The sequence below is a fragment of the Mustela nigripes genome, unplaced genomic scaffold (genome assembly GCF_022355385.1).
Source record: "Mustela nigripes isolate SB6536 unplaced genomic scaffold, MUSNIG.SB6536 HiC_scaffold_148, whole genome shotgun sequence".
In the NCBI taxonomy this organism is placed as follows: Eukaryota; Metazoa; Chordata; class Mammalia; order Carnivora; family Mustelidae; genus Mustela; species Mustela nigripes.
The window spans coordinates 3,185,083-3,448,717 of NW_026739562.1; the positions used below are offsets into that span (position 1 = coordinate 3,185,083).

A 263,635-nucleotide genomic window follows, 5' to 3' on the forward strand; every position below is an offset into this window, starting at 1 on the left:
GAACCTCATACTATTTCCACAGTGGCTGCACTGTTTTGCATTCCCCCCCCACACACACAGTATACAAGACTTCTAACACTTGATCCTCACAACTAACTCTTGCTGGCCCTGATCTAAGGTCTCCACATATTCATTTAATCTTCCAAACAACCCCATGAGACTAACATTAAGATTATGTCCATTTTATAGTGGAGGACAGTGACACATAGGCAGCAAAAGTTGCACAGAGAGTCAGTTGCTGGTATTTGAACCCAGGCAGTCACACAGAAGTGACGGACTCAGCCACCCCGTTCTACTCCCAATATGCAAAGCTGTTCTTTAAAAACAAAAACAAAAACAACAACAACAAAAAACCTATTTCTTCTTCTTTTTATAAAACAACAAGAATTAATTTCTAACTCTAAGAATAGCTAACTCCTTCCAGAGATAGTTAATATCAGAGCATTGTAGTCCCCATTATGTACGGATAAAATGGCTCTGGATAAAACGGTTAAGTGTGAATTATCCTGCGTGTTATGAAGCAGCAAAGAATCCACTGGCACACATTTCATGAAGGAGTAATTAACTCGAAGAGAACTAATCAAATGCATATAAACCATGTGCCCTGTTCTCCCAAGCTATCTGTGCAGAGTTCATAACCTGTTCTGAAGTCAGTGGCGTGTAGGGCTGTCACAGAGCCACACAGCCCTGGGGGCTGCTATTCACAGTGTAGCTGCTGTGATGGCACAGCCTGGAGCTATGGAGGGTAGCAGCCCTGCTGACATCCCCCTTGCTCAATCTTGCTTTAGTACTCAGACTTTACTGGTACTTTGAAAATAACTGAAGTACTCAGCCAAGTACTTTGGAAGCAAAATAAATCTACACATATTTATGCATAATGTACACACACACACACACACACACACACACACACACACACGACTACAATGACACACCATGTTTAGGCCTTTCCCCACTTGTAAATGGAAACTCAGTCTATCTACATAAGAAATGGACCATAGGCCATCTTCAGTGACATTACCATCCAGATTCAGCCCTCCAGAAAGGAGGCATTAAAATACTTAGATTAGAATCTCAATGTTATTCTGGTTTCTTAGCCAGTTAGGACAAGTTCAGAATGTTCCTCAAGAACATAGAGTCACACAAAGCAGTAAGAGCTTCCAATCAGACTTGCAGCCAATAAACATGATAGCTCAATTGCCAAGTACACTTGCCACTAAATGTTGACTCAGTGACAGGTATTGTGCTGGGTGCTGTACATATATTATTTCACTTAATATTCCCTAGGCAAGTGACATATGCACATGATACTGTTGCTAGCAAGTTGCAGCAAATGCTGTTGGCTGTCTACCCCTTCTTTTCTAACAGAGAGCCAGTTCTGGTCAGGTATCCTCTCCTCTCTCATACTATTCAGGGTGACCCAAATCCAAGCTCCCAAAGAAATCGGTTTTAATTTGAGTTAATCACTATAATTTCATTCCCCTTGCATGAATGGTTTAAAAATGGACATGTAAGTATGCAAACCTTTTCTGTCCAATGACAAATGGGGAGATATTTGCTGTGGAGCTTTCCAGAAAGGTTGTTCACTCCTACAGAAGAGACACAGAAATAAACTAGTATCCCTTATTCCTCTGGAGATGCCCATGCCTAGCTATGGTATCCAGAACTGCTGCTGCCATCTTGGTACCCACCTGAAGTTAAGCCAACTGCCTGGGAAGGGCAGACGAAGAGAATCACAAAGAAATGGAGCCAGAGTCCTGGCACAGTAGGCCTGAAGCCTATCTTGCCATAATATTTCTCAATATATAAGACAATAAATAGGCTTACCCTAAAATCCACGTCCAATGCTGAAACCTTTACCATGACACACTATTTCCTGCGAGTCTGAGGCATAGCCAACACATTTCCTCCTATCTCTTCCAACCAACCACACACATACACACACTTTTGTCCAAGCCTATGAAACCCAGGCTTTGATTTATCTTCTTCTTCCCAAGCCAGCACTCATATTCCCAACTACTTGAGCTCATCCAGAAATTAGCCTGTTTTGTAGAGCCAGAAACTGATTTAGCTCTTGATAAGGAGGCCCAGTTCAAAGTACAAGCCCCACCTCGACTCTCTCAAGTCACTAGAATGGCTACCTCTTAGAACTACCTCCAATACCACCACCAAGGACTGATCATTACCATCTCAAATGGACTTACATTTTTTAGCCTCTGCATGCACGGATCATTCAGCCTGTATCTGCCACCATTGTCTGAATGTCCTGCTAGTTAATGTTGATTCAGTGACAGGTATTGTGCTGGGTGCTGTACATATATTATCTAGATAATCTACATTAGGATAATCTAATCACTCGGATAATCTAGATCTTTTTCCCAAATAAAACATTAAGCTCCACTACTACATACTTTCTTTAAAGATTTTATTTATTTATTTATTTGACAGAGAGAAAAAGAGTACACGTGCACAAGCAGGGGGAGCGGGAGAGGGAGAAATAGGCCCCCCGCTGAGCAGGGAACCCAACGTGGGACTTAATCCCAGGACCCTAGGATCATGACCTGAGCTAAAAGCAGCTGCTTAACTGACTGAGCCATCCAGGTGCCCTGCATGCTTTCTTTAGAAAACCCAAATATCAAGTCTTAGAGCTGCTGTCACTTGAAACAATATCATGAAGAAGTAATAGAGGAAAAGAACTTAGGCTTCTCACCTTGTCATCAAGAATTACATATGTTAAAAATAGAGCCACTCTATGACCCAGCAATTGCACTACTAGGTATTTACCTCAAAGATACAAATGTAGTGAAAAGAAGGGGCATATGCACCCCAATATTCATAGCCGCAATGCCCACAATAGCCAAACTGTGGAAGGAGCTGAGATGCCCTTCAACAGACGAATGGATAAAGAAGATGTGGTCCATAAATAAAATGGAATATTACTCAGCCGGTCAGAAAGGATGAATATCCACCATTTGCACTGACATGGATGGAACTGGGGGGGATTATGCTGAGTCAAATAAGTGAAGCAGAGAAAGACAACTATCATCATATGGTTTCACTCATAATTGGAACATAAGGAATAGCCTGGAAGACCATATGGGAAGGGAGGGAAAACTGAAGAGAGACTTTGGACTCCAGAAAAAAAAAACTGAGGGTTTCAGAGGGGAGGCAGGTGAGGGGATCAGATAGCTGGGCAATGGGTATTGAGGAGGGCATGTGTCATGATAAGCACTGGGTATTATATGCAACTAATGAATCACTGAACACTACATCAACAACTAATGATACGCTATATGGTTGCTAACTGAACATGACAAAACAAATGAATTAAATTAAATTAAATTAAATAATAAAATCAATAAAATAATTGACTAAATACAAGAAAAAAAAGAATTATCAATGTCCCTCTTTAGCATTAAGACAGCACCCACTGCTATTCAAATAAGGAAAGGAAACTAGCATTAAGTGAGCATCTGTGCCAGGCTCTGTGTTAAACTTTTTATGTAATCTCACATTATACTCACAATTATCCTATAACACAGTTATTGCTAGTCCTTCAGTTGACAGATGAGGAAATGGAAGTAATGCTAAGTAAACGTCTTTAGGCAATACAACTAGTAAATGTAGAGTGAGAATTGAAACCCATGTCCAGCTGAGGTTCATCTCTGCAGAGAAGAAGCCGATCCATGAGTACTCTGAACTGCTCCAGCATCCTTCTCGGATTAAATAAGTACACTTGCTGAGTCTTAGCTCTAGACTTTGATATTATATTTTAGCCAGCCACGGTGCCTGTGTTCTTTCTGCTAGACACACTGCCCAGTGTGTTGGTGAGGGGGGAAGCATAATAAGAAATTAGATAGGACTATTGTAAAAGGTTTAATAATAGTCATGACTGCAGAGAAAGAACTAATCTGCGTCATTTTCTACCTTAAAAGAAAGTGTGGGTCAGGAAATAGCTAAGGTTAAACTAAGTCTGGGGCTCATCATAATTCAGCACCATAGGCAGCAAAAGAGGGGCAATAAAACTGAAATATGAGACAGACAAGAGATAAAGGGAGAAGAAAGAAAATGCTTAACTTCCAGTTTCCTCCAAAGGAATTTCAAACTGTCGAGGGTTTTATTCACCCTTTCATTCAGGGCCATTTATCTCCCTTATGCCATCCGAGCTCCTTCCTGCAGAAAAGCCATTCTCTCTCATACCTGACAGTGCAAATTACTTCTTCCAAGGGGCCCAAATCAGTTTGTTCAACTGGTTCAGCTATGGCTTTGCTGACACAGGTATCAAGGACCCTTCTAGGAAGCATGTCAGAGAGCATGAAATGGGGGCTGACCACTTTCACTTCTGGTAAGAGGTCAAGCAAGGCCTAAGACCAGGCAGGGTGTGGCACCGGATTTATCTGTATCAGTTATGCAAGAACAAATTGTTTCCATGTCACTAATTCCACAGGGAGCACTTTAAACCTAAGGAAGTGGAGACTCTGGTAAGAAGCTGGTTGTGACTGTACATTCTTCCCTAAACTATAGGAACATCCCTGGAGTAATCACTGGGCTTGAGGAAGGGTTGCTGGGAACAAAATGGAGTGAAATAAGAGTATGTTATAAAGACAGGCAGTGATGGAGGTTGCCCAGGAATACACACTTAAGACAAAGACGAAATTTCTGGAATAGAATAGTACATTATATGAATTCACCAAACACATTCAACCTATTGTTAAGCCAAGATGAACATTTATATAAATATACTCAGAACAGCCTTAAAGAGTTCCCTAGTATTCATATGACAATGGATCCCCAACTCCACGATGACTAGCCCCATTCTATGACCTTTATTGGACCATCCTGCCCTGTTTATACTATTCTCTGATAATTATACTATTATTAAACTATAATTATACTACTATCATATGATACCATTATATATATATACTATTATGATATATATGTCATATTATACTATTCCTTGATCTGCATGATATAAGGGTACCACAACTTTCACATCCCTAACAAGCATATGAACAAACATCAGAATCAAAGTTTCCCCTAAAATGAGCCTAATTTCATGTTTGGATTTTAGTAGGAAAAGAGAACAACTTTTATACTCTTCTGCTTGAGAAAGTTGTCCTCCTCAGTCAGGTAGGTAGAAAGAACAGAATATCTACCAATGCCGTCAGACCAGCCAAACCAACCAAACCAACCACTGTGTTATCCACAGAGTAACAGATGTAACAAGCTGACATACATCCTCATTCCCAGAATTAAATCCCAAATTGATTTATAAGAGTCAGAAGAACCTATATTCAACAGTCTGAAACAAAAGAGCTGCTTTCCATAGCAGGATGCTAACTGGTATTACAGAAAGGGGTTCAAAAGTCAACTAGGTTTGGGAAAATGTTGAGTTAAAGAAATAAAAAACAATTTTTTACCAGAGCACTTCTCAGAGACTTTAACCTGTTCATCTACATTGTAGGTTTCCCAGATGGGTGGTATATTATGCAGCATTATAAAAATAAAAAGTCCCCATTTGGGGGGGCACCTGGGTGACTCAGTCATTAAGCATGTGCCTTAGGCTCAGGTCATGATCCCAGAGTCCTGGGATCGAGCCCCATATCGGGCTCCCTGCTCAGGAGGAAGCCTGCGTCTCCTTCTCCCACTCCCCCTGCTTGTATTCCCTCTCTTGTCATCTCTTTCTCTGTCAAAAAAAAAAAAAAAGTAAAATCTTAAAAAAAAAAAAAAAAGTCCCCATTTGGAAATTCTTTTAAAATGGAGCAAATTTCTAGACTATGTCCTACACTGGGACATGACTGTACATGATCCAGAGAGAATATTATTGTCCTGAAGCTTGCACTTAACCATAGATAAAATAATCAGATGACAAAGTTATCTTCATTGAGAAAACAAACAAACCAAGACGGGAGCAAAGAGGCTTTCATACCTATGACTTCTGTGACTCTCATAATGTTTGTTGTTGTGTCAAGTAGAGATATAATCATATTTAAAAAGAGGACTGTGACTATAATGTGAAATTAAAGGAGATTTACAAAAAGAGACAATGACAGCCCTTACTACAAATGAGGAACAGTAATTTCCTTTTGTAAAAACTCACTAGAATAAAGGCCTCTTTGAGGAGATACTACTGCATGTAGTCCCATAAACAGACAAAAGAGATTATTTATCATAAAGTTACTTTTATACAAATTATCTTTCTGAAAAAGAAATCATATCCTAATTCCTACTTTTCATCCCTAAAATTTCAAAAGTCTCCTCCTAAATTGGTGTTATAAAATTATGTCTGGCTCAACACATGTACATAACCAACACTGTGCCAATTTAGTACCATCACTAGCAGAAAATAATCAAGTATTCAAGACCATCACACTCAAATTAGTTGTCTTTTAGAAAAAAAGAAAGCAGCCAATCATATGGCACAAATATGTATACATACCATTCCTCCAAATATTTATCCGTTGCAAAACTTTCCCCAAAAGCCAATTTGGATCAAATCATGCAACAGATATAAATCTACTATGAATCCAAAAGAAACATTACGTTTTCTTCAATGAGAATCCCTCTGTAGAAGTATATCAGCTCTGATTTAGCTTCTCTGTAACACACCCCCTCTCTGCTATACCCAACTCCCTCAGAAAAGATAGTGATTCTGCCACTACTACATGCCAGAGAAGTTGTGAACACCTGAGCACTTCATTTATAAAATGACACAGTAAAGCATGTAATGTCTTCAGACTTAGAATGGGCTTTCAGAACAGCCTATGATCTCATTCCTGTTATGCCCAGGATGAAACAGTCAGGTGGAAGGAAATGAATCAATGTAGCCTCAGGTCTCTTCACTTATGAACTCCAAAGTAGGAAAGACACACATATCTCTTCACATGTCACTCTTCAAACATAACTAGTGGCAAAAAACAAACAAACAAACATAACTAGAGGCTAACATTAAGTTCTTCATCTTGGAAAGAAACACTGTGTTTTGCTTCTGTTTTGAAAAGCATTTCTGCCTTCCTGGAGATTAAATCTTCTGTGTAGTCTAAAAGCAGCAAAAAGGTAGAGTTTTACTCACCACCATTTCTGCTAACTTAGATTTCTAAATCTGTCTGTAATTATAACCACCCTTAGAGGCCACCCTAACTTCTCAAAAGTTATCACACATTGTAATTACTATTTAGCAGTGCCTTACACAATGCCCAACACATGGTAGGTACTCAACATATATTTGTGGAATGAAGGACAATACCATACATGGGGATAGTTTTACCAAAACTAACTAGAATGACACCAACATTTCATCCACTCTTTCATTTACTCATTTAAGAAATATTTGTTCATCATGACACTGGGTTAGGCACTAAAAAGAGAGCAGTAAATAAAATTACTCTCTACCACCTTGGAATCTTCAAAGGATTAAAACAAAGCAAGGGTTTCTGGACTGCAGAGATTAGAGAGAAGTACAAAGAAGCCATATTATTAGAAAGGTTACAAGGTCATGTTGTAACCTTCTCTCTCTTGCCTGAGAATAAAAAAGAAACCCACTGAGCAGTCTTAAATAGGTGAGAGAATTAGATAGGATTTGTAGTTTTAAAAATTCCATCTGACACATGGTGAAATGGAAGGCAAGAGAGGAGGCAAAATTCCAATCATTACTAGATTTTTCTCTCTTCTGTTTTGGAGAAAGCTTTTATTCTATTTTTTATTTAAATTCAATTAGCCAACATATAGTACATTGTTAGTTTCAGATGTAATGTTCAATAATTCATCAGTTGCATATAACACCCAGTGCCCATCACATCACATACCCTCCTTAACATTACTATAATTTTCTACAGATGATGAGCTCAAAAAGTTCTATGTCATAACTGAACAGGCTCTTAGCAGGCCCACTGGATGATTTCATGAGCAGCAACATAATCCTCTTGCCCAAAAAACCTCCTGATCTGTAGCTCCTGTAATCATATTAAACATAAAAAGGACTTTTATTCTATAATTTAAGGAAAACTTTCAAACTCAAAACATTCCTGGGAGGGCTGGTTTGATAAAGGAGAGGGAAGGGAAGTGAGGAAGGTAACAGTGCTCCACAGGAGAGGGGGAGGGGAAGGTGAATAAACAAGAGGATAAACATACTTCTATGACTTCCCATTTTTAACTAAGACCCACCCTGGTGCTTTTAACCATTTACATGTCTCTGTCTTAGAACAGAATTGCACCAACAGTGGTCTCAGAACCAAAATCAAGCACCTTGACATACCAAATCCCTTATCCCTTCAAAGGCTCAGAATATGTCTTCTCTGATCCCATTTCCATTTGCTTCCTTTTATGAGTCAAGAAACTTTCACTGCTTCTGAAATTACATTGTTCTAAATACAATAAAATACATCTCTACATGAAGGGAAAATTAATAAGCTAATTTTCATGTAAGTTAATTTCTTATTTTTCCTTTGGCTTTTCAATGTTTCTATTGCATTCATAAAAATAATGTAGAGAGCCCTCCAAAGGATAATTAAATAAATTACTTTAGTTTTTACTCGGTGACTAGGCAGCCTACAAAATAATTTCTCTTTAGTAGCTTGTGAATTATACCGGTCTGTTCACAACATATATGGAGTATTACTGATAGTCTCTCTTGCAAGTCTTAAACTACAAAAACATCCTCTCAATACAGGATGATCTATTTGATACAGGCTCAATTAAACCTGGAATTTGCTTTAAATGAGCTACAGGCACTTCAGGCAATTGATCATTCCGTTTTGTTACAGTTCAGCAAGTGGCTTCTGCTCTTGGCAGCAGAACAAGGCTGTTTCAGAACCATGGATAGAGCCTGGAGCCTAGCTCCCACCTTTGGCTATATATCTGTATTTACAACTTCCTTAGACCTCCACAATTCCTAGCAATAAATACAGAAACTCAATGCTAAGTGTAAGAATAATAATGTTTAAGTGTAAGAAGTTAAGAATCAGGAGAGTCGTTGATTTGCCTTTTTAAATAATAAATATAACTTCTCTAGAAAAGAGACCAAAAGCTGAGCCTAGCATGTTACAGTCCTGGATAGACTGTACTTTCTTGAAAAGATTTCCAATTGAAGTATCTTCATAGAAGCTAAGAATCTATTAAATTTCATTCTTCCATCTACTGTCATACAATCATTAACATTTATGCATATTTCTTGAGATTTCAACTCTTCTCAACAGGTATTTATTAAGTGACTACTAGAGCTAATGAGAAAGGATCTCTTTTAGATCAGCCAAACTAAAGCAGAATTTGAAGTTTTTTTATCTTACTGTAAGTCCCACTGGGTTCTAAGTCTTGGGGTATTTCTCAAGTCTGAACTCTAAGGTAGTTTTGAGGTCATAATCATAAATCTTAGTTCAGACAATATGAAAATATCCCTTCAAAAAAAAACAGAAAAAATCCTAAAGATTATTTTATCAAAATGACCACAGGCAATATTAACTAGAATAAACCAATTAAAAAAGTGTTTTTCATGTCCATTCACTCTGAAACCAGAAAAGAACTATAGGTCTAAAATCTTTTATCAGGGGGCGCCTGGGTGGCTCAGTGGGTTAAAGCCTCTGCCTTCAGCTCAGGTCATGATCCCAAGATCCTGGGATCAAGCCCCGAATCGGGCTCTCTGCTCAGTGGGGAGCCTGCTTCCTCATCTCTCTCTCTCTCTGCCTGCTTCTCTGACTACTTGTGATCTCTGTCAAATAAATAAATAAAGTCTAAAATAAATAAATAAATAAATAAAATCTTTTCTCAGAAATCCTTGGGGCCATGTTAAATTTCAGAATTCAGGAACTTTCACATTTTAGAAAGTTAGTCAATTGTATATTGTGTAATTCCTCTACAAGGATCTGAAACAGCACAAGCACTCAAACACTTATATTTATGCAGCAAAATCCTACAAATATTCACATGGAATCAGATAAAGACCATAAAAAAACTTCACATGATCGGGTAAAACTTATCTGCCACGGAAACTCAGAACAGACAGTTGAGGTTTTGCTACCAAGAGGGTTTCAAGGAAACAATTTTCACAACTTCTGGATTTTAAAATTTTGAATATGAGACTCTGGACCTGGATTTGTTGAGCATTAGGCATTACTGATACATTAAAATTTAATATTTACAATGAACCTCTGAGGAACATTCTATTTATTTCTATTTTATAGGTGAGAAAACATAAGCTCAAAGAAATTAAAGAACATGACTAATCTCACACATCACTAAGAGGAGTAACCAAGAATCAAAAGAAGTCTTTACAGGGCTTACACTGAATTTAATTATGACTAAAAGTAAAAGTAAACCAATATTTACCAAGAAAACTAAACATGATGATGTATTTATCTAGCATCATCTAGAAGTATAATTCCTGGGAGGAAGGAAGGAAGGAAGGAAGGTCCCCCTCAGCACGGGTAAGGTTTAGGGAACTATAAGGAAAGGGGGAGGTGACCTTTGATCTCCGCGGTCAAAGAGTATGCAAAAAATTTACAAATATGCATATAATATGACAGCACAGTCATAAAGCTAGACATGACTTTAAAGATCCCTAGCTATTCCTTCAAAGAAGCCAATTTATCATGTACAGACACCAGTTCATTTGCATCACTGGCCTTTCCAGTTACATTTGCTATCATGAGGATGTTACCATCCTCAAAATCAACTACATATTTGGCCAAGAAAAGTCCCATACTGTTAACTTGTTAGAGACAGATGAACCTGAGCTGAGATGTGTCAGTACATTAAATAATAATGAAGTTGACCCTGTGTGTGGTCAGCCAACATAGGGTAATGGTGTCATACAAAACTGGTTGAGATTCCCAAGGAAGACTGAGCCTTGATTCTGCCACTTATCAGATCAGCATGACCAATTTACTTAACTATTTTCAAAATTCTGCATATTGATTATGCGTTACTTTCATAGTAATAAAATAATATGTTTACTGGGGAAAAAAGCTGCCTTTATCATCTATGGTAAATTATGCTTCACACACATATATACGGCACCCAAAAGTCAGGCAAAACAATTAAACCAATATATAAAAGAAAACTTACAGAAGAGCTTGAATTAACACTACCCTTTACAAAGTTATCATTACTGTGCATTTCATCTTCCTCGTATCTGCTCATCAGCCTATCTGTCTAGCTGCATTGCTAAGATTTTAAAATCTAACCTTATACCTAGTGCATAGTATATGCTCAAAAAATGATAGCTATCATTTTTATGATGCATAGAATGCCTACATATTTTCTTTAAATTCAACCCAAATAAGTTTACAAAGATCATTAAGACTAGTATCTTCTTTTTATCCTATTTATGGGTTTATTTTTCTGAACACATTAAACCCCTAACTCTCTCCTCCTGTAGGGAACACAGTCTGTTAATTTTGGATCCAATTGAATTGAAACAGCCTGTATCCAGGATATCTACGCAGGAGGAACCCAGACACCGAGGAAAGCCCAATCTGGTGCTTGGGAATAATTTGGCAGGCAATACAGAGAGGGAGGAAAAGAATCACTTGGCAGGCAATACTACACAGGGAAGAAGAGAACTACGGACAAAAGGAGCAGAGTATCCAGCTGTAGGGGAAAGCCACTGAAGGAACGGAGGCGAGAATTAGATGAGGATGATAGTGGTAGTGATGGTAAGAAAACTGAATCACAAAGCAGTTAAAAGAAATACTCAAACTTATACAGCAGATAAGGGGTAGAATTTAAATTCAAATCTTAAAAATCTGGCTCCAAAGCTCTTGCTCTTAGGCCCCAAACAATGCTCTAAATAGAATTCCTGGCTCACACAAACTGCAAGAGCAGCCCACTCTCACTGTTTTGGGAGCAGGTCCAAATGTTTCCATCACAAACCTGCCCCTTGTCTCCCACTCGGAACTTAGCCTTCACACTTGACCATAATTTCTCACTCCAAACCTTTTTTTCTGATCCTACACAAAGTAACTAACCCTGATTGAAATGATTCGGTAAAGCATTTCCTAGAGGTAGGATGGCCTGGCAAGTCCCTCTTTATCACCATATTCCTAAACTTTAGTCAAACATTAAAAGGGGACTATAAACCAGGCCTGGTTTTATTTCAGTGATCATCACTTGTTGTGAAGTGATTAGTTGGAAAATAACCTTGGCTGGTTCCCAGTATAATTACAGCCCACAGTTCTGATGAAACAGAATCTGAGAAACTAAAGAAGTTTTCCTTAACCAGACAGAGATGAGGAATATGTATGTGCATGTAACCACATAAATGCCCAAGATCTGATGGGTGTTTCTGCTTGTGCACGTAAAAAGAGGAGGAAAAGGATCTTTGAAGATACACCATTGAAAAGTAGAACTGGGTCACTGCTTGCCCCCAGATTTCCACAGTGTAAATTTTAAAAGGCACCACTTTGGGGTGATTGCAGCCACAAGAAAACATGGCTTAACTAACAGATTGCTAATGGATAACTTAGAAAAGGATACCGCTTTTTCCAGATGGGTACTGCTCTGTGACAAGGTACACAGCTTGGCAAGGAAACCACAGGTGAAATTTAGCTCCTACATGCATCCTTGATGAGGTGCCTTGTATTTGACACAATCTACACAGCATACATGGTGATCCCAACTGGGGACATCTAATCCTGGAGACATGAAGAAGAAAGACCACTAACTAAGCGAATGACATGACACCCTAGGGAACCAATGGATACTTTCAGACGATGAGGGTTGACAAACAGACCATAAGAAATATAAGCACCACATAGAACAAAGAATTTTGCCAGCCCTAAATACCTTACCTTGGTGCCAGAGACATAATTACCTAGAGTTCATGAAGAAAAGGCTAGAGTTCAGAAGTCAATATATCACATGAGAAATATTAGAAGCCACTACCAGTTCTCTCTGATTTCTTCCACTAACCTAGAGAGACCACCTCAGTTATACTTCTAACATTTTATCATGAAGGTTAATTCATAGGGACCCAGGATCATTATTAGACCAAAGAATCAAATAATGTGCAGACCCAACACAAATTCGAAGGTCCAAAGAGGCATTGCTGATGGGAGCCAAGTTAACAGAAGAATAATTTTGCAAAAAATAAAAAAAAAAATTAAAATGAATCCTTGTGATATTTATTTTTCTCTCTCAATGATGTTCAAATGTCTTCTGGATCCTATCATGTCCTGGAAGTCTTCAACTTTTTTACAATATATCAATTCATTGGCTATCACATGCCAGATAGCAGAGCCTTCACATTTGGGCTTTCTGTTTTTGTTATCATTTGTTTTTTGTTTTCTGTTTTTCTAGAGAGGGAGGGAGGTGAGGAGCAGAAGGAGAGAGAGAGAGAATCTTCAGCAGGGTCCGTGCCCAGCACAAAGCCCAACTCAGGGATCTATCTCAAGACCCTGAAATCATGACTTGAGTCGAAATCAAGAGTTAGACACTGAACTGACTGAACCACCCAGGCACCCAGACACTTTACCTCTGTATGGGATTACTCAAAACCCGTCTCCCAGGTTGGTCTTTCCCACTGGTATGCTGGCAGTGGTTTACACAGTCTGATCTGTAGGACTCCAAGAAGGTCTTTGCACCAAAACCATCTCCTTGTCATCTAAAATGTCATTAGTAACTTTTTATTTCCTTGAGTTGAACATTTCCCTCTCCCTAGTACTCTAACAAAGATAACAGAATACACTTCCCCAGCTACATATCCAGCTCTCCTTTACCTCCCGATCATTGTTCAAACGTCAGTGCTATCTTCCCCGATGACCCTACTTAAAATTCAATTCCCTGGTAGTGGGTATTAAGGAGGGCATGTATTGCATGGAGCACTAAGTGTAATGCATAAACAATGAATCTTGGAACGCTGAAAAAAAATAAAATAAAGTTTAAAAAAAAAATTCAACTCCACTACCACCCACCCCTTTCTTGCTTTATTTTTTTCTGTAGCATGTACCACCATCTGACATGGGTACTTTTTTTTAAATTTCCTTATTTTCTAACTCCTCCCTCCCCTTCCCACTTGAATATAAATTCTATGGAAAAAGAATTTTTTATATATTTTGTTTATGCCTAAGCTAGAACAGTATATCCAAAGCTAGAACGGTACTTACGAGACAGTAAATGTTCAATGAGTCTTTGCTGAATGAATAAACTAAACATCTATCAGTGAATAAATAAGCAAATGATGTATTTGGCATAAATTGGTCTGAGAACGTTTTTTAATAGAAAAGACCAAGCAGGATAGGAGTCGGCAAACCTGGGAGAAGTAATCGGAGAAAGAATTTGAAAAATAGAAAAGAGAACTAAGAGCCCTACTCTCAACTTTTGTGAGGTTTTTTTTCCCCCCAAGATTTTATAGGACCACCCAAAACAAAACAAAACAAAAACAAAAACAAAAAACCACTTTCTCTACATCAGGGGAAAGACAGGACTCTCTTCAAGAGACATGACCCATTTTAACTGAATTGTCTCCCATCGAGTATGGGCCCTAATGGATGTTATTTTAACACTGTCTCCTTCAATGATATAAGTATTAATCATTTTATCTCCCTACTACTTCCCCTATAATTCTATATGTGACTGTGAATGCATCCCTTGCGCATTTAAGGTTGCATTTTCATTTCTTCCTTCTACCTTCCTGTCTTCCCTTCAACCTCTCCAGCCAAAGCCACCTATCCAGACCTAAAATTAAGGAGTTTCTACAGAGAGCACAAACAGAAGTGCCCATAAATAAAAGAAATCTGTGTATTCTATTCATAGACTTTTGAGAGGAGGGTCCGTTAGAAGCATAAGGACTCTTTAATTCAAGACATTATTTTCAGCAAAACTGTCACTATTTTTATATGTGTGGAACCCAAATTACATTTAAAAGCACTGAATACTAAGTATGCTTTTATGTAAGTTAATATTATTTAAGTCAATTTTCAAGTTTTGAAATACTAATTAATATATTCCCCTTAAGTGTGTCTTCTAAAGCTTTCCATGTTATTTATTGTGATTTTATTATCCCTTAGAGTCACAGGTTTCCCACAGGTGTTCCAGGGCCAAGCTCAGTCCTCTTCTCTTATTTGTACTTGAGAGCATCCCATAGCATCAGAAAACATCTCTACGCTAACAAAGGCTGGAATGGTGGCTATAAGTGGTGAAGAGGGAAGGGAAAATGGGGAGTTATTAATCAACAGGCATGAAGTTTCAGTTGAGTAAGATGAGTAAGATCTAGAAATCTGCTGTATAACATTACACCTATAGTCAACAAGAATGTACACTTAATGTTTGTTAAGAGGATAGGTCCCATTTTATCACTCTAAGTGGTTTTTTTTTTTAAGATTTTATTTAGTTATTTGACAGACAGAGATCACAAGTAGGCAGAGAGGCAGACAGAGAGAGGAAGGGAAGCAGGCTCCCTGCTGAGCAGAGAGTCTGATGTGGGGCTTGATCCCAGGACCCTGGGATTGTGACCTGAGCAGAAGGCAGAGGCTTTAACCCACTGAGCCACCGGAGTCCTGTAAGTTTTTTTAAAAAGATGATATCCATATGCTGATTAATTTCCTAACATTTATCTCTAAATCTAATCTCTCCCCCTGAGTGTCTGTCTCATATCTACTTGCTCCCTGGACATCTCCCCTCAGATACATAATAAACAACTTAAATGTAACAGATCCAAAATGGAGCTCTTGATTTCTGTCCAGCATTAAACAGTTAAGTGGGCATGTTAAATACAGTATTTTTTCTGAGCTTTTCATAAACTAGAGTGTGTTGTTAATTTCTGAGGGTTTCCCAGACTTGGGAATGTATTTAGGAAATGATGTTCCACAACACTCCCAAGAGATGCTGTTCTGGAACCAAACAGCTTTGAAGCAAAACCTATGGTTTTCCACTAGAACCAAACCACTGAAGCCAAATACACAGCTCTGGAGTGGAAGTAATCCACGAAGAAGGAGGCTGAACTACCTACACAGGGCTGACGGTGTGATTTACAGGAACCAGCTGTGATGTAATCTAACTTCAGTTTACAACAATAATTAATAATAATAATAATGATAATGAGAGGTGTTAGGAAGAGGAAATTGGAATCTGACGCAATGCCTTCATTTGTGAACATCACCAAGGATATAGAAGACCATCAAGATCTAATTCTGGGTCAAGAGAGAAGAGGCTAGCAGCCTTGCCACTACTCTATAGAGTTTTTGTTTTTTTTTTTTTACAAAAACACTGATAATGATAAACCTTATAGTAATGTGCATTGCTACACCTTGAAATTCAGGTTTAAGATATATTAGTGTCTTTTCTCTAGGTTTGTGAAAGGTCTACAATTCCAATCTCATGTTAGTTTTTAAAAAAACTACTTCTATCTTATAGCTATGCCATGAAGTCATAAAGATGGGGAGAGAATCAATTCCCCTACCTTTTCCAAGAAAAAGTAAGACCATTCCCACAAAATGATGGTAGCAATGCCTCAGTAGTCAGAGGTCATTATCATATGAAGAATCCCACTGTAGTATAAAAAGAACTGGTTCTAGAATCAGGCTGACCTTGGTCCCATACCAGCTTAAGCAACAAACGGATTCTGTGGTCTTCTAAGTAAGTTACTTAATTGCTCTGAGCCTTAGTTTCCTCATATATGAAATAAGGATGACAAAACCTACATGCAAGAAGTGAGAATCACTTACTTATGTACTTAAAGTGCCTATGCAGTATCTGTCTCATAGTAGGCTCTTATTGGTAGAAGATTAACTTTTAAATTTCACAGTATACTTTTGAAGCTTTACCATCTTAATATTTACTACATTTTGGGGACTACAAGAAGCTGCCTCCAAAAAGCAGAAGAGAAGATTTATAATCTGAATAGATTATAGTTTCATAAAGCACAATGAAGCATGTAGGAGGCTCTATCAAAAACCATAAATAAGCCACATGCTTGTATTATGCAGTTAATTCCCAGTTTTTCATGTAAGGAAGGACACAGATGGGGACAGTCCAAAAGAGTGAGTAATCTAAAAAAAACTCTGAGGTTTGTCTGAACATTTGCATTGAATTCAGTTGTATGTGATAACCAGGGAAAGGGATTTTTTAATGTATCTTCCATATAAAAATTGGACTCTGGACAATCAGCCTGACCATGGCCCTTTCCTACACCACCTTCCACATGAAGCAGATCTAGCAGCCCTGCAATGAAGCTGATCCAAAAAGAGCAGTGTACGCCAAACTTCACTCATTCAAACTCTCCCAACAGCAGAGATAGCTTCATGACTTGGGTAATATCGACATGCATGAAAGGTACAAATGGAATGAATATGAAAATATCAACAGAGCAACTGATTGGATCACCTCAGATAAATCAAAACATGAATAATTAAAACATAATGAATATTTGAGGAAGTTGTCCTTTGGTGGTAATTCGTAGTATTGGTTTTGCTATAGTAACTTCTTTCTAGATGTCTCTTGAGGCAAGGGAAACAAAAGCAAAAATAAACTATTGGGGCTATATCAAAGCAGAAAGCTTCTGCACAGTGAAGGAAACACTCAACAAAAGTAAAAAGCAATCTATGGAATGGGAGAAGATATTTACAAACGACATATCTGATAAAGGATTAGTATCCAAAATATACAAAGAACTTACACAACTCAACACCAAAAAAAAAAAAACCCAAATAATCTAACTTAAAAATGGGCAGAAGACATGAACAGACATTTCTCCAAAGTAGAAATACAGATGACCAACAGACACATGAAAAGATACTCAACATCACTCATCATCAGGGAAATACAAATCAAAACTACAATGAGGTATCACCTCAAACCTGTCAGAATGGCTAAAATCAACAGCACAAGAAACAACAAGTATTGGAGAGGATGTAGAGAAAAAGGAACACTTGTGCACTGTTGGTAGGAATGCAAAATCGTGCAGCCACTCTGGAAAACAGTATGGAGGTTCCTCAAAAAGTAAAATAGAACTACCTTATGATTCAGTAATTGCACTACTGGGTATTTACTCAAAAAATACAAAAACACAGGGGTGCCTGGGTGGCTCAGCGGTTAAGCGTCTGCCTTCAGCTCAGGTCATGATCCCAGGATCCTGAGATCGAGCCCCACATCAGGCTCCATGCTCAGCGGAGAGTCTGCTTCTCCCTCTCCCTCTGCCTGCTGCTCTTCCTACTTCTGCACTCTCTCTGTCTCTGTCAAATAAATAAATAACATCTTAAAAAAATAATAAAAATTAAAATAAAAAAATACAAAAACACTCATTCAAAAGGGTATATGCACACCTATGTTTTATTGCAATGTATTTATTATATCTAAATTATGGAAACAGTCCAAGTGTCCATAGATAGATGAATGGATTAAGAAGTGGTATGTGTGTGTGTGTGTGTGTGTATATATACACACGCAATGGATTATGTATATATTGTATGTATATGTATATATGTGTGTATATACGTATAATATACACACACAATGGAATATTATTCAGCCATAAAAAGAATGAAATCTTGCCATTTGCAACAACATGAGCTAGAGAGTATTATTTTAAGTGAAGTCAATCAGGGAAAGACAAACACCATATGATTTGCTCATATGTAGAATTTAAGAAATGAAACAAATGATCAAAGAGAAAAAAGCATGAGGCACAAAGCAAGAAACAGATTCTTAAATACAGAGAATAAACTAATGGTCAACAGAGGGGAGGTGGGTGGGGAGAATGGGGAAATGGGTGAAGGGGACTAAGAACATACTTACCATGATGAGCACAGGGTAATATCTAGAATCGTTGAATTGTATGTTAACTACACTGGAATTAAAATTAAAATGTAATAAAATAAAAAAATAAAAATAAATTAAAAACCCTGAGGGGCTTTGTATCTGTCTCACATCAGTCTCTCTCACACTAGGAGTAATTTCCTCACTCTTTTGATTCAAGGGCAACAGCTGCAGGAACTATGAGAAGACTCAGGATTACCTTTAGGAATTGATCTGAAATGACCAAATTGCTTTCATCTTTACTTAAATCCTCATCTGTAGATTCCCTCAAGGAAATAAATTGAGTTTGACAGTAGTGGCATTCCACAAAACCCTCTGTTAGAGCAATTTATGTGTCTTATAAGTTCCAATTAAAAAAAGAACCATCAGAGGCCAGCATAAGCCTTTGCCACACAGAAGTACAGGACATGGTTTCTGTTTCTTTAAAGAGCAAATTACTCTGGATCCATAGAGAATGTGGGATTTAATGTGCAGTATCAGAGGACCGGGGCAACAATGAGCTGATGCCTGCAATGGGGGTACCAGTTAGCAGAGTCCTGCGACAAAAGATTTACTCTGGTTTAGAAGTGATCCTCAGTGGGGAGAGGGGGAGACATCAGTTTGGGGGAAAGTACTGACTGTAGCAACTACCCAAGAAGATCAGCTTAGGGAAGAGAAAGAGAACATGGGAACATATAGGATGAAGGCTCAATTCTGGGAACAAAATTCAGTTCAGCCAGAAGCTCTGGATTGGTCATTTCTGGTCTCCGGATTAATAAGCAGATAAAGAAAAAAAAATGGACAGCTGAAGGAACAAGTGACCTCCACCCCACTGTGGTCCTGGCCCCACCTGGAGAGAAAGGGCATAAGGCTAATGGTTCTCGGATAAAAGCAGTTTGGTGGGAAGTGGGAAACAGCAAAGGAGCTGTGTCATTGGTATCAGACTCCCAGCGACACAGGGACCAAGAGTAATTGACCTTTGGGGAGGCTGCCCCACAGCACCTCCCTTGTCTGCAACACGTCTCACCTGCTCTCTCAGAGTTAATCAGAGCAGCAGTCTGCTCAGGAAAGACAGAATGACAACAGTCCTCTCCTCTCTTTACCTTGTGCTCTTCTGTCCGTTTTCTCTCTCCTGCTGCTCCTTCTGAGGCACTAGAGTTTCATTTTTAGGGCCTGAAGGGAGAAACTGCCATTTTATGGGAATACCGACACAGAACTCCAGGGCAATACAACACATACCACGACCAGTTAACTCAGCTGATTAGTTTAGCTCCGTGGTTACACCCCAGGAATAATGAGGCCAAGAGATAGAGGGTGGTCCTCCAGACAGGCTCTCACACACAATCACCCCAGCACTCACCTCAGCGGACTCAGCGCTCACCCAGCCTAATGGTGAGGAAATGAATCAAGCAACATGTCCCAGGGACAGCAAGCCAGGTGTGCCATCCACTTAAAGAACAGTTTGCTGTTACACAGTATCATATTCTTTCCTCATTCAGAAATCATGCCCTTCTCCACCCCCTGAGAAACTCAAAAGACTTTCCCCAATTGGAGACCTGGTTTCCTTCTACCTATTAGTTTCTGGAAAATGCCCCTAGAAACCTTGAGAATTTGTCACCACAAAAGCAAACCTTCAGAACAGCAAAACTGGTCTCGCCTGAAATTGTTTCTGAATCCCACATGAGAGGCCGGTAGAAACAGGCCTCCTCAGGGATAGTCTCTCAGAAATGAAGTTGAAGAAGCTGCCTCAGCCAGCTGCCTTCCATTGTAAGCCTCATGGGTAGGATAACAGCACTTAGTGCCTGGGTGTGGGTGTGGATATGTACTTGGAGCTCTTTTTTTTTTAAATCCATAGTTCTAGATCCACTGGCTACTGAACTTTCCCCTCTGTGATTTTATATTGCCAAAGTCAGCCCCAATTTTCTGTCCATTGCATATTACCAGACCTCCCTGATTCTCCATCCATCCATCTAACATCTGTCTAACATCTAGCTCCCGTCATGCAGCACCTACTGTATATCTGGTAGTGCACGAAGGCTTTATTTGTAGTATCTCACTTAATCCACAAATCATTATAATCCACATAACCATACACTTTTCACAAAAGAGCTCAAAAAGGGTAAGTGGATCCAGAGCCAAGTTCTCAATGACTGTGTTCTATCATCCTTTAAGTCATTCACCTGCTAATTGAATCTACCATATCCCTAAAGGCTTCCAGAGCCCCCGGCCTGGTTCCGTCAAGACTGGCTACTGTCATCTCAGGAAATCATGATGGCAGTACTTGTTGAAAGATATTACTTCTTGCCCGAAGTCCAAAGTCCAAAGCTACTCTGGACCTGATGTCTGGGAATAGAATTCAAAGGTGTCCGATCTTCCTAACGTCCAAGACCCTCCTATGAGACCACTACCAATGGGTGCTCCCGTTGGAATCTGGATTGTTCAGTGGTCAGGTGTGTCTATCCGGGGCCAGTCTCCTCTGGGTTAGCATAGCAATGCCACCACATATTCATGCAGCTTGGGGCAGGCTCCTTTGATCTCACTGCTCTCAGACTCCTCCCGTGGAAAGGGAACAAACCCATTGCTTCACCTTCTGAAAGGACCATTTGGGTAATTAAAGGAAACGACAGAGATGAAGTGTTTAGTTGAGATAGCACCAAACTTTGGTAGATGGAGCTCAGGTATTCTTGCATTGGAGTTATGGGACAATATTTTTACATAGAGCAAATCAGATGTGTGGGGGAAAAAAAATCTGTTTGCTTTCCCTTATCGGATATTAAATAGCCTCATCTCAGGTAACCCCAGGTTATTAATGATTGAGGAGATAATACTACAGGAGTGTCCGTCATCTCTGCTTTCTCCTCTTTTAATCTCTAGAAGGGCTTCTATTTCTTGGGCAGAAATTACCTGTATATCATACATCTTCAACACTTAGAAGGTACCCGGAGCTCTTCTAAAATCCTGTGTGTACTGGATTACCATCTGATGATCCAAACTTTCATCCAAAATTGGATTACAAATGTAGTCTAAAATTACATTTAACTTTTAAACCTTAGTTCCTTAGCAGTTTGATGTTTAATTTCTAAACCTAAAAATGATTAACATTTTAGAAATAACTTTTAATACATATTAACAAAGATTCTAACAGACAAACTAATTTTTCAATACGATGCCTACATTTTCTCATAAAATTGTACACCATTGCCTGTAAAGAGACTCTAGACATTTGATCAAGTTCCCAAATAACCCTCTTTTTTGGTTCTTTGTTGAAAATTAGTGTTATACACAGAGCAGCAACTTCGATATATTCATGACTTGCTGTATTTTGTAAAACAGAGTCAATAAAAGTGGATGCTGGCAGAAGAAATAGTCTTTCACCATCCTCTCCCAGACTCAGGGGATCTGAGCAGCAGAGTTATCATTTAATATAAAATGACAAAATGATGGGCACCTGAGTGGTTCAGTCAGTTAAGGGGCTGCCTTCCGCTCAGGTCATGATCCCAGGGTCCTGGGACGGAACCCTCCATCAGGCTTCCTGCTGAGGAGGAAGCCTGCTTCTCCTTTTCCTACTCCCCCTGCTTGTGCTCCTGCTCTCGCTGTGTCTCTCTCTGTCAAATGAAAAAATAAAATCTTAAGAAAATAAAATAAAATAAAAATGACAAAATGAGCAATATTAAATACACTTTTTCTCCCAGACAGTATAGCATAATGTTTAAGAATACAAGCTCTGGAGTGAGGAAGCCTAAGTACAAATGCTAACTACATCTTTACTTGTTGTGTGACCCTAGGTAAATTACTTAATGTCCCTGTGCCTCAATATCTCAAAATAAAGATATTAATGATACCTGCCTCACAGGATCTTTAAGGATTAATCAGGATAACCATGAAAAGCACTAGGGCAGTGGCCTATTCTCAATAAAGGGTAGCTATTCTTCCTATCATACCTTCCTCCTAGTATTTTTCTGAAGAGGTGAGCTACTTATGAAGCAGGCTGGCCTCAAATCAGACCCCACAAAAGTAAAAGAAATACTTACTTAAGAAAAGTTTCAGGAAATATAAGCTGCATTTAAGTGGACACATTGAGTCATTTGAATAATTTCATTGATATATACAATGGACTTTGACATACTGTCTCTTGATGTCTAGAAAAGGCAAAACTCTAGGCAAGTGGTTCCAAGACTCTACATGTAGCCAGAGTAGGGATGCCTGGGTGGCTCAGTCAATTAAGCGTCTGCCTTCAGCTCAAGTCAGGATGCCAGGGTCCTGGATTTGGGCCCAGATCAGGCTCCTTGCTCAGTGGGGAGCCTACTTCTCCTTCTACTTGCTTCTTCCTGCTTGTGCTTGCTCTTTCTCTCTCTCTCTCTCTAATAAATAAATAAATAAAATCTTTTTAAAAAATAACAAATGTGGTCAAAGTAGAAAGAATACTGGACTAAGAGCTCAAAGACCAATATTCTTATTCTAGCTCCGTTACCTTCTTCATACCCTTGAATAAACTTCTTTACCACCTATAATCTCAGCTGTCTCATCTAGGACATGAAAATAATAATAATCCAAGTACTATATACTGCGTATCTACATACATGTATGTATAACTTTGTTGTTGTGCAGATAAAAGGAGTATTGTGTAAAAAAGCTTAGTATAGTGTAAAATGTTATACAAATTTGAGTTACTCATTATTATTACTATTAGAATCTCTCTTTGCCTGCATTGTTCCCTTTAAAAGTCTAAAGCAAAGGCTTATTATGCGTGCACCCTTTACTTGAAAAGATTACCCCTGGGAACAGGAAGAGATAATGAATAGGAGAAGTGAAGTCAAATAAAAAGGAAGACCAACATAAGGTTGTGTTACTGAGTTGGCCACCACTATGGGCAACTGGTTACTGGAACCACCAGCACCTTCCTCGACACCTACCAAACTACATCTCAGAAACATCCACCAGAAAAATAGAGAGGGAGCATTTTATTTATTCATTTCTGTCTCCTACCTACTCTTTATGGGAGCTGCAAAAGGGCACTGACCTCTCCACATTTGCCGGCTGCATCTATTTTGATTGGTGGCCACTGTCATGATGTCAGAGAGGACCTACGGCAAGAACTGAAAGGTAAGAGCGCTTGAGTTGCCCCTACCTAACCTGGTCTGAGCCTGCACAGAACTTGTTGACACGCAGTGGCTGGAAGAAAAGACCTGGGATGATTTTAAGTGGTTAGTACACAGGGGATGTCCTAGAGGGCCCCACTGAAAGATGGTGGCCGTTATTATCCCTCTCTTGGGATAACAAAGAAAGGCAAGTGTAGTCATTACAACGGAGGACAGAGTTCTAGATTACATTTGTTTCCTGTCTTGAGGTCAGAGAGATGGTTGCCTGAACCCATTTCACCAAATCTCTGCTGACTTCCCTCACTTCTTCCTCTTCCCATTGCTCCCCCCCTAAAGCTATAAGACAGAAACTTGATGTAAAATCCACAGTTCAAAGATTTTTCAAGAGAGCTCAAAGCTGGCTGGCTGGTGTGTGCGTGTGTGTGTGTGTGTGTGTGCATGTGTGTGCCTGTGTGTGTAATGAAATGAAAAATATAACTGGAAGGCTCTGTGGTGGCATGGGTACAATTTCTTGTCTTTCCAACTGTGGCAGGGAGATAATTCAGCCATTTTGAAGTGCCATTCTGATGTAGTCAGTCCTGAACGGTAATCAGATAAGTGATACACAAATTAGAATTTGGATGGCTTTATTAGCCATATTAAAAAAAAATTCTAAGGGACAGTATCATACAGAGGAACAGAGTGTCAAATGCCTTTGATGTTGGGTACACAAAGACTCCTTTTCTTGCTCAACACAAGCAGCCAAGTGATCTTAATCTTGTTAACCCTGTATTTTCTCATCTGTAAAAAAGGAGTATTGACATTTATGCCCAGAGTCCTAGTGAAGATTAGAAATGAAAGATCATGTGTGTTCTCACCTAGAACCATGCCTAGAAAACAGGAAACATCCAATATGTAGCTGTTATTATTAATTTCATTACTATTATTCACCCTTTTTTTTAAAGATTTTATTTATTTATTTGTTTGTTTGTTTGTTTATTTGACAGAGATCACAAGTAGGCAGAGAGGCAGGCAGAGAGAGAGGAAGTGAAGAAGGCTCCCTGCTGAGCAGAGAGCCCAATGCGGGGCTCGATCCCAGGACTCTGGGATCATGACCTGAGCTGAAGGCAGATGCTTAACCCACTGAGCCACCCAGGCGCCCCCATCTTTAAATTTCTGATACTTCTTATGGAAAATGTTCCAGCTCCAACTTTGAGAGCAGTGGCATGCCAGAGGGAAAACTCCTATCTACCAAAGAGACCCTCCAGCCCAGTGCTGTGTCTACCAGGCACAGGAATTCAATCAATTCAAGAAACGTTTACTGAGCACCTACTCTGTGCCAGGCACTGCGCTAAGTGCTGTGGACAGTACAGATACAGCTAAGGCTCACATCTGGTGAGCAGACACCCCTACTATTATTAACTTAATTTTTTTTTCTTTCAACTTACCGTCTTTTGCTTTCTGTTTTAGCTACATGCTAAGAAATGCTAATCATGAAATTATGAGTTTGATATGATAGCTATACACTTTTCTAACACATTTTACATGCTGCTAATAAATAGTGTTCAGCTTTGTGCTGTGTTAAAAAGAAAGACAGTTTCAAAAAAACACATATTTGGAAACATTAACCTAGTACACTGCCAAGCACACAGATTTGCCAACTGGAAGTCAGGTGAATAAATAAATGAATAAATCAATCCATCAAGTCTGAGCTTGACTCTAGTAAGAACCCAGCTCCGAAATGAGGAGTCTCAGATTGGCTGCTGAAATTCCTTCCTGAGCTAATTAATTATTGTTCATTAAATGAATCAATCAATCAGTCCCATAGGGGCATCTAGATCAAGATGAAAGAAAAGGATGGAACTAGTTTCTGAAATTCCTGAGGTGGTCACGTGGACAAACTGTTTTAAAAGAAAGAGACATCTGTAATCCCCAGGCAGCAGTTTCAGAATGCGCTCTTTGGCTGCATCTAGAGTTGCAAGAACGTCCCTCCCCTCATAGCCCTTTAGATTCCAGGGAACAGGAAAGAATCTGGCAAATGCCTTTCACTTGATCTTTGCATCCCTTCAAGGAAGGAAAGTTCTTTTTTTTTTTTTAAAGATTTATTTATTTATTTATCTGACAGAGAGAGCCCACAAGTAGGCAGAGAGGCAGGCAAGGAGCAAGCTCCCTGCTGAGCAGAGAGCCCGACTTGGGGCTCCATTCCAGGACCCTGAGATCATGACCCGAGCAGAAGGCAGAGGATTTAACCCACTAAACCACCCAGGTGCCCCAAGGAAGGAAAGTTCTAATGGAACTGGAATCCATTTCTGCTTTGGTCATTTTAATTAATACCCCTTACCGAACTCTCTCAAATCCAATCACTGCCTGAGCTGTGGGCTAAGCATTCACATAGGGGGAGGGGATGCACACTTATTTTCTCCTGCACAGCACAGTCCATGTCATGTAAACTGTCAGTCTCAGCATTAAACTTAAATGGCTTTTTTTTCCCCCCTTTTGCTCACAGTGTGTGTTTATTAGTTAGGGCAAGATCTAAAAGCTACATGCTCTGGTACAGTGGAAATATCAGGATTGCTAGAATCAGAAAAAACAAACAAACAAAATTTAATCCACATTTTGCCACTCACTCCTTGTGGGATCCTATGTAAACAATGAACCTGGGTGAGCTTTGATTTTACTTCCATAAAAGAAGCACAGCAGGATATGATCACCCAACCCATTTCCATGGGATGCTCACAGTTGTGCACGAAATTAGGAGAAAATGTATGTGTGTTTCCTGTTGGGGGATGGTGGGGACTTGGAGGGAGGTAAGAAAGGGAACACATTGGACGGTGTGTGTTGGGTGTGGTGCAGTGGGTGGTTTGCTGGGACCAGATCTGATATTGAAGGTTTTCTAAAAAGCCTCTCTCGTGCATTCCCACTATCTGTACCAATGCACAAACAAGGGGTATGGTCTGAGAGCCCAGGAGCCATGCTGGACTGCATATTTGCCAGCTAACTGCCTCACTCTTACTCAACAAAGAGCTTCTCATTATATGCATCTGAGCCCTACCATCAAAGCTAGCCTCTAAAGAGAAGAAACTTTGTTCCATCCTCTAGCAGCCCCTTGCCTGGTGACCACCCAACAAGAATGACGGATGACCATTTCCATCAGAACTTCTTCTATAGGCATCCACATATCTTCTACAGGTAGATGGCTCCCACAAAGTTTTAGTAGAGCCGAGTGTATTAACAAGAAAACTCACCTGGGTTATGAGACTGGTTAGAAAACATTTTTGCAATGTGATAATGCCAAATGTCTCACAAGGTCTTATTAAAATTTAAATAAGCTATTTGGACAAAGTGTACAAGATCTGTTTGATGATTCTATCTTTCTTTTTATCTGCCCATTATCTACCCTGAGTTTTTCCATTGCCAAAGAAACTCTAAAATTCAACAGATCTACCCCCTACAACAGTAAGTGATGTCATCTATAAATAAACCAATATCTTTTTTCTCTTTCGTTGGAGAAAAAAAACAATGAGGACAATGAGGTAATCTCAGGAATGAAATTCTAGCATAGTTTGTTTACAAAGTTAAAAGTAAAGTATGTCCAAGAAATTTTCTTCATTTTTCAACTCACTAGAATATATTAACACCACGTGAAACTGTGTTGGTGTTAGCACTGAGAGCATCTTTAAGGAGGAAAAACTGGAGCTATGTTTAAATATTCATTGAAATCTTCCCAACATACTGTTGACTTTCTTCATTATGAAGGGGTAGGAGAAGTGTAGGAGTTTGGGGGATGGCTCAAATAAGCAAAAATGCACAGTGGACTCTGAATATTCCTGGATTTAATAGGGAAATACAGAAGATCCTAAATGTGAAATAATTCTTATGGCCCTTCAGGTAGAATCTGAATCATGGGTCACAATGCTGGTATTCTAGACCAAGTCATTCAGTGGAGGAGCTTAATTGCTCATCTAGCCTCTGCATCTCAAGGTCACCATTTCTTTCCTGTATTCAGTGAGTCTGATGGAGTTAAAAAAAGAAAAAATATTGTTTGGTGGCAAGAAAGCCAACTACTAGTGTTGATGTTGGAAATACAGAGGCCAAAGAAAGCAACGAATGAACCAAAATAGAACCCGTGAACAACTTTATAAGTAGAGAAAGCTGGTATCAGTTGTAAACCAGAAAGTCAGGTGTGATAGAAATGTGATTTTAGAACTTAATTTCTATTTCAATGCCCCATTCCAGTTAGTGGTAAAATTTTAAGCTCATATTTTTTATATATTGGGTTAAATAAAAATATATTAAAATTCATTTCACCTGTTTCTTTTTATATTCTTTAATGTGACTATTGGAACACTAAAAATTATACATGTGGTTTAGATTATATTTCTTTGGTTAGTGCTGGTCTATATCTTTTTGAAGTTCTTTGTTGTTGGCATACTCAAATGAATTATTCAGTGAGTTTTAAAATGTAAGATGTTTTAGTAAGTTTCAAAGTTAAGGGGGAAAAAAAAGAAGAAATTTAACCCCAACTAGTTTGGGATCTGCTCCTCTGCACTAATCTTCTTTTCTAGAGATTACATCTAGGTTCCAGAAAGTTTTCATAGTGCCAAGGTTTTGGAACAAGAGGACATCCAGTCTTTGGTTATCATGCATCATATAGGCATGCACTATAACTGTCTCTTATTCCATGCGATCCTCAGCCCTTAAACCAGTGTGTCATTGCTGGGTTAAAACCATCTGACACCCTTTCAGGTCCATCTCTTTGTGTTACATCTATGCCACGGCCCACAGGAAATAGCCTCATGGGATGTGAGTAAAGTGTGTGACTAGTTAAAGCCCAGCTATCTTCTAGATAAATAATATAGCGATTTGCTCCCATGAGATGCTGAGGTCTTGACCTCTCTTTGGGCTCTACCCAGAAAAGACAATGGCCAATTGTACATTTGGCTTAGTTCTTCGTAACTCCCTCTAGTTATACCTTTTGCAGTTCTTCCGGTAAGCTATATTTCTCTGCCCCTTGATGATGATTTGGTCACATGACTTTTCTTAAATAATTAAATGAGATAAAAGGGACATTGTGCCAAGTCCAAGGGTAGACTTTCAGAGGCTTTGCATGTTTCCGCTTGCTCCCTTACACCTCTACTATAGTCCTAGGAATATACCCAGGATAGACCACTAGCCTGAGGAGGAAGAGAAACATGTGGAGCAGAGCCAAGCTTCTCCAATTATCTAGGCCCAGGTTAGATCATCTGATCCCAGCCAACACCCAAACATGTGAGTAAACAAGCCCCCCTGAGATCAGCAGAACCATTTCAGCCACTTCCCAGACAACACACAGATGCAAGAGCTAGGTACATCCTCATTATTTGTGGTACTTTGTCACAACATTAGTTAACAAATATAATACCAGATTTCCTCTCCCCAGATCTCTAAACTTACCTATAAGTTTTAGGGGTTTTCTGGGGGGGGGGGGGTTGCCCCATAACTCAGAAAAAGGTGGACAGGGTGCAGAGACCCCCAAAATGCCATTTTCTGAATTTTCTTCTTCTCTCCAACCCTCTTCCTCTCCACTTACAGAGGTCTTGTCCAGGCTGTGGCCTGAAGTTTTGCCTTCACTCGTTATTTAGTCCCCTTGAGACCTAGATTCTTTGTTTTAACTGCATTTTGTTGAGTCAGTCCTTCACTAAAGAATTAAGCATAAAATACCTTATCTGAATGCATGGGGTGGGTTGGCAGGGGCAGGCACCTAGGGATATAAGAAATGAGGGACGAAAGAGGAACTCTCCCTTAATATTTCAAAATAGTGCCAAATCACTTTCGCTATGGTAGAATTTGCCAGTATGGGACTTTTACAGTGGCTCAGAGCTCTCCAAGTGTCTGTGCATATTGAACTTCTGAGAAGACAGCCCCCTCTTTCACACTAGGCGAATCTGGAGGGTCTCTTGTTTTAAAAGTACCTCCCCTGCCAGGCAGAAAAAGGATAGCAGACAGAGCTTAACTTGAGCGATATTGGAAGTCTCCTTAGTCCAGAAATGTCTTCCCACTTGCTATATTTAAAACCTAAAATTTCTTGACTATACCTTCATTCTTTTGTGTCCCTATTATATTTTTCTTCAAGAATCTCAGGGTCATGATAATGTCTCAAGCTTTTAGCAGAGATTAATTCCCACCGCAGTACTGGACAGAGCACTGTCTGAGGCCAAAAGACCCAGATGTGGGTCTGTGACTGACTGGCTGGGCAATATACTTGGAGTCAGTTCATTTTGGGGTCTCAGATTCCCCGTCTATAAAATGAAGGGTATGGACTGCTGATCGTTATAACTCTAAACACCACTGAGTCTCAAAACACTATGACTTAAAAAAACAACTAAAGCGCAATGCCTTTGAGAGAAGTAAATACAGTAGACTGAAAAGAGGATGGGGACGGAGTGAGTATGGGGCAAGAGAAGGCAGGATTCAGGAAGGCTTTGTGAAAAGGGGGCCAGATGGTTCCACCGTCATGCTTTGTCTGTTTCATGATTTTGTCCCTAGCTGCTTCCCCTCTCCTCTATCTGTCCCACCTCTAGCTGCAAAAACAGGTGCACCCCCAGAGAGCCAGATGGATAGGTTTACACATGCCCCCTATTCTAATGGCAGCTCCAACTCCCCTGCACCCGCCTTTTCACTGCACCCTGGCCACTCTCATATCCTCTGTGTCCTGTATATCATCTTTATAGGCTCAGGTACTAAAAACCAGGAAGTTATTAAAGCCCAGGTCTGGCAATTCCACTGAACTTGACAGATCATTAAAAAGATTCATTCTAAATACATTCAGATCAGCCCTGGCACCTTCCAGAGGCCTGAAAGATAGGCTATAGTCACAACAGGTCAGAGGAAAGCTAGCTTTGTCATATCTGCCCCCACTTTGCCTCTAAGATTGTCAGGGACTCCCATTGGGTTTCTGTGGCATACAATGCCCAGAGCAAGAACTGGAACTGTAAATCCTGGTAGCCAGCCCTCTCATCATGGGCATCTCTTTTGCAAAAGAGTGCTTCGAGGTATGTGTATTTGCACATGGCTTGTTTATTTTTTGCAAACAGACATTAATTTGTTGTCAGCTCTTTGTCACTTCTCAAATTGATGTCCAGTACTATTTTTCCTTTGAGGGTGTGTCTTGATTTTATCTCTTATATAAACGCCTTTACATCAAATGTAACAAGCAAAAGTCAAGATGATGAGCAAAACTAATAGGTTTTAAAAACCACCTATTTCAGTGGTGTTCTGCCTGATATATATATATAAGGGCACTCAATATTTTTTGAATAAATGAATGAACAAACGGGCAAACATTTACTCTAAGTGAGATCTCACCTAGACATTCGTCTATCAGTTACTACTGCATTATAAGCAACCACAAACATATCAGTGTCATAAGATTAAGCATTTATTATTAACATGTGTCTGGCTATACCTCATGTTGTCTCATTCCGAGGACCTGGCTGGAGGAGCAGCAGCTGCCTGGTGCATATTCTTCCTGTGGCTGACTCTGAAAGCTCCCAGTGGGGTGAGTAGAAAGAGCAGTGCCTCACCTTAGCTCAGAAACAATACCTTGTTACTTGCACTCACATCTGATTGGTCAAAGTAAATCATACAGCCAAGCTCAACCTTAATGTGTGGGTAGGTCTTCTCCTCCCCCAGAGGCAGAAAGAGAGTGGGAATGAATACTTACCCACCCCACCCACCAAATCATCTAAGCTATCAGAGACTCCAAATACAAAATAGTAGCAACTATGGCTACCCTAGTTGATGGTTGGGACAGGTTAGCCCGTATCTTCTCTCTACCTGGGGTCTCTCTCCGTTTTCCATAGTGGTTCCTGGAGGCAATTCATCAGGACTTAGGACTCTACAGGACACAGTTCTAAAATAAAAGCAAGTGCTTTATATTTACCCAGGAAACGATACCAAAGTACCAGGTTCATAAGTGGAAGGAGAATTCTAGACTGAGACAAGAGGATAAACAAAAGACAGCCACTGAGGAGTGTGTGTGTATGTGTGTGTGTGTGTGTATGTTTTAACATTTGTCCCTAGTACCAATTACCAATCAGCCTATGGCCGGTGTTTACTAATGAATGTTTGATAAAAATCATAGAGAAGACACAGAGTCAACCTAGCTAACAGAAAAGTGTGTAAAATTTTCAGCTGGGTTTCAACTTAAATTCAGCATCAAACACCCTTGGTACATTACCCCACAGGCTGTCAATGGAGTCTGGGTAAGCAGGAGTCTCAAGATACAGATGGATTAAATCTTACACAGGAACCATGACCTGGAAGGCAAGAACCTCACACCTAGTTTGCCAGGGAAGAGCAGGGCTGGTTTCCAGCATTCTGAAATGCACTGAAATTTGCTAAAGGGATGTTGAGGCACAAGTAAAAAGCATAAACATACCTGTTGTCCATTTCATGAAGCAATGAACCCAGATCCAAAATCTTAATCCCTACCATTCTGCCATTCCAGATAATGCCTTTTGACCTCAGAGCGCCTGGGCTGGCTGACCCACTTTCTAAATTATTTATCAACTGCTCAGGAAAGTGTTCTTGCAAGCTGACCAAAGAGCCATAAACACCATGATCAGCCCATTTTTCCCAGGTATAATGATTACTAGCAGTGAGGCTGACTGTATTTACCATGACCGAGATATTTCCAGGTAGGAGAAGCCACTGCTACACCACTTCCCTCCCAGTTGCACCGGTGCAGCTTTTAAAATCTGGACGGTTTCCCCGCATCCAAATGGGGCCACTTACAGTTTATCATCCGCTGATAGGAAAAGTTATCTGCACAGCTGTGGATCCACATTAGTTATGCTCTGAGCAGGACAACACTGTAAATTATTTGCAATATGCTGGAACTCAACACAGACTGAGTTTATAAATATGATATTAAACTCTTAAGAGGGAGTTGCAGACCTTTTATAAAGCCATTAATTTTTCAAGTGGTTTAGAAGTCCAAATTAGCAGCCGTGGGTGAATACCAGCTTCCAAAAACAGATGGCACTGGCTTTTCTAAAAGCAACAACAAGATCCCGAGATCAAACGAAAAGAGCAGGACTGAGATGCCTTTTGGAAATCTATTTCAAAGTCCTGAATAATGAGTAAAATTCAAATCCTTCTCCTGGAGGCTTCCCTGACTGCCTCCAGTCCAGTCTCAAGTTTCTTCTGAATGTCTACTATGCTTTGCCGCATGCTGACTTATTTTAAAACTAATCACACACAGCATTGCATTATAGATAGTATTTCATTTCTCTTATTTGTATTTTTTTTTTAAGATTTTATTTATTTATTTGCCAGAGACAGAGGGAGAGAGAGCGAGTGAGCACAGGCAGACAAAGAGGCAGGCAGAGGCAGAGGGAGAAGCAGGCTCCCTGCCGAGCAAGGAGCCCGATGTGGGACTCGATCCCAGGACCCTGGGATCATGACCTGAGCCGAAGGCAGCTGCTTAACCAACTGAGCCACCCAGGCGTCACTCTCTTATTTGTATTTTATTATATTCCCTGACTGAACCCTAAAATGCCAAATCGGGGCGCCTGGGTGGCCCAGTGGGTTAGAGCCTCTGCTTCCGGCTCAGGTCATGATCCCAGGGTTCTGGGATGGAGCCCCGTATCAGGCTCTCTGCTCAGCAGGGGGCCTGCTTCCCCCTTCTCTCTCTGCCTGCCTCTTGCCTACTTGTGATCTCTGCCTGTCAAATAAAATAAATAAATAAATAAAATGTCAAATGACTAAAATACTTCTGCTTACTATAAAATCTTCTAGAAATATATTACACAGAAAGTAAAGCCCCCATCATTTGACCTCACAAAGGTAACCACTGTTCACCACTTGGTACAGAGTTCTTCTGATATTATTTTTTTAAATATTTTTATTTATTTATTTGAGAGACAGAGCATGAGAGGCGAGAAGGTCAGAGGGAGAAGCAGACTCCCCATGGAGCTGGGAGCCTGTTGCGGGACTCAATCCCGGGACTCCAGGACCATGACCCGAGCCAAAGGCGGTTGCTTAACCAACTGAGCCACCCAGGTGCCCCTTCTGATATTATTTTTGATCCACGTACTGACATACATGTATTTTTAAACAGAAAGAGTAACATTTACACTATATTACAATTTTTTTACATTTCTTCTGTGTTTTAACTATTTTATTTATTTGTCAGGGAGAGAGAGCATGCACAAGAAGGGAGAGCAACAAGCAGAGGGAGAAGCAGGCTCTCTGCTGCGCAGGGGGCCCAACATGGGATTTGATCCCAGGACGCTGGAATCACGACCTGAGGCGGAGGCAGAGGCAGGCACTTAACCAACTGAGTCAGCGAGGTGTGCCCACAACTTTCTTTTTCAAGTTTTCCCACCATACACTGGAAACTCCTTGAAGGCAGGGACCAGTTAGTTATTTATGCCATACTTATTAAATATGTACTATATTTAAGGGCTACTACAGATATCAAAATGAGTAAAGCAAAAAATCCTCAAATTGAAGTTGATTACCTAACTGGCAAAAAAGAAAAAGAAAAGAAAAAGCATGAAAAGCAAGTACTATAAAACAATGTAACCTGGGCTGTAATGCAGGTTCTTATAAGCGCCATGAAGAAGGCATTCGGTCAGCCTACGGAAGAAAGGACACACACCTGCCTAATTCAACCAGCTCCACAGAGACCTGTTTGGATCTGGACTCAGCTATGGACTCTTCTCTCCACACACGCAAACTGGAAAGATCAGCTCTAAATAACTTCTTGGAGGCAGAGGGTGTGCAGTACATTAAAAACCCTTCTCTTGCCCTCTTAGCTGACCACGTTAACATGGAAGTGTAAGATGCTGCTAGGCACCTGAATCTAACTTTGTGGGATTCCAGGATTCTGGAAGTGAATGTGTTTCTACAAGAGGGAAATCACTGAAACCATGTTTGGCATTTCCCTGCCTCCAGTCCCACCCTCTAATCCTTCCTGGACATGCGATCTGGTCAAATTACTTCAACTCTCCAAGCTCCAGGTTCCTCCCTGTAAAGTACAAATAATGCCACTTCAAACACTAAGAGAATAATAGCTGCTCTCCTTAAACTTGATGGTTAAATGAGGGAATATCTATGACAGTTCCTAGCTTTTATAGGGGCTGCTCAGTAACTGCTAAAGTAATGGGTATATAAAATGGGCAGGACCCAGGGAATGCAATCAACAACTTTATTTTTAATTTTTCATTCCCATATCCCTTTAGGAAGCTCCGGATAAAATTTCAAGTAGATCCCCAGACATTTCTGCTCACTCCAGGGAGTCCTAGGGCTACATTAAGCTATAAACACGGTCTCGACTCAGTAATTCTAAAGTGGAATATTCCAAACTCCAAAACCAATGTAACAATAAATCTCTCTTCCTCAGCGGGAACTGGCTGCAAACTACCCACTCTCAGTGAAAAGAGGGTTGTGGTCTTTCTTGTCACCTTCTCCACCTGCAACTTCCATCCTATTTCCTCTTCGTGACCATCGAGGTTTCTGACTTCTCCCACAGTGGGGGGGCGGGGGGGAGGTGGGAGCTGGAGGGTAGAAGCAGGGAAGCTGGAGATGTTAGGGGATTAGGAATGTGTTCGCATGACTGGCATGTTCTAGATGGCTCTGTGCTCTCGGACCCTGACGCGTGTTTAAACCTGGCTTTCTCTCATAGGTGCTTTTGCTCATTCTTCAGAGAACCCCCCAATATCACCTCGATCTAAGCCAGAGTTCTCAATCTTAGCACTATTGACATTAGGGTCTGAATAATTCTTTGCTGTGGAAAGCTTTTCCCTGCATCAAAGGATGTTTAGCAGCCTCCCTGCCCTCTACGATCTTGAAGCCAGTAGCTTCTCCCCCTCGCTGTAACTAAGGATGTCGCTAGACATTGCTAAATGTCTGTTGGAGGGCCAAATCACCCCTGGTCGAGAATCACCGACCTGGGCAAATGTATTCTATTCCAGCAGTCTGAAATAATCCCTGTGCTATCCCACGAATCCAGCAACCACTGCCAGCTTCCTTTCCACCAAGATAGAGTTGCCCTTGAGGGAGCCTGCTTTCGCTAGACTTAAGTTGACTCTTATACTGCCTCTCTTGCATACAAGATCCACATTCAGTCCATGGGTTAGATGCTCCCACATGGTTTTACCTTGAAAGCTTTGGGATTAGATGCCAGTCACAAAACACAGCAAGTTTCCAAAATACATTAGCAAAGCACCTACCTCTTGTTCTCTGCATTTCCTGGGTAAGACTGAAGCAGACTAATCCACTGTGCCCTCCAACTGCAGAGAACACATATCAAGGTCTCCAAATAGTCCAGCTGAAGTCTCTTGCACTAGATCAGAGGGGAGAAGCAGACACTCGCCTGTAGCCTCTATTTTGGAGAACATGCTCTAAGAATGCAATCCTTGGAAACTAGTTCCCATCTTTATTCAATATCCCTTTACGCCCTCAATCTGGTGATCTCTAAATAATCTTCTAGGACCTCTACCTTGAACTTTTACTGTTTGGTCTATAATACAACCTATTTGGGTGACAGAAGGTTATCTTATCTCATTACTTCAATCAAAACTTCCAGTTTAACATCGTTGTATATTGGTATCATGCCTTTTATCTTTCCTTTCTAATCAATCCCAGAAGCTACATGATGATAGTAAGAAAATATCTAGAACTGTATCAGTTATCTCCTGCTGAGACAACAAACTACCCAAAACCCAGTGGCTAAAAACAGTAAGCATTTATTATTGCTCAAGGGTCTCCTGGTCAGCTGTGGAGTTCTTTTGGCCCCAGCAGGACACACTAATGGCATCCATGGATAGCTATGGGCTGGGTATCCAGTTGTGCGGATCTTGGCTTGGATTTCTCACACATTTGGGAGTCAACTAGCTATCAGAACTTGTCAAGGATGACTTTGGTTGTAGAGACAGAGGTCCAGGAGAACACACAGCTCTCTTGAAGCCCAGGCTTGGACTGACAAACTGTCACTTCTACCATATTCTACTGACTAAAGCAAAGCACAAGCCCAGTCCAAATTCAAGGGATGGGAAAACAGACTCCATCTCTTGACGAGAGGAGCTTTAATGTCTCATCCCACAGAGTATGGACATAGGGAGATGTGAAGAATTAGAGCCATTTGGCCCTCAATCTACCACACTGGGTATGGTGGAGATCTGAGCTATCCATCAAAATCCACTCTCCATTCTTCCATAATAATGGAACAGCAGCCAGCCATGCAGATTCTATTTCACGGTCTCCTTTGCAGCTAGATGTACCATGGGTGACAAAGTTCTTACCGTAGACTGAGTTTTCACCAATGCTGTGCAAGCAGAAGTGATGTGTGCTACACAAGACATCTGGGAATGTCTGCTGGGAGGCTCTATCCTACCTTCTCACCCGCTGGAATCCCAATGTCGCAACAACCTAGCATCATTTATGCAGCTGATAACAATGTCTCAGGGGATAAAGCAGTAATGACTGCCAAGGAGCTTGGGCTCTCAAATGATTGAGAGAAGCAGAACTTTCTCCCTGACCTGAATTGTTCACATCAGGATTGTTGTATGAAGGAGAAACAAGACCTTTCTGGTTCTTGTAATTGCTCTCCTGCAGGATCTCTTTGTCATAGCAGCCTACCCTCTCCTAATCAACACGCTGGGACAACTGAAAGTACAGTGACCATTCATTTAGAAAACTGGGTCAACAGACACTTCACTCTGGTATTTTGTAGAAAGAACCCAAAGTCAGTCCTATGACCTTCCATGACCCAAGGAGTAAGGAAAAACTAAAAATGATCTTAGTATTTTTTAGGTGGATTTGGGTTAGGAGGGCAACAAGGGGGAAATACCTCTGCCAAAACTTTATAAATACATCCATTCATATAGAATCTTTCTGTATCTTTCTCATATAATGACTCCATAACATGGATCTTTAACCTTTGCCTGAAGTATTTTTGATTATGATTGCCAGGGCTTCATAGCTGTGAAGCACTGAAATTCTCACATCATAAGTCACCAGTCCGGGGTCTGCCATTCACTATACCTTTCTCCCAGCTGGAATCTCAGAAACTGACTTGAAGAGCAATCAGATAGAGCTTCCCAATTAAGAGGTACATCATTACTGAGCTTGAAGGGAGCCTGGCAACTAAAGAGTAGGATCATATTGTTTCTTTATTTTTAAAATCTTCAAATAACTCCTAATGTAAAATCTTGAACAAGAGCTACCAGGCCCTGAGCAAGCTGGCTGCTCGCTATCACACAGCATCATCTCATCCATCTGCCCCCTTTCCTGCCTTTGTTCCTGCCTCACTGGCATTTTCCCTGTTCATTGTACTAAATTTCCTTCTAGATTTTTTCTGTGCCTGAATGGTCTTCTCTAATTCTCTGCCTAAGTCCTGTTCATACTTCAGATCAAAGCTGCAATGTCCATTCCTCAGGGTAATTTTCCTTGAACGCTGAGGCTAGGATAGAGACCTCAATTTCCACTTTCATGGGACCCTTCATAGCACTACCACAATTATAACTGAACAAGTATTTTGTTAATGTCGAATACTAAATTAACGGTCCCTAGAGGGCAGGAAGTGCATCTACTATCTTTACTGCTACGTCCCAGCACCTTACACAGTATAGCAGACCCTCAGGAAATATTGAATAGATGAAGACATAAATAAATGAATGATGGGGCAGTGTTGGGAAGAGAAGGAAAGAGAAGAGAGATAGACAGACATGGAAAAAGGACAGGGCGGGCAGAGAGGATCAGCTTGCGCAAGTGATTCGCATGCCAATGAGATTTGGGGTGGGGGGAGCACACCCTCAGCTCCCAGTTCCCAGAAGAGTCACATAACACGTCCTCTCCATGTCCAACTAGTAATTTCAGATGTCAGGCAACTCAATTCATTCTCTGTGGAGAGACACAGCCCTGATGAATTGGAATATACCTCACCGCACATTCCCTGGTAATAGCAAACACAGTGAATTGAATCAGCAGCCTGGGCTTAGGGACAAATTGCATTTGGAAATTGTATTTATGTATCAAAAAACTAATTACTGCCAAGTTCCACCTCAATAGTACTTGATGATTTCATTATTGGATCTAATTGCACTTCTATTCGGGGTAAGAGTTTACTGTCTTTTAATTGATAATGGAAATTGAAGATCCGAAGATGTGAATGGCTGCAAGGCCCCTTCCTTTAGCTGATTCCTGGCCCATGGAAAACAAAATAGCCTTTCCCACTCTCAGGCCTGAACTATAAATATTTATTTTCTGTGTATCCATGTCTGGTGGTCTTCTGGGGTCTGCGGGCCATGAAAGATCAGACCTCACAGTTTGTACCCACATTTAGGAATACACACAAATGACATAAGCTTTCAAATCTGAAACCACAAACGCCGTATTCCTACAAACAGCCACCATTCTTCCTCTGATACAAGAAGTGAGGCAATGGTGGATACAGCTCCTCATAACCATTTCGAGAGCGGGTTGGTGCCCTGGCCCCCGCCTCAGGGCTGCTCTGTCTCCAGCCGGGATGGAAGACAATGCTGTCCACATTTTATGGGATCCCCATCAGGACAGCAGGGGCAGGACAACTTATCCGCTCACCAAACCTGGCAGCTCCTGGCACCTCCTGTGTCCCATTTGGTCCCACCACATTTTAATTAAGGAAAGCACTAGATTTTTCCCTGTGTACATTACCTCTGATTTGCCATGTTACTGAGTAGCAAAGAAGGCAATCAGTTAGTAGCTGAAGCAGAAGAAAGAACATGAACTTCCAAAATTTAACAGGACTCTCCATCCTCATCTCAACCTACACCCAGAAAGAAGGAATTTCTCTGCCTCATCATGGGTTTTGATTAAAAAGAAGACCCAAGGCAACATCATGTAAGACCCTGAAGGATATTTTCAAGGTGGCGGCCTTCCTGTCACTTCCAAATGCTTGCTGGGGTGTGTGTGTGTGTCTCTGTTATAACCAAGGCCCTAGTTGCCTGGCTTCTCACATCCTTTTACCTCTTAGGAGGGCCTTTATTTGGTTTGTGTCTCTTTAGCCTGAGGGGTATGCAGCCAGTCAGCTGGAGAAGGGGAGTGTAACCACCGTGTGCGGAGACCTGATGCCCACAGGCAGCTGGAGGACAAGGGCACGCTCCCCGCTAGGAAGTCACATTTTGCAGGGCCCCCACTCTTTAGACGGGTGCTTAATAACATGCTGTACTTCCTGGTTCCTCCACTCGCTTCTCTCAGCAGAGCAATAACACGATCTGACTCTCTCTGTGTCTCTGTGTCTATCTCGGTCTTGGTTGTTTTCTGTTCTAAATGTCTTGCTTATTCTCATTCTCCCCTCCTCCATCTCTCCCTCTCTCTGCTCTTTCTCTCTCTTCGTCTGTGAGTTGCCCATCTCTCTTCCTCTCTCCAGCCCTCTTTGTGTCTCTATTTTCCTCTCCCACACTTCTCTTAAGCAGTGGAAATCAAAGCCCTCAACTTGCTGCCTCTTCCTGCTGAGCTGCTTCCCTGGCCCCTGACATCTCCACAATTGAATGCATGGCCCTGGCCCCTCCTCTTCCTTCTCCCTAGAAATCTCTCAAAACGGGTTCCCCCCTTCCTTGCGCCCCCACCACCCTCGCTCCATGGCTTTCTAGCTTTATATAATGACTGCCCCCTACAACCTTGATCCGCCCCTCCTGATGGCTCAGGCTTCCTCCGTTCCTGCCCCTGCAGAACCACTCCGCTATTCCCTTCTCCACCCACTTCACAGAGTAACCCACCTGGCCACCTAAGGCTTAGCCTTTCTCAAAAAGCCTGAGCAAGACACAGTGTTAAATCATTCCAATGCCAAGCAAATATGTGCCATTTAACCTCCACCTTTACGAAGATTGCTCCATTGCTCCTGGCCAATTCAAATAAGAAAATGCCAAAAGCCATACCCAGGGAGAAAAGGAGAGATTATGCTGCATAATCCCAGTAGTTTCTACTGGAAAATATCTCCCCTGCACTTCTGTGAAAAGGATGTACTCATTCATCCTACAGACTTTTACCGAAAGCTTATTACATGCTTCTATACAGTACCATTGACATAAAAATGGAAAGCCATGGTCCCTGACCTCAACAGGCAATGATCCATTACACTTACCCTTTGTTTAATGACTCCAATTCACTCCTGAAAATCCTGCACTACATGAAGAGTCATTAAATAAAACAATATTTTTATTCATTTTAATGGGAAAAAAAACTGAATTGACTTCATTCTGACCAGTGATACCCAAACAAACACAGATTGAATAATATATTAGTTAAAATCGTAAATTGGTCCATCTTTGCCAATAAATGTAATGCTGGAAGATCCCTCCTTAGATCATCTGTTAGTGTGTTTTGAGGTTTAAAATAAGAGTCATGGGGCACCTGGGTGGCTCAGTTGGTTATGTGGCTGCTTTCGGCTCAGGTCATGATCCCAGGGTCCTGGGATCAAGCCCTGCATCAGGCTCCCTGCTCAGCGGAGAGCCTGCTTCTCTCTCTCTCTGCCTGCTGCTCTGCCTACGTGTGATCTCTCTCTCTCTCTCTCTCTGTGTCAAATAAATAAATAAAATCTTAAATAGATAAATAAAATAAGAGTCATTATACCAAAAACAAGAATCAGTGTCCAAAAAAGTAGAATAACTTTTCAAGAGCTGTTGTGGCAAATAGTCTGTAGCTGAACAGCTTCCCTGTGACATGGAACTGAAGGTTAGTAGCTCAGAGGCAAGATCGAGGGTAGCTGAACGGAAAGGAGGGGACAGCTCAGCCTACAACTTACCTGAAAAACAGGCTCATGTGCTTCACAATGGCAACTCATACAAGTTGCCCCACATGACAGAAACACCATTAGCTCCCAAAAGCTGAACACCAAACCACAGAGAGAGCGAGACCTTCTGCCCGTGAGAGACCTCTCTATCTGCCACACTCAACTATTATGTTTAACCTACCCATGAGAGTGAGCTGTAGCCCGACTCCTACACAATTATCTATCAAGTGCAAACTGTCATCCATGAGCAAGTGTGAACAACACTGGAAAGCTGTTTCTACTAAAATAAATGGCATTGCATCCTTGCATAAGATAAAATAAGGTGCCTGATTGTTTTCAAGAGTTAGGTATTTACCCCAGGAATGAGGACCACTGGTAGCTCATGAGGTGCTTTGGGGCAATTTTGAGAAAAAGGAAAATCATTTTGATGCAGCACAAAGGCCCACTTCAGGGCTTAGCAAGTAGAGCCTACTGTGGATTTCAGCCATCACTTACCTCTTAGCCTAGGTGCTTTTGTGCAGTGTACAACGTGCATCCGTATGCATGCAGCAGCCCCAACAGAAAACTACATAATGGAAGAATAGCAAGCTCAGCCTACAGGCTATTTATTTCAAGGAATATTCAAGTCACTTTTTTTTTTTTTTTTAAGAGAGGGAGGGGAAGAGGGCCAGAGTGAGAGGGAGAGAGAGAGAATTCCAAGGAGGTTCCACGCCTAGCACATGGGGCTTGATCTCACAGCCCCTAGATCATGACCTGACCTGAAATCAAGAGTCAGATGTTTAACCAACTGAGCCAACCAGGTGCCCCATGTCACTTTTATCTAAATCCCAGGACACAGAAGATTGTGGAGCCAAGAAATCAGAATTGTATGCATGGCTAAACTATAAGAGAATGTATAATCCTGAGAAAGTACTTCTCTTCTTTGTCTGATCTCAATTTTCTCACCTGCAAATAAAGGAATTTGAATTCACTGATCTCTAAAGCTATTTCCAGCTCTGTCTTTGGGTTTCTGAAATGGACTCATACAGAAAGCACGCAGGGTAGCATTATTTGCAATGACAACAACAATTTTTAAAAACGCTTTAAAAAATGACCACCAACCAAATGTTCACTGATAAGAAATGGAAATAATGGGGGCACCCGGTTGCCTCAGTAGGTTAAACATCTGCCTTCAGCTCAGGTCACGATCCCAGGGTCCTGGGATAGAGCCCTGCATCAGGCTCCCTGCTGAGGTGCATCCATGCATAGCAACAATTTGCAATAACTTTTTAAAAAACAAAGTAAATCTATTGTTAATGATATAGAACAATGCCCAAGATACAGCTGTGGAAATACAGCACAAGCATGACTCACGCACACATAAATATCTGCTTGCCTTTATTTAAAATGATCTTGGATGGGTAATACAAGAAATCGTTTATAGTTGTTAGACTTAAAGGGTGTGATAGAAGGTTAAGGGGGAGGGAAGGAGTCTCCTGTTTCATATCTCATCTAACTGTTTGAATTTTATCAGAAGCACTGATTACTTTTAGGATAAAAAGGAGAGCAAAAACTCTGAATCAGATCAAAACATAGAGGAAAGATGTTAAAACTGAAAATTCCATGCCCTTCTCTGGATATTTGGTTATTCCAATAACTATTATAATAACTACTCACAGCAGTGCTGCACACCATCCCACTGGGGTCGCTCTTCCACTTTGGATTTTCCTGAAGTGCTCTCTCCTCCAGGTTCTGGCCTTGCCTGTCTTCTGGTGGAAGGGGCATCCCACTTTACCCTCTCTGTGAAATCACTTGAAGGGTTTTCCAAAGTAATGGATCTCTCCTTCGATTTTAATTAACTAAGAAGCTCTGTTGCAATTTCACTATCGTAATGCCCAAACAGAAAAGCCAAATTTCTCTGATTTTAGAGACCAATAAAAACCTCTCTGAGGAAACTTACCATAAGCAAAGAAAATTCATTAGGAAAGGTGAGGCCCATCCGACAGAAGGAAACGCCAAACCCCACAGCCGGTACAGGTCAGCAGCCGACCTCTGTTATAATAAATTCTGTTTCTGTTTAAAGGTGAACTAAAATCCATCAGCTGGGTTCTCAGGACCTCAGTTCTCACCAGTGACCCGTGCAGATGCCCTTTCAAGGTAAATCTGGTTTTTCATCATCCCCCTCACCCCAACCCCAGCCCATGCCAGTGTCTCCACCTCTGAAATGGGGGTGCCTACTCTTGCCTCTGCTGCCTCTAGGGTGAGAAGGAATTGATCAAAGATGACCAAAACACTATGTGTCTGCACAATATAACAAAGTGTCCCAGCTATTACAACGTGAAAACCCACAGGGGTCTCCACATCATTCCTTTTATAAGTGAATACAAATCACAACAGCTGTTGCACTCCCCTAAATTTTAGATCAGATCACTGCCAAATCCAAATACCAAAGGAATTTTAAAAATAAGACCATTTTTAAGTTATCATACGTTTGGGTCTCTTTGCCTCCTAGTAGTTCGGTTTTTCCTTCCAAGACCTCGGTCTTCCCTGAGGATATTAATTCAGGTCAACTTCACAATTGATTGGTCTTTAAAATGTGTACATGACACATACACACAATCAGAAGGCCCTTTCCAAATACTGAAAAGAACTGGATGCAGCTTATCATGTAGGAAAGAAAAGAGGAGTTTTTAGAAATTAACGAAACTAGAGATCTAGTTCTGAAAAAGTTGATGAAATAGACCAGGAAGCAAAGGACCGCCCTCACATGCAAATATGTGTAGCCTAGCTCCAAGTGCATCCCAGCAATATTTATCAGCCACCTTCTGGAAGGTGCGGAAAGAGCACAGGCATTGGCTAAAGAAGGAACTGGGCTCTACTACTTGTTAGTTCGTCAGCTTTAGGCAAATTGCTTCATCTCTCATCCTTAGTTTCATCTTCTATTAAATGGGGATTTTAATATCTCCTTTATAGTGCTGTTTGGAGAATTAATAATAACATATATGTAAAGTGCTTATTAGCACAGTCCCTGGCATAAGGGAGACACTCAGGACATGTTAACTAGTCTCATTCTCTGCCCCCTGCATCGTGAGAGAAGAATGAATGAAGACAGCCCTGGCCCTCAGGGGGGCTCACAACCTGTAAAAGAAAATTCCTCCCCAATCCTTTCTCACTGAGGAAAATACGAAGTCACACCTAAATTGGGCACATTAACATCTCATCTGCTTCCAGATCATCAACACAGCCGAATATCACACACACTCTCACACGCACACACACACACCCCCACACACGGGGGAGGATCAGAAGACAAAAAAAGCTTTTCTGAGGAAAACTGAGGCCAGCCCTGAAAGGCAAAACTGTGTTACACCAATTATTCCTGATCCAGGCTGAGGTGTCTGGGCGCAGGGGATAATTAGAGGCTGCCCCAGTCTTTGCACTGACATGACTGGTGCTATTTAATGTAATTACATTACAGTAAAATGATGAGTTTTCCCATAATTGGTAGTTACAGCATAATTGTGACTACACAGAATATTAACACTCTAATTGCCAGAGACTTCCAAAAATGTGAGCTAAGTAAATGTTTCCCTTCTCTCCAGGCAGCGAACGGAGAGAACTGGTACTCTGTAGGATAGCTTATCACATCTGCCCTGTGGTTTCTTCCTACACCAGTCCCCTCAGACCCTTTGAGGGATCCCACCTCTTCTCCAGCAAGGAGGCAATGTCATACACCTTCCACCTTCCTTCTCTATTAAAATCTATTCTGCCAGCTGGCAAACATCTCACAGATTCATTTCATTAACAACCATGACAGCGAGCACCAAGCTCTTCCATCGTGAGGCAGGCCTGGTTCAAATCCTGGCTCGCCCACCTATTTCCCTGTGACTCTGGCAGTCACATACCCTAGCTAAGTCTTAGTTTCCTCATGTGTAAAATGGAGACTGTACCATCACTTCACAGTACTTCTGTATCAAGTGAATAAGCTAGAGCATACAACAGACACTTAAGAAGTATTTGTTGAATTTGAGGGTAATTTACTAAATCAAAATTAATAGTATATTGTTCCAGGATTATTTCTACTTTTTACGGTAAAATAGATACTTTAATTTAAATTGATCAGTCCTTTATTTACAGGTAGGTAACATATTTGAGGAAGTAGAACAAGTTTTTTCCAAAACTTCTTAAATCCCATAATAGTGTCTGGCCATGTAAGAAATGGAATAGCATGATAATACATTATATGTTAATAAGAAATGGAATAGCATGATGCTTTAATGCACATACCACAAACCCAGGTGGTCTGGGTTCCATTCCCAGCTCTGCCAATTTCTAGCTGTGTGACCATGGGTGAGTGACTTAACTTACCTGTGCTACTATATTATCTCCACCTACAAATGAGGAATATTAATTGTACTAAACTCCTGTGGTTGTTTTGAGGATCAGATGTGTTAAAACATGTAAAAAAAAAAAAAAAAAACAGTAGCTGGCACCCTGTAAGCACTCAATAAGTATTGATGTTATTATGATTATTATTCTATTGACTGCTGATCTAATTGTGCATCCTTTAATGAAGGGGATAAAATAATCACAGGAATCAAAAGAATACCCCCTTGCATCAGGAAAGCTACAACTGTAAACCTGGGGAAGGAATGGAAAGTTCAGAGTTTCACAGTAACAGTAACTCATATTCACTTTATGAAACACACTGTACTTCCGGAGTTGTTATGAGAAGAAGAAAAAAGGAGCTTTCTAAAATCCCACCAGTGCTGTAAAGGTATTAGTATCACTTTGAGACCTCTGAGTCCTCTAGGACAGACTGAAGGGAAACTCACAACCATAACTGGGTGCAATGGACACAAATGAACAAACTCAACAGTAAAGAATATATTGTTATTTTTAAGTGCAAGGACTGGGTTCATTAGGCTAAGCAGGGCACACATTTATACTTCTCCTTTTCAGATTTGACCAGTCCAATGAGATGATTTCTACTGGAATTTTTTTGTGTGTGTGCCATATATTTTTGCCAATTTCTATTGTCTTGTATTCGGTAAGGTGGTGGGAAATACTGGAAAAACGGAAATTTGCCTTATGTCATCTCAGAGTCGACACTGAGGGGAGGATCCATGTGAAATGGGGTTCATTCAATGAGAAGAGACAGGCTTAGCCCCGATGGTAAGATTACTGTCATTTTGCCTACCCAGCCCCTGCTTCCTGGTGGAAATGTCATTCCCTGCCTACCCTCCCCCCATGAAACTCCAACCATGAGGTTTATATGGGAGTAGCCACATTCGTACAGATCCCAACCCCATGAGCACTAATATTTGGTCCTAGGTGAGGCCCTGACCAAGCACAGCCAATAATAGTACCTCATCCACTTGGCTATAACTGATTGGCTCAGGGAAGGCCACCTGAGTCTCCTATCACCCCTCTGCCTCGCCCCAACCAAACAGACGTTTTCCAAAAATTGAGAGGTCAGAGATTGTGTGATTACGTCCTCTCTAATGGTAAGAGCTGTAAGACAAAACACAGAGCTATTAATAACGATGGTTTCCTTCCATGTAGGGGGCTAAAAAAGAGGACAAAGAAGCAGTCTCCAGGAAAGAATGCAGGAGTTGCCAAAACAAACAACGAAAGGGCAGGTGATGTGCTAGTCCTTTCCCTATCCCAGATTTCCACGACAACTTCCCTTAGATTCCATGGGCTACTGACCTCTCCTTTCTAACAAGTTGTACTTCTGTCTCTTGTACCCAAAAGAGTTCTGACGGACATACCCCTAAGTCCTGGGAAAAAGCATACTGGTATCTTGAAAAATCATAAGTCAGTGAGCTTTTTGACACCTTCACCAAAAACCCTCTTGGGGTGCCTGGGTGGCTCAGTGGGTTAAGCCTCTGCCTTAGGCTCGGGTCATGGTCTCAGGGTCCTGGGAATGAGCCCCGCAATGGGCACTCTGCTTAGCAAGGAGCCTGCTTCCTCCTCTCTCTCTCTGCCTACTTGTGATCTCTCTGTCAAATAAATAAATAAAATCTTTAAAGAAAAACAAACAAACAAACAAAAAACGCTTCTCAACTGCTTTCACAAAGGGAAAGATGAGACAGGCTGTGTGATTTAGTGAATAAAACAAGACAGGAAGAGTCACAGGCTTAGAGACCTTTCTCTACCATTCCCTAGTCATTTGGGCTGGCCCTTTTTAGCCTTTTTAAGTCAGAGTTGCCTGCTTATAAAACAAGAGGGTTGGATTACAAAACTTCAAAGTCCCATCCAAACCCCAGAATCTGAGTTTTCTGTTTTGTTTCTCTAAGTTAATTACATCTAAGCTGTCAGGATTTACTGGTGTTTGTGTAGCAGAAGTTGTTTCTCAAAACTTCTCCTTCCCAGGGCGCCTGGGTGGCTCACTGGGTTAAGTCTCTGCCTTCCACTCAGGTCATGATCTCAAGGTCCTGGGATTAAGCCCCACATCGGGCTCTCTGCTCAGCAGGGAGCCTGCTTTCCCCTCTCTGCCTGGTCTCTGCCTTTCTCTCTGCCTACTTGTGATCTCTCTCTCTCTCTCTCTCTCTGTCAAATAAATAAATAAATAAATAAAATCTTAAAAACAAAAAAAAACTTTTCTTTTCCTTCCCATTCTCCTTCTGTTAGTCTAGAAGCTGGTGTTATCATTTGGGCCAGTACATGTCTCCCTCTCATCCTATCTTCGGTGAAATCCAGCACTTTTTGGAACCAGGCTGGAAGGCTACCGCTTGGACAATAGGGGAAGAGAACTGGCAATAGCTGCTCATTGGCATGATGAAAGAAACAGTGGCATAAGATTAAAGAAAAAAGCAGTGGTCATTTCTCTGGAGAGCAGTTTGACCTTGGGGCGGCTGGTACCAAAGGTGACTGAAGACACCTGTCCATTTGAGAAAGGGTTGCAGGAATTAGCCTAGGGTTGCACTCACTGAGAGAGCCTTAAGTGAAGGCGCTTGGAATCCGTTCAGGCCAATCTGCGGGGAGCAGATGTCACCAGGAACTGAGCCAAGGTCAGAGAAGAAGTCAGAAAACCCTACCTAGTGACAGATCTGTGGAGCCAGCGGCCATGTCTGTTATAAGGACAGGACGCTTCCTTCCACCCTTCGCTGCCTGCTCTGGCATATCGGAGACGAGCTGGAAGTGAGGCGAACAGATGAAAAGCACCTGGCATGCAGCTAGCAGCCCTGCCTGGTGCATCTGAGATGGCGCGTTTAGTCACTGCAACCCACTTTCTCAAGCCTCCTAATGACAGAAGGAAGTTCCTAATGAAGTTCCTGCTCTGCTGACTGAATTAATGATTTCCAGTTCCAGTGCTTGTAAACACGCCGTGCTGAAAGTGCTCACGTGTGAACTGAGGCAGCACTCTGGAGATCCTGACTCCCCAGTAAACTCACCACAGGTAGCAAAAAGTTGGGAGAGAACAGGGCTAACCATGGGGAACCCGCTATGGTTGCCAGAACACTCTAAACCTGGAAAATATTTCTAACTGGGAAAAGGTGGGCGGGGGAGAGACGGGAACCCCAACTAAAGACAGGAAGGGGGACGCCTGGGTGGCTCAGTTGGTTGGGCAGCTGCCTTCGGCTCAGGTCATGATCCCAGCGTGCTGGGATCGAGTCCCACATCGGGCTCCTTGCTCCGAGGGGAGCCTGCTTCTCCCTCTGCCTCTGCCTGCCATTCTGTCTGCCTGTGCTCGCTCTCTCCCCCCCTCTCTCTCTGATAAATAAATAAAATCTTTAAATACAGGAAGGAAGACACTAGGGGACAAATAAAGCCATCCACATCCCCAGTAGGCAGCCCCTTCCATCTCCTACATCCAAAATTGTAGAGGCCAAGAAAAACAAGGCTGTACCCACCTCGAGTCTAGCCCTGACATAAATACAGCCATCTTCACAAAGCAAAAGCTGGCACCTTGCACCCCCTCCTCACTCGCTGGCCTCCCCTCTGTAATATGTGTGACATTCCTCAGCCACTCCTGGCTGCCCTAAAAGAAAAATAAATAGTTAACTTGCAGAGATCACAATCCTGCAAGACAAGAGTTTCCCTTGGTTTACAAATGTCCTAGAGATTTAACAATAGCCCAATTTCCAGAGGCAAATAACACAGTTCCTCCAAAGCCTAATGTCCCCCTCCCCACCATAAAACTGAAGGACGTTGAGGCAGAAGGAAATGTAAATAAAGTTAAATTTCTTCTTAACCTAAATCTCACTAACAAGAACACTTGTTAGGAGAAACGTGAAACTTTATCTCTAAACCTCCAAGATAGTGTCAGTGATCATTCCCAAGCATATGACCCACTGATATACATCTAAAGGGTCTCATGAAAGACCCTTTAGATGTATATTTATTTCTACTGGTAATAAATAACCTTTCTCCCAACAATAGCTAGCCCCTCTAGGTCCTGGAGACCTTCCTTCCAAAATTCCTTAGAGACTACCATCATCCCCTTTGTCCTCACCCATCGCTAAGTCCACCCCTACTCTGCCTTTAAAAACTCTGACTGTAGCCTGGTTCGGGGTTCAAGTCCCTACTCCGCTGTGTCGGGTATACTTGGGCCCAAGCTTAAGCTTGTCAAATAAACCCCTGTGTGATTGCATCAGTGTCGGCTCCTTGGTGGTCTCTCGGACACGAAAACTGGGGCATAACAAACACCTTCCCTTCGACCACCTTCAGCTCCACCCTTTATCACAAATCCCAAATGTTCAAGTTAAACTGAGTATGTCTGCCCAGTGGAGAGCCTCAAACTCTGATAAAATATGTTGGAGAGAGGGGAAAAAAAAATTTTTTTTTTCCTGAATGTGTTTTTTTAAAGTCATCAGAGGGCATGCATCTTTAGAGGTGACAAGCTCACCTGTGGCCTCGCAAGGTCCACAGCGAGGATGACACACACTAACCAGTCTCCGAGATGACAGGCTGCAACCCACTTCCTGTGGCTGCGGCTGCTGCCATCTGCATGGGAGTTAGTCTGGGACTGAGCACGCCGCGGGTCCCTGAGCAGCCGCTGCCAAATCACAGAGCAAGGAGCACTTGGGGGAGGGTGGAGGAGGCAGGAGGAAGCTAACGAAGAGCTCGCAAGCATGTCTTCTGAAAAGCATGTTAACCAAACAAGCTGCCATCCCCTAATCCCTCCCACTCCTGCCTGAATGTACACTAATTGAAAATTAAGTTTTCAATTTGAAACCATTTTCTAATTCTGTCTCATTCAGGAGCAGTTAGAGCCCCGGTGTTTTGCTGAATTCCCAACGCGCTTTTCATGAGCTCCCTCAGGAAGCCGACAAAAGAGCCTTGTCAACACGCTACTGACAGCAGTGGGGCCGAAGGGCTTGTGTAGTAGCAGAGAGTCATTTTGGAAGCCAAAGAAAGCCAGGCCAGGGCCAGGCTAAAGATCTGGCAAAGCAGAAGACACTTTCTCCTGCCTTTCTCTTCTCCTTCCTAAGTTAAATTGTATTTGCAACCTGGCCAAGGGGATCCTCTCACTAATCACTGTCCTGTCCCCGGTGTGTTAGGAAAGCCTCCCCATAAGACCATAAGCTCTAAGAGGGCAAGTTCTCTGATCTCCAAGGGTAATTGACCTTGAGCTCCACAGAATGAAGCTACTTGTATAAAATAAGAGCAAAATGTCATGTAAATAGGAAAACAAAACAAAACAAAACAGCTCTGTCAGGGGCTCTCTGTGAAAAATTAAAAGTTGTGGGATGCCTGGTGTCTCAGTCAGTTAAGCAACTTCCTTCGGCTCAGGTCATGATCCTGGAGGCCCAGGATTGAGTCCCACATCGGGTTTCCCACTCAGTGGGGAGTCTGCTTCTCCTTCTGACCCTCCTCCTTCTCATGCTCTCTCTCTCCCTCTCTCATTCTCTGTCTCAAATAAATAAATAAAATCTTAAAAAAAAAAAAATAATTGAAAGCTGTGGGGCACCTGGGTGGCTCAGTCATTAAGCATCTGCTTTTGGCTCAGGTCATGATCCCAGGGTCCTGGAATCGAGCCCCATGTCAGACTCTCTGCTCGGTGGGAAGCCTGCTTCTCCCTCTCCCTGCTTGTGTTCCCTCTGTCGCTGTTTCTCTCTCGGTCAAATAAATAAATAAGTCTTTTCTAAAAAAATTTTTTTTAAGTTGAAAGTTGTAAAAATTGATTTATTTTTGCCTATGTTTAACAAAATTCAGGTCATTATTATTCCATAACAAAGAATAAATCATGTATTGATTCCATTTGCATAATTTTTCCACAAATTGTATGACTGCACAATAGTATATTCTTGATTTCATATTTAACTTGCACAGCAGGAGCAAAGAGAGACATTTTTGGAAAATATAAAGTGTTCCTCAGTTTTCCCAAGGGACTCTATTAAGCATTTGATATTCTAAGCATTGTCTCTTGAAGAAGCTCCGGCATCCTTATCATCATTGACTGCTTCAATTTTTAAGCATTCTTCCCAATCCTTTTTGCCAAACAGAACACATGTGATTCAGACAGCCTTCCAACACCAATTCCATTGACTTTGTGAAATCCTACACCCTTTGCAGTATTCCCAGTTTCACTTTGCAATTGATTTACATTGAATTGCAGTTATCAGATGTTTACCCTTCATAAATCATCAAGAGTCTGACAGCTGCCCACAAATAAAAGGGGACAGAGGCTAGAGCTGATCAGAGAAGGATGTCTGACTGGGAACTGTTGCAAGTGGTGAGTTCTTTAGTGGATTTTTCCACGTGGAAAGCTTTCTCTATGTAATTTCACGGGACCCCCCACAATTTCTTAAGAAACTCAGAAATCTGCCACAGATTCTACAAAGTGATTATTTCAAAATAATCTAATTCTAATGAATGGCTGGGCTACCAGGAAGAAAGAAAGAGGCTTTGTTTCAGAGCTTAATCAATGAAATCTTCCCACGGCATCGTTATCGGTAAATATGATAAATGACATGACTAGTATAGTCCCTTCTCAAAGTCTATGGCAAGTTAAGAATTACATATGCCTTAACCCACAGAAGGGGAGAATATATTTGCAAATGACAATACAGATAAAGGCTAATATCCAAGATCTATAAAGAACTTCTCAAACTCAACACCCAAAAAACTAATAATCCAGTCAAAAAGAAGGCATGAACAGACACTTCTCCAAAGAAGATATACAAATGGCTAACAGACACAGGAAAAAAAAAAAATGTTCATCATCATTAGCCACCAGAGAAATTCAAATCAAAACCACACTGAGATACCAACTTAAACCAGTTAGAATGGCAAAAATTGACAAGGCAAGAAACAACAAGTGTTGGAGTGGCTGTGGAGAAAGGGGAACCCTCTTACACTGTTAGTGGGAATGCAAGCTGGTACAGCCACTTTGGAAAACAGTGTGGAACTTCCTTTAAAAAGTTAAAAATAGAACTACCCTATGACCCAGCAATTACACTACTGGGTATTTACCCCACAGACACAGATACAGTGAAAAGAAGGGCTGCATATGCCCCAATATTCATAGCAGCAATGTCCACAATAGCCAAACTGTGGAAAGAGCTGAGATGCCCTTCAACAGATGAATGGATAAAGATGTGGTTCGTATATACAATGGAATATTACTCAGCCATCAGAAAGGATGAATACCCACCATTCACATCAACATGGATGAAACTGGAGGAGATTATGCTAAGTGAAATAAGTCCGGCAGAGAGAGTCAATTATCATATGGTTTCACTTACTTGTGGAACATAAGGAATAGCATGGAGGACATTAGGAGAAGGAAGGGAAAAATGAAGGGGGGGCGGGAATCAGAGGGGGTGATGAACCAAGAGAGACTTATGGACTCCAGGAAACAAACTAAGAGTTGGGGGGGGGCGGTAATTTAGCCCAGTGACGGGTATTAAGTAGGACACATAATACATAGAGCACTGAGTGTTACACACAAACAATGAGTCATGGAACACTAACTACATCAGAAATTAATGATGTACTGTATAGTGACTAACATAACATTTAAAAAAAAAAAAAGAAGATTACATATGCCTTGATTTAAATGTGGGTCTGAAATGCAAATTTTGTGATTAATTGGAACTGGAGAGATATAAATGGAATGCTGGAGAAGATGAAATCTTAGGGACAAAAGGAAATGGGTGAATAATATGCATGAATATGTGAGCCTGGGGTTTGAAGAATGGGATTGGAACAGGGATGCTGGGGCAGAAGCCCAAAGCAGCATCAGATGGCAGATAGAAGCAAAAACTTAGGAAAAAAACTTTAAGCCCAGACTGGAGAAAAAAGGAAAGGGACAAATTCAAGGAGTTAAGATATCAATTCACCTTGCTAGGCAGGGAATAGGACCCCAGCTATTAAAAGTGCTACTCACAAGGAGAAAATCAGTGGTTTGTGGTGTGAGTGCTTTAGAGAATGGGCTTTCAACAAAGAGCTTGAGAGTTACACTGCCTCCCCACCCGATCATCCCGGTTGGGAGACTGACTTAACCATTGCATAACCACAAGTAAGTGATGTAACTTCTCTGGCCATCTGCACTTTGTTAGTAAATTGAGGATGTCACTCTCCCTTTGAAAGAGTTTTCAAGGGATAAAACTGATTTCCATGTTATTATATAGACTACATATGGTCTATCACACACCTGCCACACCTTAATCTTTCACCAAGTATAGCTATTAGGATGACAGTAATAGGGGCGGGGCTAAGGTGTCCGCAACTGGTAGAACTGGTAGACAGGTAGAACTGTGCTAGGCTGACACAAAAACAGTTACTAATCCCTGATCCTACTATAAAGCAGACTTGGCTCTCTATTCAAATGACTGAGTAACAAGTGCTGAGAAATGGGCTCACTTCTCAGAAATGGACACTGTGAAGCAAGGAAGAGAATGTGGCAGTTGGAGTGGAGGCAGGTTGAAGATTTCAGGGTCTGCACACACTCTGAGAGGTGGCCAGCAGCAGCGAAGGAGCTGGTTCCCCTGAGCAGCTCAACCCAGGAACCAGTCAGTGTGTATGGGGAAAACGTGACCATTCTTGACATTACGAGATTAATTGCAGGAAAAATAAGACCTAATGGCAGTACCAAGTCACAGAAAATGCAGGAAGACTGGGAGGTAAATTCCTGGCTCCTTGAAAATGATAACATCAATCCGAAGCGTTCATCCTGGGCACTCATGTCAAATAGAGTCCCTGAAAAGCAGAACATGGGGCGGGGCTTCAGATGCATACGATGCTTAAAGGCCATGCTCTCAGGAAGGACCAATACGGTAGTAAACATTAGGAAAGAGCCGAGATAAAGTCTGAGATGAAGCGTAGCCTTGGTCAGTGAACCAGGCAGGACAGATCAACGTCCCAGCCATCTCCAACAAGATGGTCCTGTAGCTGAGGATCAGTCTCCATAGAAGGTCACTGAGGTAAGCTGTTAACAGTGGATGGGAATGGGGGCACCAGCTGGTAAAGAGGGACCTTGGAGGGACACCAGCGTTTCTATTACAACATCATTCTAGGTGGGTGCCGAGGATGTATTAATGACACATATAATGACACATTCCCATGAGATTCTCCTGCTTGACAAAGAAGAAAAGTGAGGCTCAGTCTAAGTGATTTGTTCTAAGTCACCCAGCTTATGTGACAGAGCCAGGATTGGAACCCTGGCACTTTTGTTCTGGAACCCACATGCCTTAGGAGATGCTCTTACAGGTTAAATTGTGTTTCACTCTCCCAAAAAAAGATGTTGAAGTCCTAACCCAGTGCCTTAGAATGTAACCTTATATGGATAGAGGATCATTGCAGATGTAATTAGTTAAGATGAAATCATACTAGAGTAGGGTGGGCCTTTTATCCAATACATATCCTTTATTTATGACCTGTGCCTTTGTAAGAAGAGAAAACACAGACAAATGTGAGTAGAATGCTTGGTGAAGACAGAAGCAGACATTGGAGATGTGCAGCTACAAACTGAGGAACGTCAAGGATTGCCAGCAAACCACCAGAAGTAAGAAAAAGTGAGAAGGATTCTTCTCTACAGGTTTCAGAGGGAGCAGAGCCCTCCCTGCTGATGCCTCGATTTTCTACTTCTAGCCTCCAGAACTGGACGAAAATAAGTTTCTGCTGTTTTAAACCATCTAGTTTGTGGCACCTATGGCCACCACAGGAAATTAATAGAGATACCAAGAGAAGAGTCTAAACACTGGGGAAGAAATGGTCCTGAATTATTAATAATTATTAATTTAAGCTTAAAAATGATTTACTCAAAAGTATACTGTAATTACAGGCAAATGTTTTAAAATGGCATACATACCAGAAAGTCATACAACCCTTGGGGAGAACTTAAGCTATAGTGGTTAAGCTCTTGGGCTTGGAGACCTACTGGCTTGAGTTATAATTCTAGATCAGTCACACATTTAGCAGCGCCATGGCTTTGGACCAGTGTATTGACCTTTCCACTCTTCCCTTTGCTCATGTGTGAAATGGTGACAGTAGTACCGTCTCCTTAGAATTGTAAGGAGGATTATATGAAATAATGCGTGTAACATAGCATATGACCTGGTACATAGTGAAGACTGAGTGTCAGCTCTTATTTCTTTTCTTTTCTTTTTTTTTTTAAATTTGACAGGGAGATCACAAGAAGGCAGAGAGGCAGGTCGGGGGTGGTGCGGGAAGCAGGCTCCCTGTTGAGCAGAGAGCCAGATGTGGGGCTCCATCCCAGGACCCTGAGACCATAACCTGAGCTGAAGGCAGAGGCTTAACCCACTGAGCCACCCAGGTGCCCCCAGCTCTTATTTCTATTAGAGCAGTCCCCTCTTATCCACCGAAGATACATTCCAAGATCCTCAGTGAACGCCTGAAACCGCAGATAGTCACAAACCCTATGTATACTGTGTTTTTTCCTACAATATACCTCTGATATACATATATACATACATACCTGGGATAGCTTTTGTTTTATAAATTAGGCACAGTAATAGATTAACAACAATGACTAATTTTTTAAAAGGACAATTATAACAATATACAGTTGGCCCTTTAACAAAATGTGTGGGTGGGGGGCGGTTAGGGGCACCGACCCCCTGGGCAGTTGAAAATGCACATATAACTTCACTAGTAATAGCCTACCTCTGACCAGAAAAGCCTTACCGATAGCACAAACAGTCGTTCAGCACATCTGCTGTATGTTATCTGTATGATATACTGTCGTCTAAAATAAAGTGAGCTAGAGAAAGAAAATCATAAGGAAGAGGAAAAAAATTTGCAGGACCGGCCTTACCAAAAAAAAAAAAAAAGAAAAAAAAAAAGAAAAATCCGCACGCAAGTGGACCCATGCAGTTGAAACTCGTGTTGTTCAAGGGCCAACTATACTGTAATAAAATTTATGGGAATACAGTCTCCGAATATCTTACTGCACTGCACTCACCCTTCCCGCGATGACAGGAGATGACAACCTGCCTACGTGATGACAGGGAATGAGGGGAGGGGCGCAGCGTCGTGACGTCATGACGCAGCCTGGCGCTACCGACAGCTCTCTGCGGATTGGGCAGGAGGAAGATCAGGTGCTCTAGACTGCGGTTTGACCCCGGGGCGGGAACGTGGGCAAAGTGAAACCGCAGATCAGACTCCACTGCTTACCCTGCGCTCATCACACTTCAGTCCTCCTCTTTGGATTCGCCCAGCCCTCCAAGGCTCCTCTCCTCAGCTACTCAGCTATAAATGGTGCGTTAAGCTGAGCTACTGTTTCGAGAAGTACAGTCATCAAATAGGAATATATATATATATTCGTCCTTTGGGAGTAAAAACACCCCTTGTAGATATGACACCTGATGACAATGCTAGTTAATTATTTATTCTCGGCTGATTTAAAGAGAACTAATTACGGCCTGGCAGGAGGAATCCTTTTCTTCGGAGATCCTGTAAGCCTGAACTTCCCAAACTTGAATGAGTCCATGAGTCACCTCGGTTGCTTGTTAAAATGCAGATTCTGCTTGGACAGGTCTGGGATGAGGCCTGACATTCTGCATTTCTAAGAAACTCCCAGGTGCTGCCCGGGCTGTGAATCCAATATTCACTGAGACATTTAGATGCCTTGCGGGTAAGGTGGGGTTTACTTCTTAACCATTAGGACTGGGAGTCCGCTGGAAGATAATTTACCCTCTTTCTGGTAACAAAATAGAAGGTCTCTTGTTACAAATATAAATTTTGTATCTGTGGTTGCTGTGTTGGGCATAAAAATCTCCAGAAAAGCTCTAGGGAGGTCCTTCTGGGATGGAGATGAAGGCCCGTTTGTGCCCTGAGGGGTGCTTCATGTTTCCCAAAGGAGGCCTCTCAGTCTGAATTGTTTCAACCCTTCCCAGTGGCCCCTTCCACAGCACAGCCTGAATGAGGGCCAAAGAGAAAAAGCTGGTTAAAGAGCAATGATGGAGGTTTATTGCCACCTACTGGATTAGGGAAGAAAAGAATACAGCAAAATCCTTCCTTGATTACAGCTCTTTAATCTGCAAAGGGCCAAAAAGAAGAGTGGATTTTGGAACTGCAAAAGACCTTGGAGACTGTAGGTTCAACACTCTGATCACTGAGTCCAGAATCAGAACATAAATCATGTAGCCTGGAGGCCCTGTCTTTCTCCGTCTCTCTGTCAGCTCCCAGAAGAAAAACAACCATAATTCAGTGAAGGCTTAATATGGACATCCACGGACATTCTTTGTAGTATCTCATTTAATCCTCACAGGCACTCAAGTTAAAGAGTATTGTCATCATCTGCAGAGGGGGAAACTGAGGCTTGGAGACATTGAGGAATTTGTTTGAAGTCACCAGTTAAGACTAGGAGCCTGGTGTCAATCTGGGTCTATCTACCTCCAGAGCATGAACCTTAACAGGTGTGTTAAGGGCAGGCACAGAGCAAAGCAGCCGTCAGCCTTCCTGCTCGTGTGGGAAAGATGAAGTCATTGAAGGAGGCAGTCAGGCTGCCTCTTCTATTCACGGGCCTCTTCCCCCGCCATCCACAAGACATGTCCTCAACCTTAGCTCTTGGGAAGACTGAAAGGTTTAGGCTTCTTTGTGCTGATGGGCTGTTCTTGCCTGGGTCTGGAGCCTAGAGGTCTGAAATCAAGGCATCAGCAAGGCCATGATCCCTCTGAAACCTGTAGGGCAGCATTCTTCTCCCAGCAACTGTTGCCATTCCTCCACTTGCACATCTGTCACCCAGATGTCTGCCTCCACCTTCACATGTATCCCTGCGCATCTGTGTGTCTCTTCTCCTCTCCTTACATAAAAGGACAGCAGTCACACTGCATGAAGGGGCCCACCCTACTCCACTATAACCTCATCTTGACCAATTACATCTGTAACAACTCTATTTCCAAAAAGATAACATTCTGTGGTTCTGGGAAGGACATAAATGGGAGGACACTCTTCAACTCATTATTTCTACCCTGGTAGTTTTTGAGGGTGACTACTGAAGCCCAACTAAATCCGGCTCCAGTCCTAACTACCTGTATAATTGAGGACCTGCTACCTAACCTTGTTAAACCTCAGTTTCCTCACTTATAAAATGGGTCTGATAATTATAATCTCAATCTCATAGAGTTACTATGAAGATTAAGAGTCAACACACATATGGTAACTCGCAGAACCTGACAGTATTATATAATTTCTAGAGCCCAGTCGCCCAGGATTTAAACCTTGGCTTTGCTGCTTACTAGCTATATAATCTTAGGCAAGTTATTCAACCCATTTGTTCACAGCATCCTCATTTGTAAATTGAGTGATGATGATGGTGGTGGTGGTGATGATTGTACCTGCCCATGGAGAGTGAGGAGGTTATGAACATTTAAAGAGTTAAAATGTTTGGCACAAAATAAATGCTCAGTAAATGTGACCTAAGATCATCTCCCTCAGAGTTCTGTTGAAGGATTAAATGATGTAATTCATTCATTCAGTATATGCTCAATGAATCATGATAATGATGATAGATGAAAAATTTACACTAGGTCCACAGGAAAGAGGGAAGAGACTTCATAGGAAAATGGAAAGAGCCAGTATTCTTCTCAGATCTCTGAGTTTAACTCAAAAGTGGAGATTATGAATATAAGTGAGTTTACACCTAGTGGCCTAATTGAGCCTCCAGACTGTTAACTTCCTAGGGTGACATCTTCGTTCCCTTCCCTCTGACACAAACCCAAGAGCCCTGCCATCTTCCTGACTTCTAGTTTACCTCCTGGGTGCTTTCTCTCTCTCTCTCCCTCTTGCTTGTGAATGTGTGGTAAAGCCTGTCCAGCTCTTACCTTTCTTGGGGTCCTTGCCATCAAGCCCAGTTTCCTTCCCACTTTAAGAGTTGATTCTTAACCACTGAAGGAAAAATAAAATACAACAAACTGGGGTGGTGACAAGTGTTCCTTAAATTGCTACATTACCCCGGACATAGTCCATGGTCTTTTGTTTCAAACTGACTTCCTCTCTTAGATCATGTCTACAAATCTGATTGTCTCCTCTTCTCCTTTCTCTACCACATCTCTGGCTAGAACAGACCCCAAGGCTTCCTACATTCATAAGCCTACTGGTGCATTCATTCATTCAAAACATATTTATCCAGCCCTTTCCAAGGGCACATACTATCCAGGCTCTGAGGAGGCAGCAGTGAACACTGAACCTTCTAGAGATCTGCTCTCTAATAAAGTAGTCAATAACTACATTGGCTACTTCAAGTTAAAGTAATTAAAATCAAGTAAAATTTAAAATTTAGTTCCTCAGTCTCATAAGCCACATTTCAAGTACTCAAAAGCCGCAAGTGACTCTTGGCTACCATATTGAACAGTACAGTTACAGAACATTTCCATCACTGCAGAAAGTTCTATTGGCAGATGCTGGACTAGAAAAGGAGAAAGATATGGAGATTGCCTCTCTCAGCATCTCCAGAAAAGGTGGCATCAACCTTAAATGGCCCCTGACCCACTTAAGAAAAGTGGTGCCCAGTGCTCCTCCTGGGCCTCCTTCAGCCATGGAGACTCTGAGAGAGAGGAGAGGGAGATACCTTTTCTTGAATGCCCTTTCCCTGCCTGGCCTGTGAGCTCACAGTAACACGACAGTACTGGGACCATAATTTCTGCATGTTGACAACCAAGGCAGCAAAAAAGGCAGAGAAGTCACACAGAGCCAGAAAACAGTGGAGCCAAGATTTAAACCTAAATTTGACTCAAAGCCTGGGCTGCCTCCCAGTAGAGTAAGCCCACTGAGAAGAAGTAGAAGATACATACAGAGAGAGTCTTGGGGTGACTCTGGAATCCAAGTCCTCTGATATTCTCATTTTTGGGGATCCCTCAGAGGGTAGACCTTCTTGGGATTCACAGCCTAGGAAATCTGAATTCTAATCTGGGTCCCTTCACTGATTAACTGTAACTTGGCAATTAGATAGCCTTTCTATCCCCCAATCTTCACACTTTTCTTTTAATGTTTTTAATGAGCTATAATTGATATATAACATTATATTAGTTACAGGTGTACAATGTAATAAATCAATACGTAGTAGTCAATGGTATTATAACAGCATTGTATGGTGACAGATGGTAATTGCATAGCATGACATACAGACTTGTCAACTCACTGTGTTGTACACCTGAAACTAATATAAACTTAAGTATCAACTATACTTCAATAAAAGTGTATATATATGTGGGACACCTGGGTGGCTCAGTCTGTTAAGTGTCCAGTTCTTGATTTTGGCTCAGGTCATGATCTCAGGGCCCTGGGATCAAGCCCAGCAATTCCCACTCAGCGGAGAGTCTGCTTGGGGATTCTCTCTCTCCCTTCCTCTCCCTCTGCCCCTCCTTCTCCACCAGGGCTTGCACATTCTCTCTCTCTAAAATAAATAAATAAATAAAATTTAAAAGTAAGGGGTGCCTGGGTGACTCAGTGGGTTGGGCCTCTGCCTTCAGCTTGGGTTGTGATGCCAGGGTCCTGGGATCAGGCCCCGCATCAGGCTCTCTGCTCAGAGGGGAGCCTGCTTCCCCCTCTCTCTTTGCCTACTTGTGATCTCTCTCTCTCTCTGCAAATAAATAAATAAAATCTTTTTTTAAAAAGTAAAATATAAAAATGGTATATCTATTTGTATATATTGAGAAATGATCACCATAAGTCTACTTAACATCTGTCACATACATGGTTACAAATTTTTTTTCTTGTGATGAGAACATTTAAGATCCACTCTCTTAGCAACTTCCAATATGCAATACTGTGTTATTAACTGTAGTCACATGTTGTATGTACATTAACAATCCCCGGGACTTATTTATTTCACAGCTGGAATTTCATACCTTCTGACCTTCTTTCTCTATTTCTCCCACTTTCCACCCCCTGCCTCTGACAATCACCAATCTGTTACCCGTATCTATGAGCTTTACTTTTTAGATTTCACATATAAGTGAAATCATTTGATTTTTGTCTCTCATTGTCTTGGATTTTAAATGAGGGAGAAAGGTAGTGCTCTTCTCACAAGGTCCTATGGAATTCTTTTAATCTGGGTTTAATTGACAAGATATTTAAAGCATATGATAGGCTCATTTGTACACATACATATTGTGAAAGGATTGTCCCCAACAAGTTCATTAACACATCCATCACCTCACATAATTTTGTGTCTGTGGGTGTGAGAAGGAGAGAGAGAGAGACAGAGACAGAAAATTTTGAGTTGTTTTTTTGTTTTTTTTTTTAAAGATTCCATCCATTTATTTGACAGATCACAAGTAGGCAGAGAGGCAGTCAGAGAGAGGAGGGGAAGCAGGCTCCCTGCTGAGCAGAGAACAGGGCTGGATCCCAGGACCCCGGGACCATGACCTGAGCCGAAAGCAGAGGCCTTAACCCACTGAGCCACCCAGGTGCCCCCAGAAAATTCTGAGTTTTAAATGAAGCGGACTTTACAAACCACTTAGCACCCTGTGGCACACAGTAAACACTCAGTTGTCATTGTTATATAATGACCGGGGAGCTAGTAGGAGATGGAGGTCAGAGTTCTAAGTCAGACAACCTGATTTCAGTCGCTGGTTCACCCATCAGCAAGCACCAGCTTGTTACCAGTAAAGTCGCTTATCCTTGTTTGTCAATTAGGAATAACAATACCTACTTGAAAGGGTTATGGTAAGTACTAAACGATATAATTTATGTAAAGAACTTAGCAGAGTAACTTACTGGGCACACAGTAACTTCCCAATAACTACTTGCTATTAATACTGTTAATAAGGACAAGAAAGGAGGGAGGGAGGGGACCAAGCCCCTCTGGCAACGGAAACATCAGGAATGGAGGGTGAGCGCCATCTAGTGGCTTCCCCCTGAAAGCCAGCACAGCAAACTGCACAGCCAAAAGCATCAGACTTCTTTGGTAATTTCAATATTCCCAGGTATAAGACTTCTAGCGTCTCCCCACCACCTCCTCAAAGTCGTGGCCAGGTCCTAGGGGCTGATACAGGAGTAGAGGGGAGAGAAGGGAGGAGCGAAACAAAAAGGTGGTTTCCTAAAGCCTTCTCAGCAGCCTTAATGAAACACTCAAGGACCATAAACTGTCGCTGTCAGGAAACATCCGAAAACCTTTGAAGCAGCAAGGGATGAAGTTAACAGAGTTCAAGAGAACTTGTGCTGCATCTCAGCTGCCTTTTCCCCACTATGTCATGGTCTTGCTACTTTTTCCCGATATACAACTTTCTCATTCCTCCAGAGCAGCCTGGTACCTGATAGAGAACACCCCACGGACCTGAGTTCAAGCCCCAAGTCTGCCCTCGACTCTCTGAACTTGAGGAAAGTCATTCAATCTCACTCACTATCAAGTTCCTCATCTGGAAAATGGGTCAGTGCTGCCCACTGAGACAGGTGCCAGTTGATATGAAACAGAGCTGGATTCGTGTACTGAGCACTAACTTGGCTTTTCTGAACTCCCAATTTTCTCTTCTGAACTTTTTCTGCCACTGGATGCACAAAACAATTCTAACCTTGATGAGCTGTTAAAAAAATTACATTAACTATGGAGTTTGAAAACCTCCAGACAAAAGAGGCATGAAGCATATCATAGCTGCCTTCATGAGTTATTCTGCATGTTTTTTGTAAGGTTTGAATAAAGTGATGGACACGATGGTCCATAGCACTCTGCCCGGCACATAGTAGAAGGTATATGTTGTGGACATTGATGCGTCAGAGACCCAGATCACCCCTAAATCTTCAGCACAGAGGGACAACAGCTGAAAGTTCACAGTTGCGTCTGTCCTGAAACCTGTTCTCAACCAAAGATGACAGCCTTGCCCCAGGTCACAGTCCTTACTGGGGGTGGCCTACATCCCATGACTGGTCAGTTGGTGGGACAACCAAGACTTTTGTTGCATCGGGATCACATTCCAACTCTTCCCTCCTCCTGCTCCGGCTTCCTTTCCCTACCAAACAGCTGTCAACCCAAAGAGAACTTTCCAGTGACTTGTTCCATGGAAATCTCAGTATGCTTCCTGGGAAATTATCCTGCAGCACTTAAATGATAATTATTTTTTCTACTTGCCACACCCCTGCCTTTCTTCCAGACCTGTAAACTGAGGATGGGGAACAAGGATGGGGGACATAGATACTTGTCTCTTACCACTTCTCTGGGCAAGAATAAAGATAACTGGGACAATAGAAGAATATATAACACCTCAAACTCACTTACCTCCCCCTTAAGTTGAGATTGCTACTGAGCTACCTAGTCCCCAATTTTTTTAAGGCAAATAAATGAGTTAGGGAGGTGAGAGCACTTGAGGAAATAAAATAAATATTCTATAAAAATCTACAGAATTCAGAAACTGCTGCATTGACTGACAGTGGGTTAATAATTATAAAAGGAGGGGCCCCTGAGTGGCTCAGTGGGTTAAGCCTCTGCCTTCAGCTCGGGTCATGATCTCAGGGTCCTGGGATGGAGCCCCGAGTCGGGCTTTCTGCTCGGCGGGGAGCCTGCTTCCCCCTCTCTTTCTCTGCCTACCTCTCTGCCTACTTGTGATCACTGTCAAAGAAATAAATAAAATCTTTTTAAAAAAATTATAAAAGCAGCTACCATTTCCTGAATATTTAATATATGCCAGGCACTGTGACAAATATTTTACATGGATGATGTCATTTAATCATCACAAAAATCAGAAAGGTAAATGCTATTATTATCACCATTTTATAACTTGGGCTTAGAGTATTAAATGATTTGCCCAAGGTCATGTAATCATTAAGTGAATGGGAGGCAGGATTTGCTTCTAGGCAGCCTGAATCCAGAATCAGCACTCTTATCCCCAGATATACTGCCAAACTAGAACAGAAATAATAACAGGGCAGCTTCTCGATTTCCTTGATGATTAACCCTTCCTTATGCAGTAATTCTGATTTTTGAATACCATTACGTAGAGTTCTAGAAATTCTGGTAGAAATGCCAGGAAATCTGAGGGCTTCTGATCAGTCTGCGGATTGTGGGTCAGAAGCCACCGTTTTAAGGGGACAGCTGAGTCTTTCTAATGACATAACGAGACCATCAGGCTAGGACACTTCCATTACACTACCTTCAACTGCCTCTTATGCAGCTTGAAGTCATTTTGCTCAGACCTCATGGAGCCTGGGGGTCTCAGGGCAGGAAGAGAGTCTCCTCCATTCATTTGGAACTTAGGACCTGGCACCTTCCGCAACCATTTCCTCTAAGCCCCCTTAGAGCCTTTCAACAGGAAGGCTAAAAACACACGCTGCTGACTTTCTAATTTTCCTAGGGCCAGGCCTGAGAAATGAGGGCATTCCACCCCAGGGAGTCATTAGGGATGAAGTCATAGCAGTGGAATGTTCCCAGGAACGAGGACACCTGGGAGAAGAAGAAGATGGCAGGTTATTTCCGGTATTTACCGCAGCAAAACAAACGGTCCCAAACTTAGCGGCCTAAAACAGAGCCAGTAAACTCTGGTCCATGGGCCAAATTCAGCTTGCCATGCGGTTTTGGGAATAAAGTTTTCTTGGAAGACGGCCATATCTATTTCTTTAAGTATCTCCGTTGGCTGCTTTCAGGCTGTCATGGCAGAGTTGAGTCCCCACGAGAGAAACTGTATGAAAGCCTCCAATATTTACTATCTGGCTCTTTTTTTGGGAAAGGCTTGCTGACCACTGACCTATGCTAAGAATTTTCTCCATCTCACAATGCTATGGTTTCTGTCATTCTGCTGCCGTTCCCCTGGGGTCACCCATCTCGAGGATGAACTGGGGGCTGGATTCAGCTGGGATAGTCTTGATAACTGAGCTGCTCTCTGCCTGTGGTCTTTCGTCCTCAAAAAGGCTGGATGACGTCTCCCTCCATGCTGGTAACATCAGCCCCAGGGCACAAGTGTTTATCAAGCCTCTGTTTGCATTGTCCTCATTGAAGTTCCCTCAGACAAAACAAGCCACATGAGCGAGCCCAAGGTTGAATGTGCAAGGTCATTACCTATGGTATGAATACTGGGAAGGATGTTCCCCTGGGAGCCCCCAAGGTAATCGTGTACCACACTGGCATTCAATAATTGTTGTTGAATGAATATGTGCAGCAGGGCTTGTGGGAGAAGAGAGTTTATTCAGCTACTCATTGCACAAAGATTTAATGGGACCCAACCGTTGGCCACGCCTGATCTGAGTGATTGCATTTGCCTGATAATTTGTCTCAAAGTCAGCTGCTGATAATATTTTTCACAAAAGCCAAACTTGTGACAATTCTCTGGTTGTGAAAATACATTGAACGTTGATGTTTTACATGACAGAGAGGCATTTTACTTGTACCCTACGAATATTTAGCTCAATGTAGATGAAATGTTCCCCCAAAAAAGAACTCAGAATCATTGTACCTTCATTGTGTCCTGTTTTCAAAATGAAACCATATTTCGAAATATCCCAACTGAAGGTGGGGAGGTGGGAGTTTCTCTGCTTGCTTCCAAGTGGCGTAGTCTGGGTGGGGTTGATCTCAGAACACAAGCTCTCCATAGGTATTTAGTTTCCCTTCTGGTAGTGCTGTCTCCCGGGGGGAAGCGTCCCAGAATGGACGGCCAGTGTTCTAGATTCTGATCCTGCTCTGCCAGCCTCTCACTTTGTCTCAAGGTAATGAAGTCCAGATTGTCTTTTCACCAGACATGAACATGGTTCACTGATGTCCGGTTTCCCTCTACTTTGGGGCACAAGCAAGGCTTGTACTTCTCTGCGTCTCATCGTTAGATAGAGACATACACCTTGCTCTCGCCAATGAAATACCAGAGGAAGTGAGTGTCATTTCGGACTGGAGGTATTACATTGGCAGGGCTCAATTCCACTACACTCTTACCCTGCTGCAAGGACTTTTGGCAGCGCACTTAGATAAGGAGTGTAACACCGAACATTATCTGTAGGGGTCTAGCCCTAAAAAGTCACCCAACCCCATCTTAGATGATATAGCCAATGACATTCTAATAGTGTTGCATGCTGACACATGGTACCTACACACGGCATAATGTATAGAGATGGGAAATCACTATGTTGCATACCTGAGACTAATGTAACATTGTGAGTCAGCTACACCCAAAAGAAAAAAAAAAATCACCCAAACCCACAAAGGACAATAGGATGGGAAAAAAATCAATCTTTCTTGTTGAAAGCCACTGAGATCTCCAAGATCTTTGTTACAACAGCATAGCAAGATCGAGTCTAACAAAACCAGGTTTCTTAGTAACAGCACCACCTCTGTTCAGGAAAAATATTGCAATGTGTTCTGGGTGCACGGAAGGAGCATTTATGCCATGCTCAAGCCACAGAGAGAAGCTAAACATCTATGCATGAGATGGGAAAAGAACGTCTTGCTCTAGAGAGGGAGACACAGGAGAGGAGGAAACTCACAAGATGATAGACCTCTGCGGGCTAAAGGCACTCCCCTTTGTGATGTCCAAGTCTTCAGTAAAGTGGACTTTAAACATTGATGAGTGAAGGCACTTGGGTGGCTCAGTCAATTAAGCATCTGCGTTTGGCTCAGGTCAAGACCCCAGGGTCCTGAGATCAAGTCCCACATCAGGCTCCTTGCTCAGCGGAGAATCTGCTTCTTCTTCTTCTGAACCCCCTCTCTCTGGTGCTCTCTCTCTCTCTCAAATAAATAAAATCTTTAAAAAACACTAATGAATACTTCAGAAGAATGAAATTGTTTTTATCATTTATTAATATACTTTTGCTTATTGTTCATTTGTTTGCTTGTGGGGTTTTCTTTGTTGGTTTTTTTTTTTAAGATTTTATTAATTTATTTGTCAGAGAGAAAGAGAGAGTACAGGCAGGCAGAGAGTCAGGCAGAGAGAGGGGTGGGCAGAAGCAGGCTCCCCACAGAGCAAGGAGCCCAATGCGGGACTTGATCTCAGGACACTGGGATCATGACCTGAGCTGAAGGCAGTAGATGACTGTGCCACCCAGGCATCCTGGTTTATTTGTTTTGATGGAAGCCAGCGAAGGGCTCAGTTTCGAGACACAGGCTGACAGAGGGAGGATCACAGACAGCTTGTGCCACCAAAGACCCAGGAACTAGAGGCAGAGAGAGCCATCAAGGAAAAATGCAAGTCCCTGGGAATTCAAAGAACCCTCCAGCACCACAGCAATGATAGCGAACACTTAAGAAATGCTTATCACATGCCAGGCAGTGATGTGAGCATTTTACATTGAGTTCATTAAATCTTTATAATCTTACCTTTAAGTTCTGTTCTATGATTATCCTCGTTTTACAGATGAAGAAAATGAGGCACTGAAAAGTTAAATAAGTTAGCCATACTAATACCTCCCCTTCTGGACTGCTCTCCAAGCAACTGGCTCCTTCTCAACCTCTAGGCTCATGGCAACTGCTTTGTCCTCACAGAGACTATCCCCTAAGCCCCATGTCCACCTATGTCATTCTGTGTCACAGCACCTGTCACGATCTATGGCAATTTTTTTTGTATTTTTAATTTATGAATGTTTCCCTCCCTTCACCTCTTTGCACCCAGTAGGCCTGTTTTGATTAATGAATGGGGAGCTCGGAGGGAATCGAGATGCACAGTCTCTGTTCCCTCTCTTTGAAAGGAAAGCAAATGGAGGGAAGAGGTTTTCTCGTCAGCTTCAGTCGGTTTCTGCAATGGCAAAAAGTGGGGAAGACACAAAACTGCAGAATCTAGGAGCTCAGCCTCTGAAGTCAGATGGACCTGAGCTCAAATCCCGTCTCTGTCACCAATCAAACTGCGCCAGCTTGGAAATTCATGTCACTCCTGGTTTCTTTGATATGGCACAGAATTAAGCCTATAGGGGAGGGGAAACCAGCAGGGGAAAAGGGAGGGGCACAAGCACAGAGAAAATACTGGATACATGGAGTGTCACATTTGTGATGGCAATGACCATGATGACAGGCAGCAACCGCAGCATCGTCTCAGCGACTCTCCCTCCCTCTCTCCTGTGGTGTCCACCCTCTGAGACCAGGGCTGGCCGTCAATCCAAGCGAGGAAGGTGGGACCAGCCCCAGGCTCCACTGCGCCTTCATCACTGTTAAGTCACAAACTGGTAAGTGTCTTGATGATCAAGAGTGAAAATGCCGTAGGATCCAATAATTCCACTACTGGGTATTTACCCAAAGAAAATAAAAACATTAATTCGAAAAGTATCTGTACCATTATGTTTATTACAGCATTATTTGCCAGGGTCAAGATATGGAAGCAGCCCAAGTGTCTCTCTCTCTCTCTATATATATATATATATGAATACTCAGCTGTAAAAAATATATACACATATGTATATGTATATGTATGTATACATACACATACATATGTATACATATACGTATGTGTATATATGTATACGTATACGTATATGTATACATATGTATGTGTATGTATATACATATATATACATATGTGTATATATTTTTTACAGCTGAGTATTCATATATATATATATATAGAGAGAGAGAGAGACACTTGGGCTGCTTCCATATCTTGACCCTGGCAAATAATGCTGTAATAAACATAATGGTACAGATATCTTTTGAATATTTATATATATGTATATGTATACATACATATACGTATATGTGTATATATATGAGTTCTTGCTATTTGTGACAACATGGATGGACCTGGAGGGTATTGTACTTAGTGAAGCAAGTCAGACAGAGAAAGGCAAATGTTATGTGATTTCACTAATATGTGAAATTAAAAAAAAAACAAAACAAAGGAATAAACAAAAAGCAGAATCAAACCTATAGCTTCAAAGAACAAACTGATGGTTGCTGAAGGGAAATGGTGGGTGATGAAATAAGTGGGTAAAAGGAAGTCAGAGACACAGGTCTCCAGTTATGGAATGAAGAAGGTGTGGGAATAAAGAGCACAACATAGGGACTATGGTCCATGATACTGTGATAGCGTTATAGGGTGACAGATGGTAACTCTGCATGCAGTGAGTGAGTACTGTAGAGAGATGTTGAATTACTAGATTGTACACGTGCAAATAATGTAACATTATGTGCCAACCACACTCAAATGAAAAAAAAAGTTTTAAAAAATAAACAAAAAAGAGACAATAGTGATGAAACATTTTGCCCAGTATAAAGTACATACAAAGCCTTTTATGGGAGGTGCCATGCTTCAGACAAAATGAACTTTCTTTTTTTTTTTTTTTTAAGATTTTATTTATTTATTCAACAGAGAGAGAGATCACAAGTAGGCAGGAAGGGGGTGGGAAAGCAGGCTCCCTGCTGAGCAGAGAGCCCAACGTGGTGCTCAACCCCAGGACCCTGAGATCATGACCTGAGCGAGGCAGAGGCTCAACCCACTGAGCCACCCAGGTGACCCCCCTCCTTTTTTTTTTTTTTTTTTTGAAGATTTTATCAAAATGAAATTTCTTTAGCTTAGGGAGGAATTCTCAATTGTTTCTTCGAATTTTACAAATGCCTTGTTTAAGAAACTTAGAACCAATTTCCAGAGCTTTTAGCACTTGGTAAAGCAAAGTATTCAAATTTAAAGCTTTTTCAAACGTATGAAATAAGTAATGCCAGCTGTGAATAACTGAGGCATGGGCCCAAATTCCTTAAAATAAAACAAGCAGCTCAACCTCAAAGCACTTCATATCCTTTCAATCTTTGCAACACATTAATGTAGGAATTATTCCTTCTGAAGATAGAAAAAGGAGGCTGAGGGAGTAAAATGAACTGAGTAACTGGCAAAGAAGAGTTAATAATACAAACTGCTTCTGTTAACCTCTCCTCGTCTTACTTAAGCCTCAGTCATTTTATCTGTAAATTGAGGATGCCTGGGGTCATGTCAAAACATGGTACCAGTTATTATTGTTATTAATATGTTTAGGCCATCACTATGGGCCAGGCTCTGGGAAATGTGCTCACATCCTAACCTTGCAGCAACCCTCTGATGTAGAATAATTTTGATTCCCCTTTCAAGATGGGAACACTAAGGTTTGGAACAGTTTAGTAACTTGCTAAAAATCACAACGGTGAAAATGTGATTGGCCAATCCACTGCTGTTAAGCACATGCAGTGTCTCCCTCTTAACTGCCCCTCTGTAGCAGGGACCATCCTGGGTAACATAATACGTGGGCCTACTGTGTTCCAGTGGGTCGCAGACAGTGGGAGGCTATGAGCTAGCTGACCCTTGGTAGGTTGCTCATTTGGAACTTTTTTCCAGGTAAACAATTCAACTTTTCCTCTGGCTGTTCTCCTGCTCTTGGTTAGTGCTAAGAATCGGGTCTGAGTTCCTGGGCTTTGTGATGCAATGGGTCCCCAACCAATGTTTGCAGAATCAAATGGTTAAGCCCTGTGATGGTTAATTTCATGTAACCACTTGACTAGGCCAAGGGATGCCCAGATATTTGGTCAAACTTTATTCTCGGTATATCTGCAAGGGTGTTTTCAAATGAGAGTAACATTTTAACAGCAGAATAAGGCAGATTGCCCTCCACCACATGAGTGGGCCTCGTCTAATCACTTAAAGGCCTGAACAGAACAACAACAACAATAAAAATCCTACCTCCAGTAGGAAACATTCTCTAGCAGACTGCCTTCAGACTGGCACTGTACTGCCAGCTTTCCTGAGTCTCTGCCTGCCTGGCAAAACCTCAGAGTTAGATTTGCCAGCCTTCGTAACTGCATGAGCTGACTCCTCATAGCAAATGTCTTCCTATACGTATGTATTCTATGTTCCTGTTTGTCTGGAGAACTCTGAGGAATGCAGACTCACTGCTGTTTTGGGAAAAGGAAGTCAGCTTGGGTTGGCATCTTCCCCATGTTGGGATGGAGAGGAAAGGAACTGCTGATCCTTGATTTGGAGGAAGAAAAGACACTTGTATTGACCCTGCCCTAAAAAGCCTCTTACCATGGGCATGCAGCAGAGCCTCAGTCAGGGCTGTCTGACTCCCAAGCATCTGTTCTTAACCCCTGACACTGATTGGGTTGAATGATGGTCCCTAAAATGACACATCCACTTCCTAACTCTCAGAATCTGTGCATGTCCCTCTGGTGAGCAACTTATTGTGACCAACGATCATTTGTTCTTGAAATATAAATGAATAAGATCTTGCAATGGTACAAGGGAAGGGTGCTTAAATTGACTGGGCACTCATGTGAGCCCAGAACAGTCAGTCTACTATTTCATTTACTCTTCTCCGCAAACTTATAGAGTAGGTTTCACTGATAAACACGTAAATCTCCCCTGGCTGGGCCCAAACCAGATTTGGAGTATTTGCCTTGATAAACAGCTGCAGGACCCTAGACATGACATAATCCATAGAAGAAATAAACACATTTAACCAGGAGGCAGTGAGGTATAGTAGTTAGGGGTCCAGCCATCAGAGCCAGAGTGCCCAGGTATAAACCCCAAAGCCTCAACTCACCAGCTCTGTTATCCTGGGCAGGTATTTAACCTCTCTGTGCCTTGGTTTCTTTATCTCTCTCTCTCTCTCTTTAAGATTTTATTTCTTTATTTGAGAGAGAGAGAGAGAAAAGCAGACTTCCCACCGAGCAGGGAGCCCAACACCGGGCTCAAGCCCAGGACTCTGGAATCATGATCTGAGCCGAAGGCAGATGCTTAACCGACAAAAGCTGCCTTACACAAGGTCATTGTAAGTGAAAGCATGCACAGCATTTAGGATGAAGCCTCGCAGGTTGCGGGCCCTCTGTAAGGTCGAGTTAGTTATTGCTGTAGCTCACGTGCTATTAAGCAACAGTAAACGCTCAATGGATATTTGCTGTTATCATTAGTTCAATGAAGACCCAGCTAGACCTTAATCTTTCTCTGATATTTCCAGGGAACCATGATCTTTTCTTCTGCTAGAATTAAAAAGACCTCCTTGGAAGACAGAAATTGGATTAAAATAAAAGCTCTCAGAATGTAGGCTCTCAGAAAGTACGAGGCACATAAATTAATGGGAGGGGAGAGGGGCAGTCCTTTAAGCCTTTCAACATACATTTAGTAGAGAATTAAACCCAATCTCAAAATTACAAAATAAGTAGATTCAAAGGTAGTCACAGCACTGGAAATGTCACAGTTTGTTAGGGCAAATGGCACTGATTGGTAGGTAGGTGAGGGAAGGGGAGGTAAGGAGACACAGAGACGGGTTTGCCTAAAAATAAAGGAAAATCATAAACATAAAAGCAGAGTAAAAAATTCCTACTGCCAAGAAATCTATGGGAGCACGTGCCGTACTGTAATAAACTGGTCAGGAAATTTTGAATTCATTTGTTTATTCTTAGCTCGTTCCTTCATGTATTGAACGTTTATTGCCCAATAATAAATAGTTGCAGATTTTATTAGCTAGTGATGGTGCATACAAACAACTGCACACCAGGCTCGAAAGAACTGAGTGTTGTAGAGGAACAATAAAAGGAAAGGGACGTTCACTGCAAATTTCTGGGGTAAGAGGTAAATCTGACAGCTGTCTGGAGCTCATCGCGTCCCTGCAAAGCTCGTTTCAGACTGGGTCATCAGTCACGTACCATAGCGTCAGCCTGTGAGAACTTCCGCTTGGCTGTTCGTACTGGGTATTGATATTATTGCTTTGTTGTAAACCAAATACATTGTATTTGAGTATTTTGTTTATCGTTTCTCTCCTTCTACCAGAATGTAAGCTTCATGCCTGCTTGGACTGGTTGCCTCCTAAAACAATACCTAGCTCATCAGAGGTGTTCAAAAAATACTTGTGGAACGGTAAGCCAAAAAACAAAAAAACAAAACAAGACAACCCCCCACCACAACCTCTACTCAACCAGGCAACTTGGTAGAATGGAATCCAAATGGCCTTGAAGCATTGCCATTGGTAGCGGATGCAGTAGCAACTCTCCCAAAAGAAGATCAACACCCTTCTCATCTCCCCCTTCTCTGGCCCAACCTCCCCCATCTATAACATGGCCCCCTGGAAGTTGTGTTTCCTTTGTATGATGTCGCATTCTTGGTCTTAACAGACTGGACCAAAGCAGATGTATGACCTAAACTGAGCCAATTCCATTCTCTATGCTGGGACTTACTTTTGCCTTTGTAAGAAGAGGGGTGGGGCGCCTGGGTGGCTCAGTGGGTTAAGCCGCTCCCTTCGGCTCAGGTCATGATCTCAGGGTCCTGGGATCGAGTCCCGCATCGGGCTCCTCAGCAGGGAGCCTGCTTCCTCCTCTCTCTCTGCCTGCCTCTCTGCCTACTTGTGATCTCTCTCTGTCAAATAAATAAATAAAATCTTAAAAAAAAAAAAAAAAGAAGAAGAGAGAGAGTTCTACAAAATGACCTCTGAACCCATTCATAGAGCCAATGGCAAAAAGAGAGAATATATATAAATATATATAAAACTACAAAACCTGGGGCACCTGGGTGGCTCAGTGGGTTAAAGCCTCTGCCTTTGGCTCAGGTTATGATCCCAGCGGCCTGGGATCGAGCCCCACATTGGACTCTCTGCTCAGCAAGGAACCTGCTTTCTTCTCTCTCTCTCTCTCTCTCTCTCTCTCTGTCTCTCTGCCTACTTGTGATCTCTCTCTCTCTCTCTCTCTGTCAAATAAATAAATAAAATCTTTTTTTTTTAAAAGCTACAAAACCTCTTTTGGAAAAGCTGGACAAGATAGAAAAGCACAAAGAAAGAAATAAAAATCATCCCTTTATCAAAGTTTGTAATAATGAAAAATGGGAAACAACCTACATGCCCCAAAAGAAATAGATAGATAAACTATGGTCCATCAGTGCTAAGTACCACTGCCATGAAAAGATCTACAAAACATATGTTGAGTATCCAAAACAAGGCAAAGAACAAAATGTGTGATATGTCACTATTTACATATATATATTTAAAATGATATATTGTATATAAAGATCTATAAGAATATAAACCATCCTGGTCACCATAGTCATCTCTGGGGAAGAGAGATATGAGCAAGAACTTTTGGATTTTATGTGAAATATTTTTGTAGTATTTGAATGTATTATGACAGTACCCTATTCTTATATTACCTTATTTAATTAAAGGGAATATCTCCAAGGCACCCGGGTGGCTCAGTCAGTTAAGTGGCCTTTGGCTCAGGTCATGAGCCCAAAGTCCTGAGACTGAGTCCCATGTGAGCCTCCCCGCTCAGCAGGTAGTCTACCTCTCTGTCCTTCCCCTGGCTGTGCACTCATGCTCTCTCTCTTCCTCTAATAAATAAATAAAATTCTTAAAAGAGGAAAAGATACTCAGTAAGCAGAGTCAACTGAGTCTGGAAACAAGGACACCTTTCAAGAATCTGTGACCAGGGGCGCCTGGGTGGTTCAGTGCATTAAAGCCTCTGCCTTCGGCTCACGTCATGATCCCAGGGTCCTGGGATCGAGCCCCGCATTGGGCTCTTTGCTCAGCAGGGAGCCTGCTTCCTCCTCTCTTTCTCTGCCTGCCTCTTTGCCTAATTGTAATCTCTGTCTGTCAAATGAAATAAATAAAATAAAATCTTTAAAAAAATGTTTAAAAAAAGAAAAAGAAGCTGTGACCATCACTCAAACGTGAGGCAGTAGGGCCTGAACTGGGGCAGAAAGCAAGGTGAGAAGGAGATAAACATGCGATCGATTTCAGGTGTAGAGTCAAGACTGTGATTGACTGACTGTAGTGGGATGGAGGGGTCCCAGTTCGGGGGTGAGAGACAATATCCTTTCATAGTAAAGAGCATGGGCTTTCGAATTTACCTGCCAAGACTCAAAGCCCAACTTTTTCCTTAGCCATCCATTTACTAGCTAAGGGACATTGGGCAACTTAGTTCATATCTCCGTGTTTCAGTTTGCCTGTTTATAAATGGAGGGGATATTATTTCCTAGCTCATAGAGCTTTTATGAATCAGTTCGTGTAAAGTGCGTAGAACATCATCATTGCTCAGTCTATGTTGGTTAGTATTAGAATGACTTCGGTTACTACCACCACTGCCAGCCTTATTATCATTATCAACATTATCATCATCAGGGCCAGTTCTAGGCCTTAGCTTAGGTGACTAGCTGGAAATAGAAATAGCAAATGATTTAAAGCATTCTCCAAGAGTGAGAGTCACAGAAGGAAACAAGAAGAGTTCACAGGCCTGATGACAATGGCTTACTAATTAATAGATGGCACCAGGAAGTGAAGGACATGGTGCTGAGTAAAACTGCCTAGAACATTAGATAAGATTAGGTTGGAAGGAGCTTGTCTGATTAACTTACATTTTACAACAGAGGAACACGGATTGAATCTTTTTCCTTTTTAAATTTCTGTTTAAAATTTTTGATATGTAAATTATATGGAGACATACAAACACATAGGATGTATATATTAGCATACTCCTGTCGTGAATTAAAACATGAACACACACAGTCTCACTTCCTGCCCCTGATCCCTTTCTCTACGTTTACACACACACACACCTGACACTACATTGAATACCTAACTTGGGGGATGTCATCAAGATACATTTTTGTTATTGTCTTCCGTGATCTCTTTAACATTTATTCAGATGGAGTAATCTTATTCTGGCTCTAGGCAGAAATTCTGGCAGATCCACGACTTTTTGGCTCACTTTTAGTTAAAAGACAATCCTCAGTTCAGTTCAGAAATTGAAATATCGGGACGCCTGGGTGGCTCAGCTGGTTAAGCAGCTGCCTTCAGCTCAGGTCATGATCCTAGCGTCCTGGGATCGAGTCCTGCATCGGGTTCCTTGCTCAGCCGGGAGCCTGCTTCTCCCTCTGCCTCTGCCTACCACTCTGTCTGCTTGTGCTCACTCTCGCTCCTCTCTCTGACAAATAAATAAATAAAATCTTTAAAAAAATTTTAAAAAAAAAGAAAGAAATTGAAATGTCCATTCCAACACATGAACCCAAATTGCAAATTTGATTTGCAATTAGATCGCCTCTGCTCCAGCTGGTGCCTCCTTCCCATCTTGCCCTTCTGCTTCTCCTCCCTGACTAAATTGGGAAGGCAGTTTCTGAGCCCTCCCAGGCATACAGGCATAAGGGGAGCAAGAAGAGGGAAGAAATTCGAACGTAAGAAGGGTCTTGAACCGTGCAGTCCTCCAGACACTCTCTGGTCTGATAGAGACCAAGTCTTTCACGTCAGTCACACTGTGGGACCCTCTGAGATTCCAGTTTGCTGTTCTCAATGATTACGTAGTTCCTGCTGCTGTTGACTCTTGTCCTGGGGCTTTCTCTCTCTCAGGCAGAACATCCCTGGAGTAAGACTCTGAATGGATCTATATCATCTTTATCTCTGTTGCATGGCCCACCTCTGGCACAAGGAAATCACTCCAACACCTTTGCTCCAGCGAAATCTGGGAATGCAGGTAGGTCCCAACAGGGCCACGTCTGCTGTCCTGCCCCAAGAAACTCAAACTTCTTCAGCATTCATTAGGCACCAGTCTTTTGTAGTCTCCCAACAGGCACCATATTTCGGACTCCGCAGAATGGACCCAGGCTTGAGGGCAGGAGATGGCAACTGCCCTATGCTACTCACATCTCTAAGCACATTTCTCTCAGAAACAAAACAAAACCTCACCGATTCCTCTCCTTCTGCTCCCTAATCCTTTTTAATATTCTTAATCTGACCAAGGAGTACAAGAGCCAGGGAACTGTTTTGTGACTACTGCCTGTACTTATTCGGCATAAACTGATCTGGCTTTGAAATTTATCATATATAATAGCTTAACGTTTCAACCATGAAACTCTTCCACCCCTCATTCTGTTTATCTCTGGTTAAGATCGCTTTTCTAGACAATGGGAGGGTTTTGTTTGTTTGTTTGTTTGTTTTTAAGATTTTACTTATTTGGGGCACTTGGGTGGCTCAGGGATCGAGCCCTGCATTGGGCTCTCTGCTCAGCGGGGAGCCAGCTTCCTCCTCTCTCTCTGCCTGCCTCTCTGACTACTTGTGATCTCTCTGTCTCTGTCAAGTAAATAAATAAAATCTTTAAAAAAAAAAAATTTTTTTTTAGGGACCCCTGGGTGGCTCGGTTGGTTGGGCAGCTGCCTTCGGCTCGGGTCATGGTCCTAGGGTCCTGGGATCGAGTCCCGCATCGGGCTCCTTGCTCAGCGGGGAGCCTGTTTCTCCCTCTGCCTCTGCCTGCCTGCCTGTCTGCCTGTGCTCGCTCTCTCCCTCTCCCTGATAAATAAATAAAATCTTTAAAGAAAAATTTTTTTTTTTACTTATTTGACAGAGGGACAGCGAGAGAAAGAACACAAGTAGGAGGAAAGGGAGATGGAGAAGCTGGCTTCCAGTAGAGCGGAGAGAGCCCAAGGCGGGGCCCGATCCCATGACTCCTGGGATGGACCTGAGCCGAAGGCGGACGCTTAACGACTGAGCCCCCCAGGCGTCCCAGTGGGAAATCTTTGAAGAGCAGAAACGCAGTCATCTTTGCAGTTTCCTCCACCCCCACCGAGAGCTCCTTCCTAGACGTAATCCTTCAAAGAAGCCTGAGAAAATTTAATCATCTTTGTAACTTTTTGCACAGCCAAGCGTTAGAGGGCGCTAGAACCCCAAGGGGGGAGTGCATGGGCGGTCAATGAAGGCCGCTCCCAACGCGCACGTCTTTACGTAGACGTTGGGGGCGGAGCCTCCCTGAGCGCGGTGACTGGCGGCGGCACTGGCGGCAGCTGGAGGCGTAATAGTGCGGGTCGCGGGCTTGGAGAACTTTAGAGGCGGCGGTGGCGCCGGCGACGAAGACGACAGCAGGAGCGGGCCCTGGGCTTGTCGCTCACCATGCCGACCGTGGAGGAGCTTTATCGCAACTATGGCATCTTAGCCGATGCTACGGAGCAAGTGGGCCAGGTAAGTCCCTGAGCGGCCTGCAGGGCCCGGCGCTCCGCGGCCTCTCGAAAGCGCTCCCCGGGCCGGGCGGGGGCTGCTGCTTCGTCCTCCCGCGGGCTCCCAGCGGCCCCGGCTGTTTCGTCGGGGTGGGCTCCTCTCGGAGCGTAGACTGTGGCTTCGCCAGGGAGAGCGCGGGTCCCCGGTCCCAGGCTCCTCCGCCTCCCTTTTCTCACCGTGGAGTTTCCTAACTCAGCCTCGTCTGCCACCGCCCCCCCCGCCCCGTTAATTCTCATCCTGAGTCTTGCCCTGCAGATGGCTCTTAAGTCTTTCTCCTTTCCGATGGACCTCAGCCCATCGGAAGATGAAACTGAGAGTTCTCAAGAGGTCAGAAATGTCTTTGTCGAGGCGGAAAAGCTGCTATTAATTTAGGAAGAGTGTTTAGCTCGCAAAAGTTTGTGAAAAACAGAAGAGGGGCCCTTTTCCCAGATTTTAACGAGGGCCTACGATTTCATTTATTCAGTACGGTTTGGGGCGCCTACTACACACAACAGGCGCCGTGCCGGGCCCTGAAGGTACAGGATAGAAAGTTACCCGAGCTCTCCCCGAATGTACCTTTGGTGAGGGAAACCAGTGAGAAGTAAGAAAGCTGGGTACCCGCCTTGGAAAGTGTTGTGGAGAAAATATAACGGGACCGTGCAGTGGCAGGGGGGGAAGGGGAGAGTGCAGCTTTAAATAGAGTTGTTTGGCAAGAGCTCTCCGCAGTGTTTGCCCCAAGACACACAATTTCAGCAGTGTTGAGTTGACCATACCGCTGCTTTGTGAGTTTTCAAGTCCTGGAGTACATTGAACTGGAGTATATTGGACTTAAGGAGTTGGGATGTGTGTGTGTGTATGTTTTCTTGGGAAAAGAACCAGGCTCTCCCAGGTAAATCTTGATCATTGTTTTTAGAATTTCTATGCCATATCGTTTCAGTGCTTAAAACTTTGTGTGATTCTTCTGCTTGTCTCTTGCATGGAGCAGAAAGTAGAAGATCCTGTAGTTTGCTACTAACATTAGCAAGGCTGTGTGGCACTGTCCCCCCTCAGCCCCTTTTTCTGGACATGTGTAATTCAGGTAAATTCTTTCCCAGCTGAACAGCACCAGGAGAATTGGGATGTCAGGACCTTCCTTAAGCTTAACCTAGAAATGTAAATACACCAGTTTAAAGTACCAGATTATTTTCCTTCCAACTATATTTCCATTTCAATAGGGAATTTTGACATCATCAATGAGAAGTATACTGACAGTCTGTTGCAGATGAAAATACAGTGTGTGTGTTAGGTCGCTCGGTACTGAGGGAGAAACTTTCTGTCCAGTAAGACAACATTGGAAAAACTGTGATCAGTCATGTTTTGATTTTGTTACTGTTCCTAGAAAGATTTAGAAGTAAAGATATCCTTTTTTAAGATTTTATTTATTTATTTGATAGAGATCACAAGTAGGCAGAGGGGTGGGGGGCGGGTAACAGGCTCCCTGCTGAGCAGAGCGCCCAATGTGGGGCTGGATCCCAGGACCCTGAGATCATGACCTGAGCCGAAAGCAGAGGCTTGACCCACTGAGTCACCCAGGCGCCCCAGAAGTGAAGATACTCTTATTCATTGTGACAGATTTGATGAATAGAGTAGCAGATTGTTCTACCTAAAATTGACTTTGTTGCCGATCAGCAGAGGAGATGGGGTAGAAACCAGGAGAGTGATCCTCAGTTTGTAGATGGTGCCCACCCAAAGAGGTAGATCAGAAATTTTTTAGGGAAACTTAGAAACTGTGTACCTAGTCATGTCTCATACCCCCATCCTCATTCTTTACTGGATAGCAAAAAGGTTGACAGCTACCTGCTTAGAGTCTGTTAGGGCAAATACAATCCAGACTGGAATTTACATATATGTTGTGAAGAATTAAGAATTGCTCGTGTTTTCCTCTTAGTGTCATCTTTAATCTTAAGTACCAGGTAAGGTTGAGAGTTCTTCCTTAAGAGGTCAAAAATGTCTTTGTCAAGGCAAAAAATATGCTTTTAATTTGGAAAGAGCGCTTAGGAGACAGAAGTTTGTGAAAACAGAAGAGGAGCTTTTTCATTCAGGCTTCAGTGAGGGTTATTCAGTACGTTTTTTGATTGCCTACCATGTGCCACACATTGTGCCAGTTGCTAAAATTTTAGCACAGTTTCTTGACCTGATGTGAGATCAATACCTTCATGACACTCTAATGACAGCTGGCAGGCAGCTCTCTGATGCAGAAAGACCTGTGCATAATGAAGTGCAGTGATTGTCTCAGGCTCTTTGAATTCTGGGAGGTCTGAAGCTGGACGAATCAACAGTGGCTACTCATTCTGCTCTATTGTGTAATAACTTTCCCCTTTTAGAGAAAGGTCCTGAAACTGCTTACCAAAAAAGATAGTAGGTTTCAAGATACTACATGTGAATTTTAACTAAAAGCAGGAGCCAACTTAATGGAAGGAACACCACTGATGATTTTTTTTAATTTTTTATTTACTTATTTGACAGAGATCACAAGCAGGCAGAGAGGCAGGCAGAGAGAGAGGGAAGCAGGCTCCCCGCTGAGCAGAGAGCCCGATGCGGGGCTCGATCCCAGGAGCCTGGGATCGTGACCTGAGCTTACCTGAGCTGATGGCAGAGGCTCAACGCACTTAACCACCCAGGTGCCCCGCACTAATGATTTTTTTTTTTTTTTTAAGGAGAGAAAGAAAGTGTTTACATTCTTCATGTAGCAAAGCCTGATTTTCAGTTAACTTACAAGGTTTACATTCAAGGGTTTGGTTTCCTGGCAGGTACCTTTCTGGACATATCTGAGACCATATTTGAGTTTTTAGTCTAGAACTTCCTTCTAACATTTATTTTTATTTTTATCCTTTGTCAAAGATCAGAGTACCACAGTTGTTCATGCTGTTGCTGTTGAGGGGAGCGCCCTCTTCACCACTGTCAGTCCTTCTTTCAGAGTAATGCTCTCTGAATATACTAGGAAAAACACAAGTTCCCTGAGGTTTTCGGCTAATTTTCCTCAGAATTATTCCTCAGAAGATCCTCAGATCATGAACACCTGGGTGGCTCAGTCAGTTCAGCGTCTACCTTTGGCTCAGGTCATGATCCCAGGGTCATAGGATTGAGTCCTGTATCTGCTCTGTGCTTAGTGCGGAGCCTGCTTCTCCCTCTGCCTCTGCTCCTCCCCCTGCTTATGATCTCTCTCTATCAAATAAATAAAAAAAAAATCTTAAAAAAAAAATCCTCAGACCAGATCTTTCTCTTGATGAACCTCCTTGACACTGTGTGTTCATTTATAGTATTCCACATTTATATTTTATTTCATGTGAGGACTTCTCTTATTCCCTTACCAAATTATAAAGTCTTGAGGTTAAGACTCTTCTTTTGTTTCTCTCCTTGCATTGTGCCTTGCCCTTCAGTAGATATTTTTTCTTTACAGTTGAAGAAATACATTCAAAGAGCAGGTATAATTACATTAATAATAAGGTTATACAGTTAATATGTTATATAATAAATGATATATCCATGTAATTACTGTGTGTACATGTATATATATATGAATGAAGATGAGAACTTTATATTCTCACATCATATATTTAAACCATGAGTATGTTTTCTAATAAGCAAACCTGGAGTAATAAATTCTAAGTAAAGCATTATTTAATGCCTCAAAACCCTCCAGTCTGTCACTATACTTCCCTAATAAAGTGTTAATGCAATATTTCCTACAAACTAGATTATTGAGTGAAGAGAAAAGTAGTAATATAGCTTAGCATATCCGTTTTCTTTTTATGTCATACTTGAGAAATATGTTTGTTGAAACTATATCATTTCTTTTCTAAAATAAATGTTTAGGGGCACCTGGGTGGTGCAGTTAAGCAGCTAACTCTTGGTTTTGGCTCTCGTGATCTCGGGGTCATGAGAGTGAGCCCTGTGTAGGGCTCCGTGCTCAGGCCGTCTGCTTGAGACCCTTTCTCTGGCTCTCTGCCCTTCCCGCTGCTGCTTTCTCTCTCTAAAATTAATAAATCTTCATAAATAAATAAAATTTAAAAATTGTTTATTTCCTAGAAGCTGCATCCTGATCTCAAGCATGGCTTTACCTGGCATGTCACTGATCACTTAAATATATTCATTGTGTTTTGACAATCACTATCACAAATTTCTTATTGTAGAAGGTATCTGCTGAATGTAGATCTTATTACAGCTTGACTTTTTACTTGAAAATATTTTAGTGATTTCTTTAGACTTTGCTTTTTTAATTAGCTATTAAAAGCACACACAAATACGTAGTTTCAGAAATGCATTAAAATGTTTACAATTAAAACTTCTTGTTAGGATCACAAATTTATTTATCTAGCTGAGATATACTATTGTGTTGGAAGAAAAAAAAATAAGCAGTGCCATGTAGTATTTGGAATACTTTATAATGGTTACAGTCTATCTGCCACTAAATCACTGTGATCATTGAGATCATTGAAAATATCACTTATATTTTGTTTCCTGCTTGGAAAACCAGAAGTAATAACTATTTTAGAGAGATTCTGTAAAAAGTCTTGTCCCTATGCTACAGTTAGAAGACAACTGGCAAAGAAGAGCATTTTATTTTGCATTATATAAAGGGTAATCAGTGTGAAGTCTGTTAGTAATGTTTATAGAAATTATTTGATAAAATTGATGCTTTGATTTCTAGTTTGAATAAGTTAAAGTGCTTAACTTTTCAAAGGAATTGCTGTGTTTGGGATACTATATCTCAGTGTACATGCCTGTGTAGAGCCTATATTTAGGACTCACATTTTCCCTTTGACAGTCCTAGATCTGGCAAGCTTGCTTTCTCTCTTCCTTTGTTAAGAAAGATCTCAGAACTTAAAGAGGCTTGGTATTAGGCACAGATTTTGACTTTAGAGCCTGTCAACAACTGTGTTCATGGGGCACCTGGGTGGCTCAGTGGGTTAAAGCCTCTGCCTTTGGCTCAGGTCATGATCCCAGGGTCCTGGGATCGAGCCCCGCATCGGGCTCTCTGCTCAGCAGGGAGCCTGCTTCCTCCTCTCTCTGCCTGCCTTTCTGCCTACTTGTGATCTCTGTCAAATAAAATCTTAAAAAAAAAAAATTGTGTTCAGGTTGCTATTTGTCTAGCTGTGTAGCTCTAGACAAATTATTTCACTTTCTGAGTCTTGGTTTTCTCATCTGAAAAATAGGGATGAGGTGCCTGGGTGGCTCAGTTGGTTAAATGTCTGCTTCCGCTCAGATCATGATCCCAGATGAGCCCTGGATGGGGCCCCCTGCTCAGCGGGAGTCTGCTTCTTCCCTCAGCCCCTCACCCCATTTGTGTTCTATTTCTGTCACTCTCTGTCTCTCTCAAATTAAAAAATAAAATATTTTTTAAAAAAATAAAACAAAAGATAGGGATAGTAGTAACACCTAACTCACAGGATTACCGTGAGGCATGTACATAAGGCATTACTCAGTCCTGGTAGGCTTTCAATAAATGTCGCTAATGATTCCTTTTTATTCTATTCAGATTTTTTTTGTTGTTTAATTCAGATTTTTTTTTTCTTGACAGAATGAATTGTTTGAGGTAGGGATTCTTCATTTAGTTTTAGGCACTGTAAGGAATTTCTTCAAAAGACTTTATAAGTAAAGCTTTGTTTGATTTAAAGGAAATTGGATTTGATACCCTGCAAAAAGTAAGGGTGTCAGAACTGTTTAAAACTTTGGTTTTATGAAGCCTGTCTGGAAGACATGAGGCAAAACACAGGAATATACAGTGGTAGAGAAGTTAGCCATAGTTTTTCAGACCTTTGCATTAAAAAGTATGTAATATGCTTTTGGGGGTTTTGGGGGGAAACTTTTTTTTTTTTTAAGATTTTTATTTATTTGACAGAGAGAGAGATCACAGGTAGTCAGAGAGAGAAAGGGAGAAGCAAACTCCCCGCCAAGCAGAGAGCCCTTTGCGGACCCTGAGATCATGACCTGAGCTAAAGGCAGAGGCTTATCCCACGGAGCCACCTAGGAGCCCAGTGTGTAATATACTTTCGAAGTAGTAACTCCTGAAGATTGATTTGTGTCTGCACTTCATGAAGAAGCTAACCTAATTCACAGACATTTTTCTTATTTAGGAGTTGGTGTTATGTTTCAGATATTAAGAGGAGTTGTCAATCAGTTGGTGGAATTTTAGGTTTTTTTGAACTAACTTTTAGAATTTATTATTTTTTTAGATGGTTTGGCAGTATTTGAATTTTCAGTCTAGTATTTTGCAGAATTTATTAAAATCTGTACCTTTAAAAGATCTAATTGTGACTAGTCTTTTTACTGGAACACTTTATTTCTGTTATTGAAATCCTTCATTGAGATCCTACTGTACCTAAATAACTTCGTATTTTGCTTTATTTTTTCCACTTAACATAGTATTGTCTATGGAAAGAATTATTATGAAACTAAAGTTTGGGCACTTCTATAATCCACTGGATTTTTATTGGTTATTTTCCTTTTGGTGGCATGGAAGTATCCAAAGCACATATCTAAAGCAGAGCATTGCCTCGAACAGTGTAAACACTATGTTGTGTGCACATTTGGTATCGTTATTATAATGTTTAATGTTTTCAGTAATTAGAAATTTTATCCATATGCCCAAACAGAATGTGTATCTACAGTCTGAGGATTTATCATTCCTGTTTGCCAGCTTGATCATTGTCGTTTAAGAAAAGTACTGGTTTGGAGGCAAGGGTGTATGTAAGTGGGATTGAGGTCTTGTCCACCCTTCACATTAGGAGTATCTGAGGGAGAACACTTCTGAAAGTTTTTTTATTTTTTGTTTTTTGTTTTTAAGGAAACAAATGAGGGGCTTCTAGGTGACTCAGTCAGTTAAGCATCCAGCTCTTGATTTCAGCTCAGGTCCTGATCTCAGGGTCATGAGGTCAAGCCCTGTGTTGGGCTCCCTACTGAGCATGGAGTCTGCTGGAGACTCCCTCTTTCCCTCCGTTTCCCCCTCTCCGTCCCCACCCCGCCACCTTGTGTGCTGTCTCTCTCTCTCTCAAAAATAAGTAAGTAAAAGGAAACAAGTGAGTTTTGAATGTATTCTAATAAAAACTTAAATATGTGACATTAGAATCTATCTTAATCCAGTGTTGACTATCTAGAAAGTATTCGAGGTCAGGGTCAGTAATCAGCTGTACAAGGAAGCGGAAGCGTTGATGTGTCAACAAACTCTTTGCTTTCTGCATTTAAACTTCACGCTGTCATCTCTCTTCCCCAACTGACAAATAGCGCATGGGCATGGGGCACGCAAGGAAGAAGACAGTAGGAGTATAGGTGTCCCATCTAACGGGACACCTCCAAACATAAGCCCTACCTTTTAGCCTACGTAAGACTTTTCTCATTTAAAGCAGACTCAAGTTTGTTGAGCTTCCCATCCTTAAAATTCTTCTTTTCTGCTTTATTCTTTTTCAGCATAAAGATGCCTATCAAGTGATACTAGATGGTGTGAAAGGTGGTACAAAAGAAAAAAGATTAGCAGCCCAGTTTATTCCGAAATTCTTTAAACATTTTCCAGAATTGGCTGACTCTGCTATCAATGCACAGTTAGACCTCTGTGAGGATGAAGATGTATCAGTAAGTTTATGATTGATGCTCTCAACAAGCTTTCAGATGTCTCACTTGCCATGCTTCCAGTGTGCAGCTAGTGTAATTGAAACACCAACTGTATCTATGCACAGCGAAATCCTGCAGTGTCATTTGGCGTGATGCCATACTGAGGCTTAAATCTGTGTTTGAGAAAATGTATTCTCTATTTCACCATCTTTCAACTGTGAAAAATGCATGGAATTACAAAATACTTTGTTTTGCTTATCTGTTATCCAATGGTAAAAATGGGTTGTGGCTCACATTTTTTCATAGATTGTTATATATTGTGCACATGAAATTAGACTAATGTTTTCAGTCAGTTTGTACTTGCTTAGATATTTAAAATATTGTTACATCTTATAGTTTCAACACCCCAAAATATTGTATATAGCAAAAAAAAAAAAATTTTGTCTATGTAATTATTACATGTGACTCTAGAAAAAGAAGAAATCGTTTTTCCTTGGAACAGAATTAACTGTCAGCATTCTGGCTTCTGATTCAGGTTCCTAAGAACTTTAAATTAACACCTTCTGGCTTTTCAAATGAAATTAGTGAATCGCCAACATTTCATGCACAATTTGCTAGATATAAGTACTATCCATTTTTATTTTAAACTAAATAAGCCAGGCCCACAAATTTGGAATAAAGTACACAGAGTATATTCACAGATGTTATATTGAATAGTTAATACTGGAAATTCTAAAGTAAATATAGTTATTAGATAGATCATTGCCACTCTAGCTGTTCTTAAGGATACTGCAGTATGTGTCCAAAGGTAGTAAAGACCCAACAGTTACATGTAATCAGTATATAAATTGTTGTTAATGTTCTCAAATCTGTCTACTCCAGTCGGTAATCGTATTTAACATCCCTTTCTACCACATATTTAATTATTCTGTTAAGCTTGACTTTAATATTGGAGCAAATTATTTCTAAAACAGCTAGAAGTCTCATGTTTTATATTTTGGTGACTCATATGCCCCTAATTATGGTTTCTCTGAGGTTTTAGTTTTCCTTAACTTTGGTTAATTTTTTGTTTAAAATTGTATTCAGATTCGACGGCAAGCAATTAAAGAGCTGCCTCAGTTTGCCACTGGAGAAAATCTTCCCCGAGTGGCAGATATACTTACCCAACTTCTGCAGACTGGTAAGGAATTTTATTATTACCCTTTTATCTAAATATAACTTCTTTTTGAAAAAGTAACTCTGTTTTTAGCTTCCCCCCCCTTTATGGCTGAAGGTACTACTTCTAATTGAAATTAAAATTCTTTTTTTCATTCAGTACTTTGAAGCTTACTGGATTGTGATTATCTAATTCCTAATGTTTTGCTTTGTTTTTAATTGTTTATAAAGGCATACTGATTCTTTTGGGAATTTTGATGTATCATGATTCCCCCCCCCGCAATTTGCTGTAGTTTTTTAATTGTACATCTTAATGCAAAAGCTTTCCTGGTATGCCAGGTTCTTTGCCTTTATAGGGAAGGTGTAATTTCTTGGTACTTGAGAAGAATGCTTAGTTATGTCTGCTTTCAATGTAGTCTGTGAGAAATTATGCTGAATTTTAGGTTTGAAAATGAAGCAAATATTTTCATTCATTTTATACATTGTACTACTTTTTCTCTATCCAGATGATTCTGCAGAATTTAACTTAGTGAACAATGCCCTGTTAAGTATATTTAAGATGGATGCAAAAGGTAAGGCCTGCTTCTTGTTCTGAATTGTGCTTGATGTGTTAAACAAAAATTGGGCAGGTTGGCATTATTCCTTAAAGATAAAGTCAGATTCACCCAGAAATCTATTTCATAAAAGTTCTAAGTGTTCTTAAAAAGCTGCTTAACAGGGCCTCCCGGGTGGCTCAGTTGGTTAAGTATCTGCCTTTGACTCTGGGCATGATCCCAGGGTCCTGGGATTAAGCCCTGCATCAGGCTCCCCGCTCAGTGGGAAGCCTGCTTCTCCCTCTCCCTGCTGCTCTGCCTACTTGACCCCACCCCCTTCTCTCTTTCTGTCAAATAAATAAAATCTTTAAAAAAAAAGGCACAACATATTAGTGATGCAAAAAAACAGCAGAAGTAATGGCAAAAACAAATCAAACTTTTCCATTAGTAATCTGTTGAAAGACTCTCCTTGCCACATAAAAGAAATCTCCAAAATACCTGGGTTTATTTATTATTAATTATGATTAAAGGGGGAAAGTCATGCTCACATTGATTCAGAATCCATAAACAAAGCACGTGATTACTGTTATGGTTGAAGCTATAGAAATTTCAAACTAAGTTAGCCAGAATCAATGATACTCAGGATGCTTACTCACTCACTAGAAAAGAAATACTATTAAATGGGTTAAATGGAAAAACTTCATGAAGATATATAATTGACTTGCTACGTACAACTGTTTTGTTTTGCAGGGACTTTGGGTGGCTTGTTTAGCCAAATACTTCAAGGAGAGGACATTGTTAGAGAACGAGCAATCAAATTCCTTTCTACAAAACTTAAGACTTTACCAGATGAAGTCTTAACAAAGGAAGTAGAGGAACTTATCCTAACTGAATCCAAAAAGGTAAGCTTTAGATCATTTAACGGGACTTCCCTAAAGTAGAAGAACATATCTGAAATTAGCAGTATGTATGGGGCGCCTGCGTGGCTCAGTTAAGCTTCTGCCTTTGGCTCAGGTCATGATCCCAGGGTCATGGGATTGAACCCTGCATCAGGCTCTCTACTCAGTGCGGAGTCTACTTCTCCCTCTGCCTCTCCTTGCTTGCTTTCTCTCTATCCCAAATAAATAAAATCTTAAAAAAAAAAAAAAAAAGAAATTAGATGTGTATAAAATATACATTAAAACCGCCATAGAAGTCAGGCTTTTCTTATATGGTGTTTTGCATTTTGGTTATCAGTAATGATGAATCAACCTGTTAATTTAAAGGAATGTGATCACATTTAAATCTTTGTGGTGTTATCCTCAAAATTGAGGTATTCTTCAGTACTCTGTGCAAATCATTTCCTTTAAGGAGATTTTACCTAATTTCCACTCCTTTCCCCAGTTTTAGGATATTCTCCTTACAGTATTCTGGATCATTTCAAAATGACAAGGAAACAGATTGAAATGCCTCTTCTTTTTTTTTTTTTCGCCCCCCATCTTACCCAATATCATTCTAAGCTCAGGAGACCAAGCTTATCTCTGCTCCCAGCATCTAGCATAGTTAGGCATGCTAATATTTGCAACGTTTGTCACAGCTAACTTTTCACTCATAAAGTGCCAAAGTTTGAAGATCATTGCTTTGATACATATATTCAGAAAAAAATCAGAATTGTACTAACACCACTGACTTGCTTACCGAGGAGATTTCTTCAGTGAGAGCGAAAGGAACAGCGCTCCAGCTGGGAATATCAACATATTTTACTTATGCCCCCAGCTAATAACCTGGTGGAGTATGTCATGATTGCTTGTTTCTTCAATCAGTGACTAGAAAGGCTTAGGCCTACTCATGTGGACTTGTATGGTCTCCTATTTTGTATATAATTGCCTAATTAAGGTGAATTAATAAACTAAATAATTTATTGTTGCTTTTATTTTTAAAGTTTTTTTATTTTATTTTTTTTTTTTAAGTAATCGCTATACCTAATGCGGGCCTTGAATTTACAACCCCAAGATCAAGGGTCACATACTCTACTGACTGAGCCAGGCAGGCAACCCAAGCTGCTTTTAAATATAGGAAACTTAATCTGATTTGATAGTAGACTATAGAATTCTACTTTTTATTTCTCTCACCACCCCTCCAAAGAGCCTTCTTAGTCTATTTTTTCTTAGCTATTTTCCTGTGAAATTTTAATGCCACAGATATACTGTATCTGTTTATGCACTCTTTGTGTATCTGTACTTTATACATAAAAGAAGTACATTTCACAAGAACCAGGTTTTGCAGCTTCGGAGACCATATCTCGCCCCACTGAGAATGCATGGTGTACTCTAAAGCTAAACTGACTGAAGCCATGTCCTCTCAACAGTGTTTCAGAAATATTAACAGCAATTTGACTTTAATAAGGGAAATAAACTTGTTAACACTGTTTCAGTATTGCTCTTTCTTTTTCACTCAAGTAATAACAGTACTATGATTCTGAATTGTCTTTTCTAGGTCCTAGAAGATGTGACTGGTGAAGAATTTGTCCTGTTCATGAAGATACTCTCTGGGTTAAAAAGCCTTCAGACAGTGAGTGGAAGGCAGCAACTCGTAGAACTGGTGGCTGAACAGGCCGACCTGGAACAAACCTTCAATCCCTCAGATCCTGACTGTGTGGACAGGCTCTTACAATGCACTCGGCAGGCGGTACCCCTCTTCTCTGTGAGCTCTTTGTTTTATCTAGTTGCTATTTTGATTACTCTGTTGAAGCTTATATTTCTGTAGATACTCACTTGAGCATTCTCCTCAAAACTTTTGCATGAAATAGTAACACAGTGGAGTGAATATTTGCTCTATGGAACCCTTGGTGGGGTTGATGAGAGCCCAAAGCAGCAAGAAATTTCTTTTAAAAGTCTTGCTTAGAGATTTTTTTCAGTCTAGAAAATCTTGCATCACATTCTGTGGTTTTGGCTGAGTTTTTAAACCATTTGGTTCAGTAACTTAGCATTTTTCTGTAAATTTTCTAGGAGATCATTGTTTTAGGTAAATATACTCTTTTCCTCTGGCTTTGTGATTCCTCTGGCCATGAGTCTTCTTGGATGTGCATAGAATAGTTTGAAAAATACTGTGTAAAGGACCCCCCCCTTTTGAAAAATGTACAGAATTCAACATTAAAATATCCCCAAAAGTTTGACATGAGATTTGAGGAAGAGTTTGAAAATGTATAGAGATCCAAATGCTCCAGATTACTTTGCAACAATTACTTTGTATTGTCTACCAAGGTTATTTCTGGGGTACGCACTGTGTTGTATTTATAGCCACAGTTCTTGATGTCATGCTCAGCATTTATCGGATGGCATTGTTATATTTGAAAGAATATTCCCTCTCCCTTTTTTTTTGACAACTCATTGTTCTTTGGATTTTTACAGAAAAATGTGCATTCCACGAGGTTTGTGACTTACTTCTGTGAGCAAGTTCTCCCTAACCTCAGTTCCTTGACTACCCCAGTGGAGGGTCTCGATATACAGCTGGAGGTAAGACAAAAACATCTGCTTTTTAGTACTAAAAAGACGTTCCCATATTTTAACATAAATAACATAGAGTTCTGATTTCTAAGAGAGTAAAGGTATGATGACTAGCTAGTAATCTGTCCCAGAATTAACCACATAGGAATGCTTTATGAACTTAATGAAAGTTTGCTGCAGTGGGAAGCACTGCGTATAGTGTTCATGATACTCTGTCTCTTTGTAGCCTTAATATTTCAAGGTGTTTAATTCATAACTATTCCTTTCTCTATCCGTAATTGATAAGAGCCAGATTTAAACTGGGTTAATACAAAATACCCTTGATCCTTTTTCCAGTTACCCACTCTCCTTTATAGCTCAGCTGTAAGGTACACACACATTTTTTTCACAGCACTTGTAACATTTGTTTATCGCGCCACATTTAATCGATTCATCTCTAGATTCTCAGAATCTAGTGCCAAGCCTGATTCTGAAACGCACTTAATAATGATTGTTGAATTGGGCTGAAATGTGGACATGTATGTGCCATTTCCCTCATAGGTTTTTTGGGATAGAGGAGTACCACTGTGTACTGAGGCTGTCATTTGCTTCAGATGTCCCGGGTCTGACTTGTTAGACAGGGACTGAGTTAAGGAGAGTTGAACCTTGAGAATAGTAGCGACTACAAGTACTGTGAGTTAGTGTCCAGAGACTAAGTTTAATAGCAAATGAAGCCCATTCTAAATGCTAATAAATAATTCTTTGCTGTTAAGAATTCTTCCTAAGTATCTCTTCGTAGTACAGTATTAAGGTATAGCAGAAGGCAGCCTTAGTTACCTAGAATCATTCTTATTTTACAGCCCTCGCCTATTCAAAAAAAAATACTAATAACAGTGAATCATTTGTTTTTAGGTATTGAAACTGTTGGCAGAGATGAGTTCATTTTGTGGTGACATGGAAAAGCTAGAAACAAATTTAAGGAAACTATTTGACAAGTTACTGGTAAGAACTTTTTTCTTTTCTTAATGGCGCAGTCCGTATGTAATCCCAGAGTCTAATAGTGTGGTGTAATTTGTAGAGAATCAACTTTAGAAACCCAAATTAGATGGAATAATTCTAGCAAGTATTTTTAGTCGTTCAGGCCACATGTTGTCTACTTTTAAAAGAAAATCTTTGGCATTTCTTCTGTTGTTGATGGTTTGCATAAAAGATAACACAGGATTTTTATAGTAAGTTTTTCTGCTATCTCCTTTATCAAAATATTTTTCACATTTGCTCCAGGTCACCTTCCAGGTTGCTGCCTAAGGCCAAGTAGCTAGAGCAGCCAGCAAATAAAATCATTTAAGTCATAATTGTGGAGAAAATAGGCCATCTGATAAAATCATTATCAGCATCACCAAGTGCTTTTCTTGTTGGATGTAAACACTTGTGTAACTGACACAGTGAGTGATAAGCACTAGGCCTGTAGTATGAATTGAGTCATGTAACATCTGGAGCTCATTCAGACCTGTACACCTTCCCCAGGGTGTGATAGCACTCATACTGAAAGCCTTTGGCAGTACTTTGAATGTAAGGAGAGTCAAACAGTGTGGGAAAATGTTCAGAAAAGATTTTCGGATTAGCATAATAAAGTGATTAAAAGCATCAGCTTTTGATGGCAAACCAAGATTGAATCCTGATTCTTCATCACAGACTTTTTCACCATAAAAAAATTGCCTCAGAATTTCATTCTGTCATTTGTATAAGTGTACCTAAAAAATGTTACTAGCGGGGCGCTTAGGTAGCTCAGTGGGTTAAAACCTCTGCCTTCGGCTCAGGTCATAATCCCAGGGTCCTGGGATCGAGCCCTGCATCGGGCTCTCTGCTCAGCAGGGAGCCTGCTTCCCTTCCTTTGTAATCTCTGTCAAATAAATAAATAAAATCTTTAAAAAAAAAAATAAGAAATAAAAAAATGTTACTAGCTTCTTCACTGTGAGGAGTAGCAGTAGCAGTGGTGGAGATAGCAGTAGCTACAACAGAGGTTAAGATAGAGGGATTGACAGGCTGGGTCATTATTGATCTGATGGGTAAAAGGGATATCTTACCTAAATTTCTATTCTTGATCTTAGCCAAAAGGCCGAGAAGCGATCCTAAATTTCTGATTTGGGTAGTTTTTAATGCTTCATGTCCTAAAAGCCTGCTCTATGTGACTTCACTGCTTGTTTATAATTAGAGCATTTATGGCAGATTGCAAATATCTCTATATTTTCATCTCTTAGGAATATATGCCTCTTCCTCCAGAAGAAGCGGAAAATGGGGAGAATGCCGGTAATGAAGAACCCAAGCTGCAGTTCAGCTATGTGGAATGTCTGTTGTACAGCTTTCACCAGTTGGGCCGAAAACTTCCAGATTTCTTAACGGCCAAACTGAATGCCGAAAAACTGAAAGATTTTAAAATTAGGTGATGTATGATTGAAGTGGTCTAATCCTTGACAAAGATGATGGCTATCTTGATACGCCCTTGATTTTCTTCTCCTTTTACAAGAGCTGTGTCCCCACCCTGCCTTACCTGGTGGGATAAAATGGAAGATCCACAGAACAGGAACGTATATAAAAGTGTGGCATAAAAACCTATGTGGGGGAGAGAACGTTTTCAAAAACAAGCTCACTCTTCTCACTTGTTTTATGATCTTGAGCAGGTTCTCAACCGCTCTACTAACCACCTGATTTCCCTCAGCAGTTACTTTAAATGAGAACAGCAGCTGCCTCGTAGAGTTGTGAGAATCAGACAGTGAACAGAAAGCTTTGAGCATCGTGCCTGGCACATAGTGGGTACTCTGTAAATTGGAGTTGCTGTTGTTAAGGTCTTAGAATATTCTAGGGGAGTAGCACTGGAGAAATCACAAGTTGTTTTCATGAACACACTTAGATGGAATCATTTTATTAACAACTTCACACCTTAAAATTTGAAATGCTTAGCCACTGTATTATCTGTTACTGTCCTCTGTTGTTTGGTAAGGCAGTGGTTTAATACTTGGTGAAATATTTGATCGGAAGCAACAAGTTAAGGGCGCCTAGGTGGCTCACTGGATTGAGCCTCTGCTTTTGGCTCCGGTTGTGATCTCAGAGTCCTGGGATCAAGCCCCGCAGCAGGCTCTCTGCCTGCTGCTCTGCCTGCTTGTGATCTTTGTCTGTCAAATTAATAAATAAAATTAAAAAAAAGAAGAAGAAGAAGCAAAAAGTTTAGAAATTCCTGTAAAAATTAAAAAATGATGCCAGGTTATTAAGCAGAGTTCTAGAAGTCAGCACGATGGGGCTCTATACTGCCTCTCTTTCATATATTATCTCGGAACAAACTTGAAAGGGGTATTTCTTTGAACCCTTAGAGATTTATATGCATTTATAAATAAATTCTCAGATCAGCAGTTTTATTTTTAACTAGACTTGACAATCAAACACTGTCCATTGTCAGCAGATAAATATGTAGAGGTTACGTGATTTGTGTAAGGTCACTTAACCTTCAGTTGGTCATTGAAAGAGAAGAACCCAGGCCATCGATTCTGATCAGTGGTTCCTGAATGGTTCACTCTGACTGCGCCTTACGGCTTAACATACCAAGCACAGTGTTAAAAATCTTTCCCTTGCCAGATTTAGTATAGACTTATTCCTGTTTTTGGTAAAGGAAAACTTTTTATTTTGCTTATTTATGTATCTCTTGGGATCATTTATTAATAATAAAAAAAGTTCCTCAAAAAAAAAATGACCTTTATTAGTTAAGAACTTTTAGCTATAGTAGAAGATTCTCTGAATTTAAAAACAAAATTGAAGTGGTGATTTGCTAACCAACCAATACTTCTTTATTTAGGCTGCAGTACTTTGCACGGGGACTGCAGGTTTATATCCGACAACTTCGCTTGGCTCTGCAGGGTAAAACAGGCGAAGCCTTAAAAACAGAAGAGGTAAGAATACTGAGTCACATCTTGTAAGGAAATTTTTTATAATAGCCAACATGTACTGCAAATTCAGTCTCAATTCATATGTCGAAATGTAACATTTGACTTCATTTGAACTGGTAATACAAGTCTGTCTTGAAGATACAATATGATGTTAGAAGATTGCCTAGTTATTTGCTAAGTTATATTTTTATCCTTGTTGAAATATTTCGAATATGTCCAAGTTTGTGAATAGTGTTACAAACTTAGATACATACCAGTCTTTCATTAGGGTCTCATTAGCACATTTTGTTCAAATATTTGATTGACGATGTGATATTTTTATTTTTACCTTTTGGAAAAATAGCAATTTACATTGTAAAAAGGATTAAATTGCCAATTCTAAACCAAACTATATGTGTGTTTGTGTTGGGATTTTTGGATTTCTCTCATCTCAGCTATTGTGATCAATCTTCATCACAATTCTCATGAAATATTTTAAGTTTTCATTATGTCTTCCTGTAACTTAAGCTAATGATTTTTAAAACAACAACTGTATACATATGACCGTCTTAAACTCATTTTTTCAGATAAGTGGTAGATAACACTTTAATATTCTAACTTATCAAGAGAACATAAAGATTATTTGCTTTCTTTGCCATTTCTACACTGGTTTAGAGTCAAGAAGTGGGAATAAGCAGAAATGACTCTGAAAGAGAAGTATAATTATTCCAGTTCTATATGGGAATGGGATATGCATCATAAAAGTTATTGGCACTTTTTGTTTTCCTTTTGCAGAACAAGATTAAAGTTGTTGCACTGAAAATAACAAATAATATTAATGTTTTAATCAAGGTAAGTGTTCTTTCTTACCCAGTCCTTCTAGCTAGCTAGAAAGTTTGTGCAAGAGTTTATCTATGTGTCTTTAGATCTGTAATGATACTGTTAAAGGGGAGATACCATTGTATTCCAGGCATTCAGCCTTTTAAGGCTTTATGCTTTCTATAATACCAAGTGCCATTTCTGTAGCTATCATAAAGTCATACATTGTTTTACTTATTTAAAAGTTATTGCAGAAGATACTGCAGGCAAAGGGAGGCATGCAGATTTTCTCTGACCCAAAGCATTGGAACAAATACATTTAGACTCAGAAATTTCACTGACTTAAATTCTGCTGGTCTGTTGGGTCCTTTCAAATGGCCAGTAAAACCCCACTTTGCTTACATTAAGGATGAACAAGCCTGTGTGGCCCTTGAAATGTTTTCCCTATAGTCTTTTCTGTTAACTTATCTATATAATAAATTTAGAGCTTTCTGTACTATAGGCTAAGATGTACCTTACCATTAAACCATAAATACACTTCAGCTCTCTTTACCCCTCCCCCCCAGGTAAACATTAATCTGAACAGAAGACAATCTGAGAGGGGGAAAAAAAAAGAATCACAACAAAGTAACCATCACCTGTTTCTATAAGTCAACAGTATTGTAGCCAGGTGGAAAAAGCCATGAGTTTTCTAAAACCTAGAGCACAAAGCCTGATAATAACAAAATTAGGACTGGTGGTATACTCCTAACTCTAATCTGGTAACTCTCCCATAGAATCATTACTTTTTATCAGAAGAGAGGGAAACTTTGCAGAGAAAGCAACAGTGAGACATTAAGGAATGAGTATCATGGAAAGAGAAGAGGTGCGAGTACTCCCATCTCCTAAGAAAATCTTATAGCTTTACTCCTTTTATTTATTTATTTATTTATTTATTATTTGTTATTTTCTATAAACATATATTTTTATCCCCAGGGGTACAGGTCTGTGACACACTTCACAGCACTCACCAAAGCACATACCCTCCCCAGTGTCCATAACCCCACCCCCCTTCTCTCAACCCCCTTATTTATTTATTTTTTAATTTAAATTCAAGTCAGTTAATGTAAGTGTAGTTGTGGTTTCAGGAGTAGAATTTAGTGACCCATCATTTACATGTAACACCCAGTGCTCATCCCAACAAATGCCTTCTTTAGACCCATCACCTATTTAACCCATTCCCCACACACCTCTCCTCCAGCACCCCTCTGTATGGCCTCCCTCTGTTTTTATCTTTTTTCTTTTTTTAAGATTTTATTTATTTATTTATTTGAGAGAGAGAGAGAAAGAGAGTATGAGAGGGGAGAGGGTCAGAGGGAGAAGCAGACTCCCCACTGAGCAGGGATCCCGATGTGGGATTTGATCCCGGAACTCCAGGATCATGACCCAAGCCGAAGGCAGTTGTCCAACCAACTGAGCCACCCAGGCGCCCCCTCTGTTTTTATCTTATTTTTTCTTTCCCTTCTCCTGTGTTCCATCTGTTTTGTTTCTTAAATTCCACGTATGAGTGAAATCATGATTGTTCTTTGTCTGACTTATTTCACTTAGCATAATACACTTCTGTTCCATCCCCATTGTTACAAATGGCCAGCTTTCATTCTTTTTGATGGCTGAGTAATATTCTAATATATATGTATGTATAAACATGCACACCCACAAACACACGCCACATTTTTTTAATCCATTCATTGGTCAGTGGATGATTGGGCTCTTTCCATAATTTTAGCCACTACTAATTTCAAACCTTAAAACTAATAATTTCAAACAGTGAATTCATTTATCAAAATGTGATTTTTTTGAGAAATAATTTATACATATCATCGTATCACTTTAAAGTATATATGATTAACATACATATATGATGAAATTATTACTATCACAAATAGATTCAGCCAACATCCATTTTCTCATATATAGATACAATAAAATTCCTTTCTTTAATAACATTATCGTATATTAATGAGTCTAGTTAGAAACCTCAAGCATTTTTGATCCAAAGGACTTTACCGCTAATTCCCTGCATTTATCTGGCACAATGGACTTAAGTTTCATATCGTGATGGTTTTTATTAATGTTTAACTGTAGAAAGAACAGTTTGATCAAATTTTACTGATATATAAAAATCAGAGTGGGCTGCCTTAGTGTCTTAGTCAGTTGGGTGTCTGACTCTTGGTTTCAGCTCAGGTCATAATCTCAGTCCTGGGATTGAGCCCCATTTTCGGCTCTGCACCAGCATAGAGTCTGTTTCAGATTCTCTCCCCCCATCCATCCCACTCACTCTCTCTCTAATAGATACATGAAATCTTTTTTAAAAATCAAAGTTAAAGCTGATAAGAAATGTTAGGTAAAAAACTAATAATAAATATGTTTATAAATCTATCTAAGTTTTGAGAATATCATGAGGTTAGATTATTTCAGTTACTTTAACATTTAAATTCAGCAAACATTTGCATTACCATATACTAATAACTTGGTATTTAAGTCTTGTGGGTTTTTCCTTTATTGGTAACTTACAGATATTTGAGAAGAAGAAAAATATTAAGCAGGCCTTTAGCATTATAGTTTTGTTCTAATTTTGAACCACTTAAAAATCTGCAAAAGCAAATATAGTTTGCACCATTCTTTTTCCCTTAAGGCACCTCAGTGACTGCATCTGTGCAAAAGAAATATTTAAGACTTCGTTTTATTACAGTTGATATATTTTATCCTGGAATTCTAAATGATCATCATTTAGAAAAAAGTTAGCTAGGGATGCCTGGGTGGCTTATTTGGTTAAGCATCTGCCTTTGGCTTAGGTCATGATCCCAGGGTCCTGGGGTCAAGCCCCATGTCAGGCTTCTTCCTCAGCGAGTGGGGGTCTGCTTCTCTCCCTCTCCCTTTGTCCCCCACCCCATGCTGGAGCTCATGTGCTCTCTTTCTTTCTCTCTCTCTCAAATGAATAAAACAAAACCAAAAAAAAACTTAGCTACAGTTTCTGAAGTGATACATACAAAATGACATTAATGAAGTGTAATAGATATAATTTATAAACAAAATCATCTGTTTATTTTTTCTCTTGCAACTTTTTTTTAGGTGAACAAGGATAGATAAGAACTTACTCTCTCCTAAACTTTAAGATGTCCCCATGCTTCTTACCCTCACCACCATTCTCCATACCACCAGATATATTAGAAATCTTGTCTTCATTTTGTCTTTTTAGGATCTCTTCCACATTCCTCCTTCTTATAAAAGCACAGTAACATTATCTTGGAAACCTGTACAGAAGGTTGAAATTGGGTAAGATATATTTAAAAGAATTATAAGTGTTCTAATAGTTATGACTTATAAATATGAAAATCTGAATTCAGATGTTATATTTACTATACAGAAGGGTATCTTACCAGTTAAATAGTCTTAATAAGATGTTAAAATATGAGTATTAGAAGCATGACTTAAAATACAAAGTCTAATTGCAGTATATATCAAATAAACAGGTACAGTACAACCCTGGAATTTTCAGGGTTGTCTGTACTTCTGTGGCATAGACTTTTGACAAATTTTACAAACTAAGTCATTTGCCCTTAAAATTTTGTAGCCACATATTCCAGATTATTTTCAAGCCTTGTAAATCCCCTCTGGCATTGTGTGGATTACTAAGGCACAGTTAATTTGATGACCTCAGAATGTTATTTCCTTTTTTCTGATATAACTATCATCTTTGGGATGTCTTTTGTAACTGATAGGCTAAATTACAATGGTTTTAATGGCCTCTGGTAATAGAATTTTTTTATTGCCATTCTTCTTACCATTACAGGCAGAAGAGAGCCAATGAAGATACAACTTCTGGTTCACCACCCAAGAAATCTTCAGCCGGACCAAAAAGGGATGCCAGGCAGATATATAATCCTCCTAGTGGGAAATATAGCAGCAATTTGAGCAACTTTAATTATGGTGAGCGTTTCCGTTTGGGTACAAGCAATATGAGAAATTAGGAAGAAATTATGTAACAGTTGATTTTAATTATTAATTATATATAGTCACATATATAATATGTGACTTTTTCCACTGACTTCTGAGGTAGCTTGGAAAATGAGAGCTATTGGGGAAACAAGTTACCCCATTTCTTTCTAACCCTTCCTCATGGGCTCACTAAATAGAGCATGCAGTACTTAGAAAAGAACTTGGAAAAGATAATATGCATCTTGTATTCAGAAGAAGGAACAAAACGAAGGAAGTTGGCATGAACCATCCATTCCTGGTTTTCCCTGTTGTAACTTCAAGGCAAGACATTCTGTGCATTCTCCCTCAGGAGTAGTTACAGCTTCTGGCAGATGTGAGGATATCAGTAATCTTCTTGGATCTTTTCTGCCTCCTGCTTGTCTTCCATCTTCTTAACTATTTGAAAAGTCCTAGAAGTGGAGTCAGATGTTTAAAGTATCATCTGGCAAGGAAGGTGTGTCCTGTCGCAGTCTGTCTCCACTGCCCAGAGTGCAGTCTCCCTGTCAGTGTTAGCCATTGGTGCCAGGAGAGCTTCCCGCTAGTCCATTGTCTCCCAGTGCTGTGAAGAAGTGAAATTTATTTCATTTGACTTAGAGCCTGATGGATTCTTTCAAAGAAGAAAGGATGAAATATCACTGAATGAGCTCCTTAATCAAAGCTTAGGGGAGTCTGGGTGGCTCAGTTGTTAAGTGGCTGCCTTTGGCTCAGGTCATGATCCCAGGGTGGTGGGATTGAGCCCCAAGTCAGGCTCCCTGCCCAGAGGGAAGCCTGCTTCTCCCTCTCCCTCTACACTTGCTTGTGTTCCCTCTCTCACTGTCTCTCTCTCTGTCAAATAAATAAGATCTTTAAAAAGAAGAAAAAGACAAACTAATATTTGCAACTGAAAATGCTTATTATGACTGGTCTTATTTACTCGTCTGAACTAATTCTTCAGTAATTATTCTTAAAACACATTCTGAAACATAGACTGTCTATAATCATTTCCAGGGTGAGGAAATCATAACATTAAAGTCATCCTACAATAGCTAGATACCTTTAGTATCTGAGCAAACATTGTAAAAAAGCAGTTTTTAGATTGTGAAATGACCCCTCTACTCCAGTCAGGTTTGGAAGCAAATTAGTGTAGGAAAGATCACTGGAATCATTTCCAGGATGCATATGTAAATATGCATTTCTTAGCCTCTTAAATGTAAATATGCATATGTAAATATGCATTTCTTAGCCTCTTTTCTTAATGTGAAAAATAGGGACAACATAGCACTCTTAAAAATTTCAAATAAGGGGAAAAAAACAGTATTTGTGAAAACATTTTGTAAATTGAAAGGATTCTGCCATCTCATTGCAACAAAGATTGTCTTCTGTCACTTGTATGATGTAATGTGTCTATGAGAATTATTGTTAAAATCCAATTATTATCTCAAATACTATCTTCATTTTGCTTAAATGAAAAGTAATTGAAAGCAATGACAATGCATAGAGAATTGTATTCCTTGTCACTTGGGCAAGTGACTTACTCCTGAGGAGGATTCTGCCATGTGAACTCACTGGCTGCCTGATGGTGAGAATCAGATGATACAATGCATGTGGAAAAGAGATGTGAAAAATACAAAGCCTTAGTTGTGATTGTTTTTCATGGTCGGTAGAAAATCTGAGTCCCTTATAACTACAGTTGTTTATAGTCCTCAAAGTAACAAAAGCAGAACAAGCTTGCCTGTTAATTGTTTTTTTGTGTGTGTCTGATATTACAGCACTTTAATATTCCTAAAGGGGTCAACCTTGTCCTTGGGGTGCTAGTCATAAACAGAATTACAAAGCTAACTAAACTCTGACTCTTTTTATTGGAAAGTGGCAGCAAAATTTCTGCTAGCATTTTGCATTTTGGAGTTGAATGTTAACAGGTCATAGGTATTTTCACAGTAGCAGTTTTAAAGAGTTCTTGGCTTTCTTTCACACATTCAGTTGAAAATTCTTGATACTACAGATGGGATTTGGAAGACCTATCTACATCAAGTTTTTCTCCACCTTTTTTGTGTCCTTTCTTTAGGGAACTGACAGTGTGTCCAGAAGAAAGAAGCACGTTGCTTTTTTTTTTCCTGGGATATCAGTGTTGCCTCAAAATTGGAGAGGAGAACGTTTTGTTTTAATGTCACTTAGTAGATAGATTTTCTTAATGACATTTGGCAAAATCATTGTAATTACACTTTTCTTTGTCAGTCAAGCTCATGTTTTATCTTTCCAAAAACGGGTTGGATTTTTTTTTAAAGATCATGTATGCTGAGGGATTAGGAAATTGACTCTTTTTGGTTATTAGAGAATCAGGTAGTATTAATGTACAGTCTTATTACAGTGAAAGAAATAGACTGTTCCAGTTTTATAGGCTGGAACTTATTCATCATAGAAGAAGAGCCAGATTTGTTGTTGTTTTTTGAATCCAGGCATGCTAATATAGACTTTTTTTTCCTTATCCAAGTTTATCACTTTACTAACCAAGGTCTTTTATTTGCTTTATATATATGTAGTCAGTTCAGCTTCCTGGTGCATTTTCAGTTGAAGTATTTACAAACACCTGCTCATGTTTGGCTTTCCTTCCTGCATACAGAATTGCCCAGTAATCCAGAAATACTGAACATGCTGTATGTTGTGACTTGTATCCTTCATCTTTTACCTTTTTAGACTGTAAAAATAAAGTATAATTTTAACTGGGAGCAGTGGTTTTTCAAGTTAGCAGTGTAAGCTTGAAACCACTGAAAAGATCCGAAAATGCAGACTGGTCCCTCAGGATGGAGCCCTTCAAAGAAAGAAAATTTGGAGATTTCCTGAACTGTAAAAATGACTACATCCATTGCAGAGCAAAAAGAAATAGCCAGTATAGAAAAGATAACCATATCGAACAATATCTTCATACAGTGTATGTAATATACCCATTGATACAGTTGAACAGTTGAGGGGGTGCCTGGGTGGCTGAATCTGTTAAGTGTCTGCCTTCAGCTCGGGTCATGTTCCCAGAGTCCTGGAATGGAGCTTCAAATTGGACTCCATGCTCAGCAGGGAGCCTGCTTCTCCCTCTGCCTCTACCCTCCCCTCCAGTTTATTTGTGTGTGTGTGTGTACGTACACGCACTCTCCACTCTCTCATGAGTAAATAAAATCTTAAAGAAAAGAAAAACAGGGGCGCCTGGGTGGCTCAGTGGGTTGGGCCGCTGCCTTCGGCTCAGGTCATGATCCCAGCGTCCTGGGATCGAGTCCCACATCGGGCTCTCTGCTCAGCGGGGAGCCTGCTTCCTCCTCTCTCTCTGCCTGCCTCTCTGTCTACTTGTGATTTCTGTCTGTCAAATAAATAAAATCTTTAAAAAAAAAAAAAAAAAAAAAAAAAAAAAAAAAAAAAAAAAAAAAAAGAAAAGAAAAGAAAAGAAAAACAATTGAAAGGGTGTATTTTAGTAGTCACTTAGCTAATAGGTAATAATGATTCCTATGAAGATGTTAATTTGATTTAAAAAAAGATGTTAATTTGTTAAGTGTTGTTAACTGAAAAATGGAAGGTTTCATAATGAGTACAGTAGGGGGGAAATGTGCTGACATCTGCATAGATAAGGCCAAGTCTTAAACAGTCAAAAGTGCAAGAGTTACAGCCTACATAAGAGTTGCTATATTCCCTGTTACAGTCACTGCAAAATTACGGGGAGCATCTTACCCTTAGACCACCTCTGATTTTCTGAATATGTTCAAGGGGTAATAAACATGGTGGTGTCATTTAAAAGGCTTTCAAACGGATCAACTTAGAAAAATGTGCCATGACATGAACGATGACTTCGAATCAGATCCCATTCTATTAAACATAAATATTTGCTAAGTTGGGGAAAGGTCGAGTTAATTTTCTAACTCATGGTTGCTGGGCGCAGGGGTGGGGGGTAAAAACATTACCCAAATAAAGTAATTATATTTCTAGCCATAATGGCAAAAAAGGGGTTGCAATATGGACTTAATAGGAATTTTTCAACCATTCAATATTACGGATCCAAAACAGCAACACCAGGTGGTTTTTATTGCCCCTAACAGGATTGTTGCAATGAGGAAGTTTAAAAGTTCAATGAAGAGATCTGATCTCTGGAATTAGAAGTTTGAGGCTCTTAACTTATTTATGTATGATGAAAAGTCCAACCTGTCAGATAACGTCAATCAGTTTTCTTCACTGGAAAGACTCTTTAAAGGAATATTTCTCTGGAGCGATAAAAGAGAGTAACTAGTGAATGAATCAAAGACTCATTCTCCTGTATGACACAAGTGACTTGATTTTTCAGCAAAAGATACACTTAATGTACATCAGTAATCTAAGCACTGTGTACATAATCACCTTTTTGGCAGTACTCTGAGCAGCTCATGTAGCTGATAAAGCAGCGAGCAAAGCTGCTGGCATTTATACCCACATTTTTGTGAGTCCAGGTGCTTGAAATATTGTGACCAAAACAGATTGCCTATTCACTGCATTTGAAAGGTATGCTTTTCAGTCTAGCGTAATTTTTCAAAATTGATCAGTGATAATTCAAGATATTTTGCATTCACGGCACTAGCTTTTGAAGGCCAGTGACTTTTTGTTAATTCCGTATCAACTATAGAAATTTTTATAGTGTAATTATCTTTAGTAGTGATAGCCATCAAAATAAAGAAGAAATGTACTTGTTATAAGTACATTGTCACCTTGAAATATCTTGTTAGTGGGATACATTTAATTGAGTACCTACTCTGAATATATTTGACATCTTGCCATATGTGTTTTAGTGTATGTGTTGCCCTGGTTTTATGTATAGATTGAGTTTACACACTAACAGAATGCTAGCGCTGCTTTCATAGAGCCTGCTGCTACACACTCAAAGCTACGAGTTACGCTTCTGTGTTTGCTGTACCATGAAGTCCTGAGCAAGACCTAAACCCTTGTTCGCTTTTTCGTAGAGCAGAGAGGAGCCTTCAGGGGAAGTAGAGGTGGCCGAGGTTGGGGAGCACGAGGAAATCGTAGTCGGGGAAGACTCTACTGAGTAAGACATCACATTCTTCAGCATTGTCATGAGCTTAATAATAACTTAAATTCTACTACTCATTGGATTGCCGGGGATGTCCCTTTAAAAGGACTGCTGCCTTCAGCTAAAAACTTAATGTTCTTTATACCTTTGTATGTATGATCTACTTTTGTAACAGACCATGGTTGTGTCCAAGGTAAAAACCACAGTGATATTTTTGGATGCTTTGTCCACAATCTTGACTTGTTTTTGCAATATCATCATTATTCAGACTTCATATTGTGAATCTTTTACTTTTAAACATCTTGGTAATTTGTTATTGAAAGCTACTCAAGTCTAAAATGTAATGAAATTTCAGTCTATTTCTGATAACTGGTAAAGATGAAAGTTGAAAGGTTACTGATTTCCTCTACCCTCTTTTTTCCTCCCCAATATATGGAGAAGAGTAATGGTCGATCTTAACATTTTATTTTCATTATTTTTAATAAAGCTGCTAGGCATTTCCTACCTAGTGTTGTAAAAGCAGAATACTTACCAGCTTTCTTAAAATGTAGAAATTACATTTTTAGGAGGAAGTAAGTTGCTTTGCACCATTTACTTAACTCTTCTCCATATGTTGTGATATAAACTTTTGACTATGGGATCTTACTATTTGAATAGAAATGTGTATGTATAATATACATGCATACATAAGCATATATGTGTGTGTGTGTGTGTATACATGCATGCTGTGAAACTTGACTACACAACATAAATCATTTTTTTAAAAATTCCTGGAACGGGTAGTCTTTGACACGGTGATGATCCTTTTTGAGGCTGAATCCATTAACTTGTTATCTAGGTTTTCCTCCCAGTAGTGAGGGATTTTGAGTCAGTTGCACTTACATGATTATTGTTATTTAAAACTAAAAATAAACCAAGGCTGCGTTTTCAAAGATAAATTTGGAGATCCCTGCTGGAGAAATACAGCCAAAATATTGAATCTGATGTACATATAGGTTTCTACAGGATGAGCTAGATTAATTTAGAATTTGGGGATTTAATAACCAGGGCAACCCAGGAAAAGTGACTTGAAAACATGGTGTACCAATAAGCAAGGGATGCTCTCTTGGTTTGCTTTTGCCACTTTCAAGATTTTAACTTCTCAGGTTATTAATCAAAATTATTGTATAAGTTAGCTAATAGAATCTTTAGGTTACAACAACGGACGGGGGGTTTGTGGAGTGTTTAATGTCATGGGCATTTTTAGTAGCATAGGCCCTTTTGCTCTGCCTTTTGAATGTTTCATATGTTTTTGTTCCACAGTTAATCTTCCCTCCCCAAGTTTGCTATTCAAATTCAATGCCTGAATGACATTTTCTAGTAGTTTGACATATTTTTCGAGGAATAGTTTGTGATTCTAATGCAGGTGTCTACATTACTGTTACCTCTACATTGGGGAAAAAGCAAAACCCCTTTGTTAGAATTACTGCACATGTTTAAGGGAAAAATATTTTTTAAAAACCAGAATGATACAAGTGAGCAAAAGAAATTGGTCAGCTTGACTATGGAGTGGTGGCAATAATCTCTAAAACATTCCAAAAGAGTATGAGCTGAACCTAAGCTCCCTTGGAATCCGAAAAGACATAGGAACATGGAATTGCCATTTGAAAACTGTGACCAGATAGTCTGGACCTTAGAGGCATCAGTTGGTGGCCTAAAGCCATTTCAAGTACAGCAACTGTATTGGAACTACAGTTATATAAATTTGACATAAATGTAACTTTTCTTCTTTTTCTTTTTTAAAGCATATTTGTAAAAAAAAATTAAAAAAAAAAGCTGAGCAGAAGTGACTTTACTTTCTCAAGTTTGATACTGAGTTGACTGTGTTCCTTCCTTTACCACCTCATTGTTCCCCTTACTTTTCCAAAGGCAACAGTGCACATCTTAGGTTACTTTTGCTTCAAAAATTTGAAAGAAAAACTTCATGCCATGATTTTTTTTTTTCCTTTTGCAAGACACCTGTTATCACCTTGTTCAAATGTAAATGTTCCCTTATGCTTTTGAAATAAATTTCCTTTTGTAATTTTGTTTTGTGTCTTGATGTGTTATAATTATGATAACTTAAGATTCCCGGATATCCATTAAACAATATTGGTGGTTTCTGTTGTGCCAGACATGAAAATATAAAGATGGGCAAGTTATATTTAATTTTCATTTTTGGAGATTTTTTTTTTAAGTGAATACATTTCTGAAAAAAATGATTTGGTTATTTTTATTGAAACAAAATATCAGATACATACTTGCCAAATTGTTATGAAATAATTTCCATCTTCAGGTTAATATGTAAAGGAAGTTGGAACTTCTTAATTTGGCTACCAGCCTTTATTAAAAGTCTTCCTGAAGTAGCACCTAGAATGGTTAGGAGTGTTCTAAAGCCAAATTTAAATGGAACGGAATGAGATAACTGCATTCCTGGTGATCACATCCAGGCCTGCAGCTTTAATGCCACCTTATGCTGAGGACTGTCAAGTTTCTATGTCCATCATTTCTTGCCTGGAGTTTCTTAACAGCCTTCTAATGGATCTCCCTGCTGTTACTTGACTCATTTATAGCCTGTTCTAAACAGGACAGCAGAGATCCACTCCTACTTAAAGCTATTCAGTGGCTCATTTCAGAGTATAAATCAAAAACATTGCCATGGTTTTCCATCCCTGACCTCAGCTGCTATCCTTCCTCTCCGTCACTCTGCCCCAGTCAGCTAGCTTCATGCGGCCTGGGCAAAGACACTCCTGCTGTAGGGATTTTGCACTGGCTGTTCCCTCCAGGCACTCTTTCTCTTATATCTCTTGTCTAACTCCATCTCCATGTCCTTCAAATCTCCAAAGATTATTTTCTCAAGGAAAATTAAATACCGCAAGATGGCAAATACCACTTACCCTATCCCATGTTCCCTAGAGCATTTGCCAACTTCTAACATACTGTATACTTTACTTGTACATTGTTTTGTCTGTTTATCCCTGACAGAATGTAATCTGGCTAAAATGCCACAAAGGTAAGGATTTTTGTAATTTACTCCTTGATAATTGCAACTAAAACAGTGCTTGGTACATACTAAGTTTTCAATTTAAAAAAGGCAGTGTTTCAGGCTCTGGGAATATAGTGGTGAGCAACAGAGGCAAACTCTTGGGAGCTCACATTCTACTACACAGGCCTCATAAGCTGATTTCAGAGCTTAGTTTTAAAACGCATGCTGATGTGACAGCATAGAAAGAACAGTTAGGAAAAGTCAATTAATTTGAGCTGAGAACTGAATGATGATTTGGAGCCAGCCTAGTGAAGATGTCAGGGAAAAGCATTTGAGATGGAGGCAACAAAACCTGCATAACACTTTTTTTTTTTAAGATTTTATTTATTTGCCAGAGAGAGATCACAAGAGGCAGAGCACCAGAGAGAGAGGGGGAAGCAGGCTCCCTGCTAAGCAGAGAGCCCAATGTGGGGCTCAATCCCAGGACCCTGAGGCCAATGACCTGAACAAAGGCAGAGGTTTAACCCACTGAGCCACCCAGGTGCCCCAACACTTGGCTTTAAGAGCACCAGGCTGCGCTAAAACAAAACAAAAATGGTGGGGAGGGCACTATCCCTAAACTTGTAGATTCCTAGTTTCAACCCCTGCGCTCCTGAATTCCTCATCTATGAGGAATTACTTTCAATAACTCAGAGGGCACTGCACTCTCTGACAGAGGCATGTTTCCTCTGCCCAGAAAATCATTACCCCCTATTCACCCCCCATTCATCCAGCTAACTTAGGATTCATCCTTCAGGTCATACTAGATTTCACTCTCCCTGGGAAGCCTTTCCTCCCAAGTTGGGTACAGGACCAACCACGTGTGTGCTCCCTTAGCACATGATCAATTTCCCACGTTAGAAACCATAGAAAGAAAACTCAAAGCAGTTCTGGGCAGGTAGAAAACAGCGAATGACTCAAGTCTAACAAGTGTGATGGAAACTAAAATTTAGACTAATGAAACCTAATTTGTCAAAAACCTAAGAAATCGTAAATTCATTCCTAAAAGTTGGCCATTTACTCCCTAAAACTAATGCAATCACAAATAAAGAAAATCCCATTAAAATTCTGGTCATAAAGAGTTGATATTATAAACAAGATCTGAGATAAGGCCTTAGACAGATGAAAAACCACATACAGTTCCAGTTGGTATTTCTCAAGAAATACTTAAGTAGAAAAGAACCAAAGAGGGGGGGGAAAATGATATTCCTATGAGGAAAAACTAAAATTTAGCTTGCTATAAGGTGATAAGGTTAAAAAGCACAAACTAAAAAGATTTGAATAGAATGAACTAGATTCATCATAAAATGAGGATCCTGATACCTGAGTGTATGTGGGAGTAAAAACTGGGGATAGGAGCAGGTATGACCATTAGCTTCTTACAGAATGAACAGTCATAATAAAATTACTCCCCAAATAAAACTGTCCTCCCCAAATACAGTAACAGCTTCAAGACTTTCAATAAGTTAATGTCTGGTAAGTCTGTATCAGGAAAATTCTTTTGAGGCTGACCATCATGCTACCCTCAGAGCAGCCCTAGGATCACTGTGAACTGGAATCTTGGGCTGACTGGACATTCGGTCTCACCCGTAGTAGTCCTCATGCTTCAAACTGCTTGATTTATTTGGCAAACTATTTCTAAATGAAATCACTATATTTAGGTATCCTCTGTCTCCTCTTTGAAAATCCTACCCACTCTGCATATAGCTGTTGGGGAGATATACCTCTACAGCCCTTCCAGCCAGAACTAGCCTCCTTTCTTACCCACCTTATCAACATCTATCAATTCAAAATCCCTCTAAAGGAATGAACTATATGCAGAGTAGGCTGCCAGTTATTTCTTCCCTTCCCATTTAAACATGGCTGCTTCACTTATGATGATGAATCTATTTCCTTTTCCCTTTGAATCTGAGCTATCTTTATTCCCTTCTTTGACCAGTAGATTGCAGAAGTGACACTGCCAGTTCTGGGGCTGGCCCTCAAGAAGCCTGGCAGCTTCTACCATGTAAGAAGCCTCTATAACTGCCCTGAGAGATAGCACAGCTACCCCTGGTCATTTCAGCCACTCCAGCAAATGTACTAGATGTGTGTGGAGACATTTCACGACATTCTGGGACCAGCTGAGGTCTCAGCTGAATGCAGCCCTATGAGTGACCCAAGCCAACAGCAGGAGAACCACCCAGCTGAATCCAGCCAATAAACTATGAAATATAATAAATTATATTTTAAAATTAAGCATTTAAATCACTAAAATTTAAGTTGGTTTACCATGAAGCAAAAGATAATTAACAGAATTTAAAACAGAATGTTAACTCTCTCAGATACATTTATATCTTATATTTTCTCTAAGGAATAAACAGTATGGAGATTTTCTGCAACTTTCAGATAAAATGGCTCAAAGGAGGAAACAATCCAGAAAGTCCGTTTGATCATCGTCCAATTCCTAGCTTCAAAAATTCTATACTTTATAGAGATAGTAAGTAAAAGTCAAACTAACCAAGCTTTCTGGAAGATAAAAGTATATTTGTATAGGAAATGCTTCCTGCCATCAGACGCTAACAGTGTATAACTAATTGAAAAAAAGAATTACTCGGGCATCTGGGTAGCTCAGTGGGTTAAGGCTCTGCCTTCGGCTCAGGTCATAATCTCAGGGTCCTGAGATCAAGTCCCGCAATGGGCTCTCCACTCAGCAGCGAGCCTGCTTCCTCCTCTCTCTCTGCTTGCCTCTCTGCCTACTTGTGATCTCTCTCTGTCAAATAAATAAATAAACTCTTAAAAAAAAAAAAAAAAAGAATTACTCAATAACATAAGGTACTACCAGAACTACCTACCAAAATACAGGCCAAATCTCTGATGAACAAAGAAGAAAATCCTCAACAAAACATTAGCAAGCTGCATTCAATAATATATTAAAAGGGTCATTCACCACAATCAAATGGGATTTATTCCAGGGATGTGAGGACGGTTCAATATTTGCAAACCAATCAATGTGATATTCCACACTGACAGAACAAAGGATAAATAGACATATGATCATCTCAATAAAAACAGAAAAATTTGACAAAATTTGATATCTGTTCATGATAAAAACTCTCACAATCACCAAAGTGGGTTTAAAGGTGAAATATACCTCAACATAATAAAGGCCATATTATGAAAAACCCATAGTTAACATCATACTCAATGGTGAAAAATCAAGAGTGTTTCCTCTAGGGGCACCTGGGTGGCTCAGTGGGTTAAAGCCTTTGCCTTTAGCTGGGGTCATGATCCTGGAGTCCTGGGATGGAGCCCCGCATCAGGCTATCTGCTCTGCTTCCCTTTCTCTCTCTCTGCCTGCCTCTCTGTCTGCCCGTGATCTCTGCCTGTCAAATAAACAAATAAAATCTTAAAAAAAAAAAAAAAATTCTCTGCCCTTAAAAAAAAATTTTGTTTCCTCTTTAGATCAGAAACAAGACAAGAATATCCACTCTTAACACTTTTATTCAACATAGTACTGAAAGTCCTAGTCACAGCAATCAGACAAGGAAAAGAAATGACATCCAAATCAAAAAGGGACAAGTTAGGGCGCCTGGGTGGCTCAGTGGGTTAAAGCCTCTGCTTTCTGCTCAGGTCATGATCCCAGGGTCCTGGGATTGAGCCCCGCATCAGGCTCTCTGCTCAGCAGGCAGCCTGCTTCCTCCTCTTTCTCAGCCTGCCTCTCTGCCTACTTGTGATCTCTGTTAAATAAATAAAATCTTTAAAAAAAAAAAAAGGAACAAGTTAAATTGTCCCCTATTTGCAGATGACATGATGCTATGCATAGAAAACCCTGAAGACTTCACAAAAAAACTATTATAAGTAAAAAATTCAGTGAAGTTGCAGGATACACAGAAATCATGTTTCTATATGCTAATAATGAAGTAGCAGAAAGAGAAATTTAAAAAACAATTCCATTGATAATTACTCCAAAAAAGAATAAAATACCTAACAATAAGGGCACCTGGGTGGCTCAGTCAGTTAAGCGTCTGCCTTTGGCTCAGGTCATAATCCCAGGGTCCTGAGATCAAGTCCTGTTGGGCTTCCTGCTAAGCGGGAGCCTGCTTCTCCCTCTGCCTCCCAGTTGTGCTTCCTCTTTCTCTAGTGCACGCTCTCTCTCTCTCAAATAAATAGATGTATATTTTTAAAAAATACCTAAGAATAAACTTAATCAAGGAAGTGAAAGACCTATACTCTGAAAACTATGAAACACTGATGAAAGAAATTTAAAGTGATATAAACAGATAGACATTCCATGCTCATGGACTGGAAGAACAAATACTATTAAAATGTCTATACTACCCAAGGTAATCTACATAGTCAATGCAATCCCTATCAAACACCAACAATCTCTTTTACAGAACTAAAATAATACTAAAATTTGTACAGAACCATAAAAGATCTCAAAAAGCCAAAGCAATCTTTTTTTTTTTTTAATATTTTATTTATTTGACAGAGAGAGATCATAGTAGACAAAGAGGCAGGCAGAGAGAGAGAGAGAGGGAAGCAGGCTCCCTGCTGAGCAGAGAGCCCGATGTGGGACTCGATCCCAGGACCCTGAGATCATGACCTGAGCCGAAGGCAGCGGCTTAACCCACTGAGCCACCCAGGCGCCCCGCCAAAGCAATCTTAAGTAAAAACAAAGTTGGGGCGACTGGGTGGCTCTCTGCCTACTTGTGATGTCTGTCAAATAAATAAAATCTTGGGGCGCCTGGGTGGCTCAGTCATTGGGCTCCTGCCTTCGGCTCAGGTCATGATCCCACAGTTCTGGGATCGGGCCCCACATCGGGCTCCCTGCTTAGCGGGGGGCCTGCTTCTCCCTCTCACACTCCTCCCGCTTGTGTTCCCTCTCTCACTGTGTCTTTCTCTGTCAAATAAATAGATAATATCTTTAAAAAAAAAATAAATAAATAAATAAATAAATAAAATCTTAAAAAAAAAAAAGAACAAAGTTGGAGGTGTCACAATCCCAAATTTAAAGATTTAGTACAAAGCTGTAGTAATTGAAACAGTATGATACTGGCACAAAAACAGACACATAGGCCAACAGAACAGAATACAGAGCCCAGAAATAAACCCATGATTATCTAGTCAATTAATAATCTGCAACAGAGAGGCAAGAATATACAATGGGGAAAAGATAGTCTCTTCAATAATTGGTTCTGGGGAAAACAGACAGCTATAGGCAAAAGACTGAAACAGGACCATTTTCTTACACCATACACAGAAACAAACTCAGACTGGATGAAACGCCTAAATGTGAGACCTGAAACTATAAAATTTCTAGAAGAAAATATAGGCAGTAATATCTTGGACACCGCCCTTAGCAACATTTTTCTAGATATGTATGTCTCCTAAAGCAAGGAAAATAAAGGAAAAATAAAGTATTGGGACTATACCAAAACAAAACAAAAACAAAAAAAAATTTTAAAAACCTTTTGTACAGCCAGGGAAACCATCAACAAAAGGGCAGCCTACTGAATGAGAGAAGATATTTGCAAATGCAAATCTGCTAATGCATTAATGCCCAAAATCTATAAATAACTTAAAACCAAAAAATAAACAATAAATAATCTGATTTTAAAATGGGCAGAGGAGGATGCCTAGGTGGCTCAGTCAGTTGAGTCCAACTCTTGGTTTCCACTCAGGTCAGAATCTCAGGGTTGTGGGATGCACTGAGCTCTGCTCTCAACAGAGTCGGCTTCACCTCTCCTTCTCCCTCTACTCCTCTCCCCTCCACTTGCACGCACACTCTCTCTCAAATAAATAAACAAATAAATCCTTTTTTAAAAAAAGTGGGCAGAGGACCTGAATAGACATTTAAAAACAAACACCAACAGGGATGCCTGGGTGGCTCAGTTGGTTAAGCAGCTGCCTTCGGCTCAGGTCATGATCCCAGCGTCCTGGGATCAAGTCCCACATCCTGCTCCTTGCTCTGCAGGGAGCCTGCTGCTTCCTCTGACTCTGCCTTCCACTCTGTCTGCCTGTGCTCGCTCTCTCGCTTGCTATCTCTCTGACAAATAAAATCTTAAAAAAAAAAAAAAAAAATTGGGACGCCTGGGTGGCTCAGTCAGTTGAGTATCTACCTTTGGCTCAGGTCATGATCCCAGAGTCCTGGGATCAAGTCTCCTGGAATCAAGTCCCCTTGCTCAGCGGGGAGCCTGCTTCTCCCTCTGTCTGCTGCTCCTCCTGCTTGTGCACTCACTCTCTCTCTAACAACAATAACAAAAAAGACATGCTGATGACCAAAAGACATAAAAAGATGCTCAACATCACTAATCAGCAGGCAAGTTCAAATCAAAACCACGATGAGGAGGCACCTGGGTGGCTCAGTGGGTTAAAGCCTCTGCCTTCAGCTCATGTCATGGTCTCAGGGTCCTGGGATGGAGCCCGGCTTCGGGCTCTCTGCTCAGCGGGGAGCCTGCTTCCTCCTCTCTCTCTGCCTGCCTCTCTAACTAATTGTGATCTCTGTCTATCAAATAAATAAATAAAAAATCTTTAAAACAAAACCACGATGAGAATCACCTTACACCTGTTGGAAGACTAGAATCAAAAACACAGGTAACAAGTGTTGACAAGGATACAGAGCAAAAGGAACACTTATGCACTGTTGGTAGGGATGTAAACTGGTGCAGCCATGCAGGGAGGTTCCTCATAAAATCAAAAATAGAAATATCACACAATCCAGTAATTCCACTATTGGGGAATTACCCAAAGAAAATAAAAACATTAATTTGAAAATATAGATTGCACTGTCATGTCTCTTGCAGTATCATTTACAGGAGCCAAGATATGGAAACAACCCAAATGTGCACTGACAGATTACAAATCAACCAAATTAGTTGATTTTGGGTTAATCAAGAGAGATTATTCAGACAGACCTTATCTAACCACATGAGCCCTTTAAATCTGGGTCGAGCCATCAGAAATGGAGGAAGTCAGAAACTGAGGCAGTGGAGATTTTCCCCATTTCCCTTGAAGGAATATTGCCATGTTGAGAAGGCCATGGTAGCAGGGAATGGTGGGGGGAGTCAAGAATGGCCATAGTCAGCAGCCAGCAAGAAAAGTGACTACAATGGCAAAGGGCTGAATTCTGCCAAGAATTTGAAAGAGGCCCCCAAACCCTGGAGAAAGCAAGCAGCCTTCTATCACCCATGTGAGACACTGAGAACACAGCCATGCCACGTCAGACTCTTGACCCATGAAAACAGTGAGATTGCAGGTATGTGTTAAGCTGCTAAATTTATGGTAATTTATTACACAACAACAGAAAACTAATACAGGATCTCCAAGGACATGGATTATCATCTAGAGAAAGAAGAGGCCTGTGGTACATTAAAGCTACAGAAGCTATGATTCTGCCCTTTTATAGGTTAACTTATGAGTGTGAAAGAAATTGCTGATAGTCAAAATAGGTGATGTTGGGGCTGCTCTCAAATTCCTCACCATCCTTCAGCCATGCTCAGGCTCTAGAGTCAGGTAGATCGGAGTCCAAATCTGAGGTCTGCCACTTATTAGCTATATGATCTTGGCCAAATTACTTAACTAGCCTATGCCCGGTACGTCAGCAGAGATGACTATGTGAATACTAGTGCCAGTATGTATTAAAACACTTAACAAATGTTAGATGATGATGACTGCCATTACTTAGCAACCTTTATACACTGGTAAGAGGATTGATGTCTACGCCTTAAAATAAAATGCTGAGAACAGGGAGACTCGTTTTCCACTTTTTTCATTTCAAAATTGTCTGTGTTTAAACTTTTCGGTATGACATACAAGAAACCCTTACAACCTGACAGTTTTCACGTTTTTTTTGTTTTTTTGTTTTTTAAAGATTTTATTTATTTGACAGACAGAGATTACAAGTAGGCAGAGAGGCAGGCAGAGAGAGGGGGAAGCAGGCTCCCTGCCGAGCAGAGAGAGCCTGATGCGGAGCTCGATCCCAGGACACTGGGATCATGACCTGAGCCGAAGGCAGAGGCTTTAACCCACTGAACCACCCAGGCGCCCCAGTTTTCACGTTTTTTTCATGTATTGCTTATTCTACTTGAATCAGCACTTTTGCTTGAAGCCTTTCACCTGGTCGGTTGCTCTCTTCTCTACACATGTGCCGTTATACACCTCCATTATCCTGTATTTCAATTGTTAACCTGCCAATATTCCACTGAATTGCACATTGCTCAGTGGTCAGATTTCCATACCTGCTGTCTAGCAGAGTACTAGGCAAAAAAGTGGATAGGTCATACATTTTTAGCGAGATGAATGTTCATTACTTCAATCCTCTAAGAAAAGCAACTTTCAAATGGAACTAAAAACCAGTGCTGTGGTCGTTGCTCCCAGAGTAGGAAGAGATGTTTAAACACTTGGCAATTATTTTTGTTTTCTGACAATATGCCAGCGTAGGAAGGCGGTCAGGCAAAATTCTCATCCTCCTCTTCCCAAAGAGAAAACCAAAAGCATAATGAACCTAAACACAAAATGACACACAAAGCCAGAAGGCAGCCGTGAAATACCTAAAACATTATCTTACTAGAAGCCAGGACTAGCCTGGCTAGTCTACCTACATGTTGGTTCACTAGAGAGAAGAGTTCTTAACGTACATACCTGGGACTCTTGCTGAAAGTCAGAATCTGGTGGGGTCGGGTAAAAGAGCCAAGAAGGTGCATTTCTAATAAACTGCCAGGTGATGCCAATGCTATGGGTCTCCTGATCTAGACCTCCAGCCTAGACCTGTGCTGCCCTGTAAGGTAGCCACTAGGCACATGCAGCTCTTAAGCCCTGAAATCCAGCCAGTCTGAATTTTTTTTTTAATTTTTAAAATATTTTATATATTTATTTGCAGAGGGCGAGAGAGGGAACACAAATAGGGGGAGTGGGAGAGGAAGAAGCAGGCCTCCCGCCAAGCAGAGAGCCTGATGCGGGGGCTTAACCCCAGGACTCTGGGATCATGACCCCGGGGAAAGGCAGACCCTTAACGACTGAGCCACCCAGGCGCATCCCTTGCCAGTCTCCACGTAGACGAGCTGGAAGCCTAAAAGACTTAGGACTAAAAATAAAATAGCTCAGTCATTTGTACAGATTTTATTTTGAACTAATACTGTGTTGAATACAATGGGTTAAATCAAACGCGTTATTTCGCTCTTTTAAAACACTTCTCCGTGGCTCCAGCCTCCCATCCTTCTACCGGACAGCGCGGCCCTAGACGGACAATGCGCCCAACTCTGAAGCCTCCACTACTGCGAGGCTTTACGAACAAAAGAGAATCCATCTCTTCCCTTACGTCTTTCGAAAGCATACCTTTTATTTCAAAACCATATGACACAACCAGACATAAAAATGAAGTAAAATGAAAACCAAGGTTTTATTAAATCCATATCTATGTAAATATATACACAGAGTCCTCTCATTCCCGCTCAGGCTCCACCTAGAACACTCCTTGTATCTCCCTCTGGTTCCCACGCCACGAGATCGAACTGCCTACAGGAAAACAGTAACAAAAAAAGCTGTCTCCGACCTGAAGCCAAGCCCGGCTGTCCGCGCCGCCCAAACCGAGGCTCAGAAAGCCGGTCGTCAGCGGGCAGCGCCTCCGGGGCTCCACCTCCTCCAGCGCCGACCTCCCCAAGATGGCGGACGGCGGGGGCCGGCTTCCGCTTCCGGTGTGAGCAGTACGGCCGGGGGGGCAAGATGGCGGCGGCAGTAGGGGTCCGCGGCCGGTGCGAGCTGCCGCCTTGCTCCGGCCCAGGCTGGCTCCTTAGCCTTTCCGCCTTGCTGAGTGTGGCGGCTCGAGGGGCCTTCGCCACCACGCACTGGGTCGTCACGGAGGACGGGAAGATCCAGCAGCAGGTAGCGGCCAGGGCGTCCCTCTCCGCCCGCGCCCGCCCTCACCCCGGGGGATTCCCAGGTCCGGCCCCTGGCTGTTTGGCGCCGCGCGGTCCCGCCCCCAGGCTACCTTCCCACGGTCCCGGCGCTGCGGCGGGAGCGACCCCAGTACTCAGAGCTGGCGTCGCTCCCTCCCCATTTGTCCTCTGGCCCTCGCCTCAGCCTCCAGCAAGTTCTCAGCCTTCCACCCCTGAGACAGCGTGCCGCGTGGGAAGTGTCGCCCGGCCGTGGGGGCGGGGGTCGGGCTCTGGGGACATTTTGTTGTGCTTGGGCTTTAGAAACCGCAGATTCATTATCCTTGCCTCCGTTCCTCTCGGGCCCACCACGCGTCACCAGCCCTCCCCGAAGAAGTAGAAAGCAGGTGGCAATGCCGTGGTGTGCGCGAGTCCCACGGCGGTGACAGCTTCGGCACCCCTAGGCAGTGGGTCATCTAATGCTTCTTGCCCAGTCTCCTCTTCTGTGTGCTGGAATTCGTATCGGGGTTTGGTGATTTCAGCTTGTACCGTTACCCAGGTCAACAGGGGCTCTTCAGAGGCAACACACACTTTCCTTCTTAAGGAATGCTTGAAGATGCCTCTGGTGGCGTTGCCTGCATCTTCTAGCTGTAACTGCCCTCGTTTCCCAGGGTACTTTGCATTGTTTCTTTACCTAGTTCCTGTGACCCGGCCCCGCAAGGAGGATACGCGATTTCCTGGATTCTTGTATGCCCGAACTAATGGCTCGGAGGAGAGAGTGCTTTCCTTACATAACTTAAGGATTGCCTACATTTTGTGAATGCTGCTGATCCCGAAGCAGTACGTGTGTGTGCTCTGCTGTTGGTAAACTTAATGACTTCCAACCCTTGGGAGCAATCCTGAAAAGTCCAGCAAACACGTAGGTAGTGAATTGTGTGCCCCATGCAGTTCAGCTCACTGATCTCAAATGTATGAATCATTATTGTGTGAAACTATGGACCTTTGGGTTGTGTGTAATGAATGATGATAGGAACATAATGCAAGGTTTACTTTTGTATAAAGGGAAGTTCACCTGATGGCGAATTTTTACAAACTCAAGTATAATGAGTGAGTTAAACAGTTTAAAAATCGGCTTGGTGTTGGTGAGTGGTTTTCACTGTGTGTGAGAAAAGAGATTGGCTTATCGGATGGCATTTTCTACCTACCTTACTTTAGAAGAAATTTCCTCTTTGTGGCCATACCCTTTGAGGTTTAAAAGATAGATGCGCATTTCAGAAACCCTAGAAAACCCTGCTGCTTCTTTCCTTAACAAAAGGTTAGAAATCTTCTGTGAGTCCTGGCTGCTTCCCCCACCCCCTTTCTTTTGTTTCCTGATGATAGTTTTCCCTGAGGCCCTCATGAAGGGATACATGGAATTAAGTCACTCTTGCTGCAATTTGGGGAGCCCTTCTCCTATTGGCTCTTCTGTAATATTGTTTTTGGCCACAGCTATTTATACACTATGACATTGACTTCTCCTTCCCATTTTGGTGTCCTGCCACTCAGCCGAGGAAGTAGCCCATCTAAAAAGTGAAAGCTGGTGGAATTGTATTATTTGCTGAACGTTGCAATGGGAAAGCAGAACCTGATTTGTTTGAAAAACAAAACCAAGCCAAAAACAAATTCTTTCCCTCCCCCCCCCTCCACACTGGATACTTATGTTTTAGCGGGGGAAGGGTAGGGGTTACTGGTAACTTGCCTCAAAAAGGGAGAAATCTGAAAAATCTTTTGGAAGTCTGCCAAGTCACCCCTGCAGTAAGTATTTAGGCTTAAAGTTAGGAAAGAAAGATTTCTTTACTACAAGCTTTTAACGGTTAAATTTTTCAGTGAATTTTCTAGTACTTTGCTATGTAGCATTTACAATGTTAAGTTCAGAGAACCACAGAATTTTATATGAGAAGAAATAAAATTGGTGTCTACGACGGAACAAGAATCTGGGGGGTGCCTGGATGGCTTAGTTGGTTAAGCAGGCCACTCTTGTTTTTGGCTCAGGTCATGATCTCTGAGCTTAGCATGAAGTCACTTGTTCCTCTCCCTCTGCCCACCCCACCCACCTCCCCCATGCCTGTGTGCTCACTCTCTCTCTCCCTCAAATAAATTAAACAAAAAAATAAAACAAGAAGAGGCCAGGAAGGAAAGTTGGATTTAATCTGAGGGAAAAGCAAGATTTATAAAGAGTTGAATACATGATCAGCTTCTGAGTGCCACTGTGATAGTTGTGCATACATTACCCACGCTGCCCTTCCCAGCAATATTTTGAACTCAGGCAGGAGTTCAAATTATTCAGGCAGGATCCAAACCTCAATTTTGATTGTGATTATCACATTTATATATGTCTATTAAAGAATTGAAAAATCCCTTTAGTATATGAATTTGGGTAAACTGCAGATCTATTCAGATGTTCAGAATCAATTAATTAAAAGCTCTGTGTGTGTATATATATATATATATAGGAGATATATATAGTATATTGTATATATATAAATGATAACCGACATACCGTATGCCTTGCTACTTGTTAATATCTGAATGAGAACAGAAGGTTGATTTTAGTTTTAAAGTGCTCTGATATCAGGGAGAGGGCTAACGGCAAACTGAAATGGCAATCTTAGAATATCAGAGTGGCAAATACCTTTGCCTGATATTTAAACCTGTCTAAATTAGATATAATAGATAATTGTTTTCCATAGTGAACTTGGAGAAGTGCTTATGAATTAAAAATCTGAATTGCCCCAAATACAGACTTACACAGGGATAGTTAACATCACTACAAAGTTTTAAGTACATTAAGCAGTTCTTCCCACGAGAAGAACTGGTTTGGCTTTATGCTTGGTTTTTCTATTTCAGGCCTTAGCGAATGATAAAGATAGGTACCCACAAGTTACGAACTGCAGGCTTGTGACCATGGAAATGTGTCAGAAGACCTAGATCTTTGAGGGGGTTGAAATGGGGCTTCAGTCAGAGCAGGAAGCGGCCATTCCTCCAGGCAGCCTCCTCACTGTCAGAGCTGTGGTTGCTTCTGCCAGTAGCAAGCAGTGAGCACTGGCCATGGCAGCTCAGGGAATTGTTCCTTTCCACAGTCCCTTCCTGAGCGGGAAAGCATGTTTTTAGGTTCCGTCTTTACTGAGCTGCCACTGAACTCCCCAGAGCATTGGCCAGGGAATCCTGGAGCTGGGATGTGAAGAGAATGCTCTGGTCTCTAAGTTCCTGTCCCAACTAAGAAAAGGTGCTCCTCTTCAGCTTTATGCTTTTCTCCCAGCTTTGGGCTTTGGCATACCTCTGATCGCCTCATGCCCCCTGTGCCTTAAATAAAGCAATGATCCTTGGGGTCCATGGACCTAAGTAGTGAGCCATTATAATCTGGATACTAGGAGGATCTTTGTGTGATCAGGTCAATGGATTAGGTGGTTGGCTTCATTGTGAAGAACAGGCTTTAAGATCAATTTTGTGGTTTCTTTCGTTTCCTTTTTCTCTTTTTTTCTTCAGTACCAGTATGGCAACATTTATTTTCCGTTTTTACCTAAATAGTCGGGAGAGTCACTTGAGTGGAAGGTTGAATGAACTTTTGTGAATTAGCCTAAGAGACTAACCATTATGTATCACTTCATTTCTGTGGAAAAAATGTTCCGTGTTCTAAATTAGCAGCTAACAGATGAATTCCTGAAATGTTATCAGTTTGTCTTGGACTTCTTGAATTCAAAAGTAGTACTTCTCGTCCTGGGTTCATTTCCTCTGGATAGTCTGTCTCTTCCTAAGTGGAGGTCTAAAACTTGAAGTAAATAAAGAGTATAATTGTTATCAACTCTGTCATAACATAATATTTATTTTCTTGACTGTTGTTTCCCTCTTCTCTAATCTTAGAACCATAGAATTTTAGATTTGGAAACAATTCTTAAAGGGTATGTATAGTACAACTCAAAGGCGAGCAAGTCGCCCAAAGTCACACAAATAGTGAGTGGCAGTTAGTGATAGCAGTAAGTAAAACCCTGCGGTAGCATGCAGGCAAGCACCTGGTACTCAGATTGAAATGCTTTCCCCCTCTTTCGTAGTACCTACCAATGAAAGAAGAGAAAGAAAAGGAAGAGAGAAAATGGAAATAGTGAAGTAAAAGTCTTCTCTTGTCCAGTTCGCTTTACCTCTGCAGAATATTTTGTGATGACTTTTAAGTTGGGAGTGGGTCGGGGAGGGTCAGAAATAAGTGTGAATTAATTTGGGGTTATTTAATCATTTTGCCTTCTCTCAAGCAAATGTGTTGAGAGTACAGATCCTTTTAACTGCTTAGAACAAATGAGGTTTCTAACAAAACCGATGCTCTGGAGCCTAGCAGCCTTGGCATAAAAGTGTTTGATAGGCGGTTAGTTCAGCAACCATGATTTGAGCAAGAGCTATCAGATTTAGTTGGACACACAGGCTAAATTGTTATCTCTTGGTTTTTAATAGTTTATAAGTGGAGGAGTGGTTTAATTTGGGTCTGATATTAAGTAACTGCTTCATCTGGGAGAGGGCATCCAGATGACACTGTGATGCTGACAGCTTTCTCTCAGTGCTTTTCAAAACTGAGCTTCTTGGGACCCGTGGGTGGCTCAGTGGGTTAAAGCCTCTGCCTTCAGCTTGGGTGGTGATCCCAAGGACCTGGGATCGAGCCCCGCATCGGGCTCTCTGCTCAACGGGGAGCCTGCTTCCCTTCTCTCTCTGCCTGCCTCTCTGCCTACTTGTGATCTCTGTCAAATAAATAAATAAATAAATAAAATCTTTTTTTTTTTAAGTTTATTAAAAAAAAAACCAAACTGAGCTTCTTTTTGTCATAAAGTGTTGTTTCTATGTTTATACACTTGAGGGATTTACTTGGTCCTGAGAGGTCACGGTGATTTAATCACTAAGTTGCTAAATCTATGTAATTTGTCATGGACATTGGCATCAAAACGATTATCATTCGATCCATTCTTTTCAGACTTCTCACTAGTATGTTTTTTCTCATAAATCACCCAGGTGTTAACTTTGTTTATACTTACAGTAGTTAATAGGAGCTTGTAAGTATACAGAGGTAAATTATAACATTAAATACTTTTCCCAGTTATTTATTGAACAAATATTTATTTACTGCTTATTTTTCACCAGCCCACTGTGCTTTGATGAATACGCACTTTTCCAGTGGCTACTGTGACATGAAATTCTCATTTTTCCATGAGGGTGAGCAGAGCACAAGTCCTTCTTAACCTCCCCACCCCCGACCCTTTTTTTTCTTTTCCCTGGCTCTTCTTCCTCCATTCATCTTCTAGATGCACAAAAATAATCTGGGGTGCTTGCTTAAAATACAGATTCCCAGGCCACTAGAGTGTCTGATTAAGTAGGTTGTTGGTAAAGCCAAATTCTACATTTTTATCAAACCCCTCGGGATATTATGATACAGATGGGTCACAGATCATTCTGAGAAATTCAGTTTTATATACTGATCTGTCTCCAGCTTCTCTTCCAGCCTTCTGCTTTTACTGTTTACATACCTGGGCAATCTCATCTTTTCTCAGAATTAAATTACCATGTATAGGCAGAGAATAATCACATTTCTATAACTCACATTTTTTTCTCCAGGGTTATAGATTCAGGACTTCTGTAAACTTTTAATTCCATGTGAATGCCCTCTAGATACTTAAACCTTAATATGACCAACTCTAAACTGGTTTTTACCCTACCTATATCGTGTCATGCCCTGTTTTCCCGAATTGAATGGAAGAGCCCACCATTCCCCATCCGCCCATTTGCCCAAGTCAGAAATCTAGTTGTTTCCCTTATTCCTTACCAAGATCTTTCCATTTTACTTTCTAATTACATCTTCTTGCCATTGCCACACCGTCACTCTAATTCAGGCCACCTGATTCTTGCCACAGCTTCCTAATTGCTCTCCCTGCCCAGTTCTTGTCTTGCTTCCAATCTGTTCTCCTCAGTGCAGTTAGACTACTTTTACAAATTTGAATTACAGAAGCAGTGTGCAGCACTGTAAAAACAAGTGCTTAATGTTATGGGAGGACTTAAAGTAATAAAGCAAAGTCCTCCCAACTCTCCCCATTCTTACTCCCCAAGGAAAACTACCTTGAACAGTTAGTTCGGTGCATATCTCAGGATATGGTCCTTTAACAGTTCTTGTGATCTGGCTCTTCCTTCTCTTTAGCTTTATCTTTGCTCATTCTTGAGGGCCCACTCTCACCCAGAATACACACATATACACCTTACCTATATTTAACATAGCTAGTTAGTGTCACCATAGTCCGTGTCCCCAGATATGCTATGTTCTCACTTGCCTCTGGGCCTTTGCACATGTTCTTCCCCCGAAATGTCCCAACCTGACTAACTTATTACTCTTCACAACTTAAACATCACTTTCAGAGACGCTTCTAATGCCCAAGTTTGAATAAGCTGTTTTTATATGCACTTTCATGGTATCCTGTATTCCCTTAAAAAAGACATTTACCATGCCATATTGTTTGTATGTACTTATGTAAATGCCCTACTAGACTACTACATGCTCCATGAAGGGAGAGGCCGTATCCATCTTCTCTGCATCTCCTGCATCTTTCATGCTTAATACCTTAGGCTGCAGTAGTTATCTGTTGAATGGATGATACAGAGAAATGTGGGAACAACTTCCTGCCGTTCAGGGATTTACCATTATGTGAATGAAGTGGTACAGTACTCGCTAATGTGATAGTCATCCTGGAGGCTAGCCTACAGGAGGCCTCAGACTCCTGGAAGACCTTTAAAGCTTCAAGTAACTCCTCGTAAGTCAGCCATTAGGCCTTCATAAAAGGTGCAGTATGCATGTGAAAAGAGCCATACTTTCAGGGATAGCTCTTGGACTAGCTAATGTGGTCAGATTGTGCATGCAAAGGAAGTCATCTTTTGTCACTGATGATATATCTATAAGGTCTGCTTTATTGCTCCGGCATTGAAACATATGGAGAGGAGACAAGAGATAAGGGGGAAAAAAAAAACCCAAGAAGGAAAAAACCCCATCAGAAAAGGCAGAAGCAAGATGGACGAGAAATGGCAGCTGCATTGTTGAGGGGGGATTAGGATCAGCTGTGGGGTTCCGCAGTTGTTGCAAGTTCAGAAGCAGCATTGGTGGAAATGAACAGAAGGCGCTCTGACAGTGAGAAATTAAGAGGGCTTGCCAGCAGGTCAGGTCAAAAATTAGAACAGCTTTGCACTCCAGAGTGTGGAGAGCGGGGTGAACCCTTAACCTTCATCTCAGTTAGACTCCATGGTGGCCAAAGCAAGGGGAACTCCTCTGTTGGGTGACTCTTGATGGCCAGGCACCTCACGAGAGTTGTTTGTGCTCATGGGCTCTCTGCCCTCTCTTTGTATAATCTCTTTAAAGCCACTCCAGTCAGTCCTTCATCCGTAGATCCTCCGTGCGACTCTTGTCAAGACATCCCAGGGCTGGCCTTATTGCCAGATTCCGTGCTCTGCTCTCAGTTCTCTCTCTTAACCTCTTAGCTCCCCAACCAGCCCTTGTCCTCAGACCTTATTGAACTATTTTCTTCCATGGCTTCTGAGATATACACTCCTAGCTTTCTTCAGTATCCCTGGACATGACTTTTCATTCTCTTCTGCTGAATTCCTCTTTTCATGGTGAATCTTACATACTGATGTGCTCACCAGATACATACCTTTGATGATATGCTCAAAGAACTTGGAGATTGTGGCACTATTTAAATTATTGAATATTATATAAATAAACTGTCGAATACTTTATAGGTAAGTCATTTAACATTAATATAAACATGTACATAGAAACATTTTTTAATAAATAAATTTTTAATAAATCTGTACTGTCATGACAGTTTTACATAAGCTAAAGTACATATTTGTTTTCAATACCTACTATGAGAAATTTACACTGGTCAGATTAGATTATGCTTTCCATATTTATTTAACTACTTAATGAGTATGACTTTTGAAAAGAACTCATTTATGGATTTTTTACTAACATCTTACTTAATCTTCACTTACCAGTGAGGCACTTTTACGTTAAAATCAGGGGACCGGCAAGAGAGAGTGCATGCGCTCCCCCCCACATACACGCGCGTGCACACACACACACACATCCTCCCCCTCCACCCAGCAGCCCTTTCTACCTTGAGTCTAATTGCTTGGTAGGGAGTTGAGATGGGTAGTCATCTTTAGTAAAACTCAAGAGAATGATACTTGCCAAACGTGGTCCAATGGAGGCAGGAGCGTTTTTATTTGGGGAAGCATTGCTGAGAGCTTCTTGCGCGTGGTTATATTTGGCAGGCTTAGCTAGCTCATTAAACACATACTGGAATGCTTTCTGTGTTGGGTGGGTGGAATACAGCTGTGAGGGAGATACAGTCCCTGCCTTCACAGAGTTTGCATTTTATACAGTCACACATGGAAGCTGCCCTAATTTAGGGTAAAGTAAACTTTTTTCCTGTTTTTATTTTTATTTGCATTTTTTCTATGCAGAATTTCCTCCCAGGTTATAAGTTTTTATTTCTTCAGTTTCTTCTGGGATATTTTTTTCTTCTGTGCCACCTCCTCTTCTGTCTTAGGAACAATTTGCTCTTTTGCAGTGAGGATCATCTCGGTGTGGCGGAGAGAGCTCATGTGTGGGTTAATTCAACCATGAGCTCTGTACTAGTTCTACGCTCCATCTTGGGGCCTTTGTTCACTTGGATTTTCTCAGTGACCAGAGGATCTACATCTAAACCCTGAGGTTTAGCATTACTCTCTGCATTTTTAAGCATGTGCAGTAACAATTCAGCACTCTTCTTGAGCCACTGACCCTGTGTGCAGCCCCAGTGTTTGGCCTGGGCACACCTACCATCTCCACCATTGTAGCATAGAATGGCACACATTGTTTCTGCGAAGTGACCTCTTACAGATACTTGGTGGCTTTTCGGATATGCATACCCTTGATGGCCTGGACAGTTTTATGTGTGTTCTTAAAAGTGAACATGGGGGCTCCTGGGTGGCTCAGTCAGTTAAGCAGCTGCCTTCGGCTCGGGTCATTATCCCAGGCTTCTGGGATCGAGCCCCATGTTGGGCTCGCCGCTCAGCGGGAAGCCCGCTTCTCTCTCCAATCCCCCTGCTTATGTTCCCTCTTGCTGTGCCTCTCTCGGTCAAATAAATAAATAATCTTAAAAAAAAAAAAAAAGTGAACATGAAGATTTGAACCGCTTGATTTGCATGATTTTGTAGGGTTTTCTGGGTCAAGTAAATAGCGAACCATTATCAGAGGCCACCTCAGGCCGCTTAGGGGAAGAGAACAGGTAACTTTTATAGGAATAAAATTTTATGTCTATTTCACTGAACACTTTACTAAGTGTTTTCATATTCATATCTCATTGTCCTATAGAGTCAGTATGATGTGGATATTGACCTCTCTATTAAATACAGAAATTTAGGCTAAGTCTGGTTAAACTCCTTGCCCAAGGCCATGAGGTAGGAAATGGCAATGTGTAAACTTAAGTTCAGATCCCATTCTAAGCTCTGTTCTCTGTACTGCTAAAACTAGTATAAAGAAAAATATTTCTATCGTTTTATCTATAAGACACTGATGTATTTTTTAATTTTATAGTTGAATTTAAAACTAAAATATGTGATCATAGTTCAAAACATTTTTTCCAAGCTACTGATGATGTAAAATGAAAAGTGAAAGTTTCATAACCACTCACCTCACAGTCCTTCTTCCTGGAAGTAATCACATAATTATTTGTGTATTCTTCCAAAGAAGTTCCCATGCATTTGCAAATCCTCATGTAGATTAAAAAAAATTTTTTTTTTTTTTTAAGATTTTACTTATTTGAGAGAGTGTGTACACAAGCAGTGGAAGCTGCAGAGGGTGAGGGAGAAGCAGGCTCCCTGCCAAGCAGGGAACCCAGTGCAGGGCTCTGTCCCAGAACCCCATGATCATGACCTGAGCCGAAGGCAATCGCTTAACCAATTTAGCCATCCAGGCGGCCCCTCATACAGATTTTTTAAAAACCACAACTGGGAACATTTTGTCTCATGACTAGTTTTTATTTACTTAATAAGAGGTAAACGTCTATCAGAAATGAAAAGCTACTCTCTTTACCCTTAAAAATGCATAGTATTTGGTTGTATGGCTGTTCTGTAATTTATTTAACCAGTTCCCTAATGATAGCCATTTAGATGGTTTCCAGGCTTTTCCCATCAAACAATATTGCCGTGAGTGAACATGCTCATTCATAGGTCTCTGTGTCCCTCTGTGAGTGTATTTGTAAGATGAATCCTTTGAGATGGAATTTCCTGATTTGAGGAATGCATATTTAATTTTCTTAGATATCGCCAAATCCTCCTTTTAAAGGACTGCATCAGGAGTGTTTGAAAATGCCCAACAGTGTTTGGGCTATGTCAGATCTTTGTTTATGTAATCTGATTCTAGTGAAAGACCCCTTATCCCATGCATTGCCCTAGTGAAACAGCGTGTGCCCATCTGTGGAAGTATGAACCAAAAGGAACCCTCAGTTTGGTTTGGTTATCTTCATAGAAAATTGAACCTTTGTCATTAATACTTACTTCCCACTTGTTGGGATTGCAGTAAAAGAAATTAGTCAAGCTGACCTCCCCATGTTAATACTACTGTTTGATGAGTAATCAAGTTGACCTTTATTCAGTAGTGTCTTACAGCAATGATTTCTAGCATGAATAGCAAAGTGATTTCCTGACTTTTGAGTTTGCCGTCACCTGGGTAATGATAAAATTAAGGTTCAATTTCTGGCACTCATTTTAGTGTCCCTTTTCCAATATTTGATTAAGAAATCTTAGTTTGAGTGACTTAAGCAACAGAAGTTTATTTTCTTACAGTTTTGGAGTCCAGAAGTCCAAGATCAGAGTGCCAGAGTGATCAGGTTCTGGTGAGACTTCTCTTTCTGACTTGCAGACCAGCTGCATTCTTGCTGTGTTCTCATATGGCAGAGAGAAAGAGAAGGCTAGCTTTAATGTCTCCTCTTATAAGGGCACCAATCTTGTCATAAGGCCTAACCTCATGACCTCATCTAAACCAAATTACCTTCAAAAGGTCCAGTCTCCAATTACTGTCACATTGGAGGTTACAGCTTCAACATATGATTTTGAGGAGACACAGTTCAATCCATAGTATCCATCTAAGAATTTGCAAGCTCACACATGTTTTATTTATCATATTAAGATTGGCATTAAGCCAGAATTTAGTGGGTGCTTGTATTAATTTTCTGTTTGCTGCTATTAAAAATTACCACAGAGTTAGTGGCTTAAAACAATACAAATCTATCATCTTACAGTTCTGTGGGTTAGAAGTCCAACCCATGTTTCTTTGGGCTAAAATCAAGGGGACAGGGGTATCTGGGTGGCTCAGTGGGTTGGAGCCTCTGCTTTCGGCTCAGGTCATGATCTCAGGCTCCTGGGATCAGGCCCCTCGTGGGGGGGGGGGGGCGGGGGAAGGGTCTTTGCTCAGCGGGGAGCCTGTTCCACTTCTCTCTCTGCCCGCTTGTCTGCCTACTTGTGATCTCCTTCTGTCAAATAAATAAAATATTTTAAAAAACAAAACAAAACAAACAAAAATATATAAAATAAAATCAAGGGGACAGTATGCTGCATGTCTTTCAGGAGGTTCTAGGGGAGTGTCCATTTCCTTACCTTTTCTAGTTTCCAGAAACCACCCACATTCCTTGGCTCTTGGCCCCCTTCTTTGACCTTTCTTCCTTATCCACATCTCTCTTTCACCTTCAAGGACCCTGGTGATTACATTGTGCCCACCTGAATAATCAGGTTATACTCTCTGTCTTAATTAAAGTAATCTGAATAGCAACCTTAACTCTATCTGCTACTTGAACTTCTGCCATGCATCCTAACTAGCCCCAGGTTCTGGGATTAGGACAGGGACCTCTTTGGTGGGCCCTTATTCTGTGTTTGATAAGCTTTGGCTGCTTAAATGAGAGTCACTTCTGAGTTCAATATAACTGCAGTGACAGCTCTAACTGCAGTGACATTTTTCTGTATACGTTTACAAGAATATCATAAATACACAAATGAGAAGTTTCTGTGACTCGAGTCCTGATCCAGCATTTCATTTTCTTTCCTTGTAAAGTTGTGAATTGTCTACTTGCTTCATTTTGTTATTTGTATGTTTCCTGGTGACACAAATCGTAGACTGATAGCACTTTTTTTTTTTTAAGACTCCTTCTGAGTTTGTTTATTTATTTATTTGACAGAGAGAGATCACAGTAGACAGAGAGGCAGGCAGAGAGAGAGAGCGGGAAGCAGGCTCCCAGGACCCTGAGACCATGACCCGAGCCGAAGGCAGCGGCTCAATCCAATGAGCCACCCAGGCGCCCCCTGATAGCACTTTTTAAAAGAAATTGATCATTTGTTGTTCATGTTGAAATGGTTATTAACTTGCTTTCTGTTAGGACATGGGGATTGTGTGATATGAATGTTCTCATAAAATTGGCTGTAACAGGGACGCCTGGGTGGGTCAGTTGGTTTAGTGTCCTTGATTAGTGTCCTTGATTTTGGCTCAGGTAATGATCTCAGGGTGGTGAGATTGAGCCTCATGTTAGGCTCCATGCTCAGTGTGGAATCTGGTTGAGATTCCCTCTCTTCTCTCTCCCACTTGTGCTCATTCGCTTGCTCTCTCTTTCTCCCTCCTTCCCTCTAAATAAATAAATAGTGTTTAAAAAATTGGCTGCAACACTGTACATGGTCCAACCTAGATTATAGCTATATAATATACTTCAAATACCTAGGCTGTTTTAAGTGCACTTAAGCATTTATGACTTTGTCTTCCAAGAACTGTGAAAATGAGAAGGTAAAATCTGAGGGTAAAACTTCAGAAAGTAGAGATATAAGGCTGTAAAAATTCATGTGCTGGTCAAGATTCAGTATTTTTGTTTCTTTAAAGTTTACATTAGTTTCGATAACCTGATTTCTGATGCAAAATTGAGGCGTGTTCTAAATTTTATTTATTAAAATTCCATATTGTACAAGTACGTAATGGCGAAAAAAAAAAGTCATCTTTAACAAAAATATTTCCCAATCCTGACAGTTCATAATGATAGTGTTTTATTGATCTGATAGTATACCTAGTAAAATATCTGCTCCTGTATTAAAGTTTTGAAAATCATAGCCAGGAACCCATGTAAGTCCCTCTCCAGAGGCGAGGCTAGACTGGTATTGTGTTTGTGAGCTTGTGCTTCTCTAAACCTGGAGGAGGGTTGCAGGTCTGTGATGGTTAGACTTGGATCCTGAAGAAAAAAATTGCCTGACAAGTCAGGCAACAGACTTTTGTCTCCCTCATTCCATCCCTCTAAACTCATCTTGCTTGCCCCTGTAGTCACCTGACAGGGGTCATAAAGGTGAGGGTTCTTCCGGGCAGTCATTTGAAAATGGTAGTGAACTAGATTTGAAATAAGGATAAAAGTCTGAGGAGAGTAATGTAAGGAACAAGGAAATACAAAAGATGTTAACTTTTTGAAGTGTTTTGGTTGGCTCCACGTATGCAAGAGAAACTTTTTCTCTATGAATGTAAAAGGAAAAGCTACAAGACTGTTCCTCAGAACTAAGCTTATGTGTCACTACAGCTGTTTTCTCTTTAAAATACATGTTGCATAGCACTCTAAAATTTCATTTTAAAAAGATGCGTAGATATCAGTTAAAAAAGGAAGAAATAGGTGTTCGTTTTAGAAAAAGTCAGAAACAAGAAGATAATCATCTAGAGTCCCACCATCTAGAAAACAGCAGTTGTAAAATTGTGATGTAAACTATCAGATGGATTTAAAGTGAGGCAATGAGGAAGCTTTTTTTTTTGTAAGTACACAAAAGAAGAAATACGTGTGGCCACCAAAGAGATTAAAATGTATTCACCCTTTCCCTGTGTTCTTCAGAGTGTGTAGAACCTCAATGACTGTTGTTAGCAAATTTAAGTTGATTCAGGTATTCTGGAGAAAAGCTGGCAAAAAATAGAAATTTAAAAGTGCAGTCCTTTTAACCTAGCAATTCTATTTTTAGGAAGAAAATAATTAGGCAGCAATCAAAAAAATTGATAAGTACTCATCTCAATATTGTTAAAAAGGGAGAATAACTCAAATTTTAATTAGTAGGAAGCTGGATAAATTAATATAATATTAACTAAATAGGATGATGTAGATCTATATTCCTGAGGAAGAAATCTGATAAACTTTAGGATAGAGTGAAGAAGGGAAGGATACAATATAGTAAATATGAACTAGTTTTTATAAAAATATTCATCTACATAGCCATATGTGTGTGTGCACACACACGCACATGCATGCAGACACAGGCACACAAGCCTGAAAAGTGATCCTAACATAGTTACCTGACAGCATGTATCTTGAAAGGTGACCTTTTAAGTAATTTTAATTTTCTTCTTTATATTATCCATAATGTGTTTGTTTTTACAGTAACACATATTTAGCTATGATCAGAAGAGATTTTTTTTTTTTAATTGAACTTTGTTAGAATTAAGTGGCATAAGGACTGGGAGACTAATTTTGCCCATGATACCATGAGCGGCCTAATTGCTCAGAAATAAATAGCCACTGCTAATTGGAACCTTAGTTTAATTTGACAAATTGACAGTTTGAAAAGAAGCTTTTAGCTGCAGCTTTGGAGAGTCCCCACCTAGAGTGAGTACAAATTTATCCAGGCTAATTGGAAGAATGATCGTTTCATTCATTTGAACACTGGATTACTTCAGCGGTGCATGAGGCTTGTAAAAATGTGATGCGTTTATGGTAGTGTTAAGTGTTTTATGAGGGTAAGATATGAAGAGTCTAAGGAACTTCGGAAGTCATCGTGCTGGGTCCCCCCAAGTTTATAGATGAGGAAATGGAAGCCCGTGCAGGGAAGGTGATTTGCTTTAGGTCATACAGCTAGTCATAGGCCTGGCAGGGACTTACTTTGTCATGATTCCTGGAGGCCTAACCACTTTACCTCCTTTACAGATGGTCAGTCATCACTGAATAATAATGCTGACAGAGATGGATTCTCTAACAGAAGGGGCATCAGATAACTTCATCAAGTAATGAACAGTGTATTAGGTGTCTGACATATACCTGAAAGCCTATGAAGTACTGAAAGTAGAAAGGGGAATTAAAAAAAAATTTTTTTTGGAGAGACAGACATATAATAATTAAACAACGTAATAAACACTATTAGAGCAGCATGTAGGTACGTCTGGATGGCTCAGTGGGTTAAGCCCCTGCCTTCAGCTCAGGTCATGATCTCAAGGTCCTGGGATCAGAGCCTGCATTGGGCTCTCTGCTCGGTGGGGAGCCTGCTTCCCCCCCTCTCTCTGCCTACTTGTGATCTCTCTCTATATATCAAATAAATAAATAAAATCTTAAAAAAAAAAAAAAAGCAGCATGTAAAGAGTACCATGGGAGCTCGAGAGAAGGATGGGTTCACAAAAGAAATGTCATTTGAGCCCAGTCATTTGGCCTTCACCAAAAGCATAAGGATAGAAGTATGTTCCAAGTAGGAGACTTAGCATGTGCAAAGGGACAGGAAGTCTGAAAAGAGCCACAAGAGTAAAAGGATACCCTAGACAGAGGGCCTAAGAAAAGTCAGCACATGTTTAGAAAGAGCAGCAAGACTTCTGTATTGAAAATTTTTATTGGAATCTTTGAACAAATTCTAAGTACTGCAGTTTGATCCAGGACTAAAACAGTATAACCATGATAGGTTTGTTCTCTTTCTTCATTTCTGTTTCTTTAACCCCATTCTTAGGCGCCTGTGACTACAAGATGACTAGTCCCCATAACTCAAACAAAAGTTCTAGATTACAGTCTCTTTAGTACCAACTGACTACTTGGGTGATGTCCTTTCTCAGAGATCATCACCATGACCAAGGGGAAGGAATCCACTGATTTGGGCTTCCCATGTGGGGAAGGATGCTTCCAGCCAAGCAAAGCAGGTGTTTTTGCCACAAGAAGGGAACTGCAGATACTAGAGAGCAAACACTATAAATACCCACTAAGTGGGATCACTTAAGGTAGAGGTAGAATCTTCAAAGCAATGAAGATTTTATGTTTTCCATCATACTATCTCAATAAATCTAAAATTCTGAATAAAAGATTTAAAATATTTCATTTCTAGTTTCTAATTAAGGGGAATTTTTTAAAAATGTGTACAGCATGATACAAGACTACAGTAATGCTACTCTCACGTACTCATTTGAATACCATCAAGAAGTAAGAGGTAAGAATATTTAGCATATGTGAAAAATTAAGTTGCACATGAGAGCTGGAGTTAATATTATAATGGAAATGGTCAATTTCCTGTCATAAAGGACCATTGGAAAGTGATAGACTCACTCATGCTCTTGTAGAACTCAAAAATGTTTAAATACATAGACTGGTTATTTTAAGTTTAAATTGTTCACCCTTTATTTGATTTGGCAGTGAAGTAATTATCCTTATACAGTGACATTTCCCTCTGTTACCATGTGAAGTTGCTGAATTCACAGAAGTAGGGCTCCAGAAGAGAAATGTAGGTATTAACAATAGAGACAGCAGCAAATTTTGAAATATATGAAAACGAACTTGATATGAGTAAAATATTTACCGCTGTTATATATAATTGGACACATGTACTTAAATAATGTATTCAAAGGAGAATGAAATTGAATTGAGAACTCTTAGAGAAGGAATCATTCTATACAATACATATAATATAGCTAATTTCCAAATATTTGGTCAGTTTTTCCCTGTAGTATAAGCTTTGCTTTAAAATATATTTCATATTTTTGGGGCGCCTGGGTGGCTCACTGTTAAGCGTCTGCCTTCAGCTCAGGTCGTGGTCCCAGGATCAAGCCCCACATCGGGCTCCCTGCTCTACTGGAAAGCCTGTTTCTCCCTCTTCCCCTGCTTGTGATCCCTCTCTTGCTGTCTCTCTCTATATCAAATAAATAAATAAAAATCTTTAAAATATATTTTCTATTTTTTCACCATCTTAAGTAGGACAAATTGAAAATTATTCCTTTTATTTTATGATTCAGGTCATTACAAGCATCATTTATTATGCTGTGAAGTAACACAAGTTTGTAGGGGTGCTTGTCTCTTGTGAAAAAGCCCTAAGGTATTTTGAGGTCTTATGTATGCATCATGTCCTTTTTAACCTACCTCTCTAATTCCTGTCACTTTTTGTTCCTGGGCTGATAGCAGCCTCTTCTAAATGCTAAAGATTTTGAAGGCTTTCACGTTGTATATAAAATTGGAGTACATAGGCTTCAAATATTGACATAGTGGGCCTGGTTTGTAGAGGCTTAATAAACCTTTATTGATTGAATGGATGTTGTAGTCTTTACAGGCATTACTCTCTTTTGTAACTTAAGGAGGGGAGGAATTCAAAAGGAGAGAAATTCAAGTCAATTGGCATTTGCCAAAGATAATTATAAAGTCTTAAATTTTAAGAACTTGAGGTTACCTCAAATATATATGTCAGGCTATAAATCTGCAACCAACCGTTATCTGGCATAGATCCATGCTATTTGCTGCCATGTCAAAAAGAGAAGCACAGCTGTCAGTGAGCTCACTTCGTTCCTTCGGCTAATAATTTTATCTTTATACCTCGTCTAGCTCTTGTATATTTGTTGAACATAAAGCTTTAAGGGAATGAAAAGTACTTTCTCACAACTAAATGTTGTTCAATCCCATGCTATTCAAATATGGTAAAGCCCTGATTAGCTAGTATCCTTTTTTGTTTGTTTGTTTTTGTTTGTTTGTTTGTTTGTTTTTAATTTTTTATTTTTTATAAAGCTAGTATCCTTTTAATCTAAAACTAAGAATGTGCTTTCAGTATTTCTTCAGTGTAAATCTTCATTTATCGCATTGTTTCATTCCTCTTGCAATTCTCCAAATATCAGGTAAATGGATTGCTTAGGTATTTTGGAATTGGAATGTCATACTCCAACATTCCTTCCCCACCTCCTATGTTATTTTTTTATAAAATCCTCATTTAAAAATCCTTATGGAGTCATGTACTAAATAGCTACCTCTTGAAGTTCTGGACAGAGTAGTAAAGTAAGCAGACTTTCTTTGGCCTTCTTATGAAAAATTCTTTAGCACCCTGACCACTGGCTGTAGCTTTTACATTTTCTTCTATAAAAATTATGGAAAAAAAATACTGTGGTGTGCTGTAATTTATTACACTGTAAAAAAAAGATCAGTGGGCTTTGGAGTTGAATTTGTTCAGATTCAATTCATTATAGTAGCTTTCCCTCCCTACGTGCATTTGACTGTTGGGCATATGTTCAAGTACTATGAAAAGACAAGTGAAATTCTCTGTTCTGTATTGAGATAAACATAGCATTTTGCTTGTAGGCTTTTGCTAGCTTTGATTTTTTGATAGATGAGATTTACAGCTCAGGTTGTCAAGTGTTATAGGCCTTGCTATATATTGTATTTTTAGTGCCTTTTAAATTCAGAGTCCAATTTTGGTATAGATTCTAATATAGTGGAAAGGCCAGGGGGAGCAATGAAGGGATCTCATCTTAAATGCAAGACCATGGGCTATGATAATGATCACAATGATACAATAATATTTATGTAGTCCAGATCATTACGATGGAAGTATGGAAGTTACTCTGGACTAGCATCTCTTTTTCCTCTGGTGTCTCTGAGATGGTAGGATAAGCAAAGGCAGATGAATTTTATCTGTAGTCACCTAACATTGTGCAATATAATGCATATTATTAAAGCAGTCATTCAACTTTATTTCATGTTGTTATTATTCCCACTTTTTAAAATCTTTTTTTTAATAGACTCTTGTATCACCAACATCTTGTATCACCAACATCTATGCAAGCCTATCTTCTGCACTTAAAAAGCTAGCTGTAGGGTCACCTGTGTGGCTCAGTCAGTTTAGCCAGGTCATGATCTCAGGCTTCTGAGATTGAGCCCTGGGTCAGGCTCTGTGATTAGCACAGAATCTGCTGGAGATTCTCTCTCTCCCTCTGCCCCCCCCCCCCCCCCCCCCCCCCCCCCCGCCAACTCGCTCACCTGTACGTGCTCTTGCTCTCAAATAAATAAAATCTTTTTTTTTTTAAAGCTACCTCTAAATTCGATTAGTTGAGTTGATACCAGTTTCTTAGAGGTTACAAAAAGATACTTTTTCCTCAAAGTTGAGCTTCCTGAAGGACTGATATATAATTTGACAGCTCCAATTTAGCATCATGGGGTAGCACGAACTTTAGCTCATCCCTTGGGTACCAAGGCCACTGTCAGATTTTTCTGGTATTCAAACATCATGTGTGTGTGTGTGCACATGTGTTTTTTTAAATTATTATAAATGTATTATGTCTTCATTATATAAGTTTAAAAATAACACAAGTATATAGACATGAGTGTGCCTCTCTTCTTGATCCCACTTCCCTAAAGGAGCCACTGCAAAGCTACTTAGTTTTGTACATATAGAGACATGTATACATCTTTAAGTATATATATGTAATTTCTCAAAAATATCATAGTATGCTTATTATTCTTTTAGTTAAATTATGAGTTGTGAATATCCTCCCATGACAGTAGGTCTAGTCTTCTGTATCCCATTTTAGACAGTGGATTTCCCTATTCCCTTATTTTTTTTTGTTTTTAAGTAGGTTCCATGCCCCGTGTAGAGCCCAATGCAGATCTTGAACTCATGACCCTGATATTGTGACTCTGAACTGAGAATAGGAGTCATACACTTAACCAACTGAGCCACCCCAGCCCCCCTCCCTATTCCTTATTGATGGACTTAGGTTGTGTCTAATTTTTTTGCAGTTTAAAGTGTTGTAGTAAGCATCCTTGTGTTTATTTTTGCCTGTTTAAGAATAGTTTCCTAGAGTTAATATTGCCAGATCAGAAGGGATGCACTTTTAACATTTTGATACATGTTGTCAAATGACCCTCCAGACAACAAGAACAAATTTATAAGCCTGCTACTAGCATATGAGGGTTCATTTTTACTACATCTTCAACAACATAGTTACCTATTTATGATCCAGAGAAAACGAGCTGTAAATAATAAATCTCAAGATTATTTTATATTGACTTTGATTTATGGCTTCTACAAATAGCCTTCAAAAATAGGTGCTTTTAGAATTTTCCTTTTATCACTCCAAACCTGTTCAGATATGAAATGTTCTGTCAAGACAATTCCTTTTTTATTATTACAGGTATAAATTATCTTTTTAAGGAATTTACTTTTTTATTTGTTGCCAAATACCTCTCCTCTTGAATATTCCTTATGTGACTGACCCAAGTTAGACTATTCACCTCAAAAGCTTACTCTTTAATGTTCGGATTCAGGGGGCAGCTATTGAACATGTAAATCTCTTTGCTGAAATTTATGTGCGATCACTTTTGAAATACACCTTGAGTTTTACTGAGCACTTAATTCTGGTTGTAATGGTGGTTGCACAGTAATTTAAAGCATTTTAAGGGAAACTTTATGAATTCAAACAAATGTTGAAGTCTGAGCTTTGTTTATTGCTTGCTTGCTTACAGGTGGATTCACCAATGAACTTGAAGCATCCCCATGACTTAGTCATTTTAATGAGACAAGAAACAACAGTTAACTACCTCAAAGAATTGGAGGTGAGGCAGTGGAAATGTGATATGCATTTGAAACTTGTTGAAAGTGTATTATTTCTTAAGCCCAGTTCTTCTCCGTTTCATATATACTTTTAATCACATTTTTTAAAGTAACATCTAATTAGAACGACATTTGAGTGATAGTAGAGAAACAGACTAAGCCAAGTTTTGCCCGATTTTTGACTAATATATCATTGACCAGGGATTCCATCTGTAAGTTTTTCTATCAAGTATGAAAAGAAATGATCTCTGTGCATACACTTGAAAGGAGAGTTTGGGTAAAATACAAAAAGAATGATTTCATTACTTATAAAAATGTATTTTTTTATTAATTCCCAAGTAGAGTCTTGTTATTGTGTGTTTTTATGATGAGTTGAAAGCATTAATCACCTTGCACTTTGAAAACTTTGAAATCTATTAGTACTAATAAAGTCTGACCTTTTTGTTTCTATCATTGATTTCCATAAACTGATTTTGCTTTTTAACAAACAATATTTGTTATTTGAAAAAGTAGGAATAAGGCAATAGGTATATTTATACAGCGTTGTGCGTGGAAGCGTTATCTGTTTTTATTAAAAACAGTGTTCCAAAAATGCAGTGGTGCAGAAAGTGGTTTTTATTTTCAGATGCATATACACATTGTATATGTTTATTGCCGTTCTCTTGTTAAGAGGCAATAAATGAGACTATATGAAGGGGGAAAATGGCGTTTACCATGTCAATGAAAATGAAAAATGTTGACTCCACCCATTTTTGATTAAGGTAGTAGAGACTGTGGGAAAAAGGTACAGGCTAGAGATATAAATTTGTTGTCATTAAAATACATACTTAAAGCCATGAAACTAAATAATACCATTTATCTACAAAGTAGTGACAGAGAGATGGAATTTTTAAAGTGCCAGAAGACAGTGGAGGAATAGCCTTACAGTGCTAAGGGAAAATCATTCAAACTAGAATTTTATGTTCTTTTAAGCCATCAATCAAGAGTGAGGGCAAAGCAAAGATGTTTTCTGACAGAGTTTACTTACTGCAGAATCGCTTTTTAAAAAAAGTCAAAGACGTACTTCTATAGGAAGAAGAATAAATCTAGTAGATATGCAAAGGATGTATAATGATGAGTACAAATACTGATGAAGAAGTTGCTATACTTATTTAATTTTTTATTTTTTTGCCCTTTGAAAGGTAAAGCTTGGTAAAAATAATACATAGTTGGGTTGAAGCCTGTTCAGTGATTAGTTAAAGCCTGTTAGACTCTTCTGTCATGTTTAAGAGAAGGTAGAACTAACTGAATAAATTAAAATCCTGTTGGAAAATTTATGGGCAAACATACTAATATCTTTTTTTTTTTAAGATTTTTTATTTATTTATTTGACAGAGAGAAATTACAAGTACACTGAGAGGCAGGCAGAGAGAGAGAGAAAGAGAGAGAGAGAAGGAAGCAGGCTCTCTGCTCAGCAGGGAGCCCGATGCGGGACTCGATCCCAGGACCCTGAGATCATGACCTGAGCCGAAGGCAGCGGCTTAACCCACTGAGCCACCCAGGCGCCCCATACTAATATCTTAAAGAGTATTGCTACCTATGGAAATACATTGCATAAATTTGGGGCTCTAGAGACCTGCCTGAGATCTTCCATATTGTCCCACTCTGCTGCAATAAAATCTTTGAAAGATTAAAAAAAAAAGAGTATTGCTACCTAACAAGTAGTTTTACCAAAAGAAATGTGAATCTAATCCACTACCTTATTTTCCAGTGTCATTTTCAGTATAACTGGTTTCCTTTCTCATTCTATGTATTTTATTTTATTTTATGTATTTAAAAGATGACTCTGAGAAAGGGATCTACAGCTTTCATCAAACTACCAAAGAAGTCTGTGACACAAAAGAGTTAAGAACCCCTGGATCCTGCTGTCAATGTTCAGGAAATACAGAGGACAAAGAAAGGGACATGTTAAATGAACCAGGGAGATGCAGTCAGCAAAATCCTGTAGAGTGGCAGACTCTGCAGAACAAATGACCCAACATGTTTAACAAATAAATTACAAGGATTAAAACTATAGATTACATTTCTGTTATTCTAGTGCTTGCCTTACCTTTTTACTTTGTTAGATTTTTCATCAGTAAATATTTTATTTATGACATTAGGATAGGAAGGATTCCTTAAATGACATAGAAACCACAATTAAGAAAACAACTGCTAGTTTTGACTATCTTAAGAATAAAAGCTTCTCTTTAGTAAGTGACACCATGAACAAAATTAAAACATAAGCTATAAGCTGGGAGAAGATACTTGAAGTACATATGACTGATAAAGACTGAGTTTACAAAATCACTCTTCTAAATTTCTGCAAATCAATTTAAAAAAACTGGAGAAACATAGGCAGATTTGGAAAGTCAAGTTATAAAATACAAACATATGAAAATATGTTCAATCACATTAATGTTTGCATTAGTTAAGATAGGTTCCATTTTGCAGTATATGACAACTTTTGCATTGGCAACAGATAGTCCCAAAAATCTCAGTACTATTTCATGGAGGAAGCTAGAGGTTCAAGGAAGAGTAACCAAACATACGAGCTTGTTTAAAGTTTCTACTTAGAAGTGACGTCATTTCTACTCACATTCCATCATCCAGATCAAGTCACATGGACAAGCCTGCAGTCATAGGGCAATGTATAGTACAGCCTACCTACAGGGAAAGAGTCGGGAGGGAATGAGTAAGTAGAAACAGATCATTTAGTAACATCTCAATAATCTTCATGGGTTAAAACAATGAGGTCATATTAAATGTCACTCTGGTCCAAGTGCCAGAACCCAGGCTGACAGCACAGCCGCTGTCTGGCATACTGCCATTCTCAGTACTGGAAGGAAAAGAAAGAACATAGTAGGGGCGTGTGGGTGGCTCAGTGGGTTAAGCCTCTGCCTTTGGCTCAGGTCATGATCTCAGGTTCCTGGGATCGAGCCCTACATCGGGCTCTCTGCTTGGCAGGGAGCCTGATTCCTCTCTCTTTCTCCCTGCCTCTCTGCCTACCCTACTTGTGCTCTCTCTCTCTCTCTGTCAAATAAATAAATCAATAAATCAATCAATCATTTTTTTTAAAAAAAGAACATAGTAAAGCATACACTGGTTCTAAACATGTTTCTCTTCAGAGGATTCCATTGTACATCTCATGTTATATGTGTCAAGGTGAGTCATACTGGCCACATCTGAGTTCAGCAGAACAGTGATGTATAAGCTCCTTTGTAAGGAGTTGCAGCAGATTCATTAAGAATAATGCAGTCTGCCCCAATAATCATAACATTTAATGCCCATCAAATTGACATAAATTAAAAATGTGATGTTGGTAAGTTTGTGGGGATATGTGTATTATCATTATCTGTTGGTAGAATTCTAGTGGTTATACCAACTTTGAAAGTCAGATAGTATCTAAATCAGAAACGTGGATCCCATATGACCTCTGCGTCCCATATTTTTACCCCTTCTGGAGGCTTTTATAAGAATATCACAGCATTTCAGTAGCAAAAAGATAAAGAAGCAACCTAAAGGTTTACAGAAAAGTGGATAAAAACATTTTTATACGTTTGTTAAAATGAAAAATTTAGAGCTATACTGATCACTGTAGATAAATCCTAAAAACGTAAAGTTAAAAGAGAAGTTGTAGAATATGGGATGATCCTGTTAACATAAAGGTTTTAAAGGTGGAAATCAATGCTAGATGTTGATTTGGGACATATATATGGAGATATATGCATAATATTTTAAGAGAATAAGTGTAATATAGTAATATTTTCTAAAGATACAGAAATGATACATCAAACAAATTCAGCATAGTGGTAACTTTGGGAAGGGAGAGAGGGATTTTGAAGGCAGTAAAGAATGGTTTAAACTACCTTATTTTTCTTTTTTAAAAAATCTGAAATGAGTATGGCAAATGTTATCATATGGTAGATGTGGGTGGTGGAAACATAGGTTTTTATGTAATAATTCTGTATGTTTGAAAAAAAAAATGTGAGTAGCAGGAATTCACCTGGAGTACAGGGCATTAGGGGAAATTATTAGGGGAAAAATTCCACATTATCAACATGCTGGATGTCTTGAAGGACTGAAATACGATGTATGGACAATTCAAAGTAGTTTTAATTTCTAAGCCATTTTGTTCCAGGGAAGTTAAATTGATAGATGCAGCTTTATAGGTAGTCAGAGATCCTATTATGAAGGTATTCAACTGCCATTATTATAAATGCCATATAATATTACTTTCTGTATACGGACACCTGTTTAGAGAAGCTTATTTGTATCAGCAAATTAATTCCCCCTTATCCACAGTTTTGTGTTCTGTGGTTTCAGTTACCCATGGGTCAGCCTTGGTCCAGAAGCAGATGATCCTCCTTCTGACCTATCCTCAGAAGGTCAATAATAGTCTAACACTGTGTCACAATGCCTGTGTCATTCACCTTATTTCATCTTATCATGTAGGCGTTTTATTATCTCATATTACCCCAAGAAGGATGAGTACAGTACAATAAGATTCTTTGAGAGAAAGATCACATCACCTAACTTTTATTATAGTACAATGTTGTAATTATTCTATTTTATTATTAGTTATTGTTGTTAATCTCTTTTTGTGCTTAATTTATAAATTAAACTTCATTATAGATATATATGTATAGCAAAAAATACAGTATATATAGGGTTTGTTACTATCTGTGGTTTTGGGTCTCCACTGGGAATCTTAGAATATACCCCTACAGGTAAGTGGGGGGACTTCTGTGTTCAGAATCCTTATCTTTCTTCATAGAGGATTTTTCTGACTTCCAACACATTAAATTCTCCTTTCTCTTATGTGTTGTCTAGACTGAAATATTAGAAAAATCCATTGTGTTCTCATTGTCTTCTCAACAGAAGCAATTAGTTGCTCAAAAAATTCATATAGAAGAGAATGAGGACAGAGATACTGGACTGGAACAGAGACATAATAAAGAGGATCCAGACTGCATCAAAGCCAAGGTGCCGTTAGGGGACCTGGATCTGTATGATGGCACATATATAACTTTGGAAAGCAAAGACATCAGGTAAAGAAATTCTCTTTCCAGAAATAAAATTAATGTTTTCCTGAATAGACCTTTCTCAAATCGGTAAGAAATTATTTATCAATGTGGATAAGCTTCAGTCACAGATGAGTTTATTGAAATTTGAAAGTTTAAAATACATGTAGAACTTTTAAATATCAATTAAAAATACTTAATACCACAGGAGATTGAACAATTTATAGGAAAAGAAATACAAATGGCCAACAAACATGTGGAAAATCTGTCTCTCAGTAATGATCAAATAAGTACAAAATAAACCATTGTGATAGTTTTCACCTCTCAAATTGGAAAAAATATTTAAAAATAAGTAACTGGTAAAAATGTGGAGAGGCTGTCAACAGAAGTGTAAATCGGTTTAACATTTCTGGGAATAATATTGAAAAACTTTTAAAAAGTTCATAATCCTGACATTCTTTGGTCTACCTGCTATTTTCTCTCTTTTGATTTATCTCCCTTGTTAAACTCCTAAAATACTGCCTACCAACAGTTGCTGTGTGAGAGAAAGGTTGAATGTGGACTAATACTAGTTGTAAAGATGAGGTGCTAGGAGAGTATAGTTGAGTCAGGGAAAAACTAGACATTTTTTCACCTTTCATTCATTTATTGCCCCTGGCTTCTTGATTTTAGCCCTGAAGATTATATAGACACAGAATCTCCTGTCCCTCCAGACCCTGAGCAACCTGATTGTACCAAAATTCTAGAACTTCCATATAGTATACATGCTTTTCAACATCTGCGAGTAAGTAGAGATTTGGGATTTTTTTTTTTCTGTCTCCTGCTTATAAATATTTTTTCTTTCTTTTCCCCTTCCAAACAGCTTTATAATTTTACAAACATCTATTTCTTAAAACTCCTTTAAAATAAGTGCTATAAGATACTGAGTTACTTGTGAGCTTTTGTCTTATGATCTTTTTCTGGGTGTGTGGTTTTTGTTTTGTTCTGTTTTTTTTTTTTTTTTCATTTTTTTTCTTCTCTTCAGGGTGTACAAGAGAGAGTTAATCTTTCTGCACCTCTATTACCTAAAGAAGATCCAATCTTCACATATTTATCTAAACGACTAGGAAGAAGTATAGATGACATCGGTCACCTCATTCATGAAGGGCTGCAGAAGGTATGTCCTCAATGATTGAAAGGGGCAGAGACTCTGTGTGCAAACGGTCTTTTTTTCTCAGAAAATAATCTGCTTAGATAATTTTTATCTAGAGAGTGATTTTAAATATGGTTACATTAATATAAACTGTATGGTTCAAAGCTAGGGAGGAACATTGGTAGTCTAGTCCCCTCTATCAGAAGGGATGCCAAAAGTTTTATTTAAACTAATTCATGAAAAAGCAAATTATAAGCCAACATGAGCAACAGGGCTTATAGGCTAGATTATATATTTTAAATATGAAGGAAAATTTAACATTAGCATCTTTGAAATATTTACCCAATATATAGATCATCACTGTTCTCTGGACAAGAAAACAATCACTACCAACCATAAAGTCTTCTGATAATTTTCTTTTAAGGAACCATCTACTTTTAAAAACATGAAATAAAGAATTAAATTATGTAACAGCACCCAAGAAATTAAACGTGTCATTTAGCATGACGTGTGGGAATTTAGAAAGCAGATTTTTTTTTTAACTCTTCTCTGTGTCTGAGTTGTATCATAAAATGTAGGCTAGTGTCTTCCCTCCCTCCATCTCTCTCTCCCTTTCTTTCTTTCCTTTCTTAAAAAAAAAAAAAGAAAGAAAAAGAAATTACTATTTATTTATTTACTTATTCAAAAAAGAGTAAGCAAAAGAGTCCCCATAAAAGGGATACCAGGGTGGCTCAGAAAATTAAGCCGCTGCCTTCGGCCCAGGGATCAAGTCCCGAATTGGGTTCCTTGCTCAGTGGGGAGCCTGCTTCTCTCCCTGCCTCTGCCTGCCACTCTGCCGACTTGTGGGCTCTCTGTCTCTCCCCCCAGCCCCGATAGATAAATAAAGAGATAGATAGATTTTTTAAAAGAGAGAGAGAGAGAACAAGCACACTAGAGTGGGGCAACGGGCAGAGGAGGAGGGAGAGAGAGAATCAAAGCAGGCTCCACACCCAGTGTGGAACCTGACACAGGGCTCAGTCCCATGATCCCGAGATCACAACTGGAGCCAAAACCAAGAGCAGAATGCTTAATCGGCTGAGCCACCCAGGTGCCCCAAAATGGAGGCTAGTTTTTAAGCAGTATTATAATGGTACTAGGTAAAATGTGAACAGGCAAGATTTATATAGAGTTTATTATATGTTTATATGTTTATTCAAATATGGCATATATATATTTTTTGATGATTTTATAGCCAAGTTACTGTCTTCATCTTGTTTTTCTGAAGGTAATGTAAAACATTGCTGCCCCAGAACTTGATGAGTTATAAAAACTACCTAGGAAAACTGGCCTAGGATTTAAAATACCTTCAGAGGTTGGTTAGTTGAAAGTAGATCATAGTGGTAAGTTCTCTATAGAAAATTAAGGTAGAGGGTAATTGTGTGGCTACTTTAGATTGAACAGTTAGGGTCCTCCTCTCTCTAAAGGTGAAATTTAAGCTAATACCTGAATGACAAGAAGGAACCAAAAGTCAGCAGTCAAGGAAGAGTATTCTAAGCCAAGGGAAAGGCTCTGAAGACTTCATGAGCTCAGTAGTGTAGTAGTCTGCTCAGGCTACCATCATAAAATACCACAGACTGGGTGGCTTAAACAACAGAAACTTCTTTCTCATAGTTATGAACGTTGGGGAGTCCAGGATAAGGTGCTGGCTGATTCATTCCTGCTGAGGACTTTCTTCCTGCCTTGCAGATGACCACCTTCTCACTGTGTCCTCACATGTCCCCTTCTCTGTGTGTGTGGGGGGAGAGATCCGGTATGTTTTCCTCTTCTTATGAAGGAACTGGCCTTATTGGATTAGGGCCCTACTCTTAGGATCTCATTTAACCTTTAGCACCTATTCCTAGGCCCTGTCTTCATGTATAGTCACACTGGGGGTTAGGGCTTCCACATGTAAATTGACAGGGTCAGGGGGCTAGGGAGAGACACTAAGATACAGTCTTTAATAGGTGAAGCTCCGTAAGGTTGGAGCCTAGTGAGGGAAGGAGAGGAAAGGAGCCAAAGATGTAGACCAGGGCCAGACTAAGCAGGACTCTGAAAACTAGAGTAAGGACTCTGTGCACTGAAACCTGAGTGTGGGAGACTAGAGGCTAGAGCAGAGGAATGACATAATTCAATTAAATTTTTTTTTTAAGATTGATTTTATTTATTTATTTATTTATTTATTTATTTGACAGAGACACACACAGTAAGAGAGAGAACACAAGCAGGGGGAGTGGGAGAGGGAGAAGCAGGCTTCCCGCAGGGCAGGGAGCCCGAAGTGGGACTCGACCCCAGTACCCTGGGATCATGACCTGAGCCGAAGGCAAATGCTTAATGACTGAGCCACCCAGGTGCCCCTCAATTACTATTTTTAAAAATATACTCTTAAACTTAGTTGGAGAAATGACTGAAGGAACCCAAACTGAAAACAGAGAGTTCTAAGGCTGTGGGCAGTAATTCATGAGAGAGATGACATAGCTTGGACTAGAATGATTAGTTTTGGAAATGGAGGGACTTAAACTATTTCAGGAAATGTTTAGAAGTTTAGAAGCTGATGAGTTAGATGTGGGGAATGAAGGGAATAGAAGAATTGAGAATAATTCCTGAAGTCTTGGCATGAGCAACTTGAAGGAAGAGCAGTGCTGGGGTAGAGGAACAGAAGATAGAGTCTGCTTTGGTCACATTAAATTTTGAAATACCTGGGGCGCCTAGGTGGCTCAGTGGGTTAAAGCCTCTGCCTTCGGCTCAAGTCCTGATCCCAGGGCCCTAAGATCGGCCCCACCTGGGGCTCTCTGCTCAGCAGGGAGCCTGCTCCCCTCCCCCACCACCCCCGCCTGCCTCTCTGCCTACTCGTGATCTCTGTCAAATAAATAAATAAAATCTTAAAAAAAAAAAAAAATACCTAAAAGAGACTTGAGCTCCAGGAGGGTGGATAGATAGATAGATAGAGCTGGATAGATAGATAAAGGATAATTAAGTAAGGAGTGTTTGTAGCCATGGGACTGGATGAGCTCATCTAGAGGAGAGGGAAGTTTGAGAAGAGGCCACTCTGAGTCCCTGGTCCTCCCACAGTTAGCTGTCAAGCATAGGGGGAGAGTTCAGCAAAAGAGATCCAAAAGGGTATCCAGAAGAATGCGGTCTCCTAAAAGCCAAGGGAAAAGGTGTCCAAGAGAAGGAAAAAGTATTGACAGTGGAATTTTATGAGAAATCTTACAGAAAAGTTTCTCCTTTAAAGATGTGTTTTTCTCTTACTTCCAATATATTGTGATTTCTCTTACTTCCAATATATTCCAATATATACTTCATATATATATATATACACACACACATATATAGACCATCATAGTTTACTTATCACGGTGTTTTAACTTATTCCTATAGAATTTGTAATCGATTTTTTGGTCCCAATTCACAAAATAAAGTCTGAACGTAAGAGATAAAACTCAAAGCATTTGTTAATTTGAAAAAAACTTTCTCAAAGGGCTGTCAAAACAGACTGAAACATAAGTCTTAAGTCAAATCTGAAAGAAAGTGGCACATATCCCTTAACAACATATGCAAGTGTTATACCCTTATTTGCATCACTTACAAATTCTATACATTTCTTGAAGAGGGAATACTTAAAGCTGATTAATGCAGAATTATACTTAGTTTTAATATTAAAAATAACTCTTTTTGAAGAAAACAATTTGTCCTTTTGGAAAAAATTCAGTCTACATTAAAAAAAATCTATAAAAGAGAAAATTTTAAAAAACATTCAGAGATCATTACTATCTTACGATGTAATCTTTTTATTTTTACACATCTTTATAGTTAAAACAGTTATTCTCACAAGATTTTTTTTTTTTTTTTTCTTAAGAGAGCGAGAACACAGGGGCGGTAGGCAGGTGATGGGCAGAGAGAGGGATTGTGAGATTCTTTAAGCAGGTTCTGCACTCTGAGCCTAATGCAGGGCTTGATCTCATTTCCCTGAGATCATGACCTGAGCCGAATCAAGAGTTGGGCGCCTAACTCACTGAGCCACGCAGGTGCCCCTAAAATTTTAATAGTGGAATTGTGGGCATCAAAGTGTAATCATATTTTAAGGCTTTTTATATAATGTTGCAAACTGTCCCCTAGAAATGTTGCATTCACTAACATTTCTACAGTTAATATCTGAAGTTAATATACTCACAACTCCTAGTATAGCCCACAATGACTGTTGACATTCTTTTTAATTTTTGCGAATTTATAAAAGGAAAATTTGTATCTTTTTTCTTTATATTCTTTAAGTTTTACATCATTTTCCTGCTAATTGACCATTGTTTTGAACTTTTGAATTTGTCTGTGCATGTTTTTGATCCATATTCTCTTGTATTTTGTCTTGTATTATCTTTCTTTTTTAGAGCTCTTTATGTATTAAAGATAATAAACAGTGGTTGTCATATATACTTTTCCCAGTTTATATTAAATTTTATAACTTTTTTTTTTAACTTCATATGACTTCTTTTTGCCATGCCAAATTTGAAATTTCTCTACATGGGCTTAAACGATTTACACTGAGTTTTTGTCATGGTCCAGTTCAGTGTTTAGACCTTTGTGTGGTTGAAATTAGTATATGTTATAAATCCAGGCCACAGAAGAAGCAAACCTATCTCAATTTCTGTTTAACTTCACTAAATAATACACTTACTACTCTATACTAAAGACATAATTTTTAGCAGTGAAGGTTTGGATTGTGAACACAGATGAAAGAAGAACAAATAAAAATTCATCATTTACAAAAGGATAAGCCTGCCTTTTGCTTACATATGTACCTTCATTCAGATATTTAAATAAATAGGAAACTTTGTTAACTTGAGGAATTTCATGTTGGAACAACTGGCATTTCTAAGTAGGTTAGGTCCTAACTTCTAAAGTCCTGAAATAGGAATCAACAAGTTTGGGTCACTTGGTGGGCTTTTCAGCTTAATTTCCCTCTGGGAGCAAGAGCTTGAATTTGAGTGGTCTCTCCATGGAGATGACACCTGAAGTCACGTACTTGCTCCGCTGGTGATCAGGAGGCACCTTTGACAGATATAGTCTCTTGGTACTTTGTCCCCTGCTTATTCATTGGTGTAATGTATTGTTCTTCAGCTTAAATTTCAGAAGAGACAGAATAGTGAAGGTGCTCATTTTGAACTTTCTGAGTCGAAGAAAGTGTGATGAGTTGTGTTGGATTGTTCTTATTTGTTTAATCTCTAGAATTCTTCCTCATGGGTACTGTATAACATGGCTTCATTTTATTGGAGAATAAAGAATGAGCCGTATCAAGTAGTGGAATGTGCCATGCGAGCACTTCACTTCTCTTCCAGGTAAGTTTTCTCCCTTTCTGGACTTCCTGATTCTCCATATAAATCAAGACTGGTAAAGAAGCAGCACATAAGAAAACAATGTGAAGAAGCATTGTGTTGTACTTAACACTTTCCTCTGTACCTGTTCAAAGAATTTAGTCCCATCACAAAAAAATGACAGATGTCAAAGAGTTCACGCTGTTAATAGCACAATATCTTTCTGATTTCCATTAAGGAAAAAATACATAATGTAGAGGCCCTCTGGTTCACTTGAAACTTGACTATAAGGACCTTGCCTGGAGGAATTAGCATAAATTAAATTTTTCTCAAAGCAAATAATGAGCCCTAAATACATTTTACAGCCATAAAGTATCTGCCCAACCTTATTTCTATGGCAAAATTCATAGCTGTCAGATTGAATAAGCACCATGAGCTATATAAAAATGAACAGTAGGATTTTCTTCAATTATTTTCTCTATCAGTACACTCAAAGTTATTTTTCTAAGTTCAATAACTTCGAATGTAATATTCTCTTGTTAAATAGTTACACGGAGTCACAGAGCACACACATCTCTCCTAACACCGAATTGCACCTCTCCTTCTCTTGTAGGCACAATAAAGACATTGCCCTGGTCAACTTGGCAAATGTGCTGCACAGAGCACACTTCTCTGCAGATGCTGCTGTGGTGGTCCACGCAGCCCTGGATGACAGTGACTTCTTCACCAGCTATTACACTTTGGGAAATATATATGCAGTAAATACAACTTTGTGTTTTCATGAGCCAAACCAGTTGCTATTTCCTTTTCTTTTTAAATTTTATTTTCAACTAAAAAATTACCTTTTTCCACCCCTTCCTCTTTTGGTCTGAACGAAGAAAAGGGAATGGAAATGAAGAAATTAGGGGGAAAATACCTCAACATAATAATGTATCCTAATGGTCCTAGCCTCTTGACAAAAAAGAAAAATAATTAAGTTGATAGGAGTCTTAAATTCCTGCAGAGTACCCCTCTGAAGATAGCACTACTTTCTAGTTAAGCAATCGTGCAGCATATCTTATGTTGTGGATTTGGTCACTGATCAAAAATAGTGTTCGCCAGGGGCACCTGGGTGGCTCAGATGGTAAAGCGTCTGCTTCGGCTCAAGTCATGATTCCAGGACCCACGATCAAGCCCCACCTTGGGCTCCCACCTTAGTGGGGAGTCTGCTGCTCCCTCTCCCTCTGCCTCTCTATCTCTCTCAAATGAATAAATAAATAAAACAAAACAAAATTATTAAAAATAATGTTCGCTACAGAGTGAGATGTAAGTGTGATCTTGTAAGTCGTTAGGGGGTTTGGGCAGGTCCAACCATGCTGTGACTAATGTTTTCCTCCTGTGTGTATATATGTGTGTGTGTGTGTGTGTGTGTTTTGTTTTGTTTTGTTTTGTTTTGTTTTTGTCTCTTCAGATGCTGGGAGAGTATAACCACTCAGTGCTCTGTTATGACCATGCTTTGCAGGCCAAACCTGGCTTTGAGCAGGCTATAAAGAGGAAGCATGCTGTCCTTTGTCAGCAAAAACTCGAGCAGAAATTGGAAGCTCAACATAGGTAATTGGGAGAGAAAATGTTACTGAAACCGTAGCACTCTAGAATCATAAGCTAGACCTGGGTAGGGTAATGCCCGTGTTAATTTGTGCATTAGAATTAAAAACACCTCTTCACTGCTGCTAGTCCTGTCCCTTTTCTTCAGATCCAGGGTGGGTTAGCACAACTCAGAGGTTGTGTAGAGGAATCTTTAATAGTATGAATTCCAGGAACTGGAGAATGTTTGCAGTAAATTCTGTCATTTAGGTCTTTATACTTCGACCATCAGTTACTTTTATGATGGAGTAGGGGCGCTGCCAGATAATTAGAAATTCGGTTATGTTTTAGTTTCCACAGAATACATTGTCGGAAAAATAACTTGCACATGCTGCATTTGCTCTTTCTCCCCGTTAGATGCTAGGATTGGGCTAATGTTACATTAGTTAAGTGACATTGAGAAACATTATTTGGCCCATATTTTAATCCAATTTCTGTAAATTGTGCAGTGATGAAGTGCTGTTGTACTTGGTCCTTGCAATATACTTAATAAAAATGTATTTGATTCCATAAGTAGTAGGGCCAGTTAGGAAACTTCACATAACTGGAAATGAATTATTCTTACGGAATTAGCCTCCATGTTTTGAGGCAATTTTTGATTATTAGAGAATTAAATGGAGATTTGGAACTCATTAAACTATTGCATTTGCTTATTTTCCAATCATTTTAATTTTCCAATCATTTTAAAGCATAATGTGGTGAAAAGGAAGGAATGACCACTTATTTGTTTATACTGGCTTCTGTTACACCTGATCAGAACTTGTCCTGGCTAAGCAAATTGGTTCTCTCGTACACAATCTGTATAACTCGTAAATCTCCATGTGTTACGATGTAGTAGGTAAAAATGATTCTGTGACTGAATATAATCAGGCAGCTGATTTATTGATACCAACTGGTACACAAAATGTCTTTCGAAGCCGGGTTTCTGTGTTTTTTTTTTTCCCAAAAATCCACAAATACAAGGAGCTAGAGTTTAAGAGCGAGGTACTTTTGGCCCTTTCTCTTCACCTTGTCTTTATGTAGAATCAAAAGAAAAGATGAAAAGGTGGCAGTAGAACTAACACGGACTTTGTGGGGGGAAATAGAATAGTTGTTGAATATGTCAAGATTTATAGTGTATCACTATATCTTTTGGGTACCTGAACAGTCCAATACACCATTTAATATCAAAAGAGCCCTTTGTAAGGGAAGAATTTTGCATCCATCTTTTTGCCTCTAACTTTTAGTAAAACAATAGATTTATTTTGCCCCCATTTTTAAATTTGTACTACAGTGTTTGTATGTATGTTAAAAGGAAGAAACTAGCAATTATTGCTGAGGACCAGAAAAAAATCTATACAGTATGTGGGTTTAAAAATTAAGTTTTAGGAGCACCTGGGTGGCTCAGTGGCTTAAGCCTCTGCCTTCGGCTCAGGTCATGATATTAGGGTCTGGGATCGAGCCCCGCACCAGGCTCTCAGCTCAGCAGGGAGCCTGCTTCCCCCTCTCTCTGCCTGCCTCTCTGCCTACTTATAATCTCTGTCTGTCAAATAAATAAATAAATAAATAAATAATATTTTTTAAAAGGTCTAAAAATTCCGTTTTAAAGATCTATAACTTTTTCCTGGTGTTATAAAAATGTTAAGATCCCTCCAGCGAACACTGAATGAGTTGAAAGAATATCAAAAGCAGCATGACCACTACCTGAGACAGCAGGAGATCCTAGAAAAACATAAGCTGATTCAGGAAGAGCAAATCTTAAGAAATATCATCCATGAGACACAGATGGCAAAAGAAGCACAGTTAGGTGAGTATTGATTCCAAATAAAGACAGTTTAGGAAGTTTACTTCTAGCATGTTTTACTTTCATAACTTTTGTGTAGCCCTAATGCAGTATAAAGTTGTGCTTATGACTTCCCTCAGTCTTAAAATCAAGTCATCAAGTTTTTTTTTAATTCACATTTTAAAGTAAAAATTAAATCTTTTCGATCTTAGAAGTCTTAACAACAGTTGTTTGATTTAGTAAGCATGCCAATCTCTTGGAGACCTTGTTAAAATGCAGATTCTTCTGAGGTAGGACCTGAGATTCTGAATTTCTAGCAAGCTCTTATTTGATGGCTGTTGTTGCTGGTCTGAAAACACAATGTGAGTAACATGGCCTTATACCAAGTAAACACAAGCCACACACACCCTTGAAACAAACCATCCACTACCAAGCCAACACTGGCAATAAGGCTGTCTTATTTTTCTTCCTCCCTTAAAAACAAATATTTTATTTTAGAAGTAAGATTTTAGGCTAGAATTTGTCTCAAGCAGGAACTCTTAACCTTGGTCAGTGGATTAGTTTCAGGGGATTCTGAAATCCTCCCCAAAAATTACATGCTGTAATATGTATGTGCACAATTTTTTTTCTGAAAAGAAGGCATATAGCTTTTATTAAAATCTCTCAGAGTCCATGACCCAGAAGTTAAAACCACTGTCTAAGGACAGTTGGGTTGACAGGATATCAGTGACTTGGTTATATCCAGAATGTTTCACTTCTAATGAAACCCTAAGGGAGCAGATCTAACAGGTGACATCAAAGAATAAATTAATAGAATATTGATATGGAAGGTCTCTTAAATCTTTGAACCTTAGCTGTGACCATTTAAAGTCCATTTTACAATCCACATACTAGGTTTTCTTTGCTATTTTGAGTATAAAGAGTATGTTCAGTTCTTTGGGTTATTTACTGCTTGCTCTGTATTACAATATAACTAGAGCTCTTGTAATAATTTTGAAACAGAATTATGAACTATATAAAGCAGATTATCTCCAGAGAGATGGCAAAAGTCTCTTAAAACAATGTAATTAATAGATTTTACTGTCACAGAATGTAATTACCAGAAGATATTTTGGTGATTTAGTGGAACCCCCCTTTTTTTTTTATAGTTAGAGAAACTGAGACTTCTTTATAACGATTTAATTTAGCTAACTATTAATGAGTGTTTCCGTGTATGGTACCCCCTGTGTAAGTACTTTGCCAGGCTCTGAAACTGAGTGACTCAGACCAAAGAAACCATGTTGGTGTTGCTGATGTTTCTCAAAAATTGTACTTTCCTTTCTTATTCCAGGAAATCATCAGATATGCCGTCTGGTCAACCAGCAGCATAGTTTACATTGCCAGTGGGACCAACCTGTGCGCTACCATCGTGGAGATATTTTTGAAAATGTGGACTATGTTCAGGTCTTTTTCTTGCTATCTTCTAGCTCTTATAACTTTGCATATCTAAGAGTAATACTGCTTAATATTGCTTTTCCCCCTTGATTCCTTGTATATTTGATCCCCAAATTTGTGACTAATTTAAGATTTTGAGTATGTTTATGAAGTCAGATTTTGTAGATAGTACTCAGTTACTTCTTGCATGACCTTTCCAGTCCCCCCAAGGACTAGCTGTATATGTCTTTGTTTCTTTTCTCCTTTACCATGAGAGCTAGATTGGGCTGTATTAACTCAAAGCCTGCATCTCCCTTTTAACTTGCTAGAGTAAGACCAGTAATTTAAAATTTGGGGAAGAGTAGCCATGCTCTTCCCTCGAGTCATCAGTCCAGTTATGTTGCTTCAACTAAAAACATTAACAAAATGATTATTATCAACAGGAAATTTTTATTAAGCACTATTGCTACATGGCATGGGTATTTTCTCTCTCTTTATTTCTCTGTGAGTATCCATACATAGACATGTGTGTATACACACACACACACACACATATGCATTAAGTCATATACAATCCTAGGCTAACTAGTTGGGAAGAAATAATACTTATTTATAATGATACCAGAGGGCATCTAATTGGACTGATAGCAGATAATAAGCACAACCAGAGTTTGAAATATCTTCCAAAAGGATATTGGAAATAAAGTGAAGTTTATCATATCCTATTGAAACCTATCATATCTTTAATCATAGATACAGGAATTTTCAGAGATGAGCAGTTAAGATAATTAATCAGAACAGCTTCTCTAGGAGGACAAACGATGAAGAATTAGTACTTTTTAGTCTAAAAAATCCCAGAACTCATTGAGAAAAAGAAGCAAAAATTAAGAGACAGTTTAGGGGAGAATTAGTAATAAAGACCAAATGCTTCCCATGATTTTTGTCAACTAGTTCCTAGCAATATCCCATGTTTAGTTTTCAAACACAGTAAAGGGACATCAGACTTACACAGCTGATATTATAGCTATCTTTTTTTTTTTTTTTTTAAGATTATATTTCTTTATTTGTGAGAAAGAGCCAGAGAGCATGAGCAGGGGGAGCAGCAGAGAGAGAGGAAGAAACAGGCTCCCCGTGGAACAGGGAGCCTGATGCAGGGGTCAGTCCCAGGACCTTGGGACCATGACCTGACCTGAAGGTGGATGCTTAACCGACTAAGTCACCCAGGTGCCCCTATAGCTCCCTGTCTTAAATCCAAACATTATTTTAAGGGGGAAAAAAGGGAATAATATTTACAAATGATACAGACTGAAACCAAGGTGACTTTTGGTTATCATGATGGTCTCAAGACAGACCATTTGGAAGACTCCCCTGTACTAGTGTAGCTTCAGTATTCTATATCCATAAGTTGTATCTCTGTTACATAGTGAATGAATCCATTCTTTTCTACTCCCTCCCATCCTGGTCCCATTCCCTTATGTAACAATGTTTTAGAAATAAACAGGAATGGGGGTATTCCCTAAGAATATCAAGCATTGATTTACCTTGGTTTGGAGGGAGGCTATATTTATATTGGGAGTTGATTGTATAATGGTTATAATGCCTAAATCATAGCTATATTAAACTCCTGAGAGCCCTTTTTCAAGTTCCTTGCTTCTCACACAGCACACTAATTCTACTGAGTACCAATCATTTTAGTCTAGACAGGGTAGGGCAATAATGAACCAAACATCTTAGATAATCAGCTCATGTTTAAACTTAAAAGAGACTAAATCACAGAAGGCAAGTAAAGGGACAGTAAAGAAAGGAAGAATCCATGCCATTTTTCTCATACTCCAATAATAGTTGATTAAAAGTTGCTAAATTATACATTTTCTGAGAGAATAGTGTTGGAGCCTAGTTCTGAAAATGTAAAGCTCTGATTACTTTATTACTGACCTACTTTCAGATTTCCTCCTGGGTTTGAGTATTCACTGAGGTTTTGAGTTGGATTAAATCTTAATCACAGCTTCTTTTCTGCTTCTAGTTTGATTCAACTTTTCTTTTCATTTTCTAGTTTGGTGAGGATTCATCAACCTCCAGTATGATGTCTGTGAATTTTGATGTTCAGGCAAATCAGAGTGATATCAGTGATTTGGTCAAGTCTTCTCCTGTAGCCCATTCCATTCTCTGGATCTGGGGCAGGGATTCTGATGCATATAGGGTAAGTTAATAAAGGATGATGAAGCACTTTTTTCAGACAAGATTTCTGAAAGAAGTGACGGTCCTTATCCCTGTTCAGCTTAGCTCAGCAAATACTTAGTCAACTTCTATTAAACAGAAGGCATTCTCCTAGTAGTAGATTAGCAAGGCACCGGGTCTGTCTTGAGGTCTTCTTCCCAATCAAGTGAGGCATATAGACCAATTTTGGTTCAAAACTTTGGGCTCTGAGTATAAGTACCAACCCTCAAAAGTTTCTAAACTTGACCTAAGTATATGCTTCTATATACAGTTGACCCTTGAACAACATGGGGGCTAGAGGGACCGACCCCTCTAGCGACCCCTCTAGCGACTCTGCGACTGACCCACGCAGTCAGAAATCTGCATATAACTTTTTTGATTCCCCAAAAACTTAACTACTAATAGCCTACTATTGACCAAAGCCTTACTGAGAACATAAACAGTAGATTAACACTTTTTCTTATGTTGTAGGTATTATGTATTGTATTCTTAAAATAAAGTAAGCTAGAGAAAAGAAAATGTTATTAAGAAAGTCATGAGGAAGAAAAAATACATATATAGTACTGCACTGTATTTATAAAAAAAAAAAAATCCACGTGTAAATGGACCTGCATAGTTCAAAGCTGTGCTTTTCAAGGGCCAGCTACATTTCACTTTTTAATCAGCATTCTTTTATTGAGCTCCTATTTGTGCGTCAGGCTGGTACTGTGGATACGGCATGCAAGCTCTTTGCTGGACCTTATATTCTATCAGATGATACAGATAATAAGTTAATAAGTATGTATTTTTTTTAAGATTTTATTTATTTATTTGAGAGAGAGAGATAGCTCAAGCAGGGGGAGTAGCAGAGGAAGAGGGAGAAGAAACAAGCTTCCCACTGAGCAGGGCACCCAAAGTGGGACTTGATCCCAGGGCTGTGGCACTGTGACCTGAGCCAAAGGCAAATGTTTACCCGACTGAGCAACGCAAGCACCCCAATAAATATGTATTTCTGACTAGCTAAGAAATAATTGTATGTTAGCCCATGGGGATACCAAGGTATGAGGACAGATACCATGTGTATTTTATACAGTATTAAATTTTTAGAATTCAATCCAGTTTATATTCTCTCAGAATTAATATAGCCACTTAGATTTAATTCTGTGTAAAATAAATTCCCAAAAGTTTGATAACTCCAAGATTTAAGTTTAATAAGCCTCTGGTGTATCTTATGTATATTTAGAAAAATGAACATTTTACATATCAAAACAATTGTTAAACTTTGGCATTGGAAAAGAAACCATCTTAGTTCAGGGAAAAATAGTTTTCTGTGCCAGTTTTTTAAGCTCATATATGTTTTCAGGTACAAATCATAAACTCTACTTTAAACTGGCTTAAAAGAAAATGTGCCTCATATTATAGAAAGTCCAGAGATGAGAGCAAGCTTTGGGTTTGGTTAATTAAATGGACCAGTGATGTCATCAGGGACCCGTTTCTTTCCTTTTCTTCAATTTGCCATCCCCGGTATAGGTTTCATCCTAATGCTTGTCTTCCTCATGGTCATGAGGTAACAGCCAGCAGCAACTTGGAGCAACATGTTCTTTGTTCCTATGTAGCAAAGGAGACAAAGACTGGCTTTTCTTTCTCACAAGCCCCAAGCAAGCCTCTCCTTGTATCTCATGGGGCTCAGCTGACTTAGGCCTGCCCAACCCTGAACCAGTCTATGGTAAAGCAGATAGAATTACTGACATAGACTAAAAGTCTTCAGTAGAAGGAACATGATAGAGTTTACATGATAGTGTCTACAATTTTTTTAAAATACTAAATGGTTGTTATCTTAATATGTTTATATTCTTTTAAAAAGTTTATTTAGCGTGTTGAAATATTGAATCCAAGGAAACTTATGAGAAATTTTTTCTCTTTATTAGGACAAACAGCATATTCTTTGGCCTAAAAGAGCAGATTGTGCAGAAAGCTATCCTAGAGTCCCTCTTGGCGGGGAATTACCAACGTATTTTCTGCCACCGGAAAACAAAGGACTCAGGCAAGTGCTGATGGATTTGGCAAAGCACTTGATTCTGCATGATTATCATCTGGCAGTTCTTTGAGAGCACCAGCCTTGGACTTGAAAGGTTAAGTCTTTATCTTGAAATCACCCAAACTTTGAAAATATGAATCTTGTTCCTTTTTCTTGTGCCAGGATCCACGAACTCAGCAGTGATGATTATTCTTCAGAAGAAGAGGCCCAAACCCCTGACTGTTCCATAACTGACTTCAGAAAAAGCCAGACTCTGTCCTACTTAGTCAAAGAATTAGAGGTCCGCATGGATCTGAAAGCCAAAATGCCAGATGACCATGCACGAAAAGTAAGGCTCACGTAGGCTGGTGTTTATTGCCGTCCATTCTGGGTGACTTCACAAGCCTCTTAGGTGGAACGAAAACTTGATAGAAGGCAGTTATTGAACTTGAAGTTTTTTAAAACTCTTAAAGAATTGGTAGAATCATTAAGAAGACTTTCATGCTATTGAAGGAGTGTCAGGGAAGTATGCTTCAGGGTGCTCACGCACTCTTATTCTTTTGAATAAGAGTGCCGCAAAGATGAGCAACACAGATCTCTCTGTTTACTTGTTGGGGCTCATCTGGTGGGGGCCATTCTGACCCCTTCAGTTTAGCTTTGCATCCTCCCAAGTCTCCAGAAGTCTGTATAAATCAAAAGCTTGAAGATTCTCTTTGTAGCCTTTTCAACCCTGTGGCCTTTTGTAAGGTCCTTGGAAGTTTGTATGAATTTGTATGAATTTACAGATACTATAGATAAATTCCATTATGCTTTGTACCTTAATTCCTGCTAGTTATGTATAACGAAGAGTGTTATATTACTGACTAGAAATTCTACATTAGATACCATTCCAGAGATACAAATGAAAGATTAGTTTTTTGCAGAGAAAACAGACCATCACAACAACCTTTTTAAAACTTAATTTTAAAACTGTGAACAGTTACTACTGACAGTCAACAAACATTTACTGAGGTGGAAAACATTATGTACCAGGCACTGTTTGGATTCCTAGGAAAGATAAATAGACCATGATCCCCACCTTAGAGTTACTCACAGTTACACACATGTTGCAAGAACATAGCGTAGTTGCAGATCCAGTGGTTTTCCAGCTAGGAAAGATAGAAGGTTTTTGTTGCCATTGGGTATTACATACTATTGTCTTTTGAATAATTTCTCTTTTGATTTTGGATACTTAGGTTGAATTTAATGGGGTATGTGTATGTGGTATACATCTTGTAACGTGTTTTAGTTAGAGGAAACTAGGGCGTTCATATAAGCAGGTCAACACCTGTTGGTGATGACCTCGTGTTTTATATATATAAATACATGATTATAAGTGTCTATTCAAATTAGCTGTTCCTGAGGAGCTCAAGACTGCTATCTATAGAATTTTCTCAAATGTCTTCCCTGTTATTTTCAATTGAGTCAGTCTTCCTTTTGATGTTTTCAGATTTTGCTTTCCCGTATTAATAACTATACTATCCCAGAAGAAGAAATTGGGTCATTCTTATTTCACGCTATTAATAAGGTAAGTCTCCTGCTTTAGACAGCTGAAATTTAAATGCTTAGTATTTGTAATTAAAAATTAAAATGCATGCATTAAAAATCCTTGTTAGAACTAGTACTGTATTCTTTCGGCATCTGAGGTATTTTGGGTTTTTCAGCCAAATGCCCCCGTCTGGCTGATACTCAATGAAGCTGGACTCTACTGGAGAGCGGTAGGAAACAGCACTTTTGCTATTGCCTGTCTTCAGAGAGCTTTGAATTTGGCTCCACTTCAATACCAGGACATTCCTCTTGTGAACTTGGCCAACCTTTTGATTCACTATGGTCTCCATCTTGATGCCACTAAACTGCTCCTTCAAGCTTTGGCCATCAATAGCTCTGAGGTGAGGTTTTATGTTTCTCTGTAGCTCCATATACTATGTGGGGGTAACTCAAATTCAGGGTACAATTTGTATTTTTCTGGGGAAGGCATAAAAAAAGCCTCACGTTTTTATCAGAGTACAGTTTGCATACTTTAGAGTGACATAAAGCAGATTTTGTTTTGTCTTATTTTTGATATGTTTTTTATATTGATTTATTTTGTACAAATGTAAAATCGTGCTAATCACATTTTTCTGTATCTTCTTGTTTTTACTCCCAGATATATCTTAGATATATTTAATTTCTTTTCTTTAATTTTCATTCCACTTTAGCTAACCTATAGTGTTATATTAGTCTCAGGTGTGCAGTGCAGTGAGTCAGCGCTTCCATACATCCCCTGATGCTCATCACAAGGGCCCTCCTTCATCCCTATCTCCTGTTTCAGGTGCCTCTGCCCTCTGCCCATCTCTGCTCTGGTAACCATCAGTTTGTTCTCTGTAACGAATCTATTTCTTGTTTTGTCTCTCTCTCTCTCTTTTTTTTCCTTTGCTGCTTTTGTTTCTTAAATTACATGTATGAGTGAAATCATAAGGTATTTGTCTTTCTGTGTCTTATTTCACTTAGTACTATACTCTCTAGCTCCCTCCATGTCATCGCAAATGACACGATTTCATTCTTTTTTATGGCTGAATAATACTTCATTTTGTATGTATATATACGCCACATCTTTTTTATCCATTCATCTATCGATGAACCGTAGAGCTGCTTCTGCATCTTGGCTATTGTAAATAATGCTGCTGTAAACAAAGGGGTGCATTTATCCTTCTGAATTAGTGTTGTTGTATTCTTTGGATAAATACCCAGTAGTGTGTTTGCTGGATCATAGGGTAGTTCTTTTTTTTTTTTTTTTTTTTTTTTAAGTTTTATTTCTTTATTTGAGAGAGAGAGCATGAGTGGGAGGGGCAGAGGGAGAAGGAGAGAGAGAATCTCAAGGCAACTCTGTGCTGAGCATGGAGCCTGATGCAGAGCTCGATCTCACTACCCTGAGATCACAACCTGAGCTGAATCCAAAAGTTAGTCGCTTAACCAGACTGCCACCCAGGAGCCCTAGGAGTTCTATTTTTAATGTTTTTTTTTTCCAAATTTTTATTTAAGTTCTAATTAGTTAACATACAGTGTAATACTAGTGTTAGGAGTAGAATTTAAATCACATTCAACACAAGTGCCCTCCTTAATACCTATCACCCATTTAGCCCATTCCCCGCCTACCGCCCCTCCATCGATCCTCAGTTTGTTCTCTATCGTCTCTTTTATGGTTTGCTTCCCTCTCTTTTTTCCCCTTCCCATATGTCATCTGTTTTCTCTCTTTAATTCCACATATGAGTGAAATCATATGGTTGTTTTTTTCTTTCTCTGACTAACTTCACCTAGCATAATACACTCTAGCTTCATCCATGTCCTTGGAAATGGCAAGACTTCTTTTTGATGGCTGAGTAATATTCCACTATATTTATGACTTCATCTTTATCCATTTATCAGTCAGTGGACAGTTGGGTTCTTTCCTTAATTTGCCTGTCATTGATAATGGCGCTTGTAAACGTCAGGGCGCATGTGCCCCTTCAAGTCAGTATGTTTGTAGCCTTTGGGTAAGTACCTAGTAGTATAGTTGCTGGGTCATAGGATAGTTCTATTTTTACCTTTTTGAGAACTTCCATACTGTTTTCCAGAGTGGCCACACTATTTTGCTTTCCCGCCAGTAGTGTGAGGGGTTCTCCTTTCTTTGCATCCTTGCCAGCATCTTTTGTTTCCCGTGTTAATTTTAGCCATTCTGACAAACGTGAGATGGTATCTCATCATGGTTTTAATTGGTATTTCCTTCATGATGAGTGATGTTGAAAATCTTTTCATATGTCTGTTGGCGATCTAGATGTCTTATTTGGAAAAATAGCTGTTCATGTCTTCTGCCTATTTTGTAATTGGATTTTTTTTTTAGTATTGAGTTGTATCAGTTCTTTATATATTTTGAATATTAACCCTTTATCAGATATGTTATTTGCAAATACCTTCTCCCATTCCATGGGTTGACTTTTAGTTTTGTTGATTGTTTCCTTCACTGTACAGAAGCTTTTTATTTTGATATAGAAACCAATAGTTTATTTTTGTTTTTAATTCCCTTTGTCCCAGGAGACATATCTATAAAAATGTTGTTATGGCTGATGTCAGAGAAATTATTGCCTTGTTCTCTTCTAGGAATTTTATGTTTTCAGGTCTCACATTTAGGTCTTTAATCCATTTTCAGTTTATTTTTGTGTATGGTGTAAGAAAGTGGTCCAGTTTTATTACTATTTACTGATCAGTTTTTCCAGCACCATTTGTTGAAAACTATCTTTTTTCGATTAGATATATTCTGTCCTGATTTAATAAGATTAACCATATAATTGTAGGTTAATTTTTGGGTTTTCTGTTCTGTTCCATTGATCTGTATATCTGTTTTTGTGCCAGTACTATTCTGTTTTGATTACTACAGTTTTGTATTACAACTTGACATCCAGAATTGTGATGCTTCCAGCTTTGCTTTTCTTTTTCAAAGTTGCTCTGGCTATTCAGAGTCTTTTGTGGTTCCATATTAATCTTGGGATTTTTTTGTTCTAGTTGCAAAAAATGCTGTTGGTGCTTTGATAGGGATTTTATTTAATGTGTAGGTAGCTTTGGGTAGTATAGATATTTTAACAATGTTTTTTCTTCTAATTCATGAATGTGGGATTGCTTTCCATTTGTTTATGTTCTCTTCAATTTCTTTCATCAGTATTTTACAGTTTTCAGAGTATAGTTCTTTCACCTCTTTGGTTAGGTTTATTCATAGGTCTTATTTTTGGTACAGCTGTAAATGGGATTGTTTTTTCAATTTCTCTTTCTGCTGCTTCATTATTAGTATGTACAAATGCAGCAAATTTCTGCACATTGGTTTTATATCCTGTGATTTTACTCAATTCACTTAACAGTTTTAGTAATCTTTTGGTGGAGTCTTTAGGCTTTTCTATATATGGTATCACATCATCTGCAAATAGTAAAACATTTTACTTCTTCCTTACCGATTTGAATTCCTTTTATTTCTTTTTGTTGTCTGATTGCTGAGACTAAGACTCCCAGTACTATGTTGAATAAAAGTGGCGAGAGTGGACATCCTGACTTGTTCCTGGTGTTAGGGGAAAAGCTCTGTTTTTCCCCATTGAGGGTGATGTTTATTGTGGGTTTTTCATATATGCCCTTCATTATGTTGAGGTATGTTCCCTCTAGACCTACTTTGTTGAGGACTTTTATCATGAATGGATGTTGTACTTTGTCAAATGCTTTTTCTGTATTTATTGAAATGATCATACAATTTTTATCCTTTCTCTTAACTGATATGATGTATCACATTGATTGATATATGAATATTGAATCACCATTGTATCCCGGGAGTAAATCACATTTGATTATGATGAATGATTTTTGTTAATGTATTGTTGGATTCAGTTTGTTAGTATTTTGTCGAGGATATTTGCACCTATGTTCATCAGAAATCCTGGCCTATAGTTCTCTTGTGTCATTTCTTTATTTAAAATGAGTGAAATTTGTAATTATGTAGTTAATTTATTTTTAGGAACTTATGTTTAAATAAGAATGACACAGCTGCTAAAAATATACTGCCACTTTTTTATGGCAGTCTGAAACATCTGATTCTTTAACCTACTCATCACACTATGCCTGCTGCTTAATATTATATTATTTTACAACTTTAATTTATAGATATCTTTATTTCAACCAAGCCAGAGCATAGTTTAAAGGTCGCATTGATAAGAATAGACAGATGGGTTAATATTCATGCCCTGAACCTCCCACATGCATCTCATGGAGTTAATCACTGCTGTGTAGTTAATTACTCTAGTTCATAATTTCTGAGATACAACTTCTCTAAAATAAGGATGCATGTTACAATTGATGACAACCTAGGTTTGATGATATAGTTATAGTAAATATACAATTAAATTGCTCTTATACCTAGTGTTTAAATGTTCATAAGTTTCATATCCAAAAAATATTTATTTATTTTAAAAGATTTTATTTATTTATTTGAGAGAGAGCACAAGCAGGGGGAGAAGCAGAGGGAGAAGGCTCCCCACTGAGAGGGGAGCCCCATGCAGGACTCCATCCCAGTACCCTGAGATCATGAAGTGAGCTGAAGTCAAATGCTCAATGGACTAAGCCAGCCAGGTGCCCATCCAAAAAAAACTTTTAAAAGAAGTGTGCATGAGTGCTTAGGTTTATTTGTGATATTTCAGAACTAATTTTTTAAGTATGAGAAGAAAATATTGTCTGTTAAGAGTTTCCCTTGAGGGCGCCTGGGTGGCTCAGTGGGTTAAAGCCTCTGCTTTCGGCTCGGGTCATGATCCCAGGGTCCTGGGATCGAGCCCCACATCGGGCTCTCTGCTCAGCAGGGAGCCTGCTTCCTCCTCTCTTTCTCCCTGCCTCTCTGCCTACTTGTGATCTCTGTCTGTCAAATAAATAAATAAAAATCTTTAAAAAAAAAAAAAAAGAGTTTCCCTTGAAATACACAAATTCACAAGTAGATTTGAGTCAAAGTTTACTGTTGCTATACTGTACAACAGGCCTGGTGCCAAAAAAGTATATCAGATATTTATCAAATGTTTTTTTGTGGTCCAAAAGCTGTGGGCCAGGTGCAGGTACAGTGGAAACAGATGCTATATATGGGATGTGATGATTGGGCCCCCAAAGGCTACCACAGCTGTGTTCCCCTGATACTTTTTTCACTTTCTGTTGTCACCAGCGAAGGCAGTGAGGCAGTATTCCTCTGAAGAAAAAAGAGCTCCTTTAGAGATTAACTGCCTTTCAGTATTTGAAAATTACACTAAAATTTCAGTTGTTAAATACTGTGGTGCTACAGTAATAGTCAAAAGAGAAATCAGTGGATCAGAATAGATACCACAAAAATACACCTTAATCAGCAAGCACCCTTCCCTCAACTACCAACATTTGGAAAGTCCTGTAAGTTTTTCTTCTATTCAAATATTTTGTAGTGTTGCAACACTGTTGCACTGGCGATCTTCAAAAGTTACTATATAAAAAAGTTTTATTACCACATAGTTTTTACTAGTCATCATTAATGGCTGCTTTTGAATTTGTATATCACAGCGTACTCCTCAGTTGTTGAATGTTTAGGTTGCTGACAGTGCTTACCTATTACCAATAATGGTTTTCTGTATAAGGTTTTTTTCTGCATTCCACGTAATTTTCTTAGGAAAGATGGCTAGCAGTGGAATTACTAAGCCAATGAGTCTTTTGATGGCTTTGATACAAAATGCCAAACATCTACCAAAAGATTTGGGCCAGTTACATTGCCATCATCAAGGTCGGAAAGTATTCATTTCATTGGTAGCTTCCCCAGAATTTGGCAATTGAACTAATTGCTAACTTTTGTTATTGTTTACTAAACACGATCCCTTTACATGTGATGAATCATTTAATCCTCACAATAACCCTGCGAGATAGAATTTGCCTATTTGATAGATAAAGAAACGGGCAAAAGGGATTTACCAGAAGTCTCAAAGTTGGATATATTTGAACTCCAGGAGATTGGCCACAGCACTCACACCCTTTGGCCGTGCCACACAGCCTCTGACTTAACATTTGTAAAACAAGTGTAATTTAAAAGATATCTCTCCTGCGTTGTAACATAAATTTCTTTATCCTTTAATTGCATTTTTATTTTCTTATTTTAATTTTTTCTGAAGTTTTATTTTTCTTTTCTTTTTTTTTTTTTAAGTAATCTCTACATTGAAGGTTGGGCTTGAACCTATAATCCTGAGATAGAGCCGCATGCTCCACAGACTAAGCCAGCCACACATCCCTTTAATCATATTTTTAAAATAAAAGTTTTTGTATTCACTTTGCTCATTTTGTTCAAATTTAGATTTTTTTTTATTTCATACAAACTCTTTATACAAAATCTTTAACTCCATCATACATGCAAAAATTTTTTCTTTTTTTTTTTCTTTTTTTAAAGATTTTATTTATTTTTTTGACATACAGAGATCACAAGTACGTGGGGGGTGTGGGTGGGAGGAGGCTCCCTGCTCCACAGAGAGCCCACTGTGGGGCTGGATCCCAGGACCCTGGGATCATGACCTGAGCCAAAGGCAGAGGCTTCAACCCACTGAGCCATCCAGGTACCCCGCTTTTGTCTTCTCTTTTAAAAATACCCTTCAATTTGCCCATCTTTTCTCTTTTGATTTTTATTGTTAGATTTAAGGTATCCTTACAAGAAATTTGAAAGCAATTAGTTCTATTTTGTCTTTGCTGTCTATTACTTGTCTTTAAATAGCTATCTCAAATACAGTAAAATATTTTCCTATGTTGTCTTTGAGACCATTTGAAGTTTTAGGTTTTACATTTAGGTTTGTGAACCATTTCAAGTTAAATTTTTTTTTGTAATACAAAGTGGAGATCAAAGTTCATTCATCAAAGTTCATATCACATAGACATCCGGTTGTTCCAGCGCCACATCTTGAGACCCCTGTCATTTCCCTCTTGAGTCACCTGTCAGGTTTGCTCTGAACTGCAGATCCTTTATCCAGCAGCTTACTTGACCGTCTCCATGTGGATGTCTAAAACACACGTTAGAACTAAAGGCCAAAACTAAGCTCCTTTACATTGTTCCAGTCTTTTCTTCTCTGTCTTTCCCATTTCGGGAAACAGTAAAGCTAGTAGTTCAGGATAAAAACTTGGAGCCGTCCTTCACTCCTTTTTTCCTGTCTCAAGGTAAATTCAGTGTATTCTAACTAACCTTGCTGATATTTTCAAAATATACCCAGAATTGCAGTTTATCTCCACTGCTGTCTGACCCAATATACCATTATCTTTTCTGAATTATTTCACTAGTCTCTGGCCTAACTTCTCTGCTTTTGGCATTTGTCCCCCTGTAGACTATTCATAGCAATCAGTAAGATCCTTACACAAGGTCATATGTTGTCGTTTGTTCAAATCTCCGCAATGGTTCTCCATGTAACTCATAGTAAAAGACAAGAATTTATAGTAGTGTAGAAGGTCTTACATGACTTTGTTACTTTTCTGACCTCATCCCCATGAAATCATTCCTTTGCTCATTCTGTTCTAGCCTCACTTACCTCTGCATTTCCTTGAACATACTAGGCATGCTCCCACCTCAGCCTCTTTGAACCTTCTATTTTCTCTGTTTGGATACTTCACTCCACCAAGATTCTTCATAGCTTGCCTTGTCTCCTTGAAATCCTTTAAAATATTAACTACTCAGTAGGTCTTTCCCTTACTCCAGTATTTAAAATGACATTCTGTTCCCCACTTTGGTCTATTTAATGTTTCTTCCCAGCTATACTCTTCTCCATCACATTCTTCTCATACTTGTGCTTTTATGACTCTTGACTAAAACGTCTATAAAGGCAGGGACTTATCTTTCTTATTTTCTGCTGTATCCCCAGTATATAAAACACTAGTAAAAACTCAGTTATTTTCTGGATGCACTGATGAAAATTCATTTTTTTCCCAAAATACTAATGAGTTTATCTCAGTATAAGATATTTGTACAACCATCATTCTGGTCATAGGAATAAACATTTTGTTTCTTTTTTTTTTTTTTTAAAGATTTTATTTGTTTATTTGACAGACAGAGATCACAAGTAGGCAGAGAGGCAGGCAGAGAGGCAGGCAGAGAGAGAGGGAGAGGGAAGCAGGCTCCCTGCTGAGCAGAAAGCCCGATGCGGGACTCGATCCCAGGACCCTGAGATCATGACCTGAGCCGAAGGCAGCGGCTTAACCCACTGAGCCACCCAGGCGCCCTAAACATTTTGTTTCTTATGTGAAAATATAAAACACTTTGAAATCCAAATATGGGATTTAATTGCATCTGGGTATGAACCACAAAGTAAGATTTTAAATGTAATCTGAGAGCTACTTAGATTATGCCTCTGTAATATGGCATATTTTGTACACCTTGGCTTGGTTATAGTGACATATTGTGGATGACCTAACAGACAGTGGGAAGGCTTGTATTACTATATTTCAAGACTTGCCGTAATTAGGTCAGTGTGGTATTGGCACAAGAATACTCAAACATACCAATAAAACATAAGAGAAAAATTAGAAGTATCCCCTGTATTTATGGTTATTTGATTTATGATAAAGATATACCAGTAGTTCAGGGCAGTGGAGACACCTGTTGGTTTTTCAGCAAGTAATGCTGGAATACTTGGATATCCCTGTGGAAAAAGAAATGAACCTTGCCTCCTCCCTCACTTCATACACAGAATTAAGTTGAGGTGGATCAGGTACCAGAATATGAAACATGAAATAATAAAGGTTGGTGAAAAAATAAGAGAAGGTCTTCATGATGTTATAGTAGACAAACATTTAAAAAGCTCTAACTGTAAAATATATATGTGTATAAATATATATTTTATATATTCATATTCACATATATATCTGTAAACAGAACTTCATCAAAAGTAAGAATGTCTTTTATCAGAGATACTAGTAAAAGAATAAAAGGCAAAGCCCAGACTGGGAGAAGATATTTGCAATAAATATTTCCAACAAAGGACCCATATCTGGTACATATATAAAGAGTTCCTTCAAATCAGTAAGGAGAAGACAACCTGTGGTTGTTTTTTTTGTTTGTTTTTGTTTTTGTTTTTTTTAACATTTTATTTATTTATTTGACACAGAGAGAGAGATCACAAGCGGGCAGAGAGGCAGGCAGAGAGAGAGGAGGAAGCAGGCTCCCCGCTGAGCAGAGAGCCTGATGCGGGGCTCGATCTGAGGACCTGAGATCATGACCTGAGCCGAAGGCAGAGGCTTTAACCCACTGAGCCACCCAGGCGCCCCTGGTTTTTTTTTTTTTTTAATGGTGAAAACAACAGGCACTTCAGAAATGAGGATATCCAAATGGCCATAAGCACATGACAAAATATTCAACACCAGTACTAATCAAGGAAATACAAATTGAAACCACATTGAGATGCTACTTCATTATTTTTCTAAAACAGCTAAATTATTTTTATAACTTGTTTTTCTATTTCTTTTTTAGTCGATTTTATGTTATATTTTTTCTAGAAAATTAACAATTATATAAACTTTCCAATTTATTGGCATAAAAGTCCACATTTTCCCTATAATCTTTAAAAATCTCTTTTTGATCTTTTTGTTTTATTTTTTATTTTTTATAAACATAAAATATATTTTTATCCCCAGGGGTACAGGTCTGTGAATTGCCAAGTTTATACACTTCACAGCACTCACCATAGCACATATCCTCCCCAGTGTCCATAACCCCACCCCCCTTCTCCCAACCCCCCTCCCCCCAGGAACCCTCAGTTTGTTTTGTGAGATTGAGTCACTTATGGTTTGTCTCCCTCCCAATCCCATCTTTTTTTTTTTTTTTTTAAAGATTTTATTTATTTACTTGACAGCGAGATCACAAGTAGGCAGAGAGGCAGGCAGAGAGAGAGAGGGGAGGAAGCAGGCTCCCCGCTGAGCAGAGAGCCCAACGTGGGACTCGATCCCAGGACCCCAAGATCATGACCCTAGCCGAAGACAGCAGCCTTAACCCACTGAGCCACCCAGGCGTCCCCCTCCCAATCCCATCTTGTTTCACTTATTCTTCTCCTACCCCCTTAACCCCCCATGTTGCTTCACCACTTCCTCATATCAGGGACATCATATGGCAGTTGTCTTTTTCCACTTGACTGACTTTGCTAAGCATGATACGCTCTAGTTCTATCCACGTTGTCGCAAATGGAATGATTTAATTTCTTTTGATGGCTGCATAGTATTCCATTGTGTATATATACCACATCTTCTTTATTCATTCATCTGTTGATGGAAATCTAGGTTCTTTCCATAGTTTGGCTATTGTGGACATTGCTGCTATAAACATTTGGGTGCACGTGCCCCTTCGGATCACTACGTTTGTATCTTTAGGGTAAATACCCAGTAGTGCAGTTGCTGGGTCATAGGGCAGTTCTATTTTCAACATTTTGAGGAACCTCCATGCTGTTTTCCAGAGTGGTTGCACCAGCTTACATTCCCACCAACAGTGTAGGAGGGTTCCCCTTTCTCCGCATCCTCACCAGCATCTGTCATTTCCTGACTTGTTAATTTTAGCCATTCTGACTGGTGTGAGGTGATATCTCATTGTAGTTTTGATTTAAAACAGCTAAATTTAAAGAACTGACAGTACTAATAGATTCTCATACTTTCTGGTAAGAGATACATCCCAGGAGTTAGAAAACTTCTTGGTCATGGGACGCTTCGGTGGCACAGTCAGTTAAGCACCTGACTCTTGGTTTTGGCTCAGGTTGTGATCTTGAGGTTGTGGAATTGAGCCCCACCTTAGAGCCCACACTCAGTTCAGAGTCTTTTTGTCCCTCTGCCTTCCCCTTGCACCTACCCCCATTCATACTCTCTGACTCAAATAAATAAATAAAAATCTCTTTAAAAAAACTGGTTGTATCTTATAAAACTAAATATATGCCTGCCCTAAGACCCACTGCTGAGTATATATATCCAAGGAAAAGGAGCAAATATATCTATCAAAAGGTAGTTGCAAAAATGTTCATAGTAGCTTTATTCATCATAGCCCAAAACTGGAAAGAGTCCAAATGCTTATCAGTATGATAATGAACAAACATGAATGAACAAACAGTGAACAATGTATTCACATGGTAGACATTACACATCAATTTTTAAAAAAATAATAAACTACTATACACAAAAAACATTCAGTTTTGTAAACCTTAGATATTGTGTTGAGTAAAAGAATCTACAAAAGCGTATAGATTATATATACATGGAAGGGAACATGCTGTTTGATTGCATTTATATGAAGTTTAAGGACAGGCAGAGCTAATTTATGGTGATAGAACATAACAACACTGGTTGCATCTGGGAATTGGGTTGGGTTGCCCAAGGGAATCCTTTGGAGTCTTAGAAACATTCTAAATGTTTTATATCTTGAGATGAGAGGTTGTTACAGGGATATATACACATATAAAAATTCACTGATTTATATACTTTAGTGTTTATTACACTTTACTTTTTATTTTAGTAAAAGGGTAAAATTGGATTTAAATAAAATGGACAGTTAGCCATTAACTATTATGAGATAACCTAAAAGAAGCCAAAAGACGTATACTTCAAAAGTTTTGTAACTCTCAGGAAATATTAATTTACTAACATTGTTCTAATTTTTTTTTCCAGCCCCTGACCTTTTTGAGCCTGGGAAATGCTTACCTTGCTCTGAAGAATATCAGTGGGGCACTTGAGGCCTTTAGACAGGCTTTGAAATTAACGACCAAATGCCCAGAATGTGAAAACAGCCTGAAGTTGATACGCTGTATGCAGTTTTATCCTTTTCTGTACAACATCACCTCTTCTGTTTGCAGTGGTAAGCAGCTGTTAAATGCTGGCAAAATAATGAGCTGGACCAGGGTTCCTGTTCTGATCAGCAGAACACAGAAAATGATTTTCTCCATTTTTCCCAGGGATTTTACATCACTAGTATAATTCTACATACATCAGAAGGAAATTAATTCATTACTTACATATACATGCCTTAGGGTATTGTGTCTAATTCTGTCCTAGAACCCGCTGAAAAAGGCTGGCTAAAGTGTATTCAACTGAGATTGATAGATGTGTTTCTTAACGACTGATATTCATGGTAAGGGGTATATTTCATATATATATATATATATATATATCTCCATATAGACAACCTGCAATAAGATTTAAAGATCTGATCCTCATTCACTGAAATACACCCCCTTGCTTTTCAGTAAAGATGATCCAGATCTTGACTGCACCTTTAAACTAGTCACCTGACACTAAGGGGTATCTTCTTGCATACTTCCACTTTCTCCCACAGCCACCAGTGTATATATATATATATACATATATACATGTACACACATACACCCCCACACACATACATATGCATAAGTGTGTTCATCTGGGTAAAAAGTTATTTGAGTCAATAACTATCTGAACTATTGTAAATTCATTGGTTAGAACTCCTTAAGGGTTCCATTATGTTTATTTACTTGTTTAATTTTCACTGTAAGAATAAAAAACATTCAGCTTGAATTAGGAGAGGCGAGGTTTACATATATGTGGACCCTCAGAACCTTGCTGTTGTAGAACACACCATGGGTGCTTTGTTAGTGCTCAGATCAGATTGTAATATTCAAGCAGAGCATTATCAGTCGATCATCTGTTCACTTACGGAAAAAATACATCCTGCAAATGGTTTTCCATTCACTGTGCTAGACTGCCTTGGGATCTTATTGAAATGATAGGCAGTAATACTGTAGTGTACATTTTTAAGTATCAGAGCCCAATTTTTTAGTGAAGAAACTAAAAACCTAGTAGCAGCAAAATTCCATTGCTCAGTTGTGGATGAGAACTGAGCACAATCTGGAGTTGCTTGCATGAGTGTGGAAGGCCTAAGTGTGTCAACAACGCAACAGTGTGTAGCTGCGCGATGCAACAGAGTCCTGCAGACTCCTGTCTGAGCCTTAGCTCTGCCATTACAGTGTTTCTGGTCCCCGTAAAGTAGCTTCTGTCCTCATCTATGAAATGAAAGGGAAAATCTGTCCCATAGACTTGTTGGTAGGATTAAATAAGGCCCTTATCACATGATAGGTATTGGGTAAAAGTAAGCCATTAGAAATTCATAATAATTACAAAATAGTTCCACCTTAAAGGTGCGAGTTATGGATCTTTATCTTCTTACTTAATTCCAGAAAATATGTTATGGTCTCTTAAATTCCCTAGATTACCTAACAATACCCTTGTAAACAGAATTTCACTTTTCTCAATGAGCTGCTTTTATAAATAGTCTCATATTTTTTACCTGCTTACATCTCCCTTGCCCCTCTTGATGTCTTTGTTATTGGAAAGAAGAGTTTTGTATATATATAGTGACCCTCTTCTAAAAAGCCTTTTTGCTAATATTACTTCACATGCTTTTGCTTAGGATTTCAGTTTCTTGAAATTTATTATTTATGTCAGTCATGTCAAGAGATGGAATTCAGGGGGCGCCTGGGTGGCTCAGTGGGTTAAGCCGCTGCCTTCGGCTCAGGTCATGATCTCAGGGTCCTGGGATCGAGTCCCACATCGGGCTCTCTGCTCAGCAGGGAGCCTGCTTCCGTCTTTCTCTCTCTGCCTGCCTCTCCGACTACTTGTGATTTCTCTCTGTCAAATGAATAAATAAAAAATCTTTAAAAAAAAAAAAAAAAAGAGATGGAATTCAGTTGTCTCGAACTTCTTCCCCAGAGCATAATTTCAACTAGCCCAGGAAACTAATAGCCTGAAACCAACCTACGAAGTTGTAGTATCTTAATATTTAGTTGTCCAGGTATGCCACAGATATTATTACTTGATCTAATACAATGAAAGAAAATAATTTGACTTGGGAAGAGGGAATATTTTTTTTAGTTGTTTCAGAGAGAGCTCTTGAACAAATTTTTTTAATTTAGCCCCTTTTATGTTGCGATTAATTACTTTAGAAGAGAATCCACCATCTGCTAACTACTGATACCGCCTGATGGAAATGTAAGCTACAGCATTTTCTAAGTTGACAACTTCATTGTCAATACTGAGTTCATTTCTGTATTGATTTTTTTCTTTGACAGTGTTTTTACATTACTGTTTCCACAGGAATCCTATATATTCGTAATTACTTTGCTGAGTTCCAGCTTTGAAAAGCTGAAACTTCAAAGCAACAAGTATCTCCTTGAACTTGAACTTCTTGTATTTGAAAACCCAGTTTAATCTTCTTTATCTCTGGGCTTTACTAAATGGTTGAGGACAAAAAAGAGAAAAACCTGTGACTAGTGGTTGCATTTCTGTACCTTCAGATGATTGTCTGCCTTTTGCTTTTTCACTTTTGCAATATTGAAATAATTTTTAAATACTGAAATAACTTCATAAGTTGTCCTACTTGTCTGAGACATTATCTTTCTGAAGTTTTTATTATGACAGTATGAAGTTTTCAAGATATCAACAAGGCTTATGATTCTTTTTCTATATAGTAATCAAGGAATTCATGTTGATTTTTTTTTTTTTAAAGACCCCATTTATTTGTCAGAGAGAGCGAGCGAGAGCAGGCACAGGCAGACAGAGTGGAAGGCAGAGTCAGACGGAGAAGCAGGCTCCCTGTGGAGCAAGGAGCCCGATATGGGACTCGATCCCAGGACGCTGGGATCATGACCTGAGCCAAAGGCAGCTGCTTAACCAACTGAGCCACCCAGGCGTCCCCATGTTGATTTTTATTAGAGAAGAATTTCAGCTGCTCTTACCCTCACCATCCCAACTTAAGTCATTACTTTATGAAAGTCTGTTTGAAAAGCTACCATTTAAGGGGCACCTGGGTGGCTCAGTGGGTTAAAGCCTCTGCCTTCAGCTCGGGTCATGATCCCAGGGTCCTGGGATTGAGCCTCACATCGGGCTCTCTGCTCAGCAGGGAGTCTGCTTCTCCCTCTCTCTCTGCCTGTTGCTCTGCCTACTTGTGATCTCTATCAAATAAATAAAATCTTTTTTTAAAAAAAAAGCTACCATTTTAAAAAAAAGCTAGTATTTAAAAGCTTTACAGATAAGATTTTCTACAAGATCAAAAATAACTAATTACTGTTAGAAAACATTTCTTTAATAATTTTCTGACCATTATTGTTAGTCTTTAACAAATTATTTTCTTTAAATATCCGTGTTAGTAACTGTTTTTACAGCCGCTATAACATAGTATAATCTCTTGGATGATATGAACTTAATGCTAAAATTGTAGGCATAGGCAGTCTGTTAACATGAGCAAGTATTTTATTGCTTTTCATATGTAATCGTGGAATTTTTCACAGATTTTCAGTGTATGCTTCTTGGAAATTTTGCACAGGTACTTCGTTCAACTTAAAAATACACAATCACTGTGCTTACAAAATGCTTCCACTTGTAAAGGCTTTATAGCCAAAAACTATGTCAATGCATAATTATTTATCTGACAGTTTTTCTAAACTTCTGTTGACTACCATGTGTTAGGTGTATGTTCTTATATAGAAAGTACTTGACATCATCTCTCTCCTTTGAATAGCTTTTAATAAATTCTTCTCTTTTATAGGTAGTTTTATATCAGCACCCCAGTTTCAGCGATGCTGGGAAAGAAAGCTTTAATAGATTTGATTTTTAAATTGTCTACTCTTGAGCTAACTATTAAAAGAGAGGCTGGCACTTTCAGTTTTGATTAAACATTTATTGTGGCAGTTTTGAAATACATGCATTTTACCACATTTAATGGTTTCTTATTTCACAGTTTATCTTAAATAGAACTGAATGTGCCACTTTAACAAACCCATTCTTCAATAACAACAACTTTTTAAAGTAAAATGGAATCTGTTAAGTAAAGTTGCAGTGCTTTCGAGTATAAGTAAGTTCTTTTCAGTGCCCAACACTAAAAAAGGACTTTTCTTTTAACTGGAAACAATATAGGTGTCAGAAAGAATGAAACTTTATGAAGTAATGATTATCTTCTCTAAGGACCAAAAATGGAAAATAAATTTTAGTAACAATATAAGCAGAATGATTAAATATTCGATCTGTCAAGAAGTCCAGAAAAATACACTTTGTGGATTTTACTCCAAAATATTTTCTAAGTACTTTTTCCTTCAACTTCACTAATTTGCTAATCAAAAAGTTATATCTAGCAAAGATATTTTTCTATTTAAACAGTCTAGATTATTTTATTATTATGTCTCTGATATGTATGGTTTTACTTTATTTTCAGTATTTTTCATCCAGTATTATTTTTCTTTTGTTAGGGAACATAAGAGTAATGTCCGGTCATATTTATTAGACATCAGTTACATGAGATGCTCACAGGTATGCCACTGACAATGGCTTTGGTATTTGCTGAATATAATTAAGCATCTAACCCACAATTTCTCTTGTCTTTTCATAATTAAGAGACATGCCCACTTAAAAATACTGGCCCAGGGGCGCGTGGGTGTCTCAGTTGGTTGGGCGACTGCCTTCGGCTTAGGTCATGATTCTGGAGTCCCCAGATCGAGCCCCTCATCAGGCTTCCTGCTCCGCAGGGAGTCTGCTGCTCCCTCTGACCCTCTCCCTTCTCATGTTCTCTCTCTCTCTCATTCTCTCTCTCTCAAATAAATAAAATCTTTAAAAAAAAAAAAAAACTGACCCAGATCTTAAGAAATGACGAGTAAATGTTGTACAGTAGGACTCAGACTTTAATATCTATCTATGCTTAGAATTTTATGCTGGTTTTTCAATAATATGTATTTGAAAGCTTTCACCACTAGAGAAAAAAAATTTTTTTAACCTAATAATTTTATTTACCTAATAATTTTACTTACCTAAATCATCTCTTTTTATAATTTGGTTCATTACCTATAGTTTTAGTCTATGTTCTTCAACCTAAATTTCTGTAGATTTATAACTTGTGGCTTAAAGCAATTTTACCTGGAGTTTAGATTTTGAAGAAAAAGAAATCTTGCATTTTGCTGCCCTCCTGTGGACTACCCAGGATATGCTACCTGCAATTGAGACTTGCTTTATGACATTCTTCATAAAAATTAATGAACATGTCTGCTTTAAAAAACAAGATAAAGTCTTAAAGTTCCAGTTTTTACAGCATTTTTAATATGCTACTAGTTAGCTTCCCTCCATTTATTTCCATAAGAAGAAATAAAACTTTGGTTTAATATGCTACAGATTTCAAAATCCTTAAATGTAAGCATATCCTGCAATAAAGCCGAATGTAACTCTCCTATGTTTTTAAGATTTTCATGTTTCTTTACTAAAAAGGGCTATAATTATTTGGTTTAGAAATTATTCTTTGACAAGTATCTATGTGGTAGAAGGGGAAGGTAGAGGTAAAGGCCCCTTTTGATGAGTTTAGAAGCAAAGATTATGAGTTACTCAAGTCAAGTGTCACTCAGCGGTAGAGCCGAGATGGAAATCTGAGTCCTCTGCCTTCCAAGGCCACTGTGGTTCCTGTGCATAATTCTGTTACTCCCAATGAGTAATAACCTATTCCACTGCTATGATCAAAATAATTCATTCTTTTTTTTTTTAAGATTTTATTTATTTGTGTGAGAGAGAGAGAGATACAGAGCGCAAGCACAGGCAGAGTGGCAGGCTAGAGGCAGAGGGAGAAGCAGGCTCCCTGCCGAGCAAGGAGCCCAATGCGGGACTCAATCCCAGGATACTGGGATCATGACCTGAGCCGAAGGCAGCCGCTTAACCAACTGAGCCACCCAGGCACCCCCGAAATAATTCATTCTTGAGACATTTTTTGTGAAGGTGGTATAATCACTGACTGTTTATGTCATCACTGAAAAGAGTTACTTCCCTATATAAAGCATGAACCTGAACTAGATTATGGGGGCAGTCATAACCCTAAAGGCACATCTTAAACAGTCCCTTTTGGTGTAGCTTGTCACCTTTGTCCCTTCTGAATTTTGCGTCATTAGATTGCCACATAGCCTTGGATTATACACAGATCTGGCGGCTGTACTTGCCTTTTTTTTTTTTTTTAATCTTTTGGGATTCCCAGCATTTAGCTTTCATGAACAAAGTGTTTACCTTTGGTTTTCATAAGAGCTTAGGACAGTAAGTCAAATTCTGATAGCCAGTGGTTTTACACTTCACCCTCTGAAAGACATTAAATATAAAATTATTCGTTTTAGTTTTCAAATACATTCTGGTTTTTTTTTTTTTAAAAGATTTTATTTATTTATTTCACAGACAGAGATCACAAGTAGGCAGAGAAGCAGGCAGAGACAGAGAGAGGAAAGCAGGCTCCCCACTGAGCAGAGAGCCCGATGTGGGACTCGATCCCAGGACCCTGGGATCATGACCTGAGCCGAAGGCAGAGGCTTTAACCCACTGAGCCACCCAGGTGCCCCATTCTGGTTTTTGATGTGAACCTTTGAAATTTTTTTTCTTTTGAGGATTGAGCCTGTTGGCCCCTGCCTAAGATCTTTCCATAGTTCTCCTCCAGTTATTATAGATTGTTAACCTGGCCAAATAATATTTAAGAAAAAGTGAAATTTGATATGGATATAATCTTCTAAAGCAACAGAATGTTTTCTTTTAACTAAAGGAAACCGAGTGAAAAACTGCTTAGTTATTCATTTATCCAGTAGTGTCTGCCAGGCACTATTCTAGGAACTGGAAACCAAACAGAAAAAAAAATTCCAGGTCTTATGGAGCTTCATTCTACTGGAGAGAAACAGGGAGCAGATGATAGATATAATAAATTTATTTTATTATAATAAAAAATAAACTCTTCTAACATCCTTTAGAAGATAGTGCTGAGGAGAAAATAGAGCAGGAGGTCAGCTAAGATTCAAACTGGATTGTTCAAAGAGGCCCCACTGAGAAAGTGATATTTGAGCAAAGTCTTGGAGGAGGTAAGCGTTTAGGCCATGCAGACATACAGCATACAAGAGAGAATAGTTGTTGCAAAGGCTTTTGCAAGGAATAGCAAGAAGGCCTGTATGGTTGCAGCAGACTTACAAGAGATGAAAACAGAGGTGAATGGGAGGAGGATATAACCGTGTTTTTACTGCCTTGCAGACCATTCTAATAATTTGGGCTTTTATTCCAAGAAAAAGACGTATGATGTGGAAGGTTTTGAGCAGATAAGAAAAATGGTCTGATTTACATATTAGCAGGTTTCCTCTAGCTGCTCTATTGAAAATAGATTGTGATAGGGTAAGGGCACAAGCAGGAAGACCAATTAGGTTGCTCTGGCAAAAATACAGGTGAAAGATAGTATTGGCTTGAACCAGCCAGGTAAAGGGAGAGAAGGTGTAAAGTCATCATTGTATTTGGGTTGCATATTTGAAAACAGAACCAAGACACTACCAGAGGGAATATTGGAAATGAAGGAAAATGAGGTAATGGATAACTCCTAAATTTGGGACCTGAGCAACTGGTGCTATTTGGTAAGATTTGTAATCACCATTGGTGCTGTTAAATGAAATAGTAAAGTCTGAGGAAGGAGCAGGTTTAGGGAGACAAACAAGTTTGGCTTTGTAAATATTAAGATTGATTTGCTTATTAAATGTTTCAGTGCAAGTGTTAGGGAGGCAGTTAGATATATGAGTTCCTGATCGTCAGAGAAGAGCCCCAGGCTAGAGATAATAATTTGTGAGCATGGGCTTAGGCACGGTGTTTTAAATCATGAGCTTGGATGAAGTTACCTCAGTGGTTAGTATAAAAAGGAAAGTAGGTCAACAGAGAATTACTAGGCTATTCCAGTCAACATTAGGAGGTTGAGAAGAGAAAGAACACTAAAGGAACAGCCAGCTAGACAGTAGGAACGTCAGGCAAGTATTTTGTCCCAGAAATAAAAATGTTTTTGAGAAGTAGTCGGTTGTATCATTACTATTGCACCCCATGGATGCATCCTAAGAGGTGAGTTGGATGAGGACAGAGAATAAGCCATTGAGTTTAGGAACATGGAGGTCGTTGGCAGTCTTCTACAAGTTTGTATGAAATGGGTTGTGAAGGGGGTTTTTGGAGATGGCTAGCAACTCTTTCAAGGAGTTTTGCTAAAATGAGAAGAAGAAAATGAGATGGAAGTTAGAAAGGGATGAGGGATTAAGGATAAATTTGGTTTGGGTTTTACTCTAAAAATAGAACATTTTGCAGTATGTTTGCATAGGACTGATCCAGTAAGGAAGGAGAAATTAAGAATGCAAAAAAAAGAGAGAAGATAATTGTAGAAGCAAAGTTCTTGAATAGATGGGGGAATGGAATCTAAGGCACAAACGTAGGGTAGGGTTTGTCTTGAGATAGGAGTCAGGACAATATATAGGTATACTTGTGGACTTTTGATTGCTTCTCAGTGAATTGAGAGGCCAGTTGTCAGATCAGAGTGAAGAGAGGCAGAGGATGTTGTGGATAATGTTGAGGCAGGAAAGGCTGAAAACAGTGGACTCAGAATGAGAGTGACCAGAGAAGTTTCTAACTTTGGTATCTGCATAAATGTCAGTGTCATTAAGAGAGAGTATATGGAAAAGAAATAATTTCTGCAATGATGTAAGGCTGGAGAATAAGTTCCACAATAGACATGTTCTTTTAGAGATGCCTCTGGCTCCCTCAGAGAGAATGTGGAAGGTGAGAAGAAAAGGCCAAGGGTGGAATCCTAGAAAATAATACCATTTAAGGAGCAGAGCCGGTGAAGGAGTAGGGGAGTACTGAGAAGTCAAGAGGGAGCTACGTCCTCAAGATCAGAAGAACAGAGGTTTTGAGAAGGAAAAAGAAATCAGTAGTAGTCTGTTCTGTGTTAATTCCCCATGTATGGGACAGATACCACTAGAGGCACACCAGCTTTCAGGTATTATTTAGGTTAACATTTTAAAATAGTTTTAGGGGGTGCCTGGGTGGCTCAGTGGGTTAAAGCCTCTGCCTTCAGCTCAGGTCATGATCTCAGGGTCCTGGGATCGAGCCCCACATCGGGCTCTCTGCTCAACAGGAAGCCTGCTTCCTCCTCTCTCTCTGTCTGCCTCTCTGTCTACTTGTGATCTCTGTCTGTCAAATAAATAAATAAAATCTTTAAAAAAAAAATAGCTTTAGCTCTTTCCACAGTTTGGCGACTATGGCCTTTGCTGCTAAATAAATAAATAAATAAATAGTTTTAGTATTTTAAAAAAATTTTTAATAATTTTTAGTATTTATGGTTTATTTTGATGGGCACTAGGAAAAATATATAGCACATCAAACCTGTGATTTATGAATAGTGGTACTGATTTCTCATTTTAACATGATCTAAGATTATACAGTGAATCCGTTTAAAGAAAAACATTACATAAACAGTGGTGCCAGTACCTATGGAAAAATCGTGGCAGTAGTTGGCAGATGAAAAGTGTGGAACGCCCTGGGCTTAACAGTTTAAGAAGCCATTGGTGACTTCATTTTATCAAAAGTATTTTCTGTAAAATGGGAAGATAGCTACACTAAAACAACAAGAATAAAGCTTAGGATAATAGAAGTGTTAAAATGAGCTCTTACTTTTAGAGCTATTGCCATAGTTTCTAAATTATAACTCGTGTTTCAGCCTGTCACTCAGTGACTAAAATAACTTTAAAGCAAGTAGATAATGATACCAAGAAATATTCTTTAGAAACATATTAATAGGATACACATAAGGAAGATTTTTAAAATTCACCTGTTAGAAATATTGAAAAAGTAACTATGTTTGAAATAAAATAGAAAATTTTGCCAGGGGAGTGAAAAAAGGGGGCATTTATCAGGAGGGGGTTCAGACCTCAGGATGTAATATCACAGAGCACGTGATTTTCTCTGCTCCCAGTGGTCTGTCGGAACTGAATCAGCACTGCCTTGTCTGTGATGCTCCAGGAGGACCGAGACTGAGGGTAGCAACTGAGCCGTCAGTATAGACGTTTCCGTAGCACTGCTTGACGTCAGTGGAGGTTGTTACTCAGTTACGGAATACTTTTATTCACTGATCTAAAAATAAATTTATAATATCTCTGAATTGCTGAGCTTGACACTTGAGGTGTGCAAATGGTCTCCACCAGTATTAGGGTTACTATCTTGAGTCTCCTAACGGAAGTCAGTTATATTTTTGGGTACTAAAGTAAGTTTAGAACACAGTTCTGCCTCCTTTCTGCTCTTTGTATAGTTTGAGGATACCCACTGGATTGCATCATTAATCCTATTTTATGATCACTTACCTACAGATAGGGTTGGGAAGTTATACTTGGACATCTTTCATCGTATGTAGGCTCCCTCGTACATCAGGAGCTCACTATAATTTCCTACACTCAGATCACTATGGACAAAGTGATTGTACATCTACGAGAAGATAGTAAGGATGAGCAAGACGGGGTCTATTTAATCTAGCCCTTAGTAATGATTGAACAAGGTACTTTTAATATGGTTTGTGACTGCAGTTGTAGATCAGTCTCCTGATAAGAACTGAAGGCAGCTAGTTCTGTAAGTTAGGCAAGTTCATTGGTTGCTGTCGTTCTTTTTAAATTTCAGCTTCCATTCATTGTTGGATGTTTTTAGAGCTATTTTGCCATCCTATATAGGAAGCATTTGCACGACTCTTCTCCTTCAAAAAGATTATTCTGATTCAGAACTTGGGCACCCACACACGTGCATATGCACACACACATAGACACACACTGGAAGTCCATTCTGCGTTGGTGGAATGAGCTCTCTTTTTTTTTTTTTTAAGTGATTTGTGCCTCTGTAAGTTCTTTCTGTGCGCTATGAGCCAGCCATTTGAGGTGAATTCCCAGCTTTGAAATTTTTAACACTATTAGCACTAAGTCTTTAAACCCTTTTACAAATTTAATCATTGAATGATTTCTACTCAGTTTCATGGCTTGATGGAAATAAAGCAGTTAAAACTGATAATCACTACAAAAGAACATTAGTTAGTTTTAAAATACGTATGACTGAGGCTCTCTGGCATATATATGTGTATATGGAATGCTGGCTTTGATTTTTTTTCCACCTTTTTTCTTCCAGTTTTGTAATTACTAGTAGTCAGATAGTATTTCATACTAAACTACCATGCTCTTTGACCAAGAAAATTTCAGTAATCTCTTAACTTTTTTTTTAATGTATTTTATTTATTTGTCAGAGAGAGGGAGAGAAAGAGGGAGGGTACAAGCAGTGAGAGCAGCAGGCAGGAGGAGAAGCAGGCTTCCTGCTGAGCAAAGAGCAGGACTTGATCCCAGGACCCCTGGGATCACAACTCGAGCCGAAGGCAAATGCTTAACTGACTGAGCCACCCAGGCATCCCATCTCTTAACTTTTTCTTAGTCAGCAAGGTTTATTTGGTTATGATCTTGAAAATGCAGGAGAAATTTAAATTTCGTAGCTTTGGATTTATCTTTTCATTTAATTGCTTTTTATAATAACAAGCCTAAAATCACCATTTGAAATTTGCCAAACTCAAAGCAATTTAAACCTTTTTAGCTATCAGACACAGGTTAACAACCCCATCAGATCGCATATCCAAAGTGATTATTATAAAAAAAAATTACAAGCATATCAAATTTCAGGAAAAAGAGCTGGAGGTCCGTGGCAGTTGATAGTGTACCATTTGTTGATCAGATGTTCCTATTCCCGCAACGCATCTAATAACATAGCCAGGTTTCCCTTGGCAGTGTGAAATATAGCTAGGGAAAAACCCAATATGAACAAAATAATTAAACAATTCCCTATCTCTTTCACTGCCTAAAAAAGCATAAATGTTAAAAATTGGAAAAGGTAAGGTCTTAGAAACCATGTTATTATGTGCAAAGTGGCCACCAAGGTGAATGCCTACAGGTGACTTGCATTTGGTGACATAAAGCAAAAGGAAAAAGTGTGATAGCACCATTTATTTCTCCATGCTTTTTACTTGATTTAGTGCATTGGTTATATATATACTTAGATATGCTCTAATCAAGCTGCTTGTCTTAATCTGATACCCACGAAGTGGTGTCTGCTGTCAGGCAACTAAGGAACTTTGTTTCTTGAAATCCACAGGGCCCTCCTTAAAATGTTCCATGGTGGAGGGACTTAGGTGGCCTTTTAAATAAAACAAAACGAAACCAAAAAACCCTTGGTTTAAATATACTCACTACCCATACCAATGAAAAGGACAATTGCTAATGCTCTTCGTTTTCACATATGAGTCCTATGAGATATTACTACGTTCAAGTCCTTATCGATTCTAGAACAACTAGGGTCTTGAGTTCTCATTTAAAGACATCCTTATGGGGGCACCTGGGTGGCTCAGTGGGTTAAGCCTCTGCCTTCGGCTCAGGTCATGATCCCAGAGTCCTGGGATCAAGCCCCACATGGGGCTCTCTGCTCAGCAGGGAGCCTGCTTCCTCCTCTCTCTGCCTGTTTCTTTGCCTACTTGTGATCTCTGTCTGTCAAATAAATAAATAAAATCTTAAAAAAAAAAAAAAGCCATTTAAAATAAATAAATAAATAAATAAAGACATCCTTATGATTCACTTGCCGTGAGGAATAAAAAAAATTTAAAAAGACCAAGTAGTCTTTGAGATCTTATGAGGCTTGACCTGGCCTAATACCCTTGCAATAGGAAAAAGGGCAATCCTGATATGCCCAGCAAGTGCTTCTGATGGTAGGTCCCTTCCCCGCTGTGCTCTCGCTGTGCTCTCTCTGTGGCTCCATTTGTATTTTGAGGAAGAGAACCAGAGTTACGGTCTGTTGATTTTCCTGCTAGTTTCCTTAACACCAGCAGGTGACCATTCACTTGAAGCAGGAGAAGGGAGAGGCAAATGATAAACCCTGTTGGTTGTGGGTAACTAGGAAATCTAAGCCCCTCCCCCTACCACCTATTTGTAGGCTTATTCTGACTATTAAGAATTGAGTGAAATCAACTCAATTAGTGTGGTTGCCTCAAATAGAGGTGCTGGATTTAAGCTCACTGACCACATAAATACTTTAATATCTTTCTGCTTCTGGCTAAGTCAATGGAAATTATAACCGTAATATAGGAGGATAATACTGTGGATAGCCTGTTTCCTTTACTATACACACCCCACTTCCCTGGATCCATGTGTTTGCTCATGTTTTCTGCAGCTCCTCCTCCTCCCCCTCCATCATGCCCTTCCCCTCTACAAAAATCCCAATCTTACCCATCCTTCAAGGTCCACCTCTGCCATATGCCTTACCCAAGCCCTTAGTTATAAGTAATCTGTAACTAATCATTCTACCTGTTCCCTCTCCTTCAGCTCCTCTGTCTTGCCATTATATTTATTTGTGTATGAGACACAACTCTCCTACAAGGCTTCTTCAGCTCACTGAGAGCAGGGACCAGTCCTTTTTTCATTTTTGTACTCTGACCCACCATACATTCTGCGCCCCGCCCCCTATTGATTAGCACATAGAATGTACTTAAATGACAAACTAGCTGGTGATATTTCAAGTTTGAACTACTGAGAATACCTAGTAATAAAGAGTAATTAACTTCTGTCCACCCACCATTTACCCAGAATGCTTTACACCAAACCCCCACTCAATATACATATATAGATACAGATCTTCTTTTAAAGTCTGCGGCTCCCACACCATAGGAGGGAGAGAAGACGAAAGGAATCATACTGTCTCTCTTGTCCACTAGGAGCTGACATGCCCTAGAGCCTGCATTCTCTCACGCCATGTATGTACTGTTTTCGATGAAAGTTACAAACATATGTCCTTGATGACCCTCATGGGAAAACTATCATTTATGGGTAAATCAGTAAATCAGAGAAAACCTGTTGGGTGTAGAAACCCAGCGCAGTTGCCTGAAACAAGTTTGCCTCAGCTGAACTAACCCAGAGATTTAAATACTGTGACTAAGACTACTACTAAGATCACGACGACGACGACGACGACGACGACTAGCAGCTGTGGCAATTAACTAGCTTTCTTCTTCAGTGTACTATCTGCATGGGAAAATCTTTCATAGTAAACTTTTGGTGAATGTTTAAATTCCCTTGTTTAGAGATCAAATCTGATTCTTCACATTTCTAAAGGGAACAGTAGCTGCCAAGAGTTTGGATTCCATCACTGGAGTTATTTCCACAGACCCACAGGTTATGGTGTCTATGTCTCAACTGGCTGCCTTTGCCCTCTATGCCACAGTCACTCAAGAGAAGGCCCCATGGGAAGACAGGCCAGATTTACATCCAGCTCTCATTTTTCTCCTCTAAAGGGAGGTTGGGAATTTTAAGTCTACAGAAAGCAGTGCAGACTTGAATCCCTAGGCAAAGCAGACTGCCTGCCCTCCCATATGTGGACCAAGTGGTCCCCAGCATAGACTTCAGACCTGTAATGTATAGTAAAAGGAAAACACACACACATATACATACACCCCACACACATACACTTGTATTTGAGTTCACAGCCTTTCCTTAGTTTTTCTTTTTTGAACTTGCTTCTGACTCATTCACCTCACCAGGAGGGAAAGCCTGTATAATTCCGAGGTTGCTAATTTAATTCGGTTTGTTTTCTATCTAGCATTGCACTTTTAAGGTCAGTCAGTACATAACCATTACTTTAAACCTCCCGCAAAGAATTTTCTTTGGCAGTAATTGCTGAATGAGAACCAGTCTGAGGAGCCAGTACTTCTGTCGAAATGATTTCTCTTGTCTTTCTTAAGTAGAGGGCAGCACAGGGCAAAGGAGGTGAGGCAACCTCACTGCTATCTCCAGCGTGGTCATCAGCAAGTTAGGTCTCACCCAGACCCAGGGAGCTCCAATGCCCCTCTTCCTGGTGGTTTCACTAGTGCTGTGTCTCAGGAGTGCTCTCATTTCAGATAAAGAACCTAGACACAGAAGTAAGTTGATTGGCCCAAGTGTGTACAGAAAGGCTGCCGCTAAGACCAGATTTGAATTCATACTGTGGAATGCTCTTCTAGGAGATCTATATAGGACCTCTGTCACAACCTCTGGAAGTGGAAATCTTAAAGATACCTATTCCCGGAAAGGTTTCTTTCTTCATCAGATAGGCTTATTACTTTGTATGGTACCAAGCCCCACCTAACACCCACAGTTAACATTTCCTGCTAGTATTTTTAAAGTAACTTTGCATAGCATGGTGAGCAACTGAAAGATAGACTTCTGTTCACTTCGTGATTTATTTTACTACCTTTTCTAAAAGATTATCTTACTAGGGAAATATGAAGCTTTGAGTTATCTAAAATTATAATAAAACTTTCACGGTGTTACCTATATACAGAAAAAAAATGTTATATAGCTGCATAATTCGAGTGGTGTTGAGTAGAAAGATAAGGAGAAAGATAAATACTGTAATACACTCATGTCTATTAAGGGGACAGTGTTACCTGTATTTTCCACGCAGGTACCTTATATTTAGTTGAATGTACCAGAATGCCTCCTGTAAGGTAACTTTTCTTATAGGCATGAGAAAGGAGACCTAGAGTATAATATAATCCAGTTAGAACAGGGATAGTAAGGATATCTTTAGAATATTCCACTGTTCAGAAAGGCCATTTTTCTAACATCTGTTACTTTGCCTTCAGCAACATAAAATTCAAATTCAAATTCTAGTTCCTATTATAAATCAGTTTGTTATTTATGCCTTAGAAAAAAGTCTTTATATAATAGGAAGCATAGGAGTATTACATTATTTGTTGCATGGGGGATAGTATGTTCAAGCAAGAAAAATTTGGAAGAAGACTGGCGCCAACCTTTAATAATGTCACAATATAACACACATTGTGGGGTGCAGAGAGGTAAGTGTTAATTTAACTGAACAGCAGATCTGTGGTCTCTTTTCATATTGTAAGCCTATGAATTCAGAGAACATAGAGCAGACTGAGGCAAAATTCTAAATGTGCTAAGTATTTTAGGATTCAGATATGCCAAGCAGTTGAATCTGAATTAGTTGCTGTTTTCTTCTAAAAGCCCAGTAGAAGTGAACTCTGTACTGCCTTCATCATCTCTTACACACACACACACACACACACATAACATTGGCACTGAAATGAGGCAGATCCCCTGATGACTTCTAGAGCCAGTGGCTCATACAGAGATTGAGATGGGCTGGAAGGCCTTGGTAGAAGAGATGACATTGGGATAATTTATTCCTTTGCACCTTTTCAGAGAGACAACAGTAATAGCTCACCATTTGCTAGGCCATGGTCTCACTTCTTAAATTGAATCTTAGCAACTCTGTTAGGTGGGCACTACCATGAAGCTCCATTTGCAGATGAAGAAACTGATACACAAAAAGAGTTAAAGTAACTTGCCCTGCTGTATGCAGCTCGAAAGTAGTAGAAACAGGATTGGAACTCGTTTAGGCTGGCTCATCTGGGCTCTTCGCCACGATGCTCTAAGCTAACAGAACTACATGAGCCTTTATTAGTTCTTCTTGACTAGCTCTAGTTATGTGGCTCTTTCAAAGCTGATTCCTCTCAATTTATTTGTGGCATTTCTTTGTTATAACTAATCCTAAAGGATCCTAAAAGTACCCAGCCAGGAATGGCTTGCCAACTTAAAAGATTCAGAAGGTAAGCATGTTTTTTAAAGAGTAAGTGGTTACGCAATTCTAGAAAAGAAGTATTCTTCTGGGCCCTCTGTAAACAGAATTATGAGAAGATAGGAGATTTCCTCAGCCTTCGTAATGATAGGTGTTCCTGAGAACTTAGTTTACTCTGAAAACCTGTTTAGCCACAGGATAAATTGTGCCTTTGCCTTAGGAGACTTAATGCTTTGACACGATATATTAAATATTTAGTTGTTTTCCAGAACACCCTTGTAGGATAGGTTACTATTAATAATTCAGTTTATGCAGACAATATTCTAGCCACAGAAAAAGGATGTTGATATGTCTAAGATCGCATAGCAATTCCAGAATCAGACATACCCTACCTGGAGTTTTATGCTTAGTTGGTATTGCTGTGTAGTTGCCTACTTCCAAGAAAAACCGAACTGGCAGGATTTGAATTAGATGCTAAATGCTTTGCAAGCAAGTATATAGCACAGCAGTATAGCACAGAAAAGTGCTTCCTTTTTCACTTGGGACCTTGTTATCCAAAGCATTTCATTTAAATCATGTAGTTCCTTAGGGAAAAAAAAAAAAAAAAAGAAAGAAATCCTACCTCACAAGGTTAGTCTAAGACACAAAATCTCATTTCTGCATCAGCAAAAAATAATAGTCATATGCATGGAAGATGACTTGTTACTTTTATGTATCTTTCCATTTTTCTTTCGCCAACATTTTCCTGTGTTTCTTTAATAAGGACATCATCTCCACCTCTGCTGGGAAGACAAGTGACAATTTTTCTATATAGGCAACTTTTTTTAGTTTCCCTTTGAGCTAGAGTAGACTTATACTGCAGCCCAAAGAATAGAAACTTTACTTCTTTCTGAAGTGTTTCAGTTCTCCTTCAGACAACCGGAAGGAGCAATTTAAAAAATAGGCAATTTGGCTTTTTATTATTAGCCTAGATAATTATGTAAATCACAACAGAAGGCTGAACCAGTCTGTCTTTAACTGTCAGCCTAAGGAAATTAATATTAACAGCTCTAACTTGAAAATCAAAGTGAATCCTTAAAGCATATAGCTTTTACCTGATCATTTTGGTTCTGCCTACTTGGAACAAATACTAGAGCATAAACTTCTTATTCTTTTTTATTCCCAATTCTCCCTAATCCCCTCTCCTGCCCTCCCTCTCGGAGAAGTTAGCCCCAATTTCCTGAGTTGGAGGACAAGACATTCTTAGAATGCACAAGGCTTCCTTCAAGAAGGCGTCTGGGTTTGAGGTCATGCAGGACTAATTTTAGCTTCAGGATCTTATGCACATCATATCTTATAAATTACCTATGAGGCATTTTTAAATATTGCAGACATTTAAAAAGATGAAACCAATTAAATTTTCATAATGAGAAGAGAGTGGGAGAGAAGAATCAGAGAGGCAGAGGTTGGAGGAGGAAGTCAATTGCAGAAAACACAGAATTTTACTGGGTCCCAGTGTTTAAGGTTTGTCCTTTGCCTTTGTAACATTGTTTCTCTCAGCCTGTGTCCCGGTGCAGAATGCTTTAGAGGCAAACTCACCAAAGCTGAAAGCAGAGAACAGTCACTAGGAATAATGTATGTTTGAAAATCATCAACATCATTGTCATCATTATTTTCCTTATGTCTTTAATCATCATGCTTATTTATATCCCAGTTAAGAGTTGTCGCTAGGAATTGTGATGTTCTTCATAGTCAATTTTAGTTAGTTGGGTATGTACAATTGTTTGTTGTCACTACTTTATTTTAATGCTCTTACGCGTAGCTTCCCCATACTTACCTGCACATACTCAATGGTAAAGACAGAAACTGATCCTCTACTTCTGTTCTCTCACAGAGGAATTTGAAGAAAGAATGACTGGCATTGATCATGGCATCTTTCCTGTCAGCCTTTGATGGGCACACACACACAGCCCACCACACAACCTTCCATCTCTCAAACTGTTTCTCATCGTTTCCCAAACACAAACGAGAACTGCTGTGCCTGTTGCTTCGCTCAGCACGTAATTCCTTCCTGCATACGGTGCCACCTTCTCATTTCTGCTAAAGAGGTGGCATTGACTGTTGGAAAGCCAAGAGGCTTTCTAGTAGGATAGAACTGATTGAAATCTCAGATCTACCACTTATTGCTTCACCTTACGCAAGTTACTTGATTTCACTGAGACTCAGTTTCCTTATCTGTACAGTGAAAATCAGTTATTTCACAAGGCATTTTTGAGGGGTAAGTCAAAGAAAAAATACAAAGCACTCAGGAGATCCTGGCTCCCTTTCTTGTAATTCCCTATACTGTAAGTCCTTCCTTGTAATTCCCTATCCCTGTAAGTCCTATACTACCTTTTCCTCAAAATTAGGGTTTACCTGCTCAAAGCTTATTCTCTGAAGCACCTACTTGGCACAGTATGCTACCTCATTATTGTTTGTTGTCTTGTATTTACTGTCTTCGCAAGTTGCTTGTGAGCTTCTTAAGAGGTAAAGCTCCTCTGAAACAAAAAAATTCGGTTTCTGACGTAACCTTATTAAATATGGTAGCCTCAGATGTGTGAGTGTAGAACTGGAAAATAAAAGTAACTCCTTAAGCATGCAGTTCCCTTACTGCAAACTCCATAAGTTGGGAAAGGTTATGTGTTCCTGGCACAGTAACAGAAATGGTATGAGAAGTGCTTTCCTCAATTATGAAATCTAAAAGGGAATCTTCAAATCCAGAAAGAGACTTCTTGTACTTCCATTGCTGCAGAGAGAGCTTAATTGGCTACATACATCTCTTTGGGACAATTTTCTATTAATAATGAACCTGTAGAGTATGTTTGAAGGTTCTGGTAAAGGAGGGAAGTTACTTAGATTCTCTTACTGGAGGAATTGTCCTGCGAGAGGAGAGATGTGTAGGCTTCCACTGAACATACATGGTTCATGACAGTGCACATCAAATGTAAGAGGAAGAGGAGTCCTGCTCAGCTGGCAGATCACTGGCGCATCAGACACACCAACCTAGTAACACATTCCCCTACTCAGAGAATGGCCATCAGGTGGAGCAGGGCAGTGGCTCTTTATCCATATAAACACACAAACCCTAAGAGGGTCAAGGCTCTTCAACTCAATGGCAAAACTGTAGTAAGAGGTCAGGCTCCCTGTGCATAGCAGAAAGTAACAGAGAATGCAACAATTACATTCCAGATGTGACATTTTACACTAAAGTATATCTTTACATGAGCAGAATACGTTTTCCAAAAGAATAATGCACGTCTTTGTGATGCTGCGGTCTTACACATTGATTCTCGGCCACGACCATCCCTCTTTAAGTCCTTGATTTTTAATTTATAATCCTTTTTCTTTTGATGTATCTTTCATTTGGAGGCCTCGAAAATGGATATTATATTTTGTGATTTGAGAATGGATATAATATTTCTCTGCTATAGTTCATCCATCTCCAGACTTATTCGGGTACTAATTGGTCATTTCTCGCCCTTGAAAGACAAACAGAAGAAGACTTACTTTTTTGTGATGTTTCCAACTTTCAAAGAAATATTTCACAGTCATTCATTGTAAATGCAGTGAGATCTTGGGAATTGATCTTTGTTGTCATAATTTTTCCCCCAAACACTTGGTTCTTATGCTGGCCTAGCAGGTGAAACTTGAACTTCAGTGCAAAATCTTGAGTCACAATAAAGATCTGGCTCGTGGTGCTCCAGCTCACTGATTTTTGTATGTCCTGCGGGAGAAAAACTGACACCATCATCTTTTTGCTCTTCCTGCTGCTTGAAGACCTTGAGCCTTGGGACTACCTAAGAGAGATGTTTCTAATATGCTGTCTCTGTGTCTCTTGTCATTGAGGTAATTGTCATGAGAAAACCCTGGACAACAGCCATGACAAACAGAAATATTTTGACAACTCACAGTCACTGGATGCTGCCGAAGAAGAGCCCTCTGAGACAGGAACAGAGGAGGAGCCTGTACTCTCTGTTGAGAATTCAGGGAGGGACTCAGATGCCCTTAGACTTGAAAGTAAGTTGATTTGACCTGAGCTGTGCTTCTGGGGTAAAATCAACTCTCAGGCTTTGAGTTTAGGCTTTTCTTTACTCTAAATAGTTTCCATCTTTTAACAGCCACTCATTATATTTGTAGAATCACAAGGGTGACCCTCAGGTGTGAGGTAGAAGACAGGCTAATGTGTGAAAAAGCTCTTCACACTTCTTTTCTTTCTCTTTCACCTCCATGTCTTGTTTTGCTAGGACAAATTTGATTCATTTATATACAAGTCTTTCTTCTTAATATCAGTAGTCTACTGAGCAAGCCATTGAAAAAAGGCAAGATAACTTATATTTACACTAACCCAGTAATATTTAAAGATTTGGAATAATAGACATACGTACCAGGCCCTCTCCTAAAGATCCATTCCATGACCACATTTTGAGCTATGCTGTACTGAACTGTTCTTGACATTATCAGTCAATGCATAATTGCTAAAATGAATGACTTTGTAGTACTCATCCTTCTTAACCACTTTGCTGTATTTGGATCTATGCACAACTCCCCTCTCCTTGAAACTTTTTTCTTCTCCTCTCAGCTTCTGGGGTATCACTGCTCCTGACTCTCTTCCCGTCCTTAGGACAGCTTTTTCCATTTCTTTCACTTATTCTTGACTTTGCCCCTTACTTGTTGGGTTACCCAGGATCTTGACCTTGGTCTTTTTTTCCTTATCCCTCTTTTTAACACTCTGTGTTTTATCTCTTTGTGTCTCAAATACTTTTGAGTATAACAGTGACTCCAAATCTCTCTCTTCAGCTAGCACGTGGTCTACAACACTAAAACTTATTTCCACTTTTCTAGTGGTCTCTATCTCAGTCTGCCATAGGCACTTCAAATCTCACATATCCAAAATTAGGCTTGTCCTCATTTTCACTTTATTTTACTTGAACTGCATCTAATTCCTATGTCCCTGCTGTTTGTTAATGGCATCACAACTCCCCCAGTGACCACTGTATCCAAGACCTGTTGCATCCGTTCATCTCTTCATCTATTTCCTTCTGCCACCACCTGAATTCGCACTTTCTTCATTTCTGCTTGGGCAATTGCAGTAGCTTCATAATTGAATTCCCAATATCCAGTCTTTTACTTCTGTGTGTATGGGGAGAGGGAGAGAGAGAGTGTGTGTGTGTGTTTGCGGGAGAGAGGTAATACATGTAATAGGTACAAATTTTAAAAGCAGAAGTAACCCCTATTACCAGTATATTTTGTGTCTGAAGAGTTGTTTCTAAAATCAGATCTCATCAGGTAAGTTGCCTATGTTTAAAATTTTCCATGGCTCTCTGTTATCTATAGGAAGAATCCAGTATCATAGTACAGGATACATGGCAGTTTGGCCCTTAGTTTTGTCTCCAAGTGCACCATCTACCAGTACTCTACATAGCAGGATGTATAAACCTTGCACTCCATGCCATTCTGTTGGAGCCTCCCATGTCTGCACAGGCTGGGAATGGCCCCTGCGTGCTTTTTGCTTTATATGGATGACTCTTAACACACCTCCAAGATTCAGCTTAAATGTCACCTCCTCTGTGAAGGAGTCACAAAAGTCTCCAGGCATTTAGTTGCTCCATACACTGTCTTGTTCCCACTTTTTTGTCAAGGCACATTTCAGACAGTGTGCACGCTTACATGTTTTATTTCCCATCAGACTGTGAACTTCTTATATATCATGTCCTATATAACTTCATTTTTGTGTACAGTAAATGTTCGTTAAAGTAATGAATTATGGCATTTGTCTTCCTGTGTGGGTTGGATTAGCATATTTAGCAATTACAAAATCTGTGTTTCCTTCTAAGTAGTAGTGTATATTAAAAAAAATGATGTCCAAGAGAAGCAAGCTAGGCCTTAGAGGGGAAGTTTTGACCTTCACCTTTGCAGGTTTAGAAAATTAGTTTCATCAGTTCTGTCAGAAATCATTGGGCTTTAAGAAAACTAATTTCCATTTACCATTTCAAAAGAGATGGATTCTTAAACTGGATAGGCAGTTGATTCATTTACGAGGGAGCTGCTACTCTCTAGTGCCTGGCAGCCTCTTGTGTCAGGTACCTGGTGTCAGGTACCCACACAACCAAGTGGACATCATGAGGTTGCTTGATAAACTCAGAATCACCACAAATGAAACTGAGTAATGATAAGGGGTGTTTCATTCAGTTTATACAAACTGTTCTTATTCCAATATAATACAGCTCCCTCATGACCAGGTTACTTACGACTACCAAATTAGATGTTTTTTTTCTTCTGACAATTCAGATAAAACCCAACCAGAATCTTGATATTTGTCTCATTTTCCAAATAATATACCATTGTTTGAGATAGATTGTAACCTAGTGACTAAGTTAAATTTCTTTAGTCCCGTGTTCCCCATGGAGCTCCATCCATCCCTGTACTGGAAAGGCAATATGGTTGCCTTGGCTGAGATGGGGTCTTTCCAGGTCCCTTCAGCATCATGCAGACTGTCTCTTAGGGTGGATTCCTTTACAGATTGCTGATTCAATCCATAGATAATAATGACTCTGACTGGTTTCTCTCTCAAGTAATAACTTTTCTTTGCCATATGTCAAATTCTGGGAGCACCTTCTTCTTTTCCCTAGATACAAGCAAGTCCACAGGGACAACATTCATGATATGTTAGTGTGTTCATACCAGGAGGCTTCCTGCGGTATGGTTATCAGAGTGAGAAAAACTCCACCTTTTTAATGTAAATAGTGTGCTATAATAAAAATGTGTTATAATAAAAGTCAAGTGTAGACATTAAAGAATTTTTGAAAATTCTATTTTTAAAGGAAAATTTAAAGAAATACAAATAGTTAAGCCCTTTCCAGTAACCAATAACTTATGATAATCACTCCTTTCTATGATACTTTACAATTTACAAACATATGTTCACTTCAGTAACATATATTTTACGAACTTAAGAATTATGTGTTAACCATGTGAAATAGATACTATTATCAAGCCCATCTTATAGATGAGAAAATTGAGACTCAGAGAAGTTGGGTTTCTTGCCCGAGATCATCAGTAGGTAGCAGAGCTAAAACTCATCCCATGCATTTTGCCCTTCAGCTCCAGGTTTCAGAAATAGAGGCTTTGTTGGATCAGAACTTTATTTTTTAATTAGTAAGGTTATTTTTAAAGAAAACTAACATCTGCTGTTATCATTATTTTATAAAAGCAAAGAAAATTTTAATGTCAAAAAGTACAAAGACAATCTCACAATAAAGGTCAAGTCTTTTTCAAAAAATGGACAGTCAGTGGGCGCCTGGGTGGCTCAGTGGGTTAAGCCGCTGCCTTCGGCTCAGGTCATGATCTCAGGGTCCTGGGATCGAGTCCCGCATCGGGCTCTCTGCTCAGCAGGGAGCCTGCTTCCTCCTCTCTCTCTCTCTCTGCCTGCGTCTCTGCCTACTTGTGATCTCTCTCTCTGTCAAATAAATAAATTAAAAAAAAAAAAAAAAGGACAGTCAGCAACCTTACTCCAAAAATTTGTATCTGGATGTGTGTGTGTGTTGTATGTGCATATTATAATTTTATATACATATCCTTTTTATGTTTTTCATTTTGCTAAGGATTGGTACAAATTGTGTCGCTAATTAACATATGAAAACCACTGCTTTAGTACCTCATCATCTAGTACAAAAATCCTCCCCAGTAAATCTTAGATGTAGAAGGAAGAACATAGGCTTTGTAGTTCGAGATCTTGCTACCATGTCCTTTCACCAACACCAACTAGTTGTTAAATCTTGGGCAAGTTACTTATACTTTCTGAGCTTCCCTTACTTCATTAATTTAAAAACAAACAAAATCCCTCAAGTGATTAGTATTTAAATGAAGCATTTCTTTTAGAGCCAGGTACACAGTCGGAGCTCAGTGTTCACTTCTGCACACATGGGCGTGACTCTACTGCTTCCAGATTTAGAGGCTGCTTGTGAGCCAAAGTCCTCACAAATACATACACACAGTATCTGCTCAATAAACATCTCTTGAGTTAAAGGGAACCTTGACATTTCCACAAGAGTTAGAGGAAAGATTCCCTGTATGCTTTTCTGAGTTATCTTCTTGAAAGTCCCGTTTTCTCTTGCTGTACTGACCCAGCTAAAACACCAATGGTGCAAATGAAAATTTGATGATTTGTTTTTTGTTTTGTTTTGTTTTGTTTTCTGAAAAGTCGGTTTCCCTACCTACCTTAGTCTGACTTTTCATTTAAGCCTTTTGTGCTTTGCAATTACTGGCTTTAAATATTATGCCATTGTTCACTTATGATATCTTAAGGAAGTCTACTTGACTTCAAAACCAGATCACTGCCTTTTAAAGTAAATACTAGAACTCAAGACAGAATTGCTAAAGGTCCTTTGGGGTAGAGTCTTTGTATGAAACCAAATTTGTCTAATTCCACAGTATATTCTTTTTATTTTATGAGCCAGAGGGAGATATATCTCTGTAGTATCATCCTCAGAGATAGAATGTGTCTTGCTTGCCTTCACAAACCATATTCTAGTACTCAAACCTATTAGTATTAATCATGTAAGACTTTCTGGAGATGTCTTGAGTCAAATTTTGAAGGAAGGACTTTTTTTTGCTGGTCATCTCTTCAAATGTGTGATCTTTACCTCTTTTTGCTGTCAGTCTGCTTTGTTTTGAAGGTAGAACTCACCTTTCATTTCATTCTCTGCTTTCTAAAACTCTTCTTGATAAAATCTCTCTTCCAAGATTATTAATACTGTTTCTTACCCAATAGAGTCACTTTCTTTTTTTTTTTTTTTTAAGATTTTATTTATTTATTTGGCAGAGATAGATCACAAGTAGGCAGAGGGGCAGGCAGAGAGAGAGAGAGAGAGAGGGAAGCAGGCTCCCTGCAGAGCAGAGAGCCCAATGCGGGACTCGATCCCAGGACCCTGAGATCATGACCCGAGCTGAAGGCAGCAGCTTAACCCACTGAGCCACCCAGGCGCCCCTAGAGTCGCTTTCTTTTACTCATCTTCCGGTGTCCCACTCCCTCTCTGGAGCATCCTCAATAAGTCATTGTGTGGCTTTGGCTTCTGCTCCAGGCCAGGGAGCTCAGTCTCCCTTGGTAGCTCATTCCATTTTCTGACCTTTTAGAAGTCTTCCCTTATATTGAGCTAAAATGTGACTTCTCATCTCCGGTCCTGCCCTCTGAAGCTAACGAAGTCAGTCTTGTCTCTCATTAATATCACATCTGAAGATTACTTCTCCCACCTACCCTAACCCCTATGGTTTTACTTCCTTAGCTAAATGTCCTTGTTTCCTTGAACAACTCCAGTTACGGCTCTTAGTACCTTCACCAATCTCGAAGTAATCTTTCTAAAATTAAAAAAAAAAGTCTTTCCGGGCTTCTGGGTAGCTTGGTCAGTTAAGTATGTGACTCTTGATTTCTGCTCAGGTCATGATCTCAGGGCCCCAATCTCAGGGTTGTGAGATTGAGCCCCACATCAGGCTCCACACTCAGCCTGGAGTCTGCTTGGTACTCTCTCCGTCTTTCTCTGCCCCTCCCCCCACACTCACACTCTCTCTCGCTCTCTCACTCTCTGTCAAAAAATAAAATGTTTTAAAAAAGAAGAAAAAATATTTCTAGCAAAATAATGTTTTAAGCCTGATTTGTGTGTGTGTGTGTGTACTATGTCAGCTACTGTTCCTTCCATGGGGTCCCTTTGGTTTCCTCAGTCCTTCATTTAATGTGGTTTTGGGCACTTTCATCAAGTCACATTTCTATCAGTGTGCTCTGTTTTGAAAATCCCTTAAACTTCGGTGCCCAGACTTACCAGTGAATCTCCAGGTGTGTCTCAAATATTGCAAGATTATGCAGGACTTCTTTTTCTTCTCCTTCCTCCTCCCCTTCTTCTTCTCTTTTCCTTTCTTTCTTTCTTTCTTTTTGAGGACAACCTATACGTCTCTTGGTCTCTCAACACTTCTCCTAGTTCCTGTGATTTTTTTTTTAAGATTTTATATATTTATTTATTTGAGAGAGAGTGTGTGTGCGCAAGCACAAGCAGGGGGAGGGGCAGAGGGAGAAGGAGAAGCAGGCTCCTGGCTGGGGGGGTCCTTGATCCCAGGACCTTGAAATCATGACCTGAGTTGAAGGTAGACTCTTAACCCACTGAGCCACCCAGGCACCCCTAGTCCCTGTGATTCTTGACAGACTACCTGACATGGCTCAAACCCATCTATAAGTTTTCCTAGTACCTGAGATAGGATTCATCCAAGTGAGAAAACATGAACTCATCTAAGCCTCACTGTGAGTGCTCACAATCTCTTCACTTCATAATATTTATTTTCCTTTTTCCAGTGTGAAAATGGTGCATGTTAAAGAAGATAAAATAATAGAGATACAGATCTTAGTGTATCTATTTTTAGTTTCTATTATACCATTGGTCCCACAAGTAGCAATCCTAATATTTTACTTTTTCTTCTTGCTTCAAGTGTAATGTAAAACCTTCTGTGACCCAGACCTCTCCAAATCTGAATTCTGTATTTCCAGAATTAGACAGTGCCTGGAGATATGTTCTTCCATCCATCCTAACCTAGACCATAAGCTCCATGGGTGGTTCTGTTAGGAGCCCTCAGCACATTTGTGGACATGGGCAACAAATGCTTAAATAAATTAACTAGTAAGTGTCTGAATTCCCAACATGATAAGTCCCATTGCCCTCTCCTAATTCCATAATCCTTGTACATAGCATTGTTTTCACTTTCACAGATTCTAAAACTTCATATATTCCCCGTTTCACATTAGGCTTTGAAATCTTGAAATTATCTTTGAACTTACCCTATTCTTTGTCATTTTATCCATTTAACCACCAAATTTTATTTTTGTCCACTGAAATTTCTTCATGTACCTTTTTCTCCTCCCTTTTCAGAATTCCCCTTTTGCAGTCTTCACCCTAGGCCAGCTTCTCTTTAAAGAACTGTAGAGAGATTGTTGAAATACCTTTCTAACTGGTCTCTCTCCTCCGTCTTCCTTCTCCACCTCTCAGTATGCCAGCTGGTTTACCACTCTGGCCTGCACAGGCCACATTATGGCTCTCGTCTTGTTATTCTTCTGTTTAGCAAACAGGAGGCCCCCTTTACAATGAATCTTGCTCCCGACTTTCCCAGACATCCTCAGTGTCACCCACCTTCCCTAAGTATCTTATTTGCTGATATCACCTATATGCATTCTTTGTTTTAGTTCACGTGAAACGAGCAGTGCCTTCACATACTGCCTTCCCTATGTCTACATCAGTGTGTATACATGTGGCCGTGAGAGTATATACTTTCAGGCTCCTCCCTCTTGGCCTTCCCGGGCCCTCTGCCTGTCCAAACCCTGCCTCAGGAGTCTGCCTTCCCCTAGGAAGCACGTTGTGACCACACTCAATTATGCTTTTCCTCTAGGAAAAAAAGTATCTAAATGTAATTATGCTCTGATTATTTTATGTATTATACAGTCGAACCTTGAACAATACAGGTTTGAACTGCATACGTCCACCTACGTGCCGTTTTTTTTTTATAAATACCGTATAGTACTTTATCTTCTCTTATTATGTTCTTAACAATGCATTTTAGCTTCCTTTATTATAAGAATACAGTATATAATACCTATAACATGCAAAATACATGTTAATCGACTGTTTATATTATCGGTAAGGCTTCCAGTCAGCCGGAGGCTATTAGTAGCTAAGTTTTAGGAGAAACAAAAGCTATATGTGGATTTTCAACTGTGTGGGGGTCAGTGCCCCTAACCCCCATGCTGTTGAACTGTAATTCCTCCGATTCTGTTTGTTCCCAACTATATGGCTCATAGCATGAAATAGGCACATAGTAGGTTTTAAATAAATAAAGATTAGTTTATTATTTCTAACTCATAGCACATTAATGATCTCCCCATTCCTCACCTTTATTTAATGTTGTTCTTTAGGAATTGCTTCTACCCCCACCCCTACAGTCTTTGAAAGGACTAGTGGCTGCCAGCAGCAAAAGCCTGCAGCAAGCTCCATAGTCTCTCTTGACTGGAATACCAGTTTCCGTCAATGAAAGGCCCTTTCTCTAAGAACTTTTCAGTAATGATACATATATTTCCATATGGTCTGGGCATAGGGGAGCATTAACCTTTGGAACTGGGTTTGCAGAACTCTTTGCAACTGAACAGCTTTATTTATTTAGAATAGTTGTAGTTACTGAATGGAAATAAGGTTTCCAAACACCACATCCATATGCATGCAGCTCTAACTATACCCTGGGGAATTAGTTACCTGCAGTCTACCTTTGGCCAAAAGCCACTTTTCTTTAAGCCCATACTCTTGGCTGCCGACAAATATATCAAAACGCCTTTCCTGTCTCAGGACTAGGTGCAGGAAATCCCATGGTGCCCATAGGAGAAGGAAGGACAGGAAGCTAAAATAATATGAAAAATACTTGGAACTCTGGGGCGCCTGGGTGGCTCAGTGGGTTAAGCCTCTGCCTTCGGCTCAGGTCATGATCTCAGGGTCCTGGGATAGAGCCCCGCATTGGGCTCTCTGCTCGGCGGGGAGCCTTCTTCCCCCTCCCCCTTGGCCTGTCTCTGTGCCTGCTTGTGACCTCTCTCTCTGTGTCAAATATATAAAATCTTTAAAAAAAAAAAAAAAAAAACACTTAGAACTGTGTTGCTACAAGTCAGATGGCAGATAGTTCTTCTAATTAAGTTGCTTTTTGGGGTCCCCATAGCAACCCTGTCCAGGTATTTTCCCTGAGTTAGCTACTGAAAAATTAGTAAGTCATATAGTATGCTAGACATTATGTTAAGGACATGATACTTGCTTTTAACACGTGACAACCTTAGAGTTTATAAAGTCTTGAATCACCAGCAGGACAAGGCAACGGCTGGAGCAGGAGATCCTCAAGAACCTCACAAACCAAAATATTCCCCAGTTCCATTAACTCACTCTACAACCGTGCCTCTTAAGTGTCACATACAATGTTAGACATTCAGGATATAGTAGTAAACAAGAAGATATACTATTTGCCACATAATTTAGGCAATAACCATCTTTATCTGAATATTCTAAAGAAAATGCCCTTGTAAACCCCTATTTTACTTTATGCTTATCTCAGAACTTCATTAGTGATAATGATAATAATAAGCAAAAAAAAACCAGCAGACTGGTTCAAAAAAACCTAAAAGAAATTTACTTGAAAGGACCACAGTACATTTCAAAATCACTTGTTATCAAATGAAGGAGCCTTATAGTTCTTTCAAGAAAGAATAACAGATTTCTAACGGTACTCCCAGCCCGACAACAGACCTTCCCACTTTCTGGAATAGAAAGTGGGATGGAAGAAAGAGATGCCACCAGAGCCGAGAGAGATACTCTGGGTGTAGGGATCAAAGCTTTATGTTGCCTTTAGCCTTGGTGGTCAGCCACCTTTCTCACCCCATGCCTCCTCAGAGACTAATACTGTGCATTTCTAACGTGAGTTCATACTCACTATGGTTACGGGTTTAGTCAATATGGAAGTGAGATTCCTGACCTTGGCCTTATTAGTACCATGTTTTAAATCACTGAACGAACCAGAATTACCAACTGAAGGTTATTGGGATGACTTAACTAGGATAATGTAGACTGGCATTTTCTGAGCAATCAACCCCGAGCTCTCAGGTTGTCCAGTAGATACATTACAAAAGAAGGTATTCCATTTTATTTGTTTTTGTACCCTATCTACATCCGGAAAGTATTGGAGATGACTTTCATGAACACACACTATAAGATTCAGCCATTAATTCAAAATAGCAAAAGTTAAGTAATAAAGTTTTTTTTTTTTTTTTTTTTTTTTTTAAGGAAGGAAAGCATTCTATTAAGAAACTCAGACAAATTTTTGCCCTAAATGTTCTAGTCATCTAGGCATAGAAGGGAACGTGTAAGGTTATATAACCTTTAATGTATAACAGTAGAAACACTGACTTCCCAAGAGAAAGAATTTTTCTAGGCCATTGTACTGGGAAACATCCATGGAAGTCTTTACATAAGAAACGTGAGCAACATAACAAATAATGTCTTCATAACCATTTTAGGAAAATATTACCCTACTCCATCACTATTTCTTTTACACTGGCCATTAGTGAAAATAAGAGCCTGAATGTAGAATTAGGATAATTACCCATTAAAAAGTCGTTGTTCAGATAAGGCAGTTAGACTGTATGGCCTGGACATGCAGCCATGATATTTCATTTGCTGTTTGAATATAACTTTAAGGATCTCACATATTCAATAAATAATATCATAATAAATTTCACCTTTGCCATCCGTGTCTTATATTTAAAGCAAGTGGGTCTTTTTTTTTTTCAGTAGTATGTCTATAAAGTAGCCATCCCCCTGCTCACTAGTGATACAGTAATCAGTGCCTGCCTGCCACCTTGCTGCTCCTGTTGTTCTTATCCAAGTTTTTGACAAAGCTGCACAGCAAAGAGGACATTTTATTGTGCATTTTGAGGATGATGAGTGGCATTTTTATGGGTGGTTATCGAATTTGCTCCCAGCAGAGCCAGAGCTGCTCAGACAGCAAGGTCGGAGTCCCTCAAGTACTGGAGTGAGTACTACGAAATCTTTAATGATCTGCGGGCGCTCAAATTTCAGGTACAGTGGCTGAGGAGAGCAATGGTTCCGATGAGATGGAGAATTCGGATGAAACAAAAATGTCTGAAGAGATACTGGCTTTGGTGGACGAATTTCAACAGGCATGGCCCCTGGAAGGCTTTGGGGGAGCCCTGGAGATGAAAGGGCGGCGTCTGGACTTGCAGGGGATACGAGTGCTAAAGAAGGGTCCCCAGGACGGAGTGGCCAGAAGCTCTTGCTACGGAGACTGCAGAAGTGAAGATGATGAAGCCACAGAATGGGTGAGAGTTGGCCAAGTCCCTTCACACCAAACCATAGCCCAGGTCTTGGTGGGGGTGGGGGCTTCCACATTCACAGAGTGTGCTGTCTCTCTTGGGGGTGTGGCGCCACTTTACTCCACCTTCCAGTCAGCCCTCGAGTGGGCCTTGTACTGAGGAACATTTCCCTTTACTTCCGTCTGTCTCGCTAGCTCTTCCAGGAGGCAGATGAAGTGGGAGCCTGTCCAGCCTGCATGCCTGCAACCGCCCAGCTCAGACATCTTCATTTTCAGTTTCCTCTATACACCCTTCAGGGCTAAGCTATTTGTTCATTTTACTAAATGTTTTTCATTTAGACCTGTAAGAATGAAACAGAACTCTAGAATAGGACTGGTTACTCTTTTGTTTTTAGAAAAAGAGAGCTCAAGTCGGGGGTAGGGTGGGGAGGAGGCAGAAAGGGACAGGGAGGGAGGAAATCTTAAGCAGGTTCTTTGCTCAGTGTGAAATCCAGTGCAGAACTCAATCGCACAGCCCTGAGATTCTGTCAAAACACTTAACCAGCTGAGCCACCCAGGCACCCCAGCACTGGTTACCTTTTTGTTGTTGTTTCAGGGGTACAGGTCTGCGAATCAGCAGTCTTACACAACTCACGGCACTCACCATAGCACGTACCCTTCCCAGTGTCCATTACCCTGCCACCCCATCCTCCCACCACTTCTCTTCTCCAGCAACCCTTGGAGACCAAGAGTCTCTTATAGTTTGTCTCTCTCCCTGGCTTCATTTTTCCCTCCCTTCCCCTATAATCTTCTTGTCTTATTTCTCTAATTCCTCAAATCAGTGAGATCATATGATAATTATCCCTCTCTGGTAGACTTCTTTTATTTTATTTTATTTATTTATTTGACAGAGAGAGAGATCACAAGTAGGCAGAGCAGGAGTGGGGCGGGGGGGGGAAGCAGATTCCCCACTGAGCAGAGAACCTGATGCGGGGCTCAATCCCAGGACCCTGAGATCATGACCCAGGCTGAAGGCAGAGGCTCAACCCTCTGAGCCCTGGCGCCCCGACTTCTTTTACTTAGCATAGTAACCTCTAGTTCCATCCATGTTGTTGCAAATGGCAAGATTCTGGGTTTTTTGATGGCTGCATAGTATTCCATTGTGTATATCTATATACCACATCTTTATCCATTCCTCTGTTGATAGACATCTAGGCTCTTTCCGTAGTTTGGCTATGGTGGACATTGCTGCTATAAACATTGGGGTGCACGTGCCCCTTCAGATCACTACATTTGTATCTTTAGGGTAAATACCCAGTAGTATGATTGCTGGGTCGGAGGGTAGTTCTATTTTCAACTTTTTGAGGAAACTCCATTCTGTTGTCTAGAGTGGCTGCACCAGCTTGCATTCCCACCAACAGTGTAGGAGGGTTCCCCCTTCTCCGCATCCTCGCCAACACCTGTCATTTCCTGACTTGTTGATTTTAGTCATTCTGCCTAGTGTGAGGTGGTATCTCACTGTGGTTTTGATTTGTATTTCCCTGATGCTGAGTGATGTTGAGCACTTTTTCATTTGTCTCTTAGCCATTTGGATGTTTTCTTTGTAGAATTAGGACCGGTTACTCTTAAAACCCCCAATATCCACAGCCTTTACAGATTTGATAATTGCTCTAATTTGTTCCCAACATATTTCCATTTTCCAGATCACATTCCAGGTCAAACGTGTAAAGAAACCCAAAGGAGATCATAAGAAAACTCCTGGGAAAAAGGTAGAACAGAATCAAGCAGAAAATGTACATCGTTACCAAGCAAACTTGGAGATCACTGGCCCAAAGGTGGCATCTCCTGGGCCACAAGGTAAATTTGAATGTTTAATATGCCAGTTTCTTTTTTCAGATTGCAGTGTCTCATTTCTTACTAAGGATGTGTTTGTGACTTGAAGGAGATCAGATGAGAGGGTAATGGGGCTAAGTGAATGAGGAAACAGTCGTTGGTATAAAAAGTTTGTTTTGATATTATTTGACTTCTTTACCATTGCCTGTCGGGCTTATATTCTTATCATCTTGAGCTTGAAGTCCTATTAATTCTCGATAGTCTAGTTTAATAGGATCACATGTGTCTTATAGGATGGTTTTGAGAACTATAAGAATTATACATTTGAAGTGCTTTAAATGAACTGGCCACATAGGACTCAATAAATATTAACACTTAATATTTTATGTGTCTGATATCTCTTTAAGTATTAGATAAATGCTTTAGAACTGTGCCCAGGAAAAATGCATACACATCAGAATTTGTCATGTACTTTTAGGGTTCATAGTTGTCCTGAAGTGCTTCTTGGGACTCCAGGTTCAGGGCCATTGCCATGGGCCCAGTTGACTTTCTTTTCTAGCAATGAAATAGTGGTGATCAAATTTCTTTTATAAAGAATTTTTTTTAAAGGATATTTTCACTATTCTAGACTTCAAAAATTAACTTCATGAAAAGATGTCTTATTTAATTTGGTATACTTAAAGCTGAAAGCAGGAGGCACATAATAAAATATAAAGAATGGGGTCAGTTTGGCTAAATCCCAGAGTGAACTGTTACTTAGAAAATACAAAGGACACCAAAAAGGACATTTTGTCATGACTGGAGTTGACAGCATGTAGTAGCTGTACTATTTAAGGGTGGCATCGTGTGTTAACAAGCTACAGAAAGAAAGCAGCACTTCCTTTACTAGGTCTGTCTTCTGTAGCAAGGGAAAGGGTGTTCAAAATGTAAAACATCATTATGGAAATGAAAATTCCATTAAATAGTAAATGTAATAAAATCATAAAAGTAGAAAATTTAGATGAATATTTATATACTTTTCCAATGGGAAAAGACTTTCTAAGGCAGAGAGAAAAAGAAAAAAATAATGATGGCATCAGAAGACACCATAAAGTAGGCAGAGGACTGAAACAAAGTATTTTTGCAGAATATTTATATTTTTACAGACTCGGTGATAAGCACAAAGTATCAGTATCATTTAAAGAACACCTACAGGGGCTACAGGGCAGCCTGGCTGGCTTAAGTCAGTTGAGTACCTGATGTCAGCTCAAGTCATGATCTCAGGGTCCTGGGATCGAGCCCCCCCTGAGGCTCCCTGATCAGTGAGGAGTCTGCTTCTCCCACTCCCGCTGCCCCTCCCTGCATGTGTGCTCTTCTCTCTTTCTCTCTCTCATATAAACAGATAAAATCTTTTAAAAAAATAAAATAACACCTACAAATCAGTATGAAAACACAGCATTTCAGTGAGTTGTGTGCAAGTACAGAGACAGTTCCCCAAATAACACACATACAGTTGGTCACTGAACATGTGATGAAATGTTCAGCCTCACTAGCAATCAAAGAGACATAAACACAAACAGCGACATGCCATCTTTGCTCCTCAAACTGTCTTTAAACGTGTAATACACAGAATAAATGAGATCAATTAGGGGATCATTTGACCATATAGATCAGAAAATTTAAAAATAAACCAATAATTTTACTTCCAATAATTTACCCTAAGTAAATCATTTTATAGATGCCAAAGACAGAAGTGGCAAGATTGATCATGGGGCCGCTTATCATAATAAAAAAATTATAAACCACCTAAATGCTGGTAATTGCTCAAATAAATTACAGAACGTCCATGCCATGTACTGTGCAGCCAAGATGCTTGTAATCTAGTAAGTGAACCAAAGTGGTTTATAAAATAGCAGGTAGAACACTTCAATTTTTGTAAGGTAGTAGATATACTGTATTATGACTACACTTATTCACATTTCTTTATCTGCAACTGAGGTGTATCTTACAGCTGATGATATTTTAAATAATAATTGGCTGTGTTTTTCTTTCTTATACCATATAAAATAATGTTTATGACCTCTTAGATTTGATAAAAGAAGCTAAAATAAACAAGTATGTAGAAACAAGTATAGAAGAGAATATACCAAAGTATAAGTGGTCATTTCTGGGTACTGATAGAGATATGGGTAATTTTTAATTTTCTTCTACATGCTTTTCCATTTTCTAAATATTTTATAATAAGCCTATTTTATAATATCGTTTTTACAAATAAAAAACTAAAACTTTCTTGTAAAAGTGAAAATTAAAGCTTGGTGTGGTTGAGATGACAGGAAAGCACTTAAGTGGTTTTAAATGTATTCAACTGGGTGGGCCCACATAGGGCATTGAGTGTACTTGGCCAAAGACATCAGGGAACCTGCTTACTCTCAGTAACATGAAAAGTCCTAAGGCTTGGAAGAGATGACAGGTAGCCAGAGAGGTACAGTATCCTGGGTTTTCAAATAAATCTGGATTCTCTTCACTACTTGGAGAGAAGGTTCATGGTAAATCCTGACAAAGTTTGGGGTTTTTTTGTTTTTTGTTTTTTGTTTTTGTTTTTGTTTTTTAAGATTTTACTTATTTATTTGACAGAGATCACAAATAGGCAGAGAGGCAGGCAGAGAGAAGGGAGGAAGCAGGCTCCCCGCTGAGCAGAGAGCCCGATGCCGGGCTCGATCCCAGGACCCTGGGATCATGACCTGAACTGAAGGCAGAGGCTTTAACCTACTGAGCCACCCAGGTGCCCCAATCCTGACAAAGTTTTAAAGCAAATCCTAAAACAGATAGTTTGTGAGGCCATGGGGAAGAGTGGAGATCAATGGGGGCCACTGTAAATTTACTAAGAACTAGTAAAACTAATAATGCATAACTAATTTCACTTCCTTTTTTGAAGAGAGCTACCAGACTGGAAGACCAGGGAAGTGCTGTAAATACAATGTAACTAGATTTCAGCAAAGCATTTAACAAAGTCTTAGGGGGCACCTAGGTGGCTTAGTCGTTAAGTGTCTACCTTTGGCTCAGGTCATGGTCCCAGAGTCCTGGGATTGAGCCCCACATAGGCTCCCTGCTCAGTGGAAAGCCTGCTTCTCCCTCTCCCTCTGCCTTTCCCACTGTTTGTGCTCCCTCTCTTGCTGTCTCTCTGTCAAATAAATAAAATCTTAAAAAAAATAAGTAAATAAATAAATAGAGTCTATGAGGATATTCCAGTGAACAAGATGGGGAAATGTGAGCTAAGAGGCTCCCCATTGCCTATAGAATGAAGTCCAAACCTCCTCGTGTGGTGTACAAGCATCCAGCCTGTCTGTCCTTCACGCTGTTATTTTTCTGAACCAACCATGCTCTTATTTTACCCCCTTACCTTTGCATATGCTGCCCCCTCTGCCTGGCCTGCTCTCCTGCCACATCAGCAGCGCTAAAATATCACTCATCCTTACACTTCCGATGCCATGTGCCTTCCCTTCCTTGATACCTTCAGGCAGAATTAGTTGCTCTCACCTCTGTGCCGTTGTTCCTGTACTTTCACTCTGGCAGTCATCCTTTCGTATCCTAGGATTTGTTCATGTTTACCTTCCTCCCTAGACTGTGAACTCAGAGGCAGGCCCCTTCTGTATTATTCCCCTGACTATTCCTAGTGCCTCAACACAGTTCCCATTTCTTTATGATAGATGCTCAATAAATGCTTTTCAAGTGAATTTCTTAAACATTACAGAAATAAAATAAGCTTTATTGTGAAACTTACGGTTTAATTCTTTTAGTTATTCATTTAAACACAGTTCGTTTGAAACTCTTCCAAACTGTTCCATTTTACTTACATCTAGAGCCCTGCTTATACCTCAGTTTTCTGTTATTGGCAAATTCCCACATTATAAGAAAAAGTTACACAGATGCAAAGTTCTCCTTCCTGTCCATTCATTCTATTGTAAGTCTTCCAGAAGTCCCTCATTCCAGACAAGACTTAGTTGGGGACTCAGTCTAAGTCAAGGGCCTGTACACAAAAGGTAGTACTTGTGAAGGGTGTCAATTAACAGAGCTTTAAAAGCCCAGTATAGCTTTAAATAGCACGCTGATTGGAAGCATACATGTTGGACTCAGACCGATCTGGATCTGGATCCGAGCTCTGCTGTCCATTAGCCAGGTAACCTTGGGCAAGTCACCTGATCTCTCTGTGCCTCCATTTTCCCACCTGAGAAATGAGCTGTGGATATAAGGCACTTAGCACAGGACCTGAACACACAGTAAGTGCTCTGGAAATAAAAGATAACCCATCATTATCACTGTTATTCCCCATCTGCTGCTTTTCTGTGCAGCAGTGGTTCTCTACCAGGAGTGATTTTGTCTTCCCAGGGCACATTTTGATTGTCCCATCTGTGGGTGTGTGGCAGAGGGGGAATGAGGGGTGCTACTGGTTCTATAGGGTAGAAGCCAGGGATGCTCCTAGACATCCTCCAGTGTACAGGACAGCCCCACACAAAGCACTCCCCAGCCACAGTCCTGCGAGAATGGGAAACCATGCTTTAACCGTACATGCTCCTCCTAAGTTGGAGCTGTCTTTATAAAATCAAGATATAGAGGGGTAAAAATGAAACTTGGTAAGATGTTAACATCGAAGAATATCTTAGCTCTTATCTTCCGTTGATCAGTCTTAAATCCAGTGGACTCATTTATTTTTACTTCATCATCTGTCTTTGAGCCCGAGACTTCACTCAGATAATCTTATTCCCTTTGCTGTGAATGACAAGATTCTAATTCTCTAGATAGTAAAAATCCTAAAGACTAGAAGAATGACAGGCACCTCCAAACATGCCAGCCTGGGTTAAGTAAGACACTGTGGGTTCTGTTCCTTTGCAGTCATGTGCATTGATGTCATACTTTCCTTCTAGGAAAAAAGCGTGACTACCAGAGTCTGGGATGGCCCAGCCCAGATGAGTGCCTCAAACTCCGCTGGGTAGAGCTGACTGCCATCGTGAGTACCTGGCTTGCAGTTTCTTCAAAAAACATTGAGTGAGTATCTTAAACCCCTCGCTCCTTTGTGGTATTTATGTACCAGTGAACCTCTTGGGCCTCTCTTGACTTCAGGGATGCCCTTCTTTGTCAGCAGCTATTAGAGGAGTTGTCCTTTTTAGGCTTAGAGTTTCTGAGGATGACCATTGCTGACCACAGGCCACAGGTGGACACAGTCCATTGTACTGAAGCAGTGAATGTGCCCTCCCTTCTTAGGGCCTTCCCCCACACTTTGTAAGGTCTGCAGAAGTATGGAACTTACTTAGTTTGAGTTAAAGACTGGATCCCTCTTTATGGAAAAACCTGTGTTTCTGACATTGTGTACTTAAAAAGGGAGCCAGAGCATATCTAGATTTACAAACACCTACCAAGACACAGGCTGAGCCAAGCTGCCCCTCCGGTAACTGAGCTTTCCTCCTTGGATACTCATTCTCTTTTGCTGGCTCCTTCTCTGCCCTTTAAATGTTGGTGTTCCCCAAGATTTACCTCTAAGCCTTCTTACCTTAGAATCACTCCGAGTCAGACTGATGTACTCCCAGAACTTCAGTCACCCCCAGTATATTGACAGCTCTTAAATTTGAATCTCCATACCAGATTTTTTCTTCAAATCATCTGTCCAATTACTGACTTGGCCTCTCTGCCTGGATAGCTCTGAGACCCCTCAACCTCAGCAAAACCATACTCATTGTTTCCTTGTCCGCTCACCTTCCAAAAAATCATTGTTCTGTGTGTTTTCTGTTTCTTATTTTTAGTAGATCGCTCCAGCAGTGCTTAGGCCAGAAAACTGGAAGTCGTCCTTAATGATTCCTTTCCCTTCACCCTCAGATCTGGTCTCTTACCCATTCTAACTACTTCCACCCTCTGAGTGTTTTTCAAAGCCATTGGCTTTTCTCCATCTCCATTGCTGTCCCCATAAAGCAGATCGTCATCATCTCCACTTCGCTCCGCTCAGTAGGCGCCTAGCGGGGCCGCGTGCTTTATTGACTCTTGACTCTATTCTGCCCCTTATCCCTACAGTACTCAGACTCCTTCCTCAAATACAAGTCAAATAATTCTTAAAATGCTCTACTAACTTCTTACTGCTCTTTACCGTGGTCCACAAAGCCTTTTGTGATCTGCCGCCGTGTGTCTTTCCATCCTCGCCACCCTCCCTCCTGTCGGGCCCTTGACACTGGTGTTGCTTTGTGTGGGGTGATGTTCTCGCCACCTGCTTCCCACCTGGTTCATTCACACCCTGGGCTTGACTTAAATCTTGGTTCCTTAGGGAATCCTTCACTAGCCACTTCCTTCCTCCATCAGCAGAGGGGGAAATACATACCTCCCCGTGGGGTACTGACATTGTACCTTGTTTTCGTCTTTTATAACACCTGTAATAACCGAGCCACTCACAAGACCACAAGCACCATAACAGCAGGGATTGGCGATGTCTTGTTAATTATTGTACCTCTGGTGTGTGACACGTAGTAGGCTCTAAATAAATAATGAATGAATGTTTGCCTAATACATTTTAGCTTTAAATAGCTAGAAATAAAATTTGGCCATGCCAGTTTACCATTTCAGCATATATGAGAGTGTATAACATTTAGCCTGCACATAGCAGGAAAATGACCACTTTGGGTCTACAAAAGGGAGTTACATGGATACACTGAACAGCTGTATCTGTTTAAAATGTACTGTCTAAACTTTGGGTCATTTTTCCTGTGAGATGGGCTTCTGTGCATAAAGGGAAAATAAAAGATAGGAACCACTTGCGGGTATTTATCACTGAAAAGGGAATTTTACCCTAAAAACAGAAATCATAGACTAAAGCCCGCCAGGTTCAAAACTTCCCAGTGAGAAAAAATGGCCAATGGCAGTGACCACACCAGACCCCATGGTGCATAGAAAGGAGGCAGCTTGAGTGGACCGGGAAATCACTGAGTTCAGGACTCTGATTCCAGCGCTGCTCCTTTGACCAGGGCTACGATCTCTGCTCATACGTTCAGCAAACAGTTATCTCCAGGCACTGGATTCTTGCACCTATAAAATGAGAGAGCAGACTAGATCACCTCTGCTGTCTCTTCAGTCTGTGAGTCGTGGTTCCAGACAGTCCTGGTAACATCGCAAAGTTACGATCAGCCGATTATTAATACTCTTGCTCCCCACCCACTTGGGTTTCCCATGGCTAATGTGGCAATCTCCATTTTCCAGCATCACAGAACACATCGACTTTGCCACTCCAATACAGCAGCCGGCGATGGAGCCGCTTTGCAACGGCAATCTGCCCACGAGCATGCACACCCTGGACCACCTGCACGGGGTCTCCAACCGGGCCAGCCTGCACTACACGGGCGAGAGTCAGCTGACAGAGGTGAGTGCCGTCTTCAGCGCGGCTGTACTTGCTAGCACTGCAGTGGTGTGGCAGCTGACAGCAGGAAGCCCAGGGGCTGGGCCGCATTTCAGAGGGCCTAACTCTAGGTGGTTTTAGGCCAGGCCTGATTTATTTCAGGCCCTGGGAGTGAGTTCATGCTTTTCCTTTAAGGGCCAGGAAATTTGAATTCTGATTCACTCCTCAAGGTAGGTAGCATTCTGCTTGCTAGCGGACAGAGGCTCTTGTCAGGATTATTTGGGGCAGCTTATTCTCCTGTTGGCATTCTTAAGAAGGCAGGGAAGGTGAGCAGACCCGGCATCTGCCTAGCAGACAATGTACCGAGAAGGACAATTGAGAAACCACCACAGATGTCCAAGAGTAGAGGATTTGTTAAATAAGTGTTGTACAGATAGAGGATAGTATACAGTGGAGCCCCCAAGAAAGATGTAGTAGAAATATATTTATTGGCATGAAGAAATCTTCATGTTATGTGAAAATATAGGGGACAATAGGTAGTGTGATCCCATATTCTGTGAGTGAGGCAGTATGTGTGTACACATGCTATTTCAGAAAAATCCCTGAAACATCAGTAGTGTAAAGATACTAACACTGGTTGCGTCTGGGTGACAGGAATACAGATAGTTTTAATTTTCTTTATTTACTCTCTTTTCTAATGTTGCTGTAATGAATATGTTTTACATGTCTGTAGTTTTTGTCGAGTGGGAGGGTACGGAAGGGATGCTAGGTTTCCATACATCTTCCCCTAAGTGCCCGACCAGCAGGACCACAGCACATACCCCAGAGCAGCCGCTGGCTTTTGGGCCCTAGTGTCCAGCTCAGCATCAGCAGCGTCACCTAGATCCTGCTCCTTTCCTTGCTCTCACCTGCCGTCTTTCCCTACACCAGGTACTGCAAAATCTTGGCAAAGACCAGTATCCACAGCAGTCACTCGAACAAATCGGCACACGAATTGCCAAAGTTTTGGAAAAGGTGAGTCACCCTGTAGGAAAGCTGGAAACTACCATCTGTCCACCTTCTGACTTTCCCAGATTATTTGCCACTAAGTGGCTCTAACCTCTATGTGAGTTACGCAGCACTTAGTAGCTAACGGGAGGACATGGAATGACCCACCACTGAGTTTCCATTACTTTTCCCTTGCTTTTTCCATCCCTCGGTTAGCACTCTTTTTGGCTGCTCTGTGTATCTTCTGTGGTGGAACCTACCTTGTCAGTTTTGTCTTTTTTTTTTTTAACCACACATGTTGAGCCCGTGGCCTTTATTCGTGCCCTGGCCCTCAGTTTTGTCTTCTTTACTCCAGTGTGGAGCTCCTGGCAACCAGGGAATCTCAGTATATGATGTAAGTCGGGTATTCTGGTGGTGAAGAGTAGTTGGTATTTCAGGCTGTAGATGGGAAACACAACTTTAAATACCTTCTTCTCTTGAAATAATGAAACAAAATATCTGCAAAACTGTGTTTTCATAGAAGCCTGGAGAACATATTCTGCGTTTCTAAGACTGTTCATCCGTTTCTGTGTGATCTTTATGTAAAAAGGGGGTTTTGTAAAACTAAAATTAATTATTTTATGGTTAAGTTCTCTCCACTTTATTAATATACAATGTTAAAGCAGTACTATAACCTCATGAGAATCTACTGGGCTTCTGGCACTACATGGCAGTGTGGCAGGAATAGGGAAGTCATGGTAGTTTTAAACACAGGAAATGGGAAAGACATAGCATCACCATTCTGTGTCGATTCTGAACCCCATCTGGCCATATGTCACCAGTTCCCCTGATGACTTGCATTACAAGGAATATTCCTTGATTATGGTCCATTTTGGTTTCCTGGGCTTGGTTCCTTAATCTGTTTCTCCACTCTTGACCCTTCTCTCTGAGTGGTCTTTCTTTTCTGTAAGAAAGGCCTGTGTTTGCCGTTGAAAAGCTCACTCGTCTTGCTTCCCACCTTTCTCTCCCCTTTTAGTCCAAACTGGCACAACCCCTTTAAAAGACTTTGTAGAGGGCGCCTGGGTGGCTCAGTGGGTTGGGCCTCTGCCTTCAGCTCAGGTCATGATCTCAGGGTCCTGGGATCGGGCCCCGCATTGGGCTCTGTGCTTAGTGGGGAGACTGCTTCCTCCTCTCTCTCTGCCTGCCTTTCTGCCTGCTTGTGATCTCTCTCGCCCTCTGTCAAATAAATAAATAAAATCTTTAAAAAAAAAAAAAAAGACTTTGTAGACCTTCAATTGATAAGTCACTGCAGACAGAACCCACATCTCAAATCTCTTCAAGAAGGTCCCTGTCTACCTTCAATGTGAGTCCAGGGTGTAAATACCTTAAGATTTTTAGGCACTTTTTGTCTGTGAGAGCCTTATGAGGCTTACATCTATATCCTTCTGAGGCAGGAATAACAAAAGGTCCTACTGCCTTGTTTCTGATTTGAGCTTGACCCCAAGGCCATAGTTTTACTGGTAACTTTCTGGATTTTTTTTTTTTTTTTTTTTACTTTAAAATCTCATGCTGATTGGAGAAGCTGACAATCGAAAAAGTTTCATTTTCTAACCCTGCAAGTCCCAGCTTGAGAGCAGTTTTTCTAAACCCTGCCCAAAAACTGTAGTTTCTAAAGTGCTCTCTCTTTTAATAGCTTTTCAAAAACCCTTTGTCACTCTCACCATTCTTCTTGGAAGTCTTCCTAGCCAGATTTACAACTTGGTTAGGTATTTTTGCTGTATTCTAAGATACAGCCTCAATGTTTTACCAATAGATAAGTCCGCCCCTTCTCCAGCCTCCCGCCCTGATTTCCTCCGTGCTCGTCCAGCCTCCGTGAAGAGTCTCACTGCTGCTCAGCAGTTGTAGTCGACCCAGTCCTAGAACTAACACCACAGGTTCTAAGTGTGTGGTATGGCCGCACTCTATTCTGAACACCAAACACTATTTCAGTTCTCCATTTCTGCCTCAGAAGCCACTCCAGAATCTACTGGCTTCAAACAAAACCGTGATTTGCTCAAGACTGTGCAGTCTGAGCCAGACTCAGCTGGACATTCTTCTGGTCTCCCTTGGAGTCATTCATGCCACTGAAGACGTGTAGAGACTCATCTGGGACTGGCCACCGAAGAAGGTTTCACTCATGTGTCTGAACCTCCAGTGGAGAGGGTGGAATAGCTGGGCACAGCTGGGAAGCCCTGCCTTGGTTGTCTCCCAGTAGCTGGACCTTTCTCCATGATGTCTCGGGGCTCCAGAAGGGTGAGAGCAGAAGCACGCAGGCCCCCGAGAGCCTGTGCGTAGCCAGAACTGCCACGGCACCACTCTGTCCAAGTGCAGAGTGTTGGCGCCTGCTTGGAATCAAAGGCCAGGGAAACGTCCTCCATGTGCTAGCAGTGACAAAGAATGCATGGCCCATCTTTAACACACCGCGGGTCCCTCCAGAGAAGCAACAAGACTGACAGCATCTCAGCAGAGATGATAGAAACCAGAGGCCAGTGTAACAACATCTTTCAAGCTGGAAGAGAAAAACTGCAAGCCTAGAATTTTATACCAGCAAATATGTCCTTCAGATATTAAGGTGAAATAAAGATGGGTTCAGAGAAAAGAAAATTCAGAGAATCTGACACCAGAGGGCCTGCACTGAAATAGCAAAGAACGTTCTCAGGAAAACATCCCAGATAGAGATATCGACACGCAAGAGGGAATGAAGAACGCCACGAAGACAAATGGAAATGAACAGTAGCCATACAGTCCTAGCTGCAGGGCGCTGAAGTGCCGCGCTTTTACGTGTCACTAAAGTGCACAGTAACAATAACAGGTGATGGGAGGGAAGTAAATGGAGTTGAAAAGTTCTGAGGTTTAATTGGTATCAGCCAAGTGCTAAAGTAATAATTTGCATAGGACTGTGATAAGTAAGAATACAGTTTTAAGCTCTAGGCTAACTACTAACAATGGTTTTAAAATGTAATTGAACAGAAGGAAAATGGAATAATGTAAAACATTTGATTAAAGAAAGTCAGGCAAGAGAAAGGGTGCATAAAAATAAAATGCAAATGGTAAAATAGGAAGTAGAGATTCCAAGCGTATCAGCAGTTAGGTAAAAAAGATTATGTAATTGAAGCATTTAGTATGGAATGGATTTTTTAAATTGAACTATATGCTGCTTATAAGAGAAACACTTTAAATATCAGGTACAGAAGTGTTGAGAATATGAAGATGGAAAACAATATATACCATGCAAACAATTTAAAAAAGAGAGCAACATTGTCATCAGAAAAAAATAGACTTTGAAGCAGGAAGCACTCCTAGCACTAGAAGAGCTAAAATGAAAAAGATCAATAATGGCAAATGTGGGAGATGCTACAGAGCTACCAGAACTCTCATGTTGGGACTTGCCAGTTGGGAGTATTACCATACAGACATTTTGGAGAAGTTTGGTTGTCTATTAAGCATATTTGATCCAGGAATTTTAGTGCTAGATATTTATCAAAGAGGCATGAAAATACATGTCCACAAAATACTTTATGTTCACAGCAGATTTATTCATAATAGCCAGAAAAACATTGAGGTGCCCATCAATAGAAGAATGGAAGAACAATGGTGTATTTACATGGTGGATACTAATTATACTAATGGATTCAGTAAGAAAGGCCCAACATTCATATTGATGAATCTCAAAAATACTACACTAATAAAAGAGATTGGACACAAAAAAAGTACCTAGTATGTGAGTTCCAACTATATGAAATTCTAGAACAGGCAAAACTCACCTGTGGTGTTAGAAATCTGATCACTTGTTGCTTTGTGGGGAGAAGGTTGACTGGGAAGCAGCCTGAAAGGACTTTGTAGAGTGTTGGAAATGTTGTGTATTTAGTAGTAGTCAAAAGTGAATGTTTTACTTAAGATCTGAGCATTTCTGTGTAAATTATACCTATTTTCAAAAATGAAGGTTTAAGGATCTTAGACCACCAGAAACTGAAACAGACTTGAACGAAAAATCACTAAAGGAATTTCTTCAGGCAGAATAAAAACTATCCCAGATGGAAACAGGAAGAAGCAGAGAGCAACAGGGTAAATATTAGAGTAAATATAAATGAGTGTGACCATACAAAGTAATGCCAGTAGTAGCTTCCGATGGGAAAGTGTACTAGCATCAGGTGTGTCCCTCCAGAGGGAGTCCTTGCTTAGCCCAGCGACCCTTCTCTGCCTGCTGCCCTTTGCTGCTAGGCCACAGTTCAAGTGCAAGAGAACAAGTCAAATGATGTATTATGGGAACTGTCCTGGTTTTGATGTTCCAAGTTCCATATAAAAACCAGTATCTTTTGTGATAGCTCCTTGAGTCCTGGAAAGAGCCTCGCTCTTTATAAGAACCACGGCACTCTGAAACTCAGTACTGGCTTTTCATGAGGTGTTGTTCATGGTTTATTTCCAGTTCTCCTAGTCTAGTTACAGTTACCAACTGAGGTCATTTTTACTATAAGCTATTTTGCCTGGTAAGAGAACATTCTCCCTTTATTAGGTTTTCAGGAAAATAGAGCTAGAAGGCTAATCTAGTAACCATGTCCATTGTGGGCTCACAAACCAATCTCCATGACTTTGAGTTACTAACTTTAATACAACTCCTCTCCGACTTTAGGGTCCACCAGAATCACCTGGAGCGCTTATTAGAGTCCACAGTTTGCTGGGCTTCTTGAGTTAGTAGGACTAGGGCTGGGCTTGAGTATGGACATTTCTAGTAAGCTGTTGGCTGATACTGCTGGTAAGAAGATCACATTTTGAAACCGCTGCCTTAGAAAATGGCAGTGATGACAAATAAAGCACCCCTTTCTCATTTATCACTCACAGAAGAACAAGCATGTCCATATCCTCTTTGCTTCCAGCTTTTAAAATAGTCATTATCATTTGTCATTTCTTGGAAAGCCCAAGGAGTTTGTAGTTTGCATTGCCATTCATTATCTCCTTAAGTGTCTGTAGATGACACTGATTAGTCCCCAAGTGAAGGTTAAACCCTCGAGACGCTGCCCCAGGTTGCCGCTGAGGTCGCTCCCACATAACCTGCTCGGACAGCGCTGCCTCCCCAGACGTGCAGCACACCACAGCCATTGCCAAGCAGCCAGTTTGTGTGCCAGCTCGCCACTTAGCCCTCTTCGACCTGTGTGCTGGTGCAGAGTGGTTCTTCTACTTCCGTCCCCTGCTCCCCCTGCTAGGGGCCCGTGGGCACCTCTCCATGCTGAGTAGATCTGTGGCCAACCCAGTTTCGGTCCAGACCGACCCAGCTGCTCCACCTCTTTTCTAGTCCAGCCCCGCTCACAAACATGGAGTCGAGCTTGCTCGAGTCTCTTCCCCACCCCCTGCCGGGTATCAGGGCCCCGTTTGACCCCAATGCATCAGCTACCCCAAGGCAATTGTCATTCTTTCCAGCCAGCCCACTTACAGCTGTGCTTCTGGTCACTTCCATTTCATGGACAGTGGGGAGGAGAGGAGTGGGCAGTCTCTTGGCACAAGTTTGTCTTCAGCTTTCATCTAGTCCCACAATGGAAAGATTTATCCTCTATCACACAATGTCAAACTTCTGCCATCAGACCCCGAGAAAGTTAGCTCCGCACTGAGACTTTAGTTTCATCTGCGTCTCCCGGGGCATTCTTTTATGTCACAGTGCCTTGGCCACATTGAACCAAGGCTATGAAAGTCCATTCTGCTGCTGCTACCACTCTGCGGTATCCACTGCCAGAGGATTTAGGGCCAGCTAGATAAATATTTTATACTCGTACAACTCAGTAGGGCACTTGTGGTCTTGCCTTTGGTCAGAAGGATAGAGTAGGAAACCCAGTAAACCAGCCATGCAGCTTCCATGAGTTTTTCCAAGAATTCCCCTAGCAGTCTGGCAGCAGGCCCAGGGACAGTTATCTGCCCCTTTCCCCAAGTGACAGTTCAGCGACAAGGGATCAAGTCCACATGAGCTGAGTATGGGAACAACCCTAGTTCAGAAGTCGCAAGTTCCATGCAGGAACCAATAACTTTTACAAGAGTCCACTGGGCCTAGAGTGCAAGAGTTCCAGCAAGGGACAAGAAATGTCACACTGGGGAATGGTCACAGTCCTCTCCATCCACTGCAGTTTAGTCAGGTTGTATTTACTCTAAGTGTGTTGGCTGATAACATGGCTGGCATTCTACCTTTATTAGGTTTCCAGGGTAACACAGCTAAAAGATTAACATGAGATTAATTTTCCCATGAATACACATGGGCAGGGTGTTAGGTTTTAGCTTTATCAGGGAAGTAGAAGAATTAAAGTAATAATTTGTATTTTTAGTCTGGAATAGTTTAAAGGTGCATATTGTCGTTTCTAGGCTCATCATTAAAAGAACAGTTGAAGAATGTAAAGTTAAGGAAAAATGGAATAATAAAAAAAATTTGATTAATTCAGTAAAGTAAGAAAGGAAGACAAAAGGAATATAAAATGGAAATATATATTATATGTAAAATATAAAAATGGGTAAAATAAAATACAAATAGTAAAGTGTTAGAGATAAGTATAATACGTCATTAATGACAGTAAATACAAAAGGACTAAGTATTCCAATTAGATTACCAACATTATCAGACTGGGTTAAAACACTGAACCCACTTATGTGCTGTTCACAAGTAACACACTTTACTGTAAGATATTAAATGGTTGAAATTAAACATGGGAAGAAGATATACAAACACTCATCAAAAGAAAGCTGGTTTAACTATGCCAACATCAGACAATGTGGAATTTACAGGAAGAAGCATTACTACAAAAAAGACGATTAATAATAATAGAGAGATCAGTCCACCAAGAATATACAAAATTATAAATTTTGATGAAACCAATAAGATAATTTCAAATTATATACGACAAGCATTAAACATTGGCAGATCTAAACAGAGAAACAAATGAATCTACAATCATAATAGACATCAACCTCTCTCAGTAAGTGGTAGAACTAAACAGACAAAAAAAAGTAAAAATATAGACCATCTTCCTAAAAAACAAATTTGACTTCACATATTTATATAATGTTTCATTAAACTGTGACATAATTCTCTTTTTTAAGAAAGCATATGGCTCAATCAGTAGAGCATGCTACTCTTGATCTTGGGGTTATGAGTTCGAGCCCCATATTAAGATAGAACCCACTTAAAATAATTTTTTTCAAAATGCATGTGGACCATTTACCGTGTTAATCATAAACTGAGTCATAAAATTTAAAATACTGAAATAATTTATAGTATTGTTTTCTTTTTTTTTTTTTAAGATTTTTTTATTTATTTTTTTGACAGAGATCTCAAGCAGGCAGAGAGGCAGAAAGAGAGAGGAGGAAGCAGGCTCCCTGCTGAGCAGAGAGCCCGATGTGGGGCTCGATCCCAGGACCCTGGGATCATGACCTGAGCCGAAGGCAGAGGCTTTAACCCACTGAGCCACCCAGGAGCCCCGAGAAACAGATATTTTAAAATGGAAGAGTAACTTTTAAAAATACTTTTAAATGGTTTTCTGTGGAGGGAAGAAAGAAATTGGTTGGGAAAGATCGGGCATGAAGCTAGATTTTCTTGACTCGATATTGTCTTTTGTTTGATTTTGAAAACAAATATTTTGTTTAATATCAAAACAAATTTTAATAAGGCAGTTCCTAATTAAAAGTAAAATTAAGTGAGCCCGACCACATATTCAGTTGGTAATAAAACCATACCAAGAGGAACTATTCCAAGTGACTTTAAAAGACCATTATTTGACTACCTCCCTGATGGGATACTTACCCTACGCACAAAAGAAAACCTTACTCGTTTTCAATAATACTATTAGAAATATTGATATTGTCTTGAGATTGTAGGTGTATGCAATGCAAAATAAATGAATAATTGTGTTGGTAATGTTGCAAACTAGAGTTTGGCCATGGGTAAAGGACATAAAAGTGTGAGAATGATGATGTTAAGTAAATGTCTATAGTCGTGAATTAAAAATACTAGCAAAACTTTCTCATATATTTACACATTTCCTAACTTTATTTGCTGAAAAGATTAATATGAGTGAGTAACCCAGTATTGATAAGCACACTTTATGCCTAGATATTGATCCTTAGATACTAGTTTCCATTAAAGGAGCCAGAATTCCTTGGAGAAATGGCTTCTACCAAGTCCAGGCAAGCAAAGAGACTCCCAAGCTCAACAAAGGTTGTGTCAGAAGAACTCAGAGTCAACTGGAATATGTTCCCATTGGCCAAAGATGGAACACTTTGACGCAACTGAGTGGGTAGATCACATCACATATATTAAACGATATTTAGACTCCCAAATTCATGCTGAGGATTTGGTTTTGGAAGATACATGGGGAACAAACTTGGGTTTTTGTTTTTGTTTTGTTTTGTTTTTCCTAATATGAAAAGAAAATAACCAGCATGTTTCCTTTCTTTCTAAATGAACTGTACTTTAGGGTAAATGATCCAATGATGAGAAAAAGTCTCTCTATAGGAGTATTCCAAGTAGTAAACTAGAAATAATAAAATTAGAATATTACAGTTTCGCTGCTCCTAATTAATTTTTGGCAGTGATCATCACTCGCTACTAACCTCACAAATACACTCAGCGTGTAGGTACCATTGGACATTCATGTTACCACCTGTGAAGCGTTTGGCCACCCTCCCTCCTCAGTAAGTCAAATCTGAGGCCAGTCAAGCCTCTGACTACCAACTATGGGAAATACAGGGGCAAAGGAGCGTGTTAAATGACTCCTGGGATACCATCAGCAGAGGCCAGACAGTGGAAAACTACAGGATACATAACCCCATTTCTTCCACAGGAATGTTAAATAGTAGATGAAGATGAACCCTCGGTATCAAAAGACGCTTAAGGAACACATTAACCAATGGCAACATGCAAACTTTATTTAGATTATGATTCAAATTATAAAAGCAGAATGAACTTGCATAAGACAGCCAGGGGAAACAGGACTATTGATGATACTAAAAAATAATTTTCAATATTTTAAGCAAGCTTTGTTAACCTTGTTTTAAATATGAGTTTTTATCTTTTAGAGGTACACACATGGAAAACTTACTGATGAAATTATGTGAAGTCTGGGATTTGCTTCACATTAATATGGATGAGGGGTTAGAGGAAATCATAAGTGGCCATGAGTTGATAAGTGTTGAAGCTGGTCATTGAGTGCATGGAAGTTCTTATACTATTGTCTTCTTTTGTATATATTTGAAATTTATCATTATAAAATATTTTTAAAATGTTATCTCAAAGGTGAACAAACAAATACCATACCAGAAATGAGGAAGTTAAAAAAACAAATTGACATCTCTTAAACTAAAATTATATTTATTTAAGTCAAATACTCATTGGGTGAATTAGACACAATTAAATAGTGAATGCAAGCTTTGTGTAAAAAAATTACCTAAAATATTATAGAGACAAGACGGTAAGTGAATCGACAGATTCAGGAAGCATGCCATTTTCCAACCTGGATAAGTAAAAAGAAATCCATGCCTGGCTACATCATAGTAAGTCAGCAAAAACAAAGGTATCTTAAGAGCATCTGTTTCAGTCGGGGCACTGTCAGGGAAACAGAGAAGACATTAGGTAATTCAGAAGAGCAAATTGAAGGTTGAGAATTGATTACATTGTTGTGAGAGGGTGAAAAAGGAAACTCCTGACTCCAGTAAACTAGAAATACCAACTGCTGGGCCTGGCACCCAAGCCTAGGGATGAGAGAAACAGGCAGGCAGTGGGGTTTTCAAAATCTCAGCGTTCACAGGAATTCTGGCAAGTGGGAGTTCTGGCTTCTGAAGAGGGAGCATATCCTGGCTGCTGAAGGGATGCAGTGAGGCTGGGTCTGGGAGTGCAAAATACCATTGCTCAAATGACGCTGACAGGTGCAACACGCAAACAGGAAGAAAAAAGTCCTTTCTCCCTCTTGCCTTTCAGTTTCCTAGGTTGCACATTTGCAGACCCTGACAAGAAGCCTGCTAACAAAGGAGAAATATGATTTGCAGAGTTCTAGCCACAGTACCACAGAACAAATTATAGAATTTTGGATTTGCATCTGACCACTTGATAAAGACCGCAACGTTCATGCATGAATTTACTCACAAACAAATATGTCGCCGAGGCTTAGTGTATACCAAAGACTTTTTAAGTGCTTGAGATAAATCAGTGAGGAAAAATTTAGACAAAGACCTCTGCCCTTAGGAAGAACAGAAGGGACAGATTACCTACAGAGGAATGATGGTCAAAATGACAGCCCATTTCTCAAAACACCTATCTAAGCCAGGTGATAGTTTTGAAAACATAGTGGGCCCTCCTAGAATTGTGTACCTTACAATGAGAGAAGAGTAAACACATTTAAAGATAACTGGAAAAAGTTTACTACCAGGAGTCCTACCTAAACGAATTTTTCTGTATGAAAGCCAAAGAAGGATTGTCTGAGACCGAAGATTTGCTAAGCAAATAAAATGATACATGCGTGCAAACCCAAGCAAATATGTCTGTAGAAAACAATAATTTGTGGGATTTTTAAGAGAAATGACTAAACAGAAATACTATGCAAAACAATACACATTTGAGTGTGGGATGATCGGAGTTAAAGTGTTCAAAAGGCCTCTTAATATTTAGGAGGAATGAGTTAACATATTGCTTGGACCTATGTCCAGTATTGAGTAAAGATTTAAGGTTAACCATTAAAAAGAATGCAGATCCCAATCCTTTGAAGATAAAATAAGTTAGGAAGGGGAGGATTAAAAAAAGGGGGGGGGGCGCCTGGGTGGCTCAGTGGGTTAAGCCGCTGCCTTCGGCTCAGGTCATGATCTCAGGGTCCTGGGATCGAGTCCCACATCGGGCTCTCTGCTCAGCAGGGGGCCTGCTTCCCTTCCTCTCTCTCTGTGATCCCTTCCCTTCCTCTCTCCTACTGTGATCTCTCTCTGTCAAATAAATAAATACAATCTTTAAAAAAAAAAAAAAAACATTAGTGCAAGAAGTGGCAAAAAAATAAAAATAAAAAGCATTTAAGGGTCAGAACAACAGTAACAAAAAGTGATAAGAACAAATAGAAGCCAAGAAGTAGACAATCTTAAAAACAATCTGTAATAAGGGGCACCTGGTGAGTGTCTGCCTTCAGCTCATGTTGTAATCCCAGAGCCCTGGGGTGGAGCCTCTGGTCAGGCTCCCCACTCAGCAGGGAATCTGCTTCTCCCTCTGCCCCTTACCCTACTTGTGCTTTGATGCTCTCTCTCACTCTCTCAAATCTTTTTTTTTCTTTTTTAAGATTTTATTTATTTATTTGACAGAGTGCACAAGTAGGGAGAACAGCAGGCAAAGGGGAAGGGAGAAGTAGGCTCTCCGCTGAGCAGGGATCCCAATGTGGGCCTTGATCTCAGGACCCTAGGTTTATGACCTGTGGAAGGCAGCCGCTTAACTAATTGAGCCACCCAGGCATCCTCAAATAAAATCTTAAAAAAAAAATTCTGTAATGTAGCAGTCAAAATAATGTCAAATCGGAAATTTTTTAAAGATTTAATGAGTCATGCCTGAAACATAATGCAAACATTGAAAAAAATGGGAAAGAAGATATACCAGATATCTGGTAATCAAAAGAAATTTATAGTTATTAATTACCTGAAAAATATATTTCAAAACAAAAAAATTATTAGGAGCAGAGAAAATTACTATGTAATGATAAGAGATTTAATTCACATGATACACAAATTCTAAACTTACACATACCCAATAAAGTAATCTCAAAAATATAAAGCAAAGATGATCCACTGGAAGAAATAAAAAATACCGACATAAATACCGTTCCCCACTGTTGATAAGCCAATCAGTGTCTGAATCTATATTCATGAAGTGTGTTAGTGTGTGGTTTTCCGTATTTGTAATGCTTTGTCTAGTTTTGTTATTAGGTTAATAATAAATGACTTTGTATAATGAGTTAAATGTTCCCTCCACCTTATTTTTCCAGAAGACTTTATACAGAAGTGGTATTATTTCTCCCTTAAATATTTGATAGAATTAAGCAGTGAAGCCATCTGGGCCAGGATTCTTCTTTGTGAGAGATTTCTAACAACAAATTCAATTTCTTTAGTAAATATTCAAATTATCTCTCTTCTTGAGTGAGTTTTGGTAGTTGTATCTTTAAAGAAATTTGTCTACTTCATCCAAGTTGTTGAATTTATTAGCATAAAATTGTTCATAATTCTTTTTTTTTCTAATTCTGTTAACATCTGTGGGATCTGTAGTAACATATTCTCTTGTAATTCTGATGTTGTTGGTACTTTGTATCTTTTCTCTTTTTTTTTTCCTGATTAGACTGACAGAAGTTTATCCATTTTATTGATTTTCTCAAAGAACCGAGAACTCAAAGTTTCGAATCCATTGATTTTTCCCTGTTGTTTTTATTTTCTCTGTCATTGTTGTCTGCTCTTATCTTTACTATTTCCTGTCTTCTGCTTCTTAGGATTTAATTTGTTGGGATTTTTTTAGTTTCTTTATGTGTAGGTTTATTTATTTGATCCCTTGCTTTTCTAAGGCAGGTGTTTAATGTTAAAAGTTCCCTCTAAATTCTATTTTAGCTTCATACCACAAATTTTGACATATTTTCATTCAGTTTAAAATAGTTTATAATTTTCCTCCTAATTTCTCTTTTGATCTGTAAGTTATTTTGAAGTATGTTATTTGGGTTTCCAACTATTGGGCATTTTCCAGATCTCTCTCTTTAATTGATTTCTAATTTTATTGCAGTAAATGAACATAGTTCATGTGACTTACGTTCTTTTAAACTTATTCAGACTTTTTTATGATCCAGAACATGATATGTCTTGATAAATGTTCCATGTACCTCAGAAAAGAATACTTTTACTGTTAGAGTATTCTAGAAATGTCATTTAGGTCAAGTTGTTTGATAATATTGTTCATGTCTTCTTTATCTTTACTGACTTTTTTGTGTATTTCTTCTGTCCGTCATTGAGAAGCATGTTGAAATCATCAGCTGTAACTCTGAATTTGTATATATTTTATTTTCTATCAGTTTTTGATTCTTGCATTTTTAAGTACTATTATTAAGTGCAGAAATCAGTGAAACCAAAGAATGGAGATCCACAATCTAAAAGTTGTTTCTTTGAAGCACTGCTCAGGCAAAATTAATCAAGAAGAAATAAAGTACAAATAACCAATATTGAGGGAAAAGGGAAGCAAAACTATAGCTAAAGAGATAAGAAAATGATACAATTAACAATTTTATGCCAATAAATTTCAAAACAATTGTAAAGAAGACAAATTTCTAGAAAAATGTAATTATCCAAATTGATTTGGTAATATAACTCAAATAAATTGCAGCAGTACATTAAAAAAATCTCCTCACAAAGGATACAAAGCCTATTGATTTTACAAGTAAATTCTATCAGACTTAAGAAGTACACCATCTCAATATAAATAGACTCCTCTGGACAGCGGAAAAGGGAACAACTTCCCAATTAATTGCTTGAGACAAGACCAGTGTCTTGAAAACAAAACTAGACAAAGACATGAGAAAAAAATAATACTGTTAGCTCACTCACAAACATAGGTATCAAAATCATAAGCCAAATTTTAACAGACAAAATCCGACAGGATATATTTTTCTTTTACAAGATGCACCTTGATCCAGTTGGGTTTATCCCAAAAAATACAAAAATGGTCTAACTCTAGGAAAACCCTGTATTTCATCATCCAAATTAAAGGATTAATATTATGAAATTATTTCAGTAGATTATATTTGATAAAATGCAGTACCATTCATTAAAGCTAATGCAAATTTAGAATAGACAAAGACTTCCTTAATCTAGTGAGAAGAATCAACAAAATATTTCAGCAAAGATGATTCTTAATGGAGAATATTTAAAATAATTCTTTGAAGTCAGGAAAGAGAATGCCCACCATCACCACTTTATTCCAGATTTGTACCAAAAGTCGTAGCAAGTACAGTAAACCAAAAAAAAAAAAAAAAGAAATAGTGTAAGTATTAGGAAGAAAAAAACCCAAAGTATAATTTAGAAATGATGTAATCATCTACATAGCAAACCCAAAAGAATCTACAAATTTTTAGAAATAATAACATTTTTATCAAGATGGCTGCCTGTAAAGTCAATAAAAATAAGTTGCATTTCTATACAGCAACAGAAGGTATTAGAAAACATGATTTTCAAAGTATTTCCATTGTTACAAAAATATAAGGTCCCCAATAATCTAACAAAAGATTTGTAAACCCTGACTGCACAAAGTGATACAACTTTATTGAAAGGCATTTTAAGACCTAAATAAACCAAGATATATAATGTTCATGGATAAGACAACACACATCATAAACATGTCAGTTTTCCCTAATTTGATTTCTAGAGTCAATGCTACTATAAACAAAATAGCAACAAGTTTTTCTTTCTTTCTTTTTTTTTTTTTTTAATGGTACTTGAAAAGCAGACCTTTATATGGAAGGGTAAGGAATAGACATGACACTCTTGAAAAAAAATAAGGTGAGAATTGCCTTACTTTTATGAAAAATTATAAAACAGACCATAATGCGTTGTGCTCAAGGATAAACAGAAATAATGACCAGGGGGACTACATAGAAAGCCCCAAAACATACTGACATACATTGGGCTGTGGAAGATCAACAGGGAAAGAGGGGGTTTTTGCAGGAAGCTCTGCTGGGGCAATTGCTGAGCTCATGCATCCTCACCTCACAGCTTATACAAAAAAGGAATTCCGTGTGAATTAAGGACTGGAGTATGAAAAACAAAGCCCTAAAAATTGGAATAAAATGTAGATGATCTTTCTGCCCTTGGAATAGAAAATGATTTCTTAAGATATTAAAGTACTAACTAGAAGAGAAAATGTGACTAAGTTCACCTACATTAAAGTTTAAACTTTTTTTTAATTAAATACATTTTTTAAATCAAAGAGAGGTAAGCCAGAGTGAGAGAAAGTATGTGTGACACATTCAACCTGCAAGGGCTGATACACAGAACATAGAAACAAATCAGTGAGAAAGATAAATAATAAAATAGAAAGATACATAAAAGATGTTAACAGACGTTTCACTGAAAAAAGATGTGTGTGGCCAATAAACTCAAGAAACAGTATCAGTCTCACTAATGACCAGGAAATGCAAACTAAGACCACAGTAAGATGCTATTTTATCACCACTGATGACACCAAGAATTAGAAAGGCTAGAAAGCAAGAAGCACTTCTAAACATTGCTGATGGAATTGTAGATTGTTACAGCACCTCTACGGAACAAGTCGCCATTTTCTTGTTCTGTTGGACATTTACATGTCTTGTGAACCAGCAAGCCTACCTGTAGGTACCTACTCTAGACTAGAGAAACTCTGCACGTTTATTTGCAACAGAAAACTTTTAAACAGGAAATATTTCAGAGCCCCTCTCTACAGAAAAGGGATAAATGCATTGTAATATATTCACTTAATGGACGTTTCATTATGCAGCAAGGAAATTGAATGAACTAAAGCTACACACAACATGGATGAATTTTAGAAATAAGAGTGTTGAGTAAAGAGTTCAAGTCTGGGGCACCTGGGTAACTCCGTGGGTTAACCCTTTGCCTTCAGCTCGGGTCATAATCTCAGGGTCCTGAGTTCAAACTCTGCATCGGGCTCTCTGCTTGTTAGGGAGCCTGCTTCCCCTTTCTGTCTGCCTGCTGCTCTGCCTACTTTTGATTGCTCTCTTGTTTTCAAATAAATAAAATCTTTAAAAAAAAGATAAAGTTCAAGTCCCAGAAAACTCCTTACCACATTAGACCACTTTTATAATGCATAAGAAGTACACTAAGTATTTTATTGTTGAAGGAAATGTGTGTGTGTGACAGAACACTTTGAAAAGGCGATGGGGTAAGAAACACAGCATTTAGGATAGTGTGTGCCTGTGGAGAAAAGGCAAGAGGCTGGAATTGTTTAAGAACACATAGGCTGGCTGCAAGTTCATTCTCGACCAGGGCGGCAGCGTGCGGGATATTCATTATTTTATGTTTTATAGCATAGGGGTATATTTTTTCATATAATTATTATGTATATATAATTACATAAACATGTTCTTTTGTATGTGTGAAATATTGGCATTAAAGAAAGATAATTCGAGTTTTAAAAAAAGAATCCTTTTGAGAAACCAATCAAAAGGACCACGTCACTAAGTCACTGAGAAGGGGGAATAAATCAGGCAGTCTCCGATTTCTCTGCAGCAGCCAACCATGCCAGCAAGCGATGGAACAATGCCAACACATTATTCAAGGAAGGAAAGAATGAGCCATGGTTTTATATCCAGCCAGCTGTCCTTCAGGTATGAAGGCTGAAGACAGAAAGTTTTGAACTTTCATGATTATATCGGTTTGCTAGGGTTACAGTAACAAAGCACCACAGACTAGGGACCTTAAACGGTAGAAATTTGTTTTCTCGCATTTCTGGAGCCTCCAGGTCCAGGATCTGGGTGACGACAGGAAGGGTTTCCTCTGAGGCCTCCCTCCTCAGGCTGCCGGTGGCCAGAGACTCTTGCTTCCCCACCACAGGGCCTTCCCTCTGCACACAGGACCCTGACGTGGCTCTTCCTCTTCTATAAATCCTTCGTATAAATCCAGTCTTACTGGATTAAGGGCTCACGCTGAGGGCCTCATTTTAATTTAATTACCTCCTTTAAGACCTTATCTCCAAATACGGTTACATTCTGAGGTACGAGAGGCTGAGATGTGTCTTGGAGAAGCACAATTCAGCCCATAACAATCTCAAAAGAATATTGTTCCCACCAACAGGACTGGGCTGAACCTCAGTCAACCACGACATGATTGGGGAAACCACACAAAAGTCATGTCAGTGGTCAATGAATGTGTTTAACTGCAAAACCAATATAGAAAACAAACTTTGGGGAATAGGGGGATAGAACAATATAAATACTATATGCCCTGACAATGAAGAATAATAAAATGACCAAAGAATTATATTGGAAGAAAGAAATAAGATAGCAAAAATCAGGGCAGGTTTTCTGTGATGGTCAGGAGTTAGAGACATCTGTCTGCTTAGTGATGGTCGGGAGTTAGAGACCATCCATCAAAAGGGGCAAATGAAATAGACAGGAAAATCCAAAATTAGATCTAAATTAAGTACTGAAATTTTGTGTATGGTAAAGGTAGCATCTCACTGGGTGAAGAGAGATGAATTATTTGTTAAATCTTATTGGGACAACTTAGTAATCATTTAAGGTGGAGCCATATTTTTTATACCAAGTTAAATTTCAAATGGATCAAAGATTTAAATGTGAAAAAAACGAAACTAGAAAAGTCCGGGGGGGTGGCATTCTTGGGGAGAAAATATAAAAATTTCTTGATAACCTTCAAGTAAGCAAGACCTTGTCAGCTACAACTAAAAATCCAGAAGCCATCTAAATTAACAAACTGAACTATGTAGAAATCAAAGCCTGCATTGCAAAAAAAAAAAAAAAAAAAACAAAAAAACAACGAAAGGTCCAAAAGCAAACATCAGAAAACTGAGGGAATGTATCTGTAATTTGTATCACAGGCAAGAAGTTCTTTGCTATATATATATATATATATATATATATATATATATATTTAAGAGACACCAGCCTCAACTAACCATTCCTTTGTAGAACCAGACCTCCTGGGTCCTTTCCAGCATGGCAGCCCTCTACTGGAGAGTGAAAGGCCAGGGAAAGAAGGCAATCGACTGCCTCCGCCAGGCCCTCCACTATGCTCCACACCAGATGAAGGTGAGTGGGACTCAGAGGTGCGAATTTGTCTCCTGGTCCTTTCCTGTTATGAGGTTTCAACGAGCTTTCCTCGTGCACAGCCAGTGAGGTAGTGGCAAGAGGCGAGCACAGGCTGGAAGAACCTTCGACCCCGCTGATGCTGCTGCAAGCCTGGGAGTGAGACATACTCCCTTGCCTTCCCTGCCTCCGCAAATGGGAACAAGGGAAAGTCTTCAAGATTCCATCATTTAATGCCCCTTCCACTATGTGCAGAGCCACCCAATGTACAACAAATACACTGGCCTAGGCAGGCCATCACCCTGCAAGTCCTTCTGGGATTAGCCTACACCCAGGGACCTGGAGGCCTGTGACACTTGTTTTATGTGTACTGCTGATCTGAGCTTGTTTCCAGACCCTGAAACTGAAGCAGTTTCCACCTCTTCTTATATATGGGCCAGTTCCTGGTCTCTGTCTGACTTCACTTTTTCCACAAAAACAGAAAGCCCTGCTAACTCAGTGTCACATCAATCTTTTCAAAAATGCCAGTTACTGCTATGATGACTGAGAACGTTCAGCTTTTCAACAGCACAGTGGTGTCCACACTGCTGAGTTCTGCATTCGCCTCCACATCTCAGACTTTCTGAAGACACAGCTTGGGTCTTGTTTGCTCGTAAGGGCAGCATTTGGAATGGTGGCAGGAGCTCTGCCTCTTGCTGGCTTTGTGACCTTAGGCAAGTTTTAAAGCTCTGTGACCTCATATAATGATCTCACTCTGTGAGTGTCCGGTAAGGACACAGGTGGGTCCTTTGTCCCTAGGGCTTCTGTATCTCCTGGAGAACCCTGTACAGTGTGATACAGGTGGTGCTTACTGGATGCACTTAAAGGACTAAGTCTTTGTGCTGGTTAACAGTGTTGCTATTTGTTCTGCTCATCATTCTGTGCTCTGTACTTTAAGCCAGAGGACGCTCTAGGTCAGGGGTCAGGAAACCCTTCCTGCAAAGGGCTACACAATAAGAAATTGAGGCTGTGTGGGCCAGACATCCTCTGTTGGAGCCAAGTCCCTTCTGCCATGCTGGCCTGAAACAGCCGCAGAAATACATAAAAGAACAGGAATGGTCCCATTCCAATAAAACCTTACAAATACAGGCAGCGGGCTAGATTCGCCCTGTAGGCCAGAGTTTGCTGGCCCCTGCTTCAATCAGATGATGCCATGGGCCTTGCAGAAGACACTTGCACTCTCCGACAGCAGGACTCCAAGTGTGGTCTGTGAACTGGCCATTACTGTTCATTACCAGTCACAACGAGTTACTGCCCCAGTAGTAAAACCAGCAATTTCACTAAGCAGACTGTTTACTTAGTTGACTCATCTGCTTTGTGTTTTGAGGCCAGACTTTCCTAAAGAAACAAGTAATGCATTGGTTTATGTCTTCATGCATCTCCCCATGGGTCATGGGCCAGTAGCAAACAGAAGACCGGCAGGTTAGGTTGCATTACTCAGTCACTCACCAGGAGAAACTTACTGCATTATTTATGGTCAGGAACCAAAGCCCCCAAATCAGTATCCTTTCCTTCTCAGCCTTCTCCTTCCTTTCCCAGGACGTGCCCCTGATCAGCCTGGCTAACATCTTGCACAACGCCAAGCTCTGGAACGATGCAGTCATAGTAGCCACCATGGCAGTGGAGATCGCGCCACACTTCGCCGTGAACCACTTCACGCTGGGCAACGTCTACGTGGCGATGGTGAGGTCGCTGGTGTGGGCGGAGCAGATCACCTCCGCCGCTGCCTCCCCCAGGCACGCCTGTGCCTTCAAACTCCCTTGACGGTGTCAGTGTCCTCCAGTTTCCTGTACGCTTTGTGCCTCTCATTGCTAGCCCCACCAAAGGCATATTTTATGGCTAAGGAGTTTGTAAATTTAAAAAAAAACACAGTACATGAAACCCATCTAAGTACTTGCAACTGTGTGGCCCCTCCCCGTGAGTTTCACACTGACAGTGGCGTCAGATTGACCTACAATTTTCTGGAGACTTCACCTGTTCCAGAAAACCTGCGTGGGCAGACTCACCTATGCTCCCTTGTTTTCAGATGGGGTTAGGTGCCTATTATCACTGCACTCATGATGCCCTGTACATGTCTCTCTTTTCACCTTGTTTTAGAATTTTTTAAGTATCTGTCTCTCCCCCAGACAGTGTGCTCCTTAGGGAAGAGATTCCTCATCGTCTTTCTGTCCCTAGCACTTCACAGTGTCTGGCACACACTAGGTGCTCCTCACGTGTCCCCTGATGGCGGCATGCCACTAGTTTCGTGGGGTACCATTTCCAGAGAAAATGGCGAAGCCATCGTCCAGAACCCTCATTCTGGTCAGAAACAAGGACTGATTTCAGAACTTGAAATCCCAGGGGTCCTCTAGAAGCTGTCATAGCTGAATTTAATATGAGAATCGTGCCATGCATTTTCATCTATAGCTTGGGGCCCCACACGGGGCGATTCCCAAGGTGCTCTCAATAAAGGTTAATAGAATGAGCAGCTTGAAGCTGGAAGTTTTATGTGTCAGCCTTGACTTGAAAGGCAGCGAGTATAATTTGGCCAGGTAGGTATTGCTGAATGTGCAGAATTCCTTCTCTGCTTCTTAGAATCAAAGAATCTATTTTTGTCCCCAGTAAATGTGAAATTTGCTACTATGAATGAGGAATTCTGCCTCTCATTTGCCTAGAAGGCGTCACTTAACCATTTGGTTTGGGCTCTTCTTTGAGAGTATTGGTCTAAGTAGAAGATAAACGCCTTCAGTATGACAGCGATCGTTTCCAAACAATGTTCATTATTTTTAAATGCTAGGGAGAACAAAAAAGTTTCAAAATTTATAGCACCTAACTTTGAGACACTTAACTGCCATCTTTCTAGCTATAGTAGAAAATTCAGGTAGAGGCATAGGGAGCATTTGCCTGGCACAGTTCTAGAAGTTTCTGTGAGGATTAAATGGAGGGTTTTCATAAAGCACCCAGCACAGTGCCTGGCATGTGGCCCTCACTGTTGGGTCAGATCTTTGTAAAGTCAACCTCCCCTTCCCCTTTGGCTCTTGGGCTCTGCCTTCCTTTCCTTGTACACTGCTGATTTCCCCTTCTCAGGGGGTGGTGGTGATATTGTGCCTTGGGGGTGATGTTCCCTTCCAGACCTCGGAGTTCTACCATCAGAGATGTCGATCCATTGAGAAACCATTGCAGGATGCTCCTAGCACAGAGGTGCTTCTCGAGGAGAAAGAAGTCACAGTACATGCTTAGCCACGGGGTGGTGTCCCGCTCACATCTGTCCCTTTGCCCCTCACAGGAGGAGTTTGAGAAAGCTCTCGTGTGGTATGAATCGACGCTGAAGCTGCAGCCTGAGTTCGTTCCAGCCAAGAACCGAATCCAGACCATCCAGTGTCACTTAATGCTAAAGAAGGGACGGCGCTCGCCTTAGTGCACCCTCCTCCCTCTCTCTCTCTCGCTCTCTCGCTCTCTCATTTCTCTCTCTTCTCACACTCTTTAAAAAAAAAAAAAAGAATAAGAAAAGAAACCAATCATTGTCAGTATCTACTTTTAATGATGTGTGTGAAAATAACTGAGTAGGACTTACAACAGGACTTTTACGTATGTGGGAATCGGTTTGTCTTTGTTTTGAAGTCCCCTCTTTCCCCCCAGCCAACCTCAGAAACACAAATTTCTCAAAAGGAAAATGCAGCGGAAAGATACCGTGTAAATACTGAGCCAAGACGTTTCTGGAGCTGTGCTCTGTCTCCAAAACCTCGATGCCTTTAGGGCTTTTCTCAGTGGTCCAGCCGGCCGCCGCCACCACCTCCTCCTCCTCCTCCTGCTCCTCCTCCTCCTCCTCCTCGTTGGCGGAGGACAAAGCGCGCTGCGCATCCTCTGCTTCCTGTCGTAGCCTCTGTCAGTGGAAATGCAGAAGCCCGCCCGGTGCCAGTGAGAACCAATGTTGTGCGCTCTCGCCAGTAGATCCGTGCTGTCCCCCGTCGTCCGTTCCATGCTGCTATGTCACAAACCCTCAGAGGTAGTTTGCAGGGGAGGAAGGGGAAATGATTTTTAAAAAAACAATATTTACAACAACAAAAACTCTTAGGATCACCTGACCTTTGTAATGTTATTTATGTTGGGGAGGGAGGGGGGTGCTGAGAAGGGGAAATCAGCAGTGTACAACATCTATATCATTTGTGCTTTAATTACAAATCACAAGGAAACCAATAAGTTGAAATCCTATATAACAGGTTTATATATATAGAATATGTATATTTGAAGCCCTCTACGCTGAATCTATGTTTTACTAATTCTTTGTTCACTGTGTTACCCATCTCAGAATAAGGTGTGAGTGTCCGCTCCCTCTCTCTGAGGCCTTCAAACTTAGCTCCTCGGGAGAGAGCGATGCGCCAAGGTTGAGTGTTTCCGTACAATGCTTTTACCTCTGGTCCCAGGAGAATCAGAAACTCCAGACATTTTGGAATCTTCAAGGGCACATACTGAGAACAAAAATAAAAGTTGTTTATGAGCAACATAGGTCTGGAGTGTTGTTGTTTTTTTTTTCTTTAAAACCAGACTAATGTGGACAGCTCAGAAGCCGACGGTAACTCTGGATCTGATCCTCTCAAGTCTTGGGTCGTCTTCATCTTTCTTCCTTTCCACAGAGGCACGGTGAGGGGAGAAACAATCCATCACTAGGCTTTATAGTTGATGAGCTTATTAGCATGATACATTTGACCGGGAAAGATACACGATCAGCAAGTGTTCAGAGGTGGGTATATAATTGACCTTCCCGGAAAGGAATAATCTACGGCACAAAGTCACTTCCCCTCAGGTAAGCACCGATCCTGAGGTTCACCCTGGGAAGCTTCGTGGAGAGCCTTGGCAAGCATCCTTCAGGGACAGGCACACACTACACAGCCAGCCAGTGTTAGCTCTCCTCAGCGGAGGTCTTCAATCAAGCCGCCTCATCTTCCCAATTATAGAAATAAATTACCTTTTCCTCCACGTTAAAGAGTTTTGTTCCATTTCTGGACCCTGATTCAAAAGTTTGACTGCTTCGAACAGTGATTCCTAGCCTGGAAGGTAAGCCTCGTGAGTGCTTTTAATAGAAATGCCACCTGAAGACATATTTTGTCTGTTTTTCACTTTGGTGGATTTCTTCCATTCTGTCTTCCAATTCAGTAACTTTTCAGCTATGTCTAGTCTGCCGCTTATCCATTGAGATTTCTTGTTGCAGTAACGTTATTTTTCATGCATAGGGTTTTTGGGTGTTTTTTATTCATCGTTTCTGCCTGCTCATGTTTCATGATCTCTCCTTGTTTTGTGGATGCTAGTCTTTTACCGACTTGAACATTTTCAGCATTCTTACTTTTCAAATCACTCAATTATTCCTTACTCATCTGGAATAAATTCTACTTGTTGGGCCTGTGGACTCTTGACCCCATAATGCTGGAATTCCCTGGTTCTCAGTCTTCAAATCTCTGCTTTTTGTATTCTCTCGTGTCCTTAGTGATCTCATCTGATTATGTGGTTTCTGATCCTCTCTCCATGCTTACACCTCCACAGTCACACCTCCTGGCCAGATAGCCTCTTTTAGCCCTTAATTCATCATCTGTCTACCCCATATCTTCACGTCCAAAATTGAATTCCTTATCCTTCCAGAGATGCTTGTCTAACTTTGGTCTTTCCATCTGAGTTCCCTGCTTCCAGTTAATTGGTTCAAAAAATCCTAGAGCAATTCTAACTCCTGTTAAAACGTAAGTCAAATTGTGTCATTTCTCTGCTTAAAACCAGGGAGTTGCAATGCCATAAAGCCTTACCACCACCCCCAAAAGTGGCTCACTTCTCTGACTTCATCTGTTATTTTCCCTCTTAGTCCTCTTCAGCTACACTGGCTTCGTGACTATGTTTTAAAACTTCCCAGCATGCTCCTGCCTCAGGGCATCTGCATTTGCTCTTCCCCCAAAAATCCATTTGACTTCACTCATCATGTCTGGGGCCTTCCCTGATCATGATATTTGTAATATTGTGGCATCTGCCTCCACTCTGTCCTAATCCCCATTCCTGCTTTGGCTTCTCTCTATAACTTCAATCAGTGAGTGCAATGCGTATTTAATGTCTGTCACTCCCAACCTAAAAGTAAGCTCTAACTGCAAAGTTTTTATGGTTTGTCTTTGTTTTTGTTTTTGTTTTGTGATTTAAATTCAAGCGAGTTAACATACAGTGTAGTAAGTTTTTAACTTTGTGCCCTGATGTATCTCTAACCCCTGATACACAAAAGATACCCGGAGAAAACTGTTGAGTTCGTTAATTATTGAGTGGTGCTGGACTTCCTCATATTATTTTATATTTGTTGTCCTTATTCAGTAGGAGTTAACATTTGAGGTAATCCCACAAGCACCTGGGGTTGAAGACACCTCCCTTATACAGGAAGCTTTTGAGGCAGTCTCTCCTGGGATCTCTACAAGGTCAAACATATTTTCATGTCCATTTCTATGAGGTTTCCACACTGTATAGAGAATGAATTAGGGCCCCACCTTCCCACAGGTAGGAGGCTAAAGGTTCTAATATTTTACCTAGTGGACTGGGTCTCATTCCTGGCTCCTATCCTTACACAGAGCCCAGTTGCAAATCTCAGTTGTCCATGAGTTGTCCTAATTCCTGGCCCTGTATGGAGCCTGAGACCAGAGTTCTTGGCCTGTCCATTTTCTCAGGCTTTGTGCGTTGTTGCAGGGCTGCTGGTACCTGGTGATCTATCCTTCTTGACTTTGCATTAGCTCAATATTTAAAATACTATAGATGGCCATTGTGTGTGCTGAAGTTGAGGGTAGGGGATTTCAGTGTGTGTGCTCCACATTGCTTTCATGACTGGTAGTTTGAAAAGACAAGTTCTATACTACATATGACCTTTCCCTCAAGAAATCTAGAACCTCCTGTTGGGGAACATGAGCCCTTGTGTGAGAAGCATTGCTACTGATAAACATGAATTGTGTTCTTCATAAGGGCTCAAATGGAAAAAAAGCCTTCAGATCCACTGACTTCAGAGCAGACATCCATTTTGTCTACAGTTTCGTTTCCTCCAGAGTTAGGCCATACCCTGCAACCCCAAAATCTCTGCAGGAGCCTATTACAGAAAGCCCAGGTATTCTGGAAATGTCAGGAGGTACTTCTTACCATTGGGAAAGAAGCCCTGACCCCTTTTGAATCAGGAAGGCCCAACCAGACCCTTTCCACGTGTTACCTCCATAAAAAAGGCAGATGAGAGCCCCGGGGCTTCTCCAGTAAGGCATCTCCCTAGAGTTTTGATAATATATCCAGAATCGTTCTCAGCAGCCAGTCTCTCTACAGTCGAGTGTCTCTGGGTAAAGCTAGTGAAGACCAGGGGCCCCAGGGATAAGGGACCAGGCCAACTTCTGCCCATTACTCTCCAAATCCTGCAGGTGGCAGCTGGACACCAGGCTGAGCTTCTGAGGACCAAACTTGGTAACTAAGAGACAGACCAAATGGTATTCCAGGTGCAGAGATGCTCACAATCCAGGGAGCTCCCGCCGCTGTCTGCAGAGGATGAAGAGGCAGAAGGGAGGCGACCAGACCTGCACTGGTCGGTGTGGTAGCCTCTAACCAATCCGCCTACTGATACTGCCATTTAGGCATTGAAGTGGAATGCAATTAGAAATTCAATTCTTCATGTTAGGGAATGTCATCAAAACGAGGTGACTACCGACTGACCCATGAACCGGATTGGGGCACTCTGAGGGTCCTCACCCCTCCCCTGTTCTTGGAACATGGGTTCTGTTTGCCTCTCCTACTTCCAGAGGCTCTTCCGGGACCAGGGACATAGCCCAGAATATTCTTCTTGCGGCAATGGCAGAAGCCTTAGAGAACAATCAGGTGAGCACTTTAAAATACCCTGCTTATGTGTCCTGTGCTATTATCCATGATCCTGGGACAGGAATTACGACTTGCTTTCAGTGGGAGAGTGCTGAGAAGTCCCATGGCAATGGACACGGACACGGGGAGGAATGAGGACCCAAAACCATTAAGGTCATCGACCACAGCCTTCGTCCATGTTTTACCTTCCCCAGCCCCTTGTCTGGTCTCTTCTGTGACACTTTGATCACATTCTCCCTTTTGTGTATTTATACTTATCTCTCCTTCTAGACTTGAAGCCTCTTAGGGGATTTTACTTGCCATAGCACTTTGAACATGGTGAGTGGTAGGTGCTCAGTAATATTTATTGCATGATGAGTGAATTTCCTTTATGACCATTGCCAGTCCTCCCACATATCTACACAAGGGGAAATGTACTGAAATCGCTAGCAAAGGACTTTTGTATCCCTAGTTGATGGGCATTAACACACATGGCACAAACAGGGCCTCTCTCCTTTATCCACTGTGAGCTCCTGTCCTATTTGCCTAGGGTCCAGAGTGGACCTGGAGAAATAAATGTCTCTTGAATGCCTTATGAATAAATTATGGCCCATTCTTGGCCACCACAACTCATGCATTCTCTGACTGTCTCTATACATTCCTTGAACCTTTATCTCACCTTCTGGGTCCTACTAGTTTTCCATTATGCTTACAATTCATCATTACCGAGTCATATCAGTGAGTTTTTACTGATCTAGCAGACCCTTTAAAGTAGTCACCTCCAAAGACTACATACCTTCATATACTCTTTTCCCACTCGGAGTTCTGAAGAAGTTTCAGGAACTCCTGCGGCAATCCTGTCATGTTCACTTGAATACTCTTGAGGGTGACAAATCTTTGCCTTGTTAAGGTGGATGGCATTTTTGGAAACAGCTGACAGTCATTTGGATCCAAAGCTGATGACTAAGGTGGGTGATGAAGCTGGGTCATTCTGGGGACAAAAGCCAGATGTGGCCAGGGAAAAATGAGACTGACATCCCTCCATTGTTGGAAAGCTACCCACGAGGAGAGCCGGAGGGAGCCCCAGATGGAGGCAGACAGCATCATTTGAGCACATCTGCCTCCGGACAGGGTGGCCATTTTGAGGCCCATACCGCATCAGATGAGAACGTTCTGGTCTCATCTCCTTTCATTCTGGTTCTGGTTTTTCTAAATCCTTCAAGAAGCTGGTGAAAACTGGACCCTCTCTAGGAAAATGCTCCTGAGCCCGTGTTTTGCATATAATTTGAGGGGTTCACAGACCCCCTGAGGCTGCGCCATGTGTCCCGAGTAACTTCTGTCTGGAATGAACACACTAACCAGGGTGAGGGCACTAGAGAGCCACAAGTGTGTTTTTCTTAGTTTCTTCATTTCTGCCTACAAACCCCACGAGCCCAGCCCAGGACTCTGACATAAGAGACTCCCCAGAATTAGTATGTGCACTCTTGTCCGATCATCTTGGATCTGAGACCACCTTTGTGGGTGAGATCCCTGCAGCCAATCTGTCTGCTCAGCAGCCCCCCTCGTCCATCAGGGTCGCAGTGTGGTGAGCCCTCTCAGAAAGGCTGACTTTCAGTCTCCACAAGGTTCTCCCTTGGGAAGAAGCAAAGAAGAGCCTGGCTTCTTCAGTCTGACTCGGAGATCCAGGCCAGGTGCGATCTTGACTTTGGGTACACCAGAGCCAGGCCAGACCAGGTCCGGAGTCCTTGGTGTGCCTCCCTTCAGACACCTGTCTGAGCCACAGCCGAGGGCACTGGTGTGGCAAACAGCTGCCATGAGGCCTTGTGGCCACAAGAGGGACCCATTTGTTCTGAAAGGACTAGGCATTGGCTGACATCGTGACTCCAGACTTCATCTCCCAACACCCACGCAGGCTCCCGGGTCCTGTGGGGTGCTGACTGCAGAGGGGGACAGAGCGGGTCGTGGGCGGCCAAGCCTCCGCTCTGGGTCCTCTTGTTCAGGTGGCCACCAGCTGAAGCAGGCTCCCCTTGGCCACCTGCTTCTCTTCGGGCAAGTGCAGTGGGCCCTAGGCCCAGGACACACTCAGGGCCCAGCCTGGCCACCTCCCGTGCCTCTGAGTACTGGGGCCTTTTATAAGGTGTGTTTCATCTCCCCTCACCTTTTTTTTTTCTTTTTTTTTAAAGATTTTTTATTTATTTATTTTTACAGACAGAGATCACAAGTAGGCAGAGAGGCAGGCAGAAAGAGAGAGGAGGAAGCAGGCTCCCCGCCAAGCAGAGAGCCCGATTTGGGGCTCTATCCCAGGACCCTGGGATCATGACCTGAGCCGAAGGCGGAGGCTTTAACCTACTGAGCCACCCAGGTGCCCCTCACCGTTTTCTTTATAGCAAGAGCAACCCACATCCAAAGGGGGAAAAGGAGAAAATTCAGAAAGGCAAGAAACACCTGTAACTGACCATTCTCAAAGACTACTCTGGTCACCACGACAAGGTTATGTCCGCTCCAGGACCCTCACGGACTGTGCTCCTTGGGAGGCTCAGGAGAGCAGGAGAGCCTTTCCGGGAGAATGGGGATATGTTTGTGTTGAGGGAGTATCCTACAGTTTGGGTAGAGCTGAGGCGACCCCTCCAGGGTTGCGAGCCACAGGTGCGGCCCAGGGAGGGAAGGGAGGGGAAGCTACCCCACAGTGGGCCCCTCTGCCCCTCACCGTGCCTCCCTGGGACCGTCTCCTCTGTGCCATCCCAACACGCCAAGGCCGGTGTCAGTCCTGCTTTTCAGCTGGGGAAACCTGGCCTCCGACACAACCGGCTCCTCGGGCTCCTGCAGCGGGTCGGGGCTGCAGCCGAGCTGGAGCCAGGACGGTCCTGCTCCAGAAGCTGTCACCTTCACAAACCCCGGGACCCCTCAGGACAAGTGTCCGCCCTCAGACTGGAGAATGTGGCCCTGCCCCTCCCACCTCACCTGTACCCCCTGCAGCCTCGCACACCCCAGAATTTGCAGGACAACCCCGAGGTGGGGGGGGGGGCTCGCGCCGCTGACCCTGGGCCCTGATTCCACGCACCCCCCCCCCCCCCCCCGCCTCCCCGAAAGCAGCCCTCGGGAGGCCGGAGTGGAGGAGGAGCGGGCAGCAGGGGAGAGTCGTCGTCACACGCCGCGGGGAAGCGACCCCCACCCACTCCACGGAGACTCCACTCCGCCCGCCGGGGACTGCGCTCAGCCGCTCTCCTCGGACGCCCTGGAGAACCGTCCGCAGAGACGCGGCTCATCCTCCCTGGAAGGGGGCCCCTGGCCCTTCCTTGGGGGACAGGCGGCTCTGAGAACAGGCACTCCCCTCCCCTGGTCCCAGCCTCCTTTTCTGGAAGAGGACACCTCTTCCCAGACTCGGCTTTGAGCCCCAGGGAGAGGCCGCCCCTGGTTACCAGGGCAACGGCTCCATTGTTCCCGGCGCAGAGTGCAGCGGCCAGGCCGCTCAGTTTCTGGACCCGCTCTCCCTGCCGGTCTGCAGCCCGCCGAGCCCGCAGGGCCCCATTCTACTCCTCAGGGCCTCTTTGTCGTCGGGATGCCGAGGAGGGGGAGACAGGCTGACTGGTCACCATGCCAACATTGCACTGCCCACATCCCTGGGGGGAGGGGAGGGGCTGGGGCGGTGGGACATTCAGCAGTCCAGGGAGCCATTGTCTGTCTCTTGGGTCACCTGCCCAAGGGTCCCTGCCGCTGGCTCAAGGACCACTTTGGGGGAGGATTTTGCTCGCTCTCTGCTTTGTCACCCAATTTGTGCCATTTTTGCTTGGTTAAGCAAAGCTTGAGGCTTAGGCTTTCTCTTACCCATCCTGAGTCTTCAGCCAGCAGGTGGACTCTGGCTATGGGAGTGGAGCCAGGCTGTGCCTGACCACCTAGCCTAAGTGGGGTGATCACTGCTCATTCATTCATTCATTCATCCATTACATCTCATCATTCAACAACATTCACTGAGTCTGACTCAGGACCAACCTGCAAGTAGATCTTCTTCAAACCACTTTACAGAAGGAGAAACTCTTTACTCCAAAAGATAAATGGCTCAAAGTTTCCAAAATATCAAACGTCAGAGGCAGGATTCAATCTCAGCTCTGCCTGGCTCCAATGTCCTTTCTTTAAAGTCAAGAAGAGATTACTTTCTCCCCACCATGGACAGTATCTGAACTACTCTGTACACAATAAGCAGACTGATTGTTGACTAAAAACAAGCCACTACAAGGAAGTTAGGGACAAGGTGTCTTGCACAGGGTAGATGCTTAATAAGTATGCGGCGGGTGGCCAGATGGGTGAAGGAACATATTCAGGGTAACTCCTCCGAGTACTAAGGACAACCTGGAAGATAACCATTCATTCAGTCATTTATTCCTTGATTGGTACATTTATTCAGTAAATATGTACTGAGGACTTCTGTATTCCAGGCACCTTGCTGGGCGCTGGGGACATAACGAAAACAAGACAGGTGCATGGTTTCACGTGTGATGAGAGAGGCAGACAGGTAGACTGTGCATAACAGTGCTGGGATGACAGCTCCAACAGGGGAGTCCAGGTGTTGGGAAAGACAGACAGGCTGACCTCGACCGCTTGTCTCACGTTTCCAAATCGCCGAGTCACAGACCCTCTGAGCTCAAACTGATGCTTCATCTCCAATGCGCTTCAGCCAACCAGACGTAAAAACCACGCCAGCAGCTCCGTGTGGGACAGTGATTCGGAAAGAAACCATTTGAGACCGCGAGGACTCTGGTCTCAAAATTCAGAACGGTGATATTTAGGAAAACCCAGTTCAGTGTGAAGACCTGGAACCCCATCAGTCCAGCAGGCTTCTCTCACTAGTAGGAACGCCCCCTCCTGCCCTACCTAAGGAGACTGGTCCTGCCTTGTTTGAAGACTAGGACTGTCCCTCACCCCACAGCCTCCCATGTACCCCAGAGCCATGGCTAAAAGACAATCTCCACGTGCCCAAGGAGCCAGTTATAAAGGTGAATCCAGCAAATACTTACACACCAAAACGTGCACATTTATATATCAATGAAAACCTGAGACATATTCATAAGAATAGGTCCCACCCCTTCCAGAGCAGGGAGAAGCAAATGTATTTGGAAACACAGCTTAATTTTTCAGGATGGCTGTGCTTATCAGAGATTCTGAGGCTGGCGTACCAGCTTGAGAATGTGATAGAAGTTCTAGTGTTACTTCTCTTGGCAAACTGAAGCCTGGCTTCAGCAAGAGCCGAGTGAAACTGACATGCCAGCGAATTCTTAGGTATAATGTGGGAGAAAGCCAGTGACTTAGGGAGCTAGATATGTTGAAATGGGTTTACCACCCATGACTGGCTTATCCACACTTTATACGCCCCGAGAGGGACCGAAAGACTTTCTCTTCACGACGATAGGAAGAAACATCTGAAACAGTCCTGGGGCTGATGATGGAAGATACTGCCATTGAAATGTGTTCCTGGGTTTTAATGGGAATCATGAGATTCCAGCATGGGCAATGCAGTGACACTTAGTGACCAGGGGCAAAGTGGACACAGAAGGCAGCAGGATCAGAATGACAGAATAGACTGACACAAGATAGGGTGGGGGTCGTCTCTGGCGGTGGCCAATCGATCTAGGTACCAAGGGCTAAAACACGTGAAGCATTGCACATTCAATTAAAAAACACACAAACTAGAGATCTGACAGGCAAAATCTTAGGACGTCAGGAGTTTTATAGGTTTTCCCTAAATCCCCAACCTAAGTCAGGCAAATAGAAAAACTTCGTATTCTGTACCATATAACACTGCACATGTATAGTATGCATCTCCCACCCAATTTTTCTGTGGCCATTAAGCAGAGTGAGTGTGCACTGGGAAAAAAGAAATCCCAGACTCTTCAGGGCTTATTACTGGCTCTGAGTTAACGCTAATTCAGGTGGTGGGTTGAGTGAGAATTAACAGAAGTCAGTAAATAAATGGAGTTTGGGCCCAAATTATTTCATAGTGAGTCCAACAGATTCATATCTACCCTGTGGTCGTTTCTTAAGGTCCCGAATGTAGAGCTGGAAAATACAAATATACTTAGCAACAGGCAAAATAGGCAAAGTCGCCTGCCTGACCTCTGAAGTAAGGACTGGCATGAGAGGAAGGATCAAGTGAAAACTCTTGTCAGGCCTTTCCTAACCAAATGGTCACAAAAAAGGAAATCAAAACTGGTGCGACATTTCTAGGAGAATCAGAGAGAGCAGTGCCACCTCAGAAGACTTGAAAAAAATGCAAGGTTGGTGACCCAGTGGCGTGCTGGAATCAGCTCATACACACCTGTGAGAATGTGTTAACATTATTCTCATTTATTCATAAGAATTGTGAAGATTGTGAACATTACCTCCCAACTTCATCTGCGGTGACGTCACTTTGGGAGCTTAGAATTGGCCGAGTTGGGACTATTTAAACCATGGAAACCAGCAAACACTACAAATCAGGGCTTTTATTCTTTTCTTTTCTTTTCTTTTCTGAAAGCCAGTTTACCAGCAAGCTACTGGTGGTAGCTCCCCATCTCCTCATGGAGCCTATCTGTTTCCCCAGAGCAGACGTGTGTTGGAGTTGGAGAATGACGGCAGATTATGTAATTGAAATCGCACTGAGATTTCCATTGCAGCTGCTGTTCTTGATCTGATCTGTCCACTGTACTGTATCAGCCCAGCTTCTGATGCCAGCTTTGGTTAGGGGGCAGATGGATGAATGGTCAGATGCAAAATGAAAACGTATTATTCACAACAGCTAAGATACGGAAACAACCTAAATGTCGAACAAGGAATGAAGGGTTAAAGAAGACGTGGTACACACAATGGAATATTATTTAGCCACAAAAAGGAGGAGACCCCGTCATCTATGACACTGTGGATGAACCTGGAGGGCATCGTGCTAAGTGAGATAAGGCAGACACAGAAAGACAACTACTGTGATTTCAATTATACGTGGAATCTAAAATAGTCAAAATCATAGTGGCAGAAAATAGAGTTGGTGGTTGCCAGGAGCTGGGGGAGAAGGATAGAGGAACATGGGGGTCAAAGGGTACAAAGTTTTAATTATACAGGACAAATAAGTTTTGGAGATGTAAAGTTCAGCATGGTGACTGTATTTAACAATATTGTACCATGTACTTGAAATCTGCTAAGAGTGCAGATCTGAAGTATGCTCACAAAAGAAGAAAATTATAGTTATGTGAGGTGATGGATACGTTAATTAGCTTGATTATGGTGATCATTTTATAATATATATGTCAAAACATCAGATCGAACACCTTAAATATATACAATTCTTTCTTGTCACCTATACCTCAATAAAGCTGAAAAAAAGGAAATTATTAGCAAGGCTAAGGCAATCGCTTCCAGCCTCTTCTAGACAGATTAGTACACTGCCCAATGGGACTCAACTGATCCCCCAGCCTGTATTGTTTCTCACACAAGTATTACTACTGAATGTAATACACAGCCTCTTTCTCTTTGATGGACTGTAAATATATTTGAATACTAGAGAAATTTGAAATTGATATAAATACAACTAAAATTTGTATGATACTGCACCAATTGAGACTTCTACATCAGCTATAAAACGAGAACAGTAGTCCCCACGTATATCCAGTTCACCAAATGATGTGATCATCAAATGAGGTTTTGTATGTGAAAGAGGATCGTAAACTTTATAAGGGACAATAGCTACTAGGCTGTTTCTATATCGGGCTAAAATGCAGATTCTTGGCAATTACCTATTATTCAAGGACAAAAGTCTGTGGCTATTAATTAGGCTTGTCAAAATCGGTAGTTGTATATTAGGCATAAATGGGATTTCAACATGGATGGATGGTTGGAAGGATGGATGGATGAATCATTTATATGAAACGATGGTTTTATCAGGTGGGAGCATGATGTTATTGCTATTGTTATTTTATTAGAATTTAAAGTGTGAGAATGAAACTGTGCATCCCTATACTGCAGGGAATGAAAAATCAAAAACTTCCCAGAATCCCTCGTACTTTTAGATTTTGGTTTAAATTATAACTTAGGTCTTGCCAATGAGAAACACTCGGTGAATCCTGAATTTGCAACCTTGGCCCTGTATCCTAAGTTGCGTCTCAACTTCCTGATCCCTTTATCACAGCTGAAGAGTGCATTTCTGGATTCAACATTTGTAGCAGTGGCTTCCAGACTCCTCAATTTCTTGACTGTGTTGGAGGGGGCAAGTCCTCTGGAAGGTCAATGATGAGATGCCTTGGATTCATTCCTGGAGTCTTAGATTGGAGTTTGGCCTTCCAGTCCTTCCAACGATTTTGTAAGCACCCAATTCACATTATTAAATCTCTTTCTCCTTCAGATAGCTAGAATGGATTTTTTTTTTTTTTTTTTTTTAGCTGCAGCTGAACTCTGGCTGATATGCTCTCCCCTTTTCTGATATGTTCCCTTCCAAGTTTTTCTTCCCCTCATCGATTTTTATCTGTACTCTTCAACCACTTCCCCTCTCATTTCCCAGAAATGAAGCACCTCTTATATGTCAGGGGAGAAAAACGTAGACAACATTATTGAGGAATTCCTCAACTTCCTGCCTATCCATCTAAAGTTGCTGGACCCACTACCATATCCATGATATCCTTCCTGCAAGGATAACTTGTTCACTTTTGCTCTGGATCCCATCCTTTTCATCTCCAAAAATCCCTTTCCCTATTGTGTCTTTGACTTCTCCCTGTCCTTATTCTGTTCATTCATTTTAGACACTACCAACACTTTCTCGTGGAGAAAAACCCTCAACAACTCCCAATCTTCTCTGCCCCTCTAGGTAAGGTCTCTCTCCCCACACTGCCAAGACTTCTGAGAGAATCATCTACACTATTCATCACCATTCTCTCCCCTTTTGTTCACTCCTCTGTCCAAGCAACTTAGCCTTTATTGTATTCACTCTACTGAAACTGACCTCAGTGAAGTAACCAATGGCCACAGAATAGCCTAATCCAATAGATCCTTTTCACTTTTTTCTCAGCTGATCTTCCAGGGGCATCTGCCAATGTTAACTCTGTTCCCTATGATATCGTGACAACATATTTGCTACACCCTTCTCCAGGATCATCTGGCTAGTCTTTCACAATCTCCTTTGGAGGCTCATTATTTTATACACATGTGGAATGCTCTTTTCCTCAAATTTTTATCTGTAAGCCCTGTATTATTTTTCCACTCTAAGAGTTCATACTAGGTAACTTCACCCAAGTGCATGACTTCAACTATTGACAATTCCCAAGAATTTATCTCAAACCCAAACCTCTTCCCTGACTTCCAGATTGGATGTACAATAACTTTCTATTTCATATTTCTACCTGACTCTCTCACAGACATCTCAATCTCAGCATGTCCAAACAGAACTAATCTCCAATATCCATTCTTCCTCCTAAAGTCCCTGTCCTATGAATGGACACCATAGTCCACTTATACCCTCAAACCTGAAGCCATCCTAAATTCCCTGTTCCCTTGTCCCTCACAATTAAATGGTCGTTAACAGATTTTAATCCCACCCCTAGTACTCTCTGTGATGGTTTCTCCCCTCTCCATCTCTACTGCCCTGGTCCGGCCCTCTGCAATCTCAATCTCACTCTCCATCTGTCTCTCTCTTTCTCTCTCTCACTCTCATTTGCTCTTCCTCTCACATTTCTGTTTCTCTGCCCAGTCACTACTCTCTCTGACTCCTTCACAACTGCCTCAATCCATTCTCCACACAAAAGCCAAATCTAATCTTATCGCTCCCTTCCTTAAATCCCCTAGATGTTGTCTATCCTCCCCACCCCAACACACACAGGGCACAGTTTTCAGGATAAAGTTCACATTCTTTATCCTAGACCCAAGACCCTTCATTATCCGATTTCTCTAACCTCATCTCCTTCCACAGACCATGAAGCTATGCTCTCATGCCCACGCTGCATTCACCCACTCCATGAATTTCCCTCTGTGTGGAACTCCCTTCCATGTCACCTAGGCTATGCCTTTGTCATCCTTGGTGACTCAGCTCATATCACCTCCTACAAGAAGCTTTTCCTGACCCCCTTGAGTAAAGCTGACCATCCACTGTATTGCTTTTTATACCCTGTGCTTACCTCTAATTTTACATTAAACTGTATCATATAGCAGTGTATCACAGAGATAAATATATTTATCATAGCATTTGCTAACCTGTCTGATATGCTTTTGCATACCCGTATCCTACCACAAGACCAAGTGTTCCTTTGGGACCGTTCTTGGCCATTATCTTACTTAGCAGTGAGCAAGACCTTACTTAGCAGTAAACAAACCTTACCTAGTATTGTAGCTGGTACAGAATAAGCTCCCCAATCGTATTTGATAGATGAATTAGTTTAAGTTCTGCTTGAATTTTACAGGGTAATTGTTATGGATTGAATTATGCCACCTAAAAACAGATATGTTGAAATCCTAAAACTCATTACTCCTGAATGTGACCTTATTTGGAAAGAGGGTCTTTACAGAAATGGGCTGAAATGAGTTTATCAAGGTGGGCCTAATCCAATAGGACAGGTGTCCTTATAAAAAGGGAAAATTTGGATCCAGAGACAGATATGAATTGAAAGAAGACAATGTGAAGAGACAAGGGCAAAAGATGGCCAACCACAAGCCAAGCAGGGAGGCCTGGGACAGATTCTCTCTCATAGCCCTCAGAAGAAACCAACTCTGCCAACCCCTTGATTTTGAACTTCTGCCCTCCACAACTGTGAGACAATAAATTTCCATTGTTTAAGCCACCAGGCTGTGGTACTTCATTACGGCAAGCCCCGCAAACTAATATAGTTGCGTTTCCTGTTCCTTTGTTTCTTTGAATCTCTAGCCATAAGCTCTTCTCTTTCTGAAGTCTATAAGGTTTGCTCTTCTAACATATCTTTTTGTCTCTGTCACTCTTCTTTATCTCTCTGTCTCTGTCTCTGTCTCTCTCTCTCTCTCACACACACACACACACACTTATACCATGACATCACCTATCTTGTTCTCTCAAGAACTTCTGTTCCTCCAAACGCTTATCCACAAGCTCTGCCTTGCGGGTCAGAATTAGGTCCCAAGTGAGGGCTCTCCCCTCACTGCAGTCTCATCTCTCTGAAAGAGGAAAACCAGATCAAGAATGTTATCCACAGCAATGTTTATGACAGAACAGAGCCCCCAATTGTTAGGGCCCTGAGCTCAGTTGGCCTCTTGCCCCCCCTTGATAGATGTAGAATTCCCTAGACAAGGAAAGCATCGCAGCACTGTTAACCCAACCAGGGGTCTGGACTTCCCACAGCAACATCACTTTATTTTCCTTTTATCCCCACCTGTGCTCCCCACGGTACTACCACCAAGCTTTTATGACATCAAATCACGATATTCTCTTGCTCTGAACTCCCTAAAGCCCCCCCGTTGCACTTAAAGCCAATTTCAGCTTGCTGTAGAGGGTCTCCTAGATTTACTGAACATCTGTAAAACCCTTCCAACCTCAGAATCTTTGAACATGTTCTTCCTTCTGCTTACACTGCTTTTCTCTCCCTCTCTTGGCCTGTGCCTGGCTGAGCTTACTGTCACTTCCCCAAAGGAGGCTACTCCTTATTAGCCTGCTATTAGATGCCCTCAAAGACACTTGGAGTTATCTTGCTAAGGATTTGTCCTAGTTTCTACCTATATGTTTATATTTGTGGCTATGTGATTAATGTTTTTCTTCCCCACGACACTGAAAACACCATGAGAGCTTGTCATTTGCCCATCACTGAGTCCCCAATTCCTAATGTACTGAATAGCATACAGCAGCTACTCAACAAATATTTCTTTAAATAAATGAATGAACTAAGTTCTACTCCTTGGCCCATTGCAATGAGTCCAGTTGATTTGAATGAAGGGCATCCTTACCATCATAGACCCTGTGTCATAAACTTCATCAGGTAGAGTCTTGGTGATGGCTTTGGCTTTGAGTGTATAATAACCTCATGTTACAATTTCAACTTGAAGTCATTTATCAGATTTTTATCTTGGTCGGGATCCTGGTAGGAAGTGGCTGGCACTCTTCGATGGGGCAACTGAGAGTTTAAGAAAGAGGCTGACGAAGTATTGTGGGCAACGTTAAGGGAAACCAGCAAAGAATGGAGCTAGCAACTGTGGGTATCTGTTATCATTCCAAGCTCTGGAAGGGCAAAGGGAGGCGTGGATACCAGAATCGGAAGAGAGCTGCTGTAACAGATTACCACCTGACAAGAATGGTGGTCCTCCGAGAGGGATGCAGCCAGTGCATGGAGTCACAAAATAAATCCCAACTTGACTCTCCTCCCAACTTCCAATCTCCTGCTAGTTGACTCCTTTTTTTAAAAAAAATTTTTGAAGTACTGAAGTATAATGGACACACTCCTCCTGGTTGACCTTAGGTCGGCTGAACCAAATAGAAGCCCACATCTGAGATCACTTAAACATCACTTCACTGAGAACTTCTTCGTTTTTCTATTTTTCACCAATGCCAGGCTTGTTCTCCATAATTTCCAGTTTTCACTGTAGACGGATATTTTCCCTCCCTCTTTCTCTCAAATTTCAGTTTTATGTTGATTGGGTAGTGGACCTTCCCACCGGGCACCATGGTCATGGTCGCATTTAGATGTGGTCTGTCCTCGGTAGAAAGCCCATTTTTATCATATAAGTCTTGGTTCAGGAAACCCAGTTCTGATTGTTAACACCAGCTCGCCATTTCCAGGGGCCTGATTTCTCTGTCATGTGCAAGACTAAGAGAGATGCAGATGTTATTTGGTCTTGCCTCTCCAGTCGCCTTGGCTCCTCATAAGTCTTGCAGCTTCCCAGGGCTTCCAAGCTACAAGGTTCCATTGAGAAGTAGCTATTATCCCTTCCCTAGTCATCTTTCTAGGGCCCTGAAATAAGCAAGCTGACTGGATGCTTCCATCCCAAGCATGTGGGCCAACACCATTCTTGCTCTGGGGAGCAGGTCCCCCTAGTTAATACCTTCCTACCTCCCTTCCATCTCTGGGATTCTGGAGTTAATAGCTCTGTCTCTTCATTTCTGCCTCAACTTCTGGCTCCATAGTGCCACACCCAGGCCACCTTACCTTTCTCTCACCTGACCTTAGCGCTCAGCACCCTTCGCCTCACGTGAAGCCTGCTGGCTTTGGAAAATTCTAATCCATATGGCCATAGGCTGAACATGCCCTCCCTACCCAAGTTTTAACATTTTCTCTTATGAATATCATATAAGCTCCCAGGTCTAAGAAGCTCTAAAGTATCATTGAGCAACCCATGCCACTTCTTCCCTCATTTCCGGAACCTGATCTCCATTTTCCTCTTCCTTCACATTCAGGGAGGGTGTGCCCTTCTCCTTCACGCCCTTTCCCCACCCGGTCAGCAGAGGCGGAAGGACAAGGATGCCTGACTGAACCTTGGGATCATCTGGGCTCCCAGTCCCGCAGAGGCTCAGACTGTCTGTGAGGAGCGCCCAGGGGATGGGGTGGGGGTCCCTGTTAATCACAGCTGTCCTCAAAGCCGACTAGTGGAAGATGGGTCGTCAAATCAGGAAGCCCCTCCGCCCAGGTGGAGGTCTTTGTGGCTCAGCGGAAAGCCCTTCCTCTGAACCAGGACTTCCGATGGCCCCTCCCCACCTCCACCCCGTCCCGCTGGGCTTCCCGTCCATTCACTGGGATGATTTTTTTTTTCTCCTAAATATTTTAAATATTCAAAAGAAACAGCCAAATCCAGAAATCCAAACACAATGGAAAGCAAAGGCATGAGGAAAGGTAACAAGGAATAACAGTTCTCAATCCGGAGCCCGCTCCCAGGTCTTCGGGAGCCCCGAGGGGTTAACCCTTTGCTGCTGCGGGGGGGAGGGGGTGCATTTCCAGCCTAGGGAGGGGGCGCTCTGGGGGCCTCTCGTCAGGCTATAGGGAAATGCATTCGGTTGCCTATTTTTGGCCAAACCTGCGTGAGCTCACCTCCACACCTCCCCCGCCCCCACCAAACCTTTTGTCTCGGCACCTCCCTCCCAAAGAGTCTAAGAAATTTCCCCGGTGAGACTGAACCGCAAGCCTGACTGTTCTGGGGGCCTGAAATGGATGCCTTGCGCGTGCTTCTCCCCGGCACTCGCCTTCTTCCTTACCCAGCCTCTCCCCATTAGCGAGACACGGTCACGGGCGCCTCGTGCCTCCCATCACTGTGCTGTCAATGACAGCTTTTGTTGTCGGGTAGGCACGAAGCAGTGGACAAAGGACCCCAGATGATGTCCGCCACACCCCTTCCCTCCTCCGAGAGCCCGAGTGGTGCTGCTCCCCAACGCGGAGGGACCAGGGAATCCTTTCGGAGCCCTCATTTTCTAAAGCAAATGCCAAGCCGGCCATACGGTTCCCCGAGAGCAGCTTTCCACCACTCCATTAAGATTACTTTTGTCTCTGTTTCTAAACAAAAGGGAATTTGGGTTGAGGTTCCCGAACCCCAGGAGCGCCCTGGGGGACAGGCGGACCTACCAGCAGGCAGCAGCCTAGAGATTCCCTGACAAAATCTGCCTCAAAGTCGTCTGAACCCCCTCTGCCAGAGGCAGCGCCCCACACACACCCCGGGGGTCCTGTTCGCCAGCCAGAAGCCGGTTGCCCCGGGGATTGCAGCGGACTCCGGGGCGGGGCTCAAAAGGAACCCCACACGGGATGGGAGCAAAGACGGACTCCTGGGACTGTGACTAGAAGCGCTTTGGAAAGCCGCCTTTTTCGGGCTGGGCGGACACTGGAGTTGTCATCACTTGAGTCAACTGCAAGTTGGGGGACCGGCTTGTCTGTCCAAGTCCCTCAGGTGGAGGAGTGTCTAACAAGGAGACCGGGAAAAGGACAATAAGTGTCCCAGACACCGGGAACTTGTTCTAGAAGCTCTGTTAGAGTCAAAAGCACAAAAACCTTTCACTGATTCTTTCAAAACACGTTGACTGCATCCTAGTCACTTGTCCTGGGGATGCATCAGTGATAACAGACATAGCCCTGGTCCTTAGGACTCTGACTCTGGTGTGACGACCGAACTCAACAAAGACTGAGCTTCCCCTTCTGGTTTCCAGCCCTGAGTTCAGCTCAGTTTCTACATCTGTAAAAGGACCGGGATTTTTTTTTTTTTTAATTGCCTTACGAAACAATGAGAAAAAAAAGCTGGAAGTTTATTGTTTAATTTGAATTAAAATATAACAGGACCACAAGCACCCCCAAAGAATTGAAAGCAGGGACTCCCACAGATACGACTGCACCAATGTTCACAGCAATATTATTCACCACAGCCAAAAGGTGGAGGCAACCCAAGTGTCCATCCACAGATGAATGAATAAACCAAATGTACCTAAGTACGATGAGGTATTTAGCTCTAAGAAGGAATAAAATTCTGATACATGCTACCCCATGGATGAACTCTGAAGACATCCTGCTAAGTGAAATAATCCAACAAGAAAGGACAAATATTGTATGATTCCTCTTACTGAAGTTCCTAGAATAGAATATTCATAGAAACAGAAAGTAGCATGGCAGATTACTAGGGGCTGAAGGGCTGGAGGAAATGCAGTTATTTCTTGATGGGTATGGCTTTTGTTTGGTATGAAAGTTTTGGAAACGGATGGTGGTGATGATCGCACACAACATTGTAAATGTTCTTAATGTCACTGAATTGTATGCTTAAACATGGTGAAAATGAGAAATCTTGTTATGTGTTTTTTACCACAAAAAGAATCAAATATATGTGTGACATATTTGGACTTTTGGCACAGAGCTTCTAGAACCTTTGGAGTTCCCTAAGGATGAAAAGAAAACATGTAAAAGGAATATTGTTATTCATAATAGGCCCCTTTCAGCCACCCACCCCCCCAACTTGTTAATGAGGTGACTTGGGCAAAGCCCCTAGAGCAGAGGGCTGACTGCCAGGGGAACCAGCTGTGTATTCAGAGGGTTGAAGCTTTCAGCCCCTGACCTGTCTTCTGAGGACTTTAGAGGGGCTGGAGTTTGAGTTAATCACCTATGGCCAATGATTCAATCCACCATGCCTGTGTGATGAAGTCGCCATTAAAAAATATATATTTATCCCTGGGGTTCCTGGAGCTTCCAGGTTTCTGACCACAAGGAAATGCTGGGAAGGTAGCACACCCACACCTTGCCCCGTGCATCAATTCCATCTGGCTGTTTCTACAGCATATATCCTTTTATAACCAATTATCTGGTAAGGGTACTGCTTTTCCGAGCTCTGTGAGCCATTCTAGCAAATAATCAATGCAAGGGAAGGGTTGTGGGAACTTCTGATTTTTAGCTGAAAGATCAGAAGTTCAAGGTGACAACCTGGACTTGCAGCTGCCATCTGACAGGGGCCAGGCAGTCTTGGGGAAGCTGAGCCCTTCAGCTGTGGGATCAATGCTAAACACAGGCAGTCAGTATCACAACGGAGCCAAATTGTAGGACACCCAGTTGGCATCCACAGAGTTGGAGAACTGCTTGCTGGGGAAAACCCCCCCCACATTTGGTGTAGGAAGTATTCAGCGAATAGTGAGTAAAGGAAACAAATGTTCTCCTTTCAATATTTAATTTAGGACCCCTTGAAGTCTAGTGTAGTATTGTAGAGCTCCAGGATCAGTCACTGGGCATAGCAAGGAGTAGGTGTGCAGGACCCATTTGGAGAATGGTGTTGTGCTAGGGGTCAGACCTCTGTCCCCGAATACAAGTACAGGCTCTCAGCATTAGGAGGGAGTTCATGTGGGATCAGGTCATCCTGAAGGTGATATGGCTTGATCGAGCCTCCTCCTAGGCAAACCTTCTGCCACAGGTGTTTTAAATTCAGAATAACATAGGAGCCAAGTGAGTCCCATAAATAAGAGAAGAGATCCTAGAAGGCAGAAGACATACATATACATAAAATGGGCTCTGTCTTAAGGGAGTAGCCACAGCTCAGCTCCATGACTGACATACAAGATTGTAGACTCAGTGTTGTCAGATCTTCCAACTCTGAAAAAAAAAAAAAACTACATTGTTCAGCAAAAAACCTCTTAATCTGTTGGCAACTCATTTCACTTTTAAAAAATACATTGCAGCTCAAACAAAACACCTTTGCAGTGAGACCCAGTCCATGAACAAACCATTTGCAAAGTCTGTTCTTCAAATTCTAGAGAATTTCATTTACCATCCATCTGGATGGGTATTCAGGATTTGCCTGACTGTTCCGATGACAGAGGATCCCATTGTTTAACTAAGTTTTTGATACATTCTAGTGGTTAGGAAGATAGCACCTGAAATAAAAATCTACCTCCTTGTAACCTCCTCTCTCTGTGTTCCTACAGCCACCCATGTCCCCTCACCGCCTCAGTCAAGAGAACTGCTATCCTCCAGTGCCTCAGTGTGGTCCATGCTATTTCCCTCCCTGGGGACTGAGTTCTTTGAGGACAATGGCTACATCTTACATCTATGTGAACATGTATGAACATGTATGTGCCAGATACTATTCTAAGCTCCTTACATACATGAACTCATTTGTCCCTTAAGAGAACTCTGTTTCTTAGGTCCTATTGTAATCACATTTTACATACAAGGAGATTGTGAACAAGCGAGGCTGAATAAGTTGCCCAAGGCCACACACCTAGTAAGTAGAAGAACTGGAACTAGAACACAGACAGTCTGGCTCCAAAGGCAATGTTCAGGATATCGCAAGTTCTTATGAGGATGATCACACTCATTCTGTGATTCTTTGTTGATGTGAAATAAGAGAAAACAATACCAGTTCTTTCTTCTGGAAACATAAAACAAACAGGTCTCCATAAAACCAACATTATAGATGGCCTTCACTATATGCGAAGATGTGAAAGATGAGAAAGGAGACAGGATGGCCTTTAACCATAGAGAATAAAGTTAGACACTAAGCAGAACTTCCTGGTGTTGGGCGCTTTGAGCCCCTGGAATAGAAAATATAAAGTTGTGCTTTCTTTCTTAGACAAACATATATTTTTTAAAGAAAGGATGCGGGGATGGGGGGGGCTGGGTGGCTCAGTGGGTTAAAGCCTCTGCCTTCGGCTCAGGTCATGATCCCAGAATCCTGAGATCGAGCCCCGCGTCGTCCGGGCTCTCTGCTCAGCAGGGAGCCTGCTTCCCTTCCTCTCTCTCTCTGCCTGCCTCTCTGCCTACTTGTGATCTCTCTCTCTCTGTCAAATAAATAAATAAAATCTTTAAAAAAAGAAAGAAAGAAAGAAAGAAAGGAAGAAAGGAAGGATGCGGGAGACTAATGTTTCTAGAACCATTCTTCCACCAGTAGCTGTCCAGAGGCAGAGAGAAGTGCTATTAAAAAAAAAATGTGGGTGCTGAGAAACTTATATTCTTGCAATTTCTATTCCTCATAGTTTCCCCCAGGGAGGACAGAACAGTGGTCTTCCTGGCGTATGAGCCTACTGTGGTCCTACGCCCTGATGGATCCCAAATTAAAGACAAGGGAAACAAGGAGACCAAAGATTCACAGATCAAATCCTGTGTCCAAAAACCAACTACATAGGTCAGAAATTAACTTGGATACCCAGAATTTGAATATTGTAGAATGGGAAAGGGCTCAAGAAGTAATCTCTTCTTATCCAACTTCCACACACAACAAGAATGACTTCTACGATACTCCAGACAGGTGGGCACTCACCTGTTGGGGGATACACACCAACAATAGTTCTTGGATCAGCCCTCACAATCTCAAAAACAGGTGAAATGAATCACAGATAGTTGTAGGAAAATCTTAAGGAAGCCTGAAGGCTGGGACCAAGGGAAAGGGAAATTAAAGAGGAGAAAACACTTGATATGTGATTTTCTCAGCAGAACCCTTTTCTGCATGTTCACATGAACATGAGATGATTGTGAATAAGGCCATACAGACGGAATTTTGGAAATTTCGAGTAGTCCTAATCCCATTGCTAATCTCAACTTTTGCAGCACTGAGAAAAGCTGGATATTTTTTTCTTCAGTATATTTCTCTGCCTCATTGGTGTTGGACTTGGCCTTGTGACTTGTTTTGGCCACAAGAATATTTAGGTGAAGCTAATAGCATGCCAGTTCTGAGTCAAAGTCTAACTACTATGCAAGGTTTCATTATAGTTCAGAAATCAATAACAGCATTTTTACTCTTGCTTAATAGCATTTGAGGGGCTGTTTGACACCAACATCTAGGCATCTTGGCCAAGAGGTGTCCTCTTTTAATTCCTAAAACAGGATAGAAAGTGCTAGATGAAGATGGGCATGAGGCCGTTACTGATCAGGCTTACCAGAAGAGAGAGGCTGTGTTGCTGACATCCAGGTGGCCATCAGAACCACCTAGAGACACCCCCTGAAATTGTGTCCCATGAACACAGGCTGGAATCTTAGAAGACTTGACATCTGCAGTGGTGATTCTGGTAGCCCCCAGGTCCCATGTGTACACATCAAGACCCACCACTGTGCAGTCTTTAAGGTGTTAAGAACCACATGACCATCTGCTGATCTTTTTGTTTGTTTTCCAGTATTTATGGAAGACAAGAGTCTTCTGGGGGTAATCTGGGTCCATTTTTTTTCTGGGAAGACAATCAACAATCAATCAGCACCTTTCTCCAGTGACAATCCTTGAAACAGGGTTGGCGGCAAGCCCCCTAAAAGGAGATTCACAGAAAGGAAGGGGGGGTAGATGAAGAATAGTGCCCTATACTACGCAGATGTAGGAGGAAAGATTGCTGAATGAGGGGTGACTGGCTTGTCCTGAAGGCACTAGGAAGTTTTATAATTCTCAGACTGTGGCCCATGTGGCTGCAGAATATCTTCTCCTACCTTGTCTGCCCACCTGCCCCTGTTCTTTTTTTTTTTTTTTTTAGATTTTATTTATTTATTTGACAGAGAGAGACCACAAGCAGGCAGAGAGAGAGAGAGAGGAGGAAGCAGGCTTCCTGCTGAGCAGAGAGCCCGATGCCAGGCTCGATCCCAGGACTCTGGGATCATGACCCAAGCTGAAGGCAGGGGCCCTAACCCACTGAGCCACCCAGGCGCCCCCTGCCCCCATTCTAATCTTCTTTTGCAATCAGTTTAGGCTGATTGGGAGGCTGTGAAGGATTGTAAATCGGTCTATATATTCATTGCCCCTTCCCATTGGCCTCACTGTGCAGAAAGATTATACTTCTTGCTCCATTTACTGCCAACTTAAATCACATGATTTGCTTTGGCCAATGAAGTGTGAGTTGGGGACACGACACTTTGGAGCAGAAGCTATTACTTGGCTCTGCCATATCTATTTTCCTTCTGCCATCGAGATCAGCCAGACCCACACAGAGACTATATACCTTTACCTTTGGTTCCAGAATGAAGAGAGCACAAGGCAGAACTAGGGGGGACCTCTAGTGGACCTTGATTGTTTTAAGCTACTTGAAATGTTTTGGTCACTGGTTACTGCAGCACCAGTGACTCGAGCTGACTGATGTATTTCCCCAGGGCATATTTCGGCAGCTTCTGACCTTACTGCATCTCATGAACAATCCAGTTGTATCAATGACCTCACTGTGGCACAATCATTCACAATCTTTCCAGTGGACCCCAAACTCCTCCCCATTAGAGCTCGTTTCATTTTTTTTTTTTTAAGATTTTATTTATTTACCTGACAGACAGAGGTCCCAAATAGACAGAGAGGCAGGCAGAGAGAGAGGAGGAAGCAGGCTCCCCGAGGAGCAGAGAGCCCGATGCAGGGCTCGATCTCAGGACCCTGGGATCATAACCTGAGCCAAAGCAGAGGCTTTAACCCACTGAGCCACCAAGGCGCCCCAAGCTCATTTCATTTTAACTAGGTTTTCCCAGTGCTTTGCACAAGGCATGTAGGGCTGAAGGGCAGGCTGCCTCAAAATGGGCCACACTGGTATGCAGATTATTTCTAGCTGAAAACAATAAAGGTCTAAAAGACTCAGGAAGAAACTCTGACCTCACTCCAACTGCCTAAAAAAATTTAGGCCAAGGAGCTGCTCTAAGAAGAGAGCTATCACCATAGACTGCATTATAATATGAACTAGGGATGGTAGACAGGGAAGAACCTAGCAAGGTCTGTTTGATCAAAGTCTTGTCTATGTCCCATTATTTCTGACAGGTCTAGCAACCACTTGCTTACCAAACATTTACTCCTGAAATGAGTTGAAATGTTTTGCATTCCTTCCCTTTGAGGTCCCAACCCCCCTACCCCCTTCTCCTTAGTTCAAGATGACATATATACCCCATTTTGCCTGTTTTTGGAATCTCAGGTCTGTATGGATTCCCTATATGTACAAAATTAAGTCTGATTTTCTCCTGTTCATCTGTCTTATGTCGACTTCTTAGAACAGATAGAAGAAACTTAAAAAATAAAAGAAAATTTTTTCTCCCCCTACACATAGAACATAATGAGCTCTCAAAAATCATGAATGAATCAATAAGTGCTCAAAGGATCTGAAAGCTGGGCACTGTCATCTCCACCCCAAGCAGTGAAGCCCTCTCCTGAGGCCCTTTGCACATAAATTCCCACCTTCCAGCAGACATCAGGTAATAAAATTAGCCCAAATCAAAGAGTAAGTTGCTGTGCTATCCAGAATAACAGGAAATCTGAGGAATATGGTGTGGACTGTAACAGCCTTTCTGAAAGATGGCCTCAAGTTTCCAAAGTTAAAGGCAATCAGATCCAATCATCCAGTAGCCTACAGCAGAGGAGGACCAATGAAAACTGAACCTACTTCTTAGACTTCTTTGGAGGGGATGATAGAGCTTGTCTGCCTAGCAGTTTTCAAGAGCCTCTCCAGGTCAAGCTCTTAGTCCTTATCCCTGGAACCGGGAATTGTCAATGCCCAGATCAGAAGCCCAGCCCCACTGCCTCACTCCCCCACTCCCTGTGAAATTTCAGCCCAGGCAACTGCCACTTGAAAGATAGGATCTCTTCTGTCTCTCAGGGCTGCATCCGAAATCAGCGTCTGGCTAGGCGAAGGGCAACAGGGTTCTCACACAGTCCTCCCTCCAAAAAGGAGTCCATCCCTTCCAGTGCAGGATGTTGCCAACTGGAGGGCACCAACTCGGATTTACCGAGTACGTCTTGCTTTTCATAATATTTATTTTCTCGCCTCATAATATTTTTCTCGCCCTACCCCTCTCTGTGTGTCCAACACACCACCTTATCTTGGACCCTGCGTCAGAAGCACGGCATCCCAGAAGACAGAGCCCTGGGCAAGGCCTTGCTGCCCAGTTACCAGGGGCAGCGAGTGCGTCTTCTGGGTGCTGAGCGGAACCAAACCACAATATTTACCCCGGGGGCGGACACACGTGCTCAGTGATCAACACGTGGAGGGTGGAAAGGAGCTGGTGTTTTGGTTCCATCTCCTCTTGCAGAGTTCCTGTTTGTTTTTCCACTGCTCTGTTCCAAGATCGTGTACATCGAAGGGGCTGCATGGACAGTCTGTGCTGCCCCACTCCCCTCTGCTGCCAGCACCCATGTGGATACCGGAAGTGGGGTTATGAGAGCCCCCCCAAAGATGGGTGACTTCTTTGCCCTTGGGATGGTGGTAGGGAACAAGGTGCAGGATGGAGACAAAAGACTGTCCTGTGGAGTGGATGGGGACACAGGGACTGGGCCTGGGAATGACCTGTGTGAGGCCACCGTCTGGGGGGGAGGCAGGTAAGTGGGGTGCTTGGCAGGCCCGAAGGTGGGAATGCTCAAGGGGCAACGCTAGGAGACACCCCCCCCCCGCCGCCCCCGCCCCCGTGTGCACGCTGCGGAATTCTGCCAGCACGAAGCAGAGTCACGAGCCGAGCCAGAGCAGCGGAGCGGGCAGGACATCATCAGCGTCGGGAGGGCGCGTGGGTGGATGGGGGGAAGGAGGGGTTCTCGCACCCGACTGCACCCCTCGCCTCCTCCAGCCCGCAGCTCCAGCCCGCAGCCCGACCTCCCCGCGCCCCAAATCCCCCGAAAGCACCAGAGCACCCCAGAGCACCTCTGGAGGGGGTGGGGGGAGAGTGCTTCCCGGGGAGGGGGGCGTCGAACAGCCCCGGACCCCCACTCCTCCAGTGCGCACGCCTCCCCCCCTGCCTCCTCCTCGCCGGCTCCCGCTCCCCCGGCTTCGCGGCCCGCCCCCGCGCGGGAGCTCTCTAGGCGGAGGCGGTGCGCGCAGCGGCGCGGGGGTGGTGGCGCCGGGCGGGGCGGGCGGCGCGGGGAGGGAGCGGGCGCGCGGGTGCAGGCGCGAGCCCGGGCGCGGGCGGGCTCCGGGCTCCTACGCAAGCAGCCGCGAGAGGGGATCCTGGGCGCAGGCCCCGCCCCCTCACGTGCCCGCGGCGCAGGGCCGCGTGCAGCCCGCGTGACCGGCCCGCCCAACCCGGCCGCCGCCTCCACCGCCTCCGGCGCCTTGCGGCTTCCACGCGTGGGAGGGAGGCCGCGGCGGCGGCGGCGGGGGTGGCCGGGCCTGGGGAGGCTGCGGGAAAGTCTGCGCTGTGTAGCCACCCCCCACTCCCGACCCCCACTAGCCCCTGCACACCCGGCCTCCGGACCCCCCTTCACTGCTCTGGAGTTGGGGGCTTGGTTGGGGGGCGCAGAGCTTTTTGGTGGCCTGACTTTCGAGGTCTCCCTTCCCC

General features: G+C 40.7%; 2 protein-coding genes, 1 long non-coding RNA gene and 1 pseudogene across 7 annotated transcripts; 2 read left to right on the forward strand and 2 right to left on the reverse strand.

The window, feature by feature from the left end:
- Positions 1 to 78,524: 78,524 nt before the first annotated feature.
- On the forward strand, positions 78,525 to 107,328 carry LOC132008446 (apoptosis inhibitor 5). Of its 3 annotated transcripts, none has more exons than XM_059387068.1 (14): positions 78,525 to 78,744; positions 86,206 to 86,367; positions 87,433 to 87,526; positions 88,008 to 88,073; positions 88,785 to 88,936; positions 90,510 to 90,716; positions 91,424 to 91,528; positions 92,411 to 92,500; positions 93,757 to 93,938; positions 95,343 to 95,436; positions 96,208 to 96,264; positions 99,470 to 99,546; positions 100,064 to 100,200; positions 105,195 to 107,328. In XM_059387068.1, exons 1-14 carry the CDS (start codon positions 78,676 to 78,678, stop codon positions 105,275 to 105,277), a joined length of 1,575 nt encoding a protein of 524 aa, XP_059243051.1. In that variant the 5' UTR covers positions 78,525 to 78,675; the 3' UTR covers positions 105,278 to 107,328. The 3 variants fall into 3 exon arrangements, with proteins under 3 accessions (XP_059243051.1, XP_059243052.1, XP_059243053.1); XM_059387069.1 differs by having other exon boundaries at positions 105,200 to 107,328; XM_059387070.1 differs by lacking the exon at positions 105,195 to 107,328 and adding an exon at positions 102,293 to 102,953.
- LOC132008447 (uncharacterized) lies at positions 99,290 to 117,927 on the reverse strand. The gene is made up of 3 exons (XR_009401639.1): positions 117,838 to 117,927; positions 100,056 to 100,158; positions 99,290 to 99,524 (listed from the first exon to the last, which is right to left on the reverse strand). It is a non-coding gene; the product is annotated as an uncharacterized LOC132008447 (long non-coding RNA).
- On the forward strand, positions 117,890 to 236,684 carry LOC132008445 (tetratricopeptide repeat protein 17). Of its 3 annotated transcripts, XM_059387065.1 has the most exons (25): positions 117,890 to 118,166; positions 138,718 to 138,807; positions 143,705 to 143,874; positions 144,520 to 144,631; positions 144,872 to 145,003; positions 150,218 to 150,327; positions 150,917 to 151,061; positions 151,754 to 151,893; positions 153,552 to 153,712; positions 155,019 to 155,131; positions 157,155 to 157,301; positions 159,226 to 159,341; positions 159,498 to 159,663; positions 160,804 to 160,881; positions 161,018 to 161,242; positions 172,509 to 172,695; positions 193,173 to 193,343; positions 203,963 to 204,222; positions 205,898 to 206,051; positions 210,929 to 211,049; positions 213,240 to 213,399; positions 214,306 to 214,389; positions 232,044 to 232,163; positions 233,739 to 233,882; positions 235,465 to 236,684. In XM_059387065.1, exons 1-25 carry the CDS (start codon positions 118,008 to 118,010, stop codon positions 235,594 to 235,596), a joined length of 3,597 nt encoding a protein of 1,198 aa, XP_059243048.1. In that variant the 5' UTR covers positions 117,890 to 118,007; the 3' UTR covers positions 235,597 to 236,684. The 3 variants fall into 3 exon arrangements, with proteins under 3 accessions (XP_059243048.1, XP_059243049.1, XP_059243050.1); XM_059387066.1 differs by lacking the exon at positions 193,173 to 193,343; XM_059387067.1 differs by lacking the exons at positions 232,044 to 232,163; positions 233,739 to 233,882; positions 235,465 to 236,684 and adding an exon at positions 221,681 to 222,379 and having other exon boundaries at positions 117,994 to 118,166.
- On the reverse strand, positions 126,669 to 127,514 carry LOC132008455 (large ribosomal subunit protein uL22-like; annotated as a pseudogene).
- Positions 236,685 to 263,635: the final 26,951 nt, after the last annotated feature.

Bases quoted from the DNA above. Each gene is read 5' to 3' on its own strand.
- LOC132008446 (XM_059387068.1), top strand. From the start codon at position 78,676: ATGCCGACCGTGGAGGAGCTTTATCGCAACTATGGCATCTTAGCCGAT. The intron at 90,717-91,423 runs GTGAGCTCTTTG...GGATTTTTACAG, and splicing joins AGGCGGTACCCCTCTTCTCT to AAAAATGTGCATTCCACGAG. The intron at 91,529-92,410 runs GTAAGACAAAAA...ATTTGTTTTTAG, and splicing joins GTCTCGATATACAGCTGGAG to GTATTGAAACTGTTGGCAGA.
- LOC132008445 (XM_059387065.1), top strand. From the start codon at position 118,008: ATGGCGGCGGCAGTAGGGGTCCGCGGCCGGTGCGAGCTGCCGCCTTGC. The intron at 151,894-153,551 runs GTAATTGGGAGA...AAAAATGTTAAG, and splicing joins AAATTGGAAGCTCAACATAG to ATCCCTCCAGCGAACACTGA. The intron at 193,344-203,962 runs GTAAGTTGATTT...CTCAAATTTCAG, and splicing joins AGATGCCCTTAGACTTGAAA to GTACAGTGGCTGAGGAGAGC.